The 285933-nt window shown below is 42.1% G+C and overlaps 17 protein-coding genes across 27 annotated transcripts; 6 read left to right on the forward strand and 11 right to left on the reverse strand.

Annotated features, from left to right (window-relative positions):
- Positions 1-1440: 1440 nt before the first annotated feature.
- On the reverse strand, positions 1441-19541 carry nup205 (nucleoporin 205). Of its 3 annotated transcripts, XM_076732525.1 has the most exons (42): positions 19500-19541; positions 18205-18347; positions 17881-18052; positions 17480-17624; positions 15619-15778; positions 14871-15099; positions 14557-14721; positions 14261-14436; positions 14040-14156; positions 13789-13926; positions 13506-13656; positions 13059-13264; positions 12738-12920; positions 12344-12394; positions 11879-12088; positions 11494-11731; positions 11209-11398; positions 10888-11008; positions 10484-10565; positions 10187-10351; positions 9914-10038; positions 9645-9759; positions 9287-9436; positions 8221-8295; positions 7939-8096; positions 7750-7830; positions 7364-7555; positions 6905-7106; positions 5961-6059; positions 5661-5809; positions 5205-5396; positions 4989-5110; positions 4497-4629; positions 4036-4162; positions 3851-3924; positions 3618-3746; positions 3312-3438; positions 2908-3080; positions 2601-2730; positions 2275-2403; positions 2096-2172; positions 1441-1922 (listed from the first exon to the last, which is right to left on the reverse strand). In XM_076732525.1, exons 1-42 carry the CDS (start codon positions 19525-19527, stop codon positions 1770-1772), a joined length of 5982 nt encoding a protein of 1993 aa, XP_076588640.1. In that variant the 5' UTR covers positions 19528-19541; the 3' UTR covers positions 1441-1769. The 3 variants fall into 3 exon arrangements, with proteins under 3 accessions (XP_076588640.1, XP_076588639.1, XP_076588638.1); XM_076732524.1 differs by having other exon boundaries at positions 2096-2403; positions 5661-5806; XM_076732523.1 differs by having other exon boundaries at positions 2096-2403.
- A 441-nt stretch (positions 19542-19982) lies between these two features.
- Positions 19983-24922, forward strand: agk (acylglycerol kinase). The gene is made up of 14 exons (XM_076732681.1): positions 19983-20219; positions 20308-20347; positions 20454-20533; positions 20630-20705; positions 20809-20934; positions 21060-21154; positions 21247-21316; positions 21500-21579; positions 21663-21720; positions 22298-22445; positions 22569-22666; positions 22764-22834; positions 22941-23025; positions 23160-24922. The coding sequence occupies exons 1-14, from the start codon at positions 20110-20112 to the stop codon at positions 23292-23294; spliced, it is 1272 nt and encodes a 423-aa protein (XP_076588796.1). The 5' UTR covers positions 19983-20109; the 3' UTR covers positions 23295-24922.
- Positions 24923-25003: 81 nt separating this feature from the next.
- Positions 25004-31618, reverse strand: dennd11 (DENN domain containing 11). Its single transcript, XM_076732679.1, has 9 exons — positions 30996-31618; positions 30277-30376; positions 29981-30139; positions 28912-29065; positions 28686-28824; positions 28343-28474; positions 28107-28257; positions 27822-27890; positions 25004-27684 (listed from the first exon to the last, which is right to left on the reverse strand). The coding sequence occupies exons 1-9, from the start codon at positions 31417-31419 to the stop codon at positions 27489-27491; spliced, it is 1524 nt and encodes a 507-aa protein (XP_076588794.1). The 5' UTR covers positions 31420-31618; the 3' UTR covers positions 25004-27488.
- A 795-nt stretch (positions 31619-32413) lies between these two features.
- wee2 (WEE2 oocyte meiosis inhibiting kinase) lies at positions 32414-36918 on the forward strand. Of its 2 annotated transcripts, XM_076732677.1 has the most exons (11): positions 32414-32839; positions 32976-33184; positions 33502-33559; positions 33927-34096; positions 34206-34327; positions 34453-34599; positions 34700-34804; positions 34872-34957; positions 35753-35923; positions 36121-36269; positions 36410-36918. In XM_076732677.1, the coding sequence occupies exons 1-11, from the start codon at positions 32540-32542 to the stop codon at positions 36573-36575; spliced, it is 1683 nt and encodes a 560-aa protein (XP_076588792.1). In that variant the 5' UTR covers positions 32414-32539; the 3' UTR covers positions 36576-36918. The 2 variants fall into 2 exon arrangements, with proteins under 2 accessions (XP_076588792.1, XP_076588793.1); XM_076732678.1 differs by lacking the exon at positions 34700-34804 and having other exon boundaries at positions 34453-34494; positions 36410-36720.
- Positions 36919-37572: 654 nt separating this feature from the next.
- On the forward strand, positions 37573-40188 carry bida (BH3 interacting domain death agonist). Its single transcript, XM_076733376.1, has 4 exons — positions 37573-37713; positions 38114-38363; positions 38694-38827; positions 39530-40188. Exons 2-4 carry the CDS (start codon positions 38120-38122, stop codon positions 39725-39727), a joined length of 576 nt encoding a protein of 191 aa, XP_076589491.1. The 5' UTR covers positions 37573-37713; positions 38114-38119; the 3' UTR covers positions 39728-40188.
- A 500-nt stretch (positions 40189-40688) lies between these two features.
- On the reverse strand, positions 40689-56245 carry bcl2l13 (BCL2 like 13). Of its 2 annotated transcripts, none has more exons than XM_076733631.1 (7): positions 56108-56245; positions 55013-55211; positions 51920-52009; positions 51587-51743; positions 50437-50509; positions 50206-50334; positions 40689-43700 (listed from the first exon to the last, which is right to left on the reverse strand). In XM_076733631.1, exons 2-7 carry the CDS (start codon positions 55146-55148, stop codon positions 42669-42671), a joined length of 1617 nt encoding a protein of 538 aa, XP_076589746.1. In that variant the 5' UTR covers positions 55149-55211; positions 56108-56245; the 3' UTR covers positions 40689-42668. The 2 variants fall into 2 exon arrangements, with proteins under 2 accessions (XP_076589746.1, XP_076589747.1); XM_076733632.1 differs by lacking the exon at positions 56108-56245 and adding an exon at positions 55452-55482.
- Positions 56246-56873: 628 nt separating this feature from the next.
- atp6v1e1a (ATPase H+ transporting V1 subunit E1a) lies at positions 56874-60603 on the forward strand. Its single transcript, XM_076733260.1, has 9 exons — positions 56874-57038; positions 57521-57586; positions 57675-57784; positions 57890-57956; positions 58342-58431; positions 58532-58600; positions 58709-58803; positions 58945-59032; positions 60032-60603. Exons 1-9 carry the CDS (start codon positions 57006-57008, stop codon positions 60092-60094), a joined length of 681 nt encoding a protein of 226 aa, XP_076589375.1. The 5' UTR covers positions 56874-57005; the 3' UTR covers positions 60095-60603.
- On the reverse strand, positions 60596-67856 carry slc25a18 (solute carrier family 25 member 18). Its single transcript, XM_076733259.1, has 10 exons — positions 67720-67856; positions 66189-66561; positions 65776-65898; positions 64565-64620; positions 64247-64337; positions 63850-63965; positions 63440-63617; positions 62773-62936; positions 62084-62159; positions 60596-61988 (listed from the first exon to the last, which is right to left on the reverse strand). The coding sequence occupies exons 2-10, from the start codon at positions 66206-66208 to the stop codon at positions 61847-61849; spliced, it is 966 nt and encodes a 321-aa protein (XP_076589374.1). The 5' UTR covers positions 66209-66561; positions 67720-67856; the 3' UTR covers positions 60596-61846.
- A 4562-nt stretch (positions 67857-72418) lies between these two features.
- cecr2 (CECR2 histone acetyl-lysine reader) lies at positions 72419-106761 on the forward strand. Its single transcript, XM_076732478.1, has 19 exons — positions 72419-72696; positions 88488-88582; positions 91401-91584; positions 92418-92545; positions 92777-92860; positions 93651-93718; positions 93879-94039; positions 97278-97367; positions 97693-97843; positions 98768-98897; positions 98993-99030; positions 99122-99213; positions 99375-99501; positions 100231-100610; positions 100822-100941; positions 101121-101919; positions 102481-104557; positions 104846-104913; positions 105187-106761. The coding sequence occupies exons 1-18, from the start codon at positions 72577-72579 to the stop codon at positions 104895-104897; spliced, it is 4896 nt and encodes a 1631-aa protein (XP_076588593.1). The 5' UTR covers positions 72419-72576; the 3' UTR covers positions 104898-104913; positions 105187-106761.
- Positions 106762-109589: 2828 nt separating this feature from the next.
- On the forward strand, positions 109590-116163 carry ada2a (adenosine deaminase 2a). 3 transcript variants are annotated; one of them, XM_076733881.1, is made up of 10 exons: positions 109590-109785; positions 110162-110489; positions 111078-111297; positions 112079-112292; positions 112379-112506; positions 112634-112724; positions 113571-113679; positions 114872-115029; positions 115124-115326; positions 115441-116163. In XM_076733881.1, the coding sequence occupies exons 2-10, from the start codon at positions 110186-110188 to the stop codon at positions 115529-115531; spliced, it is 1518 nt and encodes a 505-aa protein (XP_076589996.1). In that variant the 5' UTR covers positions 109590-109785; positions 110162-110185; the 3' UTR covers positions 115532-116163. The 3 variants fall into 3 exon arrangements, with proteins under 3 accessions (XP_076589996.1, XP_076589997.1, XP_076589995.1); XM_076733882.1 differs by having other exon boundaries at positions 109652-109785; positions 110166-110489; XM_076733880.1 differs by lacking the exon at positions 109590-109785 and having other exon boundaries at positions 110147-110489.
- ribc2 (RIB43A domain with coiled-coils 2) lies at positions 116151-120222 on the reverse strand. The gene is made up of 7 exons (XM_076733883.1): positions 120005-120222; positions 117938-118019; positions 117404-117721; positions 117207-117325; positions 116680-116844; positions 116422-116588; positions 116151-116316 (listed from the first exon to the last, which is right to left on the reverse strand). The coding sequence occupies exons 1-7, from the start codon at positions 120107-120109 to the stop codon at positions 116247-116249; spliced, it is 1026 nt and encodes a 341-aa protein (XP_076589998.1). The 5' UTR covers positions 120110-120222; the 3' UTR covers positions 116151-116246.
- A 3483-nt stretch (positions 120223-123705) lies between these two features.
- Positions 123706-131546, reverse strand: LOC143322401 (putative polypeptide N-acetylgalactosaminyltransferase 8). Its single transcript, XM_076733574.1, has 11 exons — positions 131246-131546; positions 130366-130717; positions 130015-130181; positions 128560-128746; positions 126578-126775; positions 126311-126425; positions 124902-125087; positions 124528-124665; positions 124273-124365; positions 123966-124136; positions 123706-123825 (listed from the first exon to the last, which is right to left on the reverse strand). Exons 1-11 carry the CDS (start codon positions 131421-131423, stop codon positions 123706-123708), a joined length of 1905 nt encoding a protein of 634 aa, XP_076589689.1. The 5' UTR covers positions 131424-131546.
- Positions 131547-136876: 5330 nt separating this feature from the next.
- Positions 136877-141791, reverse strand: ndufa9a (NADH:ubiquinone oxidoreductase subunit A9a). The gene is made up of 11 exons (XM_076734040.1): positions 141728-141791; positions 140450-140623; positions 139490-139587; positions 139256-139347; positions 139006-139147; positions 138735-138837; positions 138365-138435; positions 138067-138143; positions 137697-137792; positions 137279-137345; positions 136877-137152 (listed from the first exon to the last, which is right to left on the reverse strand). Exons 1-11 carry the CDS (start codon positions 141780-141782, stop codon positions 136982-136984), a joined length of 1146 nt encoding a protein of 381 aa, XP_076590155.1. The 5' UTR covers positions 141783-141791; the 3' UTR covers positions 136877-136981.
- A 4148-nt stretch (positions 141792-145939) lies between these two features.
- Positions 145940-172012, reverse strand: dyrk4 (dual-specificity tyrosine-(Y)-phosphorylation regulated kinase 4). 2 transcript variants are annotated; one of them, XM_076732479.1, is made up of 15 exons: positions 171958-172012; positions 171286-171355; positions 155595-155678; positions 153951-154103; positions 153585-153735; positions 153169-153332; positions 151765-151901; positions 150206-150346; positions 149166-149304; positions 148840-148921; positions 148509-148681; positions 148328-148388; positions 148088-148217; positions 147755-147936; positions 145940-147602 (listed from the first exon to the last, which is right to left on the reverse strand). In XM_076732479.1, the coding sequence occupies exons 1-15, from the start codon at positions 171987-171989 to the stop codon at positions 147325-147327; spliced, it is 1977 nt and encodes a 658-aa protein (XP_076588594.1). In that variant the 5' UTR covers positions 171990-172012; the 3' UTR covers positions 145940-147324. The 2 variants fall into 2 exon arrangements, with proteins under 2 accessions (XP_076588594.1, XP_076588595.1); XM_076732480.1 differs by lacking the exons at positions 171286-171355; positions 171958-172012 and adding an exon at positions 158559-159115.
- A 1531-nt stretch (positions 172013-173543) lies between these two features.
- On the reverse strand, positions 173544-187030 carry wfdc1 (WAP four-disulfide core domain 1). The gene is made up of 7 exons (XM_076733468.1): positions 186753-187030; positions 178040-178235; positions 176363-176446; positions 175782-175922; positions 175262-175312; positions 175104-175163; positions 173544-175005 (listed from the first exon to the last, which is right to left on the reverse strand). Exons 1-6 carry the CDS (start codon positions 186843-186845, stop codon positions 175105-175107), a joined length of 624 nt encoding a protein of 207 aa, XP_076589583.1. The 5' UTR covers positions 186846-187030; the 3' UTR covers positions 173544-175005; position 175104.
- A 9347-nt stretch (positions 187031-196377) lies between these two features.
- On the reverse strand, positions 196378-204174 carry LOC143322381 (monocarboxylate transporter 2). Of its 3 annotated transcripts, none has more exons than XM_076733545.1 (6): positions 204036-204174; positions 201786-202048; positions 200831-200974; positions 200035-200753; positions 199254-199494; positions 196378-197168 (listed from the first exon to the last, which is right to left on the reverse strand). In XM_076733545.1, the coding sequence occupies exons 2-6, from the start codon at positions 202018-202020 to the stop codon at positions 196975-196977; spliced, it is 1533 nt and encodes a 510-aa protein (XP_076589660.1). In that variant the 5' UTR covers positions 202021-202048; positions 204036-204174; the 3' UTR covers positions 196378-196974. The 3 variants fall into 3 exon arrangements, with proteins under 3 accessions (XP_076589660.1, XP_076589659.1, XP_076589661.1); XM_076733544.1 differs by having other exon boundaries at positions 201786-202055; XM_076733546.1 differs by lacking the exon at positions 204036-204174 and having other exon boundaries at positions 201790-201859.
- Positions 204175-222690: 18516 nt separating this feature from the next.
- kcng4a (potassium voltage-gated channel, subfamily G, member 4a) lies at positions 222691-248406 on the reverse strand. 2 transcript variants are annotated; one of them, XM_076733997.1, is made up of 5 exons: positions 248053-248406; positions 245492-245537; positions 244620-245330; positions 243847-244488; positions 222691-224462 (listed from the first exon to the last, which is right to left on the reverse strand). In XM_076733997.1, the coding sequence occupies exons 3-5, from the start codon at positions 244725-244727 to the stop codon at positions 223578-223580; spliced, it is 1635 nt and encodes a 544-aa protein (XP_076590112.1). In that variant the 5' UTR covers positions 244728-245330; positions 245492-245537; positions 248053-248406; the 3' UTR covers positions 222691-223577. The 2 variants fall into 2 exon arrangements, with proteins under 2 accessions (XP_076590112.1, XP_076590113.1); XM_076733998.1 differs by lacking the exon at positions 245492-245537 and having other exon boundaries at positions 244620-245377.
- Between the last annotated feature and the right edge of the window lie 37527 nt (positions 248407-285933).

A 285933-nucleotide genomic window follows, 5' to 3' on the forward strand; every position in this document is an offset into this window, starting at 1 on the left:
TGCTCCCAGCAGCTCAGTGGATGTGATGTGTCCTCTGCTGCTCACAACAGGACATACTGAGCAGTTTGGTAGTCTGCTTATTGGAACGCAGAGCAGGTTTTCCCACAATCTGAAGGCTCCCTGCAGAGCCCCAGAGGACATCACACAGCTTGAGTCATACTTTCCATGACAGCAAACTAACCGTTACGTGTAAAATCAGTGGAGTGGCACTTTAAAGCTATAGCGACATGGAGAAACAATATAACACGGTCTCCAGTCTGTTTGGTCTTGTATTGTCATACTATGTCCAACCCTGTGGCCCGGACAGTGCTGTTTGTATTAAAAACTGGAGGATGGATGGTAAACGCTCGTCCAGCTACAGGACAGTCGCGGACCTTATTTCCTGTGGACAGAGACGAGCGGGGATCATGTTGTCCTTGTGTGGCAGGGTTTTCTATTCAGATGCAAATGCAGCACAATCACAGATAAAGTGAAGCTGGCGTGAGACATGTAAATGTGTTTTTAATGCTGTAATTAATTTTATTATTTAAAGTAATTTATAGAGTATGAGGAGCATGATCTGTTAAAAGTAGCACAAAGTCGTTCCAGGGTCACTGTCAGCTAAGAAGTGCAGTAGATAGGTTATTTTTTTCTGAGAGCAGATGTTTTTCCACTAACTCAAACATGTCACCTCAGTTCTTCAGCGTGATGTCAACAAGTCATGGCGCTGGACGGACCGTGTTCAGTCACATGGTCCCCCCTCCCCCTCCCCAACCTGAACGCTGGTGCTCACCTGAGTCTCTCCCTTTGAACTCTTTCCCCTGCTCAGTATTCTGAATAAAAACGAGAACCACTCTTTCCTGCCTGTAAAATCTGAATGTATCTACATTTATTTTGTGTCTTCTCATCCCCCCCCCTCCCCAAAGTTGAGAGTCTACGCACTTTACAGTCTTATAAAGTGTATCTTCAAAGAAAATAAAACCAGATTAAATACAGTTCACGTGGATCTAGCTTGTTTGTAATGGCGTAGTGCTGCTTGAATGATGTGTTATCAAAGCAGTCGGACACTTCTGGTCCCATCAGTCATTGTGATGTTACTTTCACACAGAAACGTCTCGTTTTGCTTCCTTGTTTTGCTTCTCCTGATAAGAAGCTTTTCACAATGAGTCACCGCAGACATAGACGTAAACGTAGGTGAAGTCAGTAGTTGCTGTTTGTCAGAAGTGGTCCACGGTCTGAAGTGCGTGATAAGTGAAGCCCTAAAGCGTGGGGACGTCTGAAAAAGGCCCAGCAAAGTGAGACTGTCCCTGTGCAACAAAGACAAGCTGTAAACAGAACGAAGTTTCTACTCAAACCCTGAGGGCTTGTCACCAACAAAATGCATTTGCTAAGTACCGGTGAGGTTTAGGTGGTTTGTTGTGTAATGCATGTGTGTGCGTGCACATGTGAACTAGACAAATATTTAACAGATTTAGAAAATGTTTATTTTCACAAAAGGGGAAAAAGAGAAATCAGAGCAAACAAAGGAATATCAAATTCTCTTGAGTAAAAATGTCATAAAGGTGTTCTGTAAGTTAACTTTGTCTCAGTGCTTGAGAAGCTCCTTGCACGGCGGTAGTCAAAGACAATTAGAAGTGGTCACACAGCACCATGTGTCATGATGGCATTAACATCCCACGATACTCAAGAGAGGAACCACAATGGGGCAGGTGGGGAGTCCTTGGTAGTTGAGTTTTGCGGTGTTGCTGGGCAGATCATTTTGATTCAGTCTCTGTGTTTGTTTGTCTGCCTCAGCTTTTGGGCTGTCGCAGCAGGCCGCGGATCCTGCGAACCAGGGCCTGGATGAAAGTGTAGCGGGAGCGGACCTGGCTGTACAGGCCCTCCACCTCCAGCAGCTTCCTCTGCAGAGCCTCTCCGAAACCTGCGGCCATGTCGCTCTTCAGCTGCACACACACGAACAGAGGACAGACAGGGGACCATGAATAATCCAACACACATATGTGAACAGGCACAGCAGACATTGGCACGACACGATGTTTTCTCAGAGCAGCATACAAAGTGTAAACAACGTTTTGCTCATGCCAGTGTGTGCAGGTGGTCGCCAGCTAATTCGTACCAGATCGAGGTCTTGCTGGCTGACTCGGGACAGACTGAGGCCACGACCTCCACTTGCCTGTAACCCTCCAAACGAGTCTGAAGCAGAGAAATATTTAAGTGAATTGATTGCAATCAAGCTAAAGTCACTCAATTCCAAGCCTGGCATCAATGTGCATGTGACTGTGACATATTTCTCACCATCTGTGAAGCGAGATCGATACAAACTGGCTCCAGGCAACAGGGAGTCCTTGGTGTCAGCGGGAGTACAATGCAACAGGTAGTACTCCAGGTGGCGCCACAGCACAAACAAACAGGTCTCAATGACATCTGAGAGAGATGCAGGTCAGGGTATTTCACAATAGCTCGTGAGGTGGCGTTTCTAGATGGTGTTATTCCAATATACAAGAAAAATGTACAATAATCAAGAAATGGACAGTAAAGAAGTTGATTTTACTTCTGTGCTGTAATGGTTAGAAAACGCTGTAATGCTGTAAACAACTGTGCCTGCAAGCAGCCAAGGATACATGAGCACAGGGCCAGCAGCTTGGCTCTGTTGTTGATAAGCTGGACCAGTCGTCTCTTGGCCAGCAAGCTCCTCTGGACTGATGAGATTTTCTCCACCCCTCCTGGGCCTGACACCAGGCCCTGGCACAACTACAGAGGAGATGCCTTTGCTTAGAACTGAAGACAATGCATGCGGAGCCAATAAGGTGTATAAATAAAGAATTGCTACTTTTTATTCAGAACTATTTAAATTGACCATTTCCAAAGAGAAACAACAGTTTGCTCGATGTGTACAGCAGTGCAGTGAGAGCAGCGGTCCACCGTTACCTCCTTGAGCTCCTCAGGAGGCAGCTGATCCAGGCTCTGCAGCTTGCCCAGGCTTTGTCTGTGACTCTGGTGGAAGCGGAAGAAATCTGCAGCGCTGTTCTTCAGCAGGTACAGGACCAGACCCAGGCTGGGGGCCCGGGAGTAGGTCAGAGATGGCAGAGTGGATGAGAGATCTAAAATAAATAAATAAATAAATAACAGCCACCGTTCAGTCTCATACTTGCAGATGTGGATAAGTGCTGCTGAAAATAAAATGCCACCTTGTGGTAAAAGCTAGACGCACCTCAAGAGATTCTGCATTTCCAGCTTGATATATCAGCTATCAGACTCTAATCAGAACTAATGCTGTAGAAAAGTCTGGCTTTTTCACACCGTGATGTGAGTCTGGGCAGATAATCACTGACCTGCGCGTCCTCCGTCCCTGCCAGCTGGCTCGCTGCCTGAAGGACTGAAGAGACAGATGCTGAACTGGGCCTGGGCTGAGCTCTGCAGCAGCAGGGTTTGGCAGTACTCCATGATGTTAGCACACACCTGGGCACAGAGGACATCACCTTTCAGGTCACTCAACAATCATGACTATGGATACAAGACTCCATACATTGGTTCCCATTGTCCTCCCCTCTCCGTCCATTACACTGCGAGATCATGTGAAAGGTATACTTTGGAACTTCCCACCAGGAATACACTTTACAGAATGCTTGTCATCACACCTGTTGCATGGCCACCTCCATCTCCTCTCTCCTGTCTGCTGACTCTCCAGGTGCAGCGATCTCAGCCTGCTTTAGCAACCTCTCCCGCTCACTCCCTGCCAGACGGCCAAGCAGGGACAGACAGAGACGCTAAAAAAGAAGAGACATCTTACCAACTGTACAATTCACACGGTGAGATGGATGGTGGACAATAAGAAAGCGTATATATGTTGTACGTGACAAAAACAAAGAACCTGGAATCTGTTGATGTGACCCTGGAATTCCAGGAGAGCAGCACTGTTGACCTCCCCACCCATCTCAAGGGCACCTGAGAGACCAAGCAGTACATGAACAACACAATTCAAACTCTATGCGTGTATGTGTGGTTTGCACAATGGAAATGGCAAAATATTGCAAAGCCTGATGTTCATGATTGTACCTGGCAGAGCTGTCTTGCTGATGATGCCGGTAAGCAAAGACAGTTCCTGCAGAACTCCCATACTGAGCTCCTGACAGCGCAGCAGGGACTGAATAGTGTCTGCGTGGACTATCAGCCACTGCAGAACCTGCACACACACACACTAAGGTTAGAACCTAAGTGCAATGTTTATGAAGCTTTTTGTAACACAAACACTACCATGATGTTTACGTTTCACACAATTAGAACCACATATCTTTTCAACTGTTCTCGACAAGATATGCTCAATTTGAAATCCTGCTTTCTATTTGCTATCCAGCTGATCACAGATTCATCTCAAACATTAACCCCATGGGTCAACAGAGTCAGAACAAGCACAAGAAAGAATTTATGATGTAATGGACTCATTAATATCCTGACATTTAGAATTTTCAAGGTAGAAAAAAAAATCCAACACAGCTCAGAGTTGTCTGTGTGCTTACCTGTGCTGCCCCCTGCTGGTGATTCATGGTGGTAGAGGTCAGGATGACCTGAAAGAGTCTCAAAGTCGGTAAGAGAATCTGCCTGTAGCGGTCCATGGGGCTGGGGATGAAGCCTGATGGGTCCCTCATCACCCTGTAGACCAATAAGGGAACAGACACAGACTGAGGTAACACCATTAATAGACCTCTGAAGAAAACAGGTCATTTGGGTCAGATAGAAAAAAGTCAGTTAAATGCGTTTAAAATTCTCCTAACTCATAGAACCAACCTGTTTTTCCCAGCAGAATTTCAATGTCAACATATTTAAATCTCTGCACTAACTTGGTAAAATCAATCCATCGAGGACTCAGGTCTGAGTGTCAGAAACTGACGTCCTCTGAGGATGTTTTCTTCAAAATGACTAACTCAGAAACAATACATGAAGATTATCACAGTTTCATAATAACAAAGGACACACACACCACCTCCTTCCTTCACTCCCCACATCCATACCTGTGTGCGTCGCTGTCAGGGACCATGTCGAACACCTGACACTCGATCAGCTGTGCCACCAGCCCACAGCGCAGCAGCTCCACAGCTCCCTGACCCGTCTTTGCCACGCGAGTCAGGAGAGCCTGAAAACACACAGCAGTGTTTGTACCCTCATAATAACAAGAATAATAATCAGTGCTAAACATAGTGCGTCTGTTTTAGAGCTCATCTCTTCACCATCTTGCTCTCATAGATGTAGAGTGGTTTGAGGAGGGGAGGCTGAGGGGTGAGCAGGCTCTGCAGGGCAGCATCGTCCTGTCTCAGGCTCTCCACTAGCGATCGCAGGTAGCCGCTGTTGGAGATGTAAACCAGCCACTGATTCTGACGGTCTATGGACAGGATCCGGTCCAGAACCGCCAGAGCCAGCATCTGACGGACAAGGAGGGGAAACAAGGATGACAATGCAATAAACTGAGATGAGCCTGGTGAGGTAGTTAAATATATAGGCATCTGTCTCAGCCATTTACACTGTATTTCTCTGCAGAACATGTAGCTTCTCGACAAACCTTTATAAGTGCTTTGTTTAGTCCTTCCATTAGTTTCTAAATGTTATTTTACCATACTCTTGGAAACCAACTACTGGAAAATGTTAAGGTAAGTACATGAGTCCTTATGTTATCGTTGGGCTCTTACCCTGCTAATTTCATGGCCATCACAGGCGTCTCGGCACACCACCTCCATGAGAGCCCTGCCATAGCTCTCAATGATGGCGAGGTTCTCTCTCTGCAGTTTAGAGAAACCATCTTCAGGAGCTGTGAGACGCTCCCACATGGCCTTCCCTGCTAAAGGAGGAGGAGGAGGAGGAGGAGGAGGAGGAGGAGGAGGGAGACTTTCTCAGATGACCTGGACAACATCTACATATTGTCCCTTTGTAAGAAAATCAACTCAGGGACTTACTTACAGACTGTCTGTATTGATGTATCTGTGTTGTACCTGTCTGCAGAGTGTCTGGTTCTTCAGGTTTCTGGGCGATTTGAAGGTAGTACAGCAGTGAGCCATACAAGTGAGCACGCAGACGCTGGTATCCACCTCCTTAAAGTAGGAAAGACAACGTTAGAAAATCTAACCTGATCAAGGTTTAACCTCTTCCCAGTCAGCCTACAAGAACTATCCAAGTTATACTCTAAGTAAATGAAAGTTGTCCTTGAGTCATTTGTACATGCATGTTTTTGTTTTTTTTTTAATGTTACACAGTTTTATCCCCAGCAGTCCCAATTACTGTAAGTGCTACTGGCACTGAGTAACAGAATGGGATTTGGGATTGGGATAGACTGGGAATCTATACATATATATTTATATCTTTATACAGAGGTCACTGACTGTATTTATCATTTCAAACCCTGTGTAACATCCCTTATTTGCACTGAATTCCTTGATTTTGCTGTAAATTACCCAGGAATTTAATTGGCTATACAAAGTGCCAGCCATCTGCACAATCGGTTGCAATTCACTCGTACACGCAGCTCATAAGAGATGTAGGCACTTCCTTTCAAAGCAGACTCTCATTGGCTATTGCTGGCTGTGAACATGACATTGAAAAACCTTGTTGGTCAAATGAGGTTTCAGAGTTCTGCAGCCATTTAGTAAGCAACATATCGCCTACATGTACATGCTTACTGGAGTTCTAATGGAAAATCAGCACGTCTGCCAGCTGATTTGACATGATAAAACATCTTTGTGTGGATTATTAGTGTTTTGGACAGAATATTTTTCCTGGATTGCATGGCTGGACGTCTGGATGGTCTGGATGTAACAAGATAACTGATTTTGTGTGTTTTCGATCAGCTTGAGTAGTGACAGCCTGCTGACAGGCCGACATATCTCATCTGAGAAATAGGGCTATTTATAGCTGAACATGGGTTTAAGTCATCACTAACCAGTACAAAGAATGAAGTCCAGGAGCTTGCGGAGAATCAGGTGCAGGGCGGAGTTGGCAATGGAGGCAAAGCCAGAGGATGCTTCTAAGCCCACCCCCTGCTGCTGCTCAGACAGGACTGATTGGCTGAGGTGGGCGGTCAGAGTGAAGACTGCTCCAGCAACAATGGGCATCAGTTCTCCAGCTGCATCCTCAGATAACACCTAGACAACACACAGCAATGATTACATTGATTGTTGTAACAACCTGCAGACTTGAGGTGTTCCTTATATCTGCTCTTACAGGAACTAATTAGCTACTTTGCAGGTTTTACACCCTTAAAGATGTTCCCGATGATAAGAAAGGGATGATGCAAATTATACCTAGCCAATCGTTTTCATAAAGTACTGCATCCAAAATACAGTTAAAAAAATATTGCGACAGGAGTTCCACCCTCCATTTGACAAATGTTGACACTGACCTTATCATGCAGGTCTAGCAGCAGGTCTCTGATGATGAGCTGCCTGTCATCGGCAGGTATGAGATCAGCAGGGCAGGCGGTCAGCAGCGTCTCCACCAGGCTCCTCCAGGACCGCAGCGCATGTCGCTTTGCACTCAAACTCCGCCGCACGCGATTGCGCTCCACCACCTGCTGCAAGATGGAGTTCACCTCCTGGAGGGGCACAACCAGGGACTAAGATGAATGTGGGCACGATATTTTTAGCTCCAGCTGTCGTATTGAACAGATTCACAGCATTTGTGATGGGAAACTCAAAAGTATTTTTAATCTCAGCACTGTTAAGGGAGTCGATCTAAAATTTTGATAGGAGCTGGAAAGCAGATTTCCATTAGTTGTAGTTCACTCACCTCCATTAACAGGGGCCTCTGTCCAATGGCTGCCATTCCTTGCAGTGCATTCACCTCAGCGACCAGCACTCTGTGTAGCAACTGTGAAGGAAGTTAAAAACAAAATATGACACATCAGTGGAAGGGCAAACACAAAACATAGCTGAAACCCAACAGAGAGAAGATCATGTGTTCGATCTGGAGACCCACCTTAACGTTGCACACGGTATGTCCTTGTTCATTGACATGCTCACAGTTGGAGATCACCTGCTCTATCTGAGCGCGCTCAAAGAAGTCCAGCTGCAGCAGCTCAGGCATGTCCTGACTGAAGTCGATGGCATCCAGCACACTCAGCAACTTCCTGCGCACTGATGGCACCAAACAAGCACAAGATGGGATTAAAAGTCAGAAATGCTGTGGCAGAATTTTCAAAGCTAAATGCTGATTGTATTTACAGTATTTGATTTAGATGTTGATCAAGGTGGCACTGACCTTTAGAAACTGTGTCAAAATGCAAGAAACCGCTGACTGATCTGGTTTCTTCCTCCATGCCCGATTCCCCATCAGCTGAAATGAAAAATGATGAGGTTCTTAGGATCATGGATTTATGAGCTTTGCTGTGCTTGATAATTAGGGGTTTGAGTCTGCATGCCAGGGTGTTAAAAATTTTTTTTAAAATTAATTATTATTATTATTACTGTTATTATTATCATTATTATTATTATTATTGTTATTATTATTATTATTATTGTTATTATTATTATTATTATTATTATTATTATATACTTTATATAGCATCTTTCAAAACACAGTTACAAAGTGCTGTATAATACAAACAAAAGACCATGAAAAAAGAAACAGAATAAAATGAACAAATACGAAATCACCAAAATGCAATTGTAAAAAAGTGGGTTTTTAAAAGAGATTTAAAAGACGGGATAGTTTGTGGCCTGATCTCCTCAGAAAGGTCATTCCAAAGTCTAGGAGCCCTGACCTTGATCGTCTTTTTCTATTAATCTGGACCATGGAACAAGTAGGAACAATGTATGTGAGGCTCTCAGGGACCAGGAAGGGACATAAAAGATTTGTTAAATGACTTGGGGCTCGGCCTCTCAAGGCTTTGTAAGTGATCCCCAATATCTTGAAATCGATTCTAAAAGCAATACATAGCCAGTGTAAGGAAGCCAGGATCAGGAAGCGTTTTGGATGAGCTGGAGGCAGCAGAGGAATTAGAGCAGTTCGATCAACTGAATGTATGTGTTATGAAGGCATGAATAAGAGTTTTGTAGATTTTTGGTGGACAGAAATAGTCTAATGCTTGAAAAGCAGGATTGAACCATTGATTTAACATGTTTGTCTAAGCTGAGGTTCTCATCATATTCCTCAGAGTATCTCCAGGCTTTGGCAAATTGAAAATTTAAGATCTTTTAAACCAATAAAATTTAGAAATAAAAGGGCAGAAATCATTCAGTTGTTTATCCTCTGATGAAAGTAGCTACTGATGCCTAGTATTAGAAGAATCAGACACATTTCTAAAGACACCTGACAGCAGATATACCTATGTGCTGAGTGTGTGGCTGGTCATCCAACAGCAGGCTGACGAGGTGCTGTGTATGTGAACGCTGGCGGTTCAGTGAGGTCACTCTCAGCTCAATTGCAGCTGTTTTCATGAGCCAAGACATCTGGGAAAGGGCGGCGATCTGATTACCTGACAAGAAAGTGGCATTGAGGCAATGATAAGAAAAGTCAATGCACTTCAACACACACAGTAACATTTTTTCAGTGTAATACTCAACATAGCTTTGCAATATTAACATAACTAAACTTCCTTGTAACACAAAACAAACACAAATTTCAATAATGTTGTGCATTCCCTGCTTCTTCACTTCATGCTTTTCATCACATCTCTAACTCACTGGGCAGGATGAAGGGTAGGTGCTGCAGGTGAGAGAACAGGAAGTCCTGGCTGGTCCTCAAATAGCGCATGGTGGGTCCAGATGTGTCTGGGCAGGCACACAGCTGGTAGATCACCTGAGAGACGGGTACAATAATTCAAAAATGAATTAATCCGACAATCAGCCCTCACACACGTTTGATATATGATGCTACATCTCTCACTGCAGAGGCTGATCTTTGTGCCAAAGTGCCTAATTTGTGTGAGTGTGGAGCAGAGGATGAAGTGTACCTGGTAGCAGAGCTCAGCCAGGTGTGGGGCCTGCTGTGTGAGTACAGGTCCTGATCTCTTCTCAGTGCCTCTCTGCAGAAGACTCAGGATGGCGTGCAGGCAGCTACGTGGACATCCCAACACACCTGTAACACATGGATGCATCATCGACTAAAAGATAAAAATTCAGGTCAGCGGATCTCTTTTTACATCCAAATCAGAAGGCCAGAAATATTTCCGAAATCACAACAGCCACCCAAATTAACATGCCAACAGCTAAAGCGGTGGTCTGACCTGGGTCCTGAAGGTTGGTGGAGGACACAGGCTTCTTGACTTCATAGCCCAGAAGATAAAGGGCCAGATTGGGCGTTTTCAGTTCCAAGGATGTGATAAGCAGGTTCAGGATATGGATCTGGGTTTCATGTCGGATTCTTGCAACCTTCCTTTGTAGGTCTGAGTCTAAAAGTTTTGCAGGTAATGAAGCGGGTGAGTTTGAGTGTGATCGTTATGATACACAGGTTTAGCTTTCAGGGTATGAGGGAGGATTTAGATCAAATGCAGAAGTTGGTAGACTTTTAACATCTCTCTCACCATCTCCTTTCTCTGTTCCCTCCTCTGCCTCCTCATTGTCCAGACACTCCACGAAGCCTGCCATAAGCTTGTCACTCACAGTCTGAGGGACAAAGACAAAAGTGACCCAACTTCTAACACAACAAAGAGTTCAAACAAAACCAGCACAGACGCACCTCAGTGGAATGAGGCAAAAGCACAGCATCACCATCCTGAAGCCTTTTATTAAGTCATTAGAAGATATTAGTAGATTTGTTGTGTACATGATACTTAATAATACTGACATACTGATATAATTTACTAATACATTTTACAGACACAAAAACAAACTGCAACATTTATGTCTGACTTAATGCACAGGCAACCATTTTAGTCAAAAATTATAATTATTCCTCACAAACACAATGAAGGGACTGGACTTATACCTGGTCGTGTGTGAAATCTCCCACCAGTCTATTCTGAATGTTGGGGTAGTTGGCGATACGACGCAGGATCTTGGCACTCTGGAAGGCAGCCTCTGGGTTGGAGCTGCTGTGGTACAAATACCTGCAAGGGACAAACACAGGTTACCATTAACATATAACAGTCCTTTGAAAGAGCAGTTTTGCTAAATTATAGCCTACGATGATGTCTGAGCATGATGGTTCTATAACTCTACCTTTAACTAGAAAAGAATGGAAGACAAACAATCAAGAACAGACTGAACAAACACTGCGTTAATGCCACAGTTTGTATTAAAGGCTCACCTGGCAATATTGACAATGTGATCAGCCCTTCGAGTTTGAGGACTGACTCCCTGGAGGAGCTGCTCTAAGGGGGACACCAGCAGGGAGGCCTGGCTCTCTCTGAGGAGGTCCATGAACACTACCTCCTTCTGCAGAGCCAAGTCCAGCAGGCGCAGGCAGTGGAGCACCGCCGACTCCAAGTGCTTCTTACCTGTGGGGGGAGAGTAACGGAGCATGGTGTCAGAAAAAGCACGCACACACACGCAAACACACACAGTCTCTCAATCACAGCATATGTTCTCTCACCAGGGAAAGGTGCATAGGTGTCCAGCTGGCGTACACCCTCCTCCAGCAGGCTGAGGCAGAGCGCCAGCATGGGCGAGTCATTGAGCAGGTGGAACATGATGCTGTGTCCAGGGGGCTTGTGGGCCGGGACCTGCTCACCCTGCAGCTCCACCATCTCCTGGACAAAGTCCGACGGCTGGGGCTCGTAGTCTCGCAGCAGCTTGTGGAAAACCTCCAAGACAGCATCAGCAACCTCCCACTGAGAGATGGCAAAGAACAAAAAGAAAGAAAGAAAAACAAATGAACAGAGGTTTGTGTAGTTTAAAGAGCATACATGCTGCTGCATTCTGCTGCTACATGTCATCACGTTGTGAAGATATAAGGACAAAGCTACACAGCACTTTACCTTCTCAGCTGGACGACGATATGCTCTCGTGGGGAAGGGCAGGAACACAGAGTCACGCAAGAAGTTCAGGTAGGGCTGGAGGCCTGGCACACGCAGCCCTGCCCCTAAATTAACAGGCAGGCTGCTCTCAACCAATGTGCTGGTCAGATGACAGAAGGCTCGTGTCAGGGGGTACTCCTCACAGCTTGACTCAATCTCATTCAGCTCCACCTGAGAGCCAAAAGAAGTCATCAGAAGGTTTGCCACCCAAATGTGCACCTTACAGGTTAGATTACTTGATTACTACAATGTTATGTGAATACAAACAAATTAAAAATGATCCTGGCAGCCCCAAGCAGTCTAACAGCTCTCTGTGCCAACTAATGAAACATCTTGAAGTCGAGCGAGACAGAGAAGCATTCAGAACTTTGCTTCAAATTGGGTTGAGTAGTGAGAATCCAGCATCACTTAACACAAGAAACTCACCTCAATTCCAGCGGCCTGCCTCTGTCCTGGGGCTCGCACTGTCTGAAGGATCTGTGGTAAAAGAATATGAAGTTACCAAACTTTAAACCCGACAACACAGGAAGCTGCTTAACTCAAAACAATCATGACACTACAAGAATTTAGTGTTTTAGGTGAATATAAGAGAACACACTTCGCGGACTGTATGAGAAAATCAAACTTTAAATCTAAAGTTTTGTTGTTAGTCTACTATTACTGGCAAAACAAGAACGCTTGACAGATTGACATCCTTAGCTCTATGCGGTACAAGATATCAAATGACAGGCATTTTTTGAGATTTCATATGACAAAAGGCAGACTCTCCTTCTTAAAAAATCATCAACTAAAACCGTTCTGTTTCTTTATAAAGACTAACCTGCGTGTACTCCAGTGACTGCCAGAGTGAAGCAGCAATCTCTGGTGACTTCCCAAAGGCTGCTAAGCAGTGCAAGACCTCAGCCTTCAGGATGGGAGGAACGCTGCACTGCAGCAACCCCAACATCACTACAACTGGGGTCCACTGGGGATGCTCACACAACGCCAGCCGAGCATTTTCACTCTACGGGAAAAAAACTCCATTACAGTTGCACCACAACGATCTCAGAATCCTGAGTTTTAGAATTGTTGAGTAGCTTTCCAAGACACAAGGGGAGTATACATTACAAAGATGAAGCTTGACCTGAATATTGTACCATACCCATGTGATGATGGTGGTGAGCAACTGCAAAAATGAGGTGAGTCCTTCCAGCTCTCTTTGTGTGATGCCCCTTAGTGGTGGGTGGCGGTACTGTGCTGCATCTGGATTTGGAAAGTCTCTTCGCAGGTTCTCATGGTAGAGCATTAGGGAGTGAAAAAAATGTTCCCATGACACCGGGCTGCCGGAAACTCCCTGGATGTTGTCACCTGCAAGTACGGGAACTTAGTCGGCTTTTTGGGGTCATCTGTTCATACCACCTAAATCTGAAGTTACATTAATTTTCATCTGAAAGTTTCTACATCATTCCTTTCATATTTGCTGGTAAATAGCCACAAAAACAGTCCATACTCTGATGGAACAAAATTCTAATCCAGATTACCACCAAAATCCAATCTATTTGTCTTTTCCGTAAGGACAAACTGGTTTCATTTTCAGATCGGCTCTTACTGTGTGTGGCTCCGTTGGTTTTAAGCAGGCTGAAGCAGTAGTGGGCACACTGAGGACCATTAGCGAGGCCTTTCAGCATACGGAGATAGGAGATATAGAGGGTGGAGGGCAGAAGGTCTCCCATCTGACGCACAAACTTGGACAGAACAACCTACATCACAGTTTATGGAGAAAAAAACTTTCAGCAGAAAGAATGGTATGCAAAACTTTATTTTCCCAACATTTTGGGTTTTACATTACAATTATTGACATGAAAGCAGGATCCTGAAAACACAGTGCTTACCTGTTTATGTGGAGGCCTTTGCAGTGCCATTCCCAGGTAGGATCCTTGCAGGGAGGTGTGTTGGAGAGACTCCGTGGGACACCAGAACTCCAGACCCAACTCAAGCCCAAATGAGTCCTTACTGTAAAACTCTCCTATCTGAAAAGACAAAGCAGTAACCAACACCGTTAACCAGTATATTCAGTTAAACTCTGAAGAAAGGTGAAGGCTGAAGAAAATAATATCTTTTTGTGCAAGTGAAAAAGACTGACGAGGATCATGAGGTGGTCCAAGTCCTTGCATAACGATGATGGAAGCTCGCTGTCCATCTGTAGGGACATGTGCACTAGACGGGCATCCTCATCGGCACGGTTACGAAGCTGCTTCACCTACAAAGACAGCAAAAAGATGTTCATCAAGTAATTTAATCTGGGTACAAAAAACTACAACCTGAGATCTAATCATCAAATTCTGACAAGCTGACACCTCTCACCTTCATTGGCATGAGTGCCAGGAAGTCTGTGATGAGTGAGTGGAGGCGGCGGATGTAAAACTCTTCCTGGCTAAAACCCTCACATCCCAGCATGCCCTCCTTCACGAACAGGAAGACATCTCCCAGAAGAGCCTGGTCGGCCAGAGCCTCATCTGCCTCAGTGAACTCAACCAGGGCTGCACAGCACACACATACAAATATGAGACATTTAAAAGGGCTTCTGTCTTTGAGAACTCAGATGCCTTCAAACAGATAAAAGTCATATTTAATGCATGTCCAAGGGATAGAAACCTTACCGCATCCCTGTGGTAGCTGAGAAAGGACCCTCAGACTCAGAGCCCAGGCCAGTCGACACACAGCTTGCAGACCTGGAAGTTTCCACGGCTGGCCGTCCATCAGACGACTGTGCACTGCAGACACATACTGCCTCTCAGTGAGCAACGGGAGCGCCTGGAGCAGATCTAGAGGAACACAGTCACAGTTATTCACAAGCTATAAAAGCAAAACCACAAAACTAACAGCACTCTTATGCACAGTTTTAGTAAATTTAACCAGCGAGTTCAATCAAAGTTCAAATAATAGACATTATATGAATCCAACATGTTCTCACCTTCTCTATCTTCTGTTCCCTGTTCTACGAAGCTGACATCCAAGCAGTAGAGCAGTGCCATGACCAGAGCCAGGTTCACACTGTCCAATGAGCCATCAGCTTGAGCGGTCACTGTCTCCAGGTGGCTAATCAGAGCCAGGGTGTCATCTTTGGTCAGAGGTGATTGGCACGTCCATGAAAATAAGCTGTCTGCCAGGGCCTGCCGGGATTCTTTGATGAGGTCAGAAACCTGGGGACAAGAGAGGGAGTTAAATACTCTCCATACATTCTCCAACGAGCAACATCCAGAGCTGCAAAATTAAGCCAACACCAAGGTGTCAAAAACTGTTGTTCCTCAAATGGCCACTTAAACCTGGCTCCTTTACAGTTTTGCTCTTTGTAGCTGCTCTAAATTCATGACACCTGTTTGTGGGGTGAACTTTTAAAAAACATGCTCCAAATTCTATGAAGGCATACATTTAGGCATAAACATGGGCGTGGTCACTTTGAGTGACAGCTGGCTGTAGGTTTCAGCAACCAGGCCTCATTCAGCCTGCTTCAGTTCCACTCATGCTCCACCTCTTCGGCCATTTTTGGATTAGGCGGGAGTTCGGTGGAGACTACATCCATGTTTTATACAGTCCATGATGTTCTCCCACTCCATGTTTCTACTTCAGTTACAATCTACTGGCTTTGCGCGAGTCAAATATTATTGAAAATGAATATATTGTGAATAAGAATATCTCAAATTAACCAGATTTGCTCACACCTCTTTCCTGTGCTTCTCATTGCCCAGGCCGCGCTCCTTCTGCAGCCGTTCGAACTCACGCGTCACATTTATCTCTGACACCAAGGTTAGGATGCGTTTGGTCAGACCCTGATTCATCAGTTCATCTGTAAAACGCGTCGTCAAAGCAACCAGCTCCCCACTGGGTGACAAAACAAACAAACAAACAAAAAGTACAGGTCAATAACAAGAACACATATGCATTAAATAGAAAGAACAGGACAATAGCATGTTCATAACATGGCATCTGTCATTGTTTGAATGTACTAATAATAAAGCAGTAATAATGACATTAAAGTCTATTTGTATAGCACTTATCAAAACCAGCTTTAAAAAGTGCTTTACAACAAACACATAAATAAAAAATACTCAGTAATGTACGGATAAACAGGGCGGCATAAAGGATAAAGGAGGAACAAAACTGAAAACAGCAGATTATTAAAACCATAATGAAACATCCCAGACAACATGAAAAAACAATGGGTGAATTAAAACAGAACAATGTAAGACTTATGAGCAACGCTTGAATAAAGTCCAGTGTTACTCAAAAGTTAAGAATAAAAATAAACCTAAAAATGACAAGAAATGACCCCGAAATTATAAGAAAGCCCTAATACAAGGCCATTATATAGACATTAAATAGGTGAAGCCACACATGTTGTTTGGAACCCTGATGAAGACCTAGTGGTCAAAACATGTTCATATGTTTTGCTTTAATGATTTAGCCACTATAATAAAGGCTTTTCAATATTTCCTTTCTCGTTTGACAGAATTTCTTATGTTTGGAGTGAGTGGATTTCCTTCTGGCAAGCATTCCTCAGGCAGCTCTTTCCACAACCAATGAGCCCTGCCAACAAGCACTCTGCATTACAGTTTTGTGGTTAACGGATCAAAAGTTGCACTTAATTCAAGCAGTAGAAGGATGGAACAGTCACCAGTGATCAGTCATTTTTAAAAGATCATTTGTTACTCTAATAAGCACAGCTTCAGTGTTGTAATGCTGTCTAAAACCAGACTGAAAGTCTTCATAAATGTGGTTTTGTCTCAGTATTTCAAGGACTTGTATGGAGACAGTTTTCTCAAGACGTTTTGCAATAAACAGTCATTTTGAAATTGGTCTGTATTGTTGCATTCTGATGGATCAAGGGTGGATCTTTTAATAAGTATTTGCACACAGGCAGTCTTCAAATTTTCTAGGACTCAGCCTAAGAATAGACAACTATTAATTACTGAGAGCAACCAAGGGGCAGTCACATCCAGAGAAATTTCGGAGGTATTACAAAAACAGAGCTTGAGGAACGTCTCATTTAATGAGACTGGCAAAAAAAAAGAGTGATAAAATTACACGCCTCGGACAGGGGGCATCAATAAAAGAATCAGGAGAAACAATTTTGATTGTATTTCACTGATTTTATCTTTTCACTGATTCAAAAGACAGTCCACATCCACAGATGTAAAAAGAGCTCTGGGGCTGTGCTTATTAGTATGAATTCAAATAGAGAAATAGCTGGCCCTTGCATTCCTAACCTTTTCATTGAAAGAAACGTTCAACTCTATCATTTGTTTATAATATTCCTGAAGCCTCGTCTTCCTCCACCTCAATTCCACCATCCTACATTCTCTTTTGTGAGTGCGAATGTCATTATTCCTCCATGGTGTATGCCAAAGATACCTCCTGGCCCAAAAAAAACTTTACAATTGTCTACAAAGCCAATGCTGTTGGAATCGCAGACCGAGGAGGCAAGGCAGCCTGCTTTTTCTTGGCCTCAGGTTGAGTTTGGCCAGAGATAAAAACACTGCGGCAGAATTGTTTTGCAGTGTTAATAGTAGGTAGCATTATTACCTCAGGTCCAGGGTGAAGGTCTTGCCATGGCGTGACTGGATGAGTGTGCGCAGGGAGTTAGCCACACAAAGCTTTCCATCCCAGTAGAGCAGCACTGCTACTAGACCTCGTGTCAGACCTGGAAAATGAGGCTGCTGGTGTTCACCTGGAGACAGAAGAATATATTCAGAGAATCAATTGTGTCAAATGTCAACGTCTTTACTACTGAAAGGTATACAAGGCTTTATCTCCAAACCATGGATTTGATCAGGACAAGTTGAAACAAAATAGTCATTATAAACTAATGTGAGTGCTGTATCTACAACACAAAATGCAACATAATGCAAAGTCATCAAATTTACAACACAACTTTCTTCATTCATTTTCATAGAAGACGTATCTTTATCCTATGTCCAGCTTACCTGCCAACAGAAGCTCCAAAGCTGCCAACTCTCCAATATCAAACAGATCACTGAGGATGAAGGCCTCTTTGAGAAGCTGCTCTGGAAGGAGTCTCGACCCCTGCTGACCTTGGATGGCGATGCCTTCTGTGCTGGCTTTGCGCACTTTCTCTCTCTGCTCTGCACTTTTTGGCTGAAAATGAGGAAAGAAGACATGTTATTAACATGACAGTCTCAGAAAACATGCTGGGAATCAAAAATGTGCCTGTCTGCACCAAGGGAGTTACATATACTATTGCCCTATTCAAATATGAAATGACAGCCAATACAAATGATGCATCTCACCGGGTTCCTAAAGAGTGAGAGAAAGTGTGCTTTGTGTTTCTTCAGCTGCAGGTCAAGGAGGTGGACGCTCTCCGGCTGTCTCCTCAACACCGCCCCATCCACCGTCTCCCACAACTCCTTCAGCGGCCCCCACAGACTGGCTCCTGAGTGGGTAAGCAGGCTTTCAAAGGTCTTGTCTCATCACATGTGCAGAATTCATTTCTACCCATCATGTTGTGCGAATTTTTCAGAATCATACTTGGCTCTTGTTTTATGCATTTTGTGTGTCTCACAAATTATATATATCATGATTGATTCTGGTTCTGCTGAATCCTGCACTCAAATTTGCCAAGAATCAAATTGTATTATGGCAATGTACTGGAAATGAATAATCTTGATGCAATAAACAGACTTGTATAATCTGATGTAAATGACTGTTCATGATTTTGACATTGTGAACCTCTTTCAGACTGAAGATATGATACTGATGTATAAACATAAGTTTTCCAATGACTGAAGAAGGATGGTCATGTGATTGACAGTAAATGACAGTGCCAGTGAACTTTATTACCTTACGATAATAGTCTTGGACATAGCTGGGTGTTTTTATTGTTGCGTTTGCTATTGTAGATTTAGCCTCATTCAATTACAATTTGTATCAATTGATTTTTGTATTACAAATTTTCATTTTAGTTTTTACTCAAACAACAAATACATACATGGAAAGGTATGCCATTGTGGATTTACATTTTCAAGTTTGCACTATCCGTTTAACATAGTCCCCTATGAGCTTCCATAGCGGAGAGCACAGTAAACTGGAGGTTAGTTTAAGCCTGGATCTTAACTTTTAGACGAACACTAACTTCAGGCGTGGTGCAGCATAACAAACACATAAGCAGTGTTGCTAAGCATTTCTTTGCTTGTTCCAAATCCATTTGTTTCCGTTTTATTTCCAAGTGAGTGAACTCGTCTGCTGACCCATCTGACAGGTGTCACGTCAGAGGAGTCATAAGGCCATATGGCAGCGGTTATGGAAATACGTTGACGTTAGGAGTAAACGTGCTTTCCCACGCATTTGTTAATTGTTTAACCAACGTTAGCCAACAGAACGCAGACTTGAAGGCTAGGCTAAATTAGCCTAGCAGCCAGAGCCTGAACTTGTATGATCCATCACCATGCGGTCATAACATGACATGCAACACAACTAGCGCTAAAAAGACAATGTATACGGACTTATATGTTAAACACCAACGAATAGCACCCGCTAGAAATTCACTCGTCTAAGTTACACTTTAAGAAAGAAATATAATTCATACCCGAATTTACCGCCATCTGCGCCGCCATGATACACTCGCAAAATTGGACAGAAGCTTCTGAGGTCGTGCCGGTGTGAAATTTAAAAAGATAGATTCTCTAAACACGCCTTGATAACATTTGTTCAACAAAAAATTAACCAGCCCTAACTTAATGTGTATACTGGGTAATTATGTAGCAAGATATTTTAGGCATTGCCGTCAATTTGTAAAATCTCTTCAGGCGAGGTCCTCGAAGTGTAGGAGTCGTCTAAGTGGATGGGAATTGTAGTTTACCATTGCAGATAAACTCAAGAAATTTAATATAATCATTCATTCAATTCAGTTACCCGTGAATTTGAGATTTGCTTTATAAATCCCGTAACACAATTCTCTGTCAAATATAATTTTCTGTAAAACTTTGATGCAGCAATCCGTGTGAATGAATCTCATGTGGCAGCAACATTGGTTCCGCCCCTGTTAGTCCGCACGGTTGGTTTTCATGGTACACCAATATGTCCATACCAGTCTGACAGCTGTGTACTCGTGACCGCGGGATGGAAATTTGTCATTCATGATTTTAAAACTTAGGACAGTGTAAAATAGAGGGTTTGGGGACATTTTAATTGAAACCATGGCTCGGGTTGTGAAAGTGTTTCGGACTCTGCGGAATCACTGGAAGAAGTCCACATTCGCTGTGTGTGTCCTGTCTTACGGAGGGTACTGGCTCAATGGTAAACACCGGTGAGTATGTCAAGCTGTGGTATTTCCACTGAGTAGATGGAGTACTTGCCTGTTTGTGTGTAACATTTTGTTTCTTGTATCTTATCAGTGACAATGTCCTGCGAAGAGAGGCGTGTCTCGTGGCCAAGGTGAGACATTTCTACTTTTTGCATATACATTGTCAGCAAAAGACATAAAAACCAAATCCTTCATCAAGTGCCTTGTAGTTCTAATCATCATCATACTCTCTGTCAGGAATTTGGGCGTCAACAGATAGCACCACAGGAGCAGCTGAAGAAAGCAACGGTGATCTTGAACCCTGCAGCTTGTGGAGGGTAAGAAGGCAGAAATCTCAAAAGCTCTCACTGACACTTTTGTCTGACACCAGTTATTTCAGAATATTTCACACTTCCTGTGTCAATCTTCTCCAGGAAGGCGAACAACCTGTTTGAAAAGAATGCTGCTCCCATTTTACACCTGGCTGGTATCGAGGTTACAATAGTAAAGGTATGCTTGGCTTTTTCCCCCCTTTGAAAACCATCAGTGCTGTCACTGTAGCTCTCGTAAAGATCCCATTGTGTGACACCATGATTCTACATTGCCTTTCCAGACAGATTATGAAGGTCAAGCAAAAAAACTGTTGGAGCTCATGGAACAGACAGACATGCTGATCGTGGCCGGAGGGGATGGCACCTTGCAGGAAGTCATCACAGGTTTACTGCGAAGGCCAGATCAAGTAGGTCTCACACAGTTACTGTGTTGATCTGTCATCAGTTTATGTTTAACCACAAAACAAGATGAAGACACCTTAATCCAAATTTACCTTTTAATGTAGTCACTGATGGATGTTTTATGACACAGGAAACAATCAGCAACACGCCGATTGGATTCATTCCACTGGGCTCTCGTAATTCCTTGAGTCCAAGTCTTCACCTACTGAGTGACAACAAGGTCAAGTAAGTATCTGATCATCACACGATCCCATGATTGACTGTGACAGGATGCGCCTCACAACTTAAACTCATTTTTCGTCCTGATACCTTTTCAGAAACATCACTTCAGCAACACTGTCCATTCTGAAGGGAGAAACTGTACCTCTGGACGTGCTGCAAATCAAAGTGAGACACTTACAAAGCTTTATGACTTTGTTTTGAAAAATTTCATACTTTATAATATGCCTTTCTTCAACACATAGGATAGATACGTTTAATGTGAGATTATTCTTTTATTTTTTACAATGCAGTGAGACTTTATGTACCAGGATCTTAGATTTGTGTGTGCGTATATGTGTGTGTTTCTAGGGGGAGAAAGATCAGCCAGTCTTCGCTGTGATGGGACTACGTTGGGGTGTGTTTAGAGATGTGGCTGCAACAATCAGCAAGTAAGGTTACACAACTGGTCACTCAGATTATAATCCTGGGGAAAACATGGCATAATTCTCTTCATGATCATATTTCCCCATAGATACTGGTACCTCGGACCACTGAAGACACATGCAGCACATTGGTTCAGCACTCTACGGGTAAGTGTGTATTTTCTTTTCTCTGAACAAGCTTGAGTTAAAACAATATTTTGAAGGAGAAAATATTTAGAATCACATATTATAGAAAATATCTGATATGGGAGAGCTGTGTCAGCTGCTGCCAGTGGGATATGGAATTCCTCCCTGGCATGAAAAACATCTGGAAAACATGTTTTTCTTTGGTCTAATTCTTAAATTCTGACTTTGCTAAGTACATTTTCTTTCAATGGAAGTGCTCTTGACATGTATTGCCTGTTTTCTGTTAGCATTGAGTACTTGATTGAATGTCATATGAAGTCACTCAGTCTGACACAGCTGTACCTGAAAAGAAGTTAAGTGTAGCTTTCAGTGTAATCGTAGTATCTAATGACTGCTGCTACAGGAGCTTTTCATCCTGACAAAAACACATTTCAGCAGCTTCAGGAAAACATCATTATCTCATTGAATCAGTAGTCTACAACACACAGCAGATCTCCTGAGGTTGTTGATGTGTTTCACATCTTCCCCTGCTTCCTTGTCATAACTGAATTCTGTGGCTGCTCCTGTATTCTAATGTTACACTTGTCAAATCTCTCAGGAGTGGCCCCTGGTCCGGGACGTCTCAGTGTCCTACACAGCTCCCAGCCTCCGGCCCCCTGACCTGCCCCCCCAGAAGCTCCCCAGACCCAACCTGATGTCCCGCATCGCCCGCAGACTGAGAAACTACTGGAACCCTCCTGTTGAAGGTCGGTTGTGTTACTGTGTTGATACTCTGGTCACAGCATGGCAACAGGGCACCAATTCCAACAGTAAAGTAAGAGCTGTGTTTTGGTGTGTGTGTGTGTGTGTGTGTGTGTGTGTGTGCTCAGAGCCTCCAAAAGTAGAAGAGCCAGAGGAGTGGAAGGAGCAGAAGCTGTCAACGTTAGAGCTGTTTATTCAAACCCACAACCAAAATCCTGTGGAGAAGGTCAGTCCAAAATAACTGTATTGATAAAACCCTGAGCACTTGATTAATGACATGACGGGACATTTTCTGTTCATTTTCTGTTCATTTGAACCTGCAGCGCATAAACGACTCCCTGATGATCTGTGCAGAAGCGGACGACTTCACTATGGGCGAGTTCATCACTGTCGGGTCAGTAGTTTTAGTTGATTTGTCTGCTTCCAACAGAAAATGATGACGAGGTCAATGCACATTATTTGAAAGCTCATGTTGATGTAAATTGTGTTCCTCATTAAAGAAATAAGAAAGAAGAGGACCCCACTGTATTTACCAGAAACTCCACAAAACTGGAAGCCAGTGCATGCCGGCTGCAGCTGCCAGAGGTCAGAAAGCCCTTCAAGCAGCCTCCTTTCATTCTGTCCAGTCGAAGCAAATCAGAATTATTTTCGGATCCTGCCAGTATTAGTCTGCTTACTCTCTAAAGCTCAGCTTAATGGTTTTTGTCCTGACCCCGCAGGGCGCCGGTGGCTTCTTTAACATCGACAACGAGGAGTATGATGCCTTGCCTGTGGAGGTGAGGCTGTTGCCACGGAAACTACGCTTCTTCATCAGTGCAGAGCGCAGAGAGCAGCTCCTCTCACAATTGCAGTGAGGAAGAAAATAAACCAGAAAGAAGACAAGAAAAGCAAAAACTGAAGACGAAGGCAAAGGACCAGCTGCCATGAAACTCTGAGCTCATTCTGCAGTTTAAAATGGTCCTAACATTGTGTTGGTCCATTTTACTACACGTAGACATGGCTAAAATATTAAGTTACTACTTCTGGGGAGGAATCGATTACATGTCTTTGTAATCAAAAGGACCAAGGCTTTGTTTCTTGAAGCCAGTAACTCATGCACAGGTTGTCTTAAAAAGGACTTTATGTTTACTGAATGGTTTACTATTGCCATCGTATTTGAACTAAGGCAATAAAAATAACATCTGTCCAATCAACACAAAGTGTGTTTATACCAGTTTGACATTAAGGTGGAGGTATTTAGCAGCCGCCTGGTTTAGATAATGGGAGGACTAACTGTAGCTGCTGGTGCTCAGACGAGGCGACGTAGGATGGAGGTATATAGACGAACTAACATGGAAGAATACAGGGCTGCTGCAGCATTCAGAATGTGTTGCAAATGATCCAAGATCTTGGACCAGGAGTTTGGCAGAGTCCCTAGTGACGTTGGGTCTGGGCTGACAGATGGTGTTGACAACAAATCTGCAGGATGAAGCAAGTGGCTGCATTGCAGGCCTCTTATCATACTGTTGTTTAGGACAACACAAAGGAGGGCTCTCTGTTTCATTTTGGTCGAGTTCACTGCGGTGGAAGAATCTTGTAGGGGAATGCCAGTGGCTGAATGTGTCTGCATTGACTAAAGCACAATCAAGAGGGAAATATTGTACTTTTCACTCCATTGTATTTGACAGCTGCTGTTACTGGATACATACAAAGACCAGCTTAATCTGAATTTCATCATATGATGAATTGCCATAGGATTACCCCCCAGATTTAGAATTGCACTTCCATATATTTAGGGGATTCAGAGAGACCGACAAAACAAGAGAATGATCAGAATTGGAGCCACAGAGTCCAAAACATCCTGACATAATGTCCATAACACGGCTCAAGCTCTGAAGGTGCTAGATCCTACATTTCCCATAATACAGCTGGGTCACATCTTTCATTTGAAACTACTCCCTCATTGGCCACTTCTTTCAAATCTTACACTTCCAGTTTGTAGGCTTTGCGTTAAAAAGTCTTATTTCGTGCCTCCCTGTCTCTTCTCATCCATCCTCGTGCATGTCTCAAGTCTCATGTCTCAAGTGGACAAAATGACTCTGATGATGTCATCAGGGTCCCTCCAGAGCCACAGAAGACATTATACAACTGCTGTCATGGACTGAGTAGTTCTCCTCGTGAAAAGTAAACTGAGCTTCATTTGTAAAATCAGTGAGTGTCCCTTTAAACTAACAGTATAAAGTAGCTTAAATTGTCTCCACCTCAACCAATGATGAAAAGCTGCTTACACATTAACACATCAGTAAAAAAGATTGAATAAAATATCTAATAATTCAACACTCCAGCGCATTTATTCTGCAAAATGAGTACTTCCACTTTTGATACTTTCAGTACATTTACTTTTACTGAAAAACTATTTTGAATGAAGCACTTTAATGTGGAACACTACAGAATTGCTACTTCGTGTCTTGGAAAGTAATGAAAGCAGTGATCCTGGTCAGAGAGGGAGGAGAGAGGCGGAGGAAGAGCAGGATTCTGAAAGAACTGGAGAGAAAAATAGTTCTGCAGGGTTAGAAGCAGAGGATTAGGTAACACCTGAACGGTATCAACGTTTTATTATCTTACAATGGCAGTACAGTGAAACTAACAGTTGCCCATGCTATGGAGTTCATGTGTACATTTACTGACATCTCTTACAGTGTTTCACATGAGTGAATGTGAAGACTTCTTTGTTATTCTGTGAATGCTCTTGATTTACATTACAATTGAGAAGAAAACACTACTGAGTGTGTTGCTGTATGTGTGCAATACTTTTGCTGTCTTTGACATTCAGTAGAGTGACACGCTGCACAAACGACTCGTTTAGCTAATGCTGGTACACATCTGTGAACGGCTCCACGTAGAAGGCATTTTATACAGTGGTGTGTGTTGTGCACATTCCCTTTTACATTGAACATACACCTGTAAAGCAAACACCGTCAGAGGCAAGAGAATATGTTTGCTGACACGCAAATAGACCAGTATCAACAGGTTCCACTGGAGACAGGAAGGTCATTCAGAAGTGCCAAGGACAATGTACTTAATCTTTAAGCAAATACTGCTGAAATGAGTCACTTTGTTGCAGTATGTTTGAAAGAATCACATTTCTTTAAGGCCCCATTTCAACAACAAAGTTTCAGTGCCCTTGTCTTTCAAATACAATACTCTGGGCACTTTTTAAAAAATGTTTTAACCAACCCGGAAAACATCTTTGGGGGCGGTCAAGACAAAACAGTGCAGGCTATAAGACCATGAAAGATCATTTCTGGAATGTAATAATGAAAAAAAATATTTATAAACCACTGAATTAAAAAGACATGTTTAAAAAAAGGGGGGCATAAGGAGGCTGAGAAGCATTACTCCAAATGTATACAAGGTGAGCATCAGCCTCGTGTTCCAACATGGAACAAATTATAGCTCTGATGATGGGTGAACTGAAGCGGCCTGCCAGGGGGGACTGAAAAGACAGAGTTGGCCAGTCTCTGGAGCTGGATTCACTCAATGGGACTGTGATGAAAAGACTGAGAGAGACCCTCAGCTGGAACAGACTCTGTGAATCTGCCTGTCAAGGAGGAGTTAAAGCTTCTGCTCAGGCCTCACCGTGACCAACAGCACATCTCCAACACCACAAAGAGATCTTTGTCAAGGATACAGACAAGCAGAGAGGATCTCTTTGAAGCCCATAAACAAGAAAACTACAAACGGCTCCATCAAGGACTCTTCATTCAATGGGATGACAGAATATATATCAGTTTCCGCTGATGAACCAGCCTCGAGTAGATGAAACAAGCAGTGAAAGCCTGTATACGGTACAATACACACACACACACTTGCTGGCTCAGACTGTAAGTCCTAAACATTTCAAATAAAAGTACAGTTAAGCATGGTCACCGTGCAAATCAGGAAATAGTCCAGTGGTGGACATGGTGCAGCATTCATGATAAGTTAGTGTTATACTGTAGGATCACATTCATCGACAATTCAAGAACGTCAGCTGATCACCACATGAGGGTAAAACATGTGACACGACAAAGTTTTCACAGCGCTGCCATCAGCCGTGATCAAACACAGACACGCCATCAGATCCATCTCGTGCTGAAGGTGCATCAAGGTGAACAGAGTACTGAGCAGGCTTTCCCTTCTCGCTCTGTGAGTCAGCTTCATAATAATGAACCATCCCCATTATAAAAACACTCATTAACAAACAGATTTCACCTCACCGCTCACTTTCAGCTGCGAAAGAAATCGTTTCGTTTTGTTTTTTTTTCTAAAAAAAGCTGAAGCTGTGAAGAAGGCTGATCATTTCAACAAACACACAAAGTCATATTGCTTCCTTTCTGAAAGGCAAATAAAGTGGTCAAAAAGCATTCCATGTGCTAACTCCCAAAGTGCTGCATCACAGCAAGAGACAGAATCAGAGAGTATGGTACTGCTTGAGCTTCCTTCACATTATGACGGCTAGAATCTCCTAGAAAAAAGTACTAGAAGCACACAGATTTATCTCCAGCAGCAAAAACTCGACATGAATCTTTTCTTCAGACAAAGTGGACACCAAAGCTGCAGAAGTGTGAATGTTTCAGGGACTTCTTCACTGTGACGGGTGCAGAGGGAAAACCACCAATCACCCCGCTGTGATGACCAGACCTGACCAAGACTTCCATCTTTCCTCCAGTGCTTCAGTCGTGGCCACATAAGCCGGAATCAACACAAGCACACACAAAGAAGTATTTCTGACAAAAACCATAACATAAGGAGTGAATGGCTGTGCGAGCTCGCTGCTGCCCGGCATCACCGTCTGCCAGGCAGGTGTTGGACCAGTGCACAAAGTGTCTTCATCATCCACGCTGCTTGGAAACAGTCTCCACAGGTCAGATGAGACACACATAGAGGGAAAACAGACACCCAGGAGGGGACTGCAGGCAACAGATGGAAGTCCCAGGGTGGAGGCAGTGTCTTCAGTGTCTTGGTGTGTGTGGGCCGTGAAGGCACAAATATCCAGTGGTGCTCTGGTTTCCCAGGCTGAGGGGGCCTCAGGGGCAGCAGAGGTTGTCTATGACCAGCGTGACGTCAATACCGTACACCTCCAGCAGGTCGACCAGGAAGGCGCGATCACCCTGGGGATCCAGCCCCATGGCCCTCACGTGCTCAGCGGTGAGGGTGGGATCGACGCTCCCTGCGACCTCAGAGAGGGTCTGGAAGATGCAGTTATTCAGCTCCATAAAGAACCTAGGACAGGTTTAAAGACAAGTGCATCATGCCGTGCTCCTTGGCACCACATTACAATGACAAAAGCAACATAACAGTGCTCCTGCCTGTGATCATGACTCAAGTAGCAGCTATGAATACGCTCATCAGAGACTCACAGAATGAAGAGATCCTCTTCGTTTGATGTGCAGTCTCCATCCACCTCCTGAGAGTACAGCAGCATTTGCCTAGGAAAAAAGTTAGCATTAATCATCATCCTTGAAATGCAACGGAGCCTCACTGGCCTGTTATTTAAGCACGCTCATGTTCATCTTGTAGAATTTCTTCTGATACCTGAACAAATTCATCTTTAAAAAATGTTAGTGTATGCATCACATTGAAAATCAGATCATCTGACACTCGGCATGATGCTAATTTAGCAGCGTTGACAGCGTGTAGCGTACCTCTGTTCACTCAGTTTCCTATACTTCTCCCTGTCTGCTGCGTTCAGGCGCAGCAGCGGCTGCAAATGACTTCTGTGCGTCTTCACATTCTGGTTATCTATGTAGACGTCGTACAGCTCTTTCTTCTCCTCAAAAATCTTCTCTGTGGTGCCTTAAAAAGCACATATAAGGAGTCATTTCCATAGATTACGACCAGCGGCAAATGAAGCAGTTACATGCAGCTAAGCCTCACTCACAGGCCACATATGACATCTCCGTTTCCAGGGCAGCGATGTCGGCTACGTTGATGTAGAAGAAAGGCCGTAATTCAGGCACAGAGGCACCGATTCCAGGTAGAGAGACGTTGGCCAGGCAGCAACAGCAATACACTGAGGGAGCACAAGAAGACGGTGGATGAAACATCTCCAGGGAAATAGAAAATGAAAAAACACTCAGGCTGCAACAAGACTACATTTATCACATCCTGAGCTGTTTGTGTGAATCTGTGCTGCAGCCATATTAAATGGCATCGAGCTATGGTAATCAAAGGGATGTGTATGTGTGTGTGTGTGTGTGTCAGTGTGTGTCTGAGCTTCTCACCCCTGTAGCAGACCACACCTACAGGTGGAGGGGAGAAGATGAGGAGCCGTTTCCGAAGCAACGCAAACTTCCACAGCACCATTATCTGCTCCCCGAAAAACTGGATGAACTGGGACATGCAGCCGGCTGGATGGGTGATCTGCAAGGAGTGAGGAAAGTGATTTCTGACTGAGCAAACACACTATTGCCGACAGTATAAACGTGCTATAAACTGCCGCTGTCAGACCTTCATTTCTGGATGCATACAGCGGTTGATGGTGGTGACACTCCAGGTTGGGCAAGCAGTAACCAGACCATTTCCTGTCGGGGGAAGGACGGCCTTCTTATCCTCATAGAAGGCCTCCAGTGGAGAATACTGGCCTGGACACTGCAACTGGTGTCTGCAAGGCAATGACAGGAGGAGGAGAAGAGAGAAAGATGAATAAGGTCAGGTATGAGGCTTTTCAGATTTGTATAACGCAGCAGATTAAACTTGCTTCAGTGCTTTTACACAAATCCTGCATGATGTGCACAGCGTGCTCACAGCTCGTGCAGCACAATCCAAGAGAGTCAACGACAGTTACTGAAATAATGAAGCTTGTATCTGAAATTATTCACTCAGACACTATTCGTTATACACTGTAATGGACGGTCTATATAGAAAAATTGTGTATTCAGTGTCAGACAATATTTAGGTAGTCTATAATGTAATATTACCAGTTGTGCTTGGTTGGTAACCCATGCTTGTTCTTAAATTGCATTGTGGGATCATTTGAGGCCGCTCGCATTACATAAACGCCTCTTTTCTATTCGCTTTAACCACATCAACTCATGCTTAACATGTTTCGAACGCCACATGAGACATTTGCCCGCGACTGTGAAATGACACTGTAACCACACATACAAACTGTGGGCTGGATGACCGCACTCCACTCAGACGAATCTAGATCCACTCGTGTTTGGTGGTAACCTAAGCAAACTGTGGCTATGTCACACATTTATACATAATCGATGAGGAGATTTCGTGAGAGGACTGAAGCAGAAGAGCAGAGTTACTAAACAGAAGAGAGGCTGTCAAGGCCTCTTCTTCTTCCGTGCAAAGGCTTCATACAAAAACTGTGCTCTTGTGACGATCGCTGTGGCTGGGACTCTGGGTTCATGTTTAATAGATGAGAGGATTTTGAGCAAATAAGCAGGCACGTAAAGAGAAACCTGCGAATGTGGTTGAGTGAGAAACAAATAGACAGAATCCATACAGGGTGGTGCACAGGTGACAAAATAAGACAAAGGCACACGCGACACAAAGCATGCCTCACCTGACTTGGTTCTCCAGGAAGTGCATGTAGCGGTAAAGCAGAGTGTAGGAGGGAGACAGAATTCCCACAGACTTCATCCTCGCTCCTCGCTCCAGCTCACTCTCCACGGGCATGTTAGCGAAACAGGCCAGCCCAAAGTAGCAGCCTTTACGGAAGTATCTAGCCGAGGGGTAAAACAAAGAGGACGAGTAAACACAGAGTGACAGATTTCTGATGGGGGCTGAACAGACCCGCCTGCGTCCATAGACTGACGGTTTCATGCTTCTTGACTGGTAGGAGTGAGCCGAAGCACGTACATGAAGTCGCTTGTGATCCGATGGGAACCGCTCGCCATCGACTTGAATTCAACTCCGTCTAGGTCGATGTCGTGAGGCAGGCACCATTCTACCATATTCCCTGCCATTCACACACACACACACACACACACACACACAGAAGAGAAAGCTTGAAGTTACTTCCCACATTGTCTACTTTCATCCTGACAGCTTCTCCTTCTTGTGCATGCCAGAGAGCATTGACTCAGCTGCTGTGACTGTACACTGACCTGCTCCACACATGAAGCACTGACAGTCTGGCCTTGAGTTTGATGAACTGTTGACTTTATGTCTTGTCTGTTTTTAACGACAGTGAGCCAAATGATCCCTTTCTGTCTAATTCTATACTAAATCTAATGGATGCTTTTCCTTTTTATTCCAGATTGGGCTTCAGTCACTGAGCTCTCACACACGGAATGGTTGACAGCTTCCAGAGGCTCGAAAATCAGACCAGGAAGTTCAAGGGTTATTGCACCACTGTGGACCGATCTATTCAGGTCAGAAAGGTTTGACAGCATAGCAGCATAGCATACACCCTTTACTCCCATGACTCAGTATAATGCACTACACCACATCAGACAGAGGAGACTGCCATTCCAAGACAACAAGACATCAATTCAGGCCATTTTTCGGGTTATCTAATCCGTATAATTTAAGATTAAAGATCAATCAAATGATCTTGCTACTGTCTGATTGCTTACCTGATCTTGTATCAAAGGTAACCACAAACACAGCCACGATCTGGTCTTTTTCCTCCCACTGATCCCTCACCGAGAGGCCGGGGAAGGGCACATCACGATCTATACCGAGCGGCTGCGGGCGATCCCAGCCGTGTCCAGACAGCACTGTCCGCGGGCGGCTCGGGCTTCCGTCCCCGCTGATAACAACAGCTGTTAAGCTCTTCGTCGGACTGCAGGTGATGACGGTGGTGGTGGTGTTTCCGCTGCTGCTCCACCCAGTACCAGCCGCTGTTGGTGTGCGTCGCCCGACGGGCTGCGAACTTTTCTCCGGCGGCGCGTCTTCCTGCCGCGGCGGCGAAGGCGGCGGCGGGGCCGCCTGGTTCGGATCGGGCGGTGGGATCTCCTCCCAGTCCAGCAGCGGGGCTCGGTCCGACTGCTTCACCATGGTTCTGCGGCTGCCTCGGACGACTCGGGAAGGTTGAAGAATATCAGAAAAGTCCGCTGTCCAGCTGAATCGAGCACACTAGTCGCGCTGCTGGAGCCGGATCATGGTGTCCTGCTGCTCGCTGGCTTGTTTTCTGTGTATTTGTAAGCGTGTCACATCCACTGACGGGCTGCTTTCCCTCCTCCTTTCTCACTGTTTTGATGACGTCGCTGACTTCCGCCCACGTGTCTATATTACTATTTAATACAATGACCTAATTTTGGTTAAAGGACACTTATTTTGCCCATAATAATCCATATTATTCTAAGATTCATGGAGAGATTCCGCTGTGATGTACTCACTCACATGTTCCTCTGAGGTATTTTCGTGTTATTTCGTTTTACTTGAAATTTGAATTCATAGTTTTCTCGAGATGACATTGACCACATGCATATGCATCCATATATACATAGTATTTATATTTTCCTAGCTTTGATTACAATGATGTATAAAGTTGTTTATGCAATCAACAGCAAGAGGAAAGTCAGGTGTGTGGTGAACAGCTCAGCCAATCAGAGAGCTCGATGTGTGAACCCTGTGGTATAGCTCATTTAAACAGGACGTCATTTACACACAAAGAGCGAAATTGAAACGTGGTGGTGGCAGGGAAGGCGGCTTGTTCGTGAGTATACGTGATAAATACACATTATAACTCGAACTTAAAGCCCAAACTGATGTGTATGTTAATGACTCACTCTGTGAAGCCTCTGTGCAGCGTCAGGTGAGTTTGAACACAACAGCACAGTCTGACTGGAGTGCTGCTTTTCAGTTGTCCTACATATAGTGAACAGAATGTTTTAAAAACAGAAAGCAGTAAGTAATATTGTATGTTTGATTACACTATGAGAGAGGAACTGAGCTTGTATCATACTATGTGTATACAGGCCTACTGGTTTAGGGATTGAGAGAGTATAAGAAGTTGTTTTATGACCTCATCTTCCTAAGGAGACTTAAATGAAGGCCTAATAATCTAAGTTATGACATCAGTCCCAAATTTTAAAAGTCATTTGCTCTCCAAGGGCAATCAGGTACAAGATAAAGCATTTTATAAGACACCTCTGCCAAAACTCAGGCCCCAAGCATGGCGACGTTGTTTGACGGGATCAGCCAGCAGCTGGGCTTCACTAGCTGTGGAGAGGAAGGGAGCAGCAGTGACAACAGCTCCGATGACTACATATCCAGCATCCGGAGTCCCAGGGTTCACAGTCCCAGGATCCGCAGTCCCAGGATCCGCAGTCCCAGCTCTGCTTGCAGGACGCCCAGGGTGCAACGTCACCGCAGTAGAAGCAGCACCTCATCTTCCCCTTTACAGTGCACCAGCCCCATCCCTTACGCCTCCTGGAGGAAACTGAGGCTCTGTGAATCTCCCAGCACGCCCAAGGTAGGGGACAATTCACATCGATTGTCCTTAGTGTGCCCCCTGTGGCCTCGGATGATGTGTCAGATTTGGTTTCAGATGTCAAACCAGTGTAACTTCATTGGGATGAATTGCATTTCTCTCATTTCTCCTCCTGTAGAGCCTACTATCGAAGTCGTCCCAGCCTTGCTCCAGCACTAAGATAAGTCGGCATCAGAGGGCCCTGTGCTTCACCTCAGCTGCTGCTACCCACATCCACACACTTTCTGTCAATGTGAATCCTTTCACCCCTGACACAGTCCGTAGAAACAGCGAGCTGCAGTGGAGGAGTAGTTGTAGGAGTGATGATGATGATGACTGTGGACGCAGGTAACTGCTGCTTTACGCTGTATCGTCATCTGTATGGGCATGAATTGTTAACACCGGTGCGTGTTCAGCAGTTTGATTCACACAGAGGGATTTGTTTGATGATAATGTTTGGAGAATTGCCCAGCTCTGTCATTCATAGCATCTCACGTCACAAGGGAATTAGTCCACTTTTATTGTGGTGTAGGTGTCTCATGAGAGCTATGTTTAAATTGCCCTTCTGTTTTTAGTGCCCCTAAACATAGGCCTGACTTTTAATCCCTTAGTAATATAGTTTTGTTCAGTACATATAAAGATTTTCATAAAGTTTCATCTTTCAGGTTGAAACACAGCCTAACGTCATCTGAGGAGGATGATGAAGCGTTTCTCCCACCAAAGGTACAGCTATTTTTATCAGTGCTTTCTGGTGGATGTAACTCTCTCTCTCAGATGCCTCTGATATGATTTCATCATCAGTCTTTGTCATCCTTGGCTGCCTCCGCACTTGTTGTTTTGTCCAAAATTATATGCTGCCAGTCCTACTTCCGGAATTTCTCTAAGGAATCTCCAGCAAAGGAGAGGGGGAAAAAAAGCTCTGTCAGAATCTTCACCCTTTGTGGAAGTACAACCATATTTGGTGACGTACCAAAGAAAAGCCCCGGTTCTCCTGGCTGTAATCAGACTTAAGACTGAGCTGTGTGTGTTCCTCCTTTAAAAAATTTCTTATGGTTTTAACCAAAAGGGCATCCGTCTGTTTATCTGGCAGAGACGAGCTGTCCAAGCCCTCATGCTGTCACGCTATGAGAGTGAATTCCTGGAGCTGGAGTGCATTGGCGTGGGCGAGTTTGGGGCAGTTTATAAGTGTGTGAAGAGGCTGGATGGTTGCTTGTACGCCATAAAACGCTCTCGCCGACCCCTGGCAGGCTCTGCCAACGAGTGAGTCAGCAGCATGTCGTCTCTCTGCCAGAGATGGATCAGTCCACTTTTTTTAATGCGTTCCTGAATTGATCAAATGTACCAGTGAGTGTTTTTTATGCTCTCTCAGACAACTGGCTCTAAAGGAAGTCTACGCACATGCTGTACTTGGGCACCACCCACATGTTGTTCGCTATTATTCAGCATGGGCAGAAGACGACCACATGATTATTCAGAATGAATACTGTGATAGTAAGTTTCCCCTTACTGTCAAATAGCACAGTTTAGGATGACTTGTATGAAATAATATTCTAGATATCTTTAAGGTGATCTGAATTCAATTGTGTGTGTGTGCTGTGCGTGTGCATGCACGCTAGGTGGAAGTCTCAACGATGTCATTGTAAAGAGGGATGTGCAGGGTGAGCTGTTTTCAGAGGCCGAGTTGAAAGATCTGCTCTTACAAGTGTCTATGGGGCTGAAATACATCCACAGCTCGGGCCTCGTACACCTGGACATCAAACCTAGTATGTCTGATTGAGCAGTTTGCATTTCTTAAATCCTCCAGTCTTAAGCCTAAAAGTGTCTTGTACCTTTTAAAACCCGCCTTGTATCACCTCTTTGTAGGTAATATATTCATCTGCCAGCGTCCCAGCACAAGTGCTGTACGTGATGGCGAGAGTGAAGAGGAAGATGATGGAAGCACTTCAGCAGGAGTCATATACAAAATTGGTATTAAATGTTTGATAAATCTCTATGTAAAATGTTTGCAGTCAAATCTGATTCATGTTTTCTGCAGGGGACCTGGGTCATGTGACATCAACCAACAGTCCTCAAGTTGAGGAAGGGGACAGTCGCTTTCTGGCCAGTGAGGTCCTGCATGAGGTAAAATTACAGTGCAACCATTAAAGGAAAAGTAATAATAACTTTATTTATATTGCACCTTTCAAAACTACTGTTAGAAAGTGCTTCACAACAAAGGACAGATAAAAGAAGGCGAGAGAACAGTCACATAGTTACCGAGTAAAAATAACAAACAGCTCAAAGTAAAGCTAAAATAATGGATAAAGTACCAGATAAAATGATTGAGAAAAACCCAAATGGTAAAGGAAGGTCTTGAGACAGAATAAAAGAGGGCAGTGAATTTTCTAGTCTAAGATTCTCAGGGAAGCTATTCCAAAGGGTTGGAGCCTGAGCAGCAAAGGCCTCATCACCCTCGCTCTTCACCCCTGACTGGGGAATAACCAATGCGGCCTTATCAGAGGACCTCAAGCTACAGGCTGGTGAGTAATGGTTTAGAAGCTCATTCAGTTGGCATGGTGCCACACCATGCAAGGCCTTGAAAGTCATGATAAGTAGTCTTGGGTTCTGATTTCACTGTAGCTTTAAAGAAAAAAAAAATCTGAAGTTCAGAAGTCCAGCTATCCAAGGAGTGTTGAACCAAGATCAACCAAACTAGGCTGTAGATACTTGAAAACATTTTGCTTTTCATCCGGGTAGCTCCTTCAGTTCTGACTGATGGGGAGTCTCAGATATTTCACACACCCAAACACAAGAGAAGCAGTCTAGTTTATGTAGTCCAATGCAGTGAGGAATGCACAGACATTTGTAATAGGGAAACTGAAACACATGGCTTAACACAGGAGGGTTTCATGTTTCATCCATCTCTCTGCTCTCCAGGATTACAGAAACCTCCCCAAAGCAGATGTCTTTGCTCTGGGCCTTACAGTGCTGCTGGCAGCCGGGGCTCCCCCTCTGCCTCAAAATGGGGATGAGTGGCACAGCCTCAGAGAGGGACGCCTCCCCAAACTACCAAAGGAGCTATCACCTCCCTTCAGAGGCCTACTTCAGGTGCTCTTATTTCTAGGCTGATGTTTTTGTCACATTGTTTGAGTATTTGAATCTGGCCTAATGTAAATATACTTGATTTGTAAGCTACCTATTGATAGCATTTTTATTTGGTAACAAAAGCACTTAAGTTCACTCTTGTCACTAGCATAGCTTGTTGCAAATGACCTTTTTTTTTTTTTTTTTTTTTTCTTGTTCAGTTGTTGCTGGATCCAGACCTGGCGAAGCGGCCATCTGCCAGGGAACTTTGCAAGCACACAATCTTAAGGGAGGAGAGGACGGGGAGGCTGGCAGCTCAGCTACGCAGAGAGCTCAATGTAGAGAAGTTCAGGACAGCCATGCTTGAAAAGTAAGAGGGGGAGAAAAATAAAGGTTTCAGGCCCCCATCCGTATTAAATTTAACCACTTCTTAATTCAGTAAATTGGTCCTGCTTAATACTCAAATGCTGATGCCAGTTAAAAGCTTTCACTTGTTTCAATTTTCTTCAGAGAGCTCCAGGAAGCACGCCAGGCAGCTTTGTCACCCAACCAGAGCCTCACACCTGGCCTGAAACCCCCTGCTGCGATGGGGTCTGCAACCAGAACAGGAAGGAGGCTTGTTGGTAGGACGACAGCGCGATCCGTGAGCTTTGGTTGTCCAGGGTATGGAGTCTGATGGGATGCTGTGAGGCCCACATGTCTGTTCTTCTGCTCTGATGCAGTGTGTCTCTTTCTGCACAAATGTTGTGCTAAAAATGTAGCAGGTCTGTATGAGAGGGCTGTGTGACAAGATGCCCTGTACAGCAAAGGTTTTATTGGAGCTGATTGAAATAACTGAACAATCCCATGAGTCTTCTGAAAGAGCGGAGAGCCTTGGCCAGCATTGTTTTTTAACTTATCTCACCTTTTCAGTTGTTTTTTTTTTTTTTTTTAACAGCTTGTAACCACTGCAGACCAATGTATGTAACCAACCACTGACTTGTTTTTAACTGTAAATAAACATTTTAAGCTTTATCAGATGGATTGTTCACTTTGTTTTTGTTTTGTTTTTTTATGTAGCTCTTGTCTCAATGGTGTACTGTGTAATCCAAAAAGCACAGTGAGAAAGGCTGTTTGACAAAGCCACAGCAGGGACTTTCCAGTGTTGTGTTGGTATTGTTATCTACAACTGCAGCTAACTGTGACTGTATGGAGCAGTGATCAGGAATGGACTTATCAGCAGACTGCAAATTAAAGGTTTTTTTTCTTCACGTGAGTCAAGTCATGTGACGATACCTTTAAGACAATACTAGCATTTGTACATTTACAGCAGGTCACATCTACACAAAGTGACATAAGTTTCTATGATCAGTTTGGTCAGTAAAAACTGCTGAAGTCATAACTCGATAAATCAAGGAAACACGACACATGGTAAACCGTAGGCTCTTTCATATGGTTTGACTGGGCAAGTAGAAGGAGACTATATTCATTTTACATCCCTTTTCCAACTGGCAACTTCTGTCTCCAGTGTGGTTATGTACGTACTGGGGTTTCTCTTTATTTTGTGTAAACTCGGCACGGCGAATTTCTTACTAACCACTTTGAAATTCAGTGCTGAAAAAATAACTTCCGGATTTCTGACGGTGTTGAATGCATCATGCTGCATTTCTGGGGTCCACCCACACAACACGCGCGGCGGCGTTGTTTTGCTCAGACGTGGACCAGTCGCCAAAGCAGGACTGTGGTTGGTGCCCAATGGCGCATCACTAATCTAGCAAGAGTTATTTGTATGAAGTGAACGCTAAAAGCTTACGTACCCGGCACAAGGAACGAATGTGAGTAAAACGAGCTACTCCTCCGAAACTTATTTAACGTAAGCCACAGTCGCCACTTAAGCTTTTGCTTAACGTTAACTTTGACGCTCGAAAGTTTACGTGAGCTGACTTAACGATAGTTAACTGAAGTTAGCAAAGTTAGCATTAGCTTCTATTTCCAGCTAGCTTACCCGTTAGCATTCCAACTGTCAATTTACAATAATTCTGTAAATGGATGAGTTGTTTTGTTTTCCCGTGTTTTGTAGTCGATAGCGTTGAATGATACATGTAGATAATTGTTTAAATATTCATTGTTGAATTTAGGTTCACTTTCCTCTTTTTAATCTTTTGACTGGGTTAGCAATGTTTGTTTCTTATTGAGCGAACCTTGCCAACTTTACCCTCATTACTGTCTAAATAGGCCGAGATGGATGACCCGAGGAATCTGACCAGCGGGCAGAACACCGCCCTGGTCATTCTGGCCTTCCTCCAGGCGGACTGTAGAGATTCAGAGTACAGACAGGAGCTTTTCTCCCTGCGTCAGGAAATAAATAACGGCCTCAGGATAGAACCTCTGGACGGTGGAGACCTGGAAACAGATGGTCACCTGCCCAGATGCATCACAGTTTCTCTGGATCATATTCAGCCTTCAGTGGAGCTAGAGCGGCCTGGTGAGTAACTACAACAAGGCTTGAATTCTGAAAGCGAAATCCCACTTTATCACAGTCCTAAACGTCCAAAGGTCAGAGCACTGACATTCATATTTGATAAGCTGTTTCCAGCAAAACAGGTTCTAGCTTAAAGAGAAAGCAGAAAGTGACGGCTTTCAGCTATTTCATCTCATTAGCATCTCATTTCCACATTCATTTAGAATAGAGGTAATGAAGGCTCATGGCTGTATGTTTATTTATGGAAATATATTTTTCTTCCTGTTCGACACAGAAGCAACCATGATGTTGACTAAGGTGTTCTGATGTTGAGGCGTTCTTGTTTTCCTGCAGGGAACCATGCAGATGCTGCAGCCCTCCAGCAGGTTGCAGAAGAGCTGAGAGAAATTGCAGCCCAGCTTGAACACTCTGTTGTGTTTCGGGCTACGCAGAACCTGAGCAGGAACATCCGGACCTCCCCCTCTGAAGTGAGTCTGTTCTGAACTTGAGGATCTTTGAATTGTTGTTGTGATGGTTATTGTCTTTGATCATTTCTATTGTGACTCAAATTAACAATAGGTTCTTATTGTTGTTGAGTTAGTGAGTATCCCCATGTTTCAAATATTTAACTAGGTCCGAAACAAACTGTCATTATCAGTTTGTAGAATTTATTGTTAAAAATAACAACATGAGAAAAGCCCCATCACACATTCCCAAACCCTAAGCTGATGTCCTGCAATTCCCAAGAGGCAGAAAGCCCCCAACTCTTTTGTACAGAGATCTATAACAAGGAGGTCATCACACAGTTTTTTTTTTTCCCTGGTTCAGTGATTAGAACGATCAATGGATAGTCGTTTTCCATCCAGGAGAACATGTTACTTTCAACAGAGGAGCGATACATTTGAGTTCTGTAATAAATAAACATGCGTATATACGCACATTAGCTACATTAAGTTCAGGTAAAATTTCCAGCTTTTCCACTTTGTGTTCATGATGCTTGTGACACAAATGCAGAATCAAAACCTCAAAATATTGTATTCTTATTCTAAATCTGATGCCAGCAACACGTTTCAAACAAGATGTGCACACCGTTGTGATAGCAGCATGGAGCTGTTAGTATTGTTGCTGTGTCTTAACTGTGAAGAGTCCTGTGTTATTGTTTGGTATTGAGTATTGTCGTTATGTTCCAGGAATGGAAAGACCACCTTTCCTGGGAGGTGGACAGGGTGATGCGGCAGGGTGTGAATCTGAAGGATCTACCCCGGGAAAGGGTCATTGTGGCCCTCACTCTCACCCTGGTGAAGGGAGTGTGTGAGCAGGCCCCACGGCTGCTGAGAAGCCTCTTCAGCATCGCTCTGCAGTACATCAGCCCAGTGGGGGCCAGGTGACTTTTGAGCTGCAGGCTAATAGGAAATTACTGAGAAATTCGTGGTGGAAGACAGCTGAATCTGAAACTGACATCTGCTCCTCATGACCAGCCGACTGTGAAAGGAGCTGCGTTAACAGTAGTGAGAACACTTTACATGAAAAGGAAAGTGACAATGAATTTGCCATGTTTTGAAAACTGGAAATTTTTGTTTGTGACACTTGAACTTTGAATCTTACTGCCTGTTAAATGTTGTTTAAAAGTCTTATGTTTTCATTTTCTACATACATGATATGAAATACATGATTTCTTTGTATTCAATTATTTTGCTTTCAGCATATACATGTTATGTATATTGTCTAACTTGAATAAATATCTCTTTCCTGAGATTTGCTTCATTTCAGTCTCGAATTCTGTGAGATTGTACAACTCTGATTCCAAAGTTGTGACTATGTAAAACATAAATAAAACAGAATGTGATAATTTGCCAGTCCTTTTTGACATATTCTCAAATGGAAACAGTACAAAGACAATACATTTCATGTTTCACCTCATCAACTTGGTTGATTTTTGTAAATGCAGCAACATGTTTCAAACAAGTTGGTACAGGAGCAACTAAAGACTGGGAAAGTTGTGGAATGCTCCAAAAACACCTCTTATGATCATTCCACCTGGGGCATGCTGGAAAGGCTCAGACGTTCACGAGCGAGCATGGAGCGAGGTTCACCAATTTGTGAACACATGATTGGGTAAAGGAGATTATTGCATGGGCTCAGGAACACGTTGTAAAACTGTTGTCAGTAAACAGTTTGTTTGCAAATAATTTCATTCTGTTTTTAAATAGTTTTACACAACGTCCCAACTATTCTGGAATCGGATGTATTTTACATTCCTTAAACATGGAGTGTGTTCATCTTTGGCAATACAGAACTGAAATGAACCTGCTGAAGCATTCTGACAAACTCCCACAGAAAAGGTTCTCAAATGGTTCAATCTTTTTATTATTCTCAAATAAAACAGTGTATTGTAGGAAAGTCAAGGTACAAAGTGTCACGTTTGAGACCTGTTAACATCCATCCTGCTGCATACTTTGATACTTTCCCTGTGCAGTCGTATGTGTCACGCTGAGTGACATACATGGAAACAGCCTGTGTGTCAAAGATGGTATCTGTCCAACACCTTGTTCTAACAGCCATCCATGAATTTTCATAAGTGATACAACTTGCTGCAATTTTGAATTTTGAGAAACAAAATGTTTCGGTGGTGAGGCAGCAGTGAGAGCAAACCACGGTTTGTCACATTTTTCTATCACGCCTCAGATCTCAGAGGGTGGCATAGTTTTCTAAACTGAATGCGAGAGAGGACAGGGGACATTCCACCTAACGCTTCACATTTTCTCTGTCAGAGCTCCTGCACTGTATTGGCTATTAGCTTTGTTAGTAAGTGCAAAGATTCTGCTAGCTGGGTGATGCTTCCATGCAAAAATGTCATTTCATAGCAAAACAAGAGGCTGAGTGTGTGAACTTTGTTACCTCAGAATCTCTGTTACAGCATTCTTTATCATATGTGAAACCATACGAACAAGCTGATGCTGTTTTGATTGTCTCTAAACAACTTTGTGGCTTACTAAGTCATATTCCACTCTGGGGGGGCATAGAGTTAAAGTCTTCACTGGACAAAAAGTCACTGGGACAGATGTTCATTGGAAAGTTGTGGTATGAGTCAGGTACAGAATAGTGGTGGAGCAGTAATAAAAGAATTGTACGGAGCAAAATACCGAGGACTTAACACCCCCGGCAGGAAAGAAAGAGAGGGCAAGAGACTGCAGAGAAAAAAAAGGAGGTTTTTGACCGAAGAAGTGAAATTGCTCATCCAGTAAACGCAATCACTAAAGCCATTTCCATTAATGGGATGACTAAATGTATTTGCGGCAGTCACAGTCTTGCTTCTCTCCTTATCTGAAGTAATACTGCTCACGTTGGCAGCGTAAACATAGTCTCTGCTGCCCTGTACTGAATGAATAGAACAGGAAAATCCATTTCAGCAGTAATTAACGCCTTGTTACTTGCTGTACATAACTGTTTTTGGAGCTTCACAGTATATTCAGATTTGCATACTGATGATGGCAACAGAACGACTTGGGACCATGGAAGGATGTCATGCAGCAGCAGTACAGTACCTTAGGACACATTTAAATACTTTCATCCGTTCTTGGGCAAAATCTTTAATGTTTCAACACACGGAAACTAAAAGACGCTGCATGTGAAGTGATACAAATCCCTTGTGCAATGTGGAAAGATGGAACAAATATGCCTGTTCTGTGTCAGCAGTATTTTCAAATTGACACATAAATATCAAATTACTGGGGTCATTTACAGATCACCCATTTGGTTTGTTTATCCGAGAAAGTATCGGACTAAGTCATCACAGTTAGAGGGGAAAAAAAATAAGTTAATGCAAACGAGAGACAGCAAGAATACCTTTAGTCACACAGCAACAGTAAATGTGGGCTTTGAGGTTTACCTTAGCTAAGGGAGCGTTGTCAGCGAATATGCAAAATGGCACAAAACAATCCTAACGGTGAGCCACAGACACAACAGAAACAAAAAGGAGCAGAGGAGGGATAAAAGTCCACACACTTTCCAATCTAAGAGATGCAGGGCTGGAGTCTTAAGAACACAAAGGACCAAAAGAGAACAAAAACATCACAACATTTCCCCTTTCTACGTTTGCTGAAGCAGCCAGGGCTCCCAGCTGGAAGATGTGGATGGCGTGAGATTTTTGTTTGCTGGGGGGCGTTGTCACAGATTCATAACCTCCAAAAGCAAAACAGATTAAAAAAAAAAGATGCAGCCTCATCCAAAACAATTTATAAGGCAAGTCCCTGTCCCTGTGTACTAATACATGTATTTCTACCATAACAACTTGTACTTTTTATTCTCCTTCCCTGACAAAGATACTGTCTACTTCCTCCTGTAGCTCATGGCACCGTATGCCATCACAGCAGCGAGGACCACCAGCGCAGCACCTCCATAAAGCAGCACTGGGAGCTCTGATGCTGGCTCTGGCTGCACCGGGGGCTCCTCGGCTGGGGTTTCTACAGGGGCCTCCGGGGCAGGGGGTGCAAACAACGGGGCCCCCAGCTCTGCCACAGTCTCTGGCTCTGGCTGGGGAGGCACTGCGACAGGCTCCGGCTCCTGTTCTGGTTCAGGGGCTGGTTCTGAGGTGGCTTCAGGCTCTGCTGGTGCTGCAGGGGCTTCCTTGGCCAGAGATGGGGGTACCACCTCAGGAGGCACTGGGGTAGGGGCGGCAGCTGGTTCTGGCTCAGGCTCTGGTTCTACTGCAGGAACAGATAAAGGTGCTGGAGGTTCTGGCTCAGAGGGAGGGGGTGCAGCAGCTTCTGGGCCCGGGGGAAGCAGCTCAGGTTCTGAGGAGATGAGGGAAGGCTCTGCCAACAAGACTGCAGGCGTCTCTATTACAACTGGTTCCTCTAATGAAAGCAGGGAGGCTGTGGAGCCTGCCTCGGCTGACACTGGAACAGGTGGAGTCTGTTCTCTAAATTCTTCCCTGAGCTCAGCCAGCTCACTCTCTGTGCCTAAAACACTCATCATGCTTTCTTCTATCGCTCCGCCTTCACCACCTTCCTCGAGCAGCTCAGCCTCCTCGCGTTCAACGTGGACAATGTCTGAGTTTGAGGAGTTGTTCTCGCTGCGCTCCTCGACCAGAGCCACACCCTCATTGCTGTCCAGGCTCTTCACGTCTTCAGGGTCCATCACACCAACCTGTGCCCAAGACTCGTGGCCAGCCAGAGACACGGGTAAGCTTTCCGTTTGCCAGGAGCTCTGCTCACTGCTGTTGTCTCCAGTGCAGAGCAGCGAGGAGGGGGGGCTGAGCTGGTCAGGATGCTGCTCCCCTGAGAGGATGTAAATGTCGTTGCTGTCTTCAGCAATGGTCACACCTCGTTCCTCTTCTGACTCAAGTCTGAATACTTCACTCTGTGGAAGACAGACAGACAGACAGACAGACATGGCATCAACATTCTGTATACTGGAAACTAGGTGAGTAAAGACGGCTGAGGGCATGTTGAAGAATTCTGAGTAATAGTTGGAAAATTAATCATTTTGTACAAGACTGTTCAGTTGTGTATTTGTCAAACAGGATTAAGAAATGATCACACTCTGCTTTATTTATGTTTTACACAGCATCCCAACTTTTTTGAAATCAGGGTTGTATAATCATTTCCTCTTGGGTGTAACATGATGGGGGGGTGATTTCCCTTATCAAGAAAATCAACAGTAATCTCCTTGTGACGTACGAAGTAGAGAAACTAAAGCAAACATTCAGTTCAGTCACACAGGTCAATGCATTCTGCAGGATCCTGCAGTTTAGAGATTAGATTTAGACTGGGTGCATGTTTCGATCAGGACAATGCTGCAAAGCACAGTAAAAATTAAAACAGCTCTTCATCTGATGGTATACGTGCTATATCGCTGCGCCTTCATTTAGCCTAGTGTGCCACCTAGTGGTATGCAGCTATTAACCAACAATAATCCAGGGGCCATCTGCAAAGCTCCCCTATTATGTAACAGATAATATCATATGATCGTGTGGGTATGAGTGACTAACGCAGAGGTCGACTTGCCCAAGCAAAATACGCTGAAATAAATCAAATGGTAGAGTCTGCTGAACTAAATTTGACCTCAGGATATTAAAACTTTTTTCCTGTAGCTACTTTTTTACATCAGCTGCAAGGGCCGAAAAATACTGTAGCATGAGAGAGAGACCATGGCAGCCATATCATTCCATTTTGCTGAGCCTGCAGCGATGTGATGCAGAATCTACAGTATGTGGCTCACAAATAGGCCAGTGAGTGTTCACAATGAGCACAAACGAGCAAGATACATCCTGACATGCTCACTTTCTTGAGGGCATATGTGCTGAAAACGCTGGGAGAATAAAGAGGTGAATAAGAGTTTACAGTGGATGGCCGTTTGCTACACTTGAATTTTATCCTGTCACATTGTCCAGCAGCAGAATCTCACACCGCCCACTGAGCAGCCCTGTGAGTCCAGGTTTAAACAGGCCTTAACTTTGGACTTGTGAAGATGAGCATCTTGCCTCTTTAATCACAAAAGGATTGCTCTATCACGCTATTCTAAAGACTAAAGTCTGAAGCCATACTAGCAGTTTGTGAGGTTATACTTAGGCAGCGCTTTGAGATCACAATGACAACACCGAGGCTGATGTTTATCAGGTGTGACGGTTAGCATTTTAGCATGCTAACATTTGCTAATTAGCACATAAAGGCAAAACACAGCTGGAATATCATCAGTTCAGCAGATATTTGATCCAGGTCATCCTGAGGGAACATACAACATGTGCTGCAAACAGCAGTACATACAGACATTTCACCCAAAACCACAAAGTTGAACCTCACGGTGGCGCTAGAGGGACAGTCATGGGTTCATCCAAGTCTGGAGGCTTCGTCCTCTGGGGATCACCAATGTATGTACAAGATTTCATGTCAACATGTCCGATACTAACAGAGATATTTCAGTCTGGAAGTGGTGGACCGGCTGACAGACAAACATTACTGTCCACAGAGCCTCACATTAGCATCTGATAGCAGATGAAAAATGCTTAGAGTAGGCTGGCCGATGTGGTTTTACAGAGAACAGATCGAGCCTGAACTGGGTTAAACTTCAGTGTGGATCTGTCATGGGCAGGCTCCTCTGCTGTGCTTCTCTGCCTGTCACATAGGTGTGACCTGAGCGGACGAGATTCAAACAGACAGGGAGTGTGAGTGTGGGTGTGTGGGTGTGTGTACAGCAGGCAGACAGGTTCTGACAGCAGAGATGTGCTCCCAAGGCAACACTGTCTCATTTGAAAACATGAAAATATGTTATTATGGTATTCAGAGTGTCCAATGACCAGCAATTTGCATCTGATCAACACAGGAAGCATTCAGTATATAAACCATTACTGACCTTTGTATCATTTTTAAATGACATGGTCAAGCTGTGAAGGTTATTCTCCTTACAAGGACACTCACATGGCAGCTGCATCCTGGGAGGCAGGACAGAGATTAAACCTAACAGCGTTCCATCGTTATCCAACATTCGCTTTCTCTATAAGCTGATTTGCATGTGGTGGAGCACCAACCCTCACCATCCTCCCCATCAGCTGACCGGAGCAGGACAGGGACGCCATGCCGGATAAAATCCACAGCACAAGGTTTCTGATATTCAGGAATAATGACAATCAATCCCTCTCTTTCTACTGCTACAATGTCCTCACTCATCTTCTATCTGAAGTGAAACGAAACCTCAAAAGGAAGTTAGAATGCATGAAAATTATGGACAGATAAACAGGGTGTCCCAGCCTTAGCTGCATGGCAGTGCATGAGCACCAACTATGAGGCTTTTCTTACTTAACATTTCACGCAGTTTGGTGGTAGATGTCAAAACACACAAAACAGCTTCAAGTTATCACTGACTATTACAAATTCACTATCTAACCAGGTGAAGTCCACAGCAAATAATAGTAAACCTTCTGTGCACAGAAATAAAATATGAATCCACAATCCTTATAATAACTTTCAAACCTGAATCAATAATCTAACAAAGAGCAAACAATGAAAAATGCACCTGAGCAGAAAATCCACTGTGAATCTGTTCTATATTCGCTCTTCCTTCCTTCAGCTCTGCGTCATTGTCCTCCAGCACTGTTGAAGCTGGGAAACACACTGAACTTTTACGAGTTTGGTCGTCAGGTGGTGCGTTCTACAGTTCTCCACCCTCGCCCCAAGACAAACACCAAGTACATAACTGTAAAACAAGGACACATTCCTGTTATAGAGCCAAGGGTGTACAGCCTCCCTGTCATTGCATTGCTTTCCCCTCTCACACAGCATTACACTGCTTTTGTCTAATCATTTCTGAACGATAATGCAAACCAGTGACATTATTTTGATCTATATAATCCGACACAATGAAACATCTGACATTTATGAGGATTATGTCATCACCGTTCCAATGGACATGCACTGGAAGAGGTCACACAGCAGCTGACAGAGTTAACTGAAAGCCAGGATGTCATCGCACCTTTAATTTCCTTATAGATCAGGATCTCAATGACACTTATAACCACCCGGACTGGCTTTGCCGCCTGAAGACCAGAGGTACACGCAAAATGAAATATGTCATCGAAGGAAGAATTACCATCAACACTAACAGATCATTTCACCTTCATGTTTTAATACTTGACTGGAATATCTCCCGCACCTCCATCAACCCCCATCAAAACAATACAACCATGTTATGGAAGAATACTGTCAACAAAGCTCACTGTTTCATCCACAAATAATAGTGATACAAACAAACTATTTTTTAAATTCTCCTCCCTCATCCATATCTTTTGACTCAATAATGAAAAAGCAAATACATTCTTAGTCCTTTAAGTGTCACACAGATGCCCAAACCAGTTGAGGACTAAACAGAATCTGACAACTCTGGAAGAGCCTTAGGCAAACTCCTTTTCAATCTGCTGTTGATGTGCAGCTACATAATTTGCATCAGTGACTATTGGTTTCTGGCCAGTCATCATGAACAGTGTTGGGCAGCACTGACACTGATGGATAAACAGTACAGAGAGATGGACGGGTGCCCTGTTTAAATCTTGGCAGTCAGCCTGTGTGCTGCTGCTGTAGCAAGTTTTTTAGCAAGCTACAAGTGGGCCAGTCAAGCCCCTGGTGATGATGTTGTTGGAAGATTATGAGAGTTATTTTTGAGGCTTCCTCAGCTTGCACGGACACTCTGGTCTAGCTTCACGTTGGTGCAGTAGCACAGTGATGGCGCTGGTGAGAGCGTGCTTACATAACACGGGGAAGCACTGTTCTGTGCAGGGTGCAGCGTGATGTGCCCTGATAGGGCCCAGGCTGGAACCTTTACAGCACCTTGTCCTTACAATACCATCATCGCAACATCACTGTTTCTCGACAGCAGCAGCAGCAGCAGCAGCAGCAGCAGCTATAAACTCCTAAAACTGGGAGTCTGCAGAAGCTGCTTTGTTATCTTTGAAGATATGCTGCTTTGAGTATCAATTTGCTGCCAAATATGCAGCAGTAAAATAATGTCTGTCTTCATTATCTCTTCGCGAAGAGGTCAGGTGCATTTGTCAGCGTGCCACTTTTAAACCTCAGGAGTCACTTTACATCACAAGGGCTGGAATATGAACTGACAATTGTGCACACTCAGTTCATGCAGCAGTTTTCACTGTTGAACTCTGAAGGACAATTGTTTGACCGACACCAGCACGCCAGCGGTCAGACTGACAGACAGGAGACAGGCTGTGAGCAAACTATCAGAGACAAGATGGACTCGTTGGTTGGTGTACTTGAACTCAACAAAGCCTGCTCAGCATCAATTCAACTCCCCAGTTTTGCTGTACATCTCCTTTATTTTAGAATTCTTTCCACCATGTCCCCGTGTCCTCCCCCATCTTGTCCTCCACCTACCCGCCCCCGGCTGTGCGCTGTCTGAGGGCTGCTGGTTTTGTTCCTGCCAAATGAAGTGTACACCACATTAGGGTCATAATAATCCTTATTGTATTCTGATGTAACTAACAACGGCACCCAAACATGGTGCCTCACTAACACTACAGTCACACCAATGACCTGGAAGAGACGAACACGCCACTACTAATCTGTGCATTGAAGATTTCTTTTGTGACGTTACAGCGAAAAAAAATAAATAAATTCCAGAATGTCGTAATAAATAACTGAGATGAATATGATAAAGAAGGGATGTTTCTGCTCTCTAGCTTTTCTTTTCGAACATAAAAACTTGACGTTGCTCATTTAGTAGCAATCAGCCTGTTCAGAATTTTCTGGTTTTGTGAGGTCACATTTCGTGGAATGAGATTACTGGTCTACATCACAAATCATCCATCCATCTCGTATGTTTACACGCAACCACTCAACAAAAACAAGAACTGGAAACATTCAAGTATTCCACCGCTGACAGTTTGTTACAGCTGCACAGCTATACACTTGCACGCACACATCCAGACCGATGAGCTCACTCTGTAGACTCTTCGGCATCACGAGACAAACATCCTACCTCAGTGTGAAGTCCTGGTTTCACTTTAATAGACAAAAGTCAAGGCGGAGAGATGGAGTGGATGCAGGAAGCCAGTTGAAGCCAGTGCACATGCAGGCAGCTGTCAAACTAATGGAGATTTCACTTTGCTCCTCGCTGGCTCACCATGCTCACCCCCGCCTCCCTTCTCTCCCTCATCTCTCACCCCTCCCTCCTCCGTATTCCCTCCCTTCCTCATGCAATCTCTCTGTCTCCTCCTTTCTCTTCACCCCTCCATTGCTGATCCTGTCCCTGCCATTCCTCTGTTCATCCCCTGTGACATAACCAAGTGCAAGAATGTATCTTTGTTTGCAGCCAGCACTACGTTCACGTTACATTGCACAAAAAAAAGCGGGCAGAGCATCATGACAATGAAGAAATGGCGACCGGAGCGGTAGCTAACAAGTCATGTGACCCTTCATCAGATGACCTCATTCATCTGTGACGCAGTGTTCTACTTATTACAACACTGGAAAACGAACGCCAAAACACACGAAAAGTTGCAGTTGCGAAAGTTGCAACTACGATAATATGGCAACAGGAAACGTGTGAGGAAAGAGACCATAACTCTTTGGCTGAGACATACTCCTGCTATCCTTTCATCTGTGAAGAAACACCACACTGGATCACAGTGTTCTCACCTGAGGACATATCAGTCACAACCTGCACAGCTGAAACGCAACTCCAAGGATTATTGTGTTCTGCAGAGTTCATGTTTGAATAAGCTGTTATGCTCTCTTCATTAAATATGCAAAGAACTCATTTTAACTCATATGAAAAAGCTACATCTTATGTAACAGAAATACGATGGGGCTTTCAGTCCAAACTATGATTGAATGTTGTCAAAAGAAGGCTGTCAGAGCTGTAAATGAGTGCAAAGTAGATGACATGAAGCATTTGACACTGAGTGAGTGACAGGAGACTGGGCCTGCTGGTTTCGTTTTCAATGCAATTATTGTACTACAAATATCTATAGCAGCGATCACACTTCAACACTGTCAGGTTATTTATATGGCTATATATGTAATTATCTGTTGGGGAGTTACGTTCATACATACACATTACAGTATGACGTAAATTTAATCTGATGTATGGCAGTGTGGTTGTTGAAGGGATCAGGAACAGGGACTCTGCGCTATGAAACATCTGTACAGGAAGCTCACTGACGCCCTCATTTGGCTATTTTGAGTTCTGTGCATCTATTTTGAGGATGGTGGAAGAATTTCTTTCTGTCCCAACTTCCTGGTCCATCCCTGCTACCTCTGCATAATATTTCGCAACTAAGAAGCACCAAGCACCTGTCTGTGATTTACAGGAAGTATGAAACGTATGGATTTTCTGCACTGCATGCATAAAAACTCACCCATCCCCCTTGCTGGATGATGTAGCCAGCTTCATCCTCCTCTAGGAAGCGCATCCCTAGATGCAACAGCGTTGTCAGTGGCTGGCCCTCGCTTTGTAAAGCCTGGAGCAGCACCAAAGGTACTAGCACCTGGGAGAGGGAGGAGGAGGGAAGAATGAAAGCAAAGCAGTGGGAACAGACACGTCCTGAGCAGTCTGTCATTTTTTTTTCTGTTAATCAGGTCAAGCTCACCTTGTTCCAGCCTCCCTGTGTGTGACTTGACAGATCCAGTGTTGTGTCTCTGAATCTCTGGTAATCCAGAGGCCTGAGAAACACACAGACATCATCACTGGTGTTAAACAGTCGGTTCCCTGAGGTGAATGGTCTTTTGCAGCACTGTTGTCTTACTCAGGTGAACATCCCTTCGATTCTTTACGTCTACACCAGTTTGTTTTCGTGTTTATCATCTGTGTGCAGCCCAAGAGAACTAAGGGAAACTGTCACTGGTAAATATTTCCAGGTTCAGATTATGAACACTGTGTAACCTCTTCTTTCTCACTGACTCCTGGACTTTCAGAGTTTAGACAAGTACACGTGAGTGTGTATATATAATGTGTGTGTGACAGAATGTGCATTAAGCCATGTTGATGAGAGATGACGATGATGTGCATTTATGGGATATGTGGATGGGCTCTGAAATCAATGTGTGTGTGTGTGTGTGTGTGTGTGTGTGTGTTATTGTCTTAAATGCTAAATTATTGTCTTTTACTGGCTTCCTTTAATTGTATTTTATTTTTATTTTTCTATTCTCTTCTAATCTCTTTCTTTCTTTCTTTGAAATGTATGATTTTAATGTATTTTTATGCTTCTGTAAAGCACTTTGAATTGCCTGGTGTATGAATTGTGCTATACAAATAAATTTGCCTTGCCTTTGCCTTGCCTTGTGTGTGTGTGTGTGTGTGTGTACCCTGCAGGGCATTGTTTACTAACAATCTGTCTTGACTTGTGTAATATTTGAGTTTGTGTTGTTTAGATTTTTGACTTCCATTTTGTCATATCATTTTATTTATTCCAATCTTCATACATTCACGTTCAAATCATTCTCATACAATGCAGCCTTTTCCCCTCATTTGAAGTTCAAGAGTTCATGACAGAGAGAATGAAGTAAGCAGCAGTATATCAATGTTGACTTTGTCATTCCTCTGACACTGTAGCTCTCACTCGTTGGACACACACGTTTTCCTCACACTGTATGAATGTAGTGCAAAAACAGCAGTCAGAACTGAACAGCGTCGTTGCTGCAGTTACCCACAATTCTGTTTCTGTGTGAAATCTAAGTTTTGTGTTAACCATTTATAAGCTGTGACGAAAAGCAGTGATGCTGATTAAGCATCAAACTGACCCTGTGAGGAGAGTGTGTACGGCTGCTGCCAGATGTGTGTCCAGCTCGCTGGCCACCCGGTCTCCCATTGCAGCGAGGCAGTCTTCAACAGAGGTCTCTGGGTGGGCCGGATTAAACACCAGCGACGTGTGCCGATCGAAGCCTGTGGTGGGAAAGGCTGCAAACACACAGACCCCGGGACAGAGTGATGTCTCAGACAGGCGGTGCAGTTCATTTTGAGGAAGAATGTGTATGGCAAGAGATAAAAACATCACATCACATTTTTCCAAGTGTGAACACTAGAACTGTTTGTCTGGTCTGTGTGTGTGTGTGTGTGTGGATGTGTGTACTTACAGGCAGCGATTTCATCTTCCAGTTGTCTCAGCTCTTCCTCTATCTGCCTCTTTATCACTGTGGACCTATCTCTCTCATTCTGGGCATCACCTGAAAGAGATAAACAGGACATATGAAGCAGCGCTCTCTCTTTCTCTCTCACTCACTCTCGCTGACTCTTCATAAACACTACACAAAATATTACACAGCACAATATTACACAAAACCACTGAAGAAGAAAAGCTATTTACAATGCAATTTCTGTTCATGCATCTTGGCTGGATATTTTGTATCTGTAGTGTGGGGCAGCTGTCTCAGTCTGTGGTTTGTTTTGAGGCTGCCCTCTTGGCCAGGCTTGGCTCCAGCCATTCACCCCATTTACACCTGCTATTAAAATGGGATCTGTTCCCAGACACATTATCCACATAATAAACGATCCAATCTCGCCTTTGTGTTTACAGTGGGTACTTTTAATGCCTTCTCGCTCCTCTCACTGAGATCAGATCTCTGTCCTCCACAGCAAAACCTGCATGTGATTCATTTGAAGTGGTGGCAAATCGGGCCCAGACTCCCTTAGAAGAAATGACAGCTTTGAGAGTTGTTGAATTAGGGGAAACTTAATTATTTATTCCCTCTGTAATTTCATTAAACACATACATTAAGTTATTGCTGTGTAAGAAATATGATGTCAGTTTGTCCCCGTCTGTTGCAGTACTGCTGGCGTGTAGGCTACTCAGTGACTCAATAAATTGTACGCCTGCAGATCAGCTGCATAGATGAGTGCAACACACACTGCCGCACACACACAGTTACTTCTTACTGTATATCACCTGTATTGCTTTCATTTTTCACACAATTCTGTTGAATGACACATCGTTTGGCACCTTCATGGCACAGAATAGACGTATAGACATGTAGTCAGTAATTGCAGCATTGTCCCTTTCAGCATTCTCACTTTCTTACTATATTTCATATCATCTCAAACCAATATCTGTGTTGTGTAGCCTTCAGATGCCAGCACATTGTATGGACTGCATTTTCACTTATCTAATATCCAAAAACACAAGCCAGGCCTCCTCCAGATGTGGCCAGGCAGATCCCATCACAGATTAACATGCGTTATCCCTTATCCAAATAACGTGCCTGGATACAGATCACATTTTAACACCAGGTGCAAATGGCGTGACTGCCTGTAGCACAACACTTAATACTCACAGTTTGCCCTACAAACCAGTTGTGCATGTATAAGCACTCACTTTCCTGCAAGGGGGAGACATGTTTGCAGGCTAAGGAGCAGCTACAGTATCATTAACAGCCTTTACTTTCAAGACATTCATGTACTCCTCCTTAGCATGATGCTGCTGAACTCAAGAAAAAAAAGAAAAAAGAAAGGCGCTCTCTCATGGCGCACATGAAAGGCACCAACGCACAGCTCACGCTTAAGTAAATTATTTAGGGGATTCAGTCTGCACTGCTGAGGCATAATGAACCAGGCAACACTGACACAAAGACTGCTCTGACCACGAGCTTCCACGTTCACACAAAACGCGACCTGAATGTTCATCTTCTGAAGATCCAGCAGTCGTTTGATAAGGAAGGTGTGTTGAAAGTGTCATTCAACACAACTTCAACATTGTGTTGAATGTGTCATTCAACACACGTCGATTATTTCCACTATGATGAAATGTGGAGAGTTCTAAACGTGGGACTAGCAGGCAGTAGGAAAGAAACGCAGATGACCTTTAACCGTCATTCTTCACTGACTGAACAGCTGCCTGATTTCTACAATTAACGTTTTCAGGACAGAAATCAAACGCTGACGTTGTTTTAACAGGAAGGAAGAGGACACTCAGTCAAGCCTTTTTCTATTCTGTCTGTGTCCCTGCAGCTCAAACATGAACGCCCTGAGGATCAGTGTTGGTTTTTCCTGGGCTTGGTGCTGTTTCAGCATTGAGCCAGACAGCTAGCCGGCCAACTATTCTGCTTTGGTCCATTGGCGTGTGAGTGATCCAACGGTGATTACACATGACAGGCTGTCAGAAATTGGACCGGGTCAAGCGGAAAGGAGGGATCAGCCACTCCCTCTGCCTTTCTCCGCCCATTCCAAGCATGCACACAACAATAAAAAGGGACAGGAAATACAGAGAACTTCCCCTCTCTCCTTTTGTACCATCTCTCCTTCTGCTTTCATTGCTCTGAACGCCTGAGCATTTCTTTTTCAGCCAGCTCTGTTCATATCCTGTGAGAGGGAATGACATGCATGGCCTAAAATGGTCCTCCTGCAACACTGTCTTACCTCCCAATTAGGATGTTTCTCTCCTAGAAATCATCAAGATTTATTTCACCACAAACACGCTGCAACCAGGGTTTCATTGCACAAAGTTAGTCATGTTGCTGGCTAGTGTGGGATTCAATTTAACACGCAATTTCTTTAACAACATCTATAGAGGAATTACAAATGAAGCACATGCATAAGCACAGCTAAAAAACTGTTTAAAAAAAACACTCAACTGTGCATGTTTTTTGTATGCCAGGCGCATAGGGAACAAGATGAAAGACAGGCATGCTGCACGCCTGAGGTCATAGCACAAGGCTGCTATAAAAGCCTCTGTAAAGACAGGACCGTCTTCAGCTACACTGGAAACTGTATTGGAAGGATTGTATCTGGGCTTATACAGCGTCTCACATGACATTGATTTGTTTACAAGCATTTGATAACTGTCACGTTTAAATGGGCACACCAGTCTCTGGATGTGTTTCTATGCCAAAGTCACGGAGGGCCAAACTGAGCTGGTAAACAGGTGGCAGCCTGCCTACGTACCCTGAATATTTTACTAGCATGCATGCATGTGCACACAACTATATTTATGGGCTGTGTAAACGCACAAGTGTGAGGTTTGCCCGAACATATGCGTCACACACTGCCTGAGGAGGCTGTAGAAAGCAGGAAAACAGGGTGTCCTTGACGGTAGCTGTTCTTCAGTAATGAGCAGTGTGTCCCTTCAGGACATATGGTCATCTCATTTCTGCACTTCACTTTCAGACTGAAACAATAGCTTCACTCCGATTATATTAAACTACACGTAGAAGAGAAAGAAAAGCCTTTCTTCTCACCTGTGGTTAGTGCCTGTGATCTGCTAACAGGCAGCATTCCCAAGTAGTTGAGCACAATGTACTTGGTTTCATAATGGAAGTCCTCAGGCACAGCGGCAGTGATGGAGGCAGAAAAGGTGGAGCCTGAGGTAGCCATTGAACAGACCTGTGTCAGACTCTCAGGCACATAAGTTCTTACAGTCAAATATGGACGTCTCACCTGAGGAAAATGACAGCCAGAGGAGGAAAATATACTTGTTATTTTGACAAATCAAAACACCCATTGACAAGACATGAGGGAATCCACACCACACTCTGGAAGTCATGGATCATCTAGTGTGAAACTGTCAAACAGCTGTCAGTTGCATGACATAAAACAATTGTTCTGTCATCTTACGTATGACAGCAAAATGTCCTATCTCCATTGTGCCAGGTGGACATGTCCACTTCCCCAACTTACACAACACACGTGGTGGGCAGAGGGGCGTGAAAAGTTCTTCAATTCGAGTCTTTGCTGAACAAATGTTAAATGAAAACTTGATCACTGCGGTGCTCACGGTTTGTACGAACTCTCTGACAAACATTTATCAGCTAACAACGTCCTCAAGTCATGAGTTGAGACCATGCGGACCAAAACCAAAATCAATGTCAAGTTTGCCAAATAAAAAAAGCCCCAACAATTTCCGGCTTCAACTGTCAAAATAAAACATCTTACTGACTTGAAGAGTTCTCAAACTGAGATATTTCAAAGTTCTTAAGTACAAATGCAAACATTATAATGAACGCAGTAACTGGAATTTAAGTAAACACTACCATCGTTTATTTTTCCAAAATAGCAACATGGCTCCGAAAGACTATAACGTGCACTCATGCTTAATTAATAACCATATAAATAGCTCGTTGCATAATTCCCTGATATATTTCATGACTGTGATATGGAAAGTCTGTGACACTGGAAAGTCCGTTTTTATCGTTAGTCACACGAGCCGTTGCAACGTCTCAGCACACATGCAAGCTATAGCTAGCTTAACATTAATTACACGTTTTGGGTGCTATTTCGGAGACGTAAAACTTCATTTGAATTTAAATGAAGTCCTGAGAGCAATGAGTTCTTACCGTCCTTGTCCAAAGGCAACCAGGTGCTGACAGACGACTAGCTGAAGGGAAATATGCGACACAGTCCCCAGATACAGTGCTGAAGAGGGCAGACCACCACTGGCAGGCAGTACTAGCACTAGCACAGTGTGCGTTGGAAGCTGCAAAAGCTGGCGAGAATATAACACCAACCTCCCTGTTGTAACCTTCAAAATAATATTAACAATAATATTAATATAAAGAGTTCAACCTTAATAACAAAACGCTAACTTTACAGTTTAAGTGTGTGATAATTTGTAGGCTCGAAAATTAACTACGCTTTCTAGTGCATGACTATTTTTAATGGCTATTTAAGTATGATTTTACATAATGAAAATCAAAGCTTGGGATAATTAAAATTAGCTTTCCAGAAAGTGAAATGTGAGGCCTTATGAAGATTAAAGATGGAAGATACCATCAGATGTGACTGTCAAAATTACGAGCTCTGAAAATTGCACATAAAGGGATTGAAACAGCGCGGTTAGAGGACGTTAGGCGCCGCCTCTTAACCTTTTACCAAACCAGCAGTTTACAACATTTATGTAATAATTACGTTAACAGTTTTCAGCTTACAGCTAAATAAAATTACTTGAAAACGCCGTGATGGATGTGTGTCCTCAAACTCTAAACACTGGGAGCGGAGAGGCACGCCTTCCTAACGGTTTCCTAACGCTTGACTTGCCCAATACGTATCTTATTTTGAAGGATTGACAGGATGTTTTGTTCAGTCTTGTGTCGCGAACTCGACGTGAAGCAAAAGCGAAGCGAAAAGTAACGTTATTACCTCCCAACTGTTATCGTGCGACTGGACTGTCCAAGTGGTGGGGAAGACATAATTGTTTACCGACTTAAGATAAACAAAATATACTGAAGAAGGGCAATGGCGCTCACCGATGCTGATGTACAGAAACAGGTAAAGTAGACAACGTTACACTCTTAACTGTGAAGTTTGACAGTGACATTAGGTAATGTTGGTTGAACCTTAACGCTAGCTAACAGGCTAAAACCTGGACCACCACTGCGTGTAAGATATAATTGAACTGCTAGCTGTTCATGAATCATTATTCTACTTACCGTTAACGATAACTTTCGAGGTTGCTGCTAAACTCACTGACGTTAAATTTCACTGTATTTTGCTCTTGACAGAATTGTGTTATGTTAGCACACGTGGAAAGCTGAAACAAACTATTAGTATGAGTACAAGTTAATCTATCCGGAGTAAACAAGCTGAAGCACTCTAAAGCTAAAGTCTGAAGTTAGAAACTGCTTGTTGAGAATCTTGAATTGGTTTGTACTAATATTTACAAAACTGACACAACGTCAGCCATCAAGGTTGAATTTTGTGAGAAGTCTGATTTTGAACAGACTGACGTTATTTTTGTTCTCTTATGGTAGATCAAGCACATGATGGCCTTCATTGAGCAAGAGGCCAAAGAGAAGGTTGAAGAGATCGATGCTAAGGTAAATGCAGTGTGTCGTGTGGCAGTCATGCTTGAGATGTTTGCTGCAGGGACCAGTGACGGGCCTTATCAAACCCATCTGTTCACAGGCTGAGGAAGAGTTCAACATCGAGAAAGGTCGCCTGGTGCAGACCCAGCGGGTGAAAATCATGGAATACTATGAGAAGAAAGAGAAGCAGATTGAACAACACAAGAAAATGTGAGTTGTTAGTCGTATATTGCCAGTTTAGGAATGCCAGAACGGCTGTTTCTGTCGGTGTGCTGCAGCTGATCTACTTACTGACTTTTCCTTCTGCTTTCTCAGCCAGATGTCCAACCTGATGAACCAAGCAAGGCTGAAGGTGTTGAAGGCTCGTGACGACATGATCGTGGTGAGAGATCAACGCTCGGCTCTTACACACTCGCATGAGTTCATCCCACACAACTGACACAGAAGTTTCTCACGTTTACATTCAGTATATTGATAATTGTATACAAGGTGTCTTATTTTCATCTATTATGCTACTAGAATGTGTTCAAGAGTTAGGTTTGTGTGCATATTTAATACATGGGTGCTTATGTTTTATCTTGTTGTCCCATCACCACAGACAAGCCTTCACACAGTACTACCTTTACACTGTTTTTTTTTTTTTACACTGTTTTTTAAAAGGGTGTTTGATTCCACAGTATCTGAATAAGAGTGTTTGTGAGCATGCATTTAAAAGTAATATGAAGGAATCAGTAAATTCCCAGTTGAAACCTGCGTTCTTGTCTCAGGATTTGTTGAATGAGGCTCGTCAAAGACTTGCACAGATTTCCAAGGACCCTGCTCAGTACTCCAGCCTATTGGAGGGCCTGGTGCTTCAGGTAAAACCTCCAGCTGCTCTTCATTGGACAATACAGCAAAATCGACATTTGATTGGTTTGTTGGTTCTCTGTTTTTTGAGTTTGTCCTTTCGCTTTTCAGGGGTTCTATCAACTGCTGGAACCTAAAGTTACCGTTCGCTGCCGACAGCAGGATGTAGAAATGGTCCAGGTGAGGTTGAGCTGACTGTAGTGTTGTATGTTGTGATTGTTGTAGCAGGTTTTTAAAGACGGGATCGTTTGTAGTGTTGTGTGTTCTAAGTGTTTTATTGTTTGACAGGCTGCAGTCAATAAGAACATCCCGATCTACAAAGAGGCAGTAAAGAGCAACATAGTCGTCAAAATCGACCCGGAACGCTTTCTTCCATCAGACATGTAAGATGTTTTTTCACTTTAACATCAACTCACAATGTCAGAATACTTGATTATTTTTTTGTGACTGAGCAAAGTGAAGACATACATCCCTGAGTTTGGTTCTCTTGTATTTGCAGCAAGTGTCTGCTCTTTGTTTTTCAGTTGCGGGGGAGTTGAACTGTATAATGATAATGGGAAGATCAAGGTTTCCAACACTCTGGAGAGCAGGATAGAACTTTTGGCACAACAGGTGAAGTAACTGATAATAGTTCTAAAACAACCGTCATGGCACACTAAATGCAGTTTGTGCTGTTTGCCTGTAGAGGGCAGCACAGGCCACTGGGTTCTTCAATGACCTTAATTATCCAAAGGCAGAAGAGTTGAGAGTGACAAAGGATTTAGATAATTTAAGACTGTCATCCTACATGCAAGTTTACCATACTTTAACTGGGTGTTACCTCACTGAGTAATCTAAGAATGGGCAAACACAGATTGTTTTTTTTACCAGGATTTTTGATTCACGTAAAGCAGGAAAATGCATTGTTTACTATTTACAGTCTTTACCGTCGAACTTTTGTAAGTAAACTTAAGTCATTGATGCTTTATGTTCAGAGTACCTTCTCTTGTTGCAGATAAACTCTGAGAGTTCAGAGGAATATGTTGACTGATGCAGACAAGAGCATGGTCACTACAAAAGCATCCTGTCATTATTTCATTAACTGTACGATGTGTCCACAAAACAAAGACAAACATCTTTGTCAAAATGTATTAACATCAGAAACTTTACCAAATGTGTTCACCTTCTGCAAGCAAGAAGCTTTCACCTTCAGTTATAGCACATCTTAGCAGCTTCATCCATTGAGATGCTATGGAGATGCAGGTCAGAAGAGAAGTGACCTGCAGGATCTGAACCATTTGGTTCTTCACAAAGGTCCAGCACAAACCTTCAAACACAGAGAAGGTTTGTGAAGGTAGAAATAAGATATCTAAATATAAACATGTAAACAGGACAGTATGGTTTGCTTCCATCAGCACAGCTCGTACAGAGCGGCACGTTTCAATTGGCAAGCATGTTTTTGTTTGTTTGTTTATTTGTCTTTAGGAAATGAGAGATGTTGTATTACTAGTTAACCTTCCTTTATATCCACACAAATCTTCCAAGTTTTCCCTCTAGTTTGTCGTTTTTATCATAGCCATAGTTATTTTTCCGTGTGTGTACTTATTTGTTTCCTGACTTTACACCTGACAGATGATGCCTAAGATCAGAGTGAACTTGTTTGGTGCCAACCCCAACCGCAGGTTCACGGATTAACACTGGATTCGAAGACAGAAGTGCGAATATTTGTGGAATGTGACCACAACCCATCAGCAAGGTTCAAAGACAACCCTGATTTACTTAACAGGATGCTACAGATGTGTTCAAACATCATTTTATTTTGGTGCTTTTTCTTTATTTTTGTACTTATGTTTAAGTGCCATCTTATTTTATTCTCCAGGGGATGCCTAAAGGACGGCTTTAAATGGCATTGTCATAACAAATATATGTTCCCTCAGTTTTTTTGGGAACCTGTTACCACACTACTTGATTAAAGTAATCAAAGCTACACCAAAGATACACATTCACACACTTAGTCTGCAGTTTTTGTAGACTACAGTCTGTGATGAGGTCGATTGCCTGATAACGCTTGCCAAACTTGTGTTTCAAAAGTTTGATTGTCTCAGTGCATACAGACAGCAGAAGCCGTTATGGCCATCGTTCTGAAGTACTGAACATACAACAGCCAAAGAAATAAATGTGTGTGACACGGAGAAATCAGCATGTATGAGATATCTTTATTTACAGCATGTAAACAAACAGTTTACTCTGTCTATGTTCACTCTACAATGAGGAAAACGTAGGAGCCTAAGGTACTCTAGCCACATCAGAATGTGTCTTGCATTAAAAATGTAAAAAAGCTTTTAGTGCCACCCAGTGGACTTTAAGTAATGGCAAACAGTTGGCAAGACAAGGTGCCATACTCCCACCATGGGTCTAATAGATGTGTCCTGGCTAAGTTGGACTCAAGTACCAAATCAATGTTTCAACACCACCAATTCCACTGAATTCACTTAAGACTTGATGCTTTAGAAACTATCAGCATTGATAAGGCTTTAATTGCGTTTAGTTATTGTGCGCATATCAGTTGAAGCAACATTTTTACTTGTAACTATGCAGTAAAAACAGCCATAGGCTTCTCACCCTTCCAAGCTGTCCAAGTCAAGGCTACGAGACAGTGGCCCAGCAGTCTACCCTGTGGCCTTTAGGCAGGAAGTGAGCTCTGTGTTAGGGTATATTGTACGTTAATGCAGGGATTAAAGCATTACCATCAGATTAGCAAATGACCTTAGAGACACTGGTAGGCAGCACCTCCCAATCCAATGAAGGAATCCAAGATTACAACTCACATCTCACAGATGGAGTGCAAGGAATGCATAACAGGGTAGGCAGAAGGAGATCATGCTCCTTTTCCGGAGAAACACATCAAACACTAAAATCTAAATGATTGGCATTTGAAGTCAAGCCAAATATCCAGCTCAGACTCTGACATCAAATGTTCTGCAATATTAGCTTTTGATACAGATTGAAAGGGAAAGTTGTCACTTACATAGGATGATGCACAGTTCTTCGTTGGTAGGCGTTTTAGTTAGCAGCCTCATACAACATGCAGCAGCTCTCTCTGAACAACCGGACAGAATAATCTCTCCCATCTGAAAGGACATTCCCACACAACTCGGGACACATGCCCTCAGATTAGTCACACACATTCACAGGACCCTGTTTAACCTACAGAACCCTGCTGACAGCATGTAAAAACCTATAGAAACGTGATTAGTGTCAACCCCATTGGTCCATGTATTAGTAAATAGAGCCTCTTCATTTCTCAGACCATCCCTCCTCCTTTGGTTAGTGGCCGTATTTCCCGCTCTGTATTCACTGTTCACTCAATTGTCATTCACTGCAGATTGAAGCAGCAAATTGTCTGTACAGAGACAACACAACCATTGCCACCAATGCCAAGCACTGCTATTCCAACAGACCAAGCACCGTCTCCCCTACACCAAGAAAGTAGACACCCTGTGCAATGCCAAAAAGAGGAGCGATAACCAGAGCACGACACGTTGCGCCCTTCAGGAATGCTGCTGGGCCCTCCCGCCTCATGATGCGCCTGCAGAAGGACACAGACAGGAAGAGCATGTTAGGAGGGTGTTTGACATATGAACATTAACACAGCAAATGTTTTAATGTAGACTGAAAACTTACCGTGTGCAGTCAATAATTCCTCTGTATGTGTCCTCCCCCTCGCCTTTTTGCAAGGTCTGCAGACGAGTCTTTATGACTGTACAGACACAGAATGACATCATTACATCTACTCAGAGGTGACAGTTAAAGCGAACAGTGGCCAGAGGTGAAAATCACAGCGTGATGGTGGTAACATAGAGAGGCATAATGTCACTTGCACACAATCAATGTTACTGAAATCACTCCCTATTTACTGTCTGCATTCCATGCAGTGTGTACATTCACTGTAGTGCCCTCATGACAGGTGTGCTACTTTCTGCTAATAATCCCACAATGCAATGCATGATGATGATAAATATGCATCAAAAATCTCGGTTTATATTTATATGGAGTGTCTGTTGTGTAGGGAGGAGTGAATGAGTTCACAAGTCAGTGGTGTCAGACACAGCCAGCATCTTTCTAAAATTTGCTAACATCAGCAACCGTAAATAAATGTAATGCCGAAATGACAAAACCTTTGAGTGTATTGAAGTGAGCAGTGATGTATTTTATTGCTTCTGCACTTTTCAGTCATGTGAGGATGATCGTGTTATTGTATCTTTCAAATTACATAGTTTAAAGTTAGGTTTGTGAGCAGGGAGGTCCCCATTTGCACCTCACCTCCTGTCCTACCATCTGTCTTACTTTGTCTGTGTCTGTCCTCCACTCACCATCCAGCGGCGTCACAGCCACAGCCGCCACTGAGCCTGCAGTGCAGCCTGCTAAAAACGAGTGCCAGAATGGCGCCCGGGTCTGCACGTTACCCACTCTCTCCTGGCCCAGCGCATTTAGGTTGGCAAAAAGTGGGAAGTAGATCATTGAGAAGGGGACATCCCTGAAAAATAGGATAAAAGAAAAAAAGAAAAAAGTCAGATGAGATGTGGTGGAAATGAAATAATCTGAAGGGCTGTGTTACAGGTCAGAAATAGGCTGGACTGAAAGCACAGATGGACAGGGTGAAGTGACAGGAGTGAGGCAGGGAGACAGAAAGAGACTGCATTCGACCCCATTCAACTGCAGTAGAGCAGCCAGACATAGCTGCAGGAATCTATTGATCAGTCTTGACTGGCAGCGGTATTGGGAAATACAACAAACACAGCATGAGTTATGCAATGTAAAATCAGCTCATTAAAGCAGCTGACCTGATGTGTTGAAAGGTTGACAGTAAACCTTTCACAGTATGTCACTGTGGTGCCTGTGACTGCAGTGCTTTTTATTTGTAAATTAGTGAGTAAGTACATTAAAAACCAAAAAGGAAAACAAATTTCATAGATTGTGAGTAAGTGGGTGCGCGTGTGTGTGTGTGAGTGTGTGTGTTTATGTCTTTGTGTGTATAACCTCATTAAAGTGGCTCCTGCCCCCCTGTAGAGGCCCGCCAGTCCACGAGTCTTCAACAGCTCCACGGTGATGCTGGTGGCTGAGGGCCGAGGTGGAGGATTTGATTGAGCTTGTTGCGGGCACGCCAATGATGGAGCTGGACCGGGAGCAGCAGCAGCCTGAACAGGCCTCTGGGCAGCTGAAAGTCAAACACAGACTGTCCCAGGTTAGAAAAGTCCAAGTCTGTGACGAAACTTTTACCCAATCAATCTTAGTATAAGTGTAAAAGTGTAACATCCTGGATAGGATTTTCCAAGATTGAATTTCACACTTTTCCACTGACATGGATTTTGACACTCTGCATGTTGGTATTTGTACACAGAAAAAAAACCTCTTTAGGGACAAAGCATTAAATCCAGCAACCAACTCACCGAGCCTTCCTGCATCCTGCAGCTGGATCTTAAGCATCTCCATGGGAGTGGTGACCACCACCTGACAGGTGCCAGCCCCACACCCTGCCAGTACCTCACCCCACAGGGGCAAATGCCTGGAAACACAGTGCAGTGTCAGGAACAGATACACAGCATCAACAAGAGTGAGCTTCTGTGATAACAGACCATAAATCCATTGGTTGATTTATAGGAGCAAATACATAAACTGGAGGTTTTCAGGATTCAGAAAGGAGTTTGTTAACTCACAGTGACTGTTCAGCACAAGTGATCACAAACAATTCTTAACTTGTTTTAACTAATTAATGTAGTTTTAGCTTACTGTAAACATCTTATATTGTTTAACATTATTATCACTGAAGGACAAAAATCAGTGTACCCATCCTTCGAGAGCTTCTGTCTGAAGACGTCATTGGCCGCCAACTTGATGGCTTTTTCTGGTGTGACAAGAGTGAGGTTCACTGCGGCACCTGGAAAACACCAACAGGCTGAAGGCAGTGACAACCAACAGTTTCCACTGAGGTACACAAATAGAAGCAACCTACACACCAGCTTATGGCTCACCACCGTGGGCTAATAGGAGTAAACACTCGTTTCTCTGATGAAAAGATTGAGGGCTTGAGGTGGCTGGATTAATGGCACAGTAAACCACACTTAAAGTGTTGTTTGTCACAGGGATTAGAAATGCAAAGAATACCTCTGTAGCATCCAAAATAGCCCTCAGAGCGAACCGTCTTTGCCAGGCAGTCCAGCCTTTAAAGACAACAATGACAACAATTGACATTTTGTCTGTTTTTTAAAAAAACAGAAAGCACCATGACAGTTTCTATCGTTCACCATTAATTCCACTGACAGACAGAAATCAATAGTATTATGTTTCATTTATAAGCTTCATCACCAGCCAGGCCTTAGGGTTAGGGTTACCCTCCATCCTGTCACAACAGCAACTGGACAGAGATCAGTGGTGTCAGAGTGTCAAACTGTGTGAGCTGGTCTCCAAATTCCCTTTTTCTTCTTTGCAAAGCACAGAAAAATCGACCCGTATAATTCTTGGAGGGAATTAGTCATCCAGGCTATTTTTTCCATCTCTGACTCATAGCGGAAAACCAGTCTAAAATGTTTGAACACGGGATGACCACGCCCAATCAGACAGCAGTATTAATGCCCACCAGATGTGCGCAGTTACAGAGTCAGGAGGTCTTTTAAGGGCGCTGTCTCTTCCTCTGCTCCTCTTGGTTTTGCTTCTGATTAAAACGTCACCACAAACTGAGGTGATGCAGCGTGAAATAGTTGCAGCGCATTCATTCGAACGTTTGTCAGTTTTTAAAAATATCAGTGAAAACAGTCCACAATTCAAAGTGACCACGACAGTCTGTCCAAACACACACAGACGCACACACACCACATACAGCCCTTCCTCTAGTGTGATCCTCATGAGGTTTTTTGCAAATTGACCAACACACTAAATGAGGAAAGAGTGTGTTTAGTTATGCTGCTCCACCCTCTAAAATTCAGGGGGAAAGTATGCTAGTTGGCATCACTGAAATAATTTTGAGTCGTGTGTAGCTCAAATGAGAGAGTGCTGTTAGCCAGAAAGCACTTCACGCTTCATGCACCATTCATCATCATCAGCACATATTTTGAGAAGGTTTTATGGTTTAGAGACTTTGACATTGCTTTTGCACATATTCACATGCAGACAAAAGATTTGTCTGCAGCCCTTTCCTAACCTTAAAGATAAAGATGCATTTAGAGGCATTTTCCCAATTACTATTACGAAAAACTAAACTCATTCAGGGATCCTAAAACAGACAAACAAAAAAGCTGCGGTAGTGAAAGCCCTTATCTTTGTATGTGGCAGATCAGTGACAGTTGCGGGTGAACTGGGGCCAGGGGAGCCCTACTCACATTCCTTTGTAGACTTGGATGCCCTGTTGGTTCTGTAGGCGGGTCTTGGCCAGGTCAATAGGAAATACACATGTCACACCAACCAGGCCTGCCACGCCCCCATTAATAAGCTTAGCAGGGAGGCTGCAAAGGGATCAACGTAGACACACACGCATGCACAGTCCCATGTAAACGCAGTCATCAACACAAGCCGTGAGAATAACACATCCATTCATAGACAAAGACACGAATACAGCAGGCGCGCACGCACGCACACACGCACGCATGCATGCACACACACACACACACACACACACACACACACACACACACACACACACACAGACTAACGTTAACATTGCTGCTGCGTTCACTTCATGAATATATTTTCACTCGTCTTCATCAAACAAAGCAAACCAGTTACAGATACTTACCTAACTTTCTTCTCGGCCATCCTGCCTGCGTTTGGGCTCCAGGCCCACCACTCTTCTCCTCCTCCTCCTCCACCTACTCCTCCTCCTCCTCGTCTTCCTTTTCCTCTTCCTCCTCCCTGTCACACTTTGGCAAGCAGCCCCAAGTTGTCACCGGAGCTCAACTCCCACCTGCCCACCCACGCCACAGATTCAGCTAACAGCTTCTGTTAATGTGGCAGCACAGGACCGCCTTATTCTTCGTCTCCTCCCTGGTACGGCAGGGGAAGAGGCCCTTTTTTCTGTTGTATCCAGAACCACTGGTGTCGGATCTGTGTCTTCTGGCCAGCCTTTCTGCTTCGCTCACACCAAAACCCGAATCACACTCTTCCACTGCCTGGAAACACAAAACACACGCACTTAATATGGACTGAATAATTCTAAAGAGCACAAGTGAGACCAGTGTTTCTCTGTTCTATATAACGCATGGGTATTGTCTTTCTTAAAGCTCTGTTGAATAGACATTTGTGATGGTTTTATTAGACTTGTAGGAGCATTGTGATGGAGGATTGACACACCTCACATTATCTATCAGTGTCTATAAAATCCAGACTAAATCATCCGTAAATGTGAATGGCGGCATATCCCAGGGCTACCACACTGACACAGAACATCTTGAGTCTCTCTAATCTGCCAGCTAAAAGGGATAAGAGTATTTGATCTAGCAAGGAGGGCAGAACTGAAAATGAGGGGCTTACCAGTATTCTTTTACCGCATTTGGAATCCAGCATTTACAAAGGACTGAAAAAGAGGTTTGATTGGAAGTTGGAGAATTTGTTTGACAAGATTTTTTTCTTTCTTTCTTCTTCTTCTTCTTTTTTGTTTGGACAAACAATATAGTCTCTCTTAAGAAGTGTGCATCATAGATAATATAACTGCCGTTGAAAGCTTGTCTGGGATTGACAGCTTTTGCTTTCCTACACTATGTTCTCTGTTTCTTTCATTCTTTCTCTGCCCTTTCCCTTCCTGACTTCCCCTTCCCTCAGCTCCCTAATTAATCTCTTTCTTAATCTCTCCACCTCCATTCTGCCTCTATTTTTACCACAGTAAACCTTCACTCTATCCTCACCTGTCTCAGTTTTTGCTGGGCTCATCTTCTCAGTTTTGATTCATATTTTGTACCATTTCCCATCACCTTACGTTTTATTATCCTTGAATATTTTTTCCGATCTGTCCCCCTCATACTCTTTCCTTTGCTGGATCCTAGTAGCATTCTACACATGCCTTTCACTGAGCCTCTTTCTGTGAAACTTGCTTTCAGCCCAGCTCCATTCACACACAGTAGTGACCCTGCCAAAACACAGACAAGGGTGCCTCACCCCAAGCCAACCTCCAGCTCCCAGACCTGTATTTCCCCTAAAACCTGCACTAGATTCCCCCCGATACACACACGCTCACACACAATTCACACAGCACAAGCCCCACCAGACAGCTTTCGAAAAACTTCATTTACTTCCATCACATGAGATATAGCAGAGGGTAATGGGGGTCTTACCTCTGTTGGTGCATCCCACAGACAGGATCAAGCTGTCCACTTTCCTTAGCACTTCAACAATGTGTGCAGCAATGGTAGTCAAGCGAGAGCGATCTGAGAGAGCCAGCCGCCACTCAGGGGCCGTTGCACAAACACCAGCATTGTCCTGCTGCATAAGTCCCTCCCTCTCGTGGTGACTCCCCTGTGTGACACAGCCCCAGCAACACAGCTCTGCACTAACACAACTCGACATAAACTCATGCCTGAAGACCTGCTGCCTCAACACACGCAACAGACACAACTCGGACAAACAGCCGCAGTTATAACTCAGTGTGTCCTCTTTCGAAGAATAAATATACAACATGAAGAGCAACATAAAAGGCTACCCATCAATAATGAGCTCTCCATTCAACAGTCCTTCTATTACATAATACCTCTAGACACATTGAATTCCACAAATGCTCACAGACTGACAATTACTACCAAGGTAACAGTGATATACCAATATGATGTCACTGTTTGGGACATTTTATTACTGGGAAATGTGTAAAAGGAGGTCATGAAAGGACAAGAAGGTTATTTAAGGGCATCAACAAAAAGAGCATATGACTACCACAGCAACCACTCACTGCCCCTAAACTATTTTCTCATGAGTATTGATTGATGTATTGATTTCCCTTAATGGAAAAAACAATTACTATCAGTGATCATTTCACTCATTGGGAGGGAGAATCTTACATTAAAGATCACCTATAAACCTATCTATCTATCTATCTATCTATCTATCTATCTATCTATCTATCTATAAAAATACATGAATGTATGAAACCTAAGCCATGGTATGTTTTGTCTTTTACACAACATACAGACACACAGATATAAGTTCTCTGCTCTCATTGTACAACATATTGAAATATCCTAAATAAGGAAACAAATGTTTTTTGTTATTTATTTTATTTTATTGAAATAGGTCAAATGTGACCCCTGAATTGATATATAATATAAAGCATAACAGGTAGACAGACCAACTTGCCCAAGTATGTATACACATATATCATTTTCTCAATGTGCACTTGAGAGCAAACTTTTTCCATGAGTGGCTCTACTGAGAAATAAAATCAAAAAGCTGGTAGTTGTGCTGTCCTGAAGTGGTGGATGAAGATTTCAGATGCTTAAGTTCAAGTATACGATACAAAAAGTGGAAATATAAAAGTCCTGCATTGAAAATTAAGTTAAGTTAGTAAAAATATAGGATTGTCAAAAAATGTACTTGTAGAAGTACATTATCGATATTATTTATATATTACTGTTGATACATGGAAGTATAAGCAGTCTTCATGGTGTATTTGGTTGAGGGGGAGCAAATTCTAATGACTTATTATACTGTGTGGTAGATTAATCGACAATAGTGCATTACACTTTATAAAGTGGTCTTATATTTCATTAATGGAAGGTAGCTTAATAAGCAAATACTGAAGTAAAGTACAAGTATGTCAAATTTGTACTAATGTACAGCACATGAGTAAATGTAGTGTGTTACATTGCACTGCCTGCAGACAGATCTACGAAGCAAGAAAAACTAAGACATTGGTTTAATTTTTTGTTCACTGTGTATCAGTGGCAGAACCTTTACTTAAGTGGGCTGCTGTGGCTCAGGAGGTAGATGGTCGTCCACAGAGCAGGAGGTCGGTGGTTTGGTCCCTGGCATCCCTCGGCAGTCCACAAGATACTGAATCCTCCCCCACAAAAACTGCCCCCGATGCTGTGCCATCGATGTGTGAATTCATATGTATGTCGCTTTGGATAAAAGCGTCTGCCAAATGACTCATTGTCATTAGAAGTAGCAATACAACAATGTATTGTAAAAATACTCCATTACATGAAAAAATCCTGCTTTATCCCACTAAAAGTTTGTAAGTATTAGCAGCTAAATGTAATTAAAGTGAAAATACTAGTTTGGTCCCTCTGATTGATAAATTGTTATATATGACATCATTAGATTATTAATACTGAAACATCAGCGTGTAAGCAGCATGTTACTGTTGTAGCTGCTGGAGGTGGAGCTAGTTCAAACTACTTTATACACAGGCACACCAGGTATATCTGAGGGGTCATGAGATGATTAATGGGAAGGGACAGAAGAGAAAAGAGTTCTGTTCCACAAATCTGTTTTACCTTTTGATACGTTTGTCTAATCTTTGATTTTTGGTGTGATACTGAAATGTATTGAAATGGAAATATAAAGTAGCCTAAAATAGAAATATTCAAGTAAAGTACAAGTACCTCAAACCTGTACTTAGGTATAGACTTGAGTAAATGTACCTAGTTACTTTCCACCACTGCTGTGTATGCATGGAGGGATTTTCTACAATATCTTGGGGTTTCTCTCAAGCTCCAAAGTCATGCAAGTCAGAGTTACTGAGGGCTCAAAGATGACCGTCATTAGAAATGTAACTGGAACTGACTGGCAATCTGATCAGGGTTGTTCCCTGTATTCTGTCCACTCCATAAAGATAGACAATTGTTCAGAACTCACAGAAAGGGCTAACCACTGCTCTATTTACCAGCCCTGTTTGCACAGCTCTTCTTTAAGGTTTTCTATTTCAATGGGCCACCAACATTGCCAGGGTAACAGCGCATAATGACAGGATTAACTCCATTATCCTAAATGAGAATAAATGGCTGTGATGAAATGAATGAAATATTGATTACATACAGTAGAGCGGGCTTTTTAATAAATAAGGTTAGTTTAGATTCAAGGACTTAAAATGAAGAGAGTGAACTAGCATTTAAAGATACAGTGCAGTCAAAATATTGTCCCTAAATCCCCACATTTCTTTCCACTTACCAACTTAACTCACTGAGCTTCGAGTTCGAAAGTTTCCCTTGCAACTCAGATTTACGCCAAGAGTCACTGGATTGCTCTGTTTCTGAGCAACATTACAACCTTACATTGGACTGATGTTACTGAGGGACCCAAAGCGTGTGATGTCACTCCACTGCCCTGCCACACTGACAACTATTGTCACCTTATAGCACCAGAGACCATGCAAGTCTGCCTGTGTACAGGTTTACAACATAACCAAACACTACAACACGTATTGTACTAATTAGTACACAGTGAGGCATTCTTGGGGGACTAATGATTGAATTAAGTCATGTGGAGTAATCTTCAGTTCGAGTGAAAGTCTGTGTAAACCTCCAGTAAGGTCTTGAGACTTACAGAACATTTGCTATAGGTGCAATGAAGCTATCCTGTTTGTGGTGGCCCATTTATTTGTATCACATCTGTATTGCAGGGGTGTAAATTTGTCAAGAAAGATGAAAGCTGCCATTATTGGTTTTTTTTTTGTTGTTGTTTTTTTAATGTTGACTTTTTAAATTTTTAAACTCTACACAACACAGTCTGTGTCATAATTCAAACTTAGCATTACTTAAAATGCAGCGATGATCTATTGGAATTGTGTTACGATGGAAACAGCTCGGGTCCAGGTTTAATTTTGGACTGTATTTCTGATGCTTCACTTTGAGACAGTGATGGGGTTGACTAGTGGACTGACAGTACAAGTAAATCAGAGTGGGCTTTGGGTGTGTTTGTGGTAAGTTATTACCGCTGAAGTTACACAATACATCTTGTACAATATACAGTTTGTATATGTATATACAGTATATGTAAGTATATATTGCATATTTATCACAATGAACCCTGTCCATGTTGGAGAATTCATGATACATTATAATAAATGTTTTAGCACAAGCTGTGTAAAAAGAAAGTGTTTTTTGGTGAAAAATAATTTTATCAGAGCATAAAAGTATTTATTTTTTGTACTGATAGGCTTTTTGACTTATGTTTAGGCCTAAACTGTACTGGTGTTTTTGTTTTTTTTGGTTTTTTCCCATGTCAACACTTGAACTAGGGTGGGGTGTAATGTCTGACATGATTATGCTCCTTTAAAAAATCTATGCAATCGAATAAGAGAAACGTTTAACTCTGAGCACAGCCCTGCAGGGCAGCGTAGCCTCTTGACATTCACGGTCTCTGATCACCTGTGATGTCTCATAGCATGCACTGTTCACATATTGCGATAGGGGGAGCCCCTGTGTAGTGTATGGCCCCAAACTTCCACCACCATGATGTTTACAAAGTCTAAATGTAGCTGGCAAATTGCTGCCGGCGACAATGATCAGCTGAACGAGCTCTTAGTACTTCGAATTGTTTTACAACTGTTGCTGTTGTAAGTCAAAGGGTGGTGTTTGAAAAAAAGAAAAGAAAAGAAAAGAAAAAAAAGAGGAAATGATCGAAAATGTAGCAAAATATGTCAAATAATGACAATTAAAATATTATCCCCACGCACACGAAGAGCACACTGGTACACCTTAAAACAACTTACCTGACCCATACCTGGTTCAACTTTTTATTTTTTTTATTTATTCATCGCCGGTCACCAGCATTCCCTTTAAACGGCTGTCGCACTATCAAACCGATGGGGTACTGTTGCCTATAGACTTGTGTTATTATAACAAACAGACAAATCAAATCACAAATATGTTTGAAATTTACAAGTTGTCCTTAGAGATCAACATACTCGACACTATAAAGAGAAGTTATTCCCACATATATGGTAGCGTGTAGCGTTAGGTAATCCCTTCTCCCCCCCCTCGTCTTGGGGTGGTATCGCCCTTCCCATCTGTTCAGCTCCGGTGAGACTCTGATTGAAGCAGATTGTAGCGCTCCGCGGGTCGCAATGGCAACTGTCCGAACAGGGCAGCAACAGCAACTTTTCTCGTATTTGTAATGTCGCGAAGATATTCTAAGTCACTGAAGAAACTACTTTCTAATGTGAGAAACAAACGTTACACAATTTCTCGAGTTCGAAAATGTCCCAGGGATGTACAGTTTCTGTGGAAGAGATCCAGTCTTGGTGGGAAGTCCCCGCCATAGCCCACTTCTGCTCGCTGTTCAGGACAGCATTCAACCTTCCAGACTTTGAAATAGAGGTAAATTTGAATTGTGCTTGCTTTCAGTAACATTGAATGTACTTCATTACGGAAATGAAAAGTTGTTTGTGTCAGCTTTTTCGCCTGCGTGGTCTGAACAGCACATTTATAACTAGCTATCCGGTTAACCAGCTTAGCAGTGTTCTCCGAACTTCTCGTTCGTTCACGTTATGAAGGCAGTCCTGTTGGGCGCGTGCTAGCCAGCTCGTTAGCACAACTAAAAGCTAGCTTTAATTGTTAATTGCTGGTCCCCAAAGTTGAGAGGTGTGAGATGAATACAGTATTCATGATACAGTTTGATGATCCGACGTCTATAGTAACGTTACGTGTTGCAAGGATGCTCCAATGTTCCTGAGTAACTTTAGATAGAGGTGCTCTCGTAACAACCATGTGCCACTCGTTTGTTTTCATTTGACCAGTCGACTTCAGTTCAGGTCATTCAAACAAAAGTAAACGAAAGAAGATGACCAGAATATGCTAAAAAATGCTGTATATGCTGTAAAAAGTGGCGAAACGATACGAAACTTGAGGACATTTGAATGGAAACATTTTTGTAGATTATGTTTGTGCAGCTGTAGAAATGTGTTTATGGTCCGAGAAATCGTATATGAACTCGGATCGTTGGCCTGCACACGGAGTGGACTGTGTGACCGTGTGTAGTTTCTTTTTCTGTCATGTAAAGTTAAGTTCATGGCGTGAGGTTCGAGTTTATTGTCTTGCAGTTGAGAGCCATCTGGCTTGGGTAGCCATAGGGACGCAGATGCTCTTCAGGCATTGTTTGCTCGCCTAAGTCCGATTTTGTTGCAATAATCGATGGTTAAAACATTTGTTGATACCAACGCGATACGAGAAGTTGTAGTGGTCAGATCACTCGTCTGCTCTCTGTCTTTATCACAGAACACACGAAAAATATTCCACCGCGATTACATAATGAACTTTATCACTCGATTCGACCCCCCTTGATGTTTTAAATGTATTCGCACTTCACAGAACAGCAATTCTGTTGTTGATGTGTTCAAGTGTTATTTCAGAGTAAATGCAGATTGTTTAGTCCATCGAGGAATGACTGCACTTTAAAGAAATTGGTAAGGTCAACATCACGCATCAACAGTCTCCATCACTCATTCATCCCCACCCCCTTCGGCAGAGAAACACACGCAGGCATCGCTTTGTTATTAAACGGGGTGCAGGCCAGATGGGGGATCGCATTGCGATTAGTTTACATGGAAGTTGAGGGTCTTGTGCTGTTACATAGCTACCATTGATGGGTTTGGTTTTACACTGATGATGCCTTTTCCAGTTGCAAAGAACTGCTCGCTTGAGCCTCTTGATTTTAAGTTTACAAACGCTTCTGTAGGCCAAGCACAAATGGTGTATTCATCTTTAACTGCATGAGCACATCTCAGAGGCAGATACACCCCTTCGACCGCATTCTCAGGAAATATTGAGATTGATGTGGTAGTCTTTGACATCTCAATCAGACACACAAGTGTTCAAGGTCATAACTGATTTGATTCTCAGTGTAATTATATGAAGCTGCATTTATAATAATAGCAAAGTAGTGATTAGTAATATGAGCTTACTGCTTTAGTCCTTTGACTGAAAGCCAATGGAAAATGCATTTCTGTGAGAAATATTGTCTGTCTGAAATAGTGTCAATGCTGAAACTGGGTGGGAAGACTAGAATGCATGGTCCATGGCACTGAGTTCATCTCATCTTGTTGAAAATTTGTGATATCAGAACCTTTTCCAAATAACTGAATGGATTTTGGCATTGGTTTAGTAGGACATTGGATGATTCTGAAGGATATCAAAATGGCCATGTGACATTAACTAAACCCTGTGTTGTCAGCTTTAACCAACTGTGTCCTTGTTTGTGTTGAATGGTTCTCCAATGTGGGAAATAAGAAATCATGTTTTTCCTGCTTTGTTTCCCCTGTTTATATTTCTCATGGAGTATTTCTGTTTTGAATGAAGCAGGTGGCTTTCTAGGTGTACAGATCAAAGACCTTTAATGCTGCTGTGCTTTGTTTTTTGGGTGAGTGAAGGGTAAGTCTACTCAAGTAGCTGTGTTTACGGAGACACGAAGAGTTTCGAAAAGAACCCTATCAGAATTAAAGTACCTCATGGAGCCACCTTGATCCGAATAAACTGGTCCACTTAGAAGTTTGTCTTGTAAATGCTCTTTTTTTTCTTGCTTTTGATTTTTTGAAATATGTATACACCTGCACATGTTTGCACACTTGCCTTAAGTGGTGTGTAGTAGTTTCAGGTACTCTTCAACAGTATGCCTAATGCAGACTTTTGTATTATATTGCCGTAGGGATAGTGTGCATCTGATGGCGATGCATTCACATGCACTGGGCTGAAAATGCATAATTGGAGAGTGGCTACTTAAGTGGGTGGCAGGAGGAAAAATACATTTACAGTTAACACTCATGGTGTGTATTTACAACCAGCTGGTAGAGTGCAATTCAGAAATATAGCATGCGTTTGAAGAGGTGGTTTGACTGATCAACTCATATCTTGGCCAGGCCAGGTTCCTCTGGTCATTTGATTGAAAGCACATCACCTCTCACCCTAGCAATAAATGTGCAGGGTACTGCTTTTACACTGGGGTGTATGTGCCATTCTGTGTGTAAAGTGGGCTTTTGGAGAGATTTCATGTCATAAAGTCAGAAAAGTAGATGCAGAGCACCTTATTTGACCTTCTGGCTCCTACACAACAGATACCGGGAAGACTCTGCACAACACAACTCTCACTTCACTTTTGACATGATGAAATTCAGATATCAGCTGACTTAGTCGTATCTCATTGGTCTAGTTCTTGCTTGGCTTTTCAAAGTCAAATATTCACACCAATTTCTGGCACTCCAGTAATGTAACAATAGTCTGCAATGACGTGTTCCAGCGTCTGAACAGTTGTAATCTTTCCAACATGTTCACTTTCTGAGGACTTAGTAGTAAGAGGAAACTGTCATGACAACTGTCAGACATGTTTGTTTTGCTTAATGCCACATACCAGCAACAAGACAAGCTGGCTTGGCCACTGTCAGCCCAAAGTGCACTTTGGGCTGACTCTCATTTACCTTTGGCCTTGTCTTGACTTGTATTGTAAAGGTTTATGAAAATTGATGAGCCCACTTGTATATAATAGTCAATTAATACAACTTTGACTGCTGACAGTCTTACAACTTTGAGAAAATTGTCTTTTGTCTTCCTCTAACATATCCTTTTCGTTTAGTAGTTTTGTAGTTGGGTAATGTCAGTCACCTCCAGCTGCAATCCTATCTCTGATGTATTGGTTGAATTACCCAAGAATCGCGGGGGGGCAGGAAATGGCTGTCATTGGTCGTGACAGAGTGGGGGGTGTCGAGTGATTTCACTCCGCCCTGGGCTTTAGTGTCGACATTCTCATATCATCAGTCCTTCCTGGTGGACATAGCATCTTATATTGGCTGCTGTTGTCTTTGTTCGTGTAAGTCTTTGCCACCCTGTCCCTGTTATAGACAGCAGGGGTCAATATCGTTTTTGCTGAGAGCCTCAACCAACTCCGCATCTGTTAGACGTCTATTCTGGGTTTGCCCTCTGGTGTTAGCTTTGGGACATAAGTGAAGCGAATGTGGGGTTGCACACTTCCACAGCATTAGTTTGTTGTGAAGCTCAGTCATTAAGATTGACCAGCCTGAATTCTTGTTGCCTCACATCATGAACTGATTAATTAGAGAGTTGTTTTTTCTGTCTAAGCTGAGGTATAAATTTGGAGAGGCAACTGACTGAATGTCCACTTTAATAGTGTCGCTATCATTATGGAGACTTTTGTAATGAATGCCACATTTGAGACCACAGTGTTTTTTGTCCCACATGAAACTGCTACCAGGGTAGATATTGACAAAGTCAGTGATTCACTCAGACAGTGCTGTTGTGGTACTGTGGGGGCAGCCCTTTTCTTTCTACGGTACTGGTCAGTGATAATGCAGTCTCTCCTTGGCTAGCCTTACAGAACAGCCCCTTGCACATTGTTCCTTGGCTGATACACTTCACTGTTGCTGGTTTCCACTTTCCTCAGGCCACAGGCAGTGAGCTGAGAAAGCCCTGTGTGTCTCTGTGTGTCCGTCTGTGTGTCTGTGCCCATGTATTACTCATGTTGTGGGGACATAAATCTGTTTACACAGTCACTGTGTGGGGACTCACTGTACTTATGGGGACAAAATGAGGGCCCCATAATATAAATCATTCAGTTTTAGTGTGAAGAATTGGGTTAGGTTAAGGGTTAAGGTTAGGCAAGTAGTGGTTAAAGTTATGGTTAGGGTAAGTCTCCAGGAAGTGAATGGAAGTCTATGTAATGCCCCCCAAAGTAATGAAAAGCAAATTTGTGTGTGTGTGTGTGTGTGTGTGTGTGTGTGTGTGAGAGAGAGAGAGAGAGAGAGAGAGAGCTGAGTGGATGAGATGGAGAGGAAAGAAAGAATGAGTGGGAGGTAAGGGGAAAGAGGGGAAGTAGAGAAGAAGTGTCCTAGAGACAGCGAGGAAGTGAAAGCACATTAGTATGAAAGAGTGAGACAGTAATCTGCAGGAAGGAGGCCCAGGGTCAACGTGCCTGTCCACTTTGCCTTGCCTTTTATCTCTGTGTTGTTTACTTGATTTCTCGACTATGGATCTGTACAATGACACCTGAAATCCCATAGCCAACAGATGCTGCAGGCCTGGACCCTCAATGATGTACCCTTCATGCCAAGAACCTCTGTCCCAGTCATCTTTCCACTCAGTGCTCTGAGAGCGGAACATCTTCTTATATTTATTCCATGTGTCTTCACCAGCTGCCTGTCATCATCTTGGTTGTACCTTAAATTGGCTTCCTCTTTGGAGAAGTTCATTATTAAACTAGCGAGGAGCTCAGTGGCATGGGAAATTTATAAGCCTTTAACAGCGTCCTGCCATCCTGGGACCAAACAAAAGATCATGGTTGACAAAAGACAAATTTTGGGATGGTTACTTGGAAGAAGGTAGAACCGGCAAAAAAAAAAAAAAAAAAAATATACAGCTGCATCATTGCTGTCACACACACATTGATCCGTGCACATAAGAGAACATAAACCATGACAGTGATGTCTGAAAGCAGAGTACCTGTCACAGCTGTCAGGCCGTTACAATGCCTTCCTCGAGTGGTTGTTGGATTATGCGCTTTAGTTACATAACCTCGCATTGGACACGCCAGACAGACACAAATGTATTTCATTTTTCCCATACAAATTACAGACATAGCTTTTTGCAGTTTGCCATAGTGCCGTTGTTGGTGTTGATAAAATCTTCTGATTGCCAAACCCATTTGTTAGTTTCTACTTTTAATTTGACGAGGATGATAATAGGAAAGACAGAAATTACAGGGCTGATAAAGCCAGCCAGCAAACAAAGAAGCAAACTTCTACTGTACATTGAATGGACCCTTCTTGTCCTGGCTGGAGAAGAATCGTTCAGGAGGGTGGACATAAGAATGGTACAGCTTTTTAACCATGTTAGCGGCGTGGCTCTGTGGATGGAGATGTCAGCCGGTCCACCACTTTGGTCCAGACTGGAATCTCTCAGCAACTATTGGTAGAGTCCTAATGCCTTTGGTGATCCTCTGACTTTCCAAGCATTTTTCAGCAGGTTAAAGTTCTCACTTATCCTTTAAAATATATCAATATCTACTAGACGGATTGCCACAAAATCTTGTACAGATGGTTATACTTCCAGAGAATGTATCTTAATCACTGTGGTGATCCGCTTTTCCTTCAGTTCCACTGACTTTGTCAATTTATTTCTCTAATAGTTATGACCAAAGACCTACAAAACTCAGGACATTATTATCATCTTCAGCTGTACTCCATCTTTAGTCCTAATAAGCAAATGTTATGCTATGCATGCTAACACCCAGAGCTACTATGGTAAACGTCTTTTTTTTTAAGCTTTACAACCTTTGTGCTTCACAGTTTTACTTTGATTTATTGTAGGAAAAAAACAGCTTTTTTCTGTGATATGATCATGAAATTAAAGGTTTCAAATTTGAAAACTTAAGTGCTCTTTGTAGGATTGGTCTTAATCATGGGCCATTTGAGTTGTAACAGCCATTCTTTTACATCAGGTCTGGTTTAAGTCGTGTCCCAGAAGGTTTTAAGTCACATCCTCATTGCCATCACTTGTCCCACTACCCCATACCCAACAGCAGTCACTCTACCCCATCCCCTTTTCGAGCCCCAGCAGCCTCCCTGTCCCTGAGCCCCAGCCCCTGGCATCACCATGACTAAACCCCAGATGGTGGTTCTTTCTTTCCCTTCCCCCTGGAGGGTGGAGGCACTCCAGTCTGACTGGGTGCTAGCTGCTGCTATTGCAACCCTTCTGGGGAGGGGGCTCCTATTTTCGTAAAGCCCCCAGTGTAATTGTAAAAGAAGATTTAGTCCTATTAGATCTGGTAAATAAGCGAGAGCAGGCTGCCTGTGAACACGTCCTTGTTTCTGTTGTCTCAAAAGCAAATGGATTAACAGGGAATAAGATCAAGGCTTAAGTGTTGCTCCATCATGGCCCAACTTCAGACAGTCGCACACTCTTGCTGATTCCCAGTTTGTGTGGATTATAACTGCAGATAGTCACTTAATATGTGTTGCTAGTCTGGCCTCAACAAGGGGGCTTTGATGTGAGGGCCAAGCATGGTTGTGGTGAACATGTGTGGCAGGATATCACTGGCAAAAGCAAGCAGAGGTTGGAATTTGGTCTTTTTTTTATGTTTCCTCACTAGACCAAAGAGGGTGTATGCTGTGATATCCGCACCATCATCGCCAGGGATCAGTGGTTGCTAACTTAAATCACTGATGATATGTTTACCTTCAAGCTTGGGCTGCTCTATCTCCTTTGTCAATTCCAGGGAGGAGATTGGAGCCCCCCACGCAACAACAGTGATCCACTCTCATCCCAGATCTGCACTGTTCACTCGTCCCTTGCATCCCTTTCCCTTTCTCTCCCTCTGTCCCACCCACTGACATATCCCCAGCTCAGCCCTCACAGCCTCACAGACACCAGCCTCTGGCACTCCTCTCTTGATCAGGCTACACATAAAGCCTTCAAAACTTTTTCACACTCTGCAAGTACCCCTCAAAGATCAAGAACCTTTTTGCATGTCTTTTTTAATACCCTCCCTTACATACACTGTGAGGGGGCTTTGTAAGATGCTTCTGCCCCTCCCCCAGTTGTGATTGACAAGTGAGAGCAGCAGTACATGCATCAGATGGTTTCACATGGGGAGTGTGTGCACAGAGGGGGAGGTAGAGGGGCACATACACCGGGGTTTGTTTCAGCCAGCTCCATTGTTACAGCTCCCCATGGTTCCCTCTCTCTGTCTCCAGTCTGGGGCGGCATCCCTCCAGTGTTGCTTTCTCACTCTGGTTGTGAACTAGAGGTGAGACAACTAAGAGAATTTCACCCAACCAGGTCTCATCCAATGGGAGCCTTGGAAAACTTACAGTGGTTAAGATATGTTTAGCCTGTCTAGAAACAATGTTTTTTTTGTGTGTGATGCAACAGCACGGTGAGAGGAGATAATTAAGAAAGGAATTTATTGTGTAATATCTTTGCTGTTTGTTCCTTGTAGAGAAGGAGTGTAGGCAAAGAAATTATGATGTAAAGGGGGAGGAAGCATTTGGAATACAGACATTTTTGTCAGAGCAATGCTAACAAGAGAGTTGTCTGAGAACTGGCACAAGATGACTTATAGGAGGGGTGTGGATCTGTGAGGCTTTAGCAGGGTGCTGACTGGCACACAGTTGGCTGACTACATGGATTGCAGGAGGCCACAGGCTGAAATACAGATTTCTGGCTGGCACGCTGAGTGTTCTCAACCCCATTGTCTTGCTTTACACAGTTTTCAAAATATTAACTAGTGCTAAATTTGTAGACTGTTCTTCACCTGTTGCTGTTTCTGTTGGACCTATGACAAATATGATATTAGACCTGTGTGGGCATTCAGTCGAGTTGTTTCGGTTATTGGTAACACAATGAAATACAATCCAGGAAAGCCAGTTTGAGTGCTAGGATAGCCCTGCGTTTTTTTTGTTTTTTATTTTGAGCTCTCTGCATTGGCATGCCCATTTCATTCAAATGAATGAGGGCTGTGTTTTTCACACAGAGGTCATGTCAGGCTGGTGTGGCCAAAGTGCCTTTGGGGCTGTTGCACGAGAGGCTGGCTTCAAATAACTAACACCAATAAGGTGTCATGTTATGTCTTCTGTTAAATGTAGCATTTAAACACAGTGCAAATACTGCAGTCTCCAACTCTCTCTGATACCAAATTAACAAAAATGTAAAAAATAAAAAATAAAAAAAAGTCGCTAGTGCTGGTTTTCCACCAGCAAACACAGCCAATTGTGGTTGTTTGAAAGCACCACCAAGTCAGAGCTGTTGCCCCAGCACCAACTGTTAGGCCATCATATCCTAATGTTAAGTCTTTGTCACTGAGTAGTGTCTTCAAAGTGTCACATTCTGGAAAGCAGTACACTTCTATTCTCTGTATGCCACTTAAAATGTCAGAGTTTTCTCTTAAGGCTACTTTTCTTAGGTTATTTTTCCTCTCCTGACAAGTTGCAGTTCCTCTTCAGTTCTGTGTGTTTTAACTTGAAGGCCGCAAGCCATCTGCCTCATGTTGTTTTCTCCTGTTCAAGACTCCTCCCTCTGTCGTCCACAACCACACTGGTCAGGGACTATTTTTTTTCTCCTTGGGGGGCCAGCAGACTGAATTTTAACAATCTGTGTGTATGTTCATGTATATGAAGGTGCATGTTCATGTAGTCAAAGAAGAGGGCCGCTGGGATGTCAGCTGAGGCAGAAAGCTGCATGTTATATGGGCATGATGTTGATGATATGGTTTCCTCAGAGCTGGTAGAGGGTGGCCTTCTATCTCCTGTGCTTAATGATCTTCTTCCTCATAGCTAGCGAGCTAGGCCAAGGCAAAAGGTCTCAGTCTATCTGGAGAGAGCTTGTCTCCCATCCCCACACCCCCACCCCCCCAGAAAATTTTTTTTCTTCTTCACTACCCCTTCATGCAGCCTGGCCACCTGTGCCACCTGGCCATGACATTGACGCTGTAATAAACGTCAGTTGAAAGTTGAGACTGACCTTACAGTTGTGTGGTGTATGAGCTATATTTAGTGTTTGTCGCTCTTCCCACATGGTCGTGCTGCTTATTTAGACCAACCTGAAGTCATTCTTCCTGTTCACATGTTTTCATGAACAAATGGTGTCCTCGTCTGGGGGCTCTAAATGTTTGAATGTGTCACAGTGCTACTTAAGGCAGGTGTGGAGGACACAGCTTTTAACTCTGGGTAACAGACGTGTTGTAAATCAAGACTGACTATGCAAACAAATCAGCCAAGTTGTTGTTTTGGTATGTCAGTCAGATGTGTCTGGCACCACCTCAAAGATGTTGATGCTTTACACTGATGATCAGATGAACGGTACATCCTGAGGATGCAAGGGCGTTTTCCTGTGGTGTTATGGCTGTGTGTGCATGTTTGTCATGTGGCAGGAGGTGGTTATGTGTGGGGGAGGAGGGTGTTGTCAGATGATGGCTCCTGGAGGAACCATGTGTGAGATGAAAGTGGGAGGGGAGTGGGGGAGGAAGAAATAAAGAAAGAAGCAAAGGAGAGGAAGAGAGGAGCCTTTGCACAACAAACAGACCTCCCTTCCCCCTCTAGTTAGCTGTGCACTCGTCCTCCAACTGTTGGTGATATAGACCCCGGAGGAGCTGTTAACGGCAGTGGCATGGAAAGTGTCTGCTGTAAGCGTAGTCAGAGAGGCCAGCCCCTTGATACCACAGGCTCTGGATCTGCCACAGCCTTGGAACCGCTGATACAAATGCTGCTGCTCTGCTTATCACAACCCTGTTTCTCTCTCTCTCTCTAATTTGGAGCGTGCATTGGCCAGACACACATACTCACATTTTATTTCTGTTTTTCTTTCCCTGCAGATATGAATTGGGACACATGATGGGGTCATTTTGTCAACAGTGAAAAGTACATTTCACTTTTATCTGCAAATGCAGATGGTCTGTTCAGCCTTGAAGTCAGTTTAGCCTTGATGTCTCATTTCTTTTACAAAGCCTGTCGCTCTCCTCCTCTCATCTGATTCATGTCTGCTCATGTCTCTTAATTTCTACCATTCTGGGTCTCATGTCAAAGGGAGGCCTAGAGTTTTTTCCTCCTAGGGGCAGACTTATCTTTACCGTGGCATCATGACCCTTTCACACTGCAGATGTGCGCATAATGGTTTACTGAATGCACATTGGACCCATGTTGGACCCACTCTTATGAGACAGCTGTCACAGCTGTGCTTGTCAACTTTAGCAGAGACTCTAGTCAACACTGCAGTGTCATACATTAAACTGGTAAACTGTAGAATTATACAGATTCATATTGCAACAGTACTAGATAAAAGTTGTTTTAGTTTCACATCTCTTCTTTCATCAGTATGCACCTCTCTTGCTGTGCCTACCTTGCATTTCTCTGCTCTCTCTCTCTCTCTCTCTCTCTCTCTCTCTCTCTCTCTCTCACAGAGAGAATGAGGAGTTACCTACAAGGGAGCAAGCCATGAGTATTTTAGGCTTTATATGTGGGAAAGAGACAAACTCTGGAGTGGGCAAAGATGTACAACATTGTGCAGACCATATACAGAGAGGTGTTATGGAAAAGCCTTTAGCTTTTGCTTTAGCTCTTGCTGTGTAGATCAGCCTCTGCACCATTTGCCAGTTGGTTGTTATTGGGATCATTTGGTGAACCCCTGATGCCACAGGATGCCACTTGAGTACAACCCCAAAAAAAGTTTCAAAAAAGTTGGGACACTGTAAAACATAAATGCAGACAGAATACAGACATTTGCAAATGAACTGTACAAACAGTGTTTTTTACGAAGTGTTTCTGTGCCCATTTAGTAATATCCATTACACAGTCTTGTATTCAAAAAGCGGTGAACCTCGCTCCACCTGTGCCTGTGAACAACGGAGCATATTTGACTGAGTTTTTTGAGCATTCTTCAACTTTCTTTTGGGTTGTATTAACAAAACTTAAACAGGGAGACAGTGCCACAGTGGCAATACTATTTAAGTTATTTGACTATCTACAGTCATGGACAAAAGTATTGGCACCCCTCTGAAAGTGTTGGTTGTCTAGCAAAAGTTGCACACTTTTGGAGGTTTTTTGATAAAATAACCAAACCAGGGTTATTTCAATAACTTAACACAACTAAAACAACAATTGGTTTCCCAAAATTCAACACAAAATATCATCAAAATGCTGCAGGGAATGAAAACTGCATGGTCAAAAGTATTGGCACCCCTTTACAACAAATGTCTTTTGTACTAATAAAAGCACATTTCTCATTGTTAGAATCTTGTGTTAAGGTTTTGGGTAGTCAGACTTCAGCTCTGGCTGCTTTCCTGACAAATATCAGTCCATTTCTAAAGGACAGTAAGCTCCAGTTGACTAACATTATAGTTCAGTTGATTTCTATGGAAGGCATGATGTTTTCTTCAAGGATTTCCCTTGACATGCAGCTGATTTTCAGTGCCAGAGGAAGCAAAATCGCCCTACACTATCACCTAGTTATTGCCATGCTTCAGTTTAGACAGGGCGCACTTTTCAGTGTATTCTTCATTTTTCCTCGTCTATACATACTGCTGTTCCATAGAGATGAACAGAAAAGAATACTGAACCAAAACCATATAAATGAGTGACAGTAGGTTTGGCAGTTAATTCTATAGAGCAACTAGAACTTTTTGGGCCTCCTGACCAGTGGTTATGTCTGAAGGATGAAGAATGAAGAATACCCTGAAAGGTTCACCATGCTTAAAGTGAAGCATGGCTATGGCACGGTGATGCTCTAGGGCTATTTTTCTTATTCTGTTGCTGTAAATCAGTAAAAGGCGAGGGAGAAGATTGATTTATTGAAATATTTCGAAATCTGAGGCATTTTAAGGCATTTAAGGCATTTGGGCATTGGGTGTGAGAAAAAGCAAAATGGCTGTAAGCTGTGTTGACACCACAGGTGTTACCTTTTGCTCTGTTTGACGTTCTGTTCAATAGGTGAATCAGTAAGACAGTGACTCAAACAGTCATTTTGAGTGGAGATTTTCAGTCTAGATGCTGCTTTGTTTTTCCCACCATTCTTACAAATAATTTAGGAGAATTGCTGCCAATCACATTTTCCTCTACTAAAGTCTGCACTGTCCTCAGCTACAGTGGAGCAACTGGCTTGAGTGGGGACAATGTGTGGAGGAAGGGGAGAGATAAGGAAGAGGTAAAGAATGGGGTGGAGAGCAACAGTGTTGTCAGGGGAATAATAGAATGCCTCAGAGGTTCTCATAGACACTGGACAGCAGGACAGGGGGAGAAAAATGGTGTGGAAGAGAGTAAGAAGAGGTTAAGCCAGTGAGTGAAGCAGAGAGAGAAACAGCAGGGGAGTCGGGTGAGAGAAATGGCAAATACCTTTAGGGTGAATTGCTGATTGCAAGCCAGGCCCACAGAGGGACTGAGGAGATGACACACCTTTTGACTAAGCCATGACTCACTCTCCAATCTTTGTCCCGGTGTGTGAATACGAATAGCCTGTTTTGTTCACTGCAGTAGCTTAGTGATAAATCTGACAGTTAAGCTCAATGATTTATGCTCTTTATAGCTTATCATCATATCCAGCTCACTTATCTTTGAGTCCCATTGATCATTAATGTGAAGCAGCCAAAGTACTGCAATGTGTTTATTTTGTTGAGACACGTGTATGAATGAATGTCAGTAAAAGTGTGCTTTTTGTCTGTTGTTGTTATGTTTGCCAAAGGTTGCGGGTTGTGTCCTTGTAGTTTAGTAGTTAGGTCACTACTTTTTGTGTGTGTGTGCTTATAGAGGGGAAAGGTTCCCACAGGACATGTCCAGCTGCAGTGGAGTGTCCCTTGCAGCCCTTCATCAAACTGAGTGTTAGCACAAGGCCACAGAGGGATTCGGTGGCTCGATGGATGGCTGAAGAAAGGGCAGCACAGCACATTAATTCCTTTTCCCTCTGCCATCTGAGATGCTGTGTGGCACTTCAAAGGTGGAGAAGGGTGGTGTTAATCCAGGGGCTGTAGCAAGCCCTTCACTCTGCTGTGCTGTACTCAACTCTCCACTCTTCCCCCAGCCCTGGCCCCCAGCTTTTTCGAATCTTGATCAAAGTGCAGTCTGTCTCTGATGGATGGGCTCATTCTGGCTTACGGGCTACCTGATTGTGGACCAGGAAGTGGAAGTGAGCGTAATACAGGATCACTCGGCATCCAGTACACATGCACTTGTAAACACAGAGATAGAGACACTTTCGTTTTATCCTTTAATGATCAGAGCTCATGGCTATGACAAAGTTCAGCAGCTGGATATCACGCATACATGTGAACAAGCCATAACAACAGGTGCTTGCCTTAGAAGCCTTTTCTTTGCTGCCTCCCTTGTCTTAGGCTAGATGTACACTGCACAGTATTGGGGTTTATGGAGGTATATAAGCCAAATTCTCAAGATTTTAGGGAAAACTGTACATTACAAGTACTTGGAAACATTCTTGCTCACATTGGTGTTAGAGGGACACTGTGGGATGTCCAAATCCCTTGCCCTTGTATTGTGAGATGAAGAACCATGTAATTTATCAAACTTGTCAAGGTGTGCACAAGAAATAATGCACGATTAGTCAGTCAGTGGTGTCTGAAACTGTATCGACCAACCAACCATTAGCACCATGTGTTGTGAGACGTTGCAAATTTTTATCTCTTGTCATCAAACTCGCTCTCCTGGTATGTTTCTATAGTAGCTTATGTCAGAAGCAGGAGCAGGCTGTCTTGAGTTTTCCCTCATACTCGTTTCTAACCTGAAGCTCAAACGTTAATCTTATCCTGTTTTTCAACTTCTTTCTCAACCTCCTGTCTGTCTCTCCCCTCCTCCTCCTCCTCTTCTGTTTTTCATTGCGCTGACTTTCTGACTCCTGGCTTCCGTCATTCTCCATGGCCGGGAGGTGTGTACGCTGACCTTTTGCAACCCCTGAGCTCAACCAGGTTCCTCTAGAGAGAGGCAGGCTAAGAGACGAGTGAGCACACGATAATTAAATGGGCCTCCTTGTCCTTGAGATAATTTTGGACCACTTTTTTCCTCTTGAACCTGCAGTAGTACTTTTGTGAATGTTTGAGAGAGGAAGAGTGACACAGAGGAAGAGTTTGGATCTGTTGTTCGTGTGAGAGCAGTGACCACGAAGGTAAGGAGTGGTCAGGAGCACTGTTGTTTTTCTGAAGAGTGACTGGTTGGGCTTCAGCCTGAAGGGGCTGCTTTGCATCCTGCAAAAGGGGGCTTTAAGTGAAATGGACACTTGGCTGACGGAGCACTTTGCATTTGCATTTCTGCCCTCTCAGCCTCCTGTTCCCTCTCTCCCCTCCTGTTCCACTCTAGAGCCTTTGGGTATCATTGGGAAGAGCAGTGCATGCTGGGAAGCTGTGTGGGATGCTGTGTCTTGGTTGGTCAGTAGAGGAGAGGAGGGGGCCATGGCTGTGTTGCTGCTCTAGGCCCCTGCTGCCTGCCATCTCTCCTTGGTGCTTTCAGGTCCTTTAGAGTTTGTTCTGCCGGTTACTGCTGCTTCATAAAACCTCAATGGCTGAAACACAATACCAGGCAGGAGAGGGGTCATGGCTGAACTTGAACCTCAGCTCCAGCCAATCAACCACTGGCAAACCAAGAAGCCCTAATCAAACAACTTGCAAATTCCAACCGTCCCTCCTGCTGACTACCTCTGCCAGCTTACCTCTGCCTGTACCAGCTATAATTGTTGTTTTTTTTAAACGATTCCTGAATCAATTCTTCGATGCACATACACACTAACTAGCCCATAGTCCGTTAGCAATGGAAATTAGCATTGTGACTGCGATGAAATGTACCAACAATCCATTTTACTTCACATGCTTAACATATAATGACGTGTGTGCTCATAGTTACAGGCATATTTTCCTATGCCCTGTGGAAATGAACTGATAGCTTATTACTTCACATTTCTCAGTGCACAATGCACCAAAACCCAAACTCAAATTGGGTTTAAATGGGTTTAAAAAATACAGTGTGTCAGGAGATCTATACACATTTAGTTTACTACTATTTTATGCAGTCAAATCCAAGGAAAGTTTTCATGTTCAGTTTCATATGTGAATGAATGTGGATTTTTAAGTCTCGCCTGTGTACATTTTTCAGTGGCTCTATTCATTTTGGCCAAACATTTTATGTAGCATTTTCTTACGGCATTAACAGGAACAGCTAAAGGCAGCAGTTTACCTCAAAAAGGAATGTTTCATAAATCAAAAATTGTACTTTACTCATCATTGAAAAAAAAAAACAGACTGTGTTTCCAGAAAAAAACAAACAAAAAACAGACTTGTGTATATATATTTATATTGTTATATTTTGTACTTTCATTTTTAGTAGACTAAAACCACAACCACTTCACCACAACAAATTCCTCCTATGTGTAAAATCATACCTGGCAATAAAGCAATTTCTGATTCTGATTCTGATTCTGATTCTATTTCCTTATTGAAAGAGTCATCCTTGGAAACTCCTCAGGCTCCATCGTTGCCCGTCTGAGCTGTGGCAACATTTATTGATATTCATATCTGTAAATTTGTACTTTTGCACAGATGGCTCTGGTTCGTTAAGTGAAAGTACTTGCTGAGTCCTTCACATGTGCATTGACCTTACTCTCTCCTTTTTTTTGTGTGTGTCCAGGAGCTTGAGAAAGCCCTGTCAGTGCAGGATTTGGACTTTCTGGGGGACCTAATTGCCTGTCTGTTGCAGGGATGCTACCAGCGCAATGACATCACGTAAGTATAGAACAAAAAAAGAATCTTGTATATTGACAAAGGCTGTTAAAACAAATGTCTCTGTTTCATGGTATTCACAGCAGATGGATGAGCTTTTGAGTCATCATCGAAGAAGTAGTAAAATTGTTGTTTAAAAAATGCAAGCTTGACACGTAACCATTTGTACATTACCCTGAAGTTTTGGGGCCATGTCTGGTTTCAGTACAGTAAAAAGAGCCACTATTTAGTCGCTCATGGGCCATAATCTCTGATGCATGTCATTAGCAAATAAGATAAAATTAGCATGATTCAAGCTATTTTGGCAGTCCTTTGAAGTTTTGTGATAAGATACGATACTAGATATGTTGCCTTCATTTTGGTTGTGATACCAGAAAAGTCTTTCTGTGGTAAAGCTAAGCCCTTTTTTTCCTTTTTGAATAGAAAATCGTTTTCATTGAACAAATGACGTCGATATTCCAAATCTTGTGTAAACACAAGCAATCATATAAGAACTTGCTCAATAAAAAAGTTTAAATTGGGATTTTTCCTTTAAAACTAAAGTATTTGATGAAATATTAAGTAAGCAAGGCTATGAGTCTGACCAGGAATTCAATGCTACTTAAACAACTGTTTAACATACTTAAATTAGTTTTAGTTGTATTGTTGAAATAGGTTTTACAGACCTAGGTCTAGGTCTTAACCTTGTCAGGACCAGAGGAACGGAATAATTTTAAATGAAGCATCAGAGGCACAATGGAATATGGTGAATTATCATTGTTTGATTTCTCTGCCAAAATAAAGCCAGGATTTCCATCTCCTTCAAGTTAGTCATAGCACCCAGGAGCCTTCATAGGATGTCTGAGTCACCAGCACAGTGACTCGCTGAGGAGTCAGAATTTACTCACCATATGGTGACTAGGTCTGTGGTGAAATCATGTCATACTACTCCCGCAACATATGAAACCTGCATCACCACTGAAACTTTTCTCTCCCCCATGATCAAATGATGGGAGAAAGTGAGTGTGGAGCAGAGGTTGTTATTGAAATGCACAGGTTTGTCTAATATCTCCTGGGGTTTCCCCTTCATGCACATCTTATTCTAGCCCATCGTGAGAAAGTAGCAGAGTGGTACCAGTGAACCGATAAGCAGAGAGACAGGAATGATCCAGTTTTTCCACCCAGGCAACCGGTAACAGGAGGACAACCTGCTTTATTGGACTGGACAGGCGCTGGCATCCTGGGGGTGGCTGCTCAGCATTGGCCTTTCACAGAGCTTCCCTTTTCATCCGCACGTGTTAAACGCTCTGCCGGAGCGGGGGACAGGAGGGAGGGAGGATGTTGGAGAGAATGAGGGACAGAAAGTAGGAGAGAGATTGGGTAGCGAGGAGGGGGTAGCCTGCAGCTGTGTGAAAAGTGCACACTGCTCTTTCAAGATAAGCCATTTTTTCTGTCCCTCTTTCTCTGTGCCGTTGCATAGATGCTCACCCCTGCCCCAAGCCCTTGTTCTGTTCATCTGAGTTGGAACTGAAAGGTACAGATTAATCGGCTAGACCTGAACCGGAACCAACATTTATTTACCAGCTCCCACTCATAGCAGAAATACAACCCCACTCCCATTCAAAGAAACAAATCTTTTTTCTTTCTTTTTCGGCTCCACCTCCTCTGTCTCACCAGCCACCAGGGTAGTTTGAACTTTGTTTGTTTCCTAAGCTATTCATTACAAAAGGATATTGAAACATGGTGTGTTGGCTTTACAATGTGCACACAGCATTTGCAATTGAATTGGTTGCATTTATCCATACTGACAGATCTTAATGGACCAAAAAAAGCCTTCTGTCTGGTAAATGATTTTTTATTTAATACTATAAGTATCATAAGAGAGTTTAGAAACATCTTAACTTGTATGTAACACATAAAATATTCCTTATTTAACTAAAATAATTTCAATTCGAGCAGCGTTGCTGCTGATGTAAACACAGATGACCATTGCAAACGCTAAAAAAGGTGTAACCATTGGAAAATTCACCTGTATTACATTAACTGACCTCTGCAAGACTGTCACTGAATGGAACTCCTCCTCCTCAAGGGTTGACCCTGTACCTACAGCATTCTGAAAGGTGGCGTTTGACAGTGTTTCAAGTCATGTCCTCATGTAGATTATAAATACATCTCTGCAAACAGGCGTTTTCCCAGATGCCTTCAAAACAGCTCTTATAAAGGCCTTACTAAAGAAACCTGGAGAGCAATGTTGTTTAAAATGTTGTGTTTTACTTGATTTTTTGCATTCTATGTAATCTGTTTTAATTTTATTTTATTACCACTATTCACTGGGTTTGTGATGCACTCTTTTTATTCTATTTTCAGCATTGTTTTTACTATAATCATCAAGTGGATTTTACTCTCTATCTTGTTCGACATTCATTTTCTATCCTGATTTTTATGTTCATTCTTTGTCTTTTTATGTGAACACTTGGTTCATGTGATTTCTTTATTGTAAAGCACTTTGAGGAAAAGATAGTAGGTGAAAGGCATAACTGTTTCTGCAAGGACGAAACAGTAGCATAGACACGGACACACACACACAATGACAGGGAGGTAACCACAACAACAACAAAAGATAATTGTCAATATAATGGCACATCAACCACGAGAGTGTCAGTTGTTGCTTCCTGTATTCTGTGAGTACAGAGCTGGTTATTGGACTGAGAGAGTACAAAGGTTTTTTTTTTTGTTTTTTTGTATTTTAAGAGTTTGAATCTGGTGTTGAACATATTGATCTTGAGAAACATACCTTTCTCACTCTTAGTCTCTCTCCTGTTCTTTTTGCTCCACCCTTTAGCCCCGAGGCTTTTAGTAGTTACCTGGACGACATTATCAGCTACCGGTGGGAACTGGAAGAAGGGAAGCCCAACCCACTTCGAGAGGGCCCCTTTGAGAATCTCCCTGTTCGCACTCAGGTGGAACTGCTGCACCGGCTGTGTGACTACCGTCTGGATGCTGCTGATGTATTTGACCTGCTCAAGGTACATATCCACAAGGAGCAGCTAGGACAATCTGCACATAATTGTTTTCGTGCAGGCAATTTGTTTAAATATGGTTGTATGCATTATACTTTTGACGTATTATTTTTTGTCATGATGAAATAGAAGTCAACACCAGTGAAGCTACATTAGTTAATACACAGTCACAGAAATATGAGGGTATCTTGCCTATAATCATTGTATCCCATTAAAGCTTAACGGTTATTATATGAAAAATCTGCAGCTCCTTTAATTAGTTTTTACTTCTTACAGGAGAAGTGGTTATAATGAGTGGGTTTCTGATTTTAAGACAAGGTGAAAGCCCCTAAGTGGGCGCACTCCAACCCAGAGCTCGTGGGTGAATTTTAAAGCACCTTAAGAATTTTCCTTCTAGTAATTATTTAACATGGGGGTGTTTTCACTGTGGCCTGAAGAGAAGATTTTCATTTACATTTACATTCTAACTGAATTTAAAGGTATTGTAGCTTTTTATTACAGCTGACAAAGATAACTCCCTGGACAGTAGCTCAGCGTATATCCCAGCTTTAACTAAGTTGCAACTAATAATTACTTGACAGTTTTACCACCATGCCGTCTGTCAGATTAGAATTTTCCTCTAATATATTTTCTCCATGAGATAAGACTTTTTATAATAATTATAAGTCTCAATTTATGAATGCACCCATAAGATCCTGAAAGCGCTTCATGCCAGTCGGTGATTCACAGCCATGTAGGCGCTAACGGCTGAATGACATCACCCACTAATGACTGATGATTTAAAAACAGTCCTACATATGATTTGATTAATGTAACGTCTTCACCCCCATCCCCAACAGGGACTGGATGCAGACAGCCTGAGGGTGGAACCGCTGGGGCAAGATGGAAATGGAGCCCTCTACTGGTACTTTTATGGCACCCGGATGTACAAAGAAGAGCCAGTCAATAGAAAAGCAGAGAGGATTAGGTAAATACCGTCAGTTTCTGTCCAGTACACCAAGAATGAATGTTATGTCACTGGTCATGTTTTCTGTGGCTGACTGGAGCATATGGTATGTGTGTAATTACAATAGTAGTTTGGCACTCTTGTTTACAGGACTGTTGAGGGTTAATTATAGAGGGCCCCTATTGCTAATTACCCTTGTTAAAAGGCTATAATTTAAAAGCATTTGTTTTCTGCTTGTTGTTTTCCCAACAGTGAACTCACTGAACTAACATTACCAAAGAAAAAGAAAAGGGGAAGACCACCAAAGAAGAAAAAACTGGAAGACCCTCAGCTAAGGTGAGAGAAATGTTTTTGTTTGCTGTCACTGCCAACAGCCCATTGCAGAGAAATGCTTACATGCATAGCCGTGCATGTGTTGCACAGATGTACCGGGTTCTATCAAAAGAAAGCAGGCATTCAAGTGTCACAGCAGATTCCATGGCTGTTTGCCACGTGGTCTATGAGTGTGTAGATATTAGTGAAGGTTTGTGCAATCGTGTGTAAAACCTAAAAACAAAAAGGCCTTCTAGAGAATTATACATGATCAGGCTTTCGTAGGCTTGTGTTACCATTTTCCTTTGCTCTCTCTCAGATGTCGACTGATCAGTAGTCTACTACTAGATCTGAAATGTAATAAATGAACAATTATTTTTTGCCACATACTCTCCAACCATAGTCTGACCACAAATTTAGACCACTTGTATTTTAATTGGCTCTGTGGATGGATTTCATGGAACACATCATGGATAGAATAGAGCAGTGATATAAATAGAATTAAGTGTTTCTGTCTTCCTAACATTAGCCTCTCATCTTCATTACTGTACACTGCAGTTTCTATTTGACTTTAAGTGGAGGGAAGCTGGAAGAATAGCAGGAGGTCAAGAAACGACTTGAAGAGTAGAGCTCCTGGTCTCACTGAGATACATGTCTCCAATTATACATACATGAGAGTCTAAACTAATGTCCAAAAGGCCTAATAGTTTCTCAGTTGCTCTTAGATTAGAACCTTTTCATGCTAGATTTAGCAACTCTGTTCTTTATAGGAATGTTTTGTATCGATTATTCTCAAATGATTTTTACCTTTCAGTGATGTGGAGAGTGAAGTGACAGAAGTGAAGACAGAAAATGAGTTCGAAGATCTTTACCCGAGCACAGGTGAAAGGATCCCCTGAATTAAAGCAATTGAACTTTCATGGTGACTTCACTGAGGAATCTTATGTATTTGTGTGTTATTTAAGCTTTGACAACCACTTTCACTGATTTACATTGTCCCTCCAATCAATATGCCAGTGTCTCTCCTCTTTGCTTCTACCAGGCCGTAAGCGAGGCACGTGGTCCCTTGTGTGTGATACAGAGGAACAATGGGTCAGTCTGGCAGAAAGCATCAAGGACAAAACCTCCCCACAGGACCGCCACCTCTACCGTGTCATCAGTCAGAACTTCCTGCCGGAGATCAGCAGCATGATTGAGCACAAGGTCGGACGCCAAGAGACTAATATTAATCCCCATTATAAGATTTTAGAATATCTTGTCCTAGTTGGAGTCTGGATAGAGAGTGTCAGCCACTACCCAGAACAGCGCATAAACAGCAAGTCTAACCATGGTAGATGTCTAAAAATGCCACTTGAATTTTTGCTTCTTATTTTCACAAATGTTCTGTGTTTATTTGTCACAACTCACTAATATACTGACTGTAGTGATGGTAGCAATATCTATCAACTCATAGTGATTTCATTGAGGAACTGCACTATGTTCACAAAACCAAACTTAATCTCAACTATTTCATTTTAATTTAATCTTAACCTAATCTTAGATTTGGCAGCCTTCCAATGGTAGTACGCAAAACATCTTGTGTATTGCTACGTACGTTTTTTGTCTGATTTTGAAGTTATTCTTAACTGATGTAATTCTAAATTGATGATGGATGATACTTCTCTGTGGCTTTGTCACCAAAAGCAACCCCCTTCTCTTTACAATTTACCTGGGCCAGCTACACCACAGGTGAAGTGAAGGAAATTCTTCATTCTGCAGACCACCGAGGTTGAACTTGTGCCCCTTTCTGTTCTCTTTCTAGTTGGGTAGATTGGGGGCATGCGTTCTGTGGCCAGCTTCACTGGGGTTGGCCACTCATTAGGTCCCTCTCATTTGTCTATCATATCATCCTTGGAATGTGTACCTGAGGCGAGAGTAGAGACTTGTGTATATATACATGTATGCATACACTTTGTGGCCTGCTCATAGCAAGCTTGAGTCAGAGCCAACACTACCCACTCAATTTTTCCTTCCAACTTATTTCTATACTTGAGTGAAATTAATTTCATTAAATGCTTCAGTTAGTCAAAGCTAAAGTAGGCCCCTGTTTTTATCTTACTTGTTAGTATGAAGATGGTTGAGCTTTTTCCACTCCTATAATGCACTGACTGATGCTATTGAAATGCTCTTAGCCTTCCTCCATCATCATCATCATCATCATCATCATCATCAGTGAAGTAAAGAATCGTGCTGCCAGTTTGATGTTGGCAGCGGTCGGTCACTTGTCTTGTCTTTCATCAGCTGCACACTCAGCTATACTACTAATAATCACGTTATATATCATATCCAAAATGACTCTCCATTAATCGCTTTTCTCCATGCAGAATATTAGTGAAGCGTTAGAGTGGTTTTGTAATGATGCTGGTCTGTAAAGGAGCATCTTGGGGACTACAGCACATTAGACGTTAAGAGAGAACAGAACAAGACAACTCTTTCCACTTTGCATGTTCTCTGTCATGATCACAGTGTGGGGGAAAAAACGACACACCAGACTCAATTAACTGGAAGTGCATCCCCTGTTGTCCTTATATGCAAATAACTTCCACTCGTGCTGCACAGCAGGAGATGAAAATACTGCATCCTGCCTCTTCATTATATTTACATTATATCACCACATTTTCCTGTGGTACTGTGCAGAGGCTGTGCTTCACTTGCTTGTTAAGACCAAATTTATTTGAGGCAACCAGAAGAACACTGAAGTCTTCACACTACACAAGGCAGTTATCTTTTTTTTTTTTTTTTGGTCAGTTTGTTATTGATTGGTGTCACATTAATACGTTGACATGGTAATTGAAGGTCTGTGATGAGGGCTATTTCAGTTTACAATAATATAGAGCAGAGGGAGTCAGTTGCTCTAACCAGCAAATGTCTACCATTTTGCCTGATAAATGATTTCAACTGTTTAACAATTATCATTATTGTGGTCATAGCATAGCATAGTGTGTATGCGCATATTTTTTACATATGTCTTTTTTCATGTGGGTGTGTGTGCATACAAGTGTGCCAAATACACACTGTGTGTAGCCCCTTGAATCCTTCTCTCAATGTGTCTCAGGCTGCTGTCACCAGCCATTTCATGGGGCACTGACAGCAGGAAGGAGATCACCTTGAGGCAGGATGGAGCCTCTTGAATGACAGCTCTGCTGTGCTGCAGGATTCTCTCGACCTTTTTAAGTGGTGACACCGGAGGCACTCTATCTTGTGCATGCTGGATGGAGGCAGGGGGGTAGTGCTGGTGGTAATGTAGGGAGGAATTGTGGAGCCCCAGGATATGCCAGTGCTTCTCACTAAGACAAGGCAGAGATGGAGTGCAGAAAGACTAGTTGTGGAGGGCACTATAGATCAGATCATGAACATCTGTCTTTTTTCCTCTTCTCTTTTCTCTGCCTTTCACTCTCCACCCACACCTTCCTTCCTCTTTTGCCTGTTCACCTACTCTCACACACACACACACACACACACACACACACACACACACACACGCTTGATACAGCTGCTAATGCATTTTTAGGCCTCCCATGGTTGTTTTATGGATGGCCAGAAGCCTAACTGTGACACCTCTCAGTGCTGTTGGCTGCGCCAGGCTGACAGTTATTCACAGCCCGGCTTCCCTGATGAACTCTGACATGAGCTGCAGAGGCCAGTTCCTGATATAGACCAGCTTTCAAGGGATGTACTTGTACTCTGTTGGCTGGTGTTTCCCTCCTTTACTGTGTGCTATATCTGGATCACTGATATGTCACTGATGTGGATCCAAAGTAGGCTGAATTGAAAAAACACGCTCAAACGTTGTAGGATTGTTCGTTTGGTGATATGACTGTGTAATGCTACAGTCAAACTGCAGCATGCCTTTACACTGCCTCCTCCTTTTCTCTCTGGAGCTCATTATTACATTATAAGACCCATGAAAGACACTGTTCAATTTTTGTATTTATTTTTTAAGCTTGCCTGTCACCCCCAGGGAAAGGTGGGGGAATGCAGGCAGCAAAGCGGGGGAGTGACTTGGGGGGGAGGGGAGAGCAGAGCCAGTGACCTCTCAATACTCACTACGCCTCCACAACTCCCCAGGGCCTGTCAGTGTGTTGGCTTGTGTGTGGTTGTCTGTCTTTCTGTCTTGAAGACTCAATCAGTAATTTGTTGGCCATATAAATGACAGGCATATTCACTGACAGTATGCAATTCAGACATAAAAAACATGGAATTGAAGATTAAAAATTGTAACAATTTTAAATGTAAATTTCATGATCATAAAAAAACAACTTTAGTTGTTATGCACTTCTACTAGGCTTATTAAAAACAGTCTGTTAAAGAGTGATAGGACGTTCAAATCTGGTACTGCCCTTTTGTTTACATTTGAATCACAGATTTAGCTGAATTTGCTCTATTTATTTATTTTCTTCAGGAGCGGGAGCAGAAACAGAAGCTACTGGACCCAACCCCAGTTCGCGCATCACAACGGTTCTCTGAAAAACACATTAACCAAGAGGAGGAGGTGAGTGTGTGCTTGTCTGTGTACATGTTCTTTAACAGTTGCAGACTTCAGTTGTACTATTGCTGTAGCCACGTTTTTGAATAGACACTGAGACATCATAAAATATACAATTTGCAGACATGATCTGCAGTGATTTTTGTTTTTCATTTAACAATCCTTCTTTCCACAAAATGTTTTTGGGTTTTTAGCTACTGCAATACATTGGTGTCATATGTATAAGATTGAAATAGGAAGAGATATCCAACGTTAAGCTTACACGTATTTATTCCAAGCTGTCCTTCCATGAGTCCAGAGTAGATTACCGTGCCTGTCTGTGTGTATTCAGGACAATCTGAAGGCCATAACAGAGGAGGAGAAGAAGAAAGATGAAGAGCTGGACAGGCAGGTCCTGCTGGCTGAGCAGCGCCGTGAAGAGGAAAGGCTTCTGCAGGAAGAACAACAGAGAGAAAAGCAGGAGAAGATCAAAGCTGTGGAGGGTAGGATGGATGGATGGAATGCAAATAGAAAGATGTTCAAGTATCCCTATTTACAGATCTAAATAAAGGTCCCTGCAGTACTAGAACAATTCACGTACTATATCTGCCAGTATATGAAGAGAAGTTTCAAAATAAAAATGAAGCTTAGTGCCAAAAGTCAAATTTTAAGGAGTAGTAATAATTTCACACTCTTTCAACAGCAACCTGTCAGCAGCAGGTAGGGGGCTTCTGTATTGTTCTTCCAACTCATTGATCGGGGCTGGAATGATTGTGAAAGGCACCCCATGAGCAGACTTTCACATCTCCATTGCTGTGGCTTGGCTCTTAACGGCTCAAAAAGCTGCAGTGGCATAGCAGCACTTGAAGCCTTGTGATTTATGTATAGTACACTGAGACTGTGAGAGGGAATGTTCAGGGCCTTTAATCACAGGATCACTTCTCCCCCCCCATCATCTGTCAAGGGTTAATGAACTGCTGATTGTGCTTCAGTGGAGGAGCCTCATTAATGTATTATAAATGAACAGCAGGACCTGGCCTGCTCTCTGTGTGGATTGCATATGTGGAATCCTCCCTCAAACCTCTTTAATCCACACGGCAGGGGGCTGGCAGGCCTCTCATGTTAAAAGATAAAGCAGCGATACATGTGCACCCTCTCTCCTCTGTTCTGCTCTTTTGATCAACTTGGCCTGAGAGAAGATGGCTGACGAATCGTTCTCTTTCTACTTATCCGAGCTGCCACTTTCTCTGATGGCCAAGGCCTGGTTTTCATTGACTCTCCCGACAGCCTCAATGGAGAGCAAGTGCGATTTAAACTGTAACTCAAGAGACCAAAAAAGCAATTAAAACATTGTTTGCCTTTATCCCCCTGTTATTTTTCATTGTTTGTGCCTGTAATTGCCCCCTGTGTTCATCCTTTTCTCTCAGAGCGAGCCAAGAGGCGGAAGATGCGAGAGGAAAAGGCCTGGTTGTTGTCTCAAGGGAAAGACCTGCCACCTGAACTCTTGAATCTGGAGCCATCTTCTCCTGTCCACAGAACACGCAGGAATAAAGAATTGTAAGAGGCTTTGCAAGTCTGAGTTCAGCTTTCACTTTTTACTTGAATGACTCAAGGTTGGTTATTTGTAACCTGTTCTGTGTTCAATGTTTCAGCTATGAAATTGATGATGACTACACTGCATTATATAAAGGTATGCTTAGCGGTTACTCAAGACTTTTGCTTTATCTAAGTCTCCATTAATATTTATTCTAATCTGATCTGATCTGATCTCTCTTCAACAGTGCTTGAGGCCCTTAAAGCTCATAAAGATGCTTGGCCTTTCTTGGAGCCCGTGGATGACTCCTATGCCCCCAATTATCATGAGATCATCAAGGTACTAAAGTCAAGACAGTAATAGCTGCCATGCAATAGTAGGCAATGGTGTTGTTGTGTTTGTTTGTGTGGTTCACATCCAAAATAATGTATTCAGCCACAAACACAGAATTACCCAAGGTTTTTAGTTGTTATAATTTTATTGTTTTCCAATCCCCTCAGACTCCCATGGACCTGTCCACCATTGAAAAAAAGCTCAACGATGCGGAGTACGTTGCTAAGGAGGAGTTTGTTGCCGACGTGAAGCTCATGTTTGAAAACTGCGTTGAGTACAATGGAGAAGACAGCGGTAAGTGAACAACAGTTGCACAAACACAAACCAGCTCCACCCCAAAAATCCTGCTTCCTCCATTAAAAAAAGAGTATAAAGTGAATGCATCAAAATCCATTTCGGCTGGTGTATGTTATGAGAAAGAAGTGCATGTATGAGTTTTGTGGGGTGAGAGTGGGAGAGAGAGCAAAAGAAAGGGGGCCTGACTTAGTGCTGTGTTGAGGCCGGGGCCAGGGCAGCCTTGACAGTGATTAATGAGGAGTGATTGAGCTGTGCTCCAGTGCTCAGGGGGATCTGAGCCCTGCAGTGCCAGAGAAACATTCCAGCTCCTAAGCCCCCTGTCTGGAGCCATCCATCCAACTGAATACTCTCCCCAGGGACAGGGGGGAGGATAGTGGTAAGGGGGCCCAGGGTGGAGCAGGAGGAGGAAGGGGTTGGAGGAGCAGAGGTCAACCTAAGCCCTCTGACCTGGTCAGCAGGCCAGCGCTAGGCTGAGAACAGAGGAGCAAGTGTGTGTGTCTATGGGTACATGGCATTCACATTGGAATGACTGAGATGGAGTGAGGTGTTGTTTGTTGGTGTGTGTGTGTGTGTGGGGTTGTGTATACAACAGGGAGGGAGTGACTTGCAGCATGCTGATGAAACTCTATTATTTGAGTGTACTTGAGCCACAGGTATGGATGTGTTTATAGTGAACTGTGTTTTATCATGTGATCATAGCTGATGTTTGTGTCTGCCTTTCCCCAGAGTATACTATCATGGCGGAGTCTCTAGAGCGGTGTTTTAGCCGGGCCTTATTAAAACACTTTCCATCAGAGGATGGTGACACAGATGAAGAATTTCACATCAACAGTGAAGACAAAGAGCGCAAGGACAAAAAGCGCAATCGTGGCAGTAAACATTCAGGACCTGAAAGTCTGATCAAGGCCACTGAGCAAGTCCAGCGCAAGCGAAACTCTCAGGGGGGCAAAGGCAGCACACTCTCAGAGGATGAGGACAGCAAACCAACAAGACCACCTCCTCCCCCTCACTGGTCCAATGGCCCCCCTCACCCCCACAGCCTGCCACCAAGCCAGCAGCACATCCATGAAGGAGACATCAGGGGCATGTACCACCCAGGGCAACAGGTATCCGCAGGCAGTGGCAGCATCAGAAATGTTTCAGTGGGGGGTGGGAAGGGTGGGTATTTTGGGGAATGTCAGTCCCTAAGACGTGTGAGTGCAATTGTGTCAGGTTAGCCATGTCCCCCTTGCCCCCCCCCTTAATAGTGCCCTTGTCCTCACGATAACCTGTGCACCTAATTTGTCACTTTGTGAATGATTTCTGTTACCTTACCAGCTCCATCGTCCCTCTGGTCCACATGGTCCTCACGGTCCACATATGTATGCCCAGAGAATGGCCATGGATCCCCGCTTCACTTACCCTGTTCACATCCCCAGGCACAACTTTAACATGCAGGTATACAGACCCAATCACACTTATGTAAAGTGAACTTTAACAATGTTTGTTAGATTTTTTTTTTTTTTTTTTTAACCAAAGGGCCACCTTATTGTGTCGACAGAATTTTGCCCTGTGAAGGTTGATGTGGTAAAATGGTCAGACGTACGGTATAAACGGATTTTTTTCTTTTTCCCCAGCATCGCATGGTTGAAGGACATCACATGGGCCCTAGATATCAAATGGGCCCTAACCAGCAGCAGCCTCCACACCAGCATCAGCACCCCTACATGGGTCCGACTCATGGCCCGTCGCTGGGCCCACGTCCCATGGCCCTCCAGCCTGGACCCCCTTCTGAAGCCAGCATGTACCCATCTCACCACCGTCCAGAGGGCCACAACATGCACCCCATGGCCAACAGATTTTCAGGGCCAGAAGGGCCACCTCAGCACAACTACCCAGGTTTGAGACCTCCTGGTATGGGTCTATCCAACATGTGGACTAGTATGAATCATCAGGAGAGACCCAATGGCATACGCATGCAAGATCGCAACATGGTGACTCAGCGCAACTTTAGTTATGGTGGAGTCCCTCCTTCAGTGGGGCATAAACCATGGCCAGAAGCTGCTGGATACCCCCACCCTCCTCCAAATGGCCAGTATCAAGTGTCTGCAGCGGCCAGCTCCCCAGGGCCCGTGTCGTCACGCCCCCCTGTTCCCCACCCAGACTCCTCTGGCAGGACACGCTTGGCTTCCATGCTGGAAAGCCCAGAGATGCTGGCCCTGCAGCAGCTGTCAGCCTCTTCTGGACCCCCTGCTGGTGCCCCTCATCAGCACATGGGCAACTTTCAGCAGCCTGGGCCCCCATCAGGAGTTGGCAGCATCCCAGCTCACCCCCCACAGCAGCCTCCCCCTGCCCCTGAGGTTCAGCTGCTGCATCCTGCTGGAGACAAAGGGCCAGACAGCCAGCCCTCCCAACAGACAGACATGCAGCCCAAAGGTAGACCTGACCTTCTCTCTCAGTATTTCTTCAACTGCCTGTATTCTGCATGAAGGAACCCAAGCACAGTCTAACCTTTTTGTCCAGAAATGTCCTTTCCAGACTGTAGTGTCTCAGTTTGTGAATCAGCACAGCCCCCATCCTTGCCTTCCTTTGTGTCAAGTACTTTTAGCAATTTGATTTTAATTATTTTTCACAGTAAGTGGCAAATTGAATATTCATTAGTTTGGTGAAATTTCTTGCTGGTTGCTTTGAGGGTACACGAGAGATTGCATGTCATTAGTTAAGCCTCACTAGCAAACTTACAAATATGTTTGCGTTCTCACTTTAAAGGAATGAAATGGGCCATAAGTGCATTTTAATTTGCTAGTTTTCTGTTAGACATTTGATTGGTTTGGATAAATACTGGCGTAGAAAATGAGACATTGGTTGTTGCCTTTTTTGAGACTGATCAAGTGCACAGCATAATGCAAGAGTATTGACTTACAACCTTATTCTTGTAGTAATAGTTCAATTATTCTTTCAATGTTAATTTTTTTTCCATTATTCTTTATTTAACAGACTCAACATCAGAGAACAAAATGGCTGCCAACAGCATTTCTGATGAAGCTTCATCACACAAAAACACTGTTTCAGTTCACCAAGAGCAACCTGCCATTCCTAGCCACATAAGACACGGCACTGGGCCAGCAGAAGGAATGCAGAGTCCCCCAGACCCTAACTTGGGCAGATCACAGGAGAATGCTTCTGGACCGGGCCTCCCACAGGGTTCAGCTGAGAGCCACAAGCAGGAGGTAGATGGCCAGAGACTATCTTCCAGCCACTGTCCCCCTCAACACATTAGTGCCACTACTGTCTCATCCCATTTCAACTCAAGTAACAGCAGCTCCACCGATCCCACTCCACCTAGCTGCCCTCAGCATGCACAGAGCAGTCCACAGCAAAAAGCTGTGAGCCCCACACTTCTTGACCAGAACATACCACCACTGCATGTTGCAGCGTCTCAGCAAATGTCAGAGAACAACGTACCACACATGCCAAATGCAAAACAAAGTGAACACCTGCAGAACATTCAAAAACGGCAGCAACCTCAAACAACCCAGAGTACCCCTCCTCAGAACCACCCTCAAAGCTCTCCCCAGGAGGTGACCCAGAACACACAGCAACACAATTCTCTGCTACCTCCTCATCACGTCCCCCAAAACATCTCTCCACAACGTCCTACACAGAACAGCCCCATGCATGGGATGCCACAGAGTGCCGCACAAGGAGCCCAGCCTGGACCCCCTCAGCCAGCCCCGCTCACCTCTTTGCCACCCAGTCATCCTACCCCACTATTACCCTCCCACCCTAGCCCAGCAGACCATGGAGATCAAAGACCGAGTGAGCCTACAAGTAGACCAAACACAGAGAGCACTGCTGTTCCTCCACAGCACACCACAATGAAATCTGGGCCTCAAAATGGTATTTATAAACACCAGGCTTTCAGCCCCAATCACCATCAAACCCCGCTGGTGGGTAGCAACCCAGGTATGCAGGCTCAGAGAGGGCCAGCACCTGCTCACAATCCAGGCATGCCTCCACAGCCCCAAAGCCAGGCAAATGGAGCCATGTATGGTATGGGGAACCATCCACACTACAGCCAGACAAACATGACCAGGCCCATGCCTCCCTCTGCTCACCACCCTTATCACAACCAGGCCATTAACCCCCTCCACAATCCTGCTCACCACCCTGCCTACCACCAGCAGGGAGGGACTTCTTACTCCTACCACATGCCAGGCCAGCAGCACCCCCAGGCCCACCCCAACATGTACCCACCTCATCAGTATCAGCAGCAACAATACTACCCGCAACTCCATCCCCAAGCTCAGGCCCATAACCAGGCTAACAGCAGAGGGAGTTATCCTACAGAGGAGTGGCATCGGTCTCATTATCAGCCTCGCCAACCAATGCCACCCAGTGCCTACCTACCTGTAGCTAGTGCCAGAGGCAACGGTCAGTTGAAGGACAGCAGTCTGTCCCCGCTGGGCTCTGAGGGTTCCAGTGGTGCTAGTTTGGTGTCCCCTGGTCCTGTGCCTGATGTAGCGCTGCACACTGGAGGCCAAGAGGAGGGTAAGTGTGAAAGCAGGGAGCAGGCCAGTGGAGAGAGCAGCAGTGGTGGCAATCCAGTAAAGCAGGTTCATACAGAGAGCTCAGAGCGACCCGAAAGCCCTAAAGAAATCCTGGACCTAGACAGCCATAATGCTGCTTCCCGCCGCCGTAGCACGCAGCCGCCTCAACAACAGCGCCCTCCTGCCTCAGCTGCACACATGATGTCTGGCTTCATGTACGACCCTCGGGCTGTGCACCCTGGGATGCAGCAAGGCGGTGTTCCTCCACCCCATATAATGTCTCAGGCCCGTGGAGGCGGCAACAGAGCCCCTTACCCTGGGCCACCATACTCCGATCCAGGACACTATGCTGCCCAAAGACCTCACCCACACCTGATGGAGGCTCTGCAGCGGCCCCAGCAGCTGCCCTACTCCCCAGGTCAGACACGCATGGCTATGTACAGACACCCTCGTCCTGTGGGGCACTTCCAGGGCATGATGATCCAGCAAAGAGGCCTGGCACCAGAACACTTCTTACATCCAGGGTAAAATGATTCATCCGGTCTTTTTTGTAATTGTTGATTAGTAATTAATCATTTCTACATTTTATTGACTAAAGGATTCATCAGTAAAAATAAGTGCATGTCATTTAGTCAACTAAAAATGAAGACAATTATTGTTTACAGAGTCAAAGTGAGTAAACTGGCATTTCTTAGCAAATGGGACTACAGTAACCCAGCCTTTATGAAGCTTCATTTTGTCTGGAGTATACTGTTGCTGACTTGTAAGTGTTAACAATATGCATTGTGGGGTTTTTTTCGTTGTTAACCTAGGCAACAGATGATGGCTGCTCCAGGCGGCCCTAGCAGTAAACAAGGAGTGTGATAAATGCCATATCGGAGTGAGTAAAAATAACTTTTGACACTTTATACTACATGTTAAAACTTTGTCTCACAGCTTCTAGCAATTTCTTATTTCATCCGTCCTTAAATATAAAGACGGTGCCTAAGGTACAGTATCTTTTCCTAAGAAGATGAACAAAAGGCACTCATTATCTCTGAAGTGAACAAAAAACAGAAATGATACCATGATGCTGGCGAGCCATGTTTGTGTGTCAGCCCTAAATGTGACAGAATTGTAGCCATTTAACCAATTGTTCCTCTTCTCCTTTCAGGCATGTTATTATCAAAGAACATCTGGACTAAGCAGTGAGCCAAAAGGAAGTATGTGGGCATGCTGACTGGGCTGACAGAGACTGTTGAAGGGACACTTGCTCCACATACTTCTCTTACTGATTCTCTTACACTGGACAAAAACTTCTGGATCTGTTTTGTTCACCACTGGACTTGAAGACACATCCAGGCAACTGGTATTACTACGATAATAATAATGTGAAATGTTGTTGAGCCCTGGAGAGGAATTCTCTTTCCGCTTGCCCTTCTACAGATGGAGCTCAAGGTCAGTTACAGAACAGCTCTACAGACCTGGTAGGGATTCACTGACTTGCTTTATGCATGAGCATTTGAACAAGGATCCTCCAGCAGAAGGGCAGCCTGTCTAACCACTCGGCCAAGCTGGCAAACACAGGTGACACTGCCTTCAAGAACACTGGACAGCGCTTTCCTCTCTGAGCCATTGAGATATGAACGGATGAAAGGCCACTAAACAAAGCCTGCCTGTTTTGTCCACTGACTGTAGTGCTTGATGGTGCTGTTAATCTACTGACAGAACGGAGGAGGACCGTCATGAAGACGGGAAGGTCTGTTGATTTTACTGCGATTTTCTGTTCCAACCATATCTTTAAACTCAGGTGTAGAAAAGGAGTTACTATGAGACTGTCATCCTTACCCAGTCAACTCACAGGCTCCTTGCAATTGCCTTGGTTTCCTTTGTGAATGTATGAGGGAATGTGTAGATGAAAATGTACGTACAGCAGATTAGCTGTTTTTGAAGACATGAATACTAATAATTTGTCCGAAGCATAAACCGTCCTGAAAAAGGCCCAATTACTGTCCAATTCCACCCCAACTCTAACAGTGTTTCTCTATTTCTAGAGTAAACACACAGTATATGCATCTTTCAGAGCGGCCTTCATTGATGAATGTCTTCGACTAGCAGAGAGGGACTGGCAAAGATGGCGCAATTTCTATCCGACTCTATGAACTCTCTGTTATGCACTATGGATTTTGTTAGTCCAGACATCCTAGAATTGAGTGGCCTTGGATAGTCTTATTTTTAGTCAAACACATATATGTATGAGAATATATCCTTACTTCTTGTCCCAAATGAGGGAATTCTAAAATTGCCGGACAGTGACATGTCCTTCTAGCTGGTACAGTATATGCACATACACAGAACAAAGGCGTGCGCATGAAATCCTGTTATTGTTGTGGAGTTTTTGAAGTGTGACATTTGTTGCATTCCACCAGAGGTTTGTAGCGTTAGCTCTTTGTTCATTCACGGCTATGCCCTTTGTATGGTCGCTTCCTCGAGTACTTTGAAGTGCTCCTCCCCATGTCAATACTAAATGTATCCTCAGGGTATACAGTTTTTATATACGGGTATTTTTCTGCATTATTTGAAGGAGGAGCAGTATAAGGAAGATGGGACGGCAATTGTGGCAAATCAATCCACCTCGTGTGAAGAACTTAACTTTTAAGGGTCCATATTCATTGTTCTTAACAGTATTTGGCTGAGCACACTGCCAACCTATTTCACCCCCCCCCAAAAAAAAAAAAAAAAATTAAAACCCCCTGTCCTTTTTTATCAAAGTTGATTAGAAGTGAGATGGATCAGATTTGACTTCACATTCCTGTTGTTCTGATGATACTGCTCATCACTTTTAAGATCTCGATCTACCTCATCTAGCCAGTTGGTGGCATCTACACAGTCCCCCCACTTCCTCTCCTGCTCTGCCAGACTCCTGCAGGTCAACTTTTAATGACCAGCTGATGATTTCAGCGCCACTTTAAGTTTTTAGACGTGCAAAACTGATAATGAAATGGCCTTACAATACCTTGCCAGTCTCAACAAGATGCTGACATGTGACTATCCAGCTGTCATTGACAGATGTGTAAAAGAAGCAATCCTTGAAAGTGTACACTATGGTCACAATGGGACAGCACTTTCATTCTCAGTTTTTTTTATGTCATCATTCGATTATAATGGTCGATACTCCATCACAGGCCTGAAATGGGACTCTCCAAGTTGGTCTCTTAGTTGTACAGATTGCATGCCTTCCTGCCCACAGGTTGTTGAAAGTAGTCAAAGTAGGCAGTATTCCATGATCTGTAATAGACCGCATAGAGTTTGACGGCATTATGGGGGAGTTCTTTAGTAATAGGTACCTAAGGCATTGTAAGGAAATATTTGAGGAAGGATAATGGAATAGGAAAGTGCTAGAAGTTGAGACAATTTTTGAAATGTGTCACACAAGACTTGCAATGGATGGCTTGTTATTTTGGTAAAATAGGGAATTGTCTCAATATTTAGTGAACCTAATAGGGCCACTTTGGAGGTAGTGTGGTGAGTTTGTAATACTGTTTATGGTGTGTGTGTGTGTGTGTGTGTGTGTGTGTGTGTGTGTGTGTGTGTGTGTGTTGTTTCTGGTGCGTAGAATGGGCACCAGATGCTTGGAAGTGTGCGTTCGAGTCTCACTTTTTTCCTCTGCTGTCATCTGTCTGCACTAGTGAAAACCATTTAGACGTGATTAAATGTGAATGATATTTATTTGCTCTTTTAAGAATTTTTGTACATTTTTGGACTTGTTTTAATATAAATGTGGTGTATGTTTCTTTTACTCTTGATGTTTTTGTTTCTAAGCAGTCGTCTTTACCTCAGTAGCATGGTGGCATTGAAAAAAAGACCTGCATGTTTTATTTTTAAGTGACGTTTACAAGTTCTTATCTGACTGACATAGATTATTTTGGAAATGGAATGATTTTCTACACTGTACGTTTCCTAGAAATAAATAACTTTTCTCCAACAAGAGTTCTTTTTTTTCCATCATTGTCGGTTAAAAATATCACATCATAGGAAAAGAAAAACATGTCATTCTGAGTCTGAGTCTGATTACTATACCAGCAGACCGATGTTTGTTTTTTTCCCTCTCCTGTGACAGTTGTTCATTAATTGACGCTGCTGTGAATAAATTAACATAAAACAAGGCCATTCCATTCCGAAGTAATGGGCATATATCGATAATTTGTTATGTAAAAACTGAAAGGCCAGAAGTAATGAAATGCAAACAGACACAAGACAACAATGCAAGACAGTGCATTAATCTGTTGGAGCGCCTCACACCGTCGCCTCCAATTAGTGCTTATCCTCTTGATGAACACCCTCCACAGATTGTATGGTGCATCGTCTGACCCTTCTCATGTCTGTAGAGTCAGTGATGTGATTTGACGTCAGTACGAGGCTCCCCAGGCTTCCTTCCTCCCACTAAGCAAGCAAGCAGCATATTCTTTTGTTCAGGTCTAATGAGGACAAACTTGGCAGGAAAAAATGCAGTTGAGCCGTGTAATTAAAGCATGTTAATTGAGCCAAAGTAAGCAGGTTGCATAAATTGTCCAAGTATGATAACAAGAATATTTCTTACAGTAAACAGCTCATCTGTGGAGCAGACACTGACATCGTCTCATGCCCTTTACTGCTAAGAAATTTCTATTCCTGTGGAAAGACAATGGACAATGGTGGAAATAAGTGTCAGACATTTGGTGGTCAGTCCTTCCATCATATGAATCTATTTTATTTGGAAAAAACAAAACACTGATTTCAGTCATCTCATCAAAAACATTTATCTTCGTACGAAGTACTTTTATTCTAAAAAGATCCCTAACCCTAACTTTAATAGCTGGTCCTCCATGAGTGGAATACTTAACAGTAATTTGTTACAACAGGTAAAACGTGTGTCCCATGTGTTACTGTGACTGATGGTCAGATGTATTTGTGTTGTTTTACATGTTACGGATCACGCTTTATCTTGTGTTTTTGTTTAGTTTTTTTATTTGTGCATGTCTCAAATAGAAACATGGTTAAATATCAATAGTTTGCTGATAAATGTAATATGTCATATTCCAAAGGTAAATCTATTTTTAGCTGCATTAGTAATTCCATATATATATATATATATATATATATATATATATATATATATATATATATATATATACACACACACACACACACACACACACACACACACGCTACATCGCAGCAAAAGTCGTCTCATGTCACTTTCCATACAGAACAGGTCTTCACTGTACAGGGACCCAAAAACTGGAGACAGCGGCAAGTAAAAACTTCTCATAACAGGCAGAAATCTACTTCTCAGAAGTAGGCTCTGAGTGGGCGGCCATCTGCCTCAACTGGCTGTTCTATTTGTATTTTTTCATAAACGTCTCACTGAGACGCTGTCTACCAAAAAAGCCAAAATGCTTTTCTAGTCGGAGTCCAGAGTACGTTTTCCCCTCCCCTCTGTGTTGCGGATTATTATTTCAGAACACTTCGCCAATGAAATGGTTATCAGGGTTAAATTCTAGCCAATCATAGCGGGATTGGGCGGGACTTAGCTGCACCCTGCCCGTACAAAACACCAAAAACACATAATACACACGCTTACGTGACATCGTTGTAATAAAGTAAGCTATCCAACAAAAGCTTGTCGGTATTTCTGGTTCTATTTCTAGTCCTAGTTCCAGTTCTCCCCTGGTCCGCTGTTTACCTCGTCTCTCAGCTGGACTGTTGACAAAATCACCGTTAGCCGTTGAAGGTAAGCTAATACGACCATTGTAATGCAGGCTGCCCGAGACTGTTTAACATTCACTGGACTTCTGTCGAGGTCTGTTTACCGCATTAAAACAAGCTTAAAATGCTCTGTCTTAAAACAGCAGCTATTCATTGTTATTTATGTTTTATTCTCTGTATACGAGGCATACAGCTGAAGATACATCGTGACTTAACGTTGACAGTTCTCCAGAAGCTAGCTTAGTGCTAAACATGACCAAAGTTCAAATCGGGTCATTTTTCGGGTCATTTCCGGTGTTCGAGGTTTGGTTGTATCCGGCGTGGAACAATTGGTTTCTACGAAACGAGCTTTCTAACTTGTGTGAGGTTGGCGTTAACCTGCAGTGATGTTTGTGTCAAAGCCAGCTCCACGATCTGTCCGGACCATGCTGCTGCTGCTGCAGCGCCCCCATGCGGCGGTGGCCTGTCTGCTCTGGTGCTGTTTGACCGGAGTCCTGTCCATCCCAGACCCCCGGCAGAGAGAGGCCCTTATAAAGCAGGAGGCCTCCATGCAGACAGGTGGACAAATGGTCTTGACGGATGCTGAGCAACAATTAGACGCTCTTCTGTTTAAAATGAAGCAGGAGGAGATAATGAGAGCAGACTTTCCTCCCGCCATGCACTTCTTCCAGGCCAGGACCCTCATCAGGACCAGTCCCATCTTCAGCCTGCTCCAGAAGATGCCTAAAGGTGTGTTCAGTCTCACATGTCAGGGTGTGTTCATGGCAACTTTATAGGCATCTTGCGCTTTTGCTATTCTTGTTGTCACTGAATTTGTTGAATTGCCGTTGAAAACCACGGACCTGAATCATTTATCACAGCATTGTCATAGATCTATTAAAGGACACAGTGGAGCTTGATTTTAACATCGAGACCTGACCATAATAATACATCTGAAGACTCTGAAATGAAAAAAAGGCTTGTTTTCAATATCTAAAATGCATGGCCGGCTTTTTTAGTAACTGTAAATCATTTGTTTTTATGAAAAAATATTCCTCCCCTGAATGAACTGGCCATTATATTGTATCTTGTTTTGAGCTGAAACAATCGATTAATTAATAAGTACATTATTCCCTAACCCCCTAGTTATAGCTTCACAATTGTGAATATGATCTTATTTTCAACACTGTAAACAGTGATGTCCATCCACCAGTCCGATGTTACCTCGGACAACATATGGATTTCTCCGTTTGGGGAATATTGGTAAGTTTTTAATGTACACACAGTTAGAATTGTACTTTTCTAATTCTTTTTTTCTTCATAATTCTGTGACTAAAGGGGGAGCCCTCCATGTCCATGACTTGTCCATGACTAGTGTTGAGTGGCTGGTGAAGAACGGGACCTATCGGCCTCACTGCTACATGTGCTACACTGACAGCCAGTCGATCAGATTCATCTTCTCGTCCCAGTGGCCCAAAGCTCTGCCACGTTGCTCTCCCTGGATCCTGCTGGAAAACCTCAGAGCCAAGTTGGTCAACACCACAGATCTAGACAACAGGTGACTTACTCTTTGATGCAGCTTTCAGAGTACAAAGGTTTTATTCAAAGAATATCATAGAATAGAAAACATTCACAGCATTGTGTATTTTCATTTTATGTCCTCACATCCTGATGATTCTTTCAAACTCCATAAAGAACCTTATTTACTTTGTTTGTGCATTTATGCATGTTGTCCTGGGTGTGTAGGGTGCACGTCTAACAGCACAAGCTGAAATAGTATAAAATGTGCATTGCACATCACCAGTGTTTTCTTTTAAATTTGTGCCAGTAACCTCAAATGCACCTCTCTTTATCTTCATGTCCAAAGTCAGTCGTCAGAGATAACAGGACTTGTTTTTCTCCTCTATGAAGAAGCCATTTACTGCTGCTGCAGCCATGATATCATTTATTACTCTTTATTTTATTGCATCTTGCTGCCAGAGTTGAGTGGCTTCAAGTTAGTGTATAATTACTCTGCTACTTTTGTCACTTACCTGAAACCTGCAGGGAAAAGCAACATTATTTCACATCTTTGATCACCAAGATGGCAGTTTAAGTTGGAGCAAGGTTTAACATGATACAATTTGTATTTCAAGCACCCATAAAATGATACTTTTACTCTGTCTTCAAATCTAAAGCCCTATTAATTATGAGAAGGGCAGTTTGATTTGATAGGATGGGCAAAGGGTTGGATTGTTAAATTGTTTTTCATTGCTTTATTAGAATTGTTAAGAAATAAATGTTGATAGTGGCAAATGGACACACGAATAATCTAATCACAACCATATCTTCACTCTCAGCATCATGAGCAACCTGACAGTGTTTACGGATCAAGATCCAGAAACAGTTTACCCCACTCAGGATGTGATATGGGATACGTTTGAAGAGGCCTTCCTCGCAATGTGGGGTCTGGTCACATATGCTCCTGTGTTCAGAGACTACTACTACCAAGGCCTCACTGAGTTTTACACAGACAACGTCATGTATCTGGAACTAAGAGCTTTACTGCCAGAGGTACACTAATGCCATGCCCTGTGTGTTCAGTGCATTCACCACGCTGTTCATTTATTGTTACTAAGTGGCCTTTTGTTGGTTCTCAGATATACGAGTTGGACGGCAGCACTCACGACAGAGCCTGGACTCTGAAGACCTACCAGGATATCACCAGAAACTTCATGTCAGAGCACCCAGACTTCTTTGGAGCAAGGATCATCTTCTCAGTGCATAGGTGACTGCTCTGAATGCCCTTACAGTGGATTTTAGTTATTAGTCTGAATGGCATACTGCTTATTGGCTCCCTAGATGTCAGAGAGGTAGTTGATGTACATTGATCACACTTCAACACTGTGTTTCAGGGCAGCAAATGTGTCTGTGATGACCAGAGTTGTGGAGGAGGCTATGAAGCTACAGAAAGACTTCCCAGATGTCATGGCTGGTTTTGACATGGTAAGAGGTAGGGTTGAGCCGGATACTCGTTTCAGACGAGTATCCAGTACGGATAAAGCATTTTTGACGAGTACGAGCATGATACGAGTAAAACTCGTCAATATCCGTACTCGTGCTGAAGGAAAATCCTCATTGGGTAACTGACTGTCTTCACGCTCTGCTCTGTTCTCACGACTTGTTTCGTAACGTACGCGGTGCATTTGACAAGACAGAGCTGTAAACGGCTCGTGTCGCGTCGCTCACTGCCTCCACTCCGGTCGGGTTTTTTTTTTTTTTTTTTTTTTTTTTTTTACCGTCTGCTTGCTCTTAGTTTGGCTGGTGATATAAAGTCAGTTGGAAAACTTTGCTCGTACTGAACGTGGTGCTTTTGAGAAGAATACAGTGAACAAGGCTGACATATTATTTCCCTGTTTGCCATCACTGGATGTTTGCATGAATCACCAAGTTCACACAGATCATTAAAAAATAAACAGTCTTACAGACCACTTACACACATACACACATATAGCTGAACACACAAAGTAGCCTATATTAATATTTTTATTGTATATCAATTTCAGACTTAATGTACCAATTTAAGCCCCACTCATTTCTGATTTCCGATTTACTACCACGCCCACTCCCGGTTTAGGCCCCGCCCACACCGAGTACCGATACGGATACAGATAATTTAAATGGTTGAACAGATACAGATACAGATAGTGGTGTACTCGCTCATCCCTAGTAAGAGGCAATGTCTGACATTGTATCTGATATCTAAGAAAACATGAATTGAGCATGTCTAATGTAAACGCATGACTTGTCCATTTGCTGAAGAAGGTGTTTACTTTCTCTGTCCATGTACAGGTGGGCCGTGAGGACAGTGGCAAACCCCTGTGGTACTTCAGAGATGCCTTATCAATGCCAGCAGAGAGAGGGGTGACACTTCCTTTCTTCTTCCATGCTGGAGAGACGGGTGAGCTCACCAGCGCCTGATGTGTAAAACTTCAAAGCATTCAGTTTGTACGCTTCAGTATTACACATTGTATACTGCAGCAGGTGGCTCTGAAGTCAGTCTATACATGCTGTGAAAAAGGAAGCGGTTCAGGGACAGTGCAAAAATAACCAGCAAGCTTCGATGGGAGTGTCGTGTTTTTTCAGAGGGAGCTGTTCAACACGTACCACCAAAGATAATTGAGTCTGTTTTTAGGGAAGAACAATATGTTTTCACACCAGTGCCTCTCAGTCCGATTAAATGGGGCTTTGGCTCATTTTCCCCTTTGGTGTGATTCGTTTGAACACATGTGAACACAGTAATCACATGTGGATAAAGACCAAAACCACCACACTGAGACCCCTCAGAGGAGGTGGTCTCACTCCGGTCCCAAACAAACTCTGCTGTGGTTCGTTTGTCGAACATAATCCGAACACAATCCAAAACCAACTACTAGGCGTACTTTGCAAGTTTGCATGAAATGGAGCCTGTAGTGGTGTGCATTGCATTGTGGGACGCAGATGGGCAAGTGCGTTGGATTTGGCCGGTGGACCTCCTTCAGGAACGTCTTCCTGTGTTTAGGTTCTTGCTCCCACCCAAAACACATCTGACCAATGATTGAAGTGAACATACTCATGTGATTTGTAGTGATACATTTTGGCTTACTTGTTTTTTTCTGCATGAAAAGAACCTGAATCAAGGGGAAAACACACCAACTTAAGTTCATGAACTCATCAACTGATTCTCAGCAGAGCAAATGAACTCTGGGTGTGAAAACGCCCTTATTGATCACAGCAGAAGAAGAAATGTAACTTTTGAGGATTATGATGGCCAGCGTTATAGTTTAATGGACAAAGCAGGGTATTTGTTTTCACACTGTTGACAGTGTCATAGCCCTAAAGCAAAATTAAGATATCATGCAAACCTCATCATAAACATTATATCTGACTCTCGTTGTGCTAGTCTGCCTTTATGTCCTAATGCAAATCATTGTAAAGCCAAAGACATCAAATTTTCACTAAGGTTTGAATTCAGGGACAGGAAATGTATGTCTTTTTATTTTTTTGTATGTCCTTTTTTGTATGTCACATATTTGTATGAACCATGGCACTCTGTGTTGTAGAAACATCCCAAAATAACATGCATTTTGATGTCTCTGTACTGGAACGTGCAGATCTGGAGGGCACAGAGGTGGACCAGAATTTGTTGGATGCTCTTCTGTTTAACTCTTCTCGTATTGGCCATGGATTTGCTCTGATTCGCCACCCAGTGGCTAAAGGTCTTTCCAGGAAGAGAGGGGTGGCTGTGGAAGTGTGCCCCATCTCCAACCAGGTACACAGTCAGCCTGTGGTCTTATGAAACAAGGCTGTACTTGAAGTGATCTTGCATCTCGTAAACAATTATCTCCTTTCCTGTCATCAATCAGGTGACGAAGCTTGTAAAAGATCTGCGAAACCATCCAGCAGCTGCACTGATGTCGGAGAACCACCCGCTGGTCATCAGTTCCGATGACCCCGCCATGTTTGGTTCCTCTGGACTCTCCTACGACTTCTATGAAGCTTTTGTGGGCCTTGGTGGGATGAGATCCAATCTGGGCTTCCTCAAAGAGCTGGCTATAAACTCTATTAGGTGAGCTTCATCTGATTGGCAGAAAATGTCATTTACAAATTACAAGTGAAGTGTGTGAATGCTTGCAGGACACGCTGACAGACGCCCGCCTGACGTTTCCTGTCTGTGTTTCAGGTATAGCTCTTTGAGTGTGAAGCAGCAGGAGCAAGCCCTGGCTCTGTGGCAGAGAAGATGGGATAAGTTTGTCTCTGAAAATACTCTTTAGACAGAAACTTTCATTTTTTAAACACTGTCTGTGGGACAGTCTTCAAACGCCTTCATGCCTCCTGTGAGAAAGGAACCTTTTAGCATCTGTAAATTAGAAGCGGGAATGTGAAAAGTGTCTTTCCTGCTAAAAATGGTGTCTGCTGTGAAAAAGGCCTGTTGTTCATGTCGCCTTAAATCGGAGTTTGCAGTTTAAAAACTGGCCAGCGCGAAACTGACCTGAGCTATGTCCCATAACATTTAGGGCAACTACTTGAGCTGCACATATGAATCAATGTTCTGTCTATTTTTATGTATTTGCACTTTAAGATTTCGGCTTGCCTTGTTTTTGGGGACATGCCAGGTCCCTTTGGAGTGTGTTTGTGATTTGCTTGTGCTTTGTAAGAGTGGAGTAGCTAGCTTGTTAAAATGAGTGTTTAAGTTTTGTGTTTTTGATTTTTAGCTGTCATGGATATACATAGTTAACCTTTACCCCTGTGGCACATTTTATGTAATTTATGACAAAACTCACGAAGAAACAAAACCAGTCTATCAGATCTGCCTTAGTATGTTTTTGACTGTCAACATCATGCAGACATATTTAAATGTTGCAAACTGCCAAACTTTTGACGTAATTAAAAACAACTGATTTACTGTGTGGTTCAGTTTATTTGGTGTTCTTCTCATGTAGCACTGTTATCAGTACTGAGCCAGTCGTCAGCGTGGCGCCTCATCCATCATCTGCCACAGGAGTTGAATTTGGAGAAGAAGCTGTCATCAATGCATCCTCTTTCAATGTCCGGTTTCCTTAAAATGACACCAGTGTTGAAACACAGACAGTAGCTGTTCATTAGCTTGAATATACTGTGTGTAGATGTGTGAGAAATATTCTGTCCTCTTCATGTTACTGACTGTTGCTTGTGAGTTTGGGCCAGCTGGATGTTGATGCTGTCCAGGTGTCGTCTCAGCTGTTTATTCAGTCTTGCCTGCTGCCTCTCTATTAACAGAGCTGTGCGAGCTGAGGCCATGCGGACACGACCATCTTGCTCCTCTTCTTGCTTTTTTTCCAATTCCATCCTCTGCAGATGGCACAGATAACACAGACAGTGAGCAGCTTCCTGTGGACAGCTTTTTCAGTGTTCGAAAACGAGTGTCATTTGCTCCTGTTACCTTTTTCTCCTCGATCTGATACTTCTGGAACTGGATGATCTGCTGCAGGCTCTCTGGAGGGGCTCTCCTATCACTGCGGGGACAAAGACCAGGCACGCTGGCCATAGCCAGGAAGGCTCCATCATCTTTACCTTCCAGCCGTCTTTGCTGTCTCTTCTCTTCAATCTTTGCCCATGCAGACACAGCAGAAAAGGCGAGGGTGACAATGTGTTGTTACTGCACGTCATAGATTTAAGGCCAGCTCCTTCTCAATGTCTAAAATAAAAAGAAACATCTAACTTTTTGATTAAATATATCTGAGATAAAAGCTGCTCAGTTTCATAATAATTTAATGCTGCATTATGTGTAAACACAAAAACATGCTTGATGCCAAAAGCTGGTGCTTCTCTTCATATATCCAGTGTATTTGATGTGTTTCCAGGCTTTAACACTCTGGATTCCTTCAATTAGAAGTGACACATGCATGTTTCTAAAGTCAGTTTAAGCACCTTCCTTTGACAGTCTAAGGGAATACCAGATCGACGTACCTTGGACAGGTTGTACTCTTTGGTGGCAACAGTTGCTGCTTTTCTCCTCTCCATGTCAGCGCACTGAAGCTGCAGAGCTTTGTTGTCCATCTGTACTCTGTTTTGGCCACAGCGCTGCTCTGAAGTGGAAGTAGAGAAGATGAGGTGAGCTTGCGCAGTGTTTGTGTGTATGAACGTGGTATCCGTGTGGGATCTACCTTCCAGCTTTTGTTGATGCCTCTCTGCTGCTCGCTCGCTCTGCTGCTGGATGAGCCACTCTCTGAGCTGTTGCTTCTGTCGCTGCCTTCTGCTCTGACCGTCCAGGTCCTCACCCACCAGGCCAGGGAGCATCATCTGTGCCTCACCCTGCTCTCTTTTTCTACAGAGGTGTGAGTCGTTCAGGTCATCGCACCGGCTCAAAGGCTGCTGGTACTGATGCCGGTAGTTGACGATGGCCTTTTCCATTGCATGCTTCTCCTTCGCCTGTCTTCTATGGAGAAGACGAGCTACTTTGCTATTATGGAGCATATCAGCATCTGTACGGAGAGCACATCCCGCACACAGACCACAGTGCATTTCATCAGAACTGAACTTTTCTGATTAGATGCTGTTGTGCCAGTAAGTGATAGGACATTAATAAAGTGACGTCTTTTGTTAACTGCTAGGATGTTTTTCTGTGATAAATGGTCGGTACTCACTGACCAAACCAGTGAAGTGAAGTGACTTTAGGAAAGCATGTCTAGCTGGCTCACCTTGAGCATTTTGCTCCTTTTTTGCTGCCTCTTGTTGTTTCTTCTTTTCTTCCACCTGCATGTCAAGGGCTTCCTTGTCAACCTGTCAAACACACCACCGCCATGAGAGCAGTTCGCACTTTTACTCAAGTATTGTGCTCAAGTTCAGATTTGAGGTACTTGTAGTTTATTTGAGTCTTTTCTTTTCACACCACTTTCTATATCCACTCCACTACATTGCAGAGGCAAATATTGCACTTTTTATTTTAGAACTTACTTTACAAATAAGATTTTTGTGAGCAGAGCAAACAAAGATCTTATTAAATGATCTACTACAGTATATGCAAGTGCAGCTGAAAGAATTGACAGAAAATGAATTAGCAGCTTTTGCGATAATCATTTCAGACATTTTTCATGTAAAAACACTTCAGGCTTTCAGACATTTTGTGTGTTTGCAATAATTTGGAAGGTTTCGTTTTGGGCTCTGGCTAATTGTGACAACATCTCATAGTGACGTTCTTTTACAAACCAAACTGTTAATGTAGAACCTGATGGAGGAAAGCAGAAAATAATCAGCACATTTATCCATAATAACATAATCATTACTTGAGTCATTCCACAGAACCAGTACGACTGGAATCTCTCTGACCTTTTTAAGTGTATTTCATCTTTTGGGTCACCAAAATCTATTTTTAAAAATGTTTTGGAACAGCTGGAATGTCATTTTTTCACTTAACACCACATATTTTGTCACGTCCCGCATGGCCTTTGATGAAAGTGTACTTGGGATATGACTTAAAATGAGAATATAGTCCATATGTTTTGTACATTCATGTGAACATTTCTATGTAACTGTTTGCTGGTCATGCCTTTTACTGTCCCTAAACTCCTGTGTCGGATGTCTTCTGAACAACACGGTGCAGAAACAGACAAGTTCTTTTATAGCTATATTTCACCTTCATCTTGTGATACCACAACTCTCTAATATGAATTAAAGATCACTTGGGAAAATTATCTTTATTATTTCAACAATATTGTAGTGAGACAGCAGGCGGAGCTGTCTCCCTGCAAGTGACAATTTAATTAAAGCCAATGATATAGACCTGGAGAACGCCAGGTGTATATCAGAGAGGTGTTAAAAAGGGATTCTTTCTTCATTCTGAGCATTTTTTTGTGTTTTGTGTCTTTGTCTTATTATTGTAGCTGTGTCTTGTGTGTTAGGTTATGTTAATTTATTTGTGTTATTGATTTATTTTAAATTGCGCGGGGAGCCGGCAGGCTGAATTGGGGCAACGGGCGGATGACAACCTTGGGTGGGTGCCTGGTTTATGAGGTAAATTACAATATATATGATTTCTTAATCTCATGCATGATGCCGTGTGTGTGCGCGCGCGCGCGCGCGTGTGCATGCATGCATGCATGTGCACATGCAGAAGGGATGAAAGGATGGTATTGTAGATGGAGGTTGTAGTGGTGTCTAGACCTCCTCCTCCGTTGGGGGATGGTTTCTCTTTTTTAATACTTAAATACCCTCTTTCACTCCTCTGTCAAACCACCTGTCCTCCCTGTCCAAAATGTACGTTGTTGTCCTGGAACCTAACAGGCGGAGGTTAACTGCTGAACGCTGACCTGAGGAGTTGGCCCTTCTGTGTTGACCCATGTGTTTGTTCAATGGTTGCTAAGCTTCTCCATTCGAATCCAAACTTCAAGCGTATCCCTCACATGTTTGTGCTTCTTCTCTTGGCCTGGGCACTTGTTGGTACATTATCAGTTTGGTGTTGCAGTGTTCTGATAACTTCTAACTTAAAATCCAGCAGGTGGTGCAAGTTAAAGTCAAAGTAATTATGATGGCGAGGCATAATAATCTAATGATATAACAGTTTGCATTGAGTATTTTTACTCCTCATGCTTCCATACGTGTTCCTAAACGTTTACTTAAGTGCCGTGTTCAATGCAGGGCTTTTACTTGCACAGTGTGGTATTAGTACTTATACTTAAGTAAAGGGTGTAAGTCCTTCCTCCACCACCTGTTCACAGAGAGGTTACATAAAGGCTTAGCATTAGCATTCCTCCGTTAGCATGGCTTACCCCGCTCGTCCTGGCTCTTCCGTTAAAGACCCTCCGCTGTCTCTCAGTCTCTCTCTGTAGACTTGCTCTCGCGATGCGGTCTGACAGTAATTCAACATTAAGCATTTTGATTTAAAAACTGCCCGTTAACGTTCAGCATATGATATTAAACTTGAAACGTTTACGCCTCTCCTGTGCAAGACACAACAAACTTAGCTACACTGGTTGCTAAGAAACCAGAGTTCGTCCGCGTTCGTAGACTGTCGGCTTTTTCCGTCACATCCCACCGCGAGGAGGTAAGACAACGCTTGTTTGAAGCCTTGAAGCGCTTTACAAAGACCCTTTGAATCCATGGTACTCTCACACAAGCCATGTCACATATTTTGGCTTCATCAACCTGAGTGGAGGGCCAATCAGATGGATTAATTCTATATATTGGCCATTACGTGAATACATAAGAAAAACATTTTAATTGTAACGTCTTCAGGCATCCCTTAAATTTGCTTATTAAAGAATTGTGACCAGGACATGTGTACTGAGTGAGTTTGCCAGAAGTAGAAGATTCTCATGCGTATTGCTCTTCATCTTCAGGCATCAGGAGCTGCTCGGGAAGATGGTGTTGGTTTATTTATGGCCCCCTGAAGTGATCATATGGCTTCCTCCATGACATCACACAGTTTACAACTTGATTTTGCAGCAAAACTCATTGATTTAAATGTATTTATTGAGCAGGTTTATTTTAACCTGTTAGCCTGTCTCCTGTGTGAAAGACCCATGAAAAACTAAACATTTCCAAAGCACAGTCCGTGCTGTGTAACCATGTCCTTGCACTCTGAAAGTGTGTTGTTGACGGTGGTTGGTAAACCCTTCAAAGATGATCAGAGCCAAAATCTCTTCTTCAAACTTCCAGTGACCACAAACACACAACTGAGCCACACCAGCACTCTCATCAACATCCTTTATTGATGCCACAGCGGGGAAATTTACAGCACCATAGAGGATAGTGCAGGAAGTGATGAAAAAAGAGCAAGAAAAGATACGCAAGTAAACAATGTAAGTAAATAAGACATCAGTGATATATGGAATATTGCTATTGCACATTTTAGAATACATTAATATTGCACACAGGTAATTGTCAGTTTTGGTGTGTGTGGTCCACCGGCAGCTGTTGTTGATTGTAAATTCTGACAGCAGCAGGAAGGAAGGAGCGGCAGTATCTCTCCTTCACACACTGCAGGTGAAGCAGCCTGTCACTGAAGAGGCTGCCCAGTGTCAGAGGGTCCTGCATGAGGAGGGACATGTTCTCCATCAGGGATGGTGGCTGAACCATCATCCTGCTTTCTCCTACCACCTCCACTCAGCTGATGGGACATCCCAGGAAAGTTCTGGCCATCTTAAATCTCTTCCTGTCAGCAATTGAGATGTTGCTGCCCCAGCAGACCACTCCACAAAAGATGGCTGGTGCCCCTGCATTCCAAAAGACCCAAGTCTCCTCAGCAGATAGTGGAATGAATGGTACCATTCAACCCATTCAGAAACACACACACTTCTTCTCACACTTCTTTTATTTTCATAAATCCATTTTATTTATTTATTTGCAAATGGATATACAAACAATGTTCAAACATAGGCCTTCGTCTCAGCACAACAAGCAAAACTTTGTCGACCTGCACTGAGCTGTGCTGCAAATAAAAAGACTTGAGGCCTAGTTTAACATGGTCTATAAATCCATGAGCTAAGTCTCAAATATCACTATTTACACTGGAGGTGTCGGTGGTCTCAAGGAGAGATTAAGGCTATAGGTTATTATATAGTACAACAAGCCTTTAGAACACACCAAGATCCTTTATACACTCAAAATAATTGAATAACACATAATACACACTCAAAGGTACTATTAATTCTGCATAATAGGACCTTTGTTTCCCATTGATAAGCACCATTAAAACACCCAGCCAGTAACATGTTTAAATAGTGCAGATTCTCAAATTTAAGATCCAAGAGAAAAGACAACATATCATCTTTTCATTATAGATACATCAATACATTTTATGTAGCCACCAAGTACATTTTTTTTTTTTTGAAATGTGCACAACAATGACCCGACAGTCAATCAATGTACAAATGCATTCATTTTCTTTTCATTAAGGTGACTCTTACAAAGTAATATCAACACAATACCATTTAAAGAGGTGTAATTCTATGAAAACAAACAGCAATAAGTAGCCAAATCTTTATTAGTCAAATGCCATGGTACAGTAGATTTCAAATCTGTGGGAACCCTGTCACCTACAAAGGAGAGTCTGTAGATGGTGGATTGGTTATCAAGTTCTGCACGACTCAGTCAGTGAACTACACACGGGCTACTCTTCTGCATTGTTGAATGTCGCTCTATGAAGCCTTTTATTATTTTGTCAATCCACTGTTTTTATCCCTTCATTGGCCTTGACTTCATTTACTTTTCTTTCACATTATGATTCACCTTAATGCCTTTCTCTGCATGGACGTTACTTCTGTAACAGATGATGATGCACAGTAATGTAGAAGTAGATTCTTAAAAATAAAATGTATACTTTCAAACCTGATATTCACCCAACAACACCAAAAATATTGCATAAAATACTTCCAAATGTAGCAGGATTTGTAACAGTCATCGCAGTTGCATCTCATTGATAACACTGTTTTGTGATCACTGCAGCCATGGTGAAAATTCAGTATAGCCAATGCTATGCTTGGATAGCAGTTGGTGACATTGAGAGGAACAAAAAAACTTGTGAGAGAGAGAACTATCAATTACAAGCTGTAACTGACTAAGAGCCTGATTTGAGGGGGGGGGGGGGCTCTATGCCATTTGTAATTCCAAATGAGGTTTTAATAGGCCAAACTGACCAAAACTGGGTTCATGACACAGTGGTCACTAATGTCACTTACAAATACAAATCCTGATAGAAGTTGCATTAAAGAGGGTAGGGCACCACTGCCAGCTGGAGGTGTCTTATAGCAACCAGCGACAGAACTATGGAGAGTTTTAGAGAATTATGAATTTGAATCGCTTACTCACTGATGTGGAGAAAGCACATTCAAATGAAAATTCATGATGTAAGATTAGCAACCCCCTGGTTTGGTAAAATCCACTGATCTGACTGATTCCCAAATTGTTAGATCAAATGAAAAAAAACCAAAAAAAAAAACAACCAAAAACTTGAGAGTTTCCCTTTTATATATTTAGACAGACAGATTCAATCAGTCATTCGATCTTCAAACATGAAAGAAATGGACCCAAATAATAAGATTTGCTCAGTTCTCTCTTGTAAGTCCTTAGTATATTTGACAGTCACCTAATGCACAAAGCAAATTTTTAAGCGCTTCAGTTTAATACAGTTAACATGTATTTAAATAACTTGTAATAAGCATATGATCTCCCCGGAGGGAGATAAATAAATAGTAAGAATGAGAATGACTTGCAGCCTTACTGTCTATTAATACCATCTTGTTTCCAAAAGTCTGTTTTTAGGCAAATGTCAATACATTTTGCATAAGATTTACAAAAGCAACTACTCAGCTTTTCCCATCCCAAACACATGAAAAAAAAAAAAAAAAGAAAAAAAAAGAAATACAGGAGTCACAGCAGTAGTCAAATATCACTTTGTTTTACATTCAGGTGTTGTCACCCACTGACCTATGAGCAGAGAAGTGTACTTCTTGTTGGTCATGCACACACTTTAGAAGGCTTTGATTATGTTCTGGATTTCCCATCTTTGGCCAGAGCATTCCTGTATAATAAGTTTTTTCTTTTTAATCTCCAGACATCTTTTTGTCTGCCTGTTCTTCAGTTCTTTGCCCTAGAAAAGAGAATAAGTATGTCAAGAGTGTTGATTCACATTACATCAACATGTAGCACTCAGACAAACGCTGTCGATATTTCAAGGTATTTGAGTCACTCTAAACTCATCCACCCTGTAATTTCAACGTGTTGTAGTACCTGAGTGAAGTCCCAGTAAATCCCCATGCCTTTCTCCAGAGCCTCTTTGCAGTTGTAAAGGCCAGGCTCGGTTTCTTCTTTGCCGATGTCAGTTAAACAGCGGTTGTCATTGTACTTGTGGGACTTGATGCCGCCAATGTAGAGCTCGCCAGTTGCACGATAATAAGTGAACTACAAATATTAAAAAAAAAAGTTCAGCAAGCACACTGGGCACACTAGGGACGAACAATATTTCCAGTTACCACTTGTGACTTTTCAGAACCTATAATCATTAATCTTGACAATCACATTTAGCTGCTTTACTTACTTGGGGTCCATAGTAGAAGCAGTGGAAGGCAATGGGTGTGTGACCTGGCACTGGGCCTTGGTCTAAGCACATTTCAGCATCAAGATTCTTCAGCTGTAAGTGGAGAAGTTAATCTTTTTGTCACAACCAGTGAAAATTTCTCAACCACTATGGCAGGTAGGAGTGAATCATTAAAGCATAATTTAATAAGGCAATGCATGTGGCACACATCCTGCCGTTACCACACATACGGAGCACAAGAGAAGCTAAACTTACTCCTCCATAGGCAAGTAGATTGTCCCAGGGATCCAACTTGGGGTACACATTTTCCAAGTACCATTTGAAAGGCTTACAGTTCAACCTTTCTCTCAGTTTCTTCCTCTCTGAGACATCCCCAATGTCAATTCCATGGTTCTGCAGAGTCAAAGAATATGGCGTGATTTGTCTGTGATTTTGAAACTTAAGAAATTCAACTTCACTTTAGTTTAAGATCTAAGAGACAGATAAAATGTTCTCATAACTAAATATCTACGCATGAGAAAAGCTTTTGTGAACATTTCAATGTTCATCCTGCATCCTGTGCGCAGAAGCATGCAGTGTACCATAAAAAGTGCATCATCAGTCTTTGTCTTCAACTACATTTGAAGCACCTCAAATGGCAAGTTCCAGGCCAAGTTAATGTTGTGTTTGTATTCATCCATCCAGACTTCTGCTACCCTCAGGGCGTTTCTTTTCATGGCGGGGCTCAGGTCAGGCATGTAGGGCTTGTGGTACCTTTCGATGTGGGCGATCTTGGAGCATGGAACTACTTCAATACTGCCTCCGCATGTCCACACCTAAATGAGCAAACCTCACTTTTAATTTCTTACTACACAATAAAACTACAATGATAATTGTGCAAGTGTGAAGCATGAGTAAAAACGAAAGTTAGCAGCTAGAAATAGCTAAGAGCTACTTATAGGATGATGATTCCTGGTGCAATGCTGCCACTTACAGGTGGATGAATCATTCTGAAGAAAAATATCTGATATATCTCCTCACTGTCCACTAGTGTCTATTCTGTGTGTGCAGTGGAAAAAAACCCCACATTTTTTTGTACATAGCTCTGGCTCTGTAAATGGGAAAAAAGCCTGAGCCACACAACACTATTACAGCCAGTGAGCAACAGGTGGCGTTCGTGCCTGTGCTCAGGACAGGGGGAAGGGGAGGGGAGATGGGGGGAGCGAGAGGGACGGTGAATCTGGCATGCTAACATGTAATCACACTGTGATGAAGGAGAGATGGCAATATCACCAGTCTTTCTCCAGATTGACTCACCCCACCTTTAACACAGTTTTTAGGGCTCTGTCTCTTCCTGGGAGACCCCTGCTACTGCCCCATAAAGTACTTTACTTAAAAAAGGTTCATAATTAAAATATCAAATTTGCCAGTCAACCTACGGATACTCCAGGGAGTCATTGTTCCTGGACAACATAATCCACTTTAAGAGCACAACAGCACAATGTTTTAAATACTTTGGATTTATGTAAATTCAAGCAAACTCGATATAACGTGTTACACTTGTTAACCTTCATGGTTCTGGTAGGTGGATTTTATTACCTTTGGACATTGCCTGGCTAGCCCCCTTTCCACCTGTTTCCAGTCTTTATGCTATGTAAGCTAGCTGGTTGCTAGCTGTAGCTTCATATTTATTAGACAGACATGAAGAGGTGTCAATCTTCTCATCTGTTTGCAAGACAGTGAATAAGCGTATTTCACAACTTCTGTTTTAAGGGACATTATTAGTCCCCCATTTTCTTTTGTAGAAAAGATTTCTCTGCTGAGAAACTTTGGATCCATCAGAGCATCGACTGACTACGAGCTGACAGCAGTAAAGTGTGTTTACACCCTGTACCCACATCACAGTAAGTTATCTAAAAATGTCCAACAGGTTAGGCTACTAGGAGACAGGATTTTTCAACTGAAGGTATCATGGTAGCGATGATTTTATCCTCTTTCTTAATGAGGAACTGCGTCATTAGGTTTAGGGTTTGATGTTAGATAGGCGGGGATTACTCACACGAATTCCCAGCTCAACATTTTCTCCACCGTACACTGTCATTCCTTCATCAAGGAGTCCAATTTCTCCTAGAAACTTCCTTTCAGCCACAAGGATTCCCATGACGGATGGACTCCTGAAGCAGAAGATGTTTTTACTACTGTATCATTTCAACCATACTGTACGAAGTAAGTCAGCATTACATCATCAAGAATGCCTAATCCAAGATACATCAATGAGACACATATGTAAATCACAACAATACTGATTGATTTCACTTTAACTTACTTTCCAGGCAATGAGCCATCATTGAGTTTGTAATAGTCGGGTGCAAAACCCTCATACATGCACCATAAAGCCCAGTCGAAGGCGTGTGCTGCTGGAAGATATTGCACAACCTTGAGGTCATCAAAGTTGACTCTGTCAAACACAGGGGACACCACCACCGTTCGGTCAGCTTTGATCTGCGTCAGCAGGGGTTCAGCCCTGCATTAGGGGAGGGAGGAGACACATCACTGCAACAAACTTCCTTCATTTAAGATCCATACAGTAAGACTTATTTTGTTATGTGTCATTCACAATGTCATTGTCATTTACTGAATTAATACCAGTGAGTCCACTGATTCAAATTTTCTCACCAGTTCTTCAAAATGACTAAAATTTTCAAATAGGTGCTGGCATGCGTTTTGGATCAGTGCCAGTCACCCCATTACTTCATTAATATCTGCTGAGATTAATCTTGCTAAACAGGCAGAGCTCACCAAGCCTGTTCATTTTGAAGGCTTTAATCTCCCACACACCTGTCACCCTTATGGCATTATTGGGGTAGTCCTGGGAGCTTGATCAGCCAGTCTACATGTGTTATGTGGACTTGGAAAAGGCTCATTAACGTGTCTGCTGGGGAAACCTGTGGGCGGTACTGCAGTAGTATAGGTACCAGGGCCATTGCTACAAGTCCTCCGGTCCTTATATAACTAAAGTGACAACTGTGTCCGTATTCTCTGCAGTTAAAAGTTAAAGTTAAACACTTTTTCAGTGGGTGCTCTGCCCTGTCTCTGATCCTGTTTGTGATATTCATGGACAGGATTTCAAGGCTCAGCCAGGGTGAGAAGAGTGTCCAGTCTGGGAACCTCAGATCTGCGCCTGTGCCTTTTGCAGGTAATGTGGTTCTGTTGGCTTCATCAGACTGTGACCTTCAGCACTCTGAGGCGATTTGCAGCTGAATGTGAAGCCATTGTTCTCTGCCACAAAACATAGGACTGCTCCCTCTCGGTTGGGAGTGAGTCACGGCACTGAGGGAGCTTAAGTATCTCAGCATCTTGTTTCATGAATGATGGAAAAATGGAGGGTGAGATGGACAGGTAGATTGGTGCATTATCAGCAGTAATGCAGATGCTGTACTGGACCACTGCTGTGAAAAGGGAGCTGAAAAAGAAAGCAAACCTTTCAATGTACCAGTCAATCTACATTCCAACCCTCACCTATGGTCATGAGCTGTGGGCAGCGACTGAAAGACAGATAGCTAAAATGTTGCAGGGGAGAGTGAGGTCTGGAATACACTGCTTAACCTCCTGCCACCATGACCTGACCCCCGATGCGTGGAAGAAAATGGATGGATGGATAGAGGAATAGATGGATGGATGGAGCTTCAGACTGGAAAACCTTCAGTGCAGCAGCAGAGACGCGCCTAATGCTATCCAAATAAGCCTTTTTTGCTCAACCACAATTGCAAAATCTATCCACACTATTGCACTCAGTTGCTCCTTTACAAAACAGTGATTAGAAGGTTTCCAGTCTGAGCAGCACTCGCCCCTCCCTCCTTACCACCAGTATAAAGTATTTGAGCAACACCTTTAAGCCCTGACTGTCCCAGTGGAGGTGCTCACAGACCAGTAGATTCGTCTGTGGTTGTACTGGGATCAGACTGGTTGTACTCTCAAATTGCAAAACTGAGTAAACGGGATGTTCTTGAGGATGTTTCTTTCAGCTTTCAAACTATCCTAGTCAGTCAGTTTATTCTCTGTAGTGATGTGGATACTTCCCTGTGTACAATGAATAACAGTGTAGACATACTAAACAATGCACTGTTGTCAGAGATGGAAATAAGCTGGAACTTTTCAAGTGAATTTCTGAACTTTAGACAGACATGGCTGCAACAGCAAGGTAATATAAAGTATAATGTTAAAGACTACTTATATCACCTTTAATGTGTAATCAAATATTACACACAAACCAGTGGATAAAAGGATTTATTTTTGCCTCATTCTTACCACATCTCATGGACTTCAATGTGTGCATCCAGGATGGCCACCACGTCTGCAGTAGCAGCCCTCCACCCAGATGCCCTGGCGTAAGCAAGGCCCTGCTGCTTGCTGTGCCTCACTCTTGCAATACGGAGATTTGGGTTCTGCTGCTCAAGTGACTTCACGTAAATGTCAAGGTCTCCCTTCAGGTCCTCTGAATTGAAAGGAGAATGTGGTCATACATGTTGATGTAAGGAGAGAATATGCTGGTTTTTACATATCATTTTTACGACAGCAAGTTTAGATGAGGCAGTAATGCCAGTTTCCACACTGATTACCCATAATGCAATGTGGACAGTAATCATGGTGAATTCTGTGATGGAGTCACAGTTCTGATCATAGACATGACTCACAGTCCAGTTTATGTTGTGACGGTATCACTTACAGCTAGTGATGGCACACTGATTACATTATACTGAAGCTTACACTGTACAGAGGTTTATGTGCTCTTGAACATATTTGATAAATATGCCTATTCACTTTCTTGCTGAGATTTAGATTAATACCACTCTCAAGTCTGTGTGGTAAATCTAAGGCTACCAACAGGACCCGGACAGCTTAGCTGTGCATAAAAACCAGAAACAGCAACAGAATCCAACAACTAACACCCCTAAAGTGCACTAATGGATGTTGTGTCTCATTTGTTAGGCATCTGATAATCATAGTGTTAAAACGGCAAGCAGGCAACAGTCTCTTTGTGAAGACTTCACAAAGCTGCTTTGCCTGTCCAAGAAGTCGTCCAGCACATGTACTCAAATCAACCAAGAAATTGTTGTTTGTTAGATTTTTTGTACAGATAAACCAAGCATATAACAAGTTAATTAGGAAGCTTTAGTGGTGCTTGTAAGCAGATTCTATGTGACAGAGACAGTCCAGCTCTGTCCAGCTACTGCAGTCAGGAAGAAGGCTGCTTGAGAGAAGCACATACATTAAAAGAATGGAACTTGGAATGACAAACTAACACATAGAATTCATAAAACAGCTTAGATTTGTGCCTACCAGCATCCACAAAAAGGATGGAAAAGTAAATTAAAAAAAGCTCAAAACCCAAACACCTGTTGGATGTTATGCTCTGTATGGTGTCTAATTCTAATCAAAGAACAAATGTGAAGAACTATTTACAGTACTTGGTTTGTGACAGAGCTGTATTATGTACCTCATGCTGTGTAAATACGAAATCTAAAATTAACATAACTATGATCACCATTGAAATGCCACTGTATTGTGACTGTAAAGGTTTGTTACACACATGTGAACAAAAACCTTGTGATGTGGGAATATGAGCAGCTGAGCGATCTGCACAATTCAAAGTTTTTCACCTCATCCTGCCTCGCAGTAAACTGTGTAGCCTGTAAATCCTAGAGGAGCTTTTGTTTATCACTCGCAGGTTTGCACAACGTGATCCGTCTGTAACCAACCCACCATTAGAGCTATTGTCATCGACCATTATTATCTCCTTCAGCAGGTTTTTAGGGGTGCGGTCGATGATGCTGCGCAGGGCTCTTTTGATGATAGACAGGGCCTCGTTCAGGTAGATCAGCACCACTCCAACACTTGGCAGGTCCTTTGGGTAACTCTTTTTCAAACACCTATTCAGAAACAGAAGGGTGTCTTTTTCACCAGTAAGCCGTATAAATGTTTTCACTAACCATTTGGAGAGCAAGGTGAAGGATATACTTGGCAAACAATGAACTGTCTGTTAGGGACAGTTCTTTGACTTTTCTCGTGGAATGACAGGTTGGACAACATAGGAAACCATCATGAAAGCTGTACCTTGGATCCCTGGTTTCTGGAAGAGCTCGATCTAGAGGAAGGCGATCGCTGAGAAAAACGTTGTATCCATAGTTCGTAAACAAACGCTGTGCCTCTCTTTGGTCATCCTCAGAGAGATTCTTCCCCCACTCCTTGAACAGGGCAGAGTGGGGGAACAGTTTGTTGGACTTTTTCTCTTTGGGAGTCTCCTTTTTGTCCTGGACCTTTGCTTCAGGTTGCTTTTCCTGCTCTGGCTTCTGCTTTTGGACTGCTGACTGTTCGACCTCGGCAGCTTTTCTCTGTCTGTCTTGGTTCTCCTCGAGCATTTTCTGAATGGCATCCTGCTTTTTCTCAAAAGCTCTGAGTGTATTGGCTTGACGAATTTGAGAGATCAAGGATGACATGGAGAGAGTAAAATGAGCTACAGGCATGGTCATTTTTTGCAGAAAATATTAGACTAGATGTAAATAACAGGCCTTATAATCTTCATCATCAAGAAATTGTTTTTCTAAATTAAAATAAACTTTAGAGATGAATGTTCTCTTGATTGATTCCACCTAAACAGTTTACTGATACTTGAAATTAGGTGTTACAGCAGCACGAGACATCAGACAAATACATTAATATAAAATATAAAAACAAAATCAATAGTATATATATTATGTAGAGAAAATGGAACTCGTTTCATTGAACAACTCATAAATGTAGCACTGCTATTGAAATTTCGTCACATCTATTATGAACAGACAGCAAACTTCAAGAAAAGAAGTTCCCTTAGAAGCCCACGACTAAGACCGGAGACTGAGACGACTAAAACTGGATTAAAGCCGATGATGAAGAAAATAATCCAGAATAACCTGTGCACAAACACGCATACAGATAGGTGACTGCATTCACTCACACAGATTGCCGATGCTTGCCTCCAGCTCAGAAAAACTCCGGATCATCCACCGCGCGTCCTGCTCCTTGTCATCCACCACTGTATCCTCAAATCCGATCTTTAGAAACAAGCCTATGCAGAAGACGAGTCCAATCCCCGCCAATATGAGGGCTTGACGCTTTATCCACAGTGCTCTCATACTGATAACACGCTGACTGCCCCCCACAGAGTGAGCAAACCCCGCACGACTCCCGCACTCAGCGCGTTTAGCTCACTCGACTGACGGGTTCGACCAGACAGCTGGCAAATTGCAGGTTACATGATGAGAGTTTCAGATTGTGAGTGACACGTTCTTTGATTGAACGCGAGGTGAACCCTGTCCCTCCTCAGCTGCCGGCCCACATTAGGCACAGGTGTTCCTAATGAGCACGCGTCGTGACGTCATGATGTCACCTGCGTACCACCCAGATACCGTCTGTACCAGTGGCTCCAGGTGTGAAGGGCCACAGCACTCACTGGCAGAGATGCTGTGAAGAAAGTGACACCGTCCTGAGGAGAAGCCGTTTAGGGACACTGAGAACAAACAGGTAAACAAGCTTTTATGTCCATACAGCTGGTTCAGAGCTGTTTTTCATGCGTTCCTCCTGAATGACAGCCAGTCAGGAGCCACATAGTTTTCCTAGCATTAATGATACAGCTATTTCATTTTTGTCAGCAACAATGGTGAATGTCATTATATACATAGTAGCCTACTTTGCATTGTATACGCATGCTCGAATGTTATTTGGTATTCAAAACCGAGCACTGCTCTGAGCATACTAATGTCAGCATGCTGACAACAACGATGCTATGCTGATATTAACAGGTATAATGTTGACCATGTTGACCTTCTTTAGTCAGCATGCTAAAATTTGCCACTGGAGGAACAGTGCGCTTGCTAAAGTCATCAAGATTCATCACCTGGGGACGACAAGTTTCATGGCAATCCAAAGGTTGCTAAGATGTTTAAAAACATACAAAGAACAGATATTTGCACAGAAATGATTCTAGAGGAAAAGTTAGGTGATCGTTAAAGTTGGTCGATTCATCCTCTTGAGACCATGAATGTTTGTAGCTAAAACATTTCATGGCAAATCCTTCAAGTAGAATAGTTGTTTGGATATTTCAGTCTGGACTGAAGTGGTGGACCGATCAGCAGAATAATAATACTGTCATCTCTAGAGCCACACTGCTAGCAATGCCGAAAAAGACATCAACGACAACAACAACAAAAGATCAAACTGTTAAAACACGGCTTCATCTGTAAGTTTCCTTTGGAAAAGAGTTGAATAATAGACCTTTCCCACAGCAGACATTTTGAAACGTCAAACACAGTGTAACTAATCATATTAAACTATAGTCCAATATCAGTTCTAGTAATTCAATTAAAATGCACCTCTGTTTTTCTTTCTTGCTATGACAAATGAAAAAGTGTGCGTCAAAGAAGAGGTTTAACATTACTCCAGAAGAAATGGTTTAATATTGTCGCTCCACTGGGTGATTAAGTGGCGTTGAATTCATTGACACCACAAATGGTGGGTGTTGCATTTGGGCTTGCCACTTCAAGACAGCCTGGATAGCTGCACATAAACATTGTGTGTTGCTAATGTTAGGTGTGGTTGCTTGCATCATACGAGACATGAAATGACATGACACAGTCTGACAGGAAGCAAGCAGCCTTAAATGCTGACACCTGTGGCCTGTGTGGGTCATGTTACAAAATGTGCAACATGACACAACATATTGTTAAACTGTAGACACCACAAAACATATGACCTGATGAAACACGTTTGTTTAAAATGGCTGAGGCGTCTTTCCACGGTACAGTCTGTCTGTCTGTCTGTCTGTCTGTCTGTCTGTCTGTCTGTTGAATTCAGCACACGTCAAAGGGTGATAGCCCATCCCAGCTCTCACTGATAACAATGAAAAGGCTTGGCCTTACAAAAATTCAAACAAGGGAGAGAATTTATGAGAGGGTTACATAAATGCTGGTAACTCAATAATATGTTAAAGCACCTTTGTATAGGATCTAACCATTTATGACGCCGGCACCTGCTCTGGGCAGCAGCTTAAAGACACACTACTGGACAATATACACAGGTCTGGACAAAGTACTACCACCATTGTCGCCAGCTATGGCCTTACTTCCTGCAGAATGGGAGAATGACCGCAGCCCAAATCAACCAGGCAGCAGTTACTGTTATATTTGTGACAAGGACAAGTTAGGATTTAAACTCATGATTGATTAATATCGTTTCAGTTTTTCCGTCTGACTTTTTAGATTGCCTGTGGCAGCTGAAGTGCCATTCATGCAGGATGTTTCCTGGAATGACTGCTGTCTACAGAATAGCTCTTAAGAATGGTGTTCTGCAGTCATGATGTTGTACGCCTCAGTGTCATGTTAACAGAGTTATTTATAATAATATTAATAATAATAATAATTACGTGTGTGTGTATAAAATATTAGATAAAGGATTATGTTATTTATTTGCTTTCTGTTTGACCCTGTACAACCACCACATGAACGCCCATCGATTGTGTTTTATATGTTTTTAAAGTGTAATAATCCATCACAACTTCAGCATGGCTGTATACTGAGGGCTTTGCCACAGGATGTGTTATTCATCAGCAAATGAAAAATGCCACATATCGCAGCATAACCCATGATGTTGTCCCATGTGTCCAGGCTCAGAAAAACATTGTTCAGCTACTACTTGAAAGATGTGCATTTCAGCTTTTGCTTGAGTTTAGGCCGTATCACTTCCATGATTCGGTGCACTAACAATGCGAACCTTTGGTAAAATCTAAATTCATCTAAATGAGAAGTCTCATACTTCTAAAGCTGACTGAAAAACAGGGGAACGCTCTGTTCTATCCAAGTGTCTAAGTCATGATGTTGACTTTAAAACTGACACAGCTAAATGGAATTCAGGCATCATTCATTTTATTATTTACACCTGTGCTTCTCCCTACTGTGACATGTCAAAATGGCTGCTGTGAAAAAGGTCTGTTGCTGCTGTAGCAGTGAAGGCAACAGATTGTATTTAGCCACAGTTTGGTGAAAATATTAGGGGTTTTAAACAGAATGAGCGTACTGATGGACAGTGGAGAAGTGGAGCTTTTTAAGTTTCTATTTTAATACTTTTTTTTTCCCACCATGGCAAGTTGCTACCATTGGATTACAGACAAAGATCATAACGTTAAAAGAAAAAAAATTATGGGAGTCATTGAATACAGTAAAATGAGGGAGTGTTACACTCCTGGGCATTTGCTGTTGATTGCAATGTGTCTTCTTCTGTCAGACTCAGTTTCAAGCAGCTGAGATGTGACTCAACAAGCTGAACAACTTTTCCCAACTGTGTCATTACTTTTTCACAGCAGCCCTTTTGACAGATAAATAAATGACGGTTCAGCATCAGCATTTCATAACAGTTTATTACTCATTTAGTTCACTTCTGTATAAAGTACTATATTGTACATTTTGTCAAAATAACCTTGCTGACCATAAATCACTGTGCCAGCCTTAAGAGGAAGGTTCCAGGTAATAAACATGTTGCTCTTGTTGTCATCCAACCAGATTTCTGCAACCCTCAAGGCACTGCTCTTCATGGCAGGGTTGAGTTCCTGTGCACACGGTTTCTGTGCCCCCTCATGAGAGCTATCTTGGACCAAGGCACAACCTCTCCACTTCCTCCCCACAGCCACACCGGAGCAGTCAAGACACAGATGGTTGTCAGTGGTTACACAAATACAACCTTTACTGATTGAAATGAGTGTGCATCTCAAGTTCAACATTTTCTCCCTAATAAACTTTCGTTCCACCATCAAGCCTGTCGGTTTCTTCAAGGAAACCTCTGTCTGCTGAAGACATAATACAAGTGCTTCATTGGATCTGACATAGATAGATAGATCCTCCTAAATGTTCGCAGTTAGATTTTAGGATCAAAGTCAAAGAAAACAACCAGACCCTGAGGAGTCTCTGTCAAACTCCTCTATGTGAGGGCGTGACTTAATCATACCAATCACAGCAATCTGAAATATTGCTCTTTTCACACACTTCCCAGGCTGCGATTCATCCATCCATCTGGGCTGAAGGACTCATACATGCACCACAGAGCCCAGTCAAAGCCATGACAAGATGGGTTATATCTTTCTACATGTAGGTCATCAGTGAACCATATCAAACACAGGGGACACCACCGCTGTCCCGTCAGCTTTCATCCTGGCCAGAAATAGGTCCGCGCTGGAAAGGACACCAGAATGAAACTGTACAAGCATCATTTTTCAACAGTATTTGTGTAGGATTATGACAGGGACATGATGCAGTGAAAGAATTTCATTTCACCGTAGTTAATTGACCTGTTGTTTCCTTCTAACAGAGAGTAGCAATGCTGACTGGAATTGAAGTTATTGTATCATTGAAGAGCAATGGAAGCTCTTCAGAAGTTGATGAAGGGAGCTGCAGATGAGCAGGTGAGGTGTTGAGTAGTTGGTCAATCGCCACATCCACAAAGCTGGTCAAAAGAGAGTTGTTCTTCTGGAGATCATTAGGATGGCATTGGAGGTATAATTATATATTTTAAAATTCGAAGTGATTTACTTGCAGTTAACTGATTTTAACTCTGCAATCTTTTTCAGCTTTGCAAATCTGAAAATGTTGCCCTGTTCAATTACTTTTACCTGTAAAATTTCAGGTATTTGTTAAAAGGTTTACTTAATTCCAAATCCATTGGAATAACATTATGAAGCCAGACCTTTAAGTCTTTATGAGGGCTGGATTGGTACTCACCCAGCATATTCAGGGTCTGTTCAATCATGTGCAGATCTGTGAATCCTTCTGGAAAACATTTGTCTGCTCTCAAGCTCAGAGTCATGCAAATAATGATGTTTATGAAGAGTAAAAAAGGTACAATTCTTTTGGCCCTTAGCAGATGTCTATATCTAGATCTGGCTGAATCGTACCTTCAGGGCAGAGAGGTGGAAGTTTCACACTATCAAGCTAACAATGTAACAGAGGTTTCAAAGTTGGCCTGTTTCCTGTGCCTGTAAAACCTACTCTGTCCTAGTCTGATGGGAGCACGTTTTGTTTTAGGATATCAAATCACAGAGGATGTAATCAGGGTCCAAATTACAACTCAATTCCAGTCTTTAGCATCAATGACAGCCTGGCGGATCAGTATCTATTACTTGCACTACTTAGCATCAGGGTCTCTGACAGCGTTGATGATGGCCTTAGCACCTTACGAAAGCACAGCATATCACTGGCAACATAATCGGAACCTAAACTTGACCCCCCAATGAGGACATTAACATTGCTATTTTAAAGCTTACTGTTGTCCTGATGGAAAATGTAAGTGGCTGTTTTCCTGCATACTGCAGCAGGGTTTAGTATCATCACAGCATGACATCACACCTTGTGTGTTTCTGCTCGTTAATTATAACAGCCATCATTCAAGTGTAGCAAAACAACAAAATGTAAAAGTCCAATGGGGTTATCTTGAAGAACTAGAGAGTATTCATCACTCTAGAGACACTGATGATGTCACTAATGGTAAAGTCATGTCTAATGAAAACAAAATGCAACAAGCAAGAACACTCAAGACAAGAGGACCCTTAGAGGACATCTTTTTTATTTATGTACAGAATATAGTTAAAGAGCAATCAGAGGTACTGACATCCCCTGGCTGTCCATGTGATGTTGGGAAGTTGCTGGGTAGTTCAATAGTTGACAGTCTTGGCTGGCTTTGCCTCATCCACCTCAGCTTCCAGGTAACGGAATCGGCGGTGGCGGCGCAGAATCTCAATAGCCTTTTGCTCTACGGTGAAAGGAGTGATACCAAGGTCCTCCAGACCAGGAAGGCCTGGGTACTTCATGTCTGTTGTGTGAAACTGGAAAATATAAGTGCAGAGCAGAATTGTAATTGGCAGAATGTTGGCTGCAGAGGCTCTACAGTTAGTGGTGCAATTCTCAAAACTTCTACTTTAAAAGTTAGACTGAAATCTTGGTATTCTTACCCTTTCCACTTTGTCTGGGGTTGTCCAGGGCTCGAATGGGTTCATTGCGAAAAACTGAGCGAAGAGGCTGAAAAGAAAAAACAGAAGCCATCAACTGACTACACAGTGGTATATAGCAACTGCACCCAAGAGACCCCTGGACAGTTTTTGATTGGTAGTGGCTCTGTAGAGGAATATTTAGATGAGTTTCAGTGTCTGTATAATATGTTACACCATCAACATGGGGCGTGTGAGAAACAACTGTAGACACTACCCAAACTCAAGGGAGTTATTTGTGTGCACACACGGGTGTAGATTTGGCAAACTTTCAACCATCCTCTTTGTTTTGTTTGAAAACATGCCTTTGGCGTGGCTGAATGCTTGAGGTGGTTACATGACAGATGATTTGCCTCTGGAAAAACAGATTCAAAGCACTTACTGATAGAGCGGGCGGGGCAGGGGGTAGGGCACAAAAGGCCTGTGTGCCACTGCGTAGATGTACTTCACCAGGTCATAAAGGAGGTACCGGTTGGGACTAGACAATAAGAGCAAACAAGACAACAACAAATTACGAAGGTAAGTTTTCATCGTGTCAATGTGTGCTCACAAGTGATACACATCCACGGCATGAACGACGGACCACCACATGCTAACTCAAAGTTTCCGTACACACATACTCTTGTAAGTCAACAACATGACGTTCACAATCTTTGCTATGAATCTAAATCTCTATTTGTGCTTTATCTGTCCAAACTGTTGTCAAATCTCAGTATTTGCTGAACTCCAAGGCACAGTTTTTGACTACCTACCCAACTAATGCATATGTTTTCCCATTAGCATCAGGGTCTCTGACAGCGTTGATAATGGCCTTAGCAACATCCACCACCTGAGGGTGAAAAGAGGCAGTTTAGGTGGGTTCATGTCATAATCACATCTTCAGTTAGGCACCAAACACAAAATCAGCCCTGCAGAGCTGCTGAGCTATCAGTTTCTGCTGTACTCACATGCATGGCTTCATTGTAAACGACCACACAAAGTGAGAGAATGTTATTACTACCAGCCACGCTGCTGTTCAAATTTGAGAAATGAAGAAAGAAAGAAACTTACATAAACAGGCTGCTTCACAGTCTTCTTCCCCAAGGACATGAGTGGAACAGCACGGCCAAACCAGCGTATGTCTGAAAGAGGAGAAAGCCACATGTAACATTTTAACAAGTTAGCTGAAACTCTTGCTATCAAACAGGCACATTTTCAACACTGTGAAACAATCAAGTGGTCAAAAGAAATTCAGAGACAGCTCCACTTGCTTGTAGAAGTTGATGACGAGACGACAGTGCAGTGAATACACAGAACAAGAGATGCCACAGCAGAGCAACAAATACACAACAATATATTGTGTCACATTCCCATCACTCAGGGTCTGACGTGTTGACCTACACTCTATGACCACTTTCACACACACAAACAACTGTCTTACTTGCGTAATGGTTAAAGAATCTGTCCTCTCTGCCAAACATCTCTGAGGGTTTCATGATGATGGCTTCAGGAAACTCATCTCTCACTGCAGCCTCTCCAACAGCCTGTAAAGGGACATTATACACACCAATTGACATGTCAATACAAATACACCTTCTTCACCCTTTAATATACGCCGTTTAAAACCTGCATATACTGTACAACAGAGGCAGAGATACACTAGTCTGGCTGAGAAAGATAGATGTGCAGTGTGTGGAGAAACAACGCTCGACCTTGTTCCTCAGGTATTTGGACGGACTGCGTATGTCAGCGTTGAGGTGAGACATGTGGATGAACTTTGTGATGCCGGCCTCTCTAGCTGCCTTGGCAATCTGCTGAGGGATGGACACGAAGACATCCTCAAAGCGATAGTTCCTTTCCACAAAAAGAGGAAAATACTTGCATGTGAATACTTGCATGTGAAGTCAAAACAGCATAACATAACATTAATCAGATGCTTTACGTCAATGTTCCTGTCCGTACCTCGTCTCCCACTCTCTTCCCACCAGGTTGATGACAACATTGGAGTGCTCCAAAGCCCGTTTGATGGAGTCTTTGTTCCTGGCATCCCACTCCTGTAGCATGAAAGAATAGTGACAATACATTTGCATTTGCTTTAAGCCTCAAAATGTACAAGAACATGCAGGTTAAAAATTCCACCATCCATCAGTGTTGCAACGTTTCTGAAAGGTGCCTGTATGTCTGTATGCACCTTACCAGGAAAATTATTTGTCCAAGATCACCCATGGGCTTAAAGTACATGAGGTCATACTGATCACTGCGGTGAGGGATTACAATCTGAGAGCCCATCCGACCTGCAAACCATCAACACATAAGCAAATACAGGGATTGTTTTTATGTGGGTAGCTTGGAAATTGACAGCACTAGTAAATAAAAAATATAGCTGCAAGCAGCAATTCTGGGTTCAAGTCATTTTGTGCTCAAGAGAAGGAAGCAGCTCACTGCACCAAAACTGGCAAAATGCCTCGGTAGGCCAATCCCCAACCATGACCTGAAGACATGAGATTAGATTTAGATCAATATTCCTTTATTTGTCCCGCGAGGGGAAATTTATGATGACTGGACAAATTATGAACAAGTTATGTCCACGTTTTTCAACCTATCTTGCACATTCATATCAGAAATGTGTATCCCAGTTCCATGATGTTGAATAATCCAACAAGACAGACTTTAATGGTTCAAGAGGCTTTTTGGTTCAGTACAAGAAGGTGGTGTGACTGCAATTTGAGTTCTTCCTGCATGATGCTAATAAACAGACAGCCGTCGAAATCTATCTTGTGTCTGTCTCCTACATCAGTTACTGTTGTTTGAAACAGGCTGTTCAGAGTCACCCTCGGCAACCTGCTTTCAAACACCATCATATCTGTGTACCCATCAAGAACCAAAACTTACTGAACGAAAATCAAAGTATGTTAGTATTTGGCAATCAGGTTCCATAAATCTCTGCTATGGTATCATTCTTAGTATTAGCTATCATTTAACAACTTTAGAGTAAGGCCTCTATCTCATAGCTGTGATCAGATCTTGGGTGTAATATTGGGACAGAGGATAAGATATTTACAAGTACTAGCTCATAAAGACATTTGCTGAACACAGAGGAAATATCAATGCGCCTGTAACTTCACAGCAGTATTCACGCCATCATTTTGAACTCACCCAGCCTACCGACCACATATCGCCCCAAAAAACCTGTGGCGCCAAACACTGTTGCCGCTATTCCGCTTGAGGAGGAGCGTCCTCCTTTCCCTTTGGGGATGACAGCATGGTGCAGCTTCCTCTGCTGGACTGTGGCGACAGAGGCAGCTGAAAATACTGCAGGGCAGCAGCTACCTATAGAGAGGAGAGGAACACAGGCAGTGTTTGATCAGCATTATCATGTGCCACTCGCCAATTTGTTAGGCACACCTTGCTATAACTAAGAAAAACAAATCCTGATTTTCTGATGGTTATAATGTTCTGTTTGTGTTCTTCACAGATGCTGTGGTCCTCTTTAATTGCAGGGCATCATACTGCGAGGTGTTACTGATGCTTACTGGAATTTAACCTTGTCGATACAAATGGGTGGACAGATGTTAAAGACACCTCAGTCACGACAAACTACAACCTCAAAAAAGACAACAGTTGAATCAACAACTCTCTAAAACAACAAACTTTTGTCAACATAAACTAATCGTTAATATTGACAACGTGACACTGAACGTCGTATTGCAGTTGTATTTTATAGCACTATTTCTTTATTGAATTACATTGTTTTTTTACTCTATGGCTACACACTACAAACTAGCTGTAGACTAATAGTGAAGACACACACACACACACACACACACACACACACACACACACACACACACACACAGAGTAATAAAGAAAAGCCGCTGATGAGAAGTACAAAGCAGCCAGGAAATACTCAGAATCACTGTACAGGCGCTAATAGGTGTCACCATCGTAATTTACTACGCCTGTCACTGTAAATCAACAGATCAGATAGTCAGACATGGCAAACTTTTGTCATATTTTTCAGAATAACAACCCCGCGTGATGTTCATTTCTGTAACATTACAAACGTTAAACGAGCCAGTGTTTGGACTCACTGTACACACCACGTCACAGTAGCCCACTAGCTTATGGCTAAAGCTCAGCCTGACCCAACGCATTGTTCGTCATTTATTAACGCTTATCCACAAGGTGTGGTGGGGTCACATATTTCGGAATCTTAAGTTAGAATTATTCAAAAGTAATTCGGGTTACTAGCTAGCTAAAGCCTTGCTAGCAGGTGACTAGCCGAGCCTGTTAGCAAGGTCACTCGTGCTGAATGTGTGGTCTAACTTTGAGCCAGTGTTAGGATGACATATCTGTAGATATCTGAAATCACAACATTATACCCTAACATGTTTATGTCATTATCAAAATGGCTAATGTTTTGACATTACTCACCTGAAATCTTCGGAAGGACACCCGCAGGACGGCTAACCAACATCAGGGTCGCCATCTTTTTAACTACGGCATATCGGGTGGCCCAAAATACCTGCTCGCTAGTGATACAGTGAACCCTTGCACAGGGCACACGCAAAGCAAAAATATAACTAATATAATAAAAAAAAAAATGGTCCTAACAACATAAAACGTATCCAAAATGTTTGTTTGGCACTCTGCAGATACAGGTCTCTGAATGCAACCGCAACTTTAACAATAAAAACACTTTCAGAGAAATTGTTCCAGGCAGCATCATTAACATGCTGTTAATGGCCATGTGTGAAACGAAGGTACTGTGATGACAGATCACAGACCAACAAATACCCAGCCTTCCGAATACCATAAGAGGACATAGACACAAAAACAAACAAAAAGTCTCTTAGGTAGATCTTGCCTGGCTGTTAAGAGACCATGAAGCTCTCACTTTAAAGACTGGCAGCAGAGAAGGAGAAATGTTATGACTGATGTTAGTACAGTGTTTGAGGTATGGAGGCTGACTTGGACTCAGTATCTGAACGAAAAAGTCTGGAGAAGTGTATGTGCTTACTGCACAGGAGCATTTTAGCACTGATAACAGATTAAATGTGATAGCTGATAGTTGAGATGATAATATAATTTCCCAATATTAACCCTACTTCTCTCTCCACTTCTGTGCATGTTCACTCACAGTAAATTCAGAAAAACCAGTTTGATCATTAAGCTTTGTTTGTCCAGATATATGCCAGCTGTCGCAAATGTCCCATTAGGCTCTGTGAAATCAGTAGAACTAAACAATTTGAACTAAAATAAATTTGAACAGTTATTTAAGTAGGCAGGCTTAAGTTAAACCGCACTTAATCCAAGACCAAAAGGATAACCTTCAGCTGTAGACAGAGTGACCTCTAGTGGCATTTAGGTTAGGTTACATGTGCAGAACACAGCAGGTCAGTTCAGACTAAATCAAGGCTGCAGTCTGAGTTTAAAAGGCCAGTTCCAGACAATAAAGATATGTCTTATTAAATTTAAAATTCATTTAAGCTGATGGAAGCGGGCAAAACGTTTTGAATTGCTTACATTAACTGAATATGCATCTACAAAAAAAATCTGGATGGTAGACTTGATGGTTTAGATCAGATGATGTGTAAACAAAGCTTGCCATGTTTTCTCACTGAATTATCAGCCCCTCCAGTAACACAGAAGCCCTGCATTCACCCTCTTCTGATGATGCTGGCAACCCAGGAGCAGGCAGGGATCTGAAGATGATTGTTTACTTCCTGCATCAAATCAAAAGGCAGACCAGCAAGGGCGATGAGTCAGATTCCCCTCTTGCCCTTGCTGTCCATGCATCTCTTGAAGATGACTTTGGACCTGTTTCTTGTCATGATGGTGATGAAGACTTATTTTCAATAGTGCTTAGTATACATTGCTATTGTCATTGTTGATTAATTTAATTTATTATTATTATTTTTTTTATTGTTTGTTGGTCTTTCAAATGTCCAAAAGGATTGAAAAATTGCCATCACATGTACCCACAACCCAAGTTGATGTCTTTAAATTGCTTGTTTTATCCAACCAACAGTCCAAAACCAAAACATCTCCACTTTACTGTGAAATAAAATAGAAAAATAGCAAATCCAGAACCAGAGAATATTCATTTTTGCATGATAAATATCTGATATTTTGTTGCTGATTCATTTTCTGTCAACTAGCTAACTAACTGATTAATTGATCAATAATCACACCTAATTACCTTTTAAAAAAAATAAACTCCTGCAGCATTCAACACTGAATGATAGACCTGTATCTTCCAGCATCACCTGATGGAAGAAGTCCACTCTGTGAAATTACTAGTTCACCAGAAAACATAATTAAAGATGTCTTTAGTGTCATGGAACCAAAAGTATTAAATGTTGATCTAAAGATGATAATGATCTAAGAATTAGAGAGTTATGGACAGCGATGGTGTGTCAAGAGTACTTTGCTTTCAGGGAACATTTCTTGGACCAATGTGAGGGGGAGGATGAACAAGTACCCAGCCTGTGACCAGACTATTTCCAGAAGGAATGGCAAGCTGTTGGAAGAGTTTGGTTGAGAGGATACTTGAACCACAACATCATACCAGTCAGACTGTCACCAGCTTTTCCTCTCGCCTGTTGTCAAGGAGTCAGCTCAGTGGAAGAAGAACCCTTGATGAAGTCATTTGCCAGATTTCTTGGAGTGACTGAGCGAGCATCGCATGGAAGACACTGACGAGGAGGACTTACTCACCCTCTTCTCAAGAATAGGCTCACACTGCCTGCCCTCTAAAGACAACTTACAGGCTGCCATTTTAACAATGGCACATAAATCATAAAACCTCAAAAATATTTGAAATCATCTGTGTGGGTAGAGACCAAGAGAGAGGGTTCTGTGATGTGTCGTGGTGTTTTGTAACAGTAGCAGTAATTTTTGCCAAATGATGCCTTTGCAAATAAGCTCTTACGCTACAGTAACAGCAGATGATTGTCATGTCATAAATCATTAATTTGCAAGTGATCAATTTATGCATTACAACTAATACAACATCATAGGACAGGGAGAAGAGTTGATATCAAATGTATCATCTGACTGCAAGAAACAGTTTGGGCATTTTAATGTTCATTGTAGATGCTTTTGCTGTAATATTTGTAAGAATACAGATTTGAAACCACGGGTATACATCTAGTTCCAACATGGTCTAACTCTGAGACAGAACACACAGAATGGGAGCAAACCAGTGTGAGCTTCGATGCACATCCATCTAAAGCTTTTCTTTTGAATTTTTTACATTTTATCCCCTAAACATTTTCAACTGCCTTTCCTTAATCAGGTCAGTGTCTGAATTTATTTCAGGCTTCGTTATTCACAGTTCACCCATCATATGACTTATGGATAACCATAAACACTAAATATATCAAACATTACCATCTTTTCTCCAAAATATTTACCTTTAAGTAAATATTTACTCCAAAGTAAATGCTATATTTTGTGAAAACTACTGTGAAAAGTAATGGTAATGTCTTGTATAATGCACATGACTGACTGATAAACTGTACACCACCCTGATGAAGGCAAGCCGGCTGGTGAAAAACGCAGCTGACTGGAGAAGAACAGTGTGATGCGTTTCCTTTCGATGGATACACATGCAGCTCCATCTCAAATGATGACCTGTCATGCTGCCTTGTTTTTGACCACACACGCAGACTGGTCATCGATCAGTTTGGACATTGATAACTGTTCTGTGGCACGCCACCGAATGAGGCATGGGGCTCTTGCTTCGCAGCAGTTGACTTTGAACAGAAGTTACTTTAGATTGGCCTATTCACAACAGACCGTCACACAGTTATCAGCTGTGGGTTCATTGATAAATCATGGATATGAAATATCAACTTCTGCCAAATAGCTGATGAGTAGGCCTCATCTATACAAATATAAGTAATAACCATATCAATAATATTAATAAAATAATAATAAGTATTTAGTGTGGAACGGGCAATACATTTTTTGTGGTTACATTTTATTGATAAACAACAGCTTTTCTTTTTTTCCAATAAATTTTAAATGACACAGGGTTCACCTCCTCCTATCTCCACCTTCTATATCCACAGTTCAGTGATGGCCATTAATGGCTTACTGTCTGTCAGTTATGATGGAGACAGTTTAGACAGACAATCTTCAACGTTTATGTTGCACAGAGTAGCTCGATGTACCGACTGTTCCTGCACTCAGCAGAAGGTGGCAGCACTGCTGTCATACCTTCAATTACAGAGGGCAAAGAGACACGACATACTCCGTGTGAGATAGAATGTGATAAAGACAAATGATTAAATACAAAAAATCAGATGTAATCATGTTTATGAAATTGCTTTACAATTCTAATTTACAATTATTTGTTTTATTTAGCAGTTACTGATTTAGCAAAAGGCTGTGAAAATTGATTCATTAGCATTACTATTAAGTGGCAAATTTATTGTAATTTAAGAACAAAATCTTCCAACGGCAAGTGACAACTTTACACTGTACGATATTATATAGTCGTATATTGTTGTATGTTTTTGTCTGTGTTTTATTCAGATTTGAACAATGTCTTAATGATGCCTCACTATCATTTCAAGTTAAATCCTGGAAACATAAAGACAGTCAGGAGGATAGGAAAATACAAAATATTGGAGCATATACTCTTTGAAACAACTTTTTATTTCATCATAAAAGACATAAAAATGGATTTTGTTTTTTTTACTTTTTATATTTTAGCTACAATCCCTCCTCTCTGGATCTCTGGTTGCTTAGCTAATAGATAGTGAGGGTACGAGTCTGCCTTCAATTTCAATTGCATCTCTGTTGGCTACTACAGACAATAATTGTACAAAGATGATTAATAATGAACCAATTGTTTCATTATGTTCTGTAACATCAGATGAGACATCATTTTGTCAAATAAAAGGGATCCTTGCAGGGTAATTTGAACCCTTGTCTCAGTGACAGGTTAGAACCCAACAGTTTCTAATCCAGGTGTACACACACAATTGTAAAGTGCAAGATTTCTAATACTGCAAGGCACAAACTATTAATAATAGGATTGTCTTTTGTTTCTAATATAAAAAATATTCAGAATAACACAGACATACAAAATATTTGCTTACAGAAACAACACAACAAGTAAAACCTTGTCTAAACTCTCGACAAATATCTGAAATAATTTCTTAAAATATGTTCTGTGTTACACAAACATAGGAAATTACAGCAGAAATATATACAATAAATTCTATTACAAATACATATTTTGTGATTTGTGAATTAAATTGTTGAACAAATATGAAACATAGGATCAGACATATTCCCTAATAAATAAATGAAATAGTATTCAATATGTCGTCAACTGCATTCTACACTTAAAAAGTACACAACAATTATCTCCTGAACATGAATTAAAAAAAAAGTTTTTGGCTCAGCCTTTATTGCAAACGATTCTTCATAGATTTTATCAGTATGAATGTAATGCTAAAATGTCTAAAAGAAAAAAGAATCAAAAGCAAAAACAAAGATTTGAGCAACTTTCTTCTCATGCGCTTTTCTTAGTCAGGTACTTTGCTTTTTAACATGGAAACTGAGAAAATGAAAAGTGTTTGAAGTCTACTCTGTTTTATCAAAATGTCAATGCACAGCAAAGATAGGGTTCAATAAATAACACAGGAGACAGAGACAGCAAAAAGCTGATGCTGTACAATGAATTATGTTTTTATCCATTTGATCTTTCTTTCTTTTCAGTATTCTTCTCTTCGACAAAGACAAGATGTCCCTCTGTGCTGATGATCAGTGAGACCGCTCCACACATCAATAGCTTGTTGTGGCATTGATTTGTTTCCTACGTTGAAACTCTGACTGTTCTCTGGATCTGACGTCTCGAACACGATGTTTTGTGATAGACACAAGCACCACATGGCAGTGTTTGTAGCAAATGATAGCATGACGGAGCTTTTAATTTTCTGTGGGTGCGGCAGTTGCAACTTTCTCTCGACTGTCCATTTCTTCCACTTCAACCACTAAATCCCTTTTGACTGCTAGATGATAGGGGGCAAACAGTGAGAAGGCTCCTGGCTGTCATTCCTCTCTGTGCCCATGTCCTCTTGAGGCTTGATGATGATGTGAACGGGCCTCTCACCACCTCCTTCCTGGTGTTTGGTATCTGTGGAGAGCTTGCCCTCATTCTCACACATCTCCTCTTCTGCTGAGGCCCCGATGGGCCTCAGACGCTCAGCAGGGGCCATCTTTGTTCCTGTTGCGGACCCATCTCTCCTCAGCTTGTCAGTAGTGCTGCTCTCTGAGTTGACCTTCTCTGCTGTACCATGGAAACAAAGCACATTAAATGTCAGTTCAACGTGAACAGAAAAGGACTCTGCAGGTACGTAGCTATGGCATCAGCTAGTATATAGATAGTATGTATATATATGTATAGTACATTATGGATGGTGAAATGGATTGTACTCATACTTGGCTTGCTGTGAGTTTGTTTGCGGAAAGTGGGGTCACTGCTGTTCTCTGTGCTGGTGGAGCTGTCGGAGGCCTTCTTCACCGTTGGCTTGGTTCTTGGCCGGACTTTGTTGAAATTTCCCTCCAGGATCCACTCATGCTGTAACCCCTCGTCAGGAGTCATACGCTTGGTTGGATCCCAACTGAAAACCAAAGAAAAATATTCAAAGTGAGCAAGTGCAGATTTGATCTTTCATAAAATACCCCTGAAGCAAACTTCAATTAAAAAGTCACATCCAGTTTTTGTATTTAGAATGCAAGGCAGATGTTTCCAGATGTTTAGAGTGAACATACACGAGGCAGCGTTTGATGAAGTCTAAGAACAAAGCGTCATTAGTTTTCAACGCAGCTGACAGCTCCTTCGAGTTGGGTCGCCTCTTCTTCCCCTTGCTATTAGTGATGTTCCTGGGGTTTCCTTTTGAGTCTGCACACCAACAAACAAATATACCATTAGTACATTATATTATTATTTGTTATTCATTTATCCTCTGATAACATTTAGTAATCCTATAGTCTTCAATGATAGATTCTCACCAAAAAACAACCTCTTCCTCGATGCGGACTGAACAAAATCGTTTGGAGGCATTCCAAGAACCTGTAAGTTAAAATATCAGGACACCTTAATACACTGAGGCAACTCATCAACGTACAGGGAAGTTGTTTGCATTTACATTAAAACGATAAATATGGACACACAGTTGCTTCCATGCCATACCTCCATTATGCAGGCGATCTGCTCCACTTCACTCTCTCCTGGGAAGAGAGGATAGCCTGTGTAGAGTTCAGCAAGGATGCAACCCAGACTCCACATATCAATGGCCATGCTGTAGGGGTGACCCAAGATGACCTCTGGAGAGCGGTAGAAGCGACTCTGGATGTAGGTGTACACTGATGGAAAAGCAAGAAGAGGCCATGAGGGATAGGAGTTCTTCAGATAGGGATGCATGTCTTATGTTCTCTGGAAGAGGCCCGGCCATTCCTTTGAATGTCCCGACATGGTAAAATAGTTTCTTACATACTCTCTTAATTAAGTGTCATGCTCTTACCCCTTTGTTGTTCATAACAGCTTGATCCAAAGTCAACCACCTTGATGTTCCCTGGCCCTCTCTGAGACAGAAGGATGTTCTCCTGTTGGGATGTAGAAGAAAAACGTTCTTACACGCTGTAATAATATACTGCTCCACAAGATGGAGCAAGATCCCCACGATTGTTCTCGGGAATATTGCAGAATAATCATCGACAGTGTACAGTGATTCAGTGCAAAGGTGGAGTCCACACCAGGTTTTGTTGACATCACTATATTTTAAATCATGTCTCATGGTCTAAATCTCCAAAATAAGTCCAGGTACTACAGAAACTATAAAGTCAGTACCGGTTTGAGGTCACAGTGGATAATCTTCTCCCTGTGCAGCATCTGCAGGCACCTGAGAAGAGCATGGGCGAAGCGACGGATGAGTGCAAGGCTAAAGCCCTGGAAGTTGTTTTTTTTGATGAGCTCGTACAAGTTCACCCTGAAAAACAGAAACAAAATGAGATGTGTGGTTAGTTCATAATGTCGTTATAAAAAACCCTTTCGCAACATTTCAAAAAACTGGATTTATTGCCTTTTTTTATCTCTTTTTGTCTCGCCTTTTGTTTCTATCTGTGCACTTTGCTCATATAGAACTAGGGAAAACATAGAAGAGTGAGCTCAATATGGATTCATTCATAAAGGATGCTCCATCATTAAGGACTTCATGTTTCTCAAATAAACTCTCTGAAAAAGGAGGGCTGCTAAGTTTGATGTCACCCTACACTTTACATTACTTGTGTTGTAAAACATCTGCTGACTGCCCAGTGCATATTTGGAAATAATCTGTGATTGTGCTCACATTCAGAGTGTGTCCTTGTGCTATTTCCTGCTACTTATGATAAGCACAAACTTCTTAAGACTGTGTAACAGGAGCCTTCACACCATGAAGCAAGAAGGGGTAAGAGATAGGGCCCTAATCAAGGCCTTAACTAAAGGATTCAGTGACAGTAATGTTAGACAAGGTGGCAGTGCAAGACGTCCTCTAAAGGTCATTCAGCCAGAGTGATACACAAAACTATCTCCCCTCAAATAGATATCAGTAGCAATCCACGCTAAAACACCAACAGATGGCTTAAGGTACACAGGTGATCACTTAACTTCTGATTGACTGCAGTCACATAACATTAGAAGTAATGAGAAGAGACAAGTGAGATGTGCCTTCTTAGAAGACAGTACAGTAATCTAACCCTGCTGTTGTACCTGGGGAAAGGTGGCTCACCTTTAATACCTTTGATTAACAGATGAATTATTCAGTCATGTCTTTGTAGTCTACTGTAAGACTAACTTCTGCAAATGCAAGTCTGCTTGCTTGCATGCAGACTACGAGTGAGTGTACTAACCCGAGAAGCTCAAAGGAGATGCAAAGGTGATTGCGGAAGTAGAAGTACTCCTTCATGTGGATGACGTTGTGAAGGTTGTCTTTGTCTTTCCTCTTTATTACGTCCAGGATCTTCAGCTCAACCAGAGCTTGGTGATGAAACCTGCAGATTTACAGGAGGTATTAAGATACTGAAACAAGTGATGTCAGCATCATTTATTTCTGAATTTCCACGTACAACACAACCAGAATAAATAAACACATGTATGCAAGTTATGAATGTTAAATTCTGACAGTAATAGATAGTGGGGGTGGGCGGTATACCAGTTTCGACACCGGTGTCATGTTCTCCCTTGACATGGATTTGGCAATACCGTCATTACAGTGACAAATATTTTATCATATTAAAAATAATGTGCTTTACTGTGGCTGCAAAAACATGCAGAAGGCGATGCACATACTCATAGAACTAGAGTTACACCCAGCAGCTACCATTTTCCTCACTATAACGCCGACTCTGGTAACATGAAGATGTGAAGGTAACATTACGAGCAATGCATGCCAGTTTCTCTGTTGCTGGTTACAAGAACCAACACGAAAGTCTCCACCAATCGAGGAAGTGCAGATCCACAGGATTAACTTGATGGAAATGTCCCCACAATCACAACCACGGGAAAACCCTCGGTCCATATATGTGGGTGAATCATTTTACTTTGGACTGCTTTGAGTGCCAATACAAAGCAGAATTGACTTTTTGCCATTTTCATGTTGCCTTACTGTTTATTTTGCTGGTTAGCCTGTTAAATTTAACATTAGCACATTCTATGGCTAATGTGGCTAATAGCATTTATTACAATGCCCCATGCAAGAGCAATGTTGGTATATTTAATATGGTGGGACTGTGGGAACATCAAGCTTCATTTGTATGTATGTACATTTGCTGTCAGTGTTCTCTGATCGAGGTTTCCTCCAGCACATCCATCCCTTAAATCCCTGGATATTTCTTAATGTCAGTGATTCCTGATCCTCTCCCAGCAGAGATAAGATCGGCAAACACTGCTCAAAGTTCTCCCTAGGTTCTGCTGTGGCAGTTTGCACCCATTTTGTTGTCTGCATTATTGAAGTGGTAAGACCTGATGGCTCCTGCATCTAACCCACAGGACTCGAGCAGTCACTGCCACTGTGATCCACAGCGAGGAAGGACAGGTAAGATAACACCACGAGGTGCCGACTTCTATCATGCTAAATCAGGCTCTCAACAATTTGGCAGACTCCTAACATGTAAAATGATCCTGGTGCAGACATGTGGGAAAACCTCACAACGGGGTATCGCATCTCAAATGAATGCCAAAAGTTGACTCCTTGATGTGACAAATAACTCCTTCGATAGAGTGTTTAGTGAAGTTTACTGTAATTTAAATGCAACAGTATCAAATGATATATTTTAGAAAAAAAAATATCCTAGATGAAAAATTTGAAGAGCTTTTCCAGAAAAGGTTCAATCAAATCAATCAAGAAAAGAAAAGAAAGAAATGAAAGGAGTGAGATGCATCAGAGTGAAATGTTTGGGTTCACATGTACCTCTTCTTATTACGGATCATTTTAATGGCTACAAGTTCATTGTTCTTGTGGTCCAGACATTTCAGGACCTGCCCAAAGGAGCCTTTCCCGATCACTTCAAGAACTTCAAACCTGTAGCCAATGTGGTCGTGCAGCACCTGGAAAAGCAGAAGGAAGGACTGTGAATATTTGAGTAGACTTCACAATGATTATATTAGTATTATTATACTATACTGTATGCTTTTACTGACATAAAAATATCTAACCCTAATCCTAACCCTGCCAGTAAAATGAACCACATGAATAAATCATCACACTGAAATTTACTGAACTACAGAACTGATCTGCTGTGTGCAGAACAGCTACAGTATTGACTGCACTGGCAGATACTGCACTGTCTGGTTTTGCTGTAACTGTCAATTCAAGCCTGTGACAGTGAGATGAGTCTCAGTAGAGATGTAAAGGTCTACAGAATGGTCAGTCAGTCAGCCTTAAACAGCCCATTCATTACATATTGCCACAACTGCCTGTCAGTAACCTGTTTTATACAAGGCAGTTAAGCCTGTTGGGACAGAGTTTGATGACCTCAGTTCAGCTTATTGTAAACATAATTCAACAATGAAGTCAGTCCAGCAGACTGGTGGGTTCATGTCTGCTGCTGCTGGATTAAGGTCATATGAAGGCATCTGGTCACGTACAGTTCAGCTTAGGTCGCTGGAAAGCCTCCATATCTGTGTGTTTAAGAGTGTGTGAAATGAGAACTAACATTGTGTCTTCACATTTCATCTTATCTTCTTACTTTAATTTAATTAAAATTTCATTTAAATTTAATTAATTTAAGTTTCATGTTTCTACACAATTGCACACATGTGGATGGACTCTTGAATAGGGCTGACATGAACTCTGAATAACAAATGTTCACTGTGATGAATTATTTCATTTAGTTTACTTTTTTGTCAAAGCTTGGCCTGGTAAGAAAACTCTTCATTGGTGCATTCAAGTGCCTCTGGGAAATGTTAACATCCACAGGAGCTGACTGCACAACAGCAACCTTTTTAGTACAAGATGTTCATATATATCATTTTCATGATGCTTGCTTAATGTTTGTATGCTTGTTTTGGCCCACAATAGTTCAAAAGCACTTGCCATGAGTGACAAGGAAGAATTTTCTCAGAAGTGTCTGCTTGTAACTGCTTAACCACACAATAGCAATAACATAACTTCATTGCAATACCCGTCTCAAACATTTTTTATAGTCCCTGCAAGTTGATTTCATAGAACACTGACATGAACTGAAACCAGTTGGTGCCTGGAACGTACTGCTACAAAACGGTCAGCAATAATGAGTTACATGAGGTATAATGGGGTGAATCCTGGAATAACCACATCTATAGTCCTTTAATGCTCCATCTATCCATCTATTACCCTGATGTAGCTTCCATGCTCGTCATCATATCCAGAGTTCTGTGGGGTGCCTTGGGAACCCTCGATCTTCTGAGAGCCCAGACCCATGAACCAGATCTCTGCATAGTCCATGATTTCCTCCTGTTCAAAATCTGTCAGCCGCTCCTGGAAGTTCTTCAGTGCCTCTGCAACAGGAAGTAAGACGAGGAGGACAGGATGAGTCACTTTTATATTGATTATACCTCTGCCAAGAGCAGAGGATTGTGAAATTGACTTCAGTGCGAGCACGCTATTTTTATTGCATCAGTAGAGTCAATTTTTAGAGTTATTTGGTTACGTGTTTGTGCTGGAACACCCTCCAAAGATTACATATGTGAAATAATGTCTCTGTGCCTTTCTAACTCTCCTGTATTATATTTGTTTCCCTAAAGACATACCGATGGGGGACATGGGTAACCTTTGTCCCTCATATGACTTCTCTTTCTCCACCTTGTTGCCGAAAATCTTGGTGTTTCGGGTGACTGACACTTTATCCACTGCTGCACCAAAGCGCATGGCGAACTGCTGGGTGGGCTTTGGCCTCTCATCCTGTGCACATAGAAAAGATGAGGTTACTACAGTGTGACACTCATAATGTTTTCATAGTGAGCCTTGTCCCTGAAACTACTCTGCTTTTTCAGGTTACATAAGCTCCTTTGGAGAAATACTGATTCTCCGATCTTTTTCCTCCCATCCGAAGCATGATGTGACACAAAACTGAATTGAATTGAATATTACATGCTGATAGTGCATGAGAGCCTCACCGGGTGTGTCTGATAGTTGTTTTGGCCCCCTTTGTTGGCAATTTGGGGCAGGATGTTGTCCGACTGCTGCTGTTGGTTTTTGGCATTGCTGACCATCACCTGGACCACCGGTGGCTCAAGCTGAGGTAAGGTCCCTACACCAGGGCCAAACTTCTGTAAATCAGAGGAACTGTTTTCATTTTACTGCCTTCAATATAGAAATTAGAAACAACACTACATAAACAGAACACCAAAAAAAAAGACAATAATAAAATAGTGTCAAATTATAGAGTAAACAAGATATTTCATTCAGATTTTTCAAACTCCCAAAGCTTATAGTTTATAGCAGAAGACTTGGAATTTGATCAGTCAGACTGTGGTCTAATCGACAAGAAGTGAGAATATTTAGGAAAACCATCAAAGAAATTGGCCAACTTCCACAGCTAGAAGGCTTTAGGATCTTTTCCTGTAGGGAATACATCACACTTACAACAGAATAACACAGACTGAACAGCATACTGAGACAAATACTGGGTCAGCAAGTTTAAATGTGTTATTCTTTTTAAGTTGTAGCTACGAGCTTGTTACAGCCTCGCTCAAATTTCATGAGTATGTGTTTGTGTCGGGCTGCACCTCGTCAGATTCGATTTGTGTTCTCGACTAGCAGTCTACATCTCTTTCACATGCATTTGGTTTGTGGAGGCTCAGGTCACCAGGACCCCAGCAGGTAGCGACTGGAATTACTGATCAGGGTGAGAGTGAAATGGGGACAAAGCCTGTGAGACTGGGCCCTGACAGAGTGTGTCTGTGGTGGCTCTGTGGGGGAGGTGAAGAGCAGCAACCTGCTTTTCTCTGACTGCCATCCTGCTTGCTCTGAGAGCATGATTACATGTGTCACAGCCTTGACAGGCTGCTGATGATGGGCAAAATTAGACCTCTGTCCTATGCCGAGTTCTCTGGGAAAAAAGATACATCCTACAGAAGTGTTTGTGTACAAGTGGGATTTACTGTATATATGTAAGAGCTGCGGTTCCACGCACAAAACAACTGTCCTCCATGTTCTGCATGCTATCATGTAACCTTTAGCAATGTGCTGTATTAACAACATAATGCATTCTTTTGTATTAATTAGTACCCGCACTCCTGGAAAAAAAAGCTTTCCCATCTATACAGTAGATAGCTCTGATTTTTCATCTTTTTCATCTCACGTGTTAAGAGCTGCTGCAGGATCTGCCAACTTGGGTATGACGCATAGAGATAGGGCTAAATATAGTTGCAGGCACCTGCCACAACAGGCAGAGGAAGTAAACACAGTTATGTGCCTGTACATAACTGGAGGGCATGCTGCTTGCAGTAGGCTGCACTATATCAATGGAAATCTGTGACACGTTACACCACATAACCACATATGTGCAGACAGATGTGTACAGTCACATGGGATGTGACTGTACACATATGTTCTTGTAAGATCTGATGTGTAAATAAATGCCAATTTAGATGACCTGAGTTGTGAAAAAAGGAGGAGTATTTTCTCTTGAGCAGTGCTTTTAATTATTTCAAGTACACCTCCAGTGATTTAAACACCAAGGTAAAAGACGGCTTTGTTGACACATGTCTTGGGCCGTGGTCAGCTGCTACAGCATCTTGTGGAGGGGAAGTACTTGCCTGTGAGCAGGGCCGGTTTGTTCCAAGGCGGTTGCCTTCTGCTGGGAGTCTGTGAGGGTGAGGGAAGGCCTCTGGTCGTGATGTCTGTGGGAGGAATGAGAGCAATTCATAACATACACTACAAGATGAGGAAAAAAAAAACAAAAAAAAAACATCTGCAGTCACACACATTTTTTTTTATTTCTGTGGGTAACCATATTTCTCCTCTGCAATGATATTACATATAGCACAATGCATAACAACATCTTCTCCAAAGTCAGATTTAGGAATTATTTTACACCAAAAGAGATTAAAGCCATCGTGTTAAAAAACAATGAAATAGCTTCTTGTGCTCATGCCAATTCTCTAGTCTCTTCAGAAACACACAGACTGTGAGGCTGCCTCAGCCAGACTGGCAGACATAATGTGCTATGATCCTAAAATAGATTACTTTAGCAATAAACCCAGCAACAACGATCTAGCAGTCTTTAGTGTACCTGCTGGTTTGTGCAGGTGTATGCACATGCACACATCCCTGTGTCTGGCAATGCATGTACACGTGCCTCCAAGCCTGTGCAAACTGGAGGTCCTCTTGCCTCAGTGTGTTATGGAGAAACAATGAATGTTGTAATAAAGTGAGTTCTGGATATTCACTAAAATAAAAAAAATAATGAATAAAAAATAAAAAATCAAGCACCAGGCACATTTGGGATGATTCTGCGTGCCTCTTTCTGGCACAATGCCAGCTTACACGTGCCTTATTAATCAGGGGGTGAGCGTGCATCTGTGTTGGGCGACACCATATGGGCGACATAAAGCTTAACCTCATATGTGTATATTGTACGTGCTAAACTCACTCTGCCAGTCCGGCAGTCAGGAAAGGAGGGAGGGAGGGGATGAGACAGGCTGTGTGGGGTGTTAGCCACAGGTGGTGGATAGGAAACAGCTTCCCAATAATAATCTTAACCTTTATTACTGACTGAGAAGCAAAAGCAAAATCAGATTGGTGGTACAACTTTATTGCCCAGGGCGAGCTGAACTGACTCATCTCAACAAGAAAAGAGCAGGATGAGACACTGAATGGACTTTTTAACTCTGCTTTACAAACCTCTGAGTGTCGCCAGTCACTGAATAAAAGGAAATGAGTGAAAACACTCGCTGGGTTTGCTCTTCTCAATAAAGCTGATAAAGTCCTTCAGTAGGACAAACAACATGTAGCCAAAGAAGGGTGTGATACAATAATGTAGTCATGTTACAATCTCAGGAGCATGGTGTGTGACAGCAGGAGCCATGTAGGCCAATGAGGCAGGTTGGCTTCTAAAAAACATCACCTGTAACAGTCTGCTGTAAGCCTGGCTAATGAGCACTGAGCCAGTGGAAACCCAGTGACATCATGACATATGCCCAAGCACCAAAAAAATAGCGACTGACATTTTATTCTACTGTGATGAGGAGTTGTCTGTGTGTGAAGTACATAAAGTAACCATAATCACAATCTAGGTGGCATTGTTAGGGCAATAATGATGATGTTAATGCACACATTTCTCTATTTCTCATCTTTATTATTAAAGTCTGACAGTAGGGGATACACACACACACACACACACACACACACACACACACACACACACACACACACACACACACACATACACATATGAGTTGACCTCTGTCTTTTCAGGGTTGCACAAGAAAGTGAATGACATATGACCTCAACGTAGAGTCGGCTATAAGTTCATTGGATAATGGTGTGAACTGTCTTTTCTGGGCATCTAAATACTGCTAGTCAATTTACACTTGGCACAAATAAGCATGCATGACAGCAAGCATTTGTTCTCAATGCGCTAGTGAGTTGAAATACAGATACATAAATAGAAGTGAAGACAAGAAATCATGTTAAGAGCAATGCCAGCTCTGCATCTGTGTGACTGGAGGTTTTTGCTGGAGGTCAGACCAGCAGGTGTGTGAGAGCAGCTTTGGCTCATTAAGGGTCAATCCTCCAGGGTCAGTTGGTCAGAAGGTCAGCAAAGCAACAAAACCAGCAGTAACCAAGGCTAAACATCAACAAACTGTAAAACTGTGCTCACTCACACTGTCAGCTGTCAGACTTGCATTTTTCAATGGATAACCACACTGCCCTATCATTTTCATTGATGCTTCTTGTTAGCATCAAATGTGAACACAGGGAAGGATGCATGTGAGGGAAGCATACTAACTGACCCATCCATGTAATCAAAATGACTGTTCATTGTTTGCACAATTAGTTTATCAAAGCAAATATTGTTGTACTTCTAACTTCTGTAACTTAGCTCGATGAAATGCATTTATGATCCAAAAACAGCAAGGGTTAAATTTATATCAGCTTCCATATAAGGTGTGAAGAATACACCAGAACACATATAGACTTACAGAATCTGTCAGCACAACAAACACTGAAATAAGTAGGCTAAACAACGACTGAAATAGAAATGGATCAGATTTTTCATCATAACTTGGCATGTGGTCAGGAGAAAGGGGGCGGACTAAAAAAATAAGCATTCAAAGTGGGGGAACTTCTGGAGGAGGAGTGAGAATAACTTCACATTCCTGCCACGGATCAATAAAGATAAATGGAAAAATGTACAGTAAATGATTTTTTATTTGAGTTCATCACTGTAAAAGCATACCTGTGGAGGGTTTTTGCCCAAAATGGAACTAGCCTGGAATGAAGCCCTGTATCTGGGCAAAAGAACTTCCTATTCCATGCAAAAGCAAATATAGGATATCTGTAGGTTCACAATACAAGAATCTTAAAGTGATACTATGGGAGATAAAATATGGCAATAACAACATAAGAACTCTCTCTCTGATTAGCTGACCAGCCATTATTAGAAAATCACAGTGACACTCTGACCATAAACTGTCTTTACATCAAACCACAGCAACACAGGAAACTGCTATTTTAATAATCAACCAACCAACTTGCTAACAAGTCAAAGTGCTCACCTTGTTATTTATTTCTGGCAACATGCTTCTTTATCAGTGTCAGTCTCAACAGCTGCTTGACAATCCAAACACAGAAGAGAGATTATAAATTCCAACAAAGAGTCATTGTATCCAACTCTTGTCAGTCCAGCCTCAAAGCCAAAACACACTTTCCAACTTGGTGAAGAGAAGTGAATCGACACTGGTGAGTATAACGCTGATGACTGATCAGATCCACCGACCCTAACCTGCCGTACTCCTGGTTTTACGCGCACGGGGTAAATGCGCTGTCGTCAGAGAGATTAGCGAGCGAAGCAAGCTGTTGAGGGTCTCTGCGCCTTGACGCGTACTGCTAAGACACAGGGGCCACCTGTTCAGGTTTCTGCGGCTGACAGCTGGGGCTGTCCAGATATAGATTGTTTTTATCCGTTTGCTGTCGTCCACCTACACCACGCTGTGTGACTGATGCGTTCTCCAACACCGACGCTGTGGTTACACCGACGCACGCACGCAGTGGCTCACTCAATTTACAGTGTATGTTATGTAGCCTGCTCGCTCTCAGCCTGAGTTCCAGAGATGGTCTCCACTGTCAAAACGCGTCGTGTCGTCTCACTGTCTTTCGGGAAATCTCCTCTTTCCAACGTCAAGCGGAAAAAACTAAATAAATAAAACAGTAATAAAAATCACTTGTCTCCAGCAAATTCTCGTTTATTTCAGGTGCTAGAGAGCTGGAATGAGCTGCGTACCGAGAAAAAAACGATATAAGATGGATCATTCAACAAAATATCCAAGATAATGTTTAAGTGTGGATGCATTTGAAACAAATTATATTATATCACCAGATTAACAGATTTTTGGTTGTTTAAAAAACAAATGTTAAAAGGGCTTAAAGATATTAAAGACTAGGCTGCCTTATAGAATTCCTTACTGTCTCTTTTCAGTTTAGTCAGCTACTATTTGGACCAGGGGCTCCCAAACTTGGAAAATTGATTGATTTAAGACTTTTAGATTTTGTGTTAAATACCAAGAATAATAATGAAATACAAAATTCTCCAGTTCACCAGAAACTCCCATAAGAAGAAAAAAAAATGCAAAAACAGACAAAGGCAGCCACTCTTTTCAACACACAGGTCTGGTTCACTGCAAATAAATTCTCAATCTGTAGGAAACAAACTTTCATTTAACCAGGATGGTCTCTTGAGATCTAAATCTCATCTCATACAACAGTTCTGGTCAAAAAACTGTTACAAGAGCCAACACAAGACCAGTATCGACAAAAGGAGGAGGAAATCATCTCTGACATGTTTAATTGGCAGAAAGAAACAAAGAAAAATGGCTTTTTAAAAAAAAAAAAAAAAAAAATTGACTGCTCTATTTTCTTGACTCATACAACAACGTTGACCTTACAGCCAAAGGATTTTCTCAACCCAGAGGGCAGCAAAATATCCTACAACTTCACTTCATCCATGTAAAGAGTCACAAGGTCTGCCCCTGACCACTGTGATATGTGAAATAATATCTTGTAACAAAAGACCAGACATTACAGCACTAACACTGTGTCACTATTTGTTTTCCAATGACAAATCCCCACTGCAGGAGAGGAAACAACTCACCGGCTCCATGTGATGATGAGTCCAGAACCGGTACAGGAGATGAATATGATTAGATGACAGCTGTTATGCAACAGTAGTGGCCACTTCAGTAATCAGTCTCAGCCTTGTGACCGGATGAGATGAGATGAACTATCGAGGAAGCTGCCCCCGCCCTCCTTATTACATCCTTACACTCTCCTAATCTACGCCCTTATTCCCTAACCTGTTGTTGCATTTAAGAGACCATACGTTAAAAACAGTAAATAATCATGATGTCAAATCACTGAAGCCAGATCAGACGTGTGTAAGGTGCCGCTAACAAGCGTGCAAGAACAGACACATGATTTCAGTTCAGATTTTCTGCTGAGCCACAGAGTGTGATTGTTCCCTGCTGGCGGAGTGGCCCTTCAGGTGAATGGAGAAAGAGAAGGAAGGAAGAAGGAAGAGAGAGGCTCTTTTAAATCTGGCCTGATAATCACGACAAGGTCTGCAGCAGAGGGAATTCATCTTATACAAAGTAGATTACAACCAAGGTCCCACATTTCTTTGCATTTCATTTAATCACTGTTGCACAAGAGGAAAAAAGTGAATATGATAATGAATGCACTTTCTTATCAAGAGTTTGATTAATATTATGTCTGTACACTAAATATGAAGCTATACTGCTAGCAGCTGGTCAGATTAGCATAAAGACTGCAAACGGGGAAACAGCGAGCCTGACTCTGTCCAATATTAACCTTACCCATGTTTCCTGGTTGGGCTCAGTAATTTCCACTGGTTTCCTGGCATTCGTGATGCCAGTTAACCCTCTCGTCTAACTCTGAGTAAAAAAACAATGCATTGTATGTTCCCAATCTATCAAGCTATCCCTTTGATATTGAACCATGCAGAGAAAATGAAATGCGTAAGTGATGCTCTGGCTCTGAGCTGTTATACAGTATCTTCAGTATGCAGCAGAGATGAAATACATAATCAAACTGCAAGTCAGCCACTGCTCACCTGGGAGAGTCACTAAGCTGTATCCATTTTGTCACCCAGGTGACAACGCATTGGTGATGAGGAGCAACTGAAGCAAAACAATGCAGATACAGTATACATAGCTCACCATGACAACCAAAGATTCGTGAAACAAAGCATCACAGTTTATGTATGGATGTCAACACAAGGAGGACTGTGCTACCAGTAATAAACTGAGACTGAAGTGCAGGAGCAGGAAATAAAAAAGAAAGGAGGGAGGGGAGGGGAAAGAGTGTGAGTGTGGGCATGCAGACAGAACACACAGTCTGACGTCCCATCTTGCCTCTGTTGCCTCCAAACGTACCTCAGGTTGGACCCTCCTGTTCCTGCCCCAGCAGCAGCCCTGGAGGAGGCTAAAACCACAGCAGGCGGGTGAGGTCCCGTCCTCCCACATAGCACATCTCCCCCATGCTGCCACGACCACACCCTGAAGTCCACTTCAGCCTCCAGATGTCTTTTCCAGCCAGAGGGGAGGTAGTTACTCGGTCAGAGATCAGATAAGACACCCTCAGAAGCAAAATGAAGGATGATGACGATGATGCCAGGCCTGCACTTCCTGCTGCTTTTAGTTTAAAAACAGTGAGTCAGGATGTTGCTCCTTGAGTCCATTTGCCAAAAAAAAATCTTCTTGAAGTTAACAGAACTTTGATGCTATGAAGTTCACTTACGTTGTCTTTCCTTTGTCTTCTTTCGATGTGTACAAATCCTGAAAATATGAACGACTTCTTAATGGAGAACTTCCTGTGGTTTGTCATGACTCTCCCCTACACTCTGGACATTTCATCATACAAGGTCACATTCTGGTTGCTCCAGAAAACGGTTATCTTCTGTTTTCTTCCCCGTCGGGTTCGTCCAAACTATTTTTGTCTGCTCTGGGATACAGACAGTGTGGAGAAGCAGGCTGCAGACAGACAGTGAGAGGATGCTGTTGCTTTGTGCTGTTGCTATAATCGGTGAGGGAGTGCTCTCTGTTTTTGCCGCTGCCAGTGACGTATGGATGGGACTCAACAAGGGACCCATCCTGAGCCGGAGACACAGCAGCAGGGGCCTGGCACTTAGCTTCCTGTAAAACAGGCCCCTGGGAGTGCATGCTGGGAGAAGGGTAGGGGTGGGAGGGGGGTTGTGGGACTTGAGAGAGAGAAAGGGGTACTGTAGATCCCATGATCCTCCCAGGTGGGCTCTTCATGGGACTGAGGAAGTCAGACAGGGAGGTGGTGCAGCTCTAATGGGCCTCCCATGGGCTTCAACAGACACCTGCAAGTTTCCTCTGCCTTCTCTCTTGCCTTTGTATCTTGGAGACAAAGACGGTGGGGCTGTCACCCCCCCGACCTCCACCCCCTCCATCTCTTTACCGTTCTCCACCTGCTTTGCTTCTGCCACAAGCCCCCGTGGGGCTGCTGCAGTCTTGCTGACAAATAGCGCGTAGGTGAAAGCTTATCCCACGACACTCCTGCTGCCGCTGGCCTCCTGCCTGCTGCACACAGCAGCAGGGAACTGTAGAGTCCACAGCAGGACACAGAGGCTGAGAATGAGCTTTATACTGCACGTAGTCATAGGGGAATAAGTGTTGTAATTACCTCGCTTTACCTCTTTATTCACTGCTGATGATTAAATGATATACTTGAGACTAAGAGACTATAAAGACCAACTTTCTATTTAATCTGGACTCATTAGGTAGGTTACAGTGCAGCATTTTCAATTTAGATGTTTGCATACCAAAGGACACATTCTCCTAGCGACTACAAGTATATTTGCTCACATGAGCTCTGCCCCCTTACCAAAAATAAAATCTGTAAATCACCTTGTTTTGGTGACAGGAAACATGTGCTATTTCTGTAGCATGAAGCACAAGGCTACTGTATTTCATTACTGCCCTGTCAGTCAGTCTTGATGCTTATACGAAACAGAATGGTAGCTGCTGTGTCTCTTTTCTTGCAACACATCTTTGGGTTTGCATTTATAATATTCAACCTACAGCTCTAAACCCAACTATAACAGAGTCAAGTTGTTGGCCTCTCAGGTCCAGCCCTTTTCCATGTCTTTAAACCATCAGGTCAGATCTGGATAGAATGAACAGCAGGTGGTTGGACAGGCTGCACCAGGCCAGATGAGACTCAGTCACAGCAGGGCCAAATTACTCTTGGAGGACTATAACCCAGTGCCTTACATTCTGTTGGGCTCTAGCTAATCGCTGCCAGGTGCCAGACGAAGCAAACTGAAGTGAGGTGAGTTGCCAGCCAAAACAGACATTGACAGTCTTCTTTCATTTGGCAGAGAGGAGTGTGGGCAGTTTGACCCGGCTGGCACCTGGACTGCAGCATCTACAGTTTTAGACACGCAGCAGGCTTCTCAGTGACAGCATGTCACCATGTGAGATATGGGTCAAGTTCACAAGTTGACACAAGAGCATACAGTTAGACACACTCACAGACATATGGGCAATTATAGGCTCAATTGTGACTTACAGGAGACATGTTAATGGCACTTGGCAACAGAAATTGGTCAGCAAAGACTTGCAGATTGACAGAGTGTTTGTGGAGATGTGCCCTCAGTCTTTCATCCAGCTATCTAGGAATGGAAGCTCAGCGGACTTAAAGGAACACTTCCCTTTAATCACATATGACATGAAGTCATGGTGGAGCTCAGTTTGCTGTGTGTTTAACCGCTTGGGGAAGTGAATATTCTTTCCAAAACTGAAACCACAGAGGGTTCATATCTTAGCAACTGGTACAACTACTGTAACAATCAGAGCTGATGAACAACTAGTACACAGTCAGTGTAACAAAAGAACGGTCAATAATTGTGTAATTACAATCAAATTCTGAATGCTTTCCTGATTATCCTCATTCTGTATCAAAAGGACTGAGTGAGTGTGTGTGTGTGTGTGTGTGTGTGTGTGTGTGTGTGTGTGTGTGTGTTTCTTTGTTTGAGTAAATCTCTGTGATTGTAGATGTGGACCTATCTGAAAATTAAGCAGATCTCCGGTCAGGCCCAGACTCATTAGGCAAGTGAAGAGGCTCACTCCTCTGTGGTGAAGAGGGTGAAACAAAAAAATAAGCTCCTTAATTCATCTTGTGTTCAACAGCTGTGAACCAGGCCAGTGTTTGATTACAGCGAAGCTCTCTCAGGGTTTAAGTGGTCTAATGCATCAGTCACAGCGCTTCTTTGAACTATATGTTTGCTGTGCAGCTTTAGTTGGGAACATTCTGTACTGCTGTAACATAAATAGGGCCTACACATGGCGGGTATCAGTGATTTGTACATGTAGCTACTGTGTTAGAGCAGAGGGTGATGGCAAGTTGTTGTGTCTTGATGACAAATACTGTAACTGCAAAATAAATGTGGTGACTCATTCAAACTGTTGCTATGAGCAATCAAGCAGGGTTTGGCTCTAATAAATCAGATCAATCATATAGTTGAAGTGATTAGTCGATAATTTGAGAAAAAATGTTTAGCTGCAGCCCTAAACATTATCATCACGTTATTACTATATTCATCCAATAGTGATGTATCTCATCAGTAATGCCTAGTGCTCCTACCTATAAGATATCTTGTATTGTCTTGGTTAGAAAGCAGGATTGGACAGAAGAACAGCCACACCATACTGGATGAACATGTTAACCAATCATTGTTGAAGTAGGTAATAAATAATTATATTTGAGGACCCCAAGTTCTTCAGTTTGTATTAGCAATCACTATGAAGAAAAGCTAGCTCACATTGCCTGAACTGAATGTGCGCCACCATAAGGTCAGATGAACTTAGATCATAAACAGGGAGATCTGGACAACAGGCTGCTTTTGTCTGTTATCTTCTGCAGTTGTCCACTATTTTCACGATAGACAAAAGTAATGAGTCCATTTAAATGTAAGTACTTGGATTCATTTTGCATTATTTCATTTGAAATAGTACTTAGCTTTCAGTTATTGTTACTGTAATTCCACAATGTTTGGCATTACTTTGTAACACGTTACATTGTTTTGCATTACACTGATCTCAATATACACTGTATCTCAATATCGCAAATGTATGTAAAATCACACACTAAAGGCTTCATGTATGCACAACACAAATTTCAGTTACTGTTCTGGTAGTTTTTAATCACTCCCTTCATGGAATCATTTATTTAGACAGCTGATATTTGTGGAACAAGAATATTAATAATAATTAATGAGTAATTTTCACAATATAATTCTGCTGAAAATCAATCACTAACACTGAATTATTGTCTTTATTTTATCTTAATCCTTCTAATGTAATAACCTCTGCGCACACTGAAATTGTTCCTGCCACATACACTGACCTACAATGGATGCATCTCCCCATACTTTATAACTACGTTTGTGTATTTGTGCATGTGTTTGTATGGGGCAATTGATGGACGTGGAGGATGACCTACTACTTCATATTTCTGTCAACTGTGCCAGCTCATCGAGACCACCTACATACACAGAGTACACATAATCCTCTCATGCTCCATAATACAGGACACATCATTTCATGTACTGTAATAATCACAAACAGACACGCGAGAGCTTCCTGTCTCTCTTCTCTACCAGACACTGACTCAGACTGTCACAGAAAATGCCAGAATTGGGCCACAGGTCATGTTCCCTGGCCTTGTTTAGCAGACGACTGGACCATGGTGGTGGAATAAACAATAACCTTTTACCATTTCCCCAAATGTGTGTCTGAAAAATTAATCCCTCACTGTTGAGTCTAGTGTAAAATACAAACCTCTTAGCTAATCCTGTGCCCCAGCACGAAAACAACTTGATGGAATCCTCATTTTCTTTTCCTGAAATGCGGTATCACCAAAAACAAATCTCTTTCACAGACATCATTATAGTTCAAAGTAGTGAGTACTCAGACAGAAACTCTATTCCTACCATTTGCTATGTCACCATCTCTTCACCCATCTTTTGATCTTCTGCATTCTAGCCATGCAGAAATGCAGCCTTCAAAGACACATGATGTAGCAGAAAATGTTTTGTTTTATTTTTGCAAAGCAATTGTCTCAAAACAATTTTTTCAATACAAAGGCAGCACTTTCTGCTTGTATGATCCTGGCATTAAAGTCAGATATTAGAAAATGCAGGTGAGGCGATGGCATTATGGTTGTCATGTTGGTAGTTATCATAAGAAAAGTCCTTACTTTCTAAAACTCTCCAGTAAAGAAAGACAGGAATCTAAACGTTTGGCACAGGAAGACATGAACTTCTTACTGTCATTAAATCCTTCAATATCTATCAAGCGTGGTATAGTAATTGTATCGTATGTCGGTATAGTAATACTGTGAGAAGCTCACTGACGTCCTGACCAGTTTCACTGATGTAACCATCATTTGTATTCAAGTTTTGTATACTTTCAGTTGTTTTGTTCAAATCCAAAGAGAAAACCTCAAAAAAATACTCAATGTTCAATATTCAAACCGGTTAACAGGCTACACAACTTCTACAAACATCCTGGCCTTTACATTTCAGAGCAACATATTTAGCTTTTTCTCTCTCCGAATTGCCAGAGCCTTGTAAATCTTACCTCATTGATCATTCTTTGATCTAAGATGTGCTGCTTCCCATCCCTGGAGTGAGACCTGACCCAGGGCCCCATGGCTAGCTCTGCTGTGCTCGCCCCACATGACATCACAGTTCTTTCAATAAAGCCCATTGGATGAAATGACTGGCCCACTTGCGAGAGAGTTGAGGCAGGTGTGACGTAAAAATCCGCACAGGTGCATGTGTGTGTATGAGATTCCTTGAGCCTGTAAGTTGATCTTCATCATCAAAATGTGTGTGTCACAGGTTTCAGTGCTAAATATTCTGACAATACCGCAGGCTTTAGCCCCTATCATGTGCGGTGCAGGTGTTGACCTGAATGCCCCAGACGCTGCCCTGCCAGGGCTGAGAGCCTGAGGATGGAGGAGAGGCGCTCGTGCAGCCAGAGCTGTGTGAGTGATGATGGCCTGGCATTTCTGGCAGCTATGGGGCCACACACCTTATCCTCACATGGCTCTGATGTTTCTCCCAATGAACCAAAATCTCTAGGCAACACAGTGCAAAGCGACACATCTCGTTTTCCATTTTTAACTTTCCTAGGATTTACCCCCCCCCCCCCCCCCACGCCCCCTTTTTACTTTCTTCAAAGTTTCCAGCCAATGCAAAAACCACCTACGTTATGGCTTATTCCATCAGTGCCTGTATCCCACCCCCCTGCCCTCTGAAACCTCCTTGGTCCCACAGAAGTGACGGGCAGACGTAAGCTTTGTCACCCAGGTAAGATGAGAGTTGTCAGCCCTTCTTTTGACCCCATAAGCACTAACTCTCCTGTCACCTTCCACAACAACCTCGCTAGGTGATCCGCTTTTGTCGCCACCTGGATACAAAAGACCCCATGTCCGACCTAGATTGACACAGACAAAGCACTGCCTTCAAATTGTAACAATTAGTGCAAATTGCAGGATTTAATCTGATGACACGTGTGGCAGTTGTGGACAATGAGGGCTGGAACGCTTGTTGTCTTTGGGTGCCAAGTACAAGACGCTCTACTGTTCCACACAGTGTCGTCAAAACACAGTGGACAGATTGAGTCTGTAAAGGAGATCCCGTCTTAGATTCTAACGGCTTTATTATCTAAGGCTCAGGTGTAATCTACCGAACTGGCAGATGCTACAGGTATATACTGACACGGCCTAGCCTGTGAGACCAACACAGAATAATAATCCTGATTATTGTGATCATAATTATGTAACATGGTTATCAGTGATGATTAATAATAATTATTAAATAACTTTAACATTTTAAAAACAAATTTTAAATAAAACAATGAAAAGCTGTAAAGGTTTGCTGATTTTCTCCATTTTCTTTCACATTTTTATTTCTTTTATACTCTGGATGTAAAATTTATTGTCTCAACATTTGTAGTACAATAAATAATTGCAACTGATTGAGCTGCCTTTTTCTAAATCTCATAAAACAAAGCTGTGCTAATGTTCTTTGTAGTATATGATTTTAGTTTCAGAATTTGTCTGGAGACAGTATTGGTTATTATATTTAGAAACTGACTCAAAAAAAGAGACAAAAAACGAGCCACAAAATCTTGTGTTATGTTATATTATCAGTCAGTGAGCCTGAGAAGGCAACAACAACCCCATCCTCTTATATAACAATATTTTAGATAAGACCTCACACATTATTACACAACAATGTTGCTGACTATGGAGATGGAAGGAGAGGGTGTGATGGGGAAGGACGCTGGCATACCCTGTTTAGCAGCTCTGTATTGCATGACTCACTGTTAAAGGAAAACAGACACTTCATGCACCCATGCCAGGCACACATTAACAAAAACTCCCTGGGTGGCTATTTACCCAGCATTCTTTGTAAATCCAATTAATGTTTATCAGACTTGAGGAGTGTCTCGGTCCAGCTGTTCTCTCTGGAGTCACACCACAACATGTCCTCACCATGAAAACCTGCAGCTGTGACATAGCAACACAAGCAGGTTCAGCCTTTGCAGTATATAAAAAGCCCAATATTGCTCATGACCAGTGGGAGGGATAACAGTCATCCACAGCAGAGAGGATGCTGCTACGCCTGGGTCTATTATGGTGCAAACAGAAGCATTGAGATTCACATGGCGAGAAGCATGGGCCATGTGACGGCCCTGGCTACAAGCCAGAGGCATTTCTGTTTGCATACATGAATGCTCGCAAGCGTGGACACAACTTAAACTGCACACATGACCGCACACACGCACACACATGCAGAAGTAAATAAGCAAAGGGGTAATTAGAAAGGATTGCAAGCGAGCTTATAATGGTTATAATGTCATTTATATGCAGCTACTGATGCATACAAGTATAGTGTCAGCGTGAACCCTGTGCTCAGTGACACTGATATCAGTGTGTCATTCAGCACAAGTGAGCTCTCTCTCTCTAAATGACCGGCTTTAATTTGGGGGGTCTGGTGTCAACAAGGGACAAAGCTGTGATGAGAAACCCTATCAGGGGCAGGGTTCATCACAATAATGGGGAGGCACACTCCCTATTCTACAGCGTGTGGTGGTGAAGGCAGGGCCAGGTGCATGGGTCTGCCCTGACAAACAATACTCTACAGAAGGTCATCAAGTGTACATAAAATAATATGTAGAGACATCTTTTGATAGGGCTGTGAAGAATCAACAGCATTGATTGATTGATTGATCGATCGATCAATTGATCATTAAAATCATCTTTTCAGGCAAATACCAACATCTCTGTTTCCAGATTCAGCAATGAGACTATTAGCTGTTTTTCTGTGTTTTAAATCATTGTAAATCCAATATCTTTGGGTTTTGGACTATTGAACACATCACCTTGTGTTCTGGAACTATTGATAGATTAACTGAGAAAATGACAGATTAACCAATAACAAAACAGTTGCAGCCCCAGTTGTAAAACCGTTTCCTGCCCGTTTGATACAAGTGAAAAACTTTCAAGAACACTGAAATTAGAATATACTAAAATCCCTGGACAGAAAGTGTAATCCTGCGCAGAAGCTCCGACACATCAGTGCTGCAGACCTACTGCACTATTAATACTTTGGCACAAAGATTCAAGATTAGTCTTCAGTGAGTGGACAAATGCCCAAACATAAGTCATCTATGACCATTTTACTGGAAGGATCTGGCAGCACTTTCTGATATAAAAAGAAGACTTCAGTGTTGAAGGTGGACTTCAGCAGTGAGTCATATCATGTTAAAGCTGCAAACATGAAAACACAGAGCGTGCTGCAGTCTCCAGGCATTTCACATCTTCAGGGGGTATGGTGCATCTGCTGAGAGCAGCTGCTTGCGTCTGTATTTTGCAATGACGCAAATGCTTTCAACACATATCCTAACTTAGAAAAAGAGAAAATCTTTTGAACTGACACTCTGAGCGTGGAGTCCACTCACAGCATAAACCCTAACAGCTTCAAACGATGCCTCAGATTCTGCTCTTTCCAATTTTCAGATTTTCGAAGATTTTCAGCGTTCTTATCTTGAGTGTCTTTTGGCTAAACAACCTGTTGGCACTGCCACTGTTAGTTAATGAGAATATCTATGTGAGGGGTATTTTTTGAAGTGCAGAGATCAAAGCAAATAAAAGGACTATGATGGGATTAAGAATTAAAGAGTTGAGCCAACACACCCTGCAGTATGCAGTACTCTACATGGAAGACATAACAATAAAGTCTGAGCTCGGTTTGGATTCTACAGTATATTTTGCTGACAATGGCCGATTAAAACACACACGCACAGAAAAGGGAGCCATTCATTCATTTCTATTATATGAACCTGATGTCCTTCATGTCCCATATTCCAAACTACATTGTGTTTCCTCCCTATTCATCTACTTCCTCATCAAACCATCTGTTACAAACAGGGCCTGAATAAACCCTGAGCCCAGGAGTGAGACGGGCAGCAGCATCCTTTACAATGTTTCACATCAAAGGGATTCAGTCATTCCTGCTCCACTGGTTTGTCCACCCTCGTGGCAAAGAGGTCCAAACTGTATTAAAAGTTTAATCAGCAGTAAGTAGAAAGGGGTCCTATAGGAGCTCAGTGAGGGAGGTCTGAGGCTCTTTCAGAACGCTCTAATCCCTCCACACAGGAAGGGAGGGGCTGAATCAGTCCACTGCTGCCTGAACGTGTCCTTGTAGGGCAGAGCTGAAAGTTGTGGAACTTTGCAGGAAGAGGAGATGACAGGGTTAACCCAGGTGGTGTCAGAGCAAAGGACCTCATTTTAATGAGAACATCTCTCCATTTGTGCTAGCATATGGCTTTATAATGGCTCGGGGTTGGGGTTGGTTGCAAGTAAGAAAAGGGCACCTCTCTCAGACGTGCAGGCCAAGAGCATCACAAGCAGAGTATGTTCCCTAATAAATCACTTCTGCTGAGTGCACAAAATCACCTAAATAACATTTATTTAATGGCCTGCAGATCAACACAGGGTGTAGGGTTGCTTAGAGGCCCACAAAAACATGACCACCACTATAACTTAGAGTGATATACTGAAGCAGTCGGGCTGACAAGAAAAAAAAAAAAAAAACTGTATGTCAAAGACTCAGTAAATAATGTCAGTATTGACACATGATTTATCAGGAATGAACAACTGTCCCCCTACCTTGATCAGCAGTGGAAACGTGCCTTTCCTCCCCTTTAACAGCTTATCCAACTTATTTTTGGAGCCATGTCTGTCAGAAGGAAAAATCTCAGTTTAATATGACTGCACATAAGGCATACTGCATATGCATGGAAACAATTCTTTAATGATGTCAGTGCTTCAGGGTTCAAAAATAAACCTGTTCTATAAAGCAACTCATGTCGCCCTTGCTGGACTCGACCCTGGCTGAGATGAGAGGCAAAAACACAATGTTTAGATGACACGAATTTGTGAGCTGTTTTCTCTTATAGACAGTCACAGCTGTAAGATCACGAGCGTCTTCCATCGGAGCAGCAGCCTTTTACGCAAACTACACTGACACCTTCTGGGCAGCTTGTCTTCTATTCCACACAGTGGACTGTCTGTTTTACACAAGTGTCAAGTGAGTTAGTTTCCGGTGCTAAACTATGAGCAGAGTCAAGTGTCCTCTTCAGTAAACATATAGCTATAAGCGTATCACCAGAAGATATAATATCTTTTGTAAATACCAAGTTACCTGACGACAGACAAACATATATTAGGCTATATTATATTACACCGAATTACAGCGTCATTAATAAAGAAGAAGGCAAAAATATTAGGTGTAACAAAAATGAACTTGTCTACAAACTTAGAGGAGAATATTGCACCAACCTGTTTTCTAATGATTTGTTTGGCGCGCTCATGGTGAAATAAATCAACAAGGTGATGAGCCGGTGAGGACACTGGCTGACAGCCTGACCACCGAAAACACAAAGCCTGCTCTGCCTCCACACTCACGACCCGCTGACTCTTTCATTCTCCTTTTTTTTTTCTGACGCAGCTTTTAGGCAGGTGCTCACGTGCGTGCGTGCGCGCGCGTGCGGACGCGCGTGTGTGTGTGACAGAGAGGAGGGAGGGAGAGGGCGCGAGACAAAGGCAGACAGACACCCACTGGGCTCTTCGTTTTCCACACACTGTGGGTCATGCTAACTAACCATTTCCTGGCTGTACAAAGTTTAACTGTGGGCAAATCAGGAATGCAAACTTCTAGGCTGAGAAGATGCAAGATGCTTTCTGGAAAAGATTAAAAACATGAAGTGGAAAAGTTCATGCAGATGTTAATTGACGCTGCTCATGATTATTGCCATAAGATGCCATTTCTTTTGTTTACCAGCAGATGAAGAGAGAAAATGAAGGAAAAGGGGTGGAAGTGGACTGAATCTGATGGAGTACGGTAAATGGAAACATTTAGCCTGAAGACATTTAGCCTGAAGACGGCAATTACACAAAGTTGCATGTTCATCCATGCTGCCTGTTTGTGGCTATAAAGCTGAAGATGAGATGTGAAAGCACTCAGCCAAACACCTGTAATGGATTCAGTGTGAATCTTTCATGAGGGATTTGAATCTGTATTGTGAAATAAAATTCTGCTTTATCCTCCAAAACTCCAAACAGAGCACTCCTATTGACTCAGAGGACACAACATTCTGACTGTGACACTGGCCAGTTAATTACCAAATCAAGTAGAATACAACATATAGTCCAAAAACCTCTTTTGTTATAAAAAACTTAAGGCATTCCACCGTGATGTCTTTGTCAAAAGCTTGTTCTACTATGTGGTTGACCAAAATGTGCATGTCTGATATGTCTGGTGCTGGGATGCACATTTTTTAATACCACAGTGACTGCGTCAGGTGTGCTGAGGAAATGAAGAAATCATGTGGAGTATATGTGACAGCTTGTGGTATGAGGGTGATGCAGTTGCACACAATGAATTAAAAATTCATTTGAGAATTTCTCTTTGTAAAGTAAGTCTTACACCACAACTGATGTAATCAGACAGTAATTAAGCTTTTAACAAAGGCCATTGTGTTAAAATGTGTCTTAACCAAGGGCCTCTATCCTGGAAGAAGATGTTTACAGTGAGTTTATGTTACAAATAATAATAATAATACATTTTATTTATCAAGTGTTTTACATGCTATCCAAAGATGCTTCACGCATAGAAAAAAAAAATAGTACTGGACTCATATATATGTTGTAGGCAGTGAAATAGCTGATGAATAAAGCACGAGGTCTCAAGGGCTTGTTTTACAAGTGACCGCAAACACTGAATTAATCTAATTTTGTTTTCCCTAAATCTACACTGCTAAAGAGCACTTTACTTGACATGAAGACTGTGAACATTATCATCTTCATGTAATTCTTAGTCCTGAATCTTAAGGTGACTTGCGGGTATCACAGAAACTCAGACAGTTATACAATGTGGTTTATTTAGAATAAACAAGGCAACATTACAGCACCAGTCAGAAAGCAACATTCAGACATCACTTTAGTTCTGCACCAATGGTCCCAGCTTTTGTTTGACACCTTCAGCTTATTATGTGACCAGCTTATTCTTCTGTTATTATAGGCAGCAATGAAACTGAGCACCATTTGAACTGATAACAGAGACAACTTAAGTTGAACAGATAACTGAAGCAAGGTAAGTTTGAGAATAACACAGATCTTTTCAGCAGTTTTAAATATCTTCTCTGTGCAAAAGCCCTTTTTGTTGTCACGTCTGTGCTGCACCAGGGGTCGAAAGTGTGAGACTTTAACAGAAACACAGGATTATTTAGCTGTCATGCAGTGTTCATGATCATGAAATGAATAATCATACACTGCACTAGTAGATATTTGTAGTGTGACTTGTTTCATTCGAAAATTTCAAATTTTTCTTAAGTTTGGGAAATGAGTTACAGATATAATACTGTACATACAGAGTTTATGTTTAAAGGAATAATTCACCCCGAATCAATTAAGTTTCAAACAATTTCCCTCAGTAGGTTTACTTAAAGGTGTTTTTTTCTTGAAGGTTTCCTCCTTCACAGTTGGAGCATCTCTTTATCTACATCTCTCAAATGAACCTCTCCAGGGAACAATTTTAGCATATTTTACTTTTGTTTTTCATAGCAATGAAGTCAAAGTCATCACCAGTCAGCTGGAACTCATCTACAGCTATTGCAAATCCTTTGAAACTGACACAATCCGCACACTCATATGGCATGTATTCTTTCAATTAAAGTTATTAGTTGCAATATTAAAGCACATTTGGATTTGATTTAAAGACACAACCACGACAGCTGGAATTTTTCCTATTTGTCCATAAAACTTTCCACATTCCAGTTCAGGAAATTTGAAAAGCAACCTCCTGAGAATGAGAGAGACAGAATGAGTAACAGGGCCACATGGTCTTGATTTTCTCTGTTGACCAGCCTTAAGCTTAGGAGAGTGTGTTTGTGTGTGAGAAATGAGTTATAGGGAGAGAGAGAGAGTTGTGAAGAAAGAAAAAGATGTCATTGGTTCCTTTTGAGACATTTGATAAACAGCTTTGGTGAACACCCTGCTCTCCTCAACTCTGCTTCACCATCAACACCCTCTGCTCCATCCTTTCACCGACACCAGACAAAGAGACAAAACAAAATGAACAACAACAACAACAACAAGAAAACACTTATTTCTTTGGCTGTGTACTGGAGGTACGCCAGACTTGTCTCCCAAAGGACTTCATGACTGAGGCCGCAAGACAGGGCTTTGCAAAGAGGAGGTAGCAGCTGCAGGTCTGGTAAAAAGGTCAGATCTGATTCTGGTTCGGGTGTGATGAGAGCAGATCGAACAGGACTGAGCTGATGTCTGAGGTTGTGTTATGGTCGTAGCTGAGGCTGAGGTCAGGTTGATCTGGGAACAGATACAGCAGAAAACTTAAGGCTTTGTCAAAACGGGGATAAAGGTGCAGAGGGCATTAATGTGACAGTCAAAAGTGGCTGAAAACGTACTTCATCCCAGGTGCTTGTGATGATGTTTTTCGTAGCCGACTGCATTGTTAGAGCTGGTACCTGTTGGTGAAAAAGTCATCATGGTGTCAGCTAGACTGGTGCTTTTTCTGACTCAGTAATACTGCAGGTTTTCGAGTTGTCCACATTACCTCACTTACCTAAGTAGTCCTTGTAATCCTTGAAGTATTTGTGCCTCAGACCACGTCCATCTGGAAAAAACATGGCCATAGTGGAAAAACAAAATAAGAAACTGACATATGATTTACCTACTGTGCACATTGCACTTTGGAGTCTTGTTTAAATGGCAATTAAGAGATACACAAAGTAAAGGCTTCATGTTCTTTTGATTAAGATCATAAGTTGGGGCAATCTGACAACCTGCCAGGTCGCTCCAATTTGTGTATTATTTATGGATCTGTTTTAACAGGATAAACTTGGCACCTAATGGCTTATAATCTGCCAAGAGATACCAGGCCAGGCTCAAAGACAGCCACTGACAAAGCTTCTGGTGCTTTATAGGAGCACAAACTTTGGAGAGAAGTTCCATATGATCAAACAAACACAGGAATCATTGTATAAATGAAATTAAGTTGGGAGACGATGGGTGTTAAAGGGCTGAATTCAAATCCATTTCACAGTCAAATGGCTATTGATTCAGCTATTTTACTGTAGCCATACCAGAGTTGCCACGCTGCTTGATGCACTGTCCCCGGTTAGGGATGCCAGCAGCAGGGTTTCCTGGGTTGATGATATGACACTCGTAGCCTGTTGGACAGTGAAGAGGCTCGTCTCCATCCTCAGTTGTGCTGCAGGCCTCAGCTAGTGAGCAGAAAACACTCAGTGCATTCAAGAAAATCACAAACATGAAACACACTTGTTGTGTGGTTACTATTCTGCATCTTTAAGGTGCATTTTATTTGAGTCTACTGAGACTATTTTCAGTGGAGCAACTGATGAATGTTCACACACAAAAGTGAGTAGTTCCTGTTTTGATTCTAAAGGATGGACAGCAAAATGTCACCAGTACAGACTGCGAGCGCAGAGCTATGAGAAATCACACCAAAATGTGCTGAATGAAACTTCTTCTTCAGTCTCATTGGGCAAAGGGTGAACGATATTTGCATTTGAAGGATTTGTGCAGCCTAGATGCACTGTGATCATTTCAGCGTGACAATTTCGGTGGAAGTCATGCAAGTTGACCAGCTGGAGTTACAGGTGTTTCCTCTGAGCTCGGTGACTGATCAGGCGTGTGTACTCACCCTGCAGAACCTCTTCAGGGCCGTCCAACAGCCAGCCGTTACCCCCCAACCACCGAGGCTTGGGCTGCACTAGCCAGTCCAACACTGTTTAGAACACACACACACACACACACACACACACACACACACACACACATTAAATTACCCTCAAACCTAAACAATACTGTGTGTGTACTATTATTAATATGAATTGCTATTTCTATTAATATAGTAATAATAAATGTTATTTATATAGCACCTTTCAAAACACACTTACAAACTGCTTTACAACTAAAACAAAAGATGTTCAAAAGTCAAAGAGAATAAAACAAACTAAAAGTGATAAAAACTAAGCACATTATAAAACAGGAAGAGTAAAACGAGCTAAAATAAATAATAAATTAAAACAAATGAAATCTCCAAAGAGTCGGCAGGTTTTTAAGAGCCATGAAGATCTCCTCCAAAGGGTCATTCCAAAATCTAGGAGTCCTGACTGCAAAGACTCTGTCACCTTAATGTATCAACCTGGACCTTGGAACAACAGACCTGAGGATCTCAGGGACCAGGAGGGGACAGAGGCCAGTAGAAGATCTGTTATATAACTTGGGCTGCGTTCCCATGGAAACCACGCTCATGTGGGTCACTTCCACTGTCATGGAAAACATTTGTCAAGCATGAAGGCTATAGTATACAGTATGTAGCTCTGGTTGTGTCTGATACATCTGGGGGAGGATCGATGACATGGCTCTCAACGGTGAACAAAATGTTTGGCTTGGACTCAATTAAAATAACAAACTAAGAAGAGGCCTGAGAGGTTCCAGGTGAACTAGTAGTTTCGATGGAGGTACATGAATTATTAAAATGATTTAACAGCTCACTTGCAGGACTAGGCGGGCCAGAGAATGAGTGGGGGTGATGAGGGCAGCATTGCATTTAGTAGCAGAGGATGAGTTAAAATTCCAGATCTAGTTTTGGGGAAAGGGCTACAGGTAAGACAAAGCAACAGCATGCTGAACATAAGAAACTGGTGGTCAGAGATGTAGGAATCATACATTTGACATTAGGAACCTCTAATCCATGGAATAAGACTAGATCAAGACTCTTGATAGAGTTAAAGACAGCAATTCAGCAAATGCACTAATGAAGTGGGAGCATGTCTTGATGGTTCATATGCTATCAGGAACAGATGCAGCTATTCTCCTTTAATCAGGAAAGAAAGGGCTTTAATGTGCTTAACAGGATGAGATCAATGTTGGAGCACTTGTAGTTTTCTTAGAAAAGGGCAAGCCCACCATCCCTTCCTGTTAGTCTGGGCTGCTTTACAAACCAATAACCAGGTTTGCAGGCTTTGAACATGATCTTTCGGTGTCAGTCAAGATTCTGTGATCATGAAATGATCGAAATCATTCAAATGAATGATATTGCTTGATAAAAAAAGAGAAATGTTTAGTGATTGCTCTGCCAAAATTGAAAAAAGGAAGGTAAGGAATTGTGATCAAGTAGGTTATAATAAGAATATTAGGAAATTACTGCACAATGGTTTGTCTCCAACCACAACTGTTTGTTGTCTTAATCACTTTTGAAATATCTGCTGTTGAGGAGGGGTTGCAATGGATAGTCAGCATGGCCAGGTATTGTTTATAAGCATGCTGCTCTGAGGACACCATCTGTAACCATCTGTCTGTTGGCTCTGCTGACCTGGAGGTGGCTGGACTGACTCCAAGCAGGCGTAGATGCAACCGTTGTAGCAGCAGCGTTTGTGGCGCTCACACTCCGAGTCTGAGCGGCAGCCTGGCACCTCACAGGCTCTTTCTGGCAACATCTGGGGTGGCGGTGGACACCGGTCATTCTTCTGGTGCTGTGTGGACTGGGGGTGGTTTGGGTACTCATAGTCCTGAGAGACAGAAAATGAGACAAATGTGCGATAATTTAATGAGAAAGTAGATGTGATTTGCCAATGTGAGGATTTTGTCCATACTCTGATTCTAAATAATATCAGCAGAGGTTCTGGGTCTCTCAAAAGCTGCTACAGGCTCCAGCCATAGTGAATAGGATTATCCTAAATAGGTAGAAAATGGATAAACAGCAGGGTAAGGAGCCGTAAACACTCAGTGGATGATTATGCAATAAGACCGGGCCAAGAAGAGGCCACACATGGCTTTGTGCAAACACCACAGAGACAGTCAGGGGTTGAATTTCTTTACACAGCGTCTTTCCTCAGCTGTGAGATTCCTCAGTTCATACTCTGCACTCCATCATAGAAAATTGTTTTTTTTGTTTTGCATGTAGCATAAAGAGACTGCATCTTGCATTTTGTTGTATAGCCCTGTGTAGAGTGCCAAAGAAATGAAACTTGAACCTTGAACTTGGGCCTCAGTTGCACTTGCTTACAGTTGGAATTACTGCAAGCACAGAACTTATCTAATCACTACAGTACATAAAGAATAGACAACAAACAGTAGAAATAATGACGAAAACACATTTTATTGTGCTAAGCTTGCATGTTTCTGTAGACGTGCCTCAGTGCAAAGTAATGCCTATTTTTACCCATGAACTGGAATTTCAGTTTAAACCATAGATTCAACACAAAACAAACAAGCAAACAAAATGATTTGCCACAGGCAGATCAGATTTCACCAACATGGGTCATTTTGGGAAGCAATAAAATAAAATGTGAATGTTTGGTTAAAGTGAACAATTCTTGTGAATGCCACTGCATGAGAAATTATGCTTGTCAGTTGGGTTCAAACTGATAAAAAGCCTCTTCACTGCATGTTGTTCACACAGCATGCTTACAGAATTGCACATAGATTGCACCTTTTAACCGACAGAGGGCAGCAATGGACATGAGTGATCACTGGTGAGCACAGCAGAGTTACAGCCAAGACACTGAGTGTTGGCTTTAGTGTGCATGCCTACCTGCTAACGTCTTGATCTGGATTGGTAAGATGATTCAATGTGTGAACAAACACTTCCCTAGTGAGTCTGAGGGGGAGAAAGTAGGCCACAAGACCCTGAGCCAAGCAAAGACACACTTCATATGCTCTGACAGCTTTTCCAGCATAAAGTGTAGGCATACGTGCACATATGCATGAGTGCACACAGCAATGTAGGCACTTTTCTGCTTTTGCCATGCTCTTGCATGATTTGCAGAGGCTAACATAATAGAATCTGTATCACAGCCATGGTCTGGTGTTTTTATAGGTTTTACCATGCAGCCCATCTGATTTGGACATGTCCTGGACAGAATATGTGGGTTTACACTTTTTCATGCTGCTGGTATCAAATATCACACTGAGTGTCGCCGTGCCAGCAGCCATTCATTGTTCTGGGTTGTGTACACATAGGAAATATTACAGCAAAGTCCCAAGAAGCACAACTGCCCGTGATGACAGATGAACTCTCATTTTCTCATAAACCATGTGTGCTTTTGTATAACAAGTTAAAGTGTGATCAAGTTACACAAATAACATAGAGCGATACTATGCTGTTAAATGGCTCGTCCAGCATGGCTTTTACAGCAACTGCTGCAGAACATAAAAAGGAACAATGTAAGAATAAGAGGCCATTGCTGCGGTGTTATGTGGTTAACCTTGAACTCCTTGAGCCTCTGTCGCACAGGAAGTTAGGCAGCTGGTTCACGTATGCCTCAAAATTCATCCCTTACCATTGTCTTCTCCCATCAGTGATGGATAATGAGAGAGAGAGAGAGAGAGAGAGAGAGAGAGAGAGAGACGGGTGTTTTTCAACACTAGATTAGTCATTAGATAATCAGCTCGTGGGTTGCACATGCTCATTAAACCTGTGCTGTTTATTTGGCAGGCTTATTGAATGTTCTTACAAACCAACCAGAAAAATGAAAGCAGATGTGCGGCTCTGTATTACTAACACTGTATGTGTGTTCACTCTAAACACACATCAACTTGCTCTGATGGCTGCAGGACCAGTGGATGGATGGCTCTGTAAGGGTGGAAGGGGGCTGAATTCACACCATGGAGGGTTTGCGGGAGCAATGTGTGACTCTTCCAGAGCTTCTCAGTTATAACTCACTGGTGAACATAGTGGAGTTGGTGGAGACAAAACAATATGGCCATTTCAAGGGTACTTTATGATGACGCCGTCTGTACTTTGAACAAACATACCTGTGGCTTCATATACGCAAACTGGATTTGATATGAATTTCCTCTCTGTTGTTGGAGATGATATAACATGTAAAATCTCCCAGCTGCCAAATAAAAAGAATGTCTGGAATATCAGAGGCTCCAAGTGAAAAAAACTGAGCAGCAGTTGGTGCGGAAATTACGGGAAAATGAATATTTGGTTAGTGTGTGTGTGTACAGCGTCTATGGTACTGAGTGGTGATCTGCTCCAGTGTACATTCATTAATAAGCCACATTTTGCTCATACCTTTGTTAAATCAACTTTAAAAGAAGATAATATGTTAGTGTTGTGCTTATAGCTTTCTGCACTGCCCACAAGCAGCCAAAATAATCAAGTTCTTGTGAGGTTGAGAGCACTCCACCAGTTTTGCATTGCATGCTTAAGACACTGTCAGACTCATGATGGACAGTTAACCTCAAGTAGAGATGAGGAGTGGGCTGCAGAGGTCTGCTAAGCTAACTTATTTTGTAACTCCACTCATCCAGATTTTTTTTTTTTACTTTCACACTTGTAGTCTTCAGCCTTAACTGAGTAACTGACATCACTTCAGACAAATTATCAGACCTCAGCGCCACAAAAGGTTTTCTACAACTTTTCTCACATGTGCAGTAATCACTTGACTTTTAGGGCTACATGCTTCCACACACTGTTGACTACTGGTCTTTCATACTCTTCAGTCATGGCTCTCAAGCGGTAGTGGAACCACAGAGTTTCACAACATCTCCTGGTACAATTAGATCTATGAATGAGGACTGCGAAGTCTGCTGTGACTGGATAATGACATAATGACTACTGCCGTCTCCCCTTGTCTCATATCCGATCAGCTCCTAAAGCCTCCTGCAAACGCCCCCAACAAAAGGGCAAGTATACCCTGCCTGTTTATGTGACAGTGTGTGTTTGTTTTTACACATGAATATTGTACACTGTAAAAGCTGTTCATTCTTTAATATGTGTTTACTGTACTGATCCTTCAGCCTCAGACTTGCCAACATTAAATACAGCAATTCTAACATACATCGTTTTTTTTACTGCAGTTTTGCCTCCCTGTCTGTCATTCAGCTCTTACTGTAACCGCTTCACTGTCAGGGCTCCAGGGTGTCTTCTCTGCTGCCTTCATGTCTTTGTATGCCTGAAGGGCCGCCATGCTCTACATCCTGAGCTCTATCATTCAATCCTGCGCACATCTCTCTGATGTTCCTGGTTGTTTATTTACACTCCTGTCTGCTGTGCTGCTCTCCTGTAGATGCTGCCAGTGGGCCTGTGTGTGATGTTCATGCTTATCTGTGGGGCATAATTTCTCCCTCTCTGTCTGAGACACTCACTATCTCTCTTCCTCTCCTTGATTTTTTCCTCCCCTTTTCTTCCTCTCTCTTTGGTCTTTAAAAGCAGTGGCCTGATGGTGTCCGTGACGACTGATCTTAAACTGCTCTTTTTCTCCTCCAGTCTGTCTTTCGCTGTCTCTCTTGGTGCTCTTGCTCTGTGGTTTATAAGGGGTTTGTGGGGAGAAGCCACTGGAGACCTCGTCTGGCTCCAAAACTGTACTGACATCAGGCTGTCCATGGTCCCATATAGAGATCCCAGACAGATACTGAGATTTTCTGCTTCCTTTGTGCATGTACACACACACACACATACACATACCCTGAAACACACCCAGTGTCAGACATGCATACACAGCACTGCAAGTTGTGCACACACATGCATAAACGAGGAAAGGCTGCGTTCTTTCATGTAAGTGTCAACTCAAATTCGCCAGATCTGCCATGTCTACTAAATGAAGCAGTCCACAGCAAACATCTGGTTAGCTTTTGGGTTGTCAGCACTCATTTCCTGATACAAGCGATCAGTGTGACAAAAGATGGACAGACATGCAGATAGATGGAGACACAGCAGGCTAAACTGAGAAAAAGACAGCAAACATCCTGTAAATCAGTCAGAGATGAGAGTTTCAGTGAGTGATGGGAAGACATGCTGACAGACAAACAGGGAGATGCACAGCTGGGAGAAGCAGTTTTTTTACCTGTGAACATATACTGACAGAGCTGATGTCTGACCTTGACATGCAGACAAAAGGACTGAACGCCTGTAGGGTGTGGTGTACACAACAGGGCAGAAGTAAACCTACTGGGAATGCAGCTCATTAGTGCTGGGAGAGCAGCTTGAAATATCGTCTGTGTCTGGTATAGGTTCTAGTAACGTATGTCACTTGTCAGTCTGAGGTAGCAGGACAGACCATGAGGTCCCCTTAAGCTCATCTACTGTATTACTCCTTGATTTGCCATTTGTAGCGAAGCAGCCACAACAACCAATTTTTTGTTTGTATATTAAAAATGAAAACAGTGGAACAATATTTTTACATATTTGAACAGCCGTGTCTGTACTCTGGTATGCAGAGTTATGGATACAGACATGTCTGTGGTCTCACATACTCAGACTCATATTTGCATTTTCTCTCTGTTGTTGGTGATGATATAACATGGAAAATCTCCCTGCTGCCAAATAAAAGGAATGTCTGGAACATCAGAGGCTACTGAAGCCGCAGCTGATGCAGAAATGAGTTTTTCTGCTAGGTTTGTGCAATTGTATCTATACTATGCATGACATAGCGTAATCTGCTGCAGTGTAAGTCCAGTAATGTGCTTCTGACCAGCAGGCTCACATCATCTGACTGGGATTAGTCCTGCTCAGAGCCACACAGACCAGCTCATGAAACCAGTCATAAATTAGATGACTGACCACAATAACTCCCATCTTGCACAACTTCATATACCCAAAGTTCATACATTAAACTATCTATTCAAAGGCTACAAAAACTACCCCAAAATGTAGATGGCTTCCCCCTGCATCAATGCCACTAACTCACTGGCTGACCAGGTCAATCAAAATAACTTGAAGAGCTATTTTCTCCCTGCTGCTTATGCACTCCTGGCATTTTCTTATAAACCATTTTAGTTTGATTAAAAGAAGAATTGAAGAGGGAAAGGATGCCCAGCTAACAAGCTTGGTAGCTCAGCTTGGTCATTAATGGGATAAGTTCACAAGTATTTGTACCAGCGACTCCTGTTTCATAAATGTCTACAAATCTGCTTTGTGGAGCAGTTTAATCGACTGAGAAAGGTTAAATAAAAGGGAATTGTGCAACAGCTACAGAGCTACTTCTATTTTGGACTCTCCACACCCTCACAAAGTAGCACTTTCACGATGGCTTGCTATTGGTCAGATTTACTTCACCCCCAAGAATGAAGCTATTAATCACACTGATTCTGTTGGAATTAATTGAAATTACTTGCACGATTTTGCTGTTTTAAATGCTGGAGTGAACAGGCATTTATTCAACCAACGCTGGCTGTGGCTGTACTTCATTTGTCACGCATTCCAAGGATTTGTCAGCACTCCCAAACCACAAACTATTTGCTGATGATTACATTCAGCAGTGAAATGCAAAGCAGCTCAGGGATGAAAATGATACATTCCAGTTCTGTTGACAAGACAAATCACCACAAATAAACTTTAACACCGAAAAGAGTAAACGTGACCACAGTTTTACTTGGTAGTCATAAAGCAGCACAGTCGGGCAGTGCTGTGTCAGTAAGTAGTTGTGTCATTCAGTTCCATTTAATTCAAAGCCTCTCAACCACTGCAATCAGAATGTCACTTTTAATCCCCTTCAGTTAAATTCATGACAGGAACCTCTTTTTAACCTGGACCTGAACCTCGTTTTACTGTTATTCAACAGTAGTAGGGGTCGTGTAAACTCATCATATCTATGCAAAGTGTCACTTCCTTTAAGCTACAAATTTCCATCAGTGAACAAGCAGTGTGATCAGATCTGTTTTGTTTTATTTAGCAGCTCCAGGCCAAGTCCAAGTACAGGAAGTGCACATGTTTCTGAATATGTGCAGAGCCCCTGTGTTAATACCAGGTGCTGTCTGACTGATCCACATCACATCAAATAAAGGAAACTGTAAAGATTTAAGACAGACACTGCTCCTGCTCACTGACATGCCCAGGCAGGTGTTTGAGCCAGACTGTGTTATGGTTGTATGAGACTAAATTATCTGGTCTGTATGTGTGTGTGTGTGTGTGTGTGTGTGTGTGAAGTGAATCTGGAGTTAGACATTTATAGTTTCAGACTGAGGAAAGCTCTTACCAGAGGTGCTCGAGGCATTCATCTTAGACTCATGTATTTCTAATGTTGGGTGAAAGAATTGTACTTTAAATTTGTACTTTTCACTTTCAGTCACAGACTAGGGCTTATGAAACCTTTTCGTGACTCACACGATAATGTCAAAAATATATTATCAGCGACACAATTCCTGAAAATTGCAATTACTGTTTTGGAGATATAAGGTTTTCACCTGATGGTGGCATCGCCTCGCTGTTCCTGAACATTGCTGAATTAAATGATCTCTTACTGTTTGTACAGTAATGAATAAGCTGCCAAATAAAGACCTCTGTTATTAGCATTTTTGTCATGCCCCTTTACTCTTTTCCCTCTTTGACCTACGCCCATGTTCTCTCATCTGCCCGTCAAACATGTGTCTCTTGATTATAAGTTTGCCTCTCATGCCTTTTTCTTAGCTCTGCACCCTTTTTACCTGCTGTGCATTATTGAACAGCCGTTTCCTTGTCAAACACAATGAGGAAATTAGGAAAGTGCTCCTGGTGTCCTTTGACCCTTTTGGCAGGGAAAGGTCTAGATAAGAGTGGGTGGACATGACTCTGATCCCGGAGACCATTTTACCCAGAGCTCAAATACACACTTTTCTGGTAAGAGCATTCTATACAAGTCAGATAAAGGAGAGTAGCAAGCCTGCAAGCACATAAAACATTTTACATTAACTGTAAATTGTAGATTTCATAATGCAGGTAAAAACTGACTGCTTACATTTCAAATCTACACAGTGAAGGAAAATTGCATGGAAACAGTCCCTGACCCCTTTCATATACTGTAAATTGTACTGTAATTAAACTTTTTTTTTTTTTTTTTTTGAAAACTCGAAAAATACTTTCTGTACTTTTACCAAATTGTTGGTTCCATATAGAAGTTAGGGTTCGGGTTAATTTGAATTCAGTGTATATTTAGATAAATACATCTGGAGAAATCTAATGTGTACAGAGAATGAGAGGGAACAGGGATAAAAAGCCAGGTCCTGAGCATGCTGGTGGCCTTGGGTTTGTTTTAAATGTTTACCAATTTTCCTTTTAAGACGTGAAATGCTCAGTGACTATAATTTGTCTTTCTGCACAGCCCCAGTGTTATGAATGAGGCTGAGGGTGTGTGTATGTGTGTGTGGGGGAGGTGGTTAAAAAATGAAAGATTGAAAGACGCAGAGATGAAAAGGTTTAGAGGGAAAGAGACAAACTCCATCTGCACCGTTGTCTCAGCATGTTCCAATTACAGCAGCTTTGAAGCAGAGTCCAGCAAGACGGTGCTTTTGGCCCATCCTAAGAGCAGGAGGAGACGAGAGAAAAGAGGTTTAAAAGAGGGAAAATGAGGAGTGGTATGCTGTGAGAAGCACATGGACGAGGGGAAAGACAGAGCCAGGCAGAGAGAGGGTGAAAGGGTAACTGGTTCATATGAGAGAGGGGAAGATAGATAAAAGCAGAGAACGAGAGAGATAAAAGGGCCAATGAGGGCAGAAACCACTTAGAAAGTGAGAACATTGAAGCACGAGAGGTTGCAGAGAGGGAAGAAGAAAGAGAAGGCAGCACGCTACAGTGAGCCCTTGTTAGAGATGATCAATCAGCTACACTGAGCTGAGTTAACAAGCTGGGGCCCGGTCTGCAAGTTCAGTTCCTGCCCTAATAATCCAGCACACACACACACACACACACACACACACACACACACACACACACACACACACACAACACCCAGGGACAAAAGTTGTACATCCAGTGTGCCCTTCAATTACTCATATGGAAACTTGAAAAACAGCGACTTATTCCAACCTGTTGCACACTCCACTTTCTGCTCCTCGTCAAAACTGAAAAACTCTCCTGTCAATGTAGATTTTTCATGCTTCAAAATCAAAGCGTGTCTGCTCATAAACTGTTTCCCACCTCAACCGCAAAACTGCTCTCACTGTGTGAAACCGTGCGTTACTGTACTGTAATACTGTGAGCTTTCATCCACTTCTACTGTGGAGGATATTCATAAAACAGCAATAAAATAGAGCTAGAGAAGAAAGCCATACACTCAGATGTGCACGTATACAAAAGTCAAAGGTGAGGTTAGCAGTCCCACCTTATGGTTGAGTCCTCTTTTCCTGATTCTTCTGGCATCACTTCCTGTGGACAGGACCAACAGGGACAGCAGAAGCACCATAGAGCCCGGCATGGTCTGTGTCCTGCACCCTAACTCCAAACTCTCTCTGGATCTCCCTCCTTCTCCTCCCTTCCTGTCTCAGAAGTATTCCTCCTTCCTCTCCTTATTCCAAAGTTTGTCCTTTGCGCGTTTGTGGCTCCTCTGCTAGGTTGCCTTTCCAGCTGAAGCAATCTCTCCGGTGCTCATGTGCAAATTACACAAGCCCTCTAACAGGACCTGCCTTTATATCTGCCTGAAGAAAAAGTGCAGGGCAGAATGACAGAGTAGAGGCAAAGAAGGGGAAAGTACAGAGGGGGATGAATGGAGGCAGTGTAGGGAAGAAACGAAAGAATAGTTAGGGGTGCAAAAGGAGGGGAAGGGAGAAACAGCAGCTGACTGTGCATCAGTTCCTGAGAGCTGAAACTGTCTGCTGGCACAGCGTGCGCACATGTCTCTGGGAGAGGGGAGGGGAGGGGAGGGAAGAGGGGTGAAAGGAGGGAGGGGAGAGCATTAGAGAGGGCAGTGTGTGTGAGACCTCCCCCTTGCCCCCTTGTTGCATCTCACAGCACATCTGGTGATCTTTATGTGAATTTGACAGAGTTGTGTCAATGCGCGGTCGGGACATATTTTATATTCTGTGGCTTTGCTTCATGTTTTGCTTGCGTGCGGCATTGTGGGATGGAGCATGACTGGCTTTGCTAAGTGTGGGTTTGAAAATACTTGTTGACTGCTTGCCTGGAGGTCAAGTATGCATTTTAACTATTAACTGTCCAGCACACTGTATATGTTTACATTCCTGATTTCTGTTAGGGACCGGATGTGCATGATTTACACTTGGAACACACCTGACTGTGTGTGAATGTGTCTGTGTCCATGTGTGTACACTCATTTGTCTGTATGATGTGTTTGGAGAGGATGCAGTGGGATTTCTGTGGCTTTGACCCATGAAGAATGAGTGTGGTGTGTTCCATGGGAAGGGGCCTCTCTGTCTCTCTCTCCATCTTGCACTTTCTTATTCACATCTTCACATATCCCAAGTTGTATACCCTCTCAAACTAGGACACCCCCCCACACCTTACCACTAGACCTCTCCCCCCTTTCTGTCCCCTCCCCTCACTCCACTCTCAGTGTCTTGCAGTGAAAGGGAGAAAGAATGCTAAGCCTGCACAAATCTCAGTCATTATTAGTTTTACAGGAGCAGGGCTCATGTCACTGGGAGGCCCTGGCTTCACTTACACAAAAGACAGAGTAAAGAGTTAGAGTGAGACAAAACGAGAGAATAGAAAGAGGGGGGTGGGTCAGGGGGAGGATATAGAGATAGCAGAAAAGGGCAGTGGAAGAGACTGCATGAATGAATATGTGTGAAATTATTATGGTGCAGAGGAGCATGTCATGTGTTTTGGAAATGACCATTTGCTAAAGCCTGTCCCCCTTAGTTACTGTTGCTACATCTGTCAAGCTGCTGTTCTTCTGTGGTGCATAATGCAATTAACTATAATACCACTGGCAGATTACCATCTATGTAGAAATCTGAAGGAGTTAGCCAGACATGCTAATGTTTGTAGTTTATGTTAGAGTAGACAAACTCTGTTCTGTGCACTCCACTGGTTCTGCAATGGCTAAAAAAGATACCACCCTGTAAATTCTTTACATGCTGAAAATCACTCTCTCCGATTGGGCAATTCACACAAAGTTAAATAATTCATCTACTGTAGAATGCTTGTGAAAGTGTACAAAAACTGGCAATACACATGGCTGGAACAAATTTATCATTTGTTGAGATTCTATATCTTCAGGGCATCAAACAGAGTTTGATAGTGGAATAGGTTGCTGCTGACATCCAATTTTTTAAAACACTAAATAGCCCTTTATTTGGCATTTCAATGTGCCATAAGGAAGCTTTTCCATAATCAACATACCTTTGAATAAGATGACTTGATTTAAAAAATGATGCATCACAAATACATCTCCATCATTTTCACATCATTTTAAAGCATTTGTTGTGCTACCGATGCAAAAACGTGTGCTAGGTTTGAGGTGGAGCCGGTATGTTGGAGTGGAATGAAACTGACAAGAACAAAATCAATATTCAACTGTGTGTTGTATAATGTCACACATTTTAAGTGTACCACACCCTGAGCTATCTTCATTCTTCCACATTAATGGAGAAACACTGCTGTACAGTTTCCAGTCGTAGACAGTGTGCTAATATTCCCAGGCGTGTTCTCACATACATCATCCATGTCCTGCCTCCTCTCTCACTCTGGAATGTAGACATGAATATTAAATAAACTAAACAATCATATTCATGAACAGGATAAGGGTGAAACATTTATACATTCCTGCCTATGGATACTACTTTAAGTGCATGCACACACACACACATACTGTACTGTAACTCCATACACACAAGAGGATACAAATGATTACTCCCACAGCTAAATCAGGCATGACTTTCAGTGTGAACCCAGCATCCGTTCACACAGTTTATGCATGAGATCAGAATGTGAATTCTGAATTGAATTAATTCTCATATAAGACAGGGACAGAGACAGGAATGAACATTTCAGACATAAAATCTGCTCATGAACATTCAATCTGTTCAGAGACACACTCTTCACTCAAAAGACAGAAATTCCTTTCATCTGAGAGGCGGTCTCTGGAGGCAAAAACACACACTGTATCTGTTTCTGCAGGGCGGAGTGTCGGCGAGTCTCAGGGGGCTTCGTATCACGTTCCTACTCTCTGATGGTCAAGATTAATTCCAGTCTGATTCATGGTGTAATAGTTGGTAGCTGTCCAGGGATAGATCTGGCTGAGTGGTCATGGCAGCTCCTCAGCCACACGTGACCATTATATCAGCTCAGCAAGTATGATTTTATACAAGCCAAACTGGAATATGTCTGGTATATGCTTCATGATGAATCTCTGCCTGTGCATCTGGACAGAAAAAGTGCACATTGGAGGCCGACATAGGTTTATGCAAATGTGTTGGTAGTGTGGGGTTTCTTTGTCTCTGTGCCCAAAACATTAACAAGGTGCAATATATATATACAGAATGTGTTTACTGTGTCTGCTGTATGTCTGAGTGTACACACCTGGGATTGATAATGGTTGCTTCTGTTGTTGACCATGTCTCTGGCTGAAATGTGAATTTTGTGCAACACAGAAACACAGAGGTGTGTTGAGAAATCTGTAGCTATCATTGCCCATGAATACACTTTAGACACTGGCATAGGAGATGGGACAACATTGTTTTAAGGGTGAATTAGCAGGAAACAAGTGTACAGCTTGGGGGGTCCTCAACCACATTTGTCCCAGGGCCAGAATTTTTCAAAGCAGACACTGTGGGGGCTGGACTTCCAAATAAAAAACCTAAATATATCCATGTCTAATTAGCATATCATTGTTAATATTTTCACTTTCTTACAACATTTATGTTATTTTTATGAGCCTTTATCATTGTGAACAGACTCCAAATACAGCCGTTGACCAATTAAAAAGGAACCCAAGTGATGCCTCTCGTGTGTAGCAGACAAGCTTTGTGATTCTCTGACGACTCTGGAGTTACCTCCTGTAGTCCTTCCAGTGGACTGTTGTTGGCTCCAGGGAATGGTCAGCCCGGGAGCCGAGCGGGCGGATGACAATCACTGGTCTATAGTCAAGCAAACGACTCTGTAAGGCTGCGCGGTGCTTTGGGCTAAATGCCAGCATGAACTGACAAACACGCTCCCAGTCTATCATGCCAATGTTTACCAGGTAATCTTTACCATGTTTTCCATCAGTGTAGTGTGGTAACATGCTGGTATTTGTTAATGTTAAAACACTGAACACAAAGTATAGCTGAAACTAAGTTTTTCAGGCATTTAATCATAAAAGCAACTATTGGACAAATGATCTTATGTTGATGCTAGATGGAATGTCTGTAGAAGTAAGTAAAAAAAAAAAAAAGCTCAGAAGGAGAAAGGGGTATTTATCATTTTATTGTTACTTTATTGTTTATTAGCTACTCCGGTGGGCTGCTCTTGTGTCAGTGGGCTGACGCCTGAAGCAGAAGCTTGTCAAAACCATTCATTCCAATCCAGGCTGTCAGACAGGGTCAGGGGTCAGCCTGAGGGGTCAGAGGTCAGCTGTGATCAGTTGGTATGGCTTGAAAACTCTCAAGAAAAATGCAGTATAATACACTTCAAATGCTTATTTCACACAGAACACAATCATAGAATATGCCTGTAGATTTTAGCTTATAATCTACACCTGAGTTTATTCTAATGTGATTTCATCCTGCACTGTTGTGCCGAGTGAGGAAGGAGACACATCACCAAAGGACGTCATGTACATAGGAAGTTTCAAGCACTTTGACTCATGCGGTTCATTCAAAACTAATTTTGTTTCGATGTGTTGCATATCAACAGCAATAAAAGTCTACTTTGCTCTGTTTTACTGTCTCACATTTAGAAACTTTGAGCAGCAGAAGAGGGCAGATAAATCTCTGACTTAATGCTTGTTTTAGTCAGCTGCAGGGCTTGTACTTTTTCTTGTTTGTACAGTTTGAGTTTGAGCGATGTGATTAAACAGGAAACACACACACAAACACATACAGTATGGATTCAAGAGAAAGATTTATTTGACTATAAAGAGCCAAGAAGAGTATTACTGGCGCCATCCGCTCCACTTTACTGGATACATCACCACAGTAATGGAAAAGTTTCTACACTGGTGATGTAATCTGATAATGTACCTTACATCTATATATTTTCCAAAACATATTTGTGATGTCTAAAATATGATGTATCGGTGCTTCTGCTTGCTTTTATGTGATGCATTTTTTGTGTGTGAGGCATAGCAGCACAATGGCCTTGATGAGTTAAAGTGGCACAGCTGTCTAAAGATGCGGGCTGGCACAGGCTGATGGAAAAACGGAAGAAGAGGAAGAAGAAAAAAAGCTGGAGGACAGAAGAAATACAGATGGGTTGATAAAGGGAGAAAGAGGGTTGTGAGGAATGACTGACAACAGACAAAGAGGGCTTCACACAGACCAAACATCTGCCTGAGTTCTGCAGCGTCTTGTGTAACATCTGCCCGTCACATCTGAAATCTTTTGGACCTTGTATCTTATAAAAAATCAGTGTGTTTATATGAAGAACTAAAAGCTTAAATTGCCAAAATCTTGTAAACTGAAGCAACAACATGCGAGACATCTCAGCACATTCCTGGAGATTATTCACTGACATGTTTTGGAGGCTGAAGCTATGGAATATCTTTTTGCCTTCAACAAACATTGATTATGAATTGCAACCTTGAAAGTAACCTCGGAGAAAACCATTTTTCAGTCAACTCACGACATCTCAGATTAGGAACATACTATATATGAGACTGTTCATGTGCAGTGCAGCGTGCACCTCTGCCTTCAGTGGACGTGACGTGCGGGTCTAATCACGTTAATGCTCATAAAGCTAAACTCCCTGTAGTTACTTTAATCATTTCTACTTGGCACCGTGTCTGTTTCTTTTCTTCCAGTCAGTGAGGGGGATACAGCCATGCCTCACTCAACTGCTTCCCATCATGACTATTTCATTCCTGTATCCTTGTCCTTTCTAACATCATAAAGTCTGACTGCAGTGCCAGCTCAGAGGCTTCCCCAGCACACAGCAGCTCTTTCTTTTCTGTCATTTCTCCTTCTCTTCTCTCACATCCCTCCAGTCTTTTCATTCTCCCTCACCTTTCATTTTCTACTGGAAATTGCTTGCTGCTCCTGTCCCCTCTTGTGCGCCTCCTCAGGTTTAAGTTTCCCTCCTCATATTTCCGTCTGGCAACTTTCTCCCAGCTGGTTTCTCCTCTTTCGCATGCAGTTATCATCCCTTTTCTCCCCCCTGTTATCCCAAGTTTCAGTTTCTCCCTTTTTCCTCACCCCTCCTTCTCTCCCTCTTCTCACCTCTCTTTGCTCTCGCCCATGCCACTGAGCTCTTTGAACTCAGGTAGCTGTGCAGCATTCCTGAACGTGACCCCTGGGAGCAAGGTCGGAAAAGCAAAAAAGAAGAAAAAAAGAAAAAAAAAAAAGAAAAACTATTTCAGCTGTTTCTATAGCGACCCTGAGCCCAGGGGTTCCACTGTGGGGTCAAAGTGACCGGGAGGCCCTTCAGCCAGTCCTGTTAGACTTCAAAGCTCTTCCTGTGCTTTCTGATTTATTGGAGTTGATGTTGAAAGGGTCAAATGTAGACAGTGCTGCTCCTCTCCCTCTCTCCACACGCACATGCAGTGGGTTATTTGCTAGGTGAAGACTGAAATAGTCCCACTTAGTTGTGAGAAGTTAAAGCACACTGGCTTGTCTCACCAGTTCTCTTGCTTCCTGTGTATGAACAAAGATCATCGTCAGTGTGTGTCTTAAAGAATGGGGGAAATCAAAGCAGCAGAGCCTGACTTTTAGACCCTTGTATGGGTCAAACTCCAAATCTGTTACATCCTACATTCCCCATGATGCAACTCCATAGCATCTTTCATTGGACCCTCCCATATTAGCAATAGTAACGATAGGAATGTAAAAATGAACCCCGATGATGTAGATTGTGATGTCATCTGGGTTCAAACTTTGGAAAGTTCCCTCCAGAGTCACAGAAGACATTACATTGTTTTTAAAGGCAGACTAGTACTCTGTCCTCTGTAAGGTACTTTACACACACTGTGAGGTCAAGAAGGAACACCCATGGTCATCATAGCTTGTATCTAAGTACATTTTTCCTTTAATCAGCTCAATCAATACAAATATCTTAATATACTGAAGTAAATGTCCACAGCGGCTGTTTTGTTTGGTGCTCACTCAGACATTCATATGATTCCTTTCATGTGCAGCACAGACAGTGTGTTAATAAGGGTTTAGTGATTTCAGGCCTGCTGATATGCAGTTAAAAGACCAAACTTGCTTGTGTATCAAGCAGCAGTAGATTTTAGGTTTACAGGATCGGAAATCCTCTGATAGTTTGAGCTGACAGTCTTCCTTTCCCTGATAATAGGTGGCCTCTTGACTCTCTTGCCAGTCAACCATGACATACTGTGTGTGTGTGTGTGTGTGTGTGTGTGTGTGTGTGTGTGTGTGTGTGTGTGTGTGTGTTTGAGTGTGGTTGTGTTTGCTTTTCATGTAGAGTTTCGATGAAACATGGATTATGTCTTTGTTCCTGTCTGGCTGATCAAAGGCTTGTGGTACTTTGTGACCAGCTCTCTTGTTGTGGCAAGCTTTCTTTTCTGCAGGCTCTTTCCTTTGGTGTGTGTACATGTCTATGAGTGTGTGTGTGTTGCTTGTGTCTGTTAGTAGGGGAGGGGCTTCCAGTGTGGGCCACTGTTTGTAAATCTTGGTTTGCAGTTTGTTATTGCAGATTTATACCAGTGTGACGTGTTTATTTATGGCTGTTATAGCTGATTTATACCAGGTTGAAGATGTTTATCGGGTGCCTCTTCGGCCTTATGAAAGTTAGTTTTCTTGATGGTTGCACATACCAAACATTCTGCAGCCGAGGACGAAAATGAAGGATAGCTTCTCTGACTGGCTTTCAGGCTGCATCAGGATCGCATCTACTTCACTGAACCATTTAGAGGTTGTTTTGCTCTTTCAGCACTGCAATTTAACACTTCACAGATTTTTTAAAACCTGCTTGTAATTTAATGAGAACATACTTCATATATTTTACTTTTTACTTTCAGCATCAAAGGATACTGCTTTCAGCTTAAGTACTGGACCAAAAACTGATGCAACTTGCTCTAATTTGGTTGTTTGGTCTGCTTTCTAAATTCTCCAATCTTTCCTGCAGTGTAATGTTTGGATATATCTGATTTTCAGCACTGTCCTTCAGTGAAGGTTGCAACTGCAATATCAGTAGCTCATCACTGGAGGGAGCCATAGTCACATTTTCACTTTGCAGTCTCATGAGGCTCTGATAGTCACGTTCCAGGCATTCTTTGCACCTATGTGACATAGCTATACAGTATCTGTGGTTTTCCTTGTTGGACCATATTTTAGTACAGTTTAGAACATTCAGAAAGTGAGTTCAATAATATATATCATGATATATCATATCTATATAATATCAATATAAACCTTTCATGGACTGTGCAAAAAGACTGCACTATAGGTAGGAGGGCTCTAATGTGTCATGTTTTAAAAAAGCCCCTGCATTACTACAGTTGACTTAAGAAAAAACTGAATAACAATATCCTGAAACAATACTACCGTTAAACATTAAGTAAATAAAAGAAAAATAGCAGAGACTTTATGTATGCCAATTTAAACATTTAATATCTTAATAGAACATTCATTTCCACAGCTTGAGCAACCAATATGCACATTAGAAATGAAATTAGCAATTGCAAATTGTTTATGGCAAACGACTGATCACATATTGCATTCAGTAAGCTCTTGCTTTCTTTCCTCTTCAGTGCTTGTCCTGTGATAATACACAGGACAGATCAGCTGCAAACTGGGGCTGCCCAAACCAGGAGTGGGGAGCCTTTTTTCTATCAAGGGCCATTTCAATTTTTAGAAAATCCTTTAAGTTCATACTCCATACTAAATTATTGAACACATAACACACTACTTTCAAGTGTGATGGCTGGAACTGCTTCTCTTTGTTTAGGTATCTGAGGTCAGACAGTGATGATGATGATGATGATGATGATTTCCAGGTTTGAATCAGTCAGTCTTGAGCAGAGCTGAGTCTTCAGGGTCAGTTTTGAAAAAAACTGCTTACAATAATAATAGTTTTTCCCAAACATGCACGTCTCCTCAGAATGAGAAAATCGTACATGCAGTTTCCAGAACTCCAGCAGAGGGAGGTTGTTGTACACAGCTTTGAGCTCGCTGATGCTTTGCAGCTCAGTGATTTCATGTTGTAGGTTGTCAGGAACATCAGCTGGTTCAATATTAAATAGCAGAGTAAATATGTTCTCTTCTTTTTGTTTTCCTTTCATGTCCTGAAACCTCTCTCCAGATGTCTGAAGGAGTTCTCACACTCAGCAGCACATTCACACGTCATAGCAGCTTTTGTTCTTGCAGAGTAGGGAAATGCAAAGTGTTTCCTTTTTCCAGTTGCCACAGCTTTAATTTGGTTTTAAATGATTTCACATTTGAAAGCAGAGTGCTGAGAAGCTGACTGGAGCTTGAGGTTCAGCTCTGAGAAATTCTTGGTATTGTCCACCAGGAAGATCAAATCACTTGCTATCACTAAGTTTCCACCTCAGGTTTTCCTTCATCTCCATGTTTTCCAGTCAAACTGACACTCTGGAACAATTTTACTTTGTCCGGCACTAGCAGCTCCACAGTACCAATGTTCACAAATCACAAATTCTCCTTCTGAATGCATTTTAGCTCCTTAGCTATTAGCTCGCTCACCTCAAAACTTGCCTGTACAACACTGTCTCTGTCAGAATGTGGTCTTGTGAGAGCTGCTTGTTGGGCATCCAAACTCCACGAGCTGTAATGATGCTCCACATTGGCCTTTTTCATCATTGCGTGTCCCCACAAACACACATTACTAGACACACCAGCTTGCCTTTTACTTCAGCAAAAAATAATTATCCATTTGTGTTGGAAAACATTATCTACTTTTCTTTTATTGACATTTGCCATGATGCATGCCATTGCTGACCACTACCTCGTTCATCCTGACCATGACCCAGACAGGCATACAGCTGGAGGTGACCACCCAGAAAGATGTTAATCTACTGTTCTATGTTCTTTTCTTTTATTGCAGAAAAAAGTTTATTGCTTAATTGTATTTCTGAGTTCCTTTTTTTGTATTTATGGACTGCCTCTTGTGTCAGACGTCCCCAACCCCTGGTCTAAAAGATTAATCAATTTCAAAATTGCTACCAGACACTGTCTCTGTGTGACAGACAGAGATACTGACTACAAACCACGCACATAATCACAAACATCAGTTGATTCTAAAAGGCCCAGTTGATCCTGCAGATGTGATTCTTCACATGACAATTTCTTTTCTACCTCTGAATGCAACTGTCTTGACATTTCCTCTATAAGAGTAACACTGCTTCAGTCTTATTATAAAACACTGCTTCACTCTTACTATATTTTCCCTTTTTTTTTTTTTTTTTTTTTTTTTTACTGTGACCTCTTTTTAAACTTGTCTATCAGCCACAAGAGTAATTTTTCCTTCATTCATGTCACGTCCTGCTCTTTGGCTTCTGCTCTGACACTTTTGTCCACATGCATATCTTGCATCTTGGTGGCTGAGCCCTGACCCCTGCGGTTCATCTGATGGAGGAGGAGCAGGAACATCGCAGAGACGATGAGAGCCACTCCTGCCATGAGGAAACCTGTTCCGTAATCACTCATCTTGTCTATGAAGAATCCTAAAGGGAAAAGTGCATTTGAGTGATTTTCAGCTTTGACACAGTGATACCTTTTGTAATCTTTCAGTCTAATAGTAACAATAATCCCTGACTGGAATGCCCCTATGCTGGCCAGAACACAGCAACATCATGATTATGGAATCATTTTGGCTTCATTTAATGACAGATAGTAAGTAAGAAAAGACTGAAGCACAGATAAGGAAGACAGGATTGCATGAAGATTAATTTTATGCCGGTGATGACCTCCTGTGAAGGACACATAATTAGAATGCTTTGATGAATCCTCAGCATCCATCCATGCTCTGGTCTTCAAAGTGCTCAAAGTACTGAACAGTGGAGTAAATAAGTTAGAAATAGCCTCTGTGTCAGAGGGACCATGTTAAGTTATAAATAGGACACTGCTTCCCCTTTAATTAGCTATTAACTCGACTTGGGGTCAGTTTCAGCCTTTAGCGTTATGTTAAATTTAACATTTACATGTGATAGTATTGCTTTAATTCCAATTAGGTTTTCAGGAACTTGTTAAACACAACTAATGAAGATATTAAAAGGCAAATGAGGAGAATAAGGACTGAGTTGGGGTGTGAAAAGTATGTTTTCTAACCTTCCTGCAGAGTGAAAGAATAGCAGCCTGTCTCACTTTAACAACTCAAATCACTCTCATTCTCTGTTGCATGAACAGCCTTCTTGGAAATCCATAAATACCATCAAATGAATCCAAACCACAATTATGTGAATGTGTTATTTTTCCACTCTGTTGGAGAGGTTTCCCCAGCTGATTTACTGCTGGCTGTGCTCAGAGGCAAGGCAGTTTCTGGCAGTGGCTCCTGTGTCTGGGTGCCAAGTTGGGTGTTTTTCAGGCTGTATTTACTGCTATTGTATTGTGAGTTGTGTGTGAAACTGGGGCATAACCTCAGTAATCAGGTTCAAATGCCCAGTGTGTGTTGGGCAGTGCAGTGGGGGGGGGGGGGGGGGGGGGGGGGGCAGTATGTGTAGGTTTACAGCACAGGAAAACAAGATTGCATTTTGCTGGATGTGAACACCAGGAACATATGCCATGCAGTTTAATAGCGAACTATTTTTTTTAAATTTTATTTTTCACAATAGAATAGGTCAATGAAAATAACTGCAAACAGATTGTCAAAGTAGGTGGCACATTCGAGAGCCTTTATATGGGAATATGGACACACATCTAAACCAAAGAGGCCAGGTGCCAAAAGTGAGCAAATCATCTGTTTATTTGTTTATTTCACATGTCTGTTTTTAAAGTGTATTTAAAAGTATATTGGAGGAACGGTTATGGATATGTACACTTATTGTTAGCTGCCCCGATAAGGAGGTGAGTCATTATGCTTAATTGATTTTCCTTACTAAATACGACGAAAAAACAAGGCAAGAAGAATTTTTATACTGAAAGAAGAAGGATGAATTTCATGCAAAATATGGTGTTTTGCACTGGAAGATGTCAATAATATTTCATGTGGAAAGTCAGTGGGGAAGAAACTCCATTTAAAGGGGAAAAAGAATCTTTAGGAAGCGATCAGCCATGAAATTAACACAACCATAAAGTATCATGGTATTATAATTTTTTCACAGTCGCTCTCTGAGCATAAAAACCTTGGCTCCTATGGGATGGTCCATCAACAAAATTTATGATTAATGGCAGGGTGGTGCTGCACGTCAAGAAGGAATAAAAATCTCAGTTTGGTTGAATAGGCTTACTGGGCTGTAGTTACAATGCTGAACAGTGTGTAAGCACATCGTCGTGTGAGAATAAATGTGTTGGAAGATTAGGCCCAGGAAAATGACACTGTAACCTTGAGCTAATGATTTGAGTTTTTTCCAACAGCAGTGTTAACATATGGTTAATTAAATGCAATTCTATTCCATTCTTTTCTACTCTGTTCAGCCTCTTGATTATTTCTAGCTGGCAGTCAGTTAGCGCGGTGGAGCAGATCACAGTGAATTTTACAGCAACAACCCCAAATCCATTTCTTTTTGATATGCACAGTGCAAACAGTGCACAGTGCAAATGCAAGCAGCACACTGCTTGCATTTGACTATCACAGCATCTGTCTCACTCACCAGCGATGGGTGGTCCAAGCAGGCCTCCACTACTGCGTATAAGCATGAAGAATCCCAGAGCACTTCCGAGCCTGTGGATGCCCACAACCTCAGCCAGCACAGTGATGTGGGTGGCAACTGTGGCACCATACACCAGACCATAAGCTGCACTGAAAGCAACCAGCTCTGGGAATGACGAGGCCAGTGGGCAGAGGAGTAACACAGTACCCAGCAGAGTCACTGAAGCTGTCAGCTGCTGCACCTGGAAGGAGCGCAGACACAGGATACAGAGTGTTCATCAGCTGTTGCACATGGATTGGTCTCCACATCCATACACACTTTCAGGCAGGACACTGGATCGAGATCAGACCCTAAATAATGAAACCACAGCCAGCATCTGATTAGTTTAGCTTAGTATAAAGTGTGAAAGGAGGGAGGGACAGCTAGCCTGGCTCTGCCAAAAAATCTGCCTCCTGTTTTCTTGAGCTTTGTTGTCACTATGAGGTTAACAGTTAACCAGTGAAGAGACTGGAAGTTAGAAGTTAGTGTTCCAGGCCAGGAACTACAGGCCTAATTCAACACAACTCCATGGGAAATGTTTTATTTTCTGCCCTTTTCAGAGCCAGTTTAGCTGTTTCCCCCAATTCCAGTCTTGATGCTAAGCTAAAAATAATTAGCTGATGGCTGTAGATTTAGAACTAATGTAGGCCCTACATACACAGTGAAAGTAAATACACTCCCAAAATATCAAACTTTTCAAAATGGTTCAAGATGGTGTGGCTAACTGTTAAACTGAACGTACTGTCTGCAACAGTCTCAAGTTTGCCACCCAGCCAAAGAACACCCTTCCAAATAGGTCCAACACTGCAGAGATGGACATGAGTGCAGCTGCCTGGTATTCCTCAATCCCCTTACTGCGAGCATATGGAACGAGGAAGAGAGCTGGGGCAAAGAAACCCAGTGCAGCAAACACCCCAAACATCGAGTAGACCATGAATCGAGCGTTGCTGATGAGGGTATAATCTACGTAGCGAAGAATTTTGGCCCTTAGTTCATTCCTCTTAGTCCTGTTGCTCAAGTCTTGTGCATCCACAGTCGATTTATGCATCTCTTCAGGGTCCTCAAGACATGCTTTGATGTTCCTCTGATCAGACCCCTCAGATACGCTCATCTCCCCCACCTCTGAGCAGCTTGGTTTGCTCTGCTCTAAGTCGTTCTTTGGTAGCAATTCCAGGCACAAGCCACCCTCCTCTTCTTCGACCTCACAAGTCATGTCTCTGGTTGCTTTTAGGGGCCTGAGCAGTATCCCGCAAACACACAGGTTAAGCTGCAGGCCCCCCAGGATTAACAAACCACCCCTCCAGGAGAAGCTGTCAATCAAAAGCTGGAACAGAGGTGTGAGGACAAAGGTAAAGATGCACTCTCCAGCACTGGCCAAAGCGTTTGCCACTGGCCGCCTCTTCTCAAAGTAAAAGCCCAGCATGGTCACTGTGGGGGTCCATGTCAATGCATAGCCAAAACCTGCAGCAAAGGAGACCAGTGAATGTCACATTTTGTCAGTTTGTGTTGTACGTGTTCATTTGCTCCAAACCACTCACCATTTAGAAACCCCACTGTTAAGTAGAGTTCAATCAGGTTACGAGCAAAAGACCCAAGCACAACTCCTACGGTGCATATCAGTCCTCCCATTATCACTACAGTGCGATGGCTGTAGCGAGCACTCAGAGCAGATGCTATAGGAGCTGCAGTGGGACACATAGGACATGTATATAAATCCTATTCAGGACATACACAGTAATTCAATTTGGACAGACAAAATTGTAGTATAATGTGTGATTATGCACTATTTGTTTTTAAGACGTATAACTGAAGAAATATAATCCTGTTTGACTAATATTCTCAGCGAAAATACACATTAACTTATAAACTAAAAAAAATTCTTTGATGGACCCCATGAACAAATTATGGAACCCTTTCCCTGCTCACTTATGTCCAAACTGTACCCTTCACCTATGATTTTTTATAATGAGTCCTCATTTAACCACAATTTCTTTGTATCCATTTCCTGGTGGGTTTTTTTTTTTTTTTTTGTAATCTTTTGTTAACCCACTTTTTTTAAAGTTCAATAGAAGACATTAAGATGTTTAAAAGTTACTGAACCACTCCCAGTGCCTCTCACTGGCTGGGTTGGCCCACATTTGCAGTAGAGAATAATTGAATTTACCCACACACTGTCATAGATATCATTAGCAATCTCATTATATTTTCTAATTAGTTTTATATGTGATTAAGGTGGTGCAGTTCACCACATGGGCATCTAGGGTTGAACTGTCTTTTAAGATGTAGGAGAGAGCCACCTGGTGGTCAAAACCTTAAGAACCCTGTGTTTGACCTCAAGGTCAAAAACACGGGAGGGATCTTGAAAGGTATGAATATGAATTTCACGAAACACAGAAGACACCAAGGGTATAAATCATATACTGATGCTCTACAGTATATATTGTTTTTTATAAACACAATGGTTTTAAAGAGGAAAAAGATTTTGATAATTACCTACAATGTGAATGGTGGCCACTGCAATAGAGGTAATCCAAGATGTTCCTGTTGCTGTGGTTTCAAAGTACTGGTGTATCTCCACATAGAATACACCAAAGGCCTTAATAACCCCAAACGTTAGGCCAAAGACCAGGAAGCAGGCGAGCAGGATGAACCAGGCGTAGCCACCATCAGGGGCTGCTGCTGTTGCCACAGCTGGCCTCACCCTCTGAGCCTTCACTGCAGAGTCCATGTTGGTCTGTGCTGGTTTCTGCAACACTCTGATGTCTCCGGTAAAACACATGAATATTAAGTATCATTTATGCCCAGAAGTGAATATGATGAATTACATTTACACCCATTACTATAACAAAGTTGTTTTTTTGGCTACTAAATCTATGATTTTAACCTCACTTTAATTTTAAAGGACCAGTCTCTAAGATTTAGGGGCATAAGAGTCAGTATATGACAGAAATTAACAATTAAGTTTTCAGTATAAGTAGAGAATCACCTAAAAATAACCTTAGAATTAGCTCTTTATAGCTAGCAGCATGAGTTTCTTCTCTTCCTGTCCGCCATGTTGCTCCGTCATTCTTCTACAGTAGCCCAGAACAGACAAACTAGTCACTCCAGAGAGGACCCTTTGCATTTTCACGAGTTTCGAGGCCACAGTAGGTTCTCCTTCATATCTGGAAGGGAGCGGTGAGGTGAGGAGTATTCTACACCTCACAGCTAGATACCACTAAATGCTACACTCTGGTCCTTCAAGTATTTTACATTTCAAGTATTGTAAGTTTCAAGGGACATCTGTGAGTGAAAACAAAAGCCTGATAAACTGTGTGAGAAAGGAACAAAAGAAAGACGTCATATCAGCCTTTTTAAAAGTGGAATGCAGTAATGTTTACTCAGAGTACATTTTAACTGACCGGCTTTTTACTTTTATCAGAATACATTTTCACAGAGGGAATTTTGATTTACTCGAGTAAAATTTCTACTAACAGTAATTTTTTCTTGATATGATATTCACATGCAAACCATGACTGGAGGGGAATTATTATTTTACATTGTAGGGGGGGTTTGGGGATTTAGTGCTGCTCCAGCTGACGACACAAACTGCAAGCATTTTGATCGTTTTCAAACTGAAAAGGCTTCTCAGCTCACTGAGACTCAAGATACTGTAGCCTATTGTTCAGCCTCAGGTTTTCTGCTACAAAGTGTTGTCTTTCATTTTTCTTCTCACATGATAAATACTCATATGAAGTAATTGTACAGTAATTACACAATGAAGTATTACCAGGTCATTTTGTTTTAACACAGATTAGTCACAATTGGAACTCATCCAACCACAGTAGTAAACTATAGAGACAAATCATCGTTCTGCATATAGAAGAGCCACTGCTTGTTTCCATTTTCTTTCATTGGTGATGTATGCATCAGAAATATATTCATTATGAAGCATTGCCTTTAGCAAAGCATCTCTCATCACACATATAATCTCATTATTTGAAGATTTGTGGCAGCTCTCCTTCAACTGACTGCACGTGTGACTGCAGGACCAAAGTCCAGAGAGTAGGATTGATCCTTTTCTGAACAGTGTCTCTATTTATGAACACCATGTACGTCGCTCATGAATCTGCTATCAACTGAACATAAAACACCAGTCACCATAGGATATCAATCATCTGGACTATATGTTTTTGTGGATATTCAGATATCAGAATTCCCAGGTATGTCAGGAAAATATGACTAATATGAAATTTTTAGTTAGTAGATAATAACATTGATCTGTATCCATCTTTATCTAAGCAGAAACAATTGTGTATAATAGAAGGCCATTCTTTGACATCTTGAACAATTAACATAACAGTGTTTACACCTGTCTGGAGCAGTAAATAAAAATTTGCCATTGTAAGATGTTTGTCATCTCTTTGGACCACAGTCAGTGCAAGCAGATTAGATTTACGATGCATGACAGGATTAAGCTCAATTCCCTTTTCCGTTGATGGAAAATGCATAACTCATAATAATAATGGAGCTTCATAGACTGCATAAGAACCTGTTTACAAAGGATTTTCAAGCATTTTAATTATGGAGACTATCCACCATGTGTATGATTGGACTGAAAGAGGTCTAAACCCAAATCTGGATTATGACTCCAAAACCTCACAATACAAGGTGAATCACCACAATTTTCACAACTGTATGTATGTACTGTAATTGACACTTTACAGACATGATATTAAATGTTAGATTACATTACTACCATACCTGTAGTGGTCAAATTGAAGCCATTATGCTCTTCCTGCAGGCCAGCTCTTCAGGCTTGGTGTGGGTTCATAACCTGATAGCAATGTCTTGGCACTCTTGCCTCGTCACATGCAGCGGTGGTGTCACTCACACAGCAAAGGCACTCTTCAGAGAAAGCACATTCCAGGTTAAAGGGTGCAACAGTCAAACATGGGCAATGAGTGACAGAGACAGCATGAGCAAGGCATGTGTAAAGACAGCAGAGGATTTAAAAGCATGTTCAGTAAAACATTGACGATGATATGCTTTGTTTAATGGGATGCCAGGCTGAGGTTTATGTGTAACAGACGTGACGACAAGCAGCTAACCGGGACAGACCTTTGTAACTATGTTCTATGTATTCATTCAGTGTGTTGACACAATGAAAACCCCACGTGCAGGGCAAAGTTTAAACTGTTTAAGCTTTTGAAGGTGTCAAGGTGTCAAAGTTCATTTATTGTCATTTTACAACACAGGATTAAATAAAACAAATTAAATGTCAGCTGCTACACACACATAGAACAAATATATAAATGATTAAATCAGAATACAATATAATAAAATAATAAAAAAGAACAAAACAAGGTTGTTACTTATGTAAATATATACTGACACACTTGCGCACCCAGAAAATAAGCACAAGTTGAGATTTTTGTTCTACAAGTTGTCACATCAAGTCTACAATCTCTCCTATTTTGCAACAAATTTACCTTCGTAAGGGCAGCCTCCTAATAGATGACCAAACCATTTGTTGATGAGAAGCATGGTGCTGGAATGAGTGCCAGAACCAAAGGCGAACATATTCCTGTGTTTTGAACAGCAAGGCTTGTGCAATCTTATACTGTCATTTTTGGTGTTACCATTGCTGTTGGTGGGTTGTTTGCTTTGGACATTTCCTGAGAAATATATTTTGAAATAATGAAATTAATATCATAAACGACTAGTTGACTAATGGCTTACAACTAAATCTTTAGTTTAGGGCAGCCCTAGGACAGTGTGTGCAGTGTGTAAAGCTCCATGTCATTTATCAGTAGTGGAGGCTGAAGGATGAATTGAGGACTCTTACAGGCTGAGGAAAGAAGCTGCGGTGTAGTCTGTTGGTACAGCAGAGGATACTTCTGTATTGCTTGCCACACAGCCGCAAGGTGAGCAGGCTGTTGCTGGGGTAGATATTGTATTTTAGTATCCTTTTTGATATCCTTTTTGATTTTTGTATCCTTGTACTGAGGAGCTCCATCAGTGACAGGATGCTACATCCAAAGTGTGTGAAAGAGCGGTATCGCAGGTCATTCCTCCCTGCAGCTGTCAGACTGTACAATAAAAACTACTCCAAGTCATCAGTGCAATAGTATGGGCAATAAGCTGTGCAATAAAAACATGTACATGACAGTCTGTAAATACTATCCACAATTTCTTACAATTTTTTACAATTTCTTTCTTTTTATTTTTATTTAAAATCCTCACTCTTTTGTATATACTGTTTTTGTTTCTAATTTGCATGCACTTCTTATATTAATCTTTACTGATGCTGCTGTATTCTGGATACATTATTTCCCCTCGCGGGACAAATAAAGGAATATTGAATTGAATTGAACTGAATTTGGACTCAGTGCTGACACCTCATTGATATCTCTGATGCTCAGTAGATGGTACCAATGATGTTCTGTGAGGTTTTGATCACCTGCTGCAGTCCTTCTGTCCTGGGTTATGAACAAACCATGACAATTCATGATGTTTCCTGTCAGGATGCTTTCTATTGCTCCCCCAAAAATCTTGGCAAGGTAATTTTTGCTTTCTTGAGTTTCTTTAAGAAATACAGTTGTTTCTAGCTTTCCTTACCAGGGCGGACATGTGTGTCGTCCATGACAGATTCTCTGTGGTGTTGATTCCCAGGAAGCTAACACTGACCTGCTCCACCTCAGCTCCACTGACGTAAACAGGGTTCTGTGTCTTTATCTCCTTTTTTCTAAAAAAACAGCCAGCTCCTTGATTTAGTTGATGTTGATGAGTAGTAGGTTTTTCTCTCTGTTTGTAAGATTATTAATGTCCTCACAATATTAAGTCTCATCGTTGTTTGAAATCCAGTCGATGATGATAGTGACATCCACAATCTTCCCAATAGAGTTCTCTCCATGTCTAGGATGGCAGTCATGGGTGTACAGTGTGAATAAGATGGGGCTGAGCACGCAGCCCTTGTTTACCTGATGCCTGTATCTGGAACCTGTTTCCTCTTACCAGACCTGCATGTCCTGTCTTAAGACATGCCCCATGCACACCTCTGTGACGTGCATTAGATTTAATCTAAAGCTTGATAGGCCTACCATGCCTTCCAAGACCTTTAAGAAAGTCAAACGTCATAATAGTGGAGTGGTGTTGTGCAAGTGTTTTGGTGAAATCTATCTCTAAACAGTATGAAAGTGCCTTTTGTTTCTGCATACAGAATGATTTTTCCAATAATTCCTATTGTTGTGAATCAGGGCAACCTTTGGATTTAAAAATGGAAACTGTTAAACTCTGCAAGGTGCCATCATTTTTTAAAAATAAAAAGACAGTCAGTCAATATTAATTGGCACACGATAAATGCCCTCATGCAGCGATTAAGCTGCAGGTTGGGACAGTGTTCTGCTGGCGGTGCAGTGGGGTGCCAGCAAGTCCTGTCATATGTGATAAACATCCCCATGCTCACATCTTTCCTGCTGCCTCATGGACAGCTAACATGAAAACAATGATCGGTGTGTCAGAATGTGTCACAGACAAGGTGCTGGATGAAACCTAGACATGATGCTCTCTAATGGTCATCATCAAATTGCTAAGAAATGCTACTAAAATCATTCAAAACGTACACAAATACTATTTCTATTATTTCCATAAAGAGAGAATTCAAAACTTATTTAAGATTTGACTTAGCATGTGACACTACACACCCAGTGGTGAAAGACAGCATGGCTTTCTTGTCCTTGAACACACCCAGGCCGTATGGCTTTCTCGTCCTTGAACACACCCAGGCTGTATCACTCCTCTTGTGAGAATGCGTAGCCCAGTGTGAGCACCCAGTCAAGCCAGCCCTTCAAGATCGCAGGAACAGTGAACCAGTACATGGGGAACTGAAAGATAATGAGGTCTGCATTGTTCTTCAGTGATATCAGAACACAGTTTGCCTGCAGTTTGCTTGCCTCCCATGCCGCTACATACATACATACATACATACATATATATGGTTGTGAATTTGCAGGATGGATTCATCTGCTCTAACTCTAACGCTAATCTTTTCTGTGTGTGTGTTACATTGGCTTTCTCATTAACAAACAGGGTAAAATGCACATTATCTAAAATGTGACAAAACTTCTTACAGTAGATGGCTTCATTATCCCGCAAACAGCTCAGACAAATGCTTCATAAATCCTCTTTAACTACCTCTCAGTGGTGCAGTCCGCCAATAAACTTTTGCAAACTATTAATTCAGCCTGTGAACCGTCTCTTTTATAGGCTTTGCAGTTCACCAAAGAGGCGTAGTACCAAGGCCTGGGTGTGCCAGATCATTACTGGGGACAAGTGTCTTTACAAAGTGCAGTGCTTGGGCTAAGTGTCTGTGGGCTCCTGAGTCAGCAGACGGTTTGCTTTAACAGGACAGGAAATTATTATTTTTGGTCTACTGATCACATTAGATCTTCTGGAACTGAAAGCACAAATCTAAACCACTTAAATGACTCTATGGGGGTGACTCATTGGCCTGCTTTTGCGTATTTAATGTTTGATTTAATGTAGATCGTACCTGCTGAAAGTCTTCGATACTAATATATCATTTTGCATGTGTGCACTGCCATACAATACAATGCAATCATCCAACATCATGACATTAAGTTCTATTTGCATTCTTAGATTTCTGCATGTGAATAAAACAGAGTTTTCCCCACAATAACAGTGTGAGAGATTTGCGTTTAGTTCGGCTCTATATTTTGGTGAGGGTCACTGTGCTGCAGCTGCTTGGGTATTATAGAGCTTAGAAAGACAGACAGACAGACAGAGGGGGTAGGACTAAAAGAATCAACACCCAGACAATAATTCAGACAAGTCTAGATCTCCAGGATAGTTTTGTAATATAACATAATATCATGAGGACAATTGTCCCTGCCTTATTCACAGGATATTTGGCTCTTCTACTTTCATGGAAAAGCTTGCTTTTGGTGCACAGGACATTGAATAACTGTATACATCCCCAACAGGTGTTCTAAAAGCCATTAAAGATTTATAGACATGGGTGATAAATAATAAATCTATGGTGGGGATGACCGGGAAGGGCAGACCAGTGGTATAGATGGAGAGGAACGCCCTCTGAATAATGTAAGTGTTCTGCTGAGGCCTGACACAATGGGCTAGAGAGAAGTGTCATTAGCTGTGCTTCCAGAGGCGGATGGACTCATCTGATGTCTTTTTGTTTGTCTTCTTCATGAAGGCTCTTTTGGTGTCACTGTGTCTGGCTTCATGTCTGAGTTGTTGCTGCAGCAGGGTCATGTTTGTCTGTGCAGGCTGACCCTTAACGTCAAACAAGTCCTACTAAATAATGCGACACTTTCTGTCTTTCATATAGAGTTCTGTGTGCATACGAGGGCTGCCTGTAGTAACCCTGCAGCATGTGGGGAAAAAAAAAAGACAACATGGCGCTGGTCTTACCCAAGATCACTAACATTTTTATCAGGGTTCATGTTGCACATCCTAATATGCAGTTTTGCCTTCATTCTTGAGCAATTAACTCAAAATCATTTGAGAAAAAAAAAAAAAAAGACAAAAACTTCTATTTCTCAGAATTTCAGCATACTAATTTTGGAGAAAACATTGCTGGCTAAACCCTGTTGTTTATTTCAATTCAGCAAGTAAGTGATGAAATAACCTTGAAACACAGTTTAACTCTATATCTTTGAAAGAGAAATATTTGGGTTGGCTGACAGTCAGTTTCCCCCCTCTACTTTTTTGTGGGAGAAACAACCATGATTCCAAAAAAGTTTGGATGCTGTGTAAAACGTTAAAACAAACAAAAACAAACAAACAAACAGAATGTAATAACTTGTTAATACTTTTAGACATATATTCAGTGGAAAACAGAGTACACTGAATATATTTACCTCATCAGCTTGATTTTTGTAAATATGCGCTTATTCTGAATTTGATGGTAGCAATATGTTTAAAATAAGTTGGGTAAACAGGTCCATTGGTAACCAGTGATCTTTGATCCTCACATCCTCCACATCCTTCATAGGCTCCTTCATTCACAAGCGAGCAACAAGCAAATCAGTACAGTCACAGAATCCAGGGAAATCTCTGCATGTTAGGGGCAAGGCTGAAAACCAATAGTAGCCATGTTTCCATCAATGTATTTTAAGCACTTTATGAGGCATTAGAAAATGTTGAATGGAAATGGCAAAACTGAAAAATGTCCTCAATTTTGACTCTACCATTCAAAGCAAAAGCCATATATCAACAACATCCAGAAACACCGCCACCTTCTGTGGGGCTGAGCTCATCTGAGATGGACTGAAAAAGAACATCCAGATTGTTTCCAGCACAAAGTTCAAATGCCAGCCTCTGTGCTGGTATGGGGATGTGTTAGTGCCCATGACATAGACAACTTGCACGTATATAGTACACTGATATACACTAACATACAGAAGCTATACCTCACATCTGTGAGGGCACCATTAATGCTGAAAAGGTACATGTGCTTCCAATCAGGCAATGTCTTTTTCATCCTGCTTGTCCCAGCAAGACAATGCCGAGACACATTCTGCACTTGTTATAACAGTGTTACTTCATTGTAAAAGAGTGCAGGTACGTGACTGACTGCCTGCAGTGAAAATCTGCTGCATTATAAAGTGCACAAGATGACAATGGAGAGGCTGGACTGTAGAGCAACTAAATCATATATCAAGCAACAATGGGAAAGAATTTCACTTCAAAACTTCAGTGGTTAGTGTCCTCAGTTCCCCAGTGCTTACTGAAGAGAAGGTGATGTAACACAGTGGTAAACATGACCCTGTCCCAGCTGTTTTGGAATGTGCTGCAGGCATCAAATTCAGAATGAATGTATGCTCACAAAGAACAATAGTTTATCAGTTTGAAAGTTAAATATCTCATCTCAGTACTGCATTCAATTTAAGTAGATTTGCAAATCACTGCATTCTATTTCATTTACATATCATTCCAATTCTCTTTTGGAATCAGGGTTGTTGTTGCACAATTCATCTGTGCAAACTGCTTGTTTCTTAACCACATTAAACAGACAAAATTACAACGGTTAACACAATACAGATATTGTATTGTCTGTACACGATATCTGTATTGTTTGAACCAATACAGATATTGTATTAAAAACTGAAATGATTGTATAGAGGATTTTGTTGGTAAACACAGTTTGTCCCAGCATCTGCAAATGCAAAAATCAATAGGTACATTATACGTAATGTATATTTGGTATAATATACATGCTAATGTATATTATACCAAATATACATCAGCATGTCAGTACTGCCATTGTGAGCATATAGCATTAGCTCAAAGCTAATGCCATGCCCAAGTACAGTCTCTATGGCTTTATGAATGGCTGACTGTGCTTCAGCTCCTTTATATGATCAAAATGGGGCCGAAAATGTGGCATAGCACCGTGGTTGACCAATTAAAGAAAATCAAAAAATGCCTTTCATTCATGACAAATAAACAACTGAAGAATAACTGGCCTCTAGTTGTGTACACATGAGCCAGTGGGGTGTCACATTTGTGTTTACAACAAGACCTTGATTTGTGGATGTACACAGTGCAAAGCCACAGTCGTGCTACACCAGACAGAACAAGAACAAGAACACTGATACATGCTGAATGTGTCCAACAGCCTCTCACACATGCACCACAGCCATTGCCATAAAAGCTAACAAGTCAGTCAGGGTCTTTGAGATGCTATCAGACACTTGACTGTGTGATGAGCCAAGGTCATCATAAAAGAATAATGTGGTTGTAATCATACAGGGGGGTGGCTGCCATCAACTGGCCAGCGCATGCCTGGACTTCATCCTGCTCTCTAATTAGTGGTGGAGCAAAGATTCTGCCAAACACTGTTTACGTCTTCTCATCTCTCTGCATCTGTCTATGATGAAAGACAAGTCTTATCTCAAATCCTGCTTGAGGCATGCCGCACACACACAAACACACCTAATCAATTTGATTTGAATCCTAGTCATTTAAGTAAGTTTGGTGCTTTTGTTTTTCTAATCAGGATCTAAGTGGGGTTACAGTGGCTCTGTCCTTATATCTATCCAGGGAACAGTAAGAAATGTGTTTCTGAAGCCATAACAAAGATTCACATATACATGATGACAGAGCTTGATTGGTCTCTTGACTTGGATGGTTTTATTAGAAGAACTGCGAGGATGTAAACTCTGCACAGCTGGTTCCATGGCTGAGGGAAGTTCAAAGATGTTTTTCTGAGCTAATTTTTAGGCTAGTCAGGTTCTGTAAAACTGGCCCTTAGTACCTTGCCCACTCCACCACCAACAGCTTAGTCGATGATCATTTAGGATTCAGTCCTACTTAAAAAACATATCATGTACACACACTCACTCATACCCCCCCCCCCCCAACACATACACACACACACACACACACACACACACACACACACACACACACACACACACACACACACTGCTACATCTGCACTGCAGCATACACCTCACATACACATCTGCACACCCTTATAGCTTGCAGATATCCTTTCATCCATCCTCACACTTTTCTGAGCCCCTGAGAATGTTAAGCGGTTTTGTTTTTAGCTGAGTTTGAATTATTCTGGTGAATGAAAAGGAGCGTGGAGCAGAGGGGTATGGAGCAGGCGTCCTCTGGAGGGCAGCTGACAGCCTTGTCAGAAATTCTGCAGACACACACAAACTCAGACAACACTTGGAGGAAACCTGTGGGGAAACAAATTTGACCTTTTTGACATGGATAGCTATCGGTCTGAGGATCAGCTCGTACTGTGCCCAAGTGACGTGGGAACAGGTCTCTCACTAACCCCTCTTCCTCTTTGCCCCAAGCTACTTTTGTAGGAGTGCTACAGACAAAATGTATTCATGTATGACATCAGCATCTTATGTCACAAGCATGTTTTTCCAACTTAATCTACTCATCCAGTGGAATCAGACCTGCTGTTCAGGTAAGAAGGAATTTGATCTGCTTGGGGATAGCACAGTACATCTCTCTCACCCTCTAATTACTTCAACTGCTGATTGGAACATTTACAGTGGTAACTTTTTCTTTGTAAGAGTGTTTTTTTGATCAGTTTTAAACTATTTCAGGATACGTTGAAGCATAGCCATTGCATGTATGACCCCTCTTTTCCAGTCCTGCATCCTGTCTCTTGCCCTACACCTCTGCTTCGGTGCTTCAGCCTCCCTTGCCTTGCTGTGGCACACTCCCAGAAAACACAGGTGTGTGTGTGGGCTTGCCCAGATGGCTGTGCTGTTGCTGCTGAGGGGAGGCAGCCAGCTAGCTGATTGCACACAGGTCATCCACCGGTCATGAAAAACCTTTTCTAACACTAGCTAAAACAAGAACTTTAATCAGCAGTATGTGTGGGCTGGTAAACAAGCCTGTACTGTTGAGGATGTGAAACCGACACATCAAAAAACTTAAACGCTGAGGAGTTATTCACAGAGAATAATCATATCAGGAACAAATAGTTACCATTGAATTGTGCATTTAAAGAAATATGAAAGCTTTAAAAACCAGTTGACAAGATTGATACACTGTCACATGTGTACGGCATGTAGACTGTAAGCACAGGGAAACAGCTGTGCCCAGCCATTTGTTGAAGCTAAAACTGTTCATTTTTATTTTTCTCTATGTACGGATTAAACAAATAAGATACAGAGCCAGCAGGTGGTTATCTTAGCTTACCATGCAGACTGGACAAATGGAGAAACAGCTAGCTAGTAAAGCCACCTACAAGCACCTTTAAGTCACTAATTAAGATGTTATGACTTGTCTGTGTAATCTGTACAAAGCGTAACAATCACAATTTGTGGTACTAGACCCTCTTGTCCAGGTACAATAACTTCTTGGAGTCTCTGATGGTTGCCCAAAATATCAAACTATTACATTAAATTTTAAACCAGCGCAGATCTCCATTGCTCAGTCATCTACATCAACAGTAATTAAAGAAATCTACAGCTGCTGATATTGCTGGATGTGTGAAGCCCTTGTTCAACACTGACAGACAAAATATTGGTTCCAGATCAATAGCTGCCACAGGCAGATGTATCCCTGCTTGGTCCTCCAGTCACCATAACACCACAGCAAACAAAAGCAGCACCAGTAAAACCTTTGCAGCCTCGCCTTGCCCAAAACCACTTCCACTTGTGATGAATGATGAATTAACATACAATTATGGACATTTGTGTTTCCTCTGCAGGGTTAAAACATACTATGCATAGCTCAAAGAGACTAAGCCTATGTAAATATTTTATCTCACCTGCTGGTGTCGAGCTCTGGTCTCTAGGTGAAAGGTTTGCTGCGACAGGAGGTTCTTTCCAGGAAATGTGTGTGTTTACAGGTACAGGAGGGAGGAAGAGCTTGGGCTTAATGAGTGGGATCAGCTGCTGTTGGTTTTTCTTTTTTAGACAAAGATTTCACGAGGGAATCCCTCCCCTGAGGTTTTCGCATCTCCCCTTTCTGAATTGTTAAACAGGGATAATGTTGGAAAAATAATCTTTTGTAAACTGATGATGGAGGGATTTGTTTTACGAACAACAGGATGTTGCATTTAGCAGGTTTCACCTCAGTCTTCATTTAACAATTTAAAGATGTTGATGTTCCTTCATAAATGGCATGATAGCAACCTTAAAGCACACCATTTGGTCTGTATCAGTTTTTTTTGTTTGTTTTCAACTATATAGTGTTTGTTAATTTGCTGAGGTTAAGGAATAGGTGAAGAATGATGCATTAAAAGGAACTGGGGAAAAAGACAAAAGTGACAGAGGGAAGATGCAAGAATGGCAACAAGCTTGCAATGACAATGTTAACATGCTGATTTTAGCAGGTAATATTGACCATTTTCACCATCCTAATGTTGCATGTTTGCATGTTAGTATTTGTTAGTTGGTCCTAAACACAAAGTACAACAGAGGCTGATCGGAATGTCGTTCATTTTCATTCATTCATTTTGCCCCTATTTGTTCACAAACCAAAGTGCTGGATCAGTCAAAATTTTGACCTGATGGCGATGCAAGACAAATAAATAAATAAAAAAATAAAAATAAAAGACCACCAAAGTTACTGTGAATGGTCCTCACAGGGACATGAATATCTGTACCAGTGCCACTGCAATCAATCTGTTGATGAGACATTTCACTGGACATATGAAAACTGCAACGTACTGGTGGTGCTAGCAGGTGTTTGACAGAGTCAGTATGATTCATTCTTTTTGGCATATATACAGTATGTACCAAATTTCATGGCAATCCATCCAAAAGTTGTCATTAAACAAACAACAAATCTGTCAATTTATGGTGGTGCTAAAAGAAAGTCAGGGGTTAAAGTCCAAAGATAATTTAAGATTTAAGATTCTTCCTGTTGGAACAATCAGTGTCTGCACAAAATGCTGCACGAATCCATCAAGCAGACCTCACTGCATAAGTGAAACTATTTGCCTACTGTTGGCACTTGAAGAAAGTGATTATTTATCTACAATAATGGCAGTCTGAGGAAGAAAGCAATGCAAGAAAGGATGATCAAGCTAGCTCCTTACTTGCTCAGTTGTTGTGGTGGTGTTTGATATCTCGTAATAAATATCACTGGTTGTGGAGTCTTTCTAATTCTACATTGCACTTCGTGACTGGCACAAACAGGGGCTAATCTACCAGAGACAGAGATTACCTGGACCAATCCATCAATCCGATCTATCAGATGCTGGACAAGGTAACTAGAACAGTCTCCAGTGAAGGTCATGCATTTCAATTTGGAGTGACACAAAAGGCATCTCTTGATTGTTCTCATGGCCAGCATATCAAATACCCAATTTATGTCCCTTCCCGTCTCACAAATGCACAAGGTACCTTTTAGTGTCTGTATGAGACGAACTGGAGTGTAAACTAACTCCAATGTAAACCAGTCCGGGGCAATATTACACAGTCAGAGCAAGGTGATGTCGGATAAAGTGAGAAGACGTCTGCATATGGAGGAGGTTGGGATAAATGGATGAGCAAAACACTGGACTTTCACCCAGGAGACCGGGTTTCATGTCCTGTTTGAAACCAAAGTCAATAGTGGTTTCTTTAACATTTACATAGGTTAACTTATATAACATACTTAAGTTCTGACACATACATTAGATATAATTACCATAGTTCACATGCATAAACATGTTTTAACCCAAACCATGATCTTTTCCGAAACCTAAGTAGTTTTAGTGCCTAGACCTAACCAAAAGTGTTTCACGTTCACAGACTCACAAGACACCTTTTAGCGCCTGTGTGAGATGCCAAGGGGAGTGACCAAATGCTGGTATTTGATCACCTGGGAATGAGAACAAGTTGGTATCCTATAGCGACAGTGGACAATTAAGCAGCATGTTAAACACACCAGCATACGTAACAAAACATTGATCAAAATGTAACCGTTTCAGACAAATGAGCCTCTTAAACTGCTGCAGTTTTCAATCCATTAAACCCTGCCACCACCCCCATTTACTCAATGTAATTTGCATCTGCCTTGTTTGTAACTGTGTTATTTCTCCCACTGAGGTACTCTTTTGGTTGAAGTCTTTCGTAACTGAAGCAAATCTTGTGGAATACGGCTCTGGAATAGTGATTAAATATGAAGAGCCTCGTGTAGAGGGATTTTGTTTTCATTACAGGTTTCATAGCTGCTACTTGAGTTGTCCACCTTTAGGTAGTTGTTGATAGTCTCTGCAATTGTGTATGTATCTCCTATGCTAACATAAGTTTTTTTTTTTTGAGGGGTGGGTCATCAGGATGAAGCTGACACCACACAAAAGGCTAATTCTGATTCTCAGCACAGAGTTCAGCTCATTATGAAGCTGAATAATGTGTGCTCCGCTTCAGATAAGGAGGTAGATAAAGAGACTCTCTTTCTCTCTGTCCGCCCCCTTTCTCTCTTTGATATCTTACCACTTGCTGCCTTTCTGTCTCTCTTGATTTCAGTCACCCAAAAAGGTGTTCTGTTTTCCAGCAGTTTTACATTCATTTCAAACCCCCACAGTCTTCTGATTTCGCCCCTGCATTCTGCTACACCAACTTTCACATTTCATATCATGAAGAACTCCAGCAAAATAACACATCTTTCCCTTTTCACTGACATTCATATTTTATGTTATTCAATAAATTGATTCTAGTGTCCTTACAGTGAGGCAGTGTTGTGCAGATTCCAGCACAAATTTTGTTGACTTTCTCTATTTCATTCCTCAAAACTATGGAGACAAGACACTCTAGAACTCCTTGAAGACTTGTTCAGCTGATTAAATTCTACACTGGCAGTCTGAGCCATGGTTCTCACTATACATGGTGGGATATGGACTCCATAGGGGTTTCTGTCCTGATTTTCTGACTCTGCATGGTTTAATTGGATCCACATCTTATCAGAAATCTTGTGGTGTGCATCCACCTTGACTCAAACAGTAGTGAGCAAATACAGACTGACCATATGTCATGACAACGAAGAAATTCACAAAGACATTCATTACAGCAAAGGAGAGTGCTGCAACACAGGCATATAGTTATGAGACAGAATGCAGACAGAGCATAACCGCACATGACAGTTAAAGTAACTGCATGGAAAAATCAGTGCAACATGATGGTACTTCCATTGCAACATACAGTACACTAGATATGGTGTACCCAGCAACTGTATCAGGTGGCCTTGGCCCCTATGCCCCCACCCTTGGCCGCACCCCTGGCAATATTAAATCATTCAAAACACATATCACACTAACCTCTGCGATAGCCGGAACTGCTTCTCTTTGGTGAGGCATCTGATGTTAGATGGTGGTGATGATGAAGATGCTGCTGTTTACTTTTCATGTCCTGAAATCTCACCAAATGACTGAAGGAGTTCTTACACTCAACAGCATATTCAGATGTCATAGCAGGCTTTTCTTCTTGGAGAGCAGGAAAATGCATGTTACCTCTTCCCAGTTGCACTTGCCACAGCTTTAATTTGATTACATTTTTAATTGTAATGATTTCATATTTGAAAGCAGACGACTGAGAAGCTGGCTGGACCTTGAGGTTCAGCTAGGTACTGTCATCAGAGGTACTGACATGGTAACGTCCACCATGAAGTGAGTGTTTGTGAGTGAATGAGTCAAAGCTGTTTAGAGCTGTCATAATTCTCAAGATTAGCCTTTTTCATTGGTGCAAACTCGTGCCCACAAACCAAACGAGAAATCAGCCATTCTATGTTGGTGCATTCAGGGACTCCTCTGAAGAGCGTTTAATCTATTACTTAATGTTATTTTCTTTATTGCTGAAGAGAGGTAATTGCTTTTTTTAATTTATGAATTGCCTCAAAGGGTGGATCAGTTGTTCTTGTGGGCCTTTAATGGCCTGGTGGCAGGAGGATCTCCGTGCCTAGTATGGGCCCACATATGTAGCTGTACATATGTAATTTGGCATGTTTTGCAATGTGTATATTACACACCAACTGATTTGACCAGCGCAAGACTTGCTTTATGATAATCATATCAGTAGAGCAAGAACAACGCACTGCAAAAAACACAAGAAAATGGAGAGAACATTCACCAGAAAGCATGCTGCATTTTGAATGACTGCAAATATACAAAGCACAAGCAAATACAGCTCAACAGAAATTAATCTGAACACATCCTGCTGTATTTGGTTTTACTGAGAGCAGAGTAAAACTTTCATGTCCCCAAGGGGCAATTTGGCTTGCAGACAGCAATCCAAATTACTATACAGTCAATAGTAAATACAGCGAATTCATAAAAAATGGTGGTTCATGCAAAATACGTAGACATACCTCCACAAAAGCATAAGTAGACTGGTTAACGCCAACATCACTATTGCCAGTTGTCATCTGTCACCAAATCATCATCAGTCAGTGGGAAAAAAAACTTCAAAAATCCTGAGCTTCCTTACATGGCAAAGTATGATCTTTGTTGCTGAGAGATGAGAAGACTGGTGACTTTGTAGTTAATGCCAACAGGTGGTTCGCTTAGCTTAGCATAACAAATGGAAACAGGGGGAAACAGTTAGCCTGGCTCTGTCCAAAACTACCTGGAAGTTAAACCATGAGCTTTAGAGGTGCTTGAAGGTGGATTTCATCATCTCCCTCCGGTCTTTATGCTAAGCTAACTGCCTGCTAGCACTAGATTCATATTTATTGTACAGCTATAAAAGTGGTAGCAATCTCCTCATCTAACTCTACCCTTGTGTCTTACTATTGTTTTTCTGTGTACTGTATATTGTAACACATATGCATCCAGAGAGAGTTCAAAATCAGCTAATGAACTGAATGACCTTGTAGAGCGAGGTCTGATTTTTGTCTGGTTTTATACTGTAAAGACCAATCTCCAATAATCCAAAACCTCCAGAAGACATGAGAAGCAAGTTGAAGGATGGAGGAGGAAGGCTGTTTAAAATTCATAGCCAGCTTTACTTTCATCCTATATTTAAATTGAAGAGGATTCAGCAGCTACATTGAAGTGCTGAGGGGTCGTCTGAGCTGAGGGGTGTTTTGCAATGCGATGTGCTGTAATTTTCATAGTGAAGTCACCACTTGACTTTCTGTGTTCATCAGCCATTAATTGAATGAGTGTTTTCGCCTATGTGCGGCCCTTATGGTAGGTCACCTTGCACCATCACTGATTTTATTATTTATTTTATTTATGGCAAACCAGAGACTATTTTCTCTGCATTTGTATAGGACCACTGAAAAAAAAAACTTTATTTATGTACACCTGATGGCTGAGCAGAAGCAGGTAAATTTCTTGTTAAAGGCAAAATTTCACAGAACATTTACAATATTTATCCCAAATGTTCCATTTTATTATTTCTGATTATTTTAATGAGTACATGTGCTATAATGTATGGTGGCTGACTCACATCCTACTAAGTCTTTCTGTGGCCCCAGGAATCCTTATAGTTGGCTATTTCATTAATATTTAAATTATTTTTTTAGAAAGAGAGACAGAATTACTCAAAAACCTTCCCGCAAGCTGGATCATTTCCAGTGGAATCAGAGCAGCGTGTAGTTGTGAGAGAGAATGGTAATTTGAGAATATCATCAAACTTTCTTTTTTCCCTCTTTTTTCCCAACTGTTATAAGTGTTTGCCAGGATTTTTTAAATGTCACAGTGCTAAGGGGGAGGCAGATGACTCATTTGACAGGCAATCCATCTGGTGTGTCTGCTGAGTCTCCGTCATCACCTTGCATCATTAAAACACATCGCACTCTACCACACCAGCCCTCTGTACCTCCATCCATACTTAGCAGCATCAAGAGACACACATTTGCAAGTTTAATTGTGCACTCTTCTTAATCATAGTTCCTGTCCAAAGGCTTACATTATGGGAACAATGATTGCTTGTGGTGAACCCTTCAACCTTTCAACTCTCAATGTCCAAGTAAACTCCAGTGTGAGTAGGTGTGTGTGTGTGTGTGTGAAAGAGAGAGAGAGAGAGAGAGAGAGAGAGAGAGAGAGAGAGAGAGAGAGAGAGAGAGAGAAATGCCTTTACAAGCTTTTGCTGGATTTGTTTATATGTTTCAACTTCAAATAAATTAGATCTGTGTAGTGTGGTTTGACATTCTATATAATAGCTGGGTCATACTGTTTCAGCCGAGCTGTCATACAAGGGGTTTATTTGAAAGAGAAGAGACAAGGAGATGCTGTGAAGAGATAACATCTAAAAATAAAATGAAAACAAAAGAGAGAAAGAAAAACAAAGGAGGAAATACTGCGCTTATACCACAGGGCAAGGAACCTCATTCTGGCCATGGAGTGAAACTTTAAGAGCCATGCAATTTGTGTTCAGCAGGGGAGTCTGTAGATATCTTTTTGGCAGCATCTATGTATGTGATGAGCCTGCAGACAAGATCCCAAGAGAAGGCTGAAAGAAGAGCCCGACTGGAGATCCATTCCAATGAGATCCCAAGAAACAGCCTCTCTGTGTGTGTGTGTGTGTGTGTGTGTGTGTGTGTGTGTGTGTGTGTGTGTGTGCAGAAGACTCACAGAGTCAGTCAGAGTTCCAGAAAAATAATGAGACATATGTATGCAAAATACATGTGATCATAAAACTTAATACTTTCATTTAAAAGTACAAAAAACATTTACTATCACTTCCCAGTGGCCTTTAAGTTTTGCTTAATAGCTTCATCGCTGTGTTTTTAAAAAAATGCTTAAAAAAACAAAAACATATGAAAAACAACTCAATTTATTTCCAGTGGCTGCAATTCAGAGGATAGTCTGTTAACAGAAGTATGTATGTTTGTAACTTTAATGGTGTGTGACACTGATACCTGGCTTGTTTGAAGTTTGGAACTTTCCAACAGAAATGTTAGATATGTATTCTTAAAGTCTGATTTACAACAGGATCCGTGATCAAATACTCAGGTACTTCTTTAGTGGTATGAAACAAACTTTTGCGAACATTTAGGCTACAGTTGTATATCATTGACAACTTTCTTCTTTTCTATTGCTTTTCCATGTGTTGTGCACATATATGGAAGTTGTGGCCTTCTTAAGAAAAACTATATTTAAGATAAAATAATGAGACATTTGGTGTTTAGAGAAATGGTTGTTTTTTCTACAACTGGTGGTCCATAATTGAAAGATTTGTGACTTTTTTGGTCAATTCTAATTAAAACCAGAATTAATAGAAGTATATGTGCAGGCTCTCATGACAATTTCATAATAGTGTCAAAAAACTGAGACCTCAAAAGCCCCCTCACAAGAGTTTTTGTTTTGAGTTTGTGATCAGATACAACATAATTTTTTATTTTAATAATGCATTATCAGCATTTACTGATATCTTGCTAAGATGAGCTAACGAGTGCCAGTAGTAGCTTCATGATTAATGTACAGACATGAGTGTGGTATGAGTGGCTTCTCACCTTACCTCTCAGTAAGGAAACAAATATGTTTATTCAAAATAGTTTGAAATTTTGGAAAATATGCTAAGATGAGAGGGTCCATACCATTTTGGTGTCTGTCTGTTAAGCATGGAGCTAAAGCTAGAAGCTAATTAGCTTAGCTTGATTTAGCTCAGCATAAAGACTGACCACTGTTAGCAAAGCAACTCCCAGTAAAACCACTTGTTTCTGCATTTATCTGCGATGAGTTAAAGACACGTGATACAAGGCGATCATTTGTGAGCTTGTGCTAGTAGGGATATTTGTGACAGAGAGGCAAGCTGCTCCCCCTGCTCTCATTCTTAATGCTAACCCAAACTAAGCTAAGCTAGGTGTCTCCTGGCTCTATCCCGTGCCATACTTAAGACATGGCGTCAATATTTGCACGAAAGCACAAACTTATTTTGCCAAAATGTCAAACAATTGCTTTAGTAGTTTCTCTGTGTCCTTGAAAGAGTTCTACAAATGTTAAATTAAAACTCATTCTTTGTGCCACTTCTGTGAATGACACAAAAGTTGTGTTTTTGGGAGCAGTTCAGTTCTTGTTACATCAGCATGAGCAATCTGCAGATTCATCAATAAACCTACTGAGCAGCCATCTGAACAGCTAAAAGCCTATTTAATACCTGATGTTCATCTCTATGAGGATGCATTACCCCCGTAACTGTTTACAGAGCTATGATCCACGAGAGTTCTGATCAGTCCTGTGAGATATTATGCATATACTGTTTGTAATGATATCAATGTCACTTAAAATATTGAGTATACAGATGGAAAATAGCCTTAATCTGTGTAATCCATCAAATCTCATCATGCAAAGTTGGATTGTCTCATTCAGATTTACATCCTCAGGGCCATATGCTCCGATATAGCTCCAATTACAAATTTCACCGTATGTACCAATAAATCTCACTGGAGCTTTTAGTCAGTGGAATTGGGTGCCATATGGCCAATAGACACCACAATGTGCCCTAAGTGGAATCACTGGGAGAAAAAAAAAGGAAAAAGAAAAATCAAATTTAGAGCAACTGGATGAAATTGACTTTGAGGCAGTACCCGTTTGCTTTTAATCCCAACTTTAATCTAGATTACATCCACATCTGGCATGTCCCTGCGTGCCTCCACATCCTTCTTGGACCCCATGGTGTGGCTGACTACTCTTCTCAGAAATAGGAGGATGACCCCACCCGTTTTGGAGGCCACCTTAGGATTTGACAGAGGATGAGAGGATTGTTTTATCCCAAACCTGAAGATGTAACATTAAGAAGAGCTTCCATTAGAAAGATCTCCGTCTACAAACCACAGATTTGTAGAGGGACATGGCACCCTTCCAGAGTGGTGTAATCGTGCAGATGATGTAAGATGTGGATTGTCACATAATTGTTGTTCACAGAATACTTATCTGTGTGTTTGGCTCAGAAATGTTCAGTGGAAGGGCTCTGATTGAGCATCCCAGGCAAGCAAAGGAGATTAGACTGTCATACCCAGAACAAACCCAAAAACTACAGCCCTGAAAACGGATTTCTCTCAGACTACTAGAGCTTTTATTGGGAGCATTGCAAAGTACACATCATGGTTGTTAGCACTCGTTCTCTCTTACTCACACACCCCCTCTCTCTTTAACACATACACTCTTTCTTTTTTCTTCATCCTGTCATCTCCTCATCAATGGACAACTTGCATCATAACTTCTACAATATCCTCACACAGTTTCCTTAGAGTTCCCCGAAGAGAATGGAGAAATTATCACCTCTTTGAGTCCAAACATACAAACATACATGAGATAGATGGAAATACATCATATATGGGCCAAACTATCAGTTTGTTTATATATCTTTTCAGGACATGGCTTCAGGCTTCTCAAAAATAAACTAAGATGAGCACTCATTTGAATGCATGACAGAAAAGTAGAGTATACAGTATGAAATACATTTTCAGGTCATACTGTAGGCAACATATTTAAAAGTACTAAGAATAAAACTAAAGGTTGCAATTGGGTTAATAAGTATTTTCACAGTGGAAGGAAAAGCAACTTTGGATAGAATATTGCATGTTTATGGAAGCAGCCAGTTACTAATATTGGCTTTCTGGTCAGACAAACTGGACTGTCCAGTTTAAAGGGTTTTTGGTCTTTCAGTTTCTGTGAAGTGTGCAGTGTGCGCACTTGTACTCCATATCAGCAGATGAAAGAGCCAAAGAAATGCTGCTGCGAGTTTAATCTCCTTTTGTCCAACCTAACACAAATACCTTCCTCTAAACCATATAGGAAGTGATGCTTTGGAGCAGTAGTCATTTGAAGTACTTTCATTGTATGGAGATTTGTGTACACGAATCTTCTTGGAAGTTTAGGATTGAGTCAGTCAGTGTAAGAAATTTTCAAAAAGCTGCTGCTGGCAGACTGTGGTTGTTATTTCTCGCAGATTCACCACCTTTCCCTAACAGAGCAAGAGATTCCAGTGAGTGCACACTGTCCTTGTCCAGACGTAATCCCAGCCCAGGCGGAGCTGAGTCCCCCCCAACTCCTTCACCTCCCGCCTCCTGCAGATCCCCAGTGGCTGCAGCAGCAGCAGCCGCAGCAGCTGCACATTCCTCTTTGAACAATCGGTCATGCTCCATCTTGAGCTCTTGGTAGGAGCGGGAGAACATGTGGAAGATGGAGGTAGCAGGGAAGGCCATGATGAGGATCCCGCTGAGGATGCTGCTCAGTGCTACAACCTGTCCTGGAATGGACCTAGGCACCATGTCACCGTAGCCCACGGTTGTCATGGAGATAATGGCCCACCAGTAGGAGGCAGGGATGCTGCTGAAGTCATGGGTGCCGGTGAGCTCGCTCTCAGCCAAGTGGACCAGCGGGGAGAAGAGGGTGACGGCCACGCAGAGAAAAAGCAGGAGGAGGCCAAACTCTCGGGTGCTGCGTCTGACTGTCAGCCCCAACGTCTGCAGGCCAAGAGAGTGGCGAGCCAGCCGCATCACATAGAGAATCCTCAGGGCCCGCAGAATCCTCAACACCAGGCCCAGCTTGTCCAAGTAGCCCTTACCTCCTCCTGGTCTCTCATGCTCCAGGGATGGGTCCTCCTCTGACACCACCAGAGAGACGTAGTAGGGAAGGATGGCCATGGCGTCGATGACATTTAGCGGCCCACGGAGGAAGTCTAGCTTGCTGCGGGCCTGAACGAATCGCAGGATGAACTCCAAGGAGAACCAGGCCACACACACCGTCTCTATGATGAACATGTTGTAGCACTTGGAGGAACACTCACCCTGAGGTAGAGAAGGAAGGTGAGGGGTTGGAGGGAGCAAGAGAAAGTCAGAGACAGAGAGATTGAGGATGAGAGGAGCAGGAGTTTGACAGATAGCAAGACAGATGGGATGGAAGGCATGGTGAAATGAGGAGAAGACAAAAATCCTGTGGTCAGATAATCACGCTAGGTAATCATTAATAAATCATGAGTTACAGTCACTTAGTATGCTAAAACGATTGCAGTAGCACTGATAGATAACACAGTGACACAATCAATTATTTTATTAGGGCAGGGCAAAGATTAATATGACACTCAGTGGGAGCGATGACAGAAAGCTATCAAGTTTGCATGCCCTCTAACTACAGTATGAAGAACCATGCGATAATGAAAAAGCCTTTGGAGAACAGAACCCTGCTGTTAACTGACTCTCTTCTTCAAAGCTTCGTCACATACCATCACACAGCAATCACTGTAACTTTACCCACAAATTAGCCTTTATTCCACCTCCTCACATTTTCAAACCCCACTGCAGAAAATCTCTAGAATCACTTTATGAATTGTTGAGTCGTTTTCATACTTCAAAAAAACAGGAGGATGTATCTCCCTCTGTTCACTTGGTTCTAGTGAAGCAGCAACCACTACTAAAGACTGCCACTGGCAACAATACAAAGTGCTTTAAGATACATTTCCACTAATAATCGTTGCTGGCTTCAAAAAAACAAATGTTAACTTCAATGGGAAAATACCCTTTAACAGAAATAAATGAATTTCCACAACAAGTAAGTTCTATGCAGTTTTGAAAGTTACAGTTCCTACAGCACAGAAGAAGTGAAGTGTTTGCTGAAATCAACTGTTCTGTTCAGACTCACATAGGCTTCAAACCACCAATTTTGTGGTCCAACAATGTCTAAAGGCAAAAGAGTTCAGAGCTGTTCCGAATGACCTCACTGGGCTGAAAGCCTGCCGTCAAAGTGAGGTGTGAGATGCAATCAATTGTAAAAATGAGGGTGACGGTGCACATTTTTGAACAATTTCTCCTCAGAGGCATTCATGGTGTTGCACTCCTCTGTACACACAAAAGGTGATAGAAGTAGCTGTGTGAAGGATAAAAAAAAGATTGCGTTAAAGAGAAGTTCAAATCCTACACAGCCACACGCAGATCCCCCAAATTTAACGTTGGAAATGTGTAGAGGGAGGGGGCTTCAATGCTGTTCATCCATCCAACAAGCACACTGAAGCAAACTGATGTCTTTAGCCATAACTCTTAGCCATGGTGTTTTCCACCTCTTTGTCCTGCCTGAGGGACATTCAGCCGCAACACGTCCCCCACATATTAGCACTTCATAATCTGATGCCCCAATCAGCAGTGTGACATCATTTTTCAGTGCCTTGTAAAACTGCATCAGATCACTGTGGCTTGGGTCAAAATGACCTCAGAAAGAGGACTTTCATCATCATGGTTAAAATAATAACTGCCTGCTGAGTGCTGCTACAAAATGCAACATCGGTACAGAAATGGCATTCAGTGGTGTTTGTGTGAAAGTCTCACAATTTGCTGACCACCCTCTTTCTGTGGACTTTGAGGCTTTATAACACCACACTACTCCATCATTCATACATTATTGGCAATTTGCTGAAACACACAATGCTGTCATTTTTTGTGTCTCCTCAGGCAATACCCTGTTGTCCATCTTTGGATTTTCTGTCCACAGTAACTGCCATATGCATACAGATTTTTTGTAGAGTATGCCTTTTTCTCAGACAGATCAAGAACGTCCTCTGTCTTGAGGGATTTGCATGTTTCTGCCTTGTACAAGTAAAACTGCATCAGAATTCTTTACTTGTTACAACGAAAATAACATTATATCACTGAATATGAGGCCACATGAGTTGATATACAGTATATTCTGAAGGTGCATATTATTTGTGTTCTATCAGCCTCTCCCTTCATCAGCTTCTCATTTTCTCCACTTTCCACAGTGTTCACCCTCAGCATTTATCTCTGCTCCTGAGTGTCTCATCTGTTTTCCTCCCCCCTCATCCTTCTTTTCTCATTCTGGCACCCTCTCTTTCTCCTCCTGCCTCTGTCTCCACCTTCTCATCACTCATTCTGTTTGCTCCTCATCACCCTCTCTGGACTCCCTCCCTCTCATCCTTCATTCTGTGTTTGCCCCTCACACCACTCTCTCTCTCTCTCTCTCTCTCTCTCTCTCTCTCTCTGCTTGAAATCATTCAGTCATTCAGTGTTCCTTGAAGTGAAACACAACTCCCTCCACTGTTTCTCTATGCATGATGCATTCTTCACGCACGTGTCCCATTTCTCCAGCTCTCATTTATCACTCGTGTCCTCTCTGCCTTCCTCACTGATTCTTGTGCCAGTGACTATAAGGCTTTCACTTTGTTCCTACAGAATGATGTGAATCTGCGTAATTTGTAGTGTTGTACAGTCTATGCAGTGCTCGTTGGAAATTGCGTTTTGACTTAAGAACATTTCCCTTCATGCATTAATTCTGAATGTTTTTTTTTTTTGTAACTCTGCTGAGCAGAAGTCCTGGGCTGTATCTGTTCTTGTATATTCTGCATCCATCTTTTATTAGAACTGCAGTGTCCACAACAGCATAACAGTTTCCATTTTTGTTTCCACTTCAAACTGCATGCAAACAGTTGCTTATTTACACAAACTGGGATCAACATTAGCATTTTCGATCTGATTAATATCAGTCTAAAATTCACCCTGCTTTTAGCTCTGTTTTGTCCTCCAGCTGCTGAGGGAAATATCTGGCTCTTCAGCTGCTAAATGCTACATTCAGTCATCAGCTAGTTGCTAACTTTGTCAGCCAGTCAATGTGGTGCTGGGCAGGTAACACACAGTGGATTTACCAAAGCTTTCTATCTGAAAACAGCTGCCCTCCGTATCATATTTCCTGAATATTGAGCCTGACATATTTGGCATCTTAGGAAATGATGGGACCTCTGCTAGTATTTGAAATTATCATCCCGGGAGTTTGAAGTTGGTAAAGAGTTTGTAATAACTGACACACCAGTGGGCTGCAACTTAAAACTCAAATGTGTAAGTGTCTTCAAAGTGGCTGCCTGTTGTCAGAAAATATTTATAAGTGCCTTTTTATGACTCACTGGTAATACTGGAGATCAGTTAAAGTTTATGAGAGTTGTGTTTTCTACGTGGTTGTAAATTCAATGATAAAATAGTACAAAAGGGATCTTCCCAATAGAGAGAGGGAGAAGTCTGCGGGGAATACAGCCTCAGAAATAGTGACCAAGACTGAGTGGAAATCATGTTTATGGTTGGAGGAAAAGTTTAACAACAAGCTGATCGTTAACCTGTGTGACCAGAACAACCTATTTGCATTGTGCTAGTGGGAACAGAACTGTAATGCATCTCCAAATGAAATGAAACCTTCTTGTCAGTGTATTGAAAATCCCACTGTAATGCTGTCTCTAAGGTCTGAACAATGTCAATACTGGACCAAGAAAACAACAGATAATCATTCTTCTTTTTGCTTCTATGTTGCCCAGAGTCAAGTAAGGCTGAAAAAACATGGACATCTGACTTTCTTAAGGCATTGTTATTAATGTGTTTTCATGGAAAATCAAAAGAACGGCAATCCTTTGTGACTGAGGACTGAAAGAAGGACTTTACAATAAACTTCTGCTGTATGGATTTTTTGCTTAGCTCAGCCAGTGCTTTAAGCGTTGTAGAGGAAATTATAAAATGGACATTGGATGTTAAAACTGCTGCTGCTTGCAGCTGGAAACAAGGTACAGACACTCCAGAGTCGATAAGAATTCTCTGTGCGTTCATCACTACAAGGGAAACCCTCGACATTGCACATAGTCATTTTATTCATTGGTAATATAAAACTATTGATTAGTCCAGCTTTAAAACATATCTAAATGGACTGCATTCATATAGCGCTTTTCAAAAGGACACAAGCGAGCATTCACCCATTCACACACTCATACACACGTTCATACACTGGTGGCAGAGGCCACTATGCAAGGTGCCACCAGCTCATCAGGAGTGCTAATCATTCATACAAACACTCAAACACAGATGGCACAGTTCAGGATCTTGCCCAAGCATACTTCAACATGTAGACCGCAGCAGCCAGAGATCGAACCACTGACCCTCTGCTTCATGGATGACTGCTCTACCTCCCTGTCTGAATACTTGAATTTACTAAAAAACAAATCGATTTCTCAAGATAATACCCCGTTCAGTTACACATACTCTTAAAATATTAAACATCCCTTTTATTGAATTCATCACTCCTTGTTTGTTAAGGCATATTAAACTTTAATCACTGCATGTGGGTCTAGACCAGCAGGACTGCAGTTGACAGTGCTCAGGAAGTGGAGGCACAATTGTTTTATTTGAACCGTCCACGAAGTCTGAAGATCTGAAGGACTGACTGGGGGACATTTCCAAAAGAGTCACTTCCTGAGAATTGCCACTATGATAAATCTTTAACTAAATATTAACCTTTACATGTCTCCTCCTCCTTAATCTTGCCTGTATTCCTCATAGTTTCTCTGTCTGATATTCACTCCTGCAGAGATTTCTGGTTGGTTGGCTGTCTGTCCTCCATCAATCTTTCAGACACTTTGTCCCAACAGCTCACATGTTATGTCTCTCATGTGCACCCTCTCCCTCTCATTTATTCCCTTCCTCACTGCTATTTCTCTCTCTCGTGCTGACATTAGGCCCATCAGGGCTTTGCAACACCATTCTCACCCTCTGCATGATAGGCCATTTGTTATAGCTAGAAGCTTTCCACTTCGGTCTCAAACACACAGACAGACAGACACACACACACACACATGCAATACCTCCCACAATACACAGTATCTCCTGACCTTATCTCCTCTGTACGACTCTCTCTGGAACTAATGTCAGTGACAGCTCATTTCAACACAGACACTGTTCACCCCAGCAGCTGTCTCACACGGTGTTTCACATTATCGTCCATTTTAACACATCTCAATGTCAAATTAAGACAAAGACTGCAGTGCAGGCGGAGTGATCATAAAAGGCACGCTGGGGACGTTTAAAGTGACCACATGAGAAACCACAACATCATTATTACATCTTTAACTTTTCTGCCTACAGCTGCCAAAGAATCCCACAGAAAGGAATGCGGTCAGTCTATCAACTGACAACTGACTATCAGCTCAAGCCTCTCTGAAGAAGCCTCAATACACTAGAATGAAGCAGGTTGATGTTTTCAAAGCTATTGGAGGATATCCTTCTACATTTGAACTGCTTTTCATTGTGCATCACTTGTGTGGGGAACTGCACTGGATGTCTAGCAAGTAGTAAATTGTACAGTATGCAGGTGTGACATCTTAAAATTTCTTCTCAGTAGGTTTCGAGGGATAGACAAAAACCTGACTAAGTGTGATATTATCACAGTTGCCATCAAATAGTCTTAAAGAAGACCTGACGGAGTATTTTGCTAATAGCCTGGTGCAAACAGAAAAATTGTTCACACACTGTAATGTGATTTGTCTGAAATGTCATGAATGAATCATTTCAAAGTTGAAAACACATGTGGTACGTATGATTGAACCATCTTGACGGTGCCAAATAAAGTGCTCCACAAAAGAGCCATGTGTTGTAGACAGTTATGGTACAAACTTAAACAAATTGTACTGTTAACAGCCAAAGTAGCTACAGTACCTGTTAGCTACTGTGACTGACCAGTGCTGGCTGGTGTGTTAGCAGTTAGCTCACCAGGTACAATAGTTTACCAACTCGCTCTGCAAATAGCAACGTCACCAAGCATCTAGCACCACCTTCTTCACAAGGACATGCATATGAACTTTGTTGCAGTGCTTTCTGGTGTGTCTGGCCCTTAATTCTGATGAAACTGATCCTGTCTCTATCAATCCTGTTTTGTTCCTTTTAAACTACAGGCCCATTCACCCTTCCAATTCATCACCTAATCATAACTGCTGTGCTTGTGGGTACTGTTTCACTGTAGCTATTGTTACACTTTGTGAATGTGTGATGTTGTGGAAAAGAAAATCTCTGAAACTTCATCTTAAATGTAGGTTTCTAAAGTGTTATATCTTGGATGCTGGAATTTTTTATTTGTTGAAACAAAGTGAAAACAGTCTCAATATGTTTTTGACACCAACATTAATCACACAGAAAATTCACGGTAATTCAGAGATGGCAGCAATAATAATTTTTGAAGCAGTCTGAGCCGAAGATGAGAGTAAAATCCAAAAGTCTGTTTAAACAGATTCCAGATCTTTATAGGACTTTGATTATGACATTTTTGTTCTTGGGAGGGGAAAAAAGATTAGACGCAGTGTGCAATGTGAATATTGATGCTGGCTTTAGAGGAAAAAGCCTTAATATCTAATGTCTAAGAATAAAAAGACAGTTTGCCATGTGCAGCCTTTACTGAAAGATCCTTGCATTGACAAGCTGATGTTGTGACTCTGCAGTGTAATTGGTTGGTTTTCAGTCATCTTGTAATGTTCCTAAAGAAACGGGCAGATGTGAACCCCAAAGCACAACTCAGAGACAGGCAATATACAATAAAGTTTTAGTTTACTTTGCCAATGCAGGCAAGGGTCAGAATGCTGGGTAATTAGTCCAAAAAGCAACCAAATCCAATGGTAAAGGTGGATCAAACACTGGCAGGTCAGGCAGAACCAGCAACAAGATAAGGCTGTATAGCAAGACTGAAGACACCAGACAACCTGGCAGGGAGAAAATGAAAGGGGACTGGCATATACTGAGGGTTAGTTAGGGAAAATAAGCTGCAGGTGAGGAAATAGGTGGGGAATCTAGATGAGGGGAGTGGTGTGAAGGCCAGGCAGGAGGGAGAAATAGGATCTGAAATGACAGGAGAGTTAGTGGACAGAAACCAAGGAGGTTTGACGTTTGCTTTTCTCACCACTGCATGACTATAAACTGCAGTGTGTTTAATATTTGATTATCGTCCTTTGAAATGCTGCCTAATGTAAGTTTTAATTTCATTCTCTGCCTTCTTTCACATTATATCCCCAATTCTACAGTCTCTTTATTGCTCTTGTTCATATATCTCTCTAGGGTCCTGTATCTCAGTCAGGTAAAAAGCTCCCCAGGATAATCCAACTGAATCCACAGACTTGGGCAAAAGGGGAACAAAAGAAAAGACTCAGCCCATCCATCTGCTTTACCTTGCAGCAGACCTTGATCATACTTTGCACCAGTGCTTCTTTGCGCCGCTGTATTGGCCTTGCACTCGCTTTTAGTGGAAGGAGGAGAGAAGAGACAAATGAGAAACAGAGAGACATGAACAAAGAATTAGGGGGCGTGGTTGAACGCAAAATCACTGGCCTTAACCTGAAATACTGCCCATCAAGCACTGTTTTCACTCTTCACGGGCTTGTATTATGTGACACCTGCATCCATCATCAGGCTGTTCTCCCAAGACCTGATAGCTGCACGTATGCACAAACACACACAAGATAACACACAGAATGAATTTTGTTCGCACCCATTCATTTGCAAGCATCCTTCGTATTATGATAAAAGAGGAACAAACAGCCAACCCATCTCCCAAGACACACTGTCCACCAATTCGACATGGCACAAACCGAGCACCATAAAGGAGATCCACAGCACATCCGAACAGTTTTATCTGAAGCTGCTGTACAGGCTGCCAAGTGTCCTATCGCTGACAAAGACCAACAGCTTGTTCACGCACAAACATCCTAATGGATAAAAATGAAAGAGGGAGGGTGGGGAGGATAGATAGATTGAACAAAGGAAAGATGAAAATAGATGGTGGCAGAGTATGTGGCTAAGCGCTGGAGAGGGAGAGAGGAGAAAAGGGATTACAAGATCAGATGATGAGGAAAAGATGAGGTGACATCTGAAGCATGGGGCTGCCTTCATACCCTATGAGTCTCTATTCTCTGTCTGCCAGGCTGCTGCACACACACACACACACAGTTTGTTAGGGTCACTCTACCAGGGATCTGTTATTGAATATAGGATGAGGACGGTGTGCACTGCTAAAAAGCTCAAAAAGAGAAGAGAAGAATAGACAACATAAAAGAGCACAACAATCAAACATACACACACTTACTGTACAGTTCAAACGAAGCCTCCAGTTCTCTCTGCCGAATGTGGTAAAATCACTTCAGTGTTGTGAGTTTCTTATGCAATATTCTGAAGTGTTTAGTGTCTCATTAAATTCAGGCTGTTCTAGGTGCATCAGCAATATAAAAAAGTGAATCGAGTACACACAGCAAAGGAGCCGTGAACTTCTTTTATCTCAACGCTTCTATTACAACACAACGAATGTGTCCCATCAATTTGTTGCATCAGTAAGACAATGAGAAAATTAGATTAAAAAGACAGACACACCATGCTGCTGGCACAGTTATGGCAGAGTGGAGCTGCAGTATGAGGGGGGTGTTAGATTTTGCGGTAGCTCCAGGAAGAATAAGATTCTGATGTGTGGCAGTGGCCAGAGAGGGCAACCTTACAGAGTTGGGCACCTGCTGCTCAGTATGTAAGCTCAGGGGAGCAGAGCTGCTGCTGTCTTTCTTTGATTGCCTGTGTGTGTGTTTGTGTATGTGTCGTGGCTCCAGGTGTTTTCCTCTCCATCCTCATCTGCCCTCATGGCTTCTCTTTCCCTGCCAGTGTCATTCCTCACCTGTCCAGTAGGTGTCCTCAGTGTGCTCTTCTGTCCTGTGGTTCATTGCTAATCAGCCCTGACCTGTCTGCCTCCACAGCTGCTCCCAATCACCAGTTAGGGCCTGAGTGTATACAGTCACCTGTTTTGTATGTTGTTTGGCAGATTGTCTGTTGCCTGGTAGTGTATTTCTTTCTGCTCTTCATAATTTCCAGCTACATCAACATTTCTAAGAGCAAAGTTGTAATGAAACCAATTCATTTCAAACAAATTGCTGCCATTAGTCTATTCGCCAGTAAATCCACACAAACTCTACATTCAGCGCTGACACACAAATTGGTGCCATGGATCAATAGTCTTGACTGTGCCTGAGTCCAAACGAGGAAACATATTGGTTGCATTGCACAATCCACTTTTAAGAAACCATCTTCTGTTGGAGTTTAAACTTCTCCACATAGGTGGAATGGTTTGCAGACAGTTATGGGACAGGAATAGATGGAGCAAACATGTTTCTTGAATAAACTGTGTGAACTCGACTGAACTAACTAACTTGCTAACTGTCACATATTGCAACTGACATGTTTTTGAGCAGCTAGTGTGTTAGACTGTGTTTTGTTTGTTCTCATTTAAACTACTGTATTTGGGTTTTTGTTTGTTGTTTATTGTTAATAAACCGTTTTGGTTTAGACATCTGCCCCTTGGGTCCTATTTAAATTAAAAAATCGAAACATAACACTATGCTGCATTTGCATCTATTTGAGCTCAATTACCTTTTGCCAGCAACCCTGAGAGGAGCTGACATGTCAGGTCATTAAAAGTAAAACTCCTGACTCCTTGTTTAAAAGAATGCAGATGACAAAACCTCAGTTCAGGGAGGTCACCGTACAACTAAATTGCACTGGCTTACATGAAACATGATCATTCAGGTAACAGATTTCTGTCTTCTTGTATTGACGCAAGATGAACTTTGAATACAAGGATCAGTCAATTTTCTATTTTTTAGCATCAAATATCTGGCACACTGTCTGAAAAAGTTAGATAGACTGGTTCTTTCTGTTCTTTCCCTCCAGTCACTCCTCCTTCTCCCCTCTCTTCTCTGTATGTTCATGAAGTAAAATACTTTCCCCTCCAGTCAGCAGTCAACATGGACTACTCTCATGGGTGTACAGGTGGCTCGCTGCTGCAGGTTGAGAAGCGAGGTAGAGGTAAATCCACTTTTTAATTCCAAAAGTAAAAAAATAATTTCTGAGCTTTCCTCCCTCCAGTAAACAGCTCTGGATCAGAGCACAATCCGGTGAGACTGCAGGTGTTCATTCCTCCAGAAGCTACTGCTATGCCCCCAGCTCTCTCCTCCAGTGCTCCCCGGCCCTCAGCAGCTGTCTGTTAGCAATCAGCAGCTCAGCCCCTCAGCTCCACCCGGTCCTCCCCACACAGTAAAAGCCAGATCGCAAGTATAGAGATGAATCAAAGGAAGAGATTTGCTGATGTTGGAGGTGGAAGAGACCGAAGAAAAGCAGTCAGAACATTGTGTCAGTGAGCATATCAGTAATGAATGTACTAATTTGTCTTATTTTGTTTTACAGAGGGGATTCACAGCTGCCAGGGCCCACTGAACCACAAGCAACCACCACCTCCTTCTCTGCCTGTTATCAGGTCAAGAAAACATGCATATTGTGTAAATACTGTAAATTGTGTTTTTTATATATATAGTATATATTTGGTTTAAAAAAAAAAAAAAAAAGCTGTTGTAAGACAATGTTTTCATTTGCACTCATCCCATGAAGCTTGATATGTAGTATGAAGTCATTATTCTGTCCCATTTTATCTCATTCCCCTGGAAGTAGAGTGACAGGCAGCACTTCTTTACAATATTACAAAATTTCACTCTAAACTTTTATTATACAATTGTCTTGTTTATTCATATGTTGCACTGCTTTTGTGAGCCTTAGATTTTGGTAAACCCGTGTCAAGCACAAAAATAACTGGTACACATGATTAAAGGTGCATTTTCACAAGATGCTTGGTGAATATCAAAAATCAGGTTTTCCAAATGATCTCTTTGCACAGTGTTCTAGAACAAATGGCTGCCTTATAGTACAGAGGGCTGTAGATTTTGATGTATATCACAAGGATGTCCCATTGTACACAAGTACCTTTAAACTGTGAATTTGAGAAAAAAAATGTAAAAATTTAGAAAATGCCCTTTGACCAAAACTTTCATTTGTCAAGCTCATGAAATGGCACAATTTAAATGACCAAAGGTCGCCTACTGTGAAATCATCAATTTACTATAATATTAACTGTCAGCAACAATCTCCAGCACTAACGCATTTGTGCTTTACTCATCTATGCTGTGCTCTGCTGTACAATCCCATCTTTGCACGGACAGGATAAACACCTCATATTTTGCTGTTCTCTCCCATAATCCCACTTGGCAGCCATGCAGCACATCAGACAGGGGAAATAGAGCTCGTAAGCAGATAGGCTGCAATAGGCATGGAATCTGCTCCACACTGATACGGTCAAACAGAATACATACATGCCCTGAGACATGAAAACAGAAAATACATGTGCATGCTAATTACTAGTGCATGTACATTCACACACACACACACACACATATAGTGTCATTGCTTTAATGGAGTCTGATAATTAACATAAAAATATTTAGAGTTCTTCATGTAGCTTCAGGGTGTGTAAAATTGGTAGACACTGAATCTTTGCTATACAGTCATAACTAGTAAGACTGAGAGGTTTAATGTTGTAAGATGCACACATACACACACTGTTTTTTTAATCTTCATCGCCTTGAATAGTCTATTTCTGATGATCTTCGTTGTGATGATAAGGTCATCTGCAGCTACTCTAAGGTCAGCTCTCTCTGACTCTGCATGTGTGCGTGAGACATGCTGAATATCCCACTGGCCTCCAATGGGTTTACCATCACTCTTTTCTGCATCCACTTTATTTTTACTTTCTTCCTCTCTTTCCTCTCCTTTCTGCTCTCTCTCTCCATCCACCAGCATGCCTAAAATCTTATTTACTTTCCTTGACTTCTAGGTGCTCTGACTGACTGCCAGCTTCAGCCTCACCCTGCTGAGCCAACTACGTTTACAGACTCGGACATCTATTTATGCTCCATTTGTGTTCATTTAATGGAGGCTGAAATTCTGTGAAGGGGAAGATAAAAATATTGCACATGAAGAATGCATTCTTAATTTTGTGTCCCTGTTGTTACACAGTAAAACAAGGCTCATGATTGATGATGGTGCTTTGTCTTTTCAGCTCAGCAGATATAGCAAGCTGACTTTGTCTTTAGAAAGACAAAGCACGCGCGCACATACACTCACATACACACACACACACACACACACACACACACACACACACACACACACACACACACAGAGACCCAAGCTGAGTCATTCAAAGCCTTACGGTTAGTTCTTTGCATCTACTATTACTGTATATATTTTACATATCAGATAAGAAATTGGATTACCTTAAATAAAATTTTAATTTCCTCTTTCTCGGAAGGCCTAGTTGTATTACACTAAAACAGAATTTCTTTTTTTTTTTTTTTGGCATATTAGACTGTTGGCTGTGTTGCTTTGAGCTGCAGGGAAAATTCATTCATGCTTCCAGCTCCAGACAGTTAAAAGTATTGGGTACCAAATCACAACTCCCCCTGAGAGACAATGAATGTGGAAAGTGGCTTTGTTGATTCACACAATGCAATTTTGCACACTTCAGACGCAGGAGACGTAACCAGAAATTCTGTTGAGATTTTATCACAGCCAACGCTTTGATCTTTTCCAAATGATTCTCAAAGACGGCGGACATCGGTGCGAAATGACAGATCAGAGAACAAACTCTGCCTTTAGCTTCTGGCTGCTGGCGATGTGACAAGCAAATATATCACAGCAAAAGATAAAGTCCCTCCTGGTCATTCATTCAATTTTCTTTTTTCCATTTGTATAGTGATTAATCAGATTAGTGTATATTGTATACACACCTTACTGCAAATCAGTGCTGGCTGGGATCAGCAATAATCATTAAACAGTAATACAGCCTTTGTCTAACAGAGATTCTCCTCCAGAGACCACAAATGTTATGAATCTATTTTTCCCATGCCCACAATCTATGGACTGCCTAATAGGTTGAGAAGTCCTGTATAATCATTCAACAATTATTTAGTTTATTGACTGCAGTCTTTAAAAAACAACAATTATTATTATTATTATTGTTGTTGTTGTGTATTGGCAATGTGTTTGTGTGTGTATGTGTGTGTGTTGTGCTTATGTGTGCATCCTCTTTATCTGTCCAGATAATATTGCTGTGTCTCCGACAGTCTTTAAGCTTTGAACAGCTCCTCTGGGAGGAAATATGACAGAGAGAAAGAAGAGAAAGGAGTCTTCGTGGCTGGTTCAGTGTTTACATCCTCCACTCTCACTCTGTTCTATCGTTATGTTCCATTCTTCTCCACAACCCACATTCCTCTAGTTCCTCCCTCTCCTCTAATACAAAAAATGCCTGCTCTTTCCCCCAGACTTCACAACATTATAGCACATTATATCTGTCTATCTCTGTCTCTTTTATCCTGTCTTTTTTGTCCCTTAATAGAATAAGATATCACACACCCATCTGCCCCCTCTATAATCACTTGCCCAGACAGGTCTGATGGTTCAGTAAGATTATCGACACCTCTTTGCTTGAGAACAAGCAGAGAGTCAATAAGGAAACGTGTCAAAACAAACAGCCTGAGAATTAAGTCATTCTGTCAGCTACTGTCTTTCTCTCTCTCCATCATTCTTTATGTCCCTCTCTCTCCAGATATTTGTGATTGATCTCCTGGGACGTAATTACTGAATAGCAAATCCCGCTCCAATTTGCAGCATTAAGGACATAAAACGTCCACTTCAATTACTCCCCAGGCCAGAGTATGACTGAAGTGGAAAAGGAGAGCAAATCTGATGAGGCTGTCTGAAAATACGACATCACCTGGTGAGAATATTAAAGACATGAATCTGAGCGACAGTCGCTGAGAGTAAAACACTTTGATGAATGTGCAATAAATCAATGAAATGAACGCAGGGAAAGTTGCTGCTTTGCTGAAAAGTTTTAGGAAATATGTGCAGTGCCTTTGGTGGATGTTTGACATTTGAACAGCTACAAGATGTAAACTCGGGCAGGTTATCAGTGTGTACTGAGACCTGCTGCTCTCCAGAGAGAGTTATAAACAGCATATGCCCGATTGTTTCCAATATAAACACCGTTGCTATTCTGCCAGAGCTGGGGCCAGCACTGGCTTAGGGCAGCAATCAAAATAGAAATTAATCTCATGAACTGCAGAATATGCCCACCGCAATGTGTGATGTTGATGAGAAATGTTAAGACAACATACATACATGCAACCTCTCCGGTCGGATTACATTAAGGAGTCCCGACTAGGAAGAGAATAGCTTGATCGATGTCACTGAAATACTGAAAGCATTGCCATTGTCATCACACACATCATCTCTGTTACTGATTTGACTGAACATATGAGTTTTTGATCAATTCATTAAAAATGACCAAAAAGCTTACTCTAATCTTGTGTCCTCAATCTATACTAGATCCCAAAAAAATCTTGCCAAATGACTTCCAATCAAGTAAAACAGTTGTCAGGTCAATGTGATTTGGTAAACAATAGTGCTGTCAAAATTGGGCAAAAATGACATTTGATTATCCTTCTAAAAAAAAAAACAGGTTCGAACCATTCCAGTATCAATTTTTGTGAATTATATCTATAAGATGGAAAACCAACACAACAGCAGACATACCACTAGTATGCTATTTCAACATAAATATGTTTTTTAAAAATCTTCATACCTACATGTTACAAAATAAACAAATAAAATATTATCCTATACTATGTAGTTGAATTATTTTCTCATTTCAATCAAAGTGACGTTGTGTACAAGAGATTCCAATTGGTGCTGGTCTAGGTGTCCTGGAAGTTTTAAATGTCCGGGACAAACAGGAGGGATTCTGTTCACTTATTATGGACCCTATTTTCCCATGTTTTTGTGTCCAAGTGACTAAAGGAGGCGACGATTTTTCATACTGGTTCAGTATTGAATGAAAGCGCTGCAGCTGGCAGCCACAACAGGCTGCAATGTAATCCCTCTGGGTATTTAGACACCATCAATGCATGTCCACTATAAGTGTTTGTTTTTGCCACTGAGAGACTCAGATTGTTATATGTGTCTGACAAACTTATGGAAAAGATGCCCACAGATTGAGCTTTTTGTTAAAGAGTAAGATCTGGAGCCAGAAACAACTGCTACATTGTTCTCGCCAAAGCCACCAGACTCCATTCACAGAAAGAGCCATTTCACCATATAAAACACACTTTATTCAAATGCAACAAACAAAATAAAACTGACCAGAACCATCTTGGCTCATCTTTTACTGTTCCAACAATCATCAACAGGACATTGAATGGGAGGTCGATGGGAGGACTGGAGCGGAGGCTGCAGTGATACAGGCACTCAAACAGTCTGTTGTGGTGAAGAGAGAGCTAAGCCGGAAAGCGAAGCTCTCAATTTACCATTCGATCTACGTTCCAACCCTCACCTATGGTCATGAACTTTGGTGACCTAAAGAACGAGATCACCAATACAGGCGGCCGAGATGAGTTTTCTCCGCAGGGTGTGTGGGCTCAGCCCTAGAGATAGGGTGAGGCGCTCAGACATCCGGGAGGGGCTTGGACTAGATCCGCTACTCCTCCGCATCAAGAGGAACCAGTTGAGGTGGTTCAGGCATCTGGTGAGGATGCCTCCTGGACGTCTCCCCAGGGAGGTGTTCCGAGCATGTCCGTCAGGGAGGAGACCTCAGGGTCAACCCAAGACATGCTGGAGGGATTCTGTCTCTCAGCTGGCCTGGGAAAGCCTTGGGATCCCTCAGCAGGAGCTGGTGGAAGTGGCTGGGGAGAGGGCTGTCTGGGCTTCCTTGCTGAGGCTGCTGCCCCCGGACTTGGTTAAGCGGAAGACGAAGATGACGACAACGACAACAATCACCACTATCTCTGGTTTGGTTGACATAAACTCTCAGAATTGGGAGAGCAGTGAGAGAGAGCAAACATCAGAGAAGCAGTGAGGAAAAAAGCATCATGACTGAAGAGATGTAAATACATGGAACTTCAACAGATTTTCATGGTTTGAAGAAAAAAAAATACTGGACAACAGAAACTCTAAACTCTGAGTTGTGGGCACAGATTTTGAGATCAGAAAGTTTGAAAAGATTTCAATTCTGTGAAGTAAACTTTTAGCCAACATTTCACCTGAAAAGCAGTGAAAGACAAACATCCAAACATGTTTTTTGGCACATTCAGATCTGTGGTGGAAGAACGTTATATTCACATAATGACCTTGGACATTTGAGTGTTGGCAACAAATCAGTGAGTTTTGCACACTTCCAGTTATTGAGTTTTACTGTAATCTAGTTTTTAACTCTGCTGTCCAAAATGTTCACGTATGATCATAAAGAGGTGGGTCTGTAAATCCACTACGATTTTGACCCCCTGATGTTGGGCTCCTGAATTATATAGAGAGCACTTATACAGTGGAGAAATACACACAGACAGCAGGGGATGGAGGAATGGTGGAGTGGTTATTATCAGTGAGCTCGAAACTGAGCTGTATGACAAAGGCCCCTCTCTAAGCGTTTAGTTATTAGTGATATACTGTTTGATAGAGGGGATCAACTGAGGACAGCAGAAACACATTAGATGCTGTAGACAGAGGGGAGTAGGAGGAGGGGGGAAATGAAGCACGCTTTATCTCTTGTTTTTCTCCGACCAGAATCTCAGTCTCATCCATTCTCCCTTCTTAATTCTCTCTCCAAAACATGTTCTTTAACTCCATCTCTCATTTTCCCCCCATCTCAGACCCTCTACTTCTCCTCTTCCTCCATCTTTCACTCACTTTATCTCTCCTCTCGCACTCCTAACCCAAACCAAGGTGGGCAGAGAAGCAGGATGAATAATGAGTGGACAAGGGACTTTTGGCCCACTCCAGCACAAAGCAGACCAGAGACAGAGACAAACAGCAGGGCCACGTGAATTAAAGATGACAGGAGTCCTGCTGCTCCTGTCTGGGCAGGCGAGCTGAACACTGCAGATGGAGTTCAGCAACTGAACGCACAAGAATAGTTAGAAACTCAGGACCACGTAGAGAGAAAAACATGAAGGCAGCAGATGGATTTGTTTACTTTTGGAGGGCGCCATCATCCTATTTCCTAAGAATGAGCATTGACATGCAAAGAGGTGCTTGGATGAATACACACCTAACATGTCCTTATAACCCACGATGTCCTCACAGGGCAGTGAAATCAGGCACAATCGTGTACACACACACACACACACACACACACACACACACACATTAGGTTTTCATGACTTTTGGAGGACATTACATAAACTTGAATTCATTTCCTGGAGACTTACCTTAACCTAACCCTAACCTTAACCCAATCCTAACCTAACCTACCTCTAATCCTAACCTTAACATTAACCTAACCTCAACTTTAACTAGAGTCTTCATCCTAGAATTTAATGATGAATGATGAAAATGCATGTCCCCATAATTTACATTATGGGGACATGCAAGGACTTTGGGGAAGTGAGTTGGCTCCTGAGGGGTGTAATAACCCTGGAAGACAGCTTGATTCCTTCCATGGAGCCCCATTATCTCTGCTACTGTGTTTACCTGAGAGATTTACAAGGCAAATTTCCTGTTTATATCAGAAATGCAATCATTACCATGATTTACATTATGGGGACCTGCATTTTGTCCCCACAAGTAAGGCGAGTCCCCACAACGTGACTGTGTAAAAAGATTTATGTCCCCACAACATGAGTAATACATGGGTACACACACACACACACACACACACACACACACACACACACACACACCTGACATTTCAGCCCACAATGTCCATACAACACATCAGACACAACCATACAAACACACACGCATGCACACAGCAACATCAAGTTTCACAAAAGTCTTCTTTTTCCACAAGAGTCTCAATCCACAAATCAATACAGTACGATGGTGGCAAATGTGTGTGTATGTGAATAAGGGTTGGGTGTGCAAGGACTTTAGGGAAGTGAGCTGGCACCTGAGGGGTTTAATAACCCTGGAGGACAGCTTGAATCCGTCCATGGAGCCCCACTGTCTCTGCTACTGTGTTTACCTGAGAGATTTACAAGGCCAATCCCGGCTTATATCAGAAATGCAATCATGACCCCATACAGCTCTTTTGATGTGAACCTTATGACTGATGTGCTTTTCCCCCTACAGGCTAATTCTTGCAGATTTGTCCCATTATGCTATAAAAGGTCCAAGTCAAAGGCATCATCCAATCACGCAGGTTTACAGTACTCACTGAATCTGACCCAGGGACTCTGTCAAATCTTATGCCCAATTTCTTCCATGTGTATTCCCATGACTGTCACCTATTACTGGACACCTGCTGGCAGGGCTCTTGAAACCCCCCCTTCAGCCTTTACAACTCATCAAGCATTCTGCAACCAGCGGTCTCCTCTACCTCCTACATTCTCCAGTATCACTCCCTCCTACAATCGATCCTTTGGCTGTCTGTGACTGCTCATATCAAAATCAGTACAGGGGCACTGCTGCTGATGAATTCTCTGCAGCTGTTGAATAGGTGTGTAGAATTTTCCGGCAGCAACCAGTCTCTGCACAGACATTGGATGCCTATTACTGTATGCATTCTATTTCTTATTTAAGGGCAAATGATCACAACTGAACCATGGATACGCTGAAGTAAAATGTCTGTTAGAAGGGAACAGAAAACTCTTGAGCAAATGTGTGCAAAATTGAGAGAGAGCCATATTGGTTACAGTGGCTGAGTTCATCACTATTGTATGTGCATGTGACTGTGTGTGTGTGTGTGTGTGTGTGTGTGTGTGTGTGTGTTTGTGCGCGTGTAGGCATGTGACTTTCAGTGTATGGATGTGTGTGTTTTTGACATGTCCACATTTTTGCAACCATCAGTGTGTATATTGATGTGCACATTTGTATGTGTATGTGTCTTTTGTGTGAGATACAGTAAGCCCATTTCATTATTCCCCAGTGTTTACTGACAGATACTGGACAGGCCTCAGTGAGCAGCTCTGGCTTCATTATCTCACGCTGCTATGGGTAGACAGATCGCAGGACATGGATGGCCAACACACACAAACGGCAGCATCCCACAGGGATATTTAAGAGGGTGTGACAATAGGGAGTTTTTATATTTGAGAATTTTGAAGCCTGGCTTTTTGCAGCAGCACAACATCTGCCTCAATCTGAAATGAATAAGAAAGACTGTCACAAACGTTTTTTCTCACTCATGAACGCTGGCATACTGTAAAAACACATCGGTGACAAAATTCAAAACTACTTTGCAGGAAACAAAGTTAGTGTTAGAGGTGAAATAAGCATCCAGTTTGTCATGTTATGTTGAGAGCAGCTCTGTTACTTCATACTGTGAGAAGAGACAGCCATGAGCTGTAATCAGTCACACCACTCATAATAAATGTCAGGCAAGCATTTTACTACAAAACTTGAATTTATGGCCCCTATTGAAGCTTAAGTATCATAATTGATTAATCAGCATGACTTTGGTTCAGGGCCCACTACTGTTGACTGCTACCTTCACAACATGCAAACACACTGGTTCACTCACCCTGTCCTCTTCCTCTCTGAGGTCTGGCATGGTGCTGATACACAAGCTGACGACAGTCACCGCGACCATGATCACCGACATGCAGGCAAAGATCTTCCCCGGTAGGCCAGATTGTGGATTCTCCACCATGTCTCTCAGCCAGCTCATCACCTTTCGGTACCTTGTCTCCTCCACTGTCACACGCTGCATGGCATTTCTCTGCCTGCGCTCCTCCTCACGCCGCTCCAGCTCATTCACCTCCTCAATGCGTGTGTACATCTTTCTCTTACAGCAGCGCTCCATGTATGCCATCTCCACTCCCCAGTAGGTCAGCTCATCATGGAGGGAAAGGACGCACATCTCCCGCAGCAGGCGCAGTTTCCCCGCAGCCAGGAAGTTAAGGATGACCCTAAAAGCAGACGGTGAGCGGTCGAAGAAGAACTCCTTGCGGGCTTCATCGTAGTCATCACAAACCCTGGCAATGTCCTCAGGTGAACGACAGCCACAGAGGCGACCAAGTCGTGTGAGAGGGAATTGCTCCAAGGTACTCCAGGGGAAGGTGTACCGGTTTCCCCCAACATTGATCACTGCAAGCATTGCGTGGTCGACAGATACCAGGTCCTCTGGGCGACGGATAAACTGAGCCCTCTGGTAGTGCACACCCTGGGGAGTGGACAATGAAAAGCTTAAACACGTGAGGAGCTGCACCTGAAATATATGTGAGGACAGTTAGGCCTAGTTGTCTACAACTCACTTGATATTTGATTTTACTTTAGTGACAATCTTATTGATACCTTGACAGTCTCCGTCTCAGGGATCTCTGTGAAGATGCGGTCAAGACTGCTGTCATCACTGACAGACAGATTGCTGAAGTCATGGTTGGCGTTGCTGATGATGGGCATGGCAGCATCTGGAAAGCACGCTGCTTCAGATTGGGCAGCTCAGACCAGGTAATAAAGACACAAAAGGCCTACAGATTATACCAGGCTCAGCTTTTCAGTCTCAGGACACAGCAGTTTATTCTGTATTGTGCCCTCCAACAACTTCCATTAAAGGTTGCACATGTGAAAAATGTTCATGCCACTGCAAAGGTCTATTGTAGACAAAAAATGGCTATGGCTTTCAGTCTTTTTGGTTGCAGAACCCCTCATAACAAGGAGTTCTTTCTCAGTGACCGATGAGGTATGGCTTTGACTTCCAACCAACAGAAAAAACCCAGAAATGAGAGGAATGAGAAGCGTCACAAAACCTGTTGTCACATTTGAATGTGAGTGAATTGTGACACTGCTGTCAGAGGGTCACAATAGACTCAGTTGGCGTATCAGGATTCAGCAGAGTCTGGAAAAGGAAAGCTTAAATAGATAGCTGATAGTTGCAGAGGATGAGCTGGATGAGCCAAGGAGCCAAATGTGTAGCACTGAGGTGTCCAGGGACTGAGGGGGATCCTCTGTGTCGCTGCAGCAGGATTAGGCAGGACCTAGACATGTGGTGGCATCATGCAGGCACTGATAGAGAGAGACAGAGAGAGAGAGGAAAAAATGTCAGAATGAATCTAGGATGGAATGAGATTAGGCAGGTGTCACAATATAGAGCAGAATGGGCAAAGAATAAAGTAAAAGATGGGGTGAAGACAGAAAACAATGAGAAAGACAAAGAGAGAGCACACCTCAGTGAGACTGCAATGCTGAAGAGTCCTCCCACTATTCCACTTCCTTTCAGAGAAAAACAAGACAGAAAGACACATCAGCTCTGCTCATATAAATGTCATCACTGTGGTCAGTGCAGGACTTGAACAGATAGCAAAGGAATTTCCACTCAAATCAACATCCAGTAAGGAGGCCTGTTTGGTTTTCTCAGTAAATTCAATGAATAACAGTAGAAAAGAACATTCAAGTCTGGGGTGTTATTCACACTTTGGCTGGCATAGATGGGCAGCAATCCTAGCAAAAGACACTGAAGCACAGGGTCCAAAATGTTTTTCTTGGCAATACAATTGCCCTGAAATGTATTGGTACTGTTGTTACAGTTGGCCAGAATGATTTGTTGTATATCAAAGCCTCAAACGGTTGTGGCTAATTTCCAACTAGAAACTAGGACCTATTGTATTTTTCAAATATTTATTTTGACTTCACAGTTTGTCTTTATTAATTTAGTACTTAATTAAGCTCCATGCATGAAGACCAGCTGCTAGCAAACAGCAGAAGTGGATGTCAAAAAGACTGGCAGCAGGAAAAAATGTCACTAGACCTTTTCACAGCCAACATTTTGACTTTTTTTTTGGGCTGTCATAGCAGATAAAGCACATGTGGAATTAATAACCCCAAGCCATTGTTAATGCTATTAATTACACCAGTGCTTTGATGCAGTAACATGTCACAAATGTGTGCAGTGAAAAAGGCATTTCACATCTATTTAATTACATGTCTTATGAATAATTCAAAAATTCTACTGTGCACATTTTTTGAAGGTGTGTTTTGATATATAGATTTTACGCATTTTATCAGTGACTGCTAGGAGTACAGTCAACCAGTTCTACAGCCTTTAGAGATAAAAGGCAGTTTCTTAAGGCAGTGGGTGAGAATGGTTTTAGTATTTAATGGTGGCAGATGATGAAAGAATATAGCTCAGGTTGAAACAGCTGGAATCATCCTTTGAGACGCATTGTTCTGATGCTTCTTGTATCCAGCTACTAACAGTAAAACTGACTTACATTTGGGTGGCTGCCCTGAACTTTTCTCCTGCCAGCTTTCCTTGTGAACATAAAGCTGGACTAGATTTTGTAAACATGCCACAGCAACTTAGGAAAGCCAGAATCTCTAAGTGCAGACTTTTCAGCCGGTTTCTAAAGCCTTGTGCAAACGTCACTGCACGCATGTATCACTCATCTGTCACTGTGACAAGCCCTGACTCGCCACCCTGATGGTGAGCACAGTGTGGTGTCCTGTAAGGCTGATACAGTCTAAAAGGGCTGAGGGCTTACAGTAGCACTGCATATTTTGGCCACAATATGCATATAGAATCAGATTCTTATGACCAGCATTGAGTTTATTCTGCCCAGTGTCTATCTACAGTAACCACAGGCTTATTGAATGTGTGACTGGACAGTGCAGACAGTTTGAAGCACTGGACCGCACCAACATGCCTCACTAATTCAGATCTGGGAGGATAGGATCCTGTTCTGGAAGAACCAATAAATCACTTCTGTCACAGTGAGGGTGTTTCATTTCCACCTAACAGGCAGAGGAGAGCATGATAAACTATTTATTAATTGATTTGTGTTCCCTGTGGATGTGGCTGGTGTTTCTTACAGGAAAGTTCATTGAATGAAGTGTTTTTAGAAGCACACTGGTGTTATCACCTCTGCTCTTGTCTCCACTGGACACAAATGAAATAGCAGGAGAAGAAGAATGTCTGAGGAAAATAAATTCAGCTTGTTTCCCTTTTATTTGGAGTTTATGTGGAGGACATTTTTGCAAGACAAATTTACTGTAAAGACATACAGTAGCCTATAATTGAACTCAATCAAAATTAGATGAAGGTTAAATCAAAATTTAACAAAAGTACAAAAACAAATTAACACATCAATACTTTCCTTAATTGATTTTAGTTTATATTGACATGGACTTTTTCTATGATTGGGCCATACTGTATGCAGCATTCAGTCAGGGAGCTTATATTATATTCATGGGCAAGTCAACAGTGACTGCTTTTGCCAGGAGCTGCTGTCTCATATGGATCGAGTTCTCTCTCTCTCTCTCTCTCTCTCTCTCTCTCTCTCTCTCTCTCTCTCTCTCGCCAACTTGCAAAAGTGCACACACTCGCGCACAGGGCACGCTCTTTTGCGCCCTTATCAACCACAGACGTTTAATTAAGCTTGGTTAAACTGGGCGATTAATTAAGACCTTATAACCAAATGGATGATTTCGTGGAAATGAAAACAAATAATGGGTCGTAACATTAACACTCATATGTCATTCCTATATTACAATTCCTTTCAAAATGGCAACAATGTTGCAATCAAATGGAAACAGGTGTAAAAATATTTGATCTACTAAATCAAACACACTATCTCTAACTATTTGTCTTATCCTGCTGTACGTTGCAGTGTTGACAAGATAAAACGCAGAATTCCTCGTTGTAAGTGTTGTGAGAGCATTACAACTTCAGATATTCAGCTACAAACACAAACCACGCAGACAGCAGTATAAGTTATGAAGTGCAGCTTACCATCCGGAGCCCCGCACACATCTCCAGACGGCCAAACCAGCTCGCTAAATAATCCTTTTGTCGCCTCGCAGTTCCTCCGATCATTCAACACCAAATCAGAGTTCCAACGACCATTCCCAACGGCCGCATGTTATAACGACAGGACCACGTCTCCGGCGTCCGCATCATCCAAGCCGGTGAGGGCGCGAAGAGAGAATGATCATATAGCGTCTGGAAGCGGATAAATGTTTGCTGCGCTGAAAGTGTCCCGTTACAGCTCGGTTAGTGGTGCTGCAGGAGGAGGAGGAGGAGGGGGAGCAGGGGAGGGGGAGCCGGAGACGTGGTGCGCAACAGAGGAGACTCCCAGTATCCAAGTTCAAGTTCAAGCGTAAAGGTGAAGACAGGCACAGCAGCGACCGGGACTATGTAAGATCCCGATAAGAGAAAGATGACATTTTTAGCAGGACTGTCGGGGGATTGTGGCTCTCAGTATTCGCTCCACATCTGTCCCTTCTCTATTAGATAATATGAAACTCAAGGACACTGAGGAGATGCTCTCATCTACGTTTCCTACCTTAATCCATGGCGTGCAACAGGGGGCGCGGTTACCTCCCAAATTACCTTCACTAAAGGTAGGCTGTCAAGCTGTTGGAAAGCACCCACTCAAAGTTGTGCATACAGTTTTAGTCTGATATCATAATACTGTCATAATTCACACTGAAATCAATGCAAAGGAAAAGAGAGGAGGTGAAATCCTCATTAAAGAAAACGCCACAAAGTAGAATACTGTCACTTACTAGCCTGTGAGATGAGAAAAAGTCCTGCAATAGGATAAACTTTAGGCTTGTAACAGTTTTCACGTAAAATTTGTTCGTGTTTTGTTGCTGTTGTTCTGTTTTTATACATCTTGTAATGGGATGAGCATGAAGTTTGTCATGACACAGAAACGAAAACAAAGGCCACAGATACAAGAGAATGGCAGTGATATATCTCAGTGACACTGAACACCTGGCCAAACTTTAAGCTGCGTCATTAGTAAACAGACCTCCGTGTTCAGGAAACCTTGACTGTTCCAGATCAACACATGCTCTATCATGCCAACCTCTGTGACGCTGGAACCAAACATAAGGTGAAAGTTCAGAGAAAAATATCACTGTGCTTGCAGATTTGTCTTTGTCGCTAACCTCACACACCCACTTTGTCCTTGAGAGGCAGCTCATTAGGTTGTATGTGCCTGAGGGAACTGCTAAAACAAGCAAACACTTTGTCCAGACCCTTATGGCTGCTAACGGAGCAGACAACACATTAGTGAGGGTAGAGATGGAAACTGAAGAGGTGGGGGTCTGCGTGTGTGCGTGCGTGCGTGTGTGTGGTGAGAACAGAGACGTTCAGCTTATTGAATCCCTCCATTACTATTCATTAACCTGCAGTGCAGCATATGCCTAGGGCTAGTTAGTGTATGCAACATGAGACTGATCACACACTGGGCTGTTAGTTCTCAATCATCTTTTTTTTTTTCTTCTCACAAAGGAGACAACGTTTCAGTCACAATTGAACAGATTGGGCACCCTTCAATCTGCCTCACTGAGACAGTAATGCAGTATATCTTTTGAATTCTGTTATTTTCTTCTGCTTTATCTCACACACACGCAGACAGCCAGAAACAAACACTCGCAACTGCAGAGATTTTTCAGTTTGGATTTTGCACAGGTGGTAGATAGGGAACCCCAGAGTCCTCCAACATCAAACCAGCTAACTTGTTTATGTGTTGCACCACCCCCAGCACACTCTCTGTGTCCCTGCCTCATTGTTTTTTTATTAATCTCGCACACACACCAATACAGTATACATGCAGCTGCTCACCATCCATCTTACACGCACCACCATGCTGTAGACCAGAGGCCAGCACACACATACAAACATTCAGCAGAAAACACCAAGATAGCTGCAGCCCTGTTGGTACTAATAGCAAGCCTCAGTCTGGTGGATTAAGAGTTTAATCCCTCACAGGCGAGAGGGGCTGAGATGAGATTGCAGCAGCCGGCGTGCTGTGGTCTGATGAGCAGTGGTGTGAGGTGAGTGCAAGAGAAGAGAAATGAGTCACTTAGCTATTTAAAAACTGTTTGAACAAACACTTTCATACCAGTGGCCACCTGAAGGTCCCACCAGATGATCCTACCCAACTTTTCCTCTGTTTTTCTGCCTCTTCTCTGACTTCCCAGTGTCTCTTCTCTCTGGGATTCTCATATCACCCTCCACGGTGTGATCTCAGCACCAGCAAGTTTTGATTCGGTTAATTGCTCTATTAGGAGTTGGTGTGAATAGACAGATTAACACTCAGGATGGTGCCCAGGATGGAATAAAGAGCAAGCAGAGGAGGGAGAAGAGAGCAGGAAAAGCACAGAATCTGCTTTACGGACGAGAGGTGGTCAAGAAGTTTCAGGAAGGCATTTGATGGGGAAAAGAGTGGAAAAAGAAGAAAAAAGATGGATGGGGAAAACGTCTTTTAAAGGGCAGGGAAAGAGATGGTGTAGGGGGAACAGAGGAGTGGAATTAAAAGGAGAGGACAGGTTGATGAAACACCAGGCTGATATGGGAAGACAGCATCTACCTCAGGTCTGTTTCAATTAGTGTCTCTGACAACAACATTCCTATGATCCTGAAATAATATTGTTGTTTATCATTCAACATCCAAACACGTCGTGTTTTGCCTGATGCTGTCATTGCATACCAAACATATAAAGGCATAAACAAAGCCTTTGGATCACATGAGACTCATCTTGTACACTGCAGGCAAAATTGCTAAAGCGAAAACATGCAGACACACAGAATTTGAGACTGGACAAATGAGGACTCACGGCAACAGTGACATATACACACCTGTCAACACAAATTAGCCCAGATGACCTTGACAAATAGCTCAAAGGCCTGCCTATAATGGGCTTCCCTATAATAGATAAACAGGCAGATTAGCAATGTTTCTGTGGTGTTTAGAGCTGATCTAAACACCGCCTTACTGGCACTGAAACAGGATTCCAAAGAAAAATAACAAATCTGCAGCTATGCTAGCTGTTTAGCGAGGTTACTTGAGCTACAGGCAAACATCAACATGCTAACATGCTAACAGTAGCTGGGTTGCCATCCAAGTGTATTGCAAATTTGAACCAAATTTAGAAAGGGACAAAGGAAAATGCAAATGAATGCTTGTTTTCATTCTTCCAGCAGTAGGTGGTGCCAATTCTCCAGTCGGAAAACCATTTTACCATTGCAGAAGAAGATGGGGCAAAAAGATGACTAATAAAAAGAGTGCCAGCCCAAACTCAAACTGTTAAAAAAAAGTGTGGAGAACATGTTCTTTCATGTATTAATGTTAGGATCAGATCTGTGCGGAGTAATGAGGAAACATTTTAATCTGAGGAAAGAGCTTTGTTGTCTTTTCTCAGAGCGGTAACAGCTGATCAGTCATGTGAGTTAAATGGGAATGTCATTTGTTTCACAGGTATTTAGTTATAAACCATGGGACAAATTCAAATATTGACCTTATAATGAATCTAAATGAATGCCATGAAATCAAAGTGATTACAGTTCATCCCTGGGCACCATGGATATCTATATTTACTTTTGTGGCAATCCATCCAATAGATACTGAAATATGTCACAGGACAAGCGGAAAAATGAACATGAACGTGTGTACAAAATGTCATGGCAACCCACTGAATTAGTATTTGATAAGTTTCAGTCTGGATTTGGTGCTGGATCAACCCACTGGCTGACTGACTGACATGGCTAGCATGACTAGTCATAAAGAGCAAGAGAGATGTAGTAATTCACCAGTTCCTTTGCTTGAGCACTAAGTTTTAAGTTTTAAGTCTCCTGCGCACATCCTGAGGCATGATCAATGTTTTATAGCCCTTTATGGTCTGCGGTGCCTACAGAATGACATGTCAGGGATCATGGATATAAAGTGTAGCCCTTATTCTCATTTCTCATTTCTATTCTCATGCACCTGTTTACATAAACTGCTTGTGACTGATGTAGAATAAGATCAGTCTGGGCAGACACACACCCAGAGAGGTGGAGAAAATGACAAATAACAAGTATCATCTGTAAGTTGAGGACTTAAAATCAGCTCCTCCCCCTGGAGATGCTTGTCGTTGTCATTCTTTACTCTCTCATCTTGTCAAACTTAAAGATGAACATTAGCAGGGAGTGGCAAGTTGAGAGTTTACACAAATAAGCCCACTGAAACACTGCCATTTGTTCTTGCAAATATTTCCCTCAAGTTCTGAAACATACAGTATGATGAAAAATGCAGACTGTAAAACTTCAAGAGGATTATAAAATTGACCCAATAATGTATTGGTATTGGTTGCTCCGTGCGAGGCTGGCAGCAGCAGTGAAGGGTGCAGCGGCTCAATTCCAAATCCAAATCCAAACCACCACTACCCACTTGACAACCTGCCCAGATGTTCGTCATTCCCGAGATGGCACCCATTTACCCTCTCATCCTTGGCCTCTATTTCACATGCACTATACTCCATATTCGAGGATAAGATCTTATTCATGTCCCACTGGTTAGCTAGTTCCTGCCGTTCTACACTGTGCATGGGCCAGGCTGTGAGGTCCAGCTGTGCGGTTCATTCAGTGGTTCCAGCTAATGGCACCATCCTAACCCATGGTGGCGAGATGGCATCATCACAGAAGCATAGTGCCCACCCTCTGGTTTCCCCCAAGGCTACACCAGTGGGTAAGTAGCACAAGGTCAAGTCACTGCCCTTAGTTAGCAATTTTAGCTTCATTTTCCACAGTTTGCCTTCAACGCAGTGAAACCTTTGTTGCCCAGTGGGTTCTTTTGCTTCTCATTTGTTATGTGTCAGCATAAAAACCATGGCAATTAGTCTGGTGTGCCTAGGGTATGTATGCATCCTATTGAACGTAGGCCATGGAAGACTCAGGCCATGACTGCTAGAGCTGTTCATCTGGAAGAGCAGGTGAAGATCTTAGAAAATCAAGCAGAAGTGATGGAGAAGCAGATATGCGCTATTGTCTTGCTGTCTGATAGGCATTTTTTGTTTATTGTTTTATAGTCTTTACAGTTTATACTGTCATATCTAATTTAAAGGCCTTGTGAGTGCTATTTTCATATGTAAGGATTTTGGGATGGATAGTCAATTTCTTACAGTCAGTACTGTTGGGCTCAAAAGGCAAAGGCATTTGAAAACTACTGCTACTATTAATTTTATACTTGCTGCTAAAATCTGAACACTCATTAAGACTCATGGGAGCTGTAGTTGTTGAGCCTGTTAAAAGGAATGCAACGGAAATGCAACCACCAATCTGATACTTCTAAGACTGACTTGAAAGATTGTGGATCTATCTTTTAATGCTGCCCTGATATAGTAATAAAAAGTGTTCAGGGGGATATCAGTTGCATTGCCGTTCCTATACATACACATAGACCTTTGGAAGCAGGAGAAAAGTACTGACAAAAGAACTGTATGAATGTATTCTTCTCTGAACAGCCAAGCTCCAAAATCACAGAACTGGGTTAAAATGTAAATGGTACCGTGATTTTTTTCTTCAACGATTGTCACAACACAACAACTGGCAAATCCCCTCCAAAACTAGAATGGGATACAAGATAAACTCAACCCAAATTTGATTGAGGCAGATCAAGCAGCAGTCTGAACACTCCCTCTCACTCCACACTGCTCTCATTTACTGGCTTTGAAAGGTTAATATCAGAAATGCTTGTGATAGAGAGATAAACAGGATGCACCAGGGTGGGGCTGCAACACATGGGCAGTGCTGGAATAACAAATTGTTATTGATTGGATGGACTGCTGGGTTTGCAAAATTATCCAATTTTGATAGAAGAAGAAGATTCTTTATTGTCGCATACAATCATACTCTGTATAACACAGTCAATGTGCAGTGCTTGTCTTAGTCAGGGCACTGAAAAAAGAATTGACCTAAGATACATGTTTTAATGATGGCAGAAAACCAGAGCCCCGAAGACCCATGCAAGCATGGCAATTAGTCTGGTGTGCAAGCATATAATAGAGAGAAAATGTAAACTTAACGCAGAAAGGCCTTGCCCCAACTGGGAATTGACCCAAGGACCTTCTAGCTACTATATGTTTTAATCTGGAGAGTTGATTGGCTACTGCTGTGTTCAAACTGGTTAAAACTGGACCAGGTGCTAGATCTACGATAGCAGCTTTCTGATAAATAATCATTAGTAACCTCACTCTTTATAATTCTGAGCAATGGCTGATTTACTGAATCCAAATCTATACTGTTCATGTAAAGATGTGAAGCTTCACACACTTCATTGGGCTAAATCAGTCCATCAGCCAGAGTCATATATGCTGCTCAGGGTGAAATAATTCAAATTCAAAACAGGTTCACAGCTTATCAACAAAGGCTCCCTACTGACTTCAAAATCCCTGTCAGCATAAAAGGAATCCCATTCAGGAGGCTGCAGGCTACCAGGTGGGCAGCACTGACTGCTGTCTTCTTAGTTTGCCCATTTCTGTCATTAATTTGAAGCTCTGCGTTTCATTCTCATTAGATAGATTCCATCTATTTTGAGATTCATGATTTACACAGTATATCCCTCGTCCTCTGCATATAGCCCAGAAACCCTGGCTCTGATTAAAATAATTTGCTTTCTGAAAGGTTTCAGATTCAAACTTCTGCCCATATGAACTGCAGAGTGGTGCTGGCTGGCCTGTGTCAGTTCATTTAAAGAAATAAATGGAAATCAAATAATCAACCCATCTTCCACTGCCCTCCCTCTCCATCTTAGAGGCCAGATGTCTTTAAGACTGGTCCCAAATGATAAAAAAAAAAAAAAAATCCACTGAAAAAACACTCCAACACTCAATTTGTGTCTCAGCATTTGGCTGAAAGCTTTGCTGCTGCATTTTATACAAGCCTAAAGATGTGAGAAGCTCTTAACTGAGGCAGGGAGCTGCCATCACCCAAAAGAGGAGATATAAAAATATATAAATATAAAAAGTTTCTGTACTTGCCCAAGTGAGATAAATGATCTTATTCAGGAGAGATTCCTCAGCTATAGAAGGCAAATCTTAGACAATACTCTTGACCTGTTCATCAAATCTTGGATCAGTATTACATAGAGTGTTACTGCTAAATTTCAGAGTGCTTAGATCATAACAAATCACATGAGAGGGGCTGAGAGATCCATTTATTTTATTCATGAGGGTAGTGTAAATGGGATTTCTGTACAGCAGCACCTAAAAGTTTCTGTCAGTGCTTTTAATCCAGGCATGGTTGGATGGGACTGTCTATCCAAGTCCCCAGATGATATTAACTTCATCAGACACTTGGTCAGAGGTTACCAGGAGTGTTTTTCCTCCCAACTGTCCTGATTTGATCCTGGAGGTTTCTCTTCGATAAGGAGCCGAAGGAAACAAAAGCCAGACAGCTGGAAAAGTGATCCGTGCTGACTCTCATTACACTCTCAAATTCTCATTCAGCTATGCTTCTCTCCTTCTCTATTTCGTTACAGGTAACAGAATACACATTATCGTGGCCTGGGATCAAAATAGAGCCCTTGATAGAGTGGTAATACCACAGACGAGAAGAAGGAGAACCTAATCTGGCCAAGTGATCAGCAGTGGCCACCTATTCATCAGCATTACGTTAAGTGGATAAATATTGATGCTCTGGATTGAGTGTGCTTGCTTAGTTTCACATGGGCAGTAAGTTCTGTTGTTTCTTAACATTCCCATGCATGTGATCTTTGCATCTGCTCTTCATTTGGCAGTATGTGTGTTCAGGTGTACCGTATGTGTGTAATGTGTTTATTAGGGGTGTGCCCCTCTCAGATGACTCAGTATGTGTGAAAATACACAGCCCACTGTCTGACACAAAATCAATACAAATTCATTTGTAAGACGATAAAACATGCAATTCAGCTGCAATTAGGATGTTGTATTTCATTTTGCAATATGAAATTGTGACTAAAATAATTCAACTATTTCCTTCATTTCCATTTCAAATAATCAGAAACACCCCCAAAAAACATGTCTTCTGATACACAACCAATTCTAAGCACACGCAGAGACACAGTGGATACCTTTGAAGCCAGTCCCTAAGCAGGGGGAATTTTTCACTAGAACACAGCTAACTAGTTATTGTACACCTCAGTTCCTGGATCAGTGTCAGTGTCTCTGAATGTGTGATTTTGTACCACTGAATGGAGACACATCCCTTAAAATAAAACAGAACATGACTTCAACAACTCGGCGGAATTGGGACGAGTTGGGCTATGACTAGCGTTTCGTGCCAAGGCCAGGAACCATCACTGATCAGAGTGGAAAGGTGCATGGTGTCATTGTCATATTTTTTACATTTTTATATTTGACACTTATATATGTTTTGAAGACAGCACTGGACACAATTGTCCTGTTGATGTTTTCAGTAGACAGCTGGAGGCAGGTTAGGCTAACCTCCATTTGTGACTTAAGCACTCTATATCTTACTCTGTGATTCAGTCACATAGATACCCCTGCACGTACCTTGGAGGTGTCAAAACTTTTTTTTTTTTTTTTTTTTTTTTCAGCATTTGCAATGGTGAGCCTTTTAGTGATCTCACAAAACTCGACCTTGACAGATAAAATGTTTGCCAAGAGCAAAACCAACATTTGAATTTAATAATCTCCACACACTGTTCCTCTTTTGAAGTTTTAAATGCCAGAATTAAAAGAGATCAAAGGCAAAGGCAGTGGAATACATACCTTTCACATTAAAACATAAATAATTAATTAATTTCCTGTAGCTTAGCAGGGACGCTACCTATTAACTGTACTTTACTGTTGAGAATTTCCAAACTGCACATAGTCACTCACAAATGTAGCTCGACAGTGTGAATACTGTTGTAAATGCATATATAAAAAGGAAATACACATATTAATTTGTATCATTATCTCACTTTATTTCATGTTAGATTTGTTGTCATTTGGGCATTTTAAAGGTCTCATATTGTAAAAATGTGTTTGATTCTGTTTCATTTTGTATGAACCTGAAGGACCTTTACATCAATCATACATCAATGATCAATACATTGGCCACAAGGTTTGAAACAATTCATAAATACAAAAGGGGACAAATGGAGATACAAACACACACTGTAGCCAGTGAGCAGAGGAGGGTCAGGCCACACACAATGACACATACACAGAGTACACAGAGACAGAAAGATCTTTTTTTTTAATAACCATATCAATATAGTTTTTGCAGAATTTGGGTTGGATCTGTCATTGTGAATTGATGTAATCCAAATCCTGACCTGTGCTTTTTCACTGTGTATTGCTTCGTCTTTGCCCAGCCCTCATATTTATAACTGGGTTTTCTAAAAGTTTAATCCCTTTTTACTCTGGACCTACAGTGTGAAATGTCCACACATAAACATTCCTCCATCTACATTAGCACATTATGGTAATGTGCGAGCATGTTGGCCAGTGGCTGTGGTGCGTGCTGCTGTTTGTTGCCAGTGGTCTATTTGCACTTTTCCCTGTTTAATCTGAGCAGCCAGGTGTGTGAGAGTCAGCTGCTGTCATTGTTAATCAGAGCATCCCCTTTAAACATGTCAGCATGCTACAATGCATGTCAAGTGGCCATTTATACCCTAACTGCCCCTGGGTTTCTGGGCGGTGAGGGAATTCAGCAATGCTCTCACTGCTAGTGGTATACAGGCAATCAGTTTCTATGACAGGAGGAGAAACAGACAAGAAGAAGGAGGAGGTCACTGAGAATGTGCTAACAGGAGGTGAGGACAGGAACAGTTTCGCCTTCTTGAATCCCTCCATCACTCAAGAGTGCCGCACAGTGCCCATGGCTGTTCAGTATGAGACTGATCAGACACACCAGCCTGTTATTTCTCACTCATTCGATGTTTCAGTCACAACTGAAATAGATTAGCTCGCCTGCAGTCTGCCTCCCTGTGACACCATTGACTCGGCCATCATGTCGTCTACCTTATCAGTGTTTCCCTCTACTGCTGCCATTTCTCTTTCATTTGCTCTGACACAATACATGACAAATGAAAGCATTTATTCTGCAAACAACCTGTCTCTAACACTTCTGGTGTGTTTTCATTTGATAGCGTTAAACGCCTACATCATCTCGGGACACAAGAAACATAAAATGAGTGAGTCATCAGAAACACTAATGCCACCAGCATCACTGATATCTTCATCGTGATGAAGGTGGCAATGCTCAGTTCAGTCACTGCTGTCATATCTACCTACAACCATTCTTGTGATTTTCAGGAGTGTTGTGTAAAATGACTTTTAAAGGAAAAGGAGGCAGAAAATATTTCCACAGAAATGGTTTGGAGATTGTTTCTCTCATATTTTGGAGGCTTGGCAGTGTTGTAGCTTGTACGCTTATTGCTCATTTGGACTCAACTTGGACGGCATGCTGCTTGTTAGTCTGGGGCACAGGTGCTTGGCTGACAACAGAAACAACTGGAGCCTCCGCAGGGTGACTAAAAGCCTTCGGGGGGGTTGTGAAAGAGATGAAAGGCAAAGAAACCTTCAACTCTGGATAAACCTCAGGTATACAGTAAGAACTCTACAAAATACAAAGCTTGTAGATTGAAACTCTGGCAACGTCACAGCAATTCAGTGTTGAGTATCATTATCAGACTGTAGCTGCACTCAAGGGAAGGCAGAAAACAGTGAAAAGGTGAATACAAAATACCTTTCCAGAACTCAGAGAGAGGAAAATGTCAAAAGTGGCACAATTTATGTCTTTATGGCATTCGCTGCTGCACTGAATGAGGGAATATTTGGAGCTGACATTATCTAAATCAGGGGTATTCAGAGTCTGACGATGTAGGCCCCGCTCTGACAAAATCAAAACAAAAGCATACTTACATTAAATTAAATTTAAATTGTGGACTTTTTCATCTATATGTCCACAAGTCCAAATAAATGCATGCGAATGGACAGAGGAGAGCGTCAGTGTGCATGGGGCATAAAAACAAAAAGATTGTGTGATAGTGATAGTGCAACATGTTATATGTTATGGACCCACACCTCCCATAATTTTAGGGTTTTGGGAGTTGTCAACAGGAGGTATAACGTTGCTAGGTAGTTAGCTGTGGCCTACAACTGGAGTCCCATTTTTTAGCCAATATTTGTTTACATTTTGGGAAACTGGCACCATGAATCAAACAAATATTGGTGAATTAGGTGTTAGCAATTCCTGTTTCAGTATACCCATGAATCTACAAACAAATATCACTGGATTACTTCATTTTCCTACGATTTCTAAGCTGATTTATGCACATTTATTTTCTGATGATCCTTGGGAAGTGTAAATTACACTGAATGTCAAACTGTAGATATCATGTCTGTGTGTTCACATTTGACTCATTATAGCTTTTGATGCAACTAGGGACCCCCTTCAACTCTCCCACCACACAGTGTGAGGAGCTCTGACTTAAAGGAATTGTTTGACCTTTCAGGATGTATATTTATTTGCTTTCATGCCAACAGTTAAATAAGACGATTGATGCCACTCTCACATCTGTATGGTAAATATGTAGCTGGAGCAGACGGTTGCTTAGCTTAGCATGAAGACTGGAAACAGAGGGAAGCAGTTAGCCTGGCTTTGTCTGAAAGTCACAAAACCTACCTATCAGCACCTCTCATGCTATACATTATTTATTTAATTTATACAAAAATGAAGTGTAAAAATGACATTTTGCTGTTTGAACGAAGGTTAGGCTAAGATTTGTCTGATTTGGCGTGTATTTCCAAACCCATCAAATGATTCCTTTAATGTCATGAGAAAGAAGAAAGAGAAGATGAAAAAGTTGTGAAATGAAAGTGAGTGTGATCATGCAGATGAGTGTGTGACCCATGGTAGGTCTCAGATTTACGCACACAAACAGGCCTCCAGAATCAAAGTGAACCTGTATGTTTGCCAGCTAAAGGACACACACACAGACACACATACCCACATCCATACATTCTCATCAAATCCCTGTCTGTATCCACAGCTCCCTCTCCTTCCTGGCTTCCATCCTGAGCTCAAACAGCAGCAGCGCTACTTAATTCCCACCCTAGAACATAACATGAGGAGTGGGGTGGAGAGAGCATGGGAGCCATGTCAGCCGCGAGCAGAATAATAAAACGGGATAGAATAGTGGGAAAAAAACATGAAGCTGGCTTTTCTCTCCATCATTCTTGCACTTTCTTTGTGGCCCTAATGGCCTCTCACGCAAACTCTTCAGCTTCAACAGCAACATGGACAACAATTAACCCTTTGCATGGTGCAAGCCATGTTCATTTAAGTACAGATGGCTTCTATTGGAGTGAGCTGCATATTAGGAGGTCCCTCACGAACTGGCCATAAATAATGTATCATACCTTGTTTCTCAATTGATTCAGATTAATGGAGCAAACAGAAAACTATGAGAGGAAACTGGAGAGCGGAAACAATTGATCCCAGTTTCGTCTATATAGAGAATCTGCCTGAGCAAGCAGATTATTCCTTTCATGTCTTCCTCAGTTACTGTAACATATGGTTCACTCTACTATTCTTATCTTTTCATGTGTGGCTTTAAACATTTGATGGGGTATCAGATTCAGAAGTGTGGAGCTGACTTGTGATCAAGTTGCCTGTTATGTAGAAGCATCAGTTTATCGAATGGCAATCAAAAGAATAGTCTGACATTTTGGAAAATACATTCACTCTTCTTCAGTCATGCCGGCTAGCATAGGATAGCATAAAGACTGGAAGGTGTCGGTTGGTGGGTTTTGTTACAGGCTAGCTGTTTCCCCTGAAAGCTGTATCGATCCCCTCAACTAACTCTCAGCAAGAAAGTGAATAAGCGTATTTCACTTTCTTGCTGAGCTTTCTAAAAAGCTCTGCGGTGATTTGTGTTCATTTTCCCTCACTTTGAAATGAATGCACAAAAGCTCTGCTGAAATGCAATTGAAACGGCAGCACGTAGTATCTATGTGTGTTTACATGCATCACAGTAGCTTGTGCAAGCGAAGGGGACAATCATTTTTTCTGTTTGAAGTGTGCTCCTTTGACCTCAGGCAGTGGAAGTTTTTCAAAGCTAGCCAGAGCAGAAAAAAAGTGTGTGTGTATGCATCCGTGTGTGTGAGAGAGAGAGAGAGAGAGTGATCAAACATGACTTGAATTCCTTAGGCGTCCAAAGGAAAGCCTATAGAAAAATATAGAGTGGTGAGATCACGCTCAATCCTTGCATCAGTCTTTCTCTTCTTTCTGTATTGTCATCTCATCAACACTCCATCTTCTTTTCTCCGTTGTTTTCTAGGTTTTTCTTTCTCTCTTTAACCTCCTTTTGCTCACTCCCCTCTCGTTCTCATTTACTCAAATGATAGTGTGCACACAGCAATGAACAGGGCATATAAAATTAAAGTTAACCCGCAATCATTATTCACTGTTGGATGGTACACAGATGATGTGTGGTGCATCAACATATGGATGGGCAGAGCTGTTCTGTGAGGCAAAAAAGGCCAACTGCTCTCTAATTGTCACGCAGGACTCTTAACAAGGGAGCACAGTGCTGGAGGCAAGCAAGCTGGGTCATGAGAGGGAAGGATGTACTGTAACACAATGAGTTTAGAAAGAAATATCGGAAAGGAACGAATGTTAATGAGTCATCGACTTTCACCAGCTTTCCATATTTTTTCATTCACCTTCCATAATTTCTAATCCCTTCTTTTTTATTCACAAAACAAATTAGCTTTTGTTCCTCTTCCAAACACATAAAGTCAACAGTATCTCTGAGGAAAACTTACAGACCACAGTAATTGGCTCATTTGTAACTTTCTGGTTTACATTTTTTGTTCTTCGAGTATGGTGTGGTTTGAAACCCTCTGGAATACACTTATTACCCTCACACAAATTAATGTGTTGTGTTGCTGCAATTAAATCTGCAGACTTTGTCTTCTCATTTTTCTCAGCTGTTATTTTGAGGAGATTATAGAAATGATAAACAAGCTGGCTGAAAGCCATGTTTGTGTGCCAGTGGAGTTCCCATCGATGTGTGATTCGCAACTTTTCACTTTGAGGAAGGAGGTATATTTAGTCCCGCCGTCCACCCCCTCAGATGGTCAAGTTTGTGCCCTCGTGTTTGTCACTCATCATGATGAGCTGTCTACCTTGAAAAAGCGTCTAGCCTGAGGCAGAACTAACCGGCATCCCTCGGGAACAGCTGAAGAAATAAACCACAAACACAGGTAATGAGTAATTGTGAAGAGAAAAAAGAAAACCAACTGATGTTCATTGCAGTTTCAAGCATCTAGTCTCCTACATCTTGAACTTTTTCACAGCAGACATTTGGACTTGTCATAGCAGGAAAAGCACAGGTTTCACTAATAACATGAACAACTGCTGCATTCTGTTCAAGATTCATGGTGAGCCATGGTAGTGTGACAGCATGAACAACACCCTGACACTGAAGCAGCTAAATGGAATTCAGCCATTATTTCAATTTATTCATATACATACTACACACATGGTATACACATACAGTATACTGTGAACTGCATTAATTCCACATAAACTCCAAATAACACCTGAAATGAGCATACTGGTTAATTTTGGATAATTCAGGTGACATAATTCCTTTAAAATAATACCTGCTACCATGTCAGGTCACTGTGTGCACCTCCCAAGGACTGACATTACATTCAAATCACAGGGTTGTTCACATCACAATGTCTGAAATACCCGGACAGTTGTTTTACAAAACTTATTGCAGTACTGAAGGTGTTTCAAGAATCCTCCAAAACTCTTCCAACCTTTGGCATGAAAAACAACAAAAGATCCTGAAGGTCTCCCCACTAACAATATTGTTTTCCAATCCAAACAAATATGAAAGCTGGAAATGGTACATGTCCCTGCTTAATTTGTAAACCAAACTTTAAGAAGTTTAATGGCACTTAACAATGTTGGTTTTAATTTTACATCCATAAACAAAACACAATGTTCGTGTTTTTCTTGTGTTGTACAAAATGAGGTAGGATATGTGTTGTTTCTGGCTCCCTGGATAGGTCATAGAGTAACAACTTAAGAAACAGGGTAGACTCTTTTTAGCATTCAGCAAACAGAATATATTTTCATCCAGATCATGAGCGTGTAGCAATACAGCACAAGTGCAACTGTTGTTAAAATTTATATTATGGCAACCACTCTCTGCTTCCATAGCTTATAACCATGTAGGTCATTTTCAGGTTTGAGATATCTGTGAGATTTCTGCCTCCATCCCAAAACACCTGAGGTTTGGAGGTCACTGTCATTTTATTTGCGGTGCTCAGAACAATGAAATTAATATCAAATAAAGCTCAGCAGCCTCTGTTTCCAGAAACAGTGTCACCTCTTCCACACAACATGCTGTAAATAGTTTTCTTAGGGACTGTTTTTTAATTTAGAAAGTAGTCCATTCACTTCCATTTCTATGGAATCTGATGTGTCAAAACCAATTCACATGCAGTCAAAGCAGAGCGACCATTCATAAGCAGAACCAGCCAGCTTACCCATTCTTGCCTGTAAGTCATGTCTATATCCAGCCCCTCTCTTTGATTATTCGAGGCTATCAGTGAACCGGCAAAGAGTCACATATCACACGCTTGAAATGATACGTTCAAAGGAACTGGGTATCCATAATAATCAGGTGATCGAATGAGTTCCGCTCTCTGAATCACAGGCTCGCTGTGACATACAGTAACTGCAGCGTTTGCACTTTGTGGCTTTGGCGGTGACTCTGGACGTGGTTCACCGACGAGACTGGATGGAGCTACATATGGCGTCTTTTCCTGCCTTACACATCGTAAAGCTCATCTCCTCATACAGTCAGTTCTTTTCATGCTCTGCTTCAGTTGCTCCCGTGACAGACTTGGTGATGCATTTCAGGAATTCATTAAAATGTGAAAAACAAAATATATATACAGTATATATCTAAAAGAAGATGATAACCCTGTTAGTGTGTACTGCCACTATCATTGCTGAAACTGGATTTTTAGTCACATTCAAGACATTTTGGGGCATACAACATCTACTGCGGTCACAGGGAGCGATGACCCAGGTTTGTGCTATCAAGCAACAGGAAGTCAGGGCTAAAACAGAAAATGACAGGAGCTGTAAAGAAGATCACAAACCCATTCAACCAATTTCTCAGCATGCTGACAGTCTGTGGCTGGAGAAACTTAAAGAAAGCTTAAAGAGAGTGATGCTTTAAAACAGTACAACACTAACCGGATATTCCCTCACCGGATAACCGGATATTGCACTCACACAAACACGCACCCAACATATTTCTCATTGATTTTCTCCTTTCTATCACCTAACATCAGGTTTCTTCTTACTCAACATTTATCGCTGACATCGAAAGTAGAGAAAGAAACAAATGATGTGTCCGTAGTTTATGAGCACACAGTAGCGGAGCAGACAACACACGGCAGAATTTCCACAAGTGTGCTGTTGGGCTGTAAAGTTAGAGGGAAGCACAGCTAAAAACAAAAGTGAAGTTCTCTTCTTTTAAGCTGAGTGTTTGAGAGCTGCTCTCCTCTCCAGTAGCCTGTCTGAGCTTGCGGAGTGATAGTTAATAATTCACAGTGGGAACAAGAGGTCCATAAAGGCTTGCAATGATACAGCAGAGTGAGATGAGCCTGTTTTAGAAAACTAGGTGTGTGGGAGGAGGAAAGTCTACTCTCTCCAGCTCACTCACCCTCTCTTTGCTTCCCTGCCATGTATCTGAAAGCAACAGAGACAGTAAGTGAGAGAAGACAAAGACAGAGTGTGTTTCAGTGTGTGTGTGTGTGTGTGTGTGTGTGTGTGTGTGTGCGAGTGTGTGTGTGGGTGGGTGTGTGTGTTTGCGTGTGTGTATGTGTGTGTGTGTGTGTGTGTGTGTGTCTGCATGTCTACACATGTGATGCAACCATGCAGGCTCTCCATGTGGGCAGATAAGTCACACAGAGGATGTGAGAGCGGAAAAAGGTCGGGGAGTTGTTTACCAGCAGAGAGGAGATGCAGTGGGCATCCCCTGTGTGTGATGATGATGTGTGTGTGTGTGTGTGTGTGTGTGTGTGTGTGTGTGTGTGTGTGTAGGTCATGCACTTGGTGACTAAGTATGCTTTTGCGCGTCTGTGGCACATGTACATATGAATATAAGTAATCAGTATGTTTTTAAATTTAAAAACAGGTAAAAAAAATGTGGTGGGGAGAAAACAGCAACTTTTCGGTGGATGAAGACAGAAAATACAGGCAAAAATCTGCAACCCTACAATCATGAATGCCAACTTTTAAAAGATTCTCACTTTGGCAACTACAGTGTGGTTAATGCTAGACAACTTAAAGACTGGTTTAAAGTTAGCGAAAGATCATGTTTAAAGTTAATTAAAGGGGGCACATTAATTACAGATGTGTGAGAGGAATGCAGACTCTGGTCTCCTGCATGCCACGCTCCATGCCCTTTCACTCCCCCACTATCTCAGAAAAACTAAAAACTTGCACATGTCCACCAACTGTTTTTACGATGATAATATATGCATGATCCATATGGCTTTAGTCCAGCTTGACTATACCATACTGGAAAACCACTAATGGTAACGACAGACCCTCCCTGAGGCGTCTCTTCTTTCTTTCCTACTGTTCTAACTCATTGAGAGCGTCCTGGTCAGCACAAGAGGAAAACCACTTTGCTGTCCTCATCATGTCAATGAAGGTAATGGTATAGTCAATGAAGAACAAGGCCATGCTTTTTATTTCAGGCTCCTGCTGCTCAGTACAACACTGTGTGTTGTAGTGAGTTAAACCATTATAAAATGTAAAGTGACAGTAAAATGTGAATTTCACTGTACCATAGTCTGTAGGAGATTGCAAGTGCTCAGTTCATTTCCTCGTGTAAATGCCTTACCCTTCCATCTTGTTTTTTTTTTTTTTTTTTTTGAACACTTTTTATTAAACAGTTTGTTTTGTAAAATACTTGTCACGGGCATAATGCTACATTCTCTTCTTAATGTACTAGTTTGGTTCCATAGCTCAGCTTGGTTTTCTAAACATCATGTGTTGCATCGTTTCAAACAAGTACAAAGGATAGGTTTTTGGCCCGAAAACTACAGGAAAAAAAGAGACTTTTTCGCACCACTCCTGTTGTCTCATACACCAGAACTGTGACAGAAGGGCAGAAAGTGAAATGCTTGTTAGATCCCCTCTTGCCATATGCTGTCAGTGTTGATCTGAATGCCTTTCATGTTTTCTCTTCCTTGTCCTTCTCTCTCTCGCTCCTTGTCTCATCTTCATCCATATGATCCTTTCTACTTCTCTCTTTCTTCCTTCGCCTTCTGCTTCATTGTCTCTGTTCCAATTCTCATGTTGCTATTACGAGCAGAAGCATTCTCAGCTTACCTTCCAGTGCATTGTCATGTCTGAGAGAAGGTATCTAATGGGGTGAATAATACTGTTAGGTTTTGTGAAGACGATATCCATTAAGGCAGGCCCACTCTAATAGTGAAGAGGGAGAGAGGATGTGATTGAATGTATGTCTGTTTTCTATTTATGAGGATAAAAGTTGTAAGAGTTGTTCATTTTCATCTCTGTCACCATGAATATGTACAGTATGTTTAAATACATGTAAAGGGATTAAAAAGAAGGAGTAATTTAAAAGGAAAAACTGTGTTTTGGCCATGAAAATCTAAAATCCTGCAGACTTTGGTGATAATTATTTGCTGCACAATGAGCAAAAACCTTTTACATTTCACATTGCCATTTCATCCATTGTTAATGGAAAAATACTGTTCAGAACAGCTTTAAGTACTTTTCTATATTAAATATTCAGGACTAAATAGGCAACAATCAAAGTTGAAGACCATCCTTTGGTTAATTTACTCTAAATTGTCCACTCAAAAATATATAAACATAATGTAATCTGCTTTATCAATCCAGTGCAGGTGAGGTTTGACAATAGATTAATAGTGGCATCTCTTCAATGGATGTATTAAGAGAAGACCTCCCCCAGCAAACAAGTAAGTAAACAACCCAACAACTGTCATCAGACTTCAAATCAAATGTCAAAGAAAAAAACACAGAAATCTCTAATGTGAAATAACAAAAGCTGTTCGAGCATCAGCAGAACATTTTGTGTTCAAGTAGCACTACATTGCTGGTACAAAGAACCTGAGTGAGAAAATAGCCTTTAAAATCCCCCCCCCCCCTCTTTTCTTTCTTCTATCACCGGTCTGACTACTCTGCACACCCAAGGTCAATCAGTGAGCCTCTGGATTGTCCATGGATCGTACAAAACACCTTTCAGCAAACCGTGGGGTGTGCTGTGGACACAATCCTCCGGTGCACTGAGTTGAACTGCTCAGAAATAATGCAGCAATCATTCATAAGTCAGCATCATGAATATAGAAAATTCCATCTGAGTAGCACTACTCAGGAATAATTGACACATACAGTGCATTCCATTTGCAGCACTGTAAATCATTACAGACTGATACATACAGAGTGAAAGTGATTTGCTGACTTAAGGAAACTGTTAGCGTAAACTGTGACAGCCGTACATACTTCCACGTCAGCTACAGTATGAACGAAAGGTGTGATTAGGTATGAAACTGTCAAAGTATTAAAGGCTTCACAGACTGCACTGAAGGCATTTATTGTTCTGTTCTCATATTGCCAGAATAAACATTGATGGAGAGGCTGTTATCAACAGACTTTCATCACCTTTTTTTTTTACAAGCCAGCACACTGAGGAATAATGAGGATGTATGCATGCTACGTATCCTTACACTCCTGTTCGTAGCCTTTAAACTCTCATTCTTTTCATCATCTTTTCCATCTTTTCCATCCTCTCATCCCTGTCACATAGTCTCTCCTTACAGTCTCTTTCATCACAGTCGGATTCCCCCATCCTCTCCTCTCCTCTTCATCTTTTGACTCATTCTCCTCCTCTTCTTTCTCCTCCTCCTCCTCCTCTTCCTCCTCCTCCTCCCTTCTCATCTCCTCCTCTGTCCTCTCACCCTCCAGCCATCAGTTATCTCCCTCAGGGTGAGGGAGGGGATGACACAGCTGCCCTTGGATCTCAAGAGCACTGCCAACATCTGTGACTGAATTGTTACTTTCCTACAGACGAAGGTGACACACACAGCAAAGTCACAGCACAGCGAAACATTACAAATGCACTGAGTCTCCGAAGGTCACAGTGGGATTTTCTTTCTGAAATACTTTTGTATTACCACGCATTAAGTCTTGCATACCCTTGCAATACCTTTGTGTTCCCTCGCATTACCTTTTGCATTTGTGCAGGTAAACTAGTTTCAGGAACTTCCCAACCTAACTGAAATGAAATTTCTCCTTCGGGGGACTAATAAAGGCATTCTGATTCTGATTCTGATTCTGATTGTGTTTTATCAAAAAAGTGAAAGGTTTGTATTCAATATATGAAATGTTATCAAATTCAAGTTAAGTAAAGACTAATTAAAATGTAACCTTTGGTTATGTCATGTTCTTGAGGATTGTTAATGTTTATGTGTTATATGTAGCAACTTTTAGGACTGAATTTTACCTCTTGTGTCAAAGTCCCCTTTCAGTAGTTGTTATCACAGTGTTTTCAGTTTTCTGTCACAGTTTGGTTAGATTGAGGCAGCAAAACTACTTGGTTAGCGCAGAAACACTGTTATTTGTATTTAACCAGAAGTTATAGTGGATATCTTTCACATGAAATCACCACACATATGCTTCTTCTGGGCCAGCCGGTGCTTCAGCAACTGGCACAGCTGGCAAACAGGACTTTAAAGCGGGGTCCTGCCTATTTCTCACTAGACTCCATCACTTCTTTTCTTTCCAAAGAAATGTCCTTCCCTGTTTTCAATGCAATGTTTGCAATGCTGTAAACAAAAGCAATGTTTCTGAACACAGGTTAAGGTTGTTTAGTCAGCAATACAACAACACAACTGGAAAAACAGCTTGTAGTGAGAGCAGTCCTGGCACCAGACTTTTCAACATATGCATACTGAATAATTCAGTATTATGTAGATTTCTATGTTAAATGACTACCATGAAATATGCTTATTTACTGTTTATTTTAACGATGACATTTGCAAAAGTCACTAAAATAGCCTACAAATCAAACAAGCAAGGCTAGTTCAGGGGATATTTTATTCTACTCTCACACAGCTATTACTAGGTATTGGCAAACACATTGAAAAAGACCCAATATTTTGAACCACTTTAGAGCTGGAAGACCATTCAGTTCAAAATAACTTACACAGAATTGATATGAATAATATGATTGTGGCATAATTACTACACTTCAATGGCTCAGGCTGGGTCTAAAACAGCTGCAGCAGATATTTCCCGGATGAGTGGAATCATCTTTTCACTCTGTCTTGCATTTCTTGGTCAGGCCCTTCTCAGGAATATGTGGAATTGATTGATCTTTGCAGGGGTGTGCCATTCTTCTTCTGTGCTCAGTGAGCACATTTTTCAAAGTGGAAAAAGAGTTCTCACTGGCTTTTACTGTAAACTCTGATCCGATGATGCATGAGCCCCAAACTATCCAGGAGAACCTGTTTGGATTTATCCACCCCAAGGTAATCTGGAATTACACTGCTGTGGAAGAAAAATAGTTTCTGTTTAATCTTTTCCTTTATATTGTCTTTGTATTATTATTTGTGTATCCTGATTGAAGTGTCTGCCCTTGTTATGACAGTGAACTCTGTGTTGAGACAAACTATTTTACATTAATGAACAGACCTCTGTGATTAAATCTTTGTCACCTTGTGAAGAGAGCTCAGACCAGCAGTGAGGAGTCACACCTTCACTACCACAGGAACTCCTCAGCATGCTCGGTTCTGCTGTGTGTAATCTGTTTTATTCCAAAAGCCCAGTAATCAATTTGCCTTTTGTTTTGAAACAATTGTGTATTGAACCTATGTAAATCCACTCAGACTTGTGAGTAGGGTCTCCCAGACACCCTCTCTGCTGGGCTAAACCCAAGCCTATTGTTTCCTGTAACTTGTATTTAATCCTGACTAGTGCCTCACTCTGGCAGAATTCTACAGCCTCATTTGGAACTTCTATCTCCACTGCACAGTAAATAAAACTAACCTGAACCAACCACAACATTGGACCTGAAGATTTCTTTTTCTTCTACAATGCTTAATTCTCTGAGATGAGGGTCAGGAGAAGGCCTGCTAACAGACGGACCACTGCCATCTCGTCCTGAGGGAGCTGCTGGTGGAAAAATCCAGTGGTGACTCAGGCCCCAGTAGTGGTGATGGAGCAGAGGGGAGAGGATATGACAGGAGAAATTGCATCCCTGCTGCCTTGTTAGCTTGGTGGCAACATCAAAACTGCTCCTCGTGGCTGACTCTTGTGGTGTGGCTGCACCTGATGAGTGGCCATCATCATTAGGTGAGCTTTTCTTGTTGTTTTACGACATTCTTATGTCCATTTCCAAAGACAAACATGATGGCTATTACTTAAACCAACCTAGCCAGATGCTGAGTGAAGTAAAGTATCACTCTGACTTTAAAAAAACAGGCAAAACTCTGTAGAAGTTGACATCACTCAGATTGTTAGTCACAACTCAAAACCAGTCAAGCAGATCATCAGCAAAGAGTGTTTTTTGACCATATTATCAGTCTTTATATTAACAGATCCACAATACATACATGATATTCCATACATTAAATAATGGCAGGTGTGAGTGAGAGCTCATAAATTTTCAGTCTTTTCTTTCGTTGCTTTTGTTAAGTCCAGTTAAAATCACTTCAATCTTTCTCTATTTACCCTCTCTGCTTGACCTCAGGCTTATGTGGTATTATGTCTTGTTTTCTTCTGTCGCATAGGTCAACATCGCCCTCTATGAATTCTGAGTGCATTCTTCCTTTCATCTGCACGGTGTTTCATCCCATCTTTCTTTATCTGTTTGGTGTAGACCTGCATCATGGAGAGGACGAGAGGTGGATAGCAGCTTTATTGAGGGTCAATAATAGAACACTTCAGCTGGGGACTGGTTGACGGTGTGATGAGGAATAGTATGATAATTCCAGAGGAACTTGTATATAGCTCTTGTTTCCATGGCTTCTAGTATGGCTGTGTGCACTGCTTTGTTCAGAATTCGGATGAATCTTTCAACTTTGGCATTGGTCTGCGTCCAGGAAGAGGTGACTACGCCTTGATGCCTTTCATGAGCAAGAGAAAATGCTCTGGGTTGCACAGTCTGGGGTATGACTGTTGCCCCTGAGAATGAGACTATCCCCTTGGAGAGTTGTAAGCACTTCTCTGATGTTGAAGAATGCTTTCCTGAATCGATGAGAACATCAATACTTTTACCAGCTGCCATAACATCCTTTACTGGTGGTTCTGTCCCCTATGGCTCTTTTATAATGAAGAGATATTCCTCATTCTTAAGTCAGCAAAGATTGAAAATCTTTTCTGTTTACCCTTTTGTAGAGTTGAGTGAGACAGCAATGGGCAAAATGGTTTGATTTGCTACATGCTCAGCACTGAACACCTCTTGCTAGGCATGCTAACAGACTGCCCTGATGAGGAAATGTGCCTCCACAATGCCTGCACATCATCTTTGATATTAAGTGTTTGTCCCTTAAGGTGGTTCATTTCATTTTTTTTGGATATAGCTCCAACCTGTCTCCTGTTTCATGTTTTGTTTTTGGTTTTTTTTTTCCCAGGTGACAGTTCAGATGTCCGGACAAGATCCAAAAGACCTTTGAGAGTCACGTCTGGGTCTGTCAGTAGTCGTCTCCAAAGACATAATGATGTGCAGTTGAGTGTAATTTGAAATGTTCTTTCTTCACATTAGTAATTTCACCATTCTACGGTAGTTGTCTTAGTCAAGTATGAAATGCATCAATGGTTGTGGTTCTGGGTTCTGCTTTGATTGTTGGAATATGTAGATTCCCACTTCACATTGGGACTTGAAACATGCTATGAGTAGCTGCACCACCTTATCATAATCATTTTATTCTCCTTTTTCTCAAAAGCTCTCAAAAAGATCCTGTACTTGTTCTCCAGCATAGTACAACAGCATACCCCCTTTCCTTGTTTTATTCATAATATCAGCTACAGTGAGAAATGTCTCAAATCTCATCATCCATTTTTTTCCATTTTGAGGACAAGCTGGTTCTGCATTTGTATCAAAATATGGAAATAACTGCATTTCACTTTTTTTTTGTGAAGCTGCAGATCTGTTAGCAGTGCAGTGACTCTCCCAACTTTCCAACAGGCAAAGTGATTGTGTAGAGGGAGAAATCCAGTTATGTGGATCCATTCACAATGGCCCAGCATCCTCGTTGCATTCTAAAAACATAACATCCTCACTGACTAGAGGCTTTAATTGATATCTTTATCCTCTAAGAAATCAGTGCACACATACTCCTTCTGGGTCAGATGATGCCGCAGCAACTGGCAACTGTCTGTCTCTTAAAGGGGTATTGCCTAATTCTCACTACACTACAGTTAGGTTCAAGAAAGAAAAATTGATCCTTTAACAATTTTAACTACAGGTTAAGAAGGCTAACTTCTCCCATGTGCATGTTTTTTCCGGTCGCAAAGGCTTCAACATCAGAAAAACATGCAAAACAACAGACTTCGTTCAAACTCAACAGAAACAAAGAAGCACTAACAAAAACCACTTTGGTTTGTCTGTCCACTGTTCCAACAATCAGCATCTCTGGTTTGGTCAAAATAAACCTTAATTAACTGAGTTAGATGTGAAAACATTCTGGCTCTAAATGCTGCTGATGACCGACCTTCCTCTCAATGCTCTCCTGATTCACAGTTCTCCTGTCCCAGCCTGCCACGTCCTCATCGTCCCCAGACTTGGTCCTGGTCAGAGCCACTGTAAATCACTTCGCCACTATTTTCTCTGTCGACAAGCAGTCCTCCATGAGTCTCACAGGCTATGTTTGGTCCATGTCCAGCCATGCTCATTGGGAGGCTGCTGAGCCAGATTCCGTTGCCAGTGTAAACATCAACAATCCACTGGGCCATTTACTACACGGCTAACTGAACTAATGGCAGGTAGTTGTGACAGCCAAAGATAGCTACAGCAAAGAGTAGAGTGAGCAGCTAGAGGTTCCTCTGGTGAAATGCTGCCCACTATGGTTTGGAGTGACCATCAGCAGGTGGCCTATTCATATATATGCACCTTTAAGCAAAAAGAAAAACAAAATTCTAGCACATCTCCCCTTCCCTGTACATTTGCAGGATTTTGTTGTAAGTCATTTAATGGGTTGTCTCCAACTTATCTTTCTATCCTTTACATCCCATACATCCCATCAAAGTCACTCAAGTCAGCTGACCTTGTTGTCTGAAGATCAAGGCTGAAGCAGAGAGAACATATCACCTTTGCAGTTGTAGCCCCCAAACTCTGTAATGTGTTGCCTCTGCATAGAGGCTGGCCCCAACACTGCCTGTTGTTAAATCCCGTCTTGAAACTCATATTTATTCTCTGGTTTTTCACTCATGATACCCTCCTGAGACCCAGCCTATTCATTTGTGTCCTCTGTAGTGAACATTTGGTTTTGGTCTATATCTTTTGACTCATTTGAGCTATCCTACTATGTCCTGGTGTGCTCAGTAGAGCACATCCTGGCCTTTCCAATGATATCTCATGTGTTTGGGTGGGATGAGGGTGAACTTTATTTTCATGCTGAGACAAAATGGAGACTGCAGAAAAACGCAAATGCAAAAAGAGAAAGATAAGTCGAATATTGTTCAGATATTGTTTTTTTTTAACTGTAGTAATCAAATATTTTCTTGTTTATGAACATGTCAGGAATCATAAATTGGAGTCAGAGTTCAGTGAAACTTTTTGTTAGGAAAAATAATAGCAATGTTATGAATGTTTAATAATTTTAATTTTGTTCAGTAGTTCAATAAAAGATACAGGCCAAATGTTCAGTTTCATTTAAAAAATGGACTGACATTCTTGTTTTCTTGTCAGCCTGTTATGGTTTTGTTGAGTTATGGTAAAACTGTTCTGTTAGTCCACTACAGTGGACATGCTGTAAAATATAAAATAAAAATATTTTTGCAAAATTCAAAATTGTGAGTTATTGTTTTAGCTCCAAAGAGGCAGGAAATCACAAAAAATAAATAAATTGAAAGATCCTTTTTTTCCTTGGTTCTCAGGAGGATCAAGCACCTTTCCATCTGTCTGTTGTATATGTCTTTTTCTCTTTTAAATTGGTCTCGGTGGTTTTACTGTTGCTTTTATGTTGTTGCTATTTATGATCTTTGTGTTTTTAATGTGTTGTTTTTTATGGTTTTTTTGTGCTATATTTTCATTGTATAGCACTTTGGTCAACAGTTGTTGCTTTTAATCATGTTTAAGAAATAAATTTGGATTGGACTGCACAGGAAAATCAGTGGGGGTTTAAAGACAGCACAAGCTACCTGCACTGCTAAAAGCAAAATCTAAGCAAGATAAAATATCTTAAATCAAAGCAGGTGATTGTTTTTATCTGAGAAGATATATCTTCTTACCTGACAGTTTTAAATGTAAGAGTATTTCACTTGTTTCAAGCGTGTTTTTTTTTTTGTTTTTTTTTAATCCTTGATCGTATAACTTCTTTCTGAGATTTTATTACTAGTTCTGAGTAACTCCATGCTTGAAGTACAAAACTGCTTTGTCGAAGTCAGAATTTCTTTGTGCCCAGACTCGTTTTTAGTCTGCCAGCATTTAACATTACATTTAACATAACTTTGGGGTCTTTGAGACGAGATTTTTTTAACTTGTTTGAAAAATCTTGGTTGTTTTTTTTTTCTTGTTTTTTTGCAGTGTAACCATTTACCTCAATGATGTTGACTGGTGTGTCTGACAGTTTGTGTAGCCACATAAAAGATATAGATTTTATGCTTTGTTCAGCGTTTAGCCATTAAACTCGATACGTGTGTTAACCTTGGCTACACCTCTAACATGTTGCGTGTAGTTACAGTCGATTATGCGCTAACTAATGCTACAAAAGGTTAGTTGTACACATACAAAACCTTTAAAATCAATAAATGTCATTGCAGCTATTGAGATAGTGTGACTCTTTTCCTATTTAACTTACAAGGATACAGGTTGCAGAACATCACCTTGTGGTTTCATCTATTACTTCTCACACTTACTTTCTGCACAGCAATTGCTCACATTATTCCATGCCATTTTTCTGTACCAACATGACAACACAGACACGAACAGCAGTGCCACATTCAATGAAATGAGAAATTTCTTCTATTATTGGAGTTGGTGATAGTTCACTATCCTTGCTACCAAACTCAGCTACAGGGTGAATTGATATCTAATTTTGCAATTGATGATAGAAAAACAAAGCCAAAGATATGAAACTGCGTAGATTTACAAACTAGAAAAGTGTTCAAAACTCACCTGAAGTAAAAGCAAGGTTAGTTTATCTTCTACCTTTTATGAGCTAGCTCGTTTGCTAACTCTTGTTTAAGTTGCTCATGTATCAAACAGTACATCTTAAAGGGAGCATGGCAGCATGGCTAGACGATGACAGATAAGGCTACTTTTACATTGCCAACATTTGCAGGTAATAGATGTAATCCTGAGCTAGGTGAACTTGATAAATGGTTGTCTCATTATCTACGAGTGTACTGTGTGTAGTAGTGTGTGGAAATGACATTAGCTAACTTCTTTGTAGTGGCTAGTTTGTTTCCCAAAACTGTTGTGAAATGCCAAATTAGCCCATTAGACAGTTACAAGTAAATATTCTACCCAAAACAGTGAATGGCACCAGTGATGGGTTTAAACAACATACACAGCTTACACTATATTTGTTAATTTAGTTACCCTTAGAGGTCAATGGCTGTCAGCAGCAAATAAAAAAAAAAAAAAAAAAGAGAGAGGGAGAACCAAAAGATTGGCTTTACAGGATTAAAGGCTTTGTCACTGTGTTGCCTCTTCTAAAGCACTTCTCAGAGGATTTGATGTTCTGCATTCAGCACTTTATGAGCTCTGCGCTAACATTTTTCAACTGTGAAATTCAGTATCTTTCCTTATTATCCAGGGAGGACCTTAAAATCCAAGATGACTTTAATGAGCTTGTTGTGTATCTACTTTCAGAGACTTAATGAGAAGGAGCTCAGCACAAGTTGATGTTATCTTGGTATGTACATCACACAGATGACCTCTGGTTAAATCTCCATCAGCCACATGCTGTGAGATGTGCTGTAAAGTCTGAGATCTTCGAGCTAATGCAGTACCATAACATGCAAATGAGCCCTGGTTCAATACCCGTCAGTGGTAGTCAGTAATGGTGTGTAAACCCTATGGACTGAGAAATATTGCAGATGGGCGTTCTGCCTTCTACTCTTCAAGTAATTGTGAGAGGAAGTCGGTTTGCTGCCGATGGTGATGAGGGTTATGACCCATGTCATCATCTTCATCCTGGTCGTGTTTATCGTTGATTGCCATCATCATTATTAACCCACCCTGCTGGTGTTCAGTGGTACATGCAGCGTGTGCCGTAAAGTTCTTTTCAAAAAGACATAATTACCTCACCTGAGAGCAGAAAATAGCTTCCACCAGAAGATTAATAGTCTGAGAAGCTGCAATACAGTCCCAGTGTTCAGTTTAACTGCCAGATTAGAGGTGGTTAAATTAGAATCTAAATTGAGGCATAAAAAAAGGGGGAAGGTGAAAAAGAAACTTGTTTTGCAGGGAAAGAAATTGGAATTGATTAAAATGTTACACAAATGGGAATGCAATGGAGTTGAGGGTATTGACCTCAATCTAATCCTGAGCTAATTGGTAAGGGAATGGAGGAATTGGATGTGTGAGAGTGTGAAAAGGATTGTACAAAAGCCTTTTGGCAGTCTTCATCTGACCCTAACAGTGAATGGCTGAACAAGGGCAGAGGACTTTATGTTAAATATACTGCTGAGGTTTTCAGTGAAGCTCTCCTGTCTGCTGTTTTTGCTGCAGCAGTTTGTCTTAGTGCAACCAAAACAGCTGGTGTGTGTGTGTGTGTGTGTGTGTGTGTGTGTGTGTGTGTGTGTTTGTGTGTCTGTGGGGGTGGATGAGTGTTTATATGAGTGTGCTGCATGCATGACCTTACATGCCAACTAGTGAACAGAGGAGAGAAAGCAGCAGAGTGCTGCTGCGATCTGAGGCAAATATGAGGACTGCAAACACACACGCACGCGTGCGCGCACACACACACACACACACACACACACACACACACACACACACACCCTTCTCTGAGCCAGAGAACATATGGGCAAACTGCACAAAATGCTGGTTATTCTCTTTCGATTTGGGAACCAGCTGTGGCACAGTGACAAGGTGGATACTTCACTCTTGGACTGAGCTTTCCTCTATTAAACTTATAGAGCCATTTAACAGGGCTGAGGAGAGGGGATCTGGGGAGAAAGAAAGATTCACTGCTAAGAGGTGAAATAAGAAGCAGTCAAATCGAGTGTTTTCAGGGTACCACTGCAGTGCCCATTGAGAACATGCCTGTTTGGAAGAAGATGACTGCTTGGCCTCAGGTTTTGCCGCTTGCAGCTTTGTCAATATCATCGGCCTACAGAGTTTGTGAGCCCCAGAAGACTATACAAAACAATTCCAGACCCACCCTATTAGACATATGCACGCACCACCAGCTTTTGTTTCCTTTTTTAAACTTCATTAACAACACAGCAATATTACGATATGCCACCACTTTTAGACAGTTTATTGAGGTTTGGCCAAAATTAGAGCCACACCTAAATTAACAATAATAACTTTTGTTATTTTCTGCCAGTCAATACAGGGAACATTTTGAGAATAACAAACGTGCAGTCGTTGCCATTGTGCTGGTGATACCGGGTGGTCTGATTGACATATGAACAAAATAAGCAAATACAAAAGAAATACATATTTAAAAAATGAGCACAACGGCTTGGTACCATATTTTCTCTGACAATCATAAAGGAAAATGTTGTCTGGATCTGCCCCGCCTGACACTCTTCTTCTTCCTTCTCCCTTATTTCTCCATTTATTCTGTCTATTTCCTTTAATCCCTCCTGCAGTTTTCTGTTAACTCTTCAACACTTTTCTTTTTGTCATCCAGCTCATCAAAGCGTTTCCTCATTTCTTCGTCCTGCCCTACCTTATTCTGTCTTATATGAGCATGTGTGTGGATGCACTTGCCTGGTTTTGTGTCTGTCTCTAGATCTGAATACAGTTTGTGAACAGTACCACACAACAACTCTTTATCCTTCTGCTTATCTACAGGCTTTGAGCCTGATGCAGTGCACATCACAGGCAAAGAAGCAGCTGGTGGGTGACGCCCTTCCCATCATGACTTAACTTTTTCCATGCACGGGCTGCCTTTGTATTTATAATGCCAATCTGGACCACCCATTGCATCATTCGTCTGTCTTCTTGGAAACCTGTGGATACGATGATTCTGGCCAGCCTGGCAGATAAAAGTGACAAATGTGCCAGAAATTCCTGCAACAAAATGTTTTGAAGTCTCATTCAAATCAGGAATATTGTCTGGATGAGGATAGGCGCATTTGCTTTGTGCGCCCTTTTGCCAATTTAGATGTATATTTTGTTGTGGTGGCAGATGCTTTACTTTTGCGCTGTGATTTGGCCATTCCTGTCTCCTACAGCAAGCAAACTCTTTATGAAAAGCAAGCCAGATACCACATAACTGTCCTTTAAGTGTGAAACTCAACACTTACATTAAAACTGAGACTGTTCTGTTCTTTTGGGTGTGAAACTCAACACTCTTATTAAAACTGAGAAATCACATTTCTCTTTCTATGGAAAAGGAAAACACCCTTTCCTCCAACAGACCGTAACTCATGACCAAGATCAAGATCAATATTCCTTTATTTGTCCCGCGAGGGGAAATTCCAGACAAGGGAAACATCTTTCCTCTACTTTCACGATGTTCAGAGAAAATCGGGAAATCCCAGACAGAGAAAAATCACTTGAAAAGACTCAGTGACTTTCCTTGGTCCAGGGTCCCACTTCTGACACCAAGTTGTTGTGATCAATTATTTTGACAGTTACTGGCTTGACCCTTGAGAGATGACTTCAGAGAGCAACAAGGGCTCGGAGGACAATGTGACATGAAGCAAAGTTCAGTTCAGCAATGTTCTAAAGTGTAATAAAGCACACAAAACCATATGCAAAGCTTGAGATCAGAAAAAGAAACCCATAGGAATAACGAAATGTCAAAGCTGGTTACAAAACAGGTGAGATGCGCTGGAAGTGGAAGCAGCTTGTGTTAATATGAATCAAAGTCAGGCTACGTTCAGGGTGCAGGGTGTGGTGAGAATGGAAATGGTGTGTAACAGGGAGAGAAAAAAGATTCCACAACAGAAAGATTAAGTTTACGTCAAATAAAGTTTGCATCTAACATAAACAATAGCACTCACTCTCAATAAGGGTTTACATAAATAACATGGGAAATAAGCAGCCTTCGGTAAATATCCTATCATCGCTCTAACCCTGAGCTTTTGCCCTTTCCCCTGCAGTCACTCCCACTGATTCTGCATCACTCTGATCAGAACATTTAGTCCTTTGCCTTTATTTAACTCTGTGAATTCTGTTCATTTTCTATGTTGTTTTGAGCTGTTGCAGCTCTGTTTAGGTGCCTGGATTAGTGTTTTGTGGGATGCATGACATTATCAATATCAATCAAAGTCAGTGTTGGACATTTTTTTCTGTGAGAAATGTTGTAATCTGCATTGTTCTTACACTGAGCTGATACTCTGTGCCAGCTGAATTCTCCTCACTATCAGCTCGTATTGACGTCGTCTGTCATCTTCCTTTTCCCAGAGTTCAGTCTTTGTCATTGCTTACCTGTTTACTGGCCGGCTGGCATGTCGTCTGGCTCCGCTGTAACAACAGCAGCTAATGTCATTGTTCCCCGTAACATGACACTTGCTGTGCTGCATTCACCGTCATGATGGACAGCATGTAAACACCCACACATACACACACAGTAGTCAGTATGAACACATCCACACAGTGCATGGCTCACAGTCACGGAAACGCAAAGAAACTGGTAAAAACTTCCCAGACAGAAGAACCTGTCCCCTTCACAGGACTAATGGTTCCAAAATAAACCTGAGTCAGAACAAGATGATGTAAACCCAGCTATTTGGCCATCTGTGGAGAAATGTCAGGGAAGGCAAAGGGAAGCATGCACTCCACAGGGGAGCAGCTGGTGAAGAAAGGGTGTCCTCAGAGAAAATGTCCTTGTCTCTTCACTTACAGTTGGTACAGGAGCCTCAAACAAACCCTTTCTGTTGCAAAATACACTGCAGCAGCCTCCCATCTGGAGAATACCTCATATGGAGGTCAGCGCAAATAGCTTCACTTATACATCGTCTCAGCTGTTATGCGCGACCTTTACATTTTGTCCGTGGTGTGATGTATGACCTGTGATGCTCTGCTCTGATCCCTGTTGTGGTTCTGACTCTATGGTTGTAATAGCGGGCCAGATGAGACCATCCATCAGAGGGGTTTGATCTTGGTACTGCTGGGTCGCTCCCTCCTCTTCATGCTGCGGGAAGATGCACTGAGCCTCTGCACCATCTGCCTGCTTCAGGCCTGGTTTACTCATTCCACAGTCACTAAGCACTGCTTAAAGAGGAAATAGCTACATTACAAGTATTCCTTTTTTTCCCCCTCCCTTTGGTGAATTGACTTAAAACTAAATAAAATGGATGGCACTGGAGCCTTCACAGCTTTCTCACTATGACACACAGCAGTACTTTGTTTTTGTATGAATATGAGCTATAAAAAATAACAACTTAACATTTCATTTCTTGATTCACTCATCAGAAAACAGTGAAAGATATCATCATGTCAAAACGTTCAAAAAGCCCCACATGACATTTTCAAATGTCTCTTTTTGTTCAAAAACAGTCCAAAACCCAAAGATACTGATCTGTCTTACTATCAGAGGAACTACCAGGAAACATCCACAACTGAAAAACTAAATTTTGGAATTTTTGATGATTATTTTTGTGTTGATGAATGAATTAATCAACTAATCACTTCAGCTAAAAACAATGCATTGTGTAGTGTTGTACAATCATTTCTCCCTATAGTTATCCATCAATGTAATGTAAGATCTAATTGATTGTATACTATGAGAAATATGTAACCTTGAGATTGAGACTAGAACATTTCTAATATAGCAAAGCTGCGAGATTGATGAATTTAAAAAAAATAACACTAACATACAGTTTTAACACCTTTTAAAGTTGTTGTGTTGAAAGTGTTAGTTGTAACAGCAGCCTGTTTATGCATTCAGACACAGAGCAGCATGAGCATTCATTTTGATTTGTGATATTGGCCACTCGATGACTGTGAAGTCCAACATTCACTCTTCTCTCAGCTCTATTTTCACTCCCCACCAATACCTGAAAAAATATCTGGCTCTTTAGCTGCTAAATGCTCCACTTTGAGTCACTAACACTGTCTGGCTGCCATTTGGTGCTGGACGAGTAGTGTACAGTGGGCTGGTCAGGGCTTTTTCACTGAAAACAGCTGCCTGCTGGAAACAAGGTCAATGAGAGCTGTGAAACTGAACAAAAACTGTAGGGTTGCCACAAAGCCAGAAGAATGAGCTGAAGCAGGCAGAAAAGCTCAGTGTGATTCTGAGGGGAGCTGCAGAGTCTGGTGACTTTCACATCACATGCTCATTCGATCCTCTGGTACTATTGAGATATTGATTAGTGCAGCTTTGCACATATTTGCTGAAACTACAGACTGAACAGCTATGTGGAAATGAATCAAATACTGGAAACAGTACTGATGTGGACATGTCACTCACATCACTGCCTCTTCTTTGTGAGGTGAAGATAAAGTTTTAAACCTCAGAATAAAAGATGTACAAAAAGCAGGATTATCCTGCTGAGGTGTGCGGAATAATGAATAATTCTTTGATGGATTCTCTGCATGAGTTTGAACAGCTATAGAATGTTCCCTATTTCCTGTACAGTCCCCATATATGATGGCTGCACAAGGTCTCTGCATGCAGAGGCTTCTGGACAGTAATAGTCAGACAGGAAAGTCATGTAATGTATCACTGCGCATTCACATTTGTTATGTAACATGCTTTTAAAATCTAAAGTGAACGCTTCAATTCTGACATTTTGTACACTCTTATAGTGGTTCCTCAACCAAATCCGGTGAAGCAATAATGACATTTCAAAGTGCATCTTTTCCTCCCCCAAAAGTCTCAAACCATTTGAAGTTTTAACGATATTCATTATGATATCATTATAATACTGCAGTCTTCTGTACACTGTGTCCCTCTGCGTACTTTGTCCTTCTCCTCCTCCCTGCACCTCACTGTTCTCTGCAGTCTGTGACCTCGAAAAAAAACTCATCCATCTCGAGAGTTTGATGCTGTCCCGCTGTGCCCGGCCTGCCATTACATGCCTGACTGTCCTGGACTGTGGGACCATGAGACTGCTCTAAGCCTTCAGCCATCTGGTTATGCTACATTTCCCAAAAACATTCAGTTTGAGTTGCACTTTGTCTTTCCCTCCGGTGCCTTATATTTGGTACTTTTGTCTTTCACTGTTAACTCTGACCTCTGTCTAACGTTGGCTTTTACTGCAGTAATAGGCTGAAAACTGAATAGTTCTGCCCCTTGTTTTCTACCTCATGTCTCCCTGTCTCCTCTCCTGCTTTCTCCCTCTTCATTCTAGTCTGCACAGGCTCAGGAACATCAGTGGATTGAAAGACTCTCTGGTTGTCAACTTCCCAAAAGATATGCTTTCCTCTGTTTGTCGTGTCTCATCATCAGAGCCTCTCCGCTCCTTGTCTCCATAATCCACTTTGTGACCATAGAGGGAGTTCAAAGGTCAATTTTAGAATGGGTTCCCTTCTAGAAATGAGCAATAACTTGTTTTCATTAGTTCGACGACAAGATGAGAGATCAATTTCCCTCATGTTCTTCAGCTTTCAGAGAGGCTTGGGTCCATTAATATACAACCATCTGCCTGCTTCAGGCCTGGATTCGAAAGAATAAAATGTGTTTGATCTCTCTTTCTAGCTCACTCCCCTGCTCATTTTTCCTTTTATTAGTGGTGATTCTGCCTTTATTAAAGAAGGAAAATGGATGGCCATATGTCTACTTAGTCGCCTGAGGTGCCGGCAAAACAAAAGGTTCCCAAGAACTGTAGCTTTTGGTGGAAACATGAGTAAGAGATGGATGATGTCCATTTTCCAAGTTGCCCCTACAGGGATTAAATTGAAATTGAATTTCAGATTTTCAAAACATACACATCTAGGTGCTGATTACAGTTTACAAGGTTACACACATAAAAGTCATTAATACAGCAGTTTGGAGGCAAATCATGTTTTTCAGTGAAGCTGTATTACATCAGCTCGAGAATAAAGCTCTAGACGTCTTTATAACTGTACGACCGGCCTTGGCTGCAGGTTCATAGCTACTTCTCAGATTAAAGTTGCAGCCCGTCGATAGATGGCTAATGTTCTCATGTTGCATTTGAATATGTGGAATCAGCTCTTATATGTTGAACCCAATGTTTCTAGCTCCAGTTTCTTTTCATGAAAGACCACTAAAGTGTGTCCTCTTACTGTCCACGTGGGGTCAGATTTCCAGATGGGAGAAGCTCTCAGTTGAACAGAATGTTAAAATGCACTTCTTAGTTGCCTTGAGTTACTTCCATGACTCACAGCCTTGTAAAAAAAGACAGCTCTGCACAGAATATTCCTGGAGTATGTCCACAATAGAGCACTACGCTTAGCCATTGATTAAAACTGGTTTGCTAATGAAGTGAGGTTTTGAACACTCAGTGGAGATGAAAAGCGCACATTACTGTCTTTCACAGCATGAGGACAGGGCAGGACAGGGACGTGCAGCGCATCACAGGCATGAAATGCAGGTGGACTATTTTAGCCCACCTCATCTATCATTAAACAAGTCACTGTATAGACAGACATGTCGGATGATCGGCTGATGAATGGGTGGACAGAAAGACAGGAAGGCAGGTAATAGCAGGCAGCCAGACTGGTTGATTTATTAAGATTTATTATGAAATATCTTAATTGTTTCACAGGCAAAGTCGTGTGTCTTCACTGGCTGGACACAAGAGTGATAACAATCAAGCAGACTGTATGATACAAGCACAGGTACGACATGCGGCCATCAGATACACAGAGAGGCTCCAGCCTGACTTGTAGTCAACTTATTATTAATGGATGTACCAGCCAGGTCAGGAAATGAGTACAGTAAAGGCACCAACAGGTGCAGCACAGCTTGTCCTTGTCCAACTCATCTATAAAGCATAGAGAGCCTCCCATTATCTACTGTATCCATTTTAATATTTTACAATCCATACTGCAGCGCTCCTCTGCACTGCTGACTGTCAGCGGTCTTACCTTGAGATGGAATATGTCAGTGCGTGTGATGATACATTAACCAGAGGAGATTAAAGTCTTAAAGAAATACTCATCTTAATTAGCCCCCACTCATCAATTTCACTCTCATGTGTTTAGCAGCAGGCACAGTCCGGCTCTCGGTCCACAATCCTTTCAAGAAGAAGAATTCGAGGCTTTCCCTGGACAGCTCTCACACGCTCTGTATCACAGCTCTGTATGATGGCTACAGTGGGGATTATAGCCTAGAAAAGTTTTATGTACAGGTGTATAAAAGCTTATTTTTATCCTTAGATGATTCAGGTCCAGTAGTCCAGGGCTTAAAGGGTTCGCATGAGGTTTCAGATCAGATTTTGAGTAAAAATTCTTCCAACTGTAAGTCACAGTAGCCTGCTGGGCTCAGATCAGATTTTTTGGTGTTTCAATATCAGTGTCAGAAACAAAACAAGACCACAACATTAATAGTTTATATTTGGGCAAATAAATATTTTACATACATACATGACATGAGATCGTAAAAACTATTTGGACTGTAACATTTTGGAGGATTTTTGGCAAATATGATGTCACTAGTGTATACTGTGTTAACTTAAAAAGCAACAATTCCGTGTTTTCACAGATCCCACAAATAACCTGAAGAAATATCAGTGAACATTAAAACAGTCACGAAAAATCACACAAATGCTCCAAAAATACCTGTTTGGATCATTCCACAGGTAAACAGGTACCTTAGTAACAGGTGATAGTATCATGATTGGGTCTGAAAGGGGCATCCTGGAAAGGTTCAGTTGCTCACAAGCGAGGATGAAGAGAGGTTCATCACTTTGTGAACACATGATTGGATAAAGGGCTCTGGAACACTTCATGAAAACGCAGCTCGTTTGCAAATGATTACATTATGTTTTTATTCACGTTTCCATGTATTTACATCCCAGCTTTTTTGGAATCAGGGATGTTAATTGTTTCATGATAGACATAAAATATATCGTAGAGGTAACAATCCAACCCTCTACCTCCTCAAAAATAACAAACCACCTATTTCTTACAAGTGCTGTCATGGTAAGGCACCGAGAACATTAACCATAATGTCAACTTGGGTGAGGGATTATTGTAACCAGGCAGTGTGTTTGCTAATCTGTCCTACTGCCCTTCAGAAGAAAATGCTGCAAGGGAGGAATATTAAACTAAATCCACTGAGGGTGCCATTCTGAGCCTCTGCTGAGAGACACAATATAAAAGATACACATCTGGTGATAAGAGCATATAGAATACAGAAATAATGCCATTGCCATTCGACTGTGTTGTGCAGGGTACATGAGATAAGACACATATAGCTTACAATATGGCTAACAGATGTAATGTAAGATAACTGTAATTGAAGAACTCATGCATACACGTGGTGTGATTTCCACAATGGAAGGTCGCACAGCAAAGCTGACAGTCTGCAGTGTTAGCTGGACATCAGAATACCAGCAACC

Source organism: Chaetodon auriga, chromosome 6 (genome assembly GCF_051107435.1).
Source record: "Chaetodon auriga isolate fChaAug3 chromosome 6, fChaAug3.hap1, whole genome shotgun sequence".
NCBI lineage: Eukaryota > Metazoa > Chordata > Actinopteri > Chaetodontiformes > Chaetodontidae > Chaetodon > Chaetodon auriga.

Excerpts from the sequence above, each read along its gene's own strand:
- ndufa9a (XM_076734040.1), bottom strand. The coding sequence starts at position 141,782 with ATGGCGACCCTGATGTTGGTTAGCCGTCCTGCGGGTGTCCTTCCGAAG. Across the intron at positions 139,148-139,255 it reads GGAAGAGAGTGGGAGACGAG|GAACTATCGCTTTGAGGATG; the intron begins GTACGGACAGGA and ends TTTTGTGGAAAG. Across the intron at positions 138,144-138,364 it reads CTGTGAAGCAGCCTGTTTAT|GTGGTGGATGTTGCTAAGGC; the intron begins GTAAGTTTCTTT and ends TTTCACCCTCAG.
- LOC143322401 (XM_076733574.1), bottom strand. The coding sequence starts at position 131,423 with ATGAGAGCACTGTGGATAAAGCGTCAAGCCCTCATATTGGCGGGGATT. Across the intron at positions 130,718-131,245 it reads GGCAAGCATCGGCAATCTGT|CCAATACACTCAGAGCTTTT; the intron begins GTGAGTGAATGC and ends AAATTCGTCAAG. Across the intron at positions 128,747-130,014 it reads CGATGACAATAGCTCTAATG|AGGACCTGAAGGGAGACCTT; the intron begins GTGGGTTGGTTA and ends CTTTCAATTCAG.
- atp6v1e1a (XM_076733260.1), top strand. The coding sequence starts at position 57,006 with ATGGCGCTCACCGATGCTGATGTACAGAAACAG. Across the intron at positions 57,785-57,889 it reads ATTGAACAACACAAGAAAAT|CCAGATGTCCAACCTGATGA; the intron begins GTGAGTTGTTAG and ends CTGCTTTCTCAG. Across the intron at positions 58,601-58,708 it reads AGGATGTAGAAATGGTCCAG|GCTGCAGTCAATAAGAACAT; the intron begins GTGAGGTTGAGC and ends ATTGTTTGACAG.
- ribc2 (XM_076733883.1), bottom strand. The coding sequence starts at position 120,109 with ATGCTTAATGTTGAATTACTGTCAGACCGCATCGCGAGAGCAAGTCTA. Across the intron at positions 118,020-120,004 it reads GAAGAGCCAGGACGAGCGGG|GTTGACAAGGAAGCCCTTGA; the intron begins GTAAGCCATGCT and ends TGTGTTTGACAG. Across the intron at positions 116,845-117,206 it reads AAGAGTACAACCTGTCCAAG|ATTGAAGAGAAGAGACAGCA; the intron begins GTACGTCGATCT and ends GCATGGGCAAAG.
- bcl2l13 (XM_076733631.1), bottom strand. The coding sequence starts at position 55,148 with ATGGCTACCTCAGGCTCCACCTTTTCTGCCTCCATCACTGCCGCTGTG. Across the intron at positions 52,010-55,012 it reads ATCACAGGCACTAACCACAG|GTGATGCCCAGAATGAGAGA; the intron begins GTGAGAAGAAAG and ends TATCTCTTTCAG. Across the intron at positions 50,335-50,436 it reads CACAGGGAGGCTGGAACAAG|GTGCTAGTACCTTTGGTGCT; the intron begins GTGAGCTTGACC and ends TCCCTCTCCCAG.
- nup205 (XM_076732523.1), bottom strand. The coding sequence starts at position 19,527 with ATGGCGGCGCAGATGGCGGTAAATTCGG. Across the intron at positions 11,399-11,493 it reads CACCTATGCACCTTTCCCTG|GTAAGAAGCACTTGGAGTCG; the intron begins GTGAGAGAACAT and ends CTCCCCCCACAG. Across the intron at positions 9,437-9,644 it reads CCTACCCTTCATCCTGCCCA|GTAATCAGATCGCCGCCCTT; the intron begins GTGAGTTAGAGA and ends CTTTCTTGTCAG.
- slc25a18 (XM_076733259.1), bottom strand. The coding sequence starts at position 66,208 with ATGGCCGAGAAGAAAGTTAG. Across the intron at positions 63,618-63,849 it reads GCAGGATGCAGGAAGGCTCG|CTGCCCAGAGGCCTGTTCAG; the intron begins GTGAGTTGGTTG and ends TTTGACTTTCAG. Across the intron at positions 62,160-62,772 it reads GGCTGTGACGCCGCTGGATG|TCATAAAGACTCGTCTGCAG; the intron begins GTGAGTGGAGGA and ends GTGTCTGTACAG.
- ada2a (XM_076733880.1), top strand. The coding sequence starts at position 110,147 with ATGTTTGTGTCAAAGCCAGCTCCACGATCTGTCCGGACCATGCTGCTG. Across the intron at positions 112,507-112,633 it reads ATCATCTTCTCAGTGCATAG|GGCAGCAAATGTGTCTGTGA; the intron begins GTGACTGCTCTG and ends ACTGTGTTTCAG. Across the intron at positions 112,725-113,570 it reads TCATGGCTGGTTTTGACATG|GTGGGCCGTGAGGACAGTGG; the intron begins GTAAGAGGTAGG and ends GTCCATGTACAG.
- agk (XM_076732681.1), top strand. The coding sequence starts at position 20,110 with ATGGCTCGGGTTGTGAAAGTGTTTCGGACTCTGCGGAATCACTGGAAG. Across the intron at positions 21,155-21,246 it reads CTGAGTGACAACAAGGTCAA|AAACATCACTTCAGCAACAC; the intron begins GTAAGTATCTGA and ends ATACCTTTTCAG. Across the intron at positions 23,026-23,159 it reads GCCGGCTGCAGCTGCCAGAG|GGCGCCGGTGGCTTCTTTAA; the intron begins GTCAGAAAGCCC and ends CTGACCCCGCAG.
- bida (XM_076733376.1), top strand. The coding sequence starts at position 38,120 with ATGGATGACCCGAGGAATCTGACCAGCGGGCAGAACACCGCCCTGGTC. Across the intron at positions 38,364-38,693 it reads AGTGGAGCTAGAGCGGCCTG|GGAACCATGCAGATGCTGCA; the intron begins GTGAGTAACTAC and ends GTTTTCCTGCAG. Across the intron at positions 38,828-39,529 it reads TCCGGACCTCCCCCTCTGAA|GAATGGAAAGACCACCTTTC; the intron begins GTGAGTCTGTTC and ends GTTATGTTCCAG.
- dyrk4 (XM_076732479.1), bottom strand. The coding sequence starts at position 171,989 with ATGAGCGCGCCAAACAAATCATTAGAAAACAG. Across the intron at positions 151,902-153,168 it reads AGCATGGAAGCTACATCAGG|GTGCTGCACGACCACATTGG; the intron begins GTAATAGATGGA and ends CTGCTTTTCCAG. Across the intron at positions 148,389-148,508 it reads AGATCGCCTGCATAATGGAG|GTTCTTGGAATGCCTCCAAA; the intron begins GTATGGCATGGA and ends TTTAACTTACAG.
- kcng4a (XM_076733998.1), bottom strand. The coding sequence starts at position 244,727 with ATGCCCATCATCAGCAACGCCAACCATGACTTCAGCAATCTGTCTGTC. Across the intron at positions 244,489-244,619 it reads CTGAGACGGAGACTGTCAAG|GGTGTGCACTACCAGAGGGC; the intron begins GTATCAATAAGA and ends TCCACTCCCCAG. Across the intron at positions 224,463-243,846 it reads TCAGAGAGGAAGAGGACAGG|GGTGAGTGTTCCTCCAAGTG; the intron begins GTGAGTGAACCA and ends TCTCTACCTCAG.
- cecr2 (XM_076732478.1), top strand. The coding sequence starts at position 72,577 with ATGTCCCAGGGATGTACAGTTTCTGTGGAAGAGATCCAGTCTTGGTGG. Across the intron at positions 92,546-92,776 it reads AGAAAAGCAGAGAGGATTAG|TGAACTCACTGAACTAACAT; the intron begins GTAAATACCGTC and ends TTTTCCCAACAG. Across the intron at positions 99,502-100,230 it reads GTACAATGGAGAAGACAGCG|AGTATACTATCATGGCGGAG; the intron begins GTAAGTGAACAA and ends GCCTTTCCCCAG.
- wfdc1 (XM_076733468.1), bottom strand. The coding sequence starts at position 186,845 with ATGCCGGGCTCTATGGTGCTTCTGCTGTCCCTGTTGGTCCTGTCCACA. Across the intron at positions 176,447-178,039 it reads GTCAGTCCAGCCACCTCCAG|TGTTGGACTGGCTAGTGCAG; the intron begins GTCAGCAGAGCC and ends TGTTCTAAACAG. Across the intron at positions 175,164-175,261 it reads GGATTACAAGGACTACTTAG|GTACCAGCTCTAACAATGCA; the intron begins GTAAGTGAGGTA and ends TTTCACCAACAG.
- dennd11 (XM_076732679.1), bottom strand. The coding sequence starts at position 31,419 with ATGGTGAAGCAGTCGGACCGAGCCCCGCTGCTGGACTGGGAGGAGATC. Across the intron at positions 30,377-30,995 it reads TACCTTTGATACAAGATCAG|GGAATATGGTAGAATGGTGC; the intron begins GTAAGCAATCAG and ends TGTGAATGGCAG. Across the intron at positions 27,685-27,821 it reads GAAGAGGATCTCTTCATTCT|GTTCTTTATGGAGCTGAATA; the intron begins GTGAGTCTCTGA and ends AACCTGTCCTAG.
- LOC143322381 (XM_076733545.1), bottom strand. The coding sequence starts at position 202,020 with ATGGACTCTGCAGTGAAGGCTCAGAGGGTGAGGCCAGCTGTGGCAACA. Across the intron at positions 200,975-201,785 it reads GGCCACCATTCACATTGTAG|CTCCTATAGCATCTGCTCTG; the intron begins GTAATTATCAAA and ends GTCCCACTGCAG. Across the intron at positions 200,754-200,830 it reads AACAGTGGGGTTTCTAAATG|GTTTTGGCTATGCATTGACA; the intron begins GTGAGTGGTTTG and ends CCTTTGCTGCAG.
- wee2 (XM_076732677.1), top strand. The coding sequence starts at position 32,540 with ATGGCGACGTTGTTTGACGGGATCAGCCAGCAGCTGGGCTTCACTAGC. Across the intron at positions 34,958-35,752 it reads CCAGTGAGGTCCTGCATGAG|GATTACAGAAACCTCCCCAA; the intron begins GTAAAATTACAG and ends TCTGCTCTCCAG. Across the intron at positions 36,270-36,409 it reads AGGACAGCCATGCTTGAAAA|AGAGCTCCAGGAAGCACGCC; the intron begins GTAAGAGGGGGA and ends AATTTTCTTCAG.